This window comes from Lontra canadensis, unplaced genomic scaffold (genome assembly GCF_010015895.1).
Source record: "Lontra canadensis isolate GAN:19392208 unplaced genomic scaffold, GSC_riverotter_1.0 scaffold57, whole genome shotgun sequence".
NCBI classification, from domain to species: Eukaryota; Metazoa; Chordata; class Mammalia; order Carnivora; family Mustelidae; genus Lontra; species Lontra canadensis.
Genome location: NW_022631051.1, coordinates 5,650,629 through 5,938,986, shown reverse-complemented (window position 1 = coordinate 5,938,986; position 288,358 = coordinate 5,650,629). Strand labels below are relative to the sequence as shown.

Sequence of the window (288,358 nt, the reverse complement as noted above, 5' to 3'; positions counted from 1 at the left end):
GCGGTTGCACCAGCTTGCATTCCCACCAACAGTGTAGGAGAGTTCTCCTTATGAGACAGGCTTTTGATCATCTGGTGAATCTTTCCCTTCCTGAGGCTCATGGACACAGTGATTTGGTACTAGAGCCAAAGGTGGCCACCTCTGGAAGCTTCTGGTGGCCAGAGCGAAGGACAGCCTCCCAGTGCCCCTTCTGACTTAAGACTCTGTCATCCCCTGGCCATGTCCACCGTCTCTTCTGCACCAGTCTCCCAAGCCAACCCTGCAAGGGCTATGTGGCCTCCAGGCCCTATACGTCTTCACCTGGCCAATCCCTTATCCCTACACAGGCAGCTGGGCCCACAGAGCCGGATGGGAACCAAGACCAGGTTGAAGTGTTATGTGGTTAAGCCTTCCATAAGGATGATTCTCTGGACCTCCTTGGTCTTTCTTATCTGGGATCCTTTCTCCACCGCCACCCTGCCTCGCCTTTCCTCCTGCTCCTCAGGAACTTCCTTCACTTAATAGGACTCACTCCTCCACTCTTCTCCACTGCCGACCTGAATTGCTGGTTGCACCTCTTCAAGTCCATGGTCACATTTCCCACCTGGCCTGACAAAATCACCACACCCTAAAGTTAGTGTTGGAGGCTGAAGTGGTGTCTTTAAGCAGAAAGGAAATTTACAGGAAAAAATTCTAGCAGAGAAATGAAAAGACACACAATGAACATAACAAAATGGTCAGAGCTCCGTGGAGGGCCTGGAGTGGAGTAAAAAAGAACAAATTAATTAGAGCTAAAATATAAGAAAGGCTGCACGTGGGTCTGGGATAACAATGCGATATGAACTGAGGAGTCTGGTTCGTTGAAGCCTCCGCACCTGAAGGACACCAGTATGGGTGAGGAACCATAATGCTGGTTAACTCAGTGGGGTTTTCAGAAACTGGAGACCCCAGCTGGGGAACAGACTTTGGTGTGAGCCAAAATCACCCCACGATGTCAGGCTGGCAAAGCAAGTCTGCTGGACACGGTTCCCCATGGCCTGCCTGCTGGGGTTACTGCCATTCCCAGACAACACATCCTCCCCCATCCCAGCTCCCGGGGTCCAGCCCCCCGGCAGAGGCCAGGACGCATGCCTCTGATTGGTCGGACGAGGTCATGTGCCCGTGCTGGCGGTGGGGGCATGGGGGAGCGCAGAGGTACCTGCCTTCTGAGCCTCTGCTGGGAAGGCAGGAACAGCTTCCCCGGGGAATCAATGCCAAGAGGAGTTGCCTAAAGTAAAAGACCAAGGTCTACCACATTCCTTTGGTCGAATTTCGTGGTTTGTACACCTCAGACCTGCTGCGGCACCCACCTCCAGAAAATAACTGTTCAGTGCCAAGGGAGAAGCAGTTCTTGGCTCGGACGCCTTTCGGGGACGTGTTCTGAGAAATGTTCTCTGTATGTGATCTGGAAACTAAGCCAACGAAGTCTCCCGTCCCATGATACCTGAGGACTGGAGGCAACGAAAGCATGGACATTCCAGCTAAGCTGAGGCCCGTCGACTTAAAGAGCAATGACACGTCGTATATGCGCAATGTCACCGCTGACCAGCGGGAGTTCACACGCGAATGGGAAACTGAGTGGGGCCGCGTGGGGTTCCACCTTAGCGCGAAGTAACACACGTCCCAGCTCACTATGACTCCATTTCCCTACTCCTTTACAGAAGAGAGTACCTCAGCAAAAAAATAAAGGTACTCTCCCAATAGATCTCAGCAACCGAACTGCAAAGCGAAGGCCCCAACCCCAGTCCCTCACTGCAGCAGGTGGGGGGCCTATGGGATCGCTGTACACGAGCATTTCGACGGACCCTTACTGATTTGTCTTTCCAGTCTCACACACTTACACTTAAACTGGCTCTCATAAAAAACTATTCTTTTCAACAAACTTGAACAAGTGTATGCAGTTTAAAAAAGAATGCTGCAGAACACTTTCAATGTCTCATTTCAATACGCAGTGGCCTAATTCCTCTATGAGGGCAGCATGGGGAACGCAGGCAATGACTTCCACTTAAGGCCGAAAGGATGAGTGAGGGCCAGGGCCTCTCCTTCCTCAGCAGCTACTTGAAGGTTCCTGGCAGCTCAGAACCATGGTCTTCGTCTTCCACCAGCAACCAGAAATGTGCCTGTGCAAAATGCTTTCCTGAGCCTCTGAAAATACCTAGTGAGCATGTCTGCGCCCCCACTTCTGGTCTCCCAGCTCTGTTTCAACACCTCCTGAGACAAAGAAAAATCCTTTCAGCCATTCTTCAAATGTCACCACCGAATCACCTTTGTATAGATAGGCTCCATGCTGCACGAAACTGCAGACTTGGGAGTAGATACAACCCCTCAGCTAAAACCGCTGGTCCAGAGACGTGGGCTTCCCCCTTTCTCCCTCAGGACGAGCACATCAATAACCAAACCTGGTGGATCAACCTTGGTTCCTGTCATCTTTGAAGCCAATGAGGAGCTTAATCGCAGTGTACGTAGCAAAGTTTGACCACACTCCCAGCATAGGTCACCTCATCCTGCCCCTTTACGGGAGGCAGTTAGCATGGTGATTCAACAGCACTTTCTGGAGTGGCCTGGAGGTGAACATCAGTCCTGCTGCTAACTGACCAAATGGCCCAAAGCCAGTTGGTAACTTCTTTGGGCTTCCATTTCATCTGCCCACTGATGCTAATAAGAGGTGCACCTTACTGGATTGGGGTAAGATGGTACAGGGAGTCTGCCCAGTGCCCAGCGTGGGTGGTTGGATAGATACTGACAGTTGACCCTTGAACAAACCAGAGGTTAGGGGTGCCGATCCCCTGCCCAGGTGAAAATCTGCATATAACTTCTGACTCCCCGCCAAACTTAACTAATAGCCTACTAATGACCGGAAGCCTTACTGCTGACACAAACCATGGATTAACACGTGTTTTGTATGTTATGTATATTATATCCTACATTCTTACAATAAAGTAAGCAAGAGAAAAGAAAAGGTTAAGAAAATCATAAGGAAAATCATTTCTGGGGCACCTGGGTGGCTCAGTGGGTTAAAGCCTCTGCCTTTGGCTCAGGTCATGATCCCAGAGTCCTGGGATCGAGCCCCGCATTGGGTTCTCTGCTCAGCAGGGAGCCTGCTTCCCCCTCTCTCTGTCTGCCTCTCTGCCTACTTGTGATCTCTGTTAAATAAATAAATAAAATCTTTAAAAAGAAAATCATTTCTACAGTACTGTATTTACTGAAAAAAAAAAAATCCACGTATAAGTGAAAGCGTGTAGTTCAAACCCGTGTTGTTCGAGGGTCATCTGTATTTACTTTCTACAACGGGTCTGAGGGGTCCGAGTGCTTCACCTTGTCTTATCCCTTCCCCCTTCCCCCTTGCCCCGTCTTTAGTCCCATGGAACAGGAACAGGTCCCCGGCTACACAGCAATCCTCTCCATAAAATAGAACGCACTCCTTCCCCTCTACATTTTCATACACCCCTCTCTTCTCAGGGAAAATTAGGCACACATCAGCAGAATTCACCTATTTTTGTGCCTAAGTATAAGAAACAGAAACCTGTTTTTAAATAATTTATATAATTTTTTAAAATAGTAACTTCACTTTACCAACCACCCTTCCCCACCGGGGGTCGGGGGGAGTGCTTCTCTAGTTGCTTCTTCCTGATAGCTGCCACCTCCAACTTCAGGGACCTAATTTACCTGGATGAACACCAGAAGACCATTCGGAGGCTCTCTCAGTCTGGGAGGGAGGGTGGGCCAGAGTCTAAAGACTAATGGAGAGGCCAGCTGCTGAAGGTCTGGGAGTTGTGCCAGAGGGTACCTGGATCTGACCAATAGAACAACAAAGAGAGGCAGGGAGTTGGGAGCCCACCACCGTCTACCGTCCCAGGAGTTCTGGCCACACCCAGTTTGGGCTGACTCCTGGAGGTAATGACAGCCCAGGAAGATGGGACAGGGCTTGGGGTTTGGCTGGAACAGTAGGCATACAGTGGGAATCAAAATTCTAAGCTAACCTAGTAATCAGAATAAAGGAGAAGCTGTGCTCCTAGAATGGCTATTGATACTGAAGAATGGGACAGCTCTGGGCATAGAAAGTGTCTTCTTCCCGGAAGCCGCCTATCCCCGGCGTGACTCGCCACAAGCAGCACTGGACCTCACTGCAGTGTGGGGTCATCGTTTCATCCACCAGAGCATATCCCCTATAGTCCGTACATGACGTGCATCAGAAACCTGGTGTCCCAATGACCCCAGCACCGCTCACTATTTGGGGGAGATGAAGAAAGATCGAAGACCCTTTTAAGTGGACTGTGTTACATGTTAAGTTCATTTTATCCCCAACTCTTAGACTCAAAATTCCCACTGACATAGCACTTTCTGGACTAACTCCAATGGAAGGAATCCTGCTCACTCTGAAGTGGAAAAAAATAAAGATTTACACCATGGAAAATACCCAAGGGCTGTAGATGGTGGAAAGTGCAACTCATCACTCTGCTTGCTTATTTTTCTGCCACCGATCCAAACACATGGGCCACCACACTTCAGAGCCAGGCCCACCCCAGCTAAGACTCAGCTCCCAACAGCACTCTTTCCATTTAGCTACCCTAAATTTTTCACTCATTGAAGTATCTTCCAGTAACCACCAAATGAATTCAACATACACAGTGTTCCAGATTACTCTTCTCAGTGAGATGCACATTGTCATAAACAATCAAAACTCACCATCCACTTAGCACCCAACAAAATCTTGCATGTTAGTAGTGGCTAATAGTGTTAAAAGGAGCGGCATAAATATCTGTTGAATGAGCAAATCAATTAACTCGTTTCAGCTTGTAGCCCTGGATGCTCAGGTTCGTGACAGCCTTATGCTGTTCAACTACCATAAACCAATTCCTTTATACTATTTCTAAATTTTCCTGAATATGATTGATTCAGAAATTAATGGATTTTTTTAATAGAACAATATGGAATATAGAAATAGACCCACGTACACATGGGAGTTTTGTTTATAACACAAATAGCATATCAGATCTGTAAAAAAGAAGAATTAATCAGTAAACTGAGACATTTGAAAAAAGAAAAAAAAAAAAATCCCAACCTGGTTTTTGGTACCAAAATAAATTCCACTTAATCAAAAAAAGTTTAATTTAAAAAAACACACTATAAAAGTAGTAGAGCAAAATAAAAATATAGGTAAAGATTTTTATAATATTAGAGTGTGGAAGGATTTTCAAAGCAAGACATAAAACACCAAAACTATTAAAGAAAAGACAGTCATATTTGGCTAAGTAGAGGTTTTTAAATATTTGGAATGATTTTTTTTAAATACTGTAAACAAAGTAATATAAAAACCAACAAACTGAGGAAAAATACGTGTAATATAAATGACAAAGGTTTGGTTTCTGAATATGCAAAGAGTTCTCACAAATCAATAAGAAAAAACGACCCAATTAAAAATGGGTAAATGATGCAACTTGGAAAGTAACAGCATAAAATAGTCAATAAATATGTGAAAAGATATAATTTAAGAAGTGCAAACAAGAACAGATTATCACTTTTAACCTATAATATTAGCAGAGATAAAAAATCTCAGTGATATTCATTATTAGTAAATGTGTGGAAAATCATACTCTAAACACTTAAAAGGAAGTAAGTTAGTACAATCTTTTGGAAATTAATTTTACAATATCTTTTTAAAGATATAAACTTCATTTATCTCTGACCCAAAACTCTATTTCTGGGAATTATCCTACAGATATATTTTACAAACATACATTAAAATTTGGATACAAAGACTTTATAGCAAACTATTTATAAAAAACAAAATTGGAACTATCCAAATATCTGTTATTAGGGCACCAATTAAGTAAATCATGGTATATTGTTGTGAGAGAATTCTATGTCACTCTTAAAATAAAGGAGGTAAATCATATAGCAACATGAAAAGATAGTCAAGGTTTACCTCTAGGTGAAAGATACAGGGAAAGAATACTTGCATATGTACAGACCATATCTAGAAAACTACATCAGAAACATAAGACATTACCAGATGAAGGTGGTCTTTGCACTTTTCATTTTGGAATGTTTTTGTACCATTTGTATTCTTTACAAGTATGTATTAACTCCAGTCATTAAAAAGAACTTTAAGAAAAGGGCGCCCAGGTGGCTCAGCTAGTTAAGCATCTGATTCTTGATTTTGGCTCAGGTCATGTTCTCAGGATTGTGAAATCAAACCCCACGTTGGACTCCACACTGAGCGTAGAGCCTGCTTAAGATTCTCTCTCTCCCTCTCCCTTTACCCCTCCCACACCACCCGTGCACGTGTCTTCTCTCTACAACCCCCCCCAAAAAAAAGAAGAAGAAGAAGAAGAACTTTGAGGAAGAAGGGTCTTAGCAATGGTTTTCTTCATAGAAAGGTTTTCTTCATTAAAAATAGGCATAGTATTTTTAATACTTGATGGAATTGCTTTCAAACACCCTTGAACACTTTAAAAAAAGCTTATTTATCTACAACTAATAATGCTTCCTATTTAATTAATTGATGAAAATAGGCCTCCATTGCTTTCCAATCTCTCTCATATCCCACCAAACAAAGAAAATACTATACTATTTGTCTAGCACAGGACACAGTGGACACAGTGGATACGGGTGGCTGCAGCCTGCTCGTCCCCACCAGCCAAGGCTAGCGCCTGAGTCCCTGCCCCCTGTGGCATGAAGGCAGCCCTCGCCCACCACCTGGGAGGCTCCTGTTCTAGGCGCTTCTATTAAACACCACCACTTTAGTATATACTTTAAAATAATGAGATCTTTCAGTAAGTATAATTTTAAAACAAGCGAAATCGGGTGCTTGGGTGGCTCAGTCAGTTAAGCACCTGCCTTCGGCTAAGGTCATGATCCTCTGGTTCTGGGATCAAGCCCCGTCCCTGCTCAGAAGGAAGTCTGCTTCTCCCTCTCCCTCTGCCCCTTACCTCCACTTGCTCTCTCTCTGAAATAAATTTTAAAAAATCTTTTTTTAATTTAAAAATAAAAAAAATAAAAACAAGCAAAAATATAGTTGACCCTTGAACAACAGGTTTGAACCACAGGGGTCCATTCACACACAGATTTTCTTCAATGAATACACAATAGTACTGTAAATGTATTTTCTTTATAATTTTCTTAATAACATTTTTTCTCTGAAGTTAGAGAAAACTTCATTATTGTAATAATGCATTATATAATATATACAAAATAGGTGTTAATTAACTTTATGTTATTGGTAAGGCTTCTGTCAACAGTAGGCTATCAGTAGTTCTGGAGGTGTCAACAGTTATACATGAATTTTCAACTGTGCAGGTGGTCAATCCCCTAATCCCCGCATTGTTCAAGGGTCCACTATAATAGCATGGTGTTAGAAGTCAAAAGAATAGCTTAGTTTTCTTTCTTTTTTGCTTTCTTTCTTTTTGAAGGCTAGTGCCGGGAAGGAGGAACATGGGTGGGCTTCTGACGGACTGGTCACTTTCTGGACCTGCGCGTTTGTGGTTATACAGGTCTACTCATTTTAGTGAAAATCCATTTTGCACCACATTTAACATCTGTGCAGCTATTTTTTATATGAATGTTATACTTCAACATAAAAGTTTAAAGAGTATGTTATAAATTTGGTCGAGTTAGTAAAAATAATGAAGTTCGACAATACGGAGTAAATCAAAAACTATTATTAGCACATACGTCTTGCAGATCCCATAGCAGAGAAGATTAAAGAAAACTTCTAAATTGGAATCCTCTCGTAGAACCATCTATTCAAACTCCCCTAAGCCTTTTGAGGTTATCAGGATGTAAAATGGTTCATGGTGGGAGAGTAAGAGAATTTTCTATGATTTCCCAGGCAGGATTCCCTGGTAGAAGTCACGTGAGTTAGTTAAGTGGCGAAGACAGGAGAGGTCCTCCCGTGTCCCTGCCCAGAGGTTTATCCAGGCTGGCACGGTTGTGGTGACAGTCACACCAGCAGACATCTCACAGACCCCACCCATCTTGCAGGCTGCTGGTCCTAATGGACTGCTCACAACTTGCAAACTGACATTCCTGACATAGCGCTTAACAGGCATCCCGGGGGAGAGTAGCGAACTAAAAGGACCAAAGTAAAACACTGCTTCCTGCACTCGTGAGCCAGGAAATGGGGAAAGGCAAGAAAGCCAGGGGTCCCGGCCGCTCCTCCCACACACAGGCTCTGGACCTGAAGCAAAACAGTCAACACCCCAAGCTCAGTGTCTCGCACCTGCAAATCGGGGACAGGAAGCGCACCCTGTAGGTGCACCACGCACTACATCCATACAGAGTGCTGCTGCTTTGCTGTCGTTGTCATCGTGCGTTAGAGCCCGTGGGGACATGTTAGGACCTCCCCGCTGTCATCAGGATCCTGATGCTGTACTTTGCCTCTTCATATGTAATACATTCCCAGAACTGAGAATCAGCCGTCTTATGTCCTGAAACACCTGCCAGCGACCCTAACATGCTGGGAATTTGCCTCCTTTTCTTCCATGGACATACTTCAAACCTGGTTCAGTGGTTATTATTTTTTAAACACGGGACCTTCTATTTTATTTTTTTAAGATTTTATTTATTTATTTGTCAGAGAGAGAGAGCACAAGCAGGCAGAGTGGCAAGCAGAGGCAGAGAGAGAAGCAGGCTTCCCACTTAGCAAGGAGCCCCATGTGGGACTTGATCCCAGGACCCTGGAATCATGACCTGAGCCAAAGGCAGTGGCTTATCCGACTGAGCCACCCAGGCGTCCCAACCTTTTATTTTTTAATAATCCCATTCTATCGAACCATTACTGCATGCCGGCTGTGCACAAGTGATCTGGGACCAATAACGATCAAGTTTTGCGGCACAGCAAAGTAGTTCAGTGCATCGTGTCCTGGAGTCAAACAAAGCTAGTTCCAATCCACGAAGCCTCCCTTCTTAGTAGTCAGTTTGTGCCTGTTCCTAATTCCTAAGCTTCAATCTGCTCATCAGCAAGGTGGAGACAATAACAGAACCCCCGTAATGCCATAAGGTATATAAAGCACTTACTCAGTTGGGGAGATTAAATATGGCCACCGATTCTTGGCATTCTTCCCATTAAGAGGTGGAGCGTAAATCTCCTCCCTTTGCTTCTGGGCTGGCCTCAGTGACTTCCTCCATCAATCACACCTGACAGATATGCCATTCTGGGCTCTTCCTCCCAAAGCTCATGGAACACTCACTCTGGAAACAGCCAGCCCTCAGATGACAAGTCTCCCTCCCCTGAGACTCCATGCTACGAAGAAACCCATGCTAACTGCAGGGAGAGGCCACATGGAGAGAGACACCTGCTTAGCCCTGGCTGGCCCGGCCACCCCAGCAGAAGCGCCAGACGTGTGAGTGGCACAGCCCGCAGTGGGTTCCCACCCCAGCCAGCACGGGCCTGCGATCAGCAAGGAAACCCAGGCAAGAGCTACCCTCAGAGCCCAGTCAAACCACAGAACTGGGAGAATAAAAAACAATGCCTTGTTCTTTGAAGCTACTCGGGGTGGATGGCTTGTTAACAGCGGTGGTAACTGACACACTCAGACAGTGCCTGGCGCACGAGTCAGACTCAGCACAGGTCCGCTGTTAGGATTACGGAGATACTCACACACTAGCCTGAGTTCAAGCTCATCCATGCAGCGACACCCTTCTTAATCAAAGGCATTCAGAAGCGCCCTGTTGATCGGGGAAGAACGGGGTACGTTTTAGTTTCAGTTCCAGGACTGTGCACCGATCTTTCCCAACCAACTATCAAGGACCCCACTGGGTTAGGGGTGGAGGCAATTAGAAATCATTGTAGTGCTTCTGAGGAAGAAGCCAAAGATGTCTGAAGACACAGGCAGAGTGTCCGTAACTATGTTGCTGGAAAACAAGAACAAAGATGTGCACATCTAGTTAGCAGTGACACAACAGTGGTGATTCACAAGTCAGAAGCGCGGGGCTGACAGAAGTGAAATGTGCAGTAACCCGATTCACATTAACAGCAGCAACGCACTCAAATCAGTAAATCATACAGCCAAACTTTTAACAACAATATTTTTTAAATATTTCCATTTTTATTGTGCAACAGTACAGATTAGGTTATGTTACTAAGATTAACCTATGAGGAGGTCTACAAATAATACAACTCATCTGTTTAAATAGAGATCTTTCGGGGTGTCTGCGTGGTTTAGTCATTAAGCAATTGCCTTTGGCCGGTGCTGGGATCGAGTCCCGCTTTGGGCTCTTTGCTCAGCAGGAAGCCTGCTTCTCCCTCTCCCACTCGCACTACTTGTGTTCCCTCTCTTGCTGTCCCTCTCTCTGTCTCAAATAAATAAATAAAATCTTTAAAAAATAAACTAATAATTAATTAATTAAACAGGGATCTTTCTTTTTAAAATCTATACACCAGAAAAAAAAATCTATAAACCCTATTTATTACTAGCTCCTTTTAAACTGAATTATTCTGGAAGATCTATAAATCTGAGCTTGTGATTCTCAAGCTTATATGAATAATGCTTTTATAAGAAGAACATTCTTTTAAAAGCCTAATGCATTCTTTGGCCACATACACAACAGAATCCAGGTATCCCTATGGGAGGGTCTCGGATTTCCAAGGCTGTCCATGAGCTGCATCACACCAGAAAAAGTAGCAAGACTGTACAGTTGAGGCATACTCCTCTGGGAATAGCATCCTGGGCCAGCACTTGGCATTGCTAAGAACGTACCTCCACATTGCAGCGGACCCTGATTTCTAGAATACAGCCTCCTTTCCCACGGTCCTGCCAACATCAGACACTTCATGAGGGACAAGAGCGCCATTAACCCAAGGACAACCTTAATGGTTAGAGCAGTGTTTCTCAGGCTCTTTTAAGCCTCCATAGGCTTTTTTTAAGGGGAAAAGCAATCCCATCCATGGATCCCAATGTAGATATTAATGACAGTGTAAATAAATGCAAATGATTAAAGGACACACAAACTGTTTATGATATTCTGAAACTATAAACAAAAATGTATTAATTAAATGCAAAGTGAAATACAAAACCAACAACATTCAGATGAATATCAGTCTGCTGTGATGTATCGTGTTGCTCTGCTAAACTGAAATAGCCCAGGGCTGGGGAGAAATCGAAGGTCAGCTTGTTGTACCGTGTGACGGTATGGTTCCCTCCCACTCCATACATGATCTGTCAGCAAAGTATTCACTTCTACCTTCAAACAGCCAAAGCAGAACCCCACTCACAGCCTAGGCTGCTACACTGTGGTGGAAATCACAGTGCCCTGGCCTTCCACCAGTTCCCCTGCCTGTGGTCTACCCTCCACAGCTGCTGGAGCCATCTGCCTAAATGAATGGTCAGACCATTGCTACTCTTCTGCCCCAAACCTCCAACAGCGCTCCCACCCCATTCCCTGCCCTTCCCTGCCCCCAACTTTCTCTCCGCCACAGACATCCCCAGTACTCGGCCTTTAAGAGCAGTGATCACTCTTGCTGCAATGTCGGCTCCACGAGGTCAGGACTGTGGGTCTGATTTGTCACCCGCTGTATGCCCACGCCCTGGCACAGTGTCTGGTAAAAATCCGGGACGTGCCACAGGATCACTGGGTCTTCACGTGGCCCCCTGCGTTATTTCTGTCTGAACTCTGCCTGGGCTCTTGTCCAATGAGCCAGTTCTTACGGGCATTGAAGTTGACGCACTTTTGTCACACAGCAATCACCCTGAAGATCCAGGAGGTAATTTTCTTTCCTTTTTAAAGAACAGCCTCGAAAACAAACAGGCACAAAAAACTACGGACCCTGTGGGGCAGAATGCCAGACCCACAACTTTCCAAAACCCCATTTTGAGAAAGACTAGCTTTGAGAGCTCTGGGGAAGCCAGAGCAGTCACAAGGAGACCAAACAGTGACACGCAGGGATAAGAACATAGCATCCTGATGAGCCCTTCCAGCGGGCTTGTGTCCTGTAGGCATAACCTTCACGGTTTCAAGGACCCCTCAAGGTCTCACCCAAATTAGTTTCCAGTTTTAGTGTCAAATTATCAGTCATTACCAGTAACAACCACAGGGAATCTCTCCCTGTCAAACGTCTCCTTGGCCTTGTAGCAAACTTCTACAGGTTTTAAATGACCGACACAAGCAACCACGTACTCATTAAATAAACCAAGGAAGAGAAAGAGTAAGTCATATTTAAGTGCAAATTAGGCCCCACCCCCACAGGGATCCCCACTTGGATAAATGGGTCTTTTTAGGAATTTTTCCTGTCAGTGAATGCCCATGTAAGCAGCGCCTCTCCCACTCACTCCCTCCCCATTTCCCTCCTCTGCCCTGGGCCTACGTGGTTCAGCAGCAGACACCCACATGGCCTCCCTGACCTCTCCCAAACTCCCCAGCCCTTCCTTGGGAACACGGGGCAATGAAGTATCACGTGACACCCCACAGGGTCACCAGGGGTTGATTCCCATGTGTGCCCCATCACAACAAGGACACGGCTGGACTATAAACCTAAGGACATTGTCCCCTCCTCTCTGGGAAACTGTTCTACGCACTACAGCCCAGCCCAGCAGCCACATAGCACATCTCCCAGTGAGTAGCTCCATTCCTCTCTAAAGGCACATGCAGCCCTCAGTTAAACCTTCATCCACTTTACACAGACCCCTGTTGTCCTGCGTTACTCTCCAAAGGGTAAGCCTGGCTGGGGGTTCTGGTCTGTACTGGCATCAGGAAGGAAGGTTACCAGGCTCAGCTCAGCACGCACTCCCCCACTCAGCAGTGGGGAAGCCCATGAGGGGGCTAGAAACACCCCCTCTAAGAGCTAAGCCCCGATGCCTCTTTCAAGGAGGACAGTCTGATGATTCATCGATGAGAGGTGGGGAGAATAAGAAAACAAATTAAACGGATGGAAGAAAATGATCCTGCGGGGCAAGAAAGAACAGAGACGACAACAACAACAACAACAACAAAACAGTAGAGCAAGACCGTGAACTTGATGTTGACCAGAAAATTAAGAGCGGTCATCTAAACGTAACACCAAAGACAGGAAGAGAAGAGGGGCTACAAAAAGGGGAACCAGGGCGTTGAGGAAGGCAGGTAGGCTGATTTCTTCATACCTGCAGGATTTTCAGTTAACAAGAGGAAACAAGACTGTGGCAAGTTTGTACAATCCTATGTCATTATAAAGAAACAAGGCTGAAGGCATCGTCCTGGATCCCTCAGTCTTTGTGGCCTCAAATGGAAATCAGCATCTCAGTCATTGCCCCCTCCCCATAATTAGATTCGAAATTTAATTAAGATGAGCATGTGTTACTTTACAACAAAAAAAATAGCTTCAGAAGATCATTATGAAAAAATTTAGGGGGGCGCCTGGGTGGCTCAGTGGGTTAAGCCTCTGCCTTCGGCTCGGGTCATGATCCCAGGGTCCTGGGATCAAGCCCCGCATCGGGCTCTCTGCTTGGCAGGGAGCCTGCTTCCCTTCCTCTCTCTCTGCCTGCCTCTCTGCCTACTTGTGATTTCCTACTTGTGATCTCTGTCAAATAAATAAATAAAATCTTAAAAAAAAAAAATTTAGGAAAGGAGCGCCTTGGTGGCTCAGTGGGTTAAGCCTCTGCCTTCAGCTCAGGTCATGATCTCAGGGACCTAGGATCGAGCCCCACACAGGGCTCTCTGCTCAGCAGGGAACCGGCTTCCTCCTCTCTGTCTCTGCCTGCCTCTCTGCATACTTGTCATCTCTATCTGTCAAATAAATAAATAAAATCTTAAAAAAAAATTAGAAAGTATTTTAGCTCCTGAAATGAAAGATAAGTCTATGAAGTATGGAGTATTGATGCTAGGCTTTTATTTTTTTTTTTCTTAAAAAAAAAAAAAAAAAGACTTTCTTAATTAAGCTTACCATAAGTGTAAATGTCGTGGCCAGTGGTTTGACCAGCAAACAAACCAACCAACCAACAAAAACCCCATGGGAACATTTTGCTCTTTCCCTTTGCCAGCAGAGGGCAAGTGGGCAACTTCTACATGACAGTCTCCAGGCACATGTACACTCACATTCCTCTCTCTCTCCCTCTCTTTCCCTCTTTCTCTCCCTTTCTTCCCCCCAGCCCTTCTCCCCTTTTCTTGTCTTCCTTTCTCTCCTCCCACTCCCTCTCCCTCTCTCTCTCCCCTTTCAGGAAAGTCGGACTATGCTTTCTACCAGCAGACCTCAGTCAGAAGATCTCCGGCACTCCAGGAGAGCAGAGAGGAAGTGATAGTGGATAAAGCAGGTATCTTCTTCTTCTAGAAAAACAAATACTGTCAACAAAAAGGGATCCAGCTCTCTGCTATTTTGTTCAAAGTAGAGAAAATAGGAGGGAAGTGATTTCCCCTGGGTTCTGCTTTGCTCTCCCACAGGTCCCCCAGGTGCCTCTGGGGGAACTGAAAGCAGCCTGGGCTAAATCTTGAGCAAGCAGAAGCTGAATTCATGACCTCCAGAGAAGGTAGAGCAGGTCTGAGGCCACAGGAGCAAGGAAATAGGTCCGAAAAAGATTCACCGCAACAGAAGATTCCACAGTGAGAAACCCATTCAGTGACCCTGATGTTAAATCTCTCCTTTTCTTTTCCTTATTTCTGCTGATAAAGTGAGGCAACAAGAAAGACAGCTATTTCCTCAGGAGCTACATGCCTCTCAGCAGCTCAGTGGTCAGGCCATGCGACCGAAGCTGCAAAACTAAAGTCAACCCCTGAGTAAAGCAGAGGGCTGGGCTGGTCTCCGAGGGAGACTGAGCACTCTCACCCACCAACCTACCTATGTGCTCCCCATCACCCAGAGCTCCTGTGTCCCTCCCCCAGCTCTGGGTCAGGTCTGTTTCTCCACAGAGAGCACTGACCGCCTTCTAACCAGCCATAGGATCAGCTTTCCCACCTTCTGCTAAGATGGAGTAAGCTCCACAAGGGACATGAGCACCTAAAAAATAAGGCATCTCGACACCTTGAGAGGGTGTCTCCTCACCGAAATGCATAACCCAGAAGAAGCAAGGAGGTAACAATCAGACAAATGGAGATCTTGGGACTTTCTACAAGACAAAGGGTCTGGATTCGTAGCAGAAGAAAAAGAGGGGAATGGTTTAAATGACAGACATGACAAGCAAATGTAGTTCAAGGTCTCTTACTGTGGATTTTTTAAAACAACTATAAAGGACATGGGGGGACAATTGGAAAATCTAAATATGAACGATGAATGATGAACGATATTCTTGATACCATTATATCTGTGTTCAATGCTGGGGATATTACAGGTGTGCAGGAGAATGTCTTTTTTCTCTGAAAAGATACATACTTAAGTATTTGGGCTTTAAATGGTATAATGTCCACAACTGACTTTCCGATGGTTCAAGAAAGAGAAATAGTATTATTTAATACATTAGAGAAAAAAGAGATAAAGCAGGACTGGCAAAATGTCACCCCCACTGAATATAGGTGAGGACCCACATTCGTTGCACTACTCTTTCTGACATTTTGTGAGTTTGAGACTTTTCAACATAAAACAAGGGAACGGGGGAGTTAAAAATGAAAAGACCCTATGCTAGGGAGATAGTGGGGTCAACAGGACGGTGGTCAGCCTGGGAGTGGAAGGGCTGTGCCCCCTGCCTACCACACCCTCCAACCACCTCAACACTCCAGAAAATACCGTGAGATCTGGAGCCCCACCTGCTCTCCCCAGTGCCTAGGGTGGTCCACACCCACCTCTCCATTCTTGTCAAAGCCCTGGGTGTCCTCTGGGGCTGTTCAAACCCTTCCCTCTTGGAGACGCTTTCCCAGATTGCTCATTCCCAAGCCCTTCTGTGCTCAATTTCACTTCCGCGGCTCCCACTAAGCCACGTGACACCTCTAGCGCCCTTCACCTTCATCCCTGTGGCCGGGAATGCTAGTTCCTTTGCATGCACCTGTCTTTCCTGCCCAACCAGGAACCTCTCCATCACCAACCGCAACTAGAACCCCGTCTTCCCTGTTTTCTGTCTCCAGCAGAGATAGCCCAGCAGCAAAAATTTTCTGTCCCTCACCTGTCCTTACCTCTAATAAGATGGATGACAGTCAGTATTCGTCATCATCTTACTCTTCTGCCATGCATGGCTCTGTGGCAGGTGCTGTCACAGGAATCCAAGCGATGTCACTTAGTTCACCGCTGATCTGTCCCCATCCCAGGAAGGGCAGATTACTTCAAAAGATAAGGATCATCGAGGCTGTCCTGTCTACCTACAGCCGCCCACAGCTCCTGGCATGAAAGGAGCACCAGATAAACGGTGACTGGTTGAGTATTTGAATGCCTCTTCATGTTCAAGCACATATTAGAAATTATAAAAGCAAAAATAAATGAAGGGCACCTGGGTGGCTCAGTCCGTTGAGCGGCTGAGCTGTCGACTCTTGGTTTCGGCCCAGGTCATGATCTCAGGGTCGTGGGATGAAGCCCCTGAGCTCTGGCTCAGCAGGAAGTCCGCTTGAGAGTCTCTCTCTCTCTCTCTCTCTCTCTCTCTCCCTCTGCCCCTCACTCTTCGTGCTCCCATGCACTCGCACACTCCCTCTTTAAAATAAATAAGCAAATCTTAAAAAAAAAAAGATAAACTAAAGTGTAATATTTTCATAGACATTCAAGCACTAAAAGTAGCCTCGCTTGTTGGACGCAAGTCTGAAGACCTTTTCTAATTCATGAGCTCAAAATCTTTTCATGTCTTAGCATCTTAAAACGCGAAGTTTTGTATTTTCTAAAGGCCATGGACTTGGAGCAGTCCTGAAAGACTCACACTCACGAGAACAGGGACACTGGGCCAGGGGAAGGTGTAGGGGCCACATGCCTGACAAGGGTCGGGGAGGGACGATGAGAAGTTTGAAAATGCTTTACGAGCGACTCCGACGCATACCCAGACACGAGCTGAGCTCTGGAAGCAGAGGGAGAAACACAGCCACACTGACGCTGAACAAAAGAGGAACAAACAGAGCCTGGTGGGTTCTACCTGCCTGGCCTGGGTGCTCCGTGTTACTGTGTGTTGTGTGCTCCTGGAAACACGTCCCACGGTGTCATTTATATTTATTTTCAAACCTGAACCACACTTCCCACAAAGGGCCCAGTTTAACAGAGGAATCAAGTTTGATAAGAAAGAAATTAGGTTGGGGCGCCTGGGTGTCTCAGTCAGTGGAGCATCTGCCTCCGGCTCAGGTCATGATCCCAGGGTCCTGGGTGCAGCAGGGACTCTGATTCTCCCTCTCCCTGTGCCCTCCGCTCATTCTCTCTCTCTCTCTCTCTCAAAGAAATAAATAAAATCTTTAAAAGGAAAAAAAGAAAAAAAAGAAAGAAATGAGGTTTCTAGCCTGTCTGCACCCTCCCCCAGCAACCCCCACCCATGAAATGCTGGTTTCTGGGAACAACTGAAAACGACCATGTTAGACTCTCAGACTGGGAAAGCAATTCTGATGACTGCCTGGCCCAATCCTCCCCCATCGCACCCACTCCTTCCTTCCACAATGTCCCGCACAGATTCATATAACCCTATGAATACTAGCGGGACGCTCCCTATCACCCAAAGCAGCCCATCTGAGGTTCCACGGCTCTGACTGATCTGCTTACTGTGAGCAGAAATCTGTCTTACCCTCAGGTCCTAGAGCCTCTGGGGATCACACAGCCCCCTCCTGCGAAGGCCTTGCACACCTCTGAAGTCTCCACTGTCCAGATGTCACACCACATCCCAGGGGTCTGCTCCATGAAGAACCACCACACAGATTCTAAGAAAGGCCAGAAGGATAGGCGTCCCCAAGCTCCTTACCAGAAGCAGGACACCCCTGGTTGTCTTTTAACCTTGCCACTCAGCTGTTGAGGAAGTGGCAGAATCTCTAAACTGTCGTCAAGACAACCGAAGTCCAAATATAAATGTCTTTGGGATTCCATCCGGAAGCAGTTTTTAAGTGTACACACCCAGAGGAAATAATAAAATAAAAGAAAGTTCCTCTCCTCCCCTCCCCCACCGCCCCTCCTCCTACTTCTCCTCTTCTCCCTTCTCTCCCTCTCTCTCTCTCCCCTTGTTGCCACGTGGTGCTGTGTGTTAAAAATGCATACTGGGAAGCTTTCCACCTTTGGGGTTGGAACAGCTGCTGCCTCGATATTGTTTTTGTTATTTTTTTTTTTTTGTAACATACTTTGCTGTTTTTAAGGGGGTTGTTTTTAAGCTACGTGTTTCATAATACTAGTTCAGATTACAAAGTGGGATGATTGGCACTTTATTGACAAGAACAAGACTCCTGGGTCCCAGGTGTTTAATAAGGACCCTATCTCAGTGTGTGACCCTGTCCTGCATGGCTGGCTTCCACGGGTGGCCTGCCTTCTCCCAGGAAAGGGCATTCACAGAGGCCTAGAAAAGACATGAGAAAGTCCACCCATGAAAATAATGAGAGCCAAGAATTTATAATAAGTAGCCTAAATAAATCCAAAACTCTGAAGTCCTTGGTTTTTCTAAGAGCACAAAACATTCGGAGAATGTCCCACAGACTGCTGTGGATTCTACTTGGGAGCACTTCTGGCTCCCTCTGGTTTCCACCTGTTGCAAATGACCCTCCTGTTGGGAACCTCCAACCGTGCAGCAGAAATTGCAGACTACAGTGAAGAGGAATGAAATTCTGCACTGCCCTGGGCTACAACAACCTTGTGCCACAAACAGGAAGTGCATCCCTGCGGGTAACCATGGAGCGATCAGGGCAAACAGCTAGGCACAAAAACACCAGTCCCTCACAGTCCCCAGTGAGACAGCCAGACTTCAAGCTAGGAGGACCACATCCTCGATCACCTTCTCAAAGGGGCCCGAAAACAAGTGACAGGAACAGAGGGCATGGCTTGTAGGGTCTCAGTCATACTGAGACTTCAGGCAGATGTGGTAGTGGCTGAAAAACAGGAAGCTGAGTGCTAGCCCCATGCAAGACTTCATCCAGAAAACTGGACCTCCCAACAGAGAGAACCAAAGGAGCTCAGGACTCCTGGTAAAATTTTGAGGGTCCATTCAGACATGGCCTTGATCCCTTCTTTTAGTCACTGACCCGTAAGGTTCTTTCTCAAATCGAGCAAACCCCACCTTTAACCCAAGGTGATTAAAGTGGCTTTGACCTCCCTCAAACGCTCCCTCAATCTCACTCAGACAAGCCCCCCCAATATGATGAGCCGCTAAGAATACAGCCCTATCACTCACAGCTTGCCCAGGACAGGCCCGGCCCAAGAACAGGACTTAAGAAATTCTACTCAGTGTGGGCAACAAGGTCATTGGCCCTCTGACCTAAACGACACAAAAACCTGGAGCCACTCAAAAAAACCAAGGGCTGAGGATACGGTATTACATGGGTGAACCGGCAAGCCTCCCTCTGCCCAGAAATACCTTCTTACTCTGGCAGAGTTCTTTCCTCGCAAGCCAATCCCCTACCAACAGAGCCACTGTAAAGACCCAGCAAACAAGGGTGAGGCACTGTCTCCAGGAAGCCACTAAAAGAGTGTGCTTCGCTCTGAGAGATCAAAGAAAAGAAGCAAAGGGACTTCCTCCAGCTATCTCATCTCCCAGCCTTACTAATTGTCTCCCTAGAATCACAGGTTAGCAGGAAATGGCACCGCGTATCTTAGCAGATCATCTGGTATAATCCTCTGCCTTAAAAGGGAAGATGTTATGATGTCCATTTTCTAGAAGAGTCAACTGAAGTCCTTGCCCAGAATTGCACAGTGAGTGATCTGTTTCCTTGTAAAAGGATACAGAGACTCGTCCCTGAGCAGTGAAGATAACTCATGTGATGGGTAGGGCCTGTGCCACCTATGTAGGGGGCGAGGAGGCAAAACATTTCCTACTTTGTTTACTCCCGAGGCCAATCTCCATGCACACAATGCACGTCAAAGTTGCTCTTGATTCCTTGGGACACGACATTCCTTCCAAGTCTCTGAAAGCCTTCCATGAGGCTGAAATGACCCCTTCCAAGTAAAACACAAGATGGCCGAAATTTATGTCAGGACTATGATGGAGAGCCTAGCTGAGAGTGGAACCCACGCCGGCAACACTAAGAAAAGTCCACAGAGGAAGACCAGGACGGGAGCCTTTGCAGATCCCAGCTGTGGTTGAGCAAGCCAGGAGGGCGGGCACACCAGGGAGTTTGTGACCAGGCTAACAGCAAAGGGAGGGCCTTTGCCAGGTCTTCTGGAATTCTAACCGAACGGGACGATCTAGTGTAAATGACAGTTCTGGCAAAAGACAGGGACGGGAGGCAGTCAAGAACACTGTCCAGAGATTCCAGAAGGGCCTAGATGGAGCCCAGACACTTGGCTGGTCTGGCACAATTCAATCCTAACCTGGAATTATTTCCTCATTATAGGAGTCTCTCCATCTCTCCTGACCAGTTAGCATTTCTTGTAAATAACAATGGGTTTCCCCTTTTGCTACCCTTTTTGTAGGAAATAGTTTTCTTGGGAGACCGGATTTGCCAGAGGCAGTACCCTCCGGAGTCCTTGCCAAAGGCTGCTGGAAACGCGGCTTAAAACCAGCTCTTTCAAAAGAACAAATTCTGGAATTTGATGTGGGCACCCAAAAGGAAATGACCCATAATATTATCTGAGCTCTCTGCAGCTGGTTTCCAGAGACTGTCCTGCATCCCCTGACAGGTCGGACGAGGCGAGGGGCTGGGGTATCTGTTTCTGTTTCTTGGCTTCTTTCCCATTTCCTCAGACTCGGAAAGACCCACTTGGGGAGGGGAAGCGGTGCTCCGGGGAGACTTTCCCATCCTGCCTTCTTTCTCCGGAGCACGGAAGTTTCCGAGGCGCTAAGCAATCCAATACTTACCCTCCACCTTCCAGCCAGGGCATCCCCTCGCGTTCGCTCGCCTTTGGCTGGGCTTTCTTTCCCACCCACTTCCCCGCCACCTCCCCAAAAAGTGAATAAACCAATTGCCCCCCGAGAGGCAGAAAGGATCTGGAGCCTGGGCTGAGTAACCTAAAGTTTCCGCCGGAAGGAAATTATCAAAGGCGAAGGAGAAAGCCCTCGGAGGCCGGAGGGACCGCGGCGGCGGCGGCCAGGAGCCGCGGCCCCTCCGCCTATCCCCGCCGAGGGTCCCGCGGCCGGGCCCGAGCGCTGCAGGGCCAGCGCGGATCCCGGGAGACGCGGCAGCCGGTGAACGAGCGAGCAGCTCCCGCGCAGGCTGGCCCCCGACCGCCGCCGGGCTGGGAAGAGGGGCGCACGGACGCGGCGGGTGCGCAGGGGACGGCGGGGGGACGCACGGCCGGGGGTGTCCCTGGCGGATGGCGGCGCAGGACTCACCCCGAGAAGACACACTTTGAGCTCCCGTATCGCCATCATGTGCTCGGGGCCGGACCGGGCAGGGGCTCAGCATCCTCCAGGGCCGGGGCCGCGCCGCGCCCGCGCCCAGCCAGCGTCCTCCAGTCTCCGCCTTTCGCTCGCGGCAGCCCGCGGGCGGGACCGCGGCTGCTGCTATTTCTGGGCCGCCGGCCCCGCCGCGGTCGGTCACGTGGCCGCCGGCCGGCTCCTCCCGGGGCTTCGGGTCTAACCTCGGCGGCCCCCAGCTCCCAGGAACGCCCCCCCCGCAACGGCGTCAGCCACCCCGGGGCAACCACCCCCTCCCCCGGGACCTGCGGCTTTCCTGGCAGCGTGCCTCCTCCCTCAGACCGGCTCAGCGGCCGGACCCCGCTCTGCTGAGTTCCCTCCGGCATCTGCCTCGCCAGTCCCTCCCGGCCGCAGTGCCCCACGGGGTGTAAGGAGAACAGGATCTCCCCGTGGGTGGGGGGAGACCCCACGGGTGGTTGCGTCCCTGAGGATTCCATTCCTCGTCTCCAAGCGGATGCTGTCAGCTGAGGTCCTTTATGGGGGAGCACTCCAAAGTCCCCCAGCAGTCCCATCATTATAGGACACTCTAGGATTGCCGCAGAAATGAAGCCAGAACGTAGATGTGAGGATGAGAAGGAACAGTTGACTTTGCAACCCACCTTCTCCTGCAAGTTCCTAATGCGAGGGTTTCCACGAACTCCCATGTAGTTCTTCACCCTCAGCCCTGAGTTCATTCTTCCATGTGTACTTGAAAACGGTTCTCGAAGCAGGGGTCTATAACTCCCTCCAAAACAGATGTGTCCCTGTCTGAAAAAGGAAATGCACATTGCCGAGAGGAAGCTGCCTTGCTCAGTACAGAAAATGCTATAATTTGCCTGGGCAGACACCCACCCTCAGAAACATAGCTAGAAATATGCAGCACCCAGAATGGACCATCCTTCCTTAACCAGCAAATAAAAAGAGGTTCAAGCTGGAGACAGTCAAGGAAGTCTTGCAGGACTGTCCTTTCTTCTCCGTCATTAGCCCAGTAAACCTTGTCCACTGAGATGACTTCACTTCTTGCTACTACAGACATGTCACCTTTTTGGACACATCCACCTGAGTAATCCACGGGCATTTCAGATGGGAAATAACATGATTTTGTCTGTTTGTTTTTTAAGATTTTATTTATTTATTTGACAGAGACATAGCAAGAGAGCGAACACAAGTAGGAGGAGTGGGAAAGGGAGAAGCAAGCTTCCCCGCCAAGCAGGGAGCCCAATGCGGGGCTCTATCCCAGGACCCTGGGATCATGACCTGAGCTGAAGGCAGATGCTTAACAACTGAGCCACCCAGGCGCCCCATAAGATCCTTTTTCTTAAACTTTATCCCTCATCCCGAACTCTTAGGCCTCTCTTCTGACTTGCCAATTTTGGTCAATGACATTTCCATTCCCCCAGTGGACGACCCACTTTCGTCATCGGGCTTTGTTTCTATTGAAGCCATGTTGAAGCAACCTAGCACCCTCGTAACACCGCCTCCCCCATCCAGTGGGAGCTTCGGAATCAAGACCTCCAGAGAGAAGAATCCTGGATCTCTAAAATCAAGACAGGCCCCCAAACTGACAGTTGGCATTTAAATTCCCCAGAACAGCAGGGTCTTCGGTGGCCAGGTACAGGCTTCTGGAGGGTTACTCACACAAATCTGTACTACGTGGTTCAAAAAACAGCCATGGACAAGACACGAGTCTTGTTCAACATGGAGATTATTGTATCAGCATCTGTCCTTGGTTTAGTATCCAAAGCAAGGACAGTCTTTTATGTGAGCAGTGAGAAAAGAGGTCTGCCGAGAATTACGCAGCCCTGGTCACAATACCTCCCTGTCCTCAGATTTGCTGAGCAGAGAGCAAGGGCAACACAGTTGCAGAGACATATCGTGGTAGAGTGGCTCTGTGGCCAATGCCTGCAGCCACCTTCCCTAACACCTCCCCTGTCCCTGATAGTATGGCTTGAGTCTCCATGTACAGTCACTTGCCTTTGGCCTTTCTTCTCATTTCCCGAAAGCCCATCAGACCATAATGGAAGCCTTTCCATGTTTTCTACCCTCTGGAATGAGTGGGAACTTGTAAACTACTGTGGGTCACCGAGGGCAGGACCATTCCCAGACAAAAATGAGCTGACAGAATTTCTCTTTCATTCCCTTACCCTTTTTCATGATTCTTCTCCTTCCATGCTCTTCTCCATTAGCCTAGGTGTTTGGGGGTACTTGTTTGTTTTCTGGGCCTTCCCCAAACAATCCCTTACCCAGGTCTCCTGCCCCGAGGCCCCCAGAATCACTCAGATCTGTTTATCCTTCTTCCCACCCCCAGCTCCGGTAAAAATCACAGCATTTAGGGCACCCAATTGGCTCAGTTGATTAAGCAATTCCCACTTTTGATTTGGGCTCAAGTCATGATCTGTTTTTCAGAAATCGAGCCCTGTGGGGTTCCATGCTAGACATGGAGCATGCTGAAGATTCTCTCTCTCCTGCTCCCTCTTCCCCTCCCCCCACCCCCCCCCCCCCCCCCCCCCCCTGCTCAAAAAAAAAAAAAAAAAAAAAAAAAAAACAAAAACCACCTCATTTGTGCCAAATTCTGGTCAGTTTTACGAAGTAGCAGTCCTAATCTGTCAACTGGACCCCCTTCATGGGTATATACCCCTTCCTCAGCCTCGGAAACTTAAAATTGGCCTCCTGAAAAACCTGGTCTGCGTGGCCATCCCAAGGTGATGCATAACGCTCTCTCGCCCAGGAAGAAGGGGTGATGATGATACCATGACACATATTTTGGGAATGACAAGATCCCAGGTAGCTCTCAACTTTTAAAGATATAATGTTCTCTGTGAATGCTATTATTACACTCTTTGATTACTGTGCTAAGCGCCTGTCCTGACTCCTCCGGGATTTTCTGTGTAGGAAGATGTTCTGATATAACTGAAGCAGGGATCAACATTCAGTGATACATAACTGAGAACTTACGAAATTAAATAAAATAGAACAAGCAAGTTTTCTTAAGAGACCTCTGTTAAAGTAAAAGGTCACTGTACTAACTCAGACTCCTGCCTTTCTGCTGCTTTAAAGTCTTCAGTGATGGGACACCTGATGGTGGCTGAGTCCACTGAACCTCTGCCTTCGGCTCAGGTCATGATCTCAGGGTCCTGGGATCGAGCCCCACATCGGGCTCCCTGCTCAGCGGGGAGTCTGCTTCTCCATCTTACTCTCCCTCTGCGTTCTCTTTCTCTCTCTCAAATAAATACATAAAATCTTTAAAAATAAGCAAATGAAGCCTTCAGTGGCACCAAACGAGATGAACTCCCAAGCTGTTCAGGACATCTTGCCATACCCTCCCCAAGCCAGCCTCTCCTCTGCCCACCTGGTAAAACCCGTCATTGTTCAGAGACCTTCTCAGATTTCACCCCTCACCTCTTAGCATTTATTCAACACAAATAAAGGAATTAACAACTAAATCCCCTTTACAACAAGTCAGCCTCCAAACAGATCAGCAGATGAAATTACCCATCTCTATGAAAGGTATCCATAAAAAAAAAGAAAGAAAGAAAGGTATCCATAGTTTATACGAAGGATCATCTCTGTTTTACTAGGGTTTAAAAAAGACAAATAATGTCTTAAAAAGAAAAGGGACTAGGAATGAATGGTTTTTCACCTCAGCTAGGACGTTTCTCCATCAGGATGTTTGACCTCTCAGGCTATTCAAATAAGACTACTGTTTCAAGGGTAATGCGTGACGAGGCCCTAGGATTCAGGGGCTACACACAGAATGGATGCTTGAGCATGGTTACTCATCCTTGGACCACTTCTCAGAAGCTTGCACATGTGATACCCTTTCAAAGAAAAGAGGAATTCTCCGATGAGTACTTAGAGTAATTCTACCGAGTGACCAGAAAGTGACTGGGAAAACCGCCTCATTCTTTCTGTAAAAATCTAGCAAAAGCCAATAAGAGCCATAAAACCGGTCACGTTTTTTGATCCAGCAAATCCGTTTTTGGACAGTCACCTAGAAATAAGCACAAATAGTGACCCAATACAAAGCCTGCCTGTTTGCACCCAAACATGCGTACAAGAAACAAAGAAACATGCGAGAGGAACAGAAAAATCATCTCTGCCGAGATAAAGGGAGTGGAGCTACATCCACGGCAAGTGAAGGGACCAGACAATAGACATCCCTTCACTCTCAGGGAGCGAGTAAGCAAAGGACAATGCTTCTCTGGGATATGCTTAATGGTGCACAGCAGCAGGTGTCACCTAGGTGGTAAATGCTATGTGTATGCTGGGGTACTTACAGAGAAATTGCTGTGAAATTTCTTACAGGTAAGTTTCTGTGAGAATCACCTGAAACAAAATTGGGTCTGCATGTTACAGAGGCTAAGCCACACAAATGTGTTACAACTCCCTAGGCTGCAGGCTGAACTCAGCGGGCTGGGGGTGAGTCATCTGGCCTGCTAGAAGGCCAGTTAAGGAAAAATTAAAATGTTTCCGAACCTTGTTTTTAATAATTGTATCTTTTCTTTTTGGAACTTTGGTGTCTGCTATATCGGTTAAATAGCCTTTTAATATATCTCATTTTCTGAGCCCTTTCTTCTTTTCTCCCTACTTTCCTTCTTTCCTTCCCTGCTTCCTTCCTTCCCTCCTTTCTTTCTTCCTTCCTTCTCTCTTTCCTTTTCTCCTTCTTTTCCTTCCTTTTGTCCTTCCTTCCTTCCCTCCTTTCTTTCTTTCTTAAGTTTCAGATATTTTCTGACTAGCACATGCCACTCTCTCTTACCTGCAGTTCAGACCCTTTAAACACACTTTGAGAAGCTAAACTCCTGAACATACCAGTTAAGCCAGAGATTTGAGGGATTTTAGGAACGCAGAAGTGAAAGGGCCCCACGATTCACCCACAGACTCAGAGAAGGAGAAAGCAGCCTGAAAGGGATTCTGAGTGGCTGAGAATCCTGGGAACAGAAGGAGCCTCCATCGTGGGAAGGAGAATGGTCCCCACGCACCTGGAACAGGGCAGCATGGCAAAGGGCGTGGTAGGTAAGTGGATACACATTCCTCTGTGAGTGACTGTTCTTCCTTAACCACTCTGGTTGTCTTCATCTTCACGTGGAAAGGATGGTGGCATCTCTTAGAAGCTCAGGAAGGGCAGCTAAAGATGTTAGTGAGCTGTCAGCTCTTCAGATAATGGATGGAGGAGGGTCAAGACCCATTTTCTTCATTGTCTCCATTACCACCTGAATGAGAGTACTCAGAAATGTTCAAGAACGAAGAGATCACCCAAAATTAAAACAATGGAGGACTCCGTTGGGCTCTCATAAAGGACTGGCAGTAAGTAGCAATGATTAGATTTTCCAGACATACCTCCCTGGGTCTCCACACTGAGCACCTCCTCACCTAATGACCTCTTCATGGACACTCCTGCCCACTGGCCCGTAAAGTCTTTCCAATCCCTGGTTGAGCTCAGAGGGTTGAGTTAGAAGAAGATACAAGATACATATTAACACCTCCCACAAAATATAAATGAATGGATTCAGCAGGGAGACCACCACTCCAAACCCATAAATAGTATGTAACCCAGTCAGTCCTCTTCTCTCCTTATTTGTAAAATTGAGAAATGAAATTATAATGATGCAGCCCAAAGTCAACCCAACTCAGTTTCATTTCTTAGGCCATCAGTAGGTTGTCCTTTCCCACCATTCATGTGAGTTTCACTGTCATTGCTTGGAGTAATGCTAGGAGTTTAGGATATACTTTTTTCTTAAAGGAGATTATGTGTGACTCTTTTTTTTGTTGTTGTTCTTTGACATTTGTTATCAAACTAGAACACCGATTTTTAGATGTTGGAAACAACTCTCATATCTTCAGGAATTTTTGTTTTTAATTGTTGACATAGCCATTCAGCAGATGGCAGATGCTGACTATGGGCTAGACACTGGGCGTGGAACCAAGTGAGACAGAGAACATCCACTGGCGCAGAGCCCACAATGGAAACAGGCAAACAAATAAACCCGCAATTCTCCAACGCTGTTACATGTCTGACGTTCAGTACTTCTGTTTTATGTTTTATTTTTCTTACTCTTCTGATTGAGAAAATGAGATAATTTCCAGAGTCAGCAAACCTTGAGTGCAATAAAACCCAGTCCCCAAGTAAGGGAGATGATGATCAAGAAGGATAGAGTTTGAACCTAGTCATTCAGGAGGTGAGTGTCCGTGTGCGTGCACATGCGTGTGTGTGTGTGTGTGTCGACAGACACAGAGATCTTTGTTCTGTCTGAATTCCCCAACACTTCCTAGGCTAGGAAGAGCCTAATGCTAACAATCCCCTAATTCCAAGTGCTTCTCAAAAGACCTAAGTACCTAGTTTAATGGTTAACTGAGTTGTCTTCAGGGTTTAATTACATTGGAACGCTCACATTTTGTGTTTCTATTATTGTGGTTATTGTTGAACTATCACTCTCATTGTTATTCATTGACTTGCTTGATTTGCCAGTGTGACAGAACCTGTCCCAAATCGTCTATTAATCGCTCCTTAGAGCAGCACGTATTTGACGCTCTGAAGGGGTTTGAGTGAGTCGATGCGTGAGTGAGTTGAGTGTGTCCCCTCCACGTGTAATCTCCAGAGTGGTGGGGCAGAAAGAGCACCTGACAGCAGATGGAAGGAGGTTTACATCAAGGGTCCTTCATCCCCTGTTTGTGTGAACTTAGGGAAATTCCCGAATCTCTTAGACCTGCAGTTTCATATTCTGTTATGGTGGTTATGGAAGAGCTGTTGCATTATTTGGGGGAAGATTACATTAGGTGTGTGTGCATGTGTGTGTGTGCGTGTGTGTGTGTATGACTAGCAAACCTGGATGACTGACTGTCCCAGTTTGTATGGGACTGTCCAAGTTTTAATACTGAAAATCCTGCATCCCTGGGAAACCCTCAGTCCCATGCAAAAAGGGCCGGTTGGTCATCCTATTCACTTCCTGAATCTTGTAAGACTCTTTCTGGGTTGCTATTATCCTTAAAAAGGAAGTGTGAACTTCCAACCAGCCCCACTTCCTTCCTCAGTTTTTCAGCTCTGAATATAGAAAGGACTCTAGTTTAGAATGCAGCACCAAAACTTTACACAGACCCATCAACATCTAAATTACCTATAAGCTTTCATCATTTTACACCCGGTTCACATGGAAGACTTAAATATGCAAATTATAACTTCAGCTAAATAACAGTTATTTCACTGAATGACATGCTAGGTTTTTAAAAACAAGAACTAGGAAAAGATTGCTTAGTTTTCCAGGCCCCTGGTAAGGCCCCTTTCCCCTTTTCGGTGGTTTATACTTTACTCTGTCTCTCATTTCTGATGCCCACTCCCTATCTTCCCACACATATATCTCAAATGTTGTATTCTTCTACTGAACTAAAACTTTCTGTCAGAACCCATCATAGCTCTGGTGGAAGGGATTTTTAAGGCAAAAAATCCTTTCTTGGGTAAATATTCTGGGAAGTTGAGTTTCCTCCAAATACTTACGCCCTTAGCGTAAGACATGTGGTCTCCTGAGTTTCAAGCTATGGCACCTCTCTTGGTTCTGCCATCAGCAGTTGTTAGGAAACAGTGTGCCAAAGTCATCCAGTGGGATGCTGTGGAGGCTGAGGTGGGAGGGCTCTGACTCTATTTCTCCTAAATGGAGAAAGGAAAATGCAGATTTACTTTCAGAAATCACAAGGAGACAGACTGATAGATTTGAACACATAAAAGTTAACTCCTTCTTTATGCAGGAAATATTACAAACATAATTTTTAAACTGCAATCTAAAAGAATATTTGGCATAAATACGACTCAGTTCGTGATCATGATATGGAAAGCATTAAAATGTTAAAAAAAGAAAGAAAGAATCTAAGATCCCATTAGAAAAAAATGAACAGACACTAAGATTAGATATAAAGCAAAGATATTCCCTCTCACCACTACTTTTCAACATCAAACTGGATGTTGCTAGTTTCTTGCTAATGCAATAAACAAGAAAAGGAAATTAAAATGTATACATATTTTAAAGGAAGGCACAGAACTTCTTTTGCTATCAGATGACATTATTGTCTATGTAGAAAATCTGGAAGAATTGATTAAAAAAAAAAAGCAAACCTGAAACTAATAAGCAATTATACCTAGGTTGCAGGATACAAGCTTCATACACAAAAGTCAATCACTTTCTTGTATACTAGCAATGAACAAGTAGAATTTGAAATTAAAAACACAATACCATTACATTATCACCTCGAAAATTGAAATACTTAGGTATAAATCTAACAAAATAAGTGTAAGATCTACATGAAGAAAACTGTAAAACTCTGATGAATGAAATCAAAGAAGATACATGTTCATAGACAGGAACACTAAATATTATCAGTTCTCCCAAATTGATCTATAGATTCAATACAATGGATGTTTGTGGATGTTGACAAGCATTCTAAATTTTATATGGAGAGGCAAAAGACCCAGAATAGCCAACCTGATATTAAAGGAGAAGAACAAATATGGAGGACTGACACTACTTGACCTTAAGACTCACTATAAAGCTATAGTAATCAAAACAGTGTGGTATTGATGAAACACTAGACAAATAGATCAATGGAACAAAATAAAGAGCCTGGAAATAAACCCCCATAAATATAGTCAACTGATCTTTGACAAAAGCTCACAGGCAATACAATGAAGCAAAACTAGTCTTTCAACAGATAGTGGTAGAACAACAAATCTCTGGGTTGTATAATAGAATAACCTATTGGTAATTCTACCTATTAGAATTACCAAAATCCAGAACACTGACCACACCAAATGCAGTGAAGATGTGAAGGAACAGGAACTCTCTTTCATCACTCCTGGGGACTCAAAATGGTATGACCACTTTAGAAGACAGATTGGCAGTTTCTTATAAAGCTAAACATAATCTCACCATATAATTCAAAATCATCCTGCTTAGTATTGACTCAAAGGAGTTGAGAAAGTAATATCGATACAAAAATTTGCACATAGACATTTATAGCAGTTATTCATAATTGTCAAAAGTTGGAAGCAACCAAGATGTCTTTCAGTATGTGAATAGATTTACTGTGGTACATCCAGGCAATGGAATATAATTCAGTCTTAAATAGAAATGAGCTGTCAAGCCATAAAAGACATGGAGGATTATTATATGCATATTACTAGGTGAAAGAAGCCAGTCTGAAAAGGCTACACCCTGTATGATTCCAACTATATGACATTCTGGAGACTATTTAAGATCAGTGGTTGCCAGGGGTTAGGGGTCAAGGGAAGAGATGACAGAGTGGAGCACAGGGATTTCCAGGCTAATGAAAATACTTTGCATGATACTGTAATGAAGGATACAGGTCATTATACATTTGTCCACCCATAGAATACACAACACCAAGAATGAACTCCTAATGTAAACTATGGACTCTGATTCTAATGTCCCAACACAGGTTATCAATTTTAAAAACCATACCCTCTGGTGAGGGATTTTTATAATAGAGGAAGCTACGCATGTGTGGGGCCAGAAGAATTATGGGAAATCTCTCTACTGTAGTTCCTCCCTTATCCACAGTTTTGCTTTCTGAGGTTCCAGTTACCCATGGTCAACTGTGGTCCAGAAGCAGATGATCATCCTTCTGACGTATCATCAGAAAGTCAATAGCGGCCTAAAGCTATGTCACAATACCTAGGTTGTCACCTCACTTAATCTCCTCATGTAGGCACTTCATCATCTTACATCATGAAGGGTAAGTACAATAAGATCTTTAGAGGGAGACCACATTCACACTTTCATTACAGTGTATTGTTATAATTGTTCTATCTCATTATTAGTTGTCATTGTTCATCTCTTATTGCCTAATTTATAAATCAAACTCTATATATCTATATATAGTTATATGTATATAACTATATATATCATATATATATGTAATTTATAAATCAAACTCTATAATATATACAGGGTTCTGTCTGATCTGTGGTTTCAGGCATGCACTGCAGGTCTTGGAATGCATGCCCATGGATAAGGGGAGACTATTGTACTCTCCTCACAACTTTGCTGCAAACCTAAAACTCATCTAGAAAAATCATCTTTAAAAAATGAGCAGACACGACCTGGCAATCCCCAAGCAGGAAATGAATGGACAAAGAAAATGTTCAATTTCATAAGTAAAAATAAAAATGAACCATCCAGAAACTGTTATCTGCTTATCAAATAATTAGTCATAAAACCTAAATCTCCATGCTGTGTGAGTGGGGTAGAAAGTGAAATGGTCATTCAGGGTGTCCTGAGGGTAAGTTGGCTTGACCTCTTTGGAATTACACATTTTTTCTTCCTTTTTGTATTTTTAATTGAAGTATAGTTGATATTTGATATTGTATTAGTTTCAGGTATACAACATAGCGATTTGACATTGATATGTTAATATCCTCACAGCCATTCTGTCATGTGGATACCTTCACCCATAATTTCTCTGTTGCAACATCGATTTGTTTTCTCAGTGAGCAAAATTATACTTTCATCAAGCTTACTTTTGGGTTCTGATGAGAAGGGAGATAAAGGATCTGAAAATTTTCTGCTCTTTGCCAAATACATATTTGCATATAGAAGATAAGGAGGGGAGGAAAAGGGACGTTGAGGATTTAGTTCAGGACAACTGGGAAAACACTCCTCTTTTGAATATGAAAACCCCTGGATGGGAAGAAGACTCTTTAACAACAAGAGTGAACACTAACTGAGTGTTAATGGCAACTGGATACTAGGTACCACTCTGCCAACTATCTTTTATCAATTTTGTCACTGTCTTCCTGACTAGAATAAGGAGCAATTGTTCTTGAAATGGAGGCAGAGAGGTCTCTGAAAAGATCTGCTTTAATGGGTCACTGCCAGGATTCAAGCCCAGACATTGCTACTATTCAATGAGACTTTTACTTGGTTTCTAGTTTGTTTCTAGTTTCTAGGTGTTGGCAAGAATATGCAGGTAAAATGATGAGCTAAGGCAAAGTAAAATATTCAAGCTAGACATGGAGAGTCTGGAGTTTGCTGCAAAGATGAAAGAGTTGGTGCTGGCATACACACACACACACACACACACACACACACACACAAAGCTTTTTGGACAGATTCCATTCCTCCCTGTTGACTGGAAGCTTCTAGGGGTCCAGGATGGTATCCCGAACATTTTGGTTATCTCTACAGGGCCAAGGAGTCTCCCCAGAGTGTAAAAATAACAAATATTTGTGGAACACATGAGATCGTGTCTATGAAACACAGAATTTTCCACTCACAGTATTATTCTTGATGCCCTAAATTTCTTAACAAAGAGCAAACAATAAACCCAATAGTATTTGTGATGGTGAACTTCATGTGTTAACTTGGTTTGCCCATGGTACCTAGATATTTGGTCAAATATTATTCTAGATGTTTCTGCGAAGATATTTCTGTGAAGATATTTCTAGATAAGATGAACATTTAAATTAGAAGACTTTGGGTAAAGCAGATTACCCTTCATAATGTGGGTAGGAGTCCTCCAATCAGTAGAAGGTCTTTGTAGAAAGAGACTGACATCCCCAAAGGAAAAGGGAATTCTGCTAATAGACAGCCTTCAGACTTGAACTGTGACTGTTCCCTGAGTCTCCAGCCAGCTGGCCTCATTACAGAGTTTGGACTTGCCAGCCCCCAGAATCTCATGAGTCAATTCCTTAAAATAAATCTCTTTTTATATATGTATATATACACACATTATACACATCCTATCAGTTTTGTTTCGCCAGTGAACCCTAACTAATACAATATTTACCTGGTTCTTTGTCCTGAATCTGCTACCCACTATGCATACACACTACTCGTGACTCTGTTTGCCCAATATTAACCAGGAACCCACCATGTGGCTAGGAGCTAGAGTTGCAAAAGGTCAACTAAGAGGCATCAAGAAACCCGCAGTCTGAACTTGCCTTTGACCATGACCCTTTGAAGAAATAGACTGCTTCTCAAACCTCTATAATCATGGCCACACCATGAGAATACACGAACATAAATGTAAGTTTGGGCCATATCTGTGTTGTGAGGAGAGGACCATGATGACTTAAAAATAAAAATACAAAGTGGAGGAGCTTCCGGGTTGGCATATGTTGGTAGGTAGCACACTGGGAGATGGTGTGCAATCTCCAGCTCTTTCCCACCCTGTGCATCTCTTCCATTTGGCTGCTCCTGGGTTATAGTCTCATCATAAACCAGCAATCTAGAGCAAGATGGCAGAAGAGTAGGAGACCTAAATATTGTCAGGTCCCTGGACTTCAGCTAGTTAGTTATCAAACCATTCTGAACACCTACAAGCTCAACAGGAGATTGAAAAGAAGAAGAGCAGCAATTCTAGGAACAGAAAAGCGATGATTTTCTGGAAGGTAAGATATGCAGAGAAGTGAATCTGAGGTGATATACGGGAAGATAGACCACGGGGGGCGGGGCCGGCTCCCAGCAACCAGTGGAGCAGCAGAGCACAAAATCGGAACTTTTAGAAGTCTGCTCCACTGAGGGACATCGCTCCAGAGGCTAAGCAGTGGGTGTAATCCTTGCAGGGACAGTATGGTCAGGACCCTTGGGTACACAAAAAGACCAGGGGTGTCTGAGTGCGGGAGAGCTCCCAGGTATTGGAGCAGGGAAGCCAGTGCAGAAACAGAGCTAAGGAGGTGCTCTCAGCTTGGGGTTACCATAAACTGTGATTCAAGGCACAGTCAGGCCATTGCTCTTCAAACAGGGACCCCACAAGTGGCAGATCTGGGGAGACTCACCTTCCTCCTCTGTGAGGAGCAGCACAGGAGCACATGGCAGGAATCTGCTGGGTTTGGAGACTCCAAATGGGGCTTTGCGCCAGAGATAGAAATGCTTGGTCCAGGCCGGGTGAGCATGGAGTGCAGCGGACACCAGGGAGATGGGAGGGATTGACTGCTTTTCTTTGAGGGCACACTCAGAAGCGGGGCCTTGAGCTCTTGGCTCCTCCAGGGCCAGAGATTGGGAGGCTGCATCTTCATTCTCCTCCTCCAAAGCTGTAAGAAAAGCATTCAGGGAACAAAAGCTACTGAGAGCAAACCCAAGCAGATTACTTATCCTGGCCCCTGGCAAGGATGGTACAATTCTGCCTCAGGTAAAGACATTTGAGAATCACAGCAACAGTTCCCTCCCCCAGAAGATCAGCAAGAACAACCAGCCAAGGCCAAGTTCGCTGATCAATGAGAACTGTGGAACTCCAGAGCTAGGGAATGCAACACACAGAATTCATGGCTCTTTTCCCATGATTTTTTAGTCATTCAAAGTTAAATTTTTAAATTTTTTTCTTATTCTGTTTTTTAAGTTTTTCCTTTTTCCTAACTTAACCTTTTAAAAATATTTTATCTTGTCAATACCTTTTTTAAAAAATCTTTTTAAATTTTCATTGTTATAGTCATATCCTATCCCTTCACTGTATTTAACCTTATTTTTTTGTATACATATAGGTTTTTCTTCCTTTAAAATTTTAGGATAGAGTTTCTTCTAACAGATCAAAATATACCCTAAATTTAGCACATGGCTTTGTTCTAGTTTCCAGCCTGATCACATTCCTTCCTCTTCTTTTTTTTTTCTTTTTTCAACCAACTTCTTATCTTACCAATTCCTTTTTAGATTTAGAATCCTTTTTAATTTTCACCTTTACAGTCATATGCCATCCCTTCATTGTGTTTACCCTTATTTTTGTATATATATAAGTTTTCTTTCTTTAAAATTTTGGGAGACAGTTTCTTCTAACAGACCAAAAATACCAAAAATCAAGTGTGTGGTTCTGTTATATTCATCAGTCTAATATATATAATTTTTTAAATTTTTCTTTCTCCTTTCTTCTCCCCCTGGTTTTGGGTCTCTTCCGATTTGGTAACTGTATATTTTTCTGGGGTTGTTGCTACCCTTTTAGTATTTTGTTCTCTCATTCATCTATTCTTTTCTGGATAAGATGACAAAACAAAACAAGAGGCAGTATTGATGGCTAGGGACCTAATCAATACAGACATTAGTAAGATGTCAGAACTGGAGTTCAGAATGATAACTATAAAGATGTTAGCTGGACTCGAAAAAAGCACGGAACATACTAGAGAATCTCTTTCTGTAGAAACAAAAGACCTAAAATCTAACCAAGTTGCAGTCAAAACTATTAATGAGGTGAAATCAAAACTGGAGGTTCTTACTGCTAGGATAAATGAGATAAAAGAGAGAATGAGATAAAAGAGAGAATTAGTGATATAGGAGAAGAAATGATGGAGAATAAAGAAGCTGAGAAAAAGAGAGACAAACAATTATTGGACCATGAAAGGAGAATTTGAGAGATAAGTGACACCATAAGATGAAGCAATATTAGAATAATTGGGATCCGAGAAGAAGAAGAAAGAGAAAGAGGGGACAAAAGGTATATTGGAGCAAATTATAGCAGAGAATTTCCTTAATTTGGTGAAGGGAATAAGCTTCAAACTCTAGGAGGCACAGAGGATCCCCCCTCAAAAGCAATAAAAATAGATCCACACCCCATCATCTAATAGTAAAACTTACAAGTCTCAGTGACAAAGAGAAAACCCTGAAAGCTGCTTGGGACAAGAGGTCTGTAGCATACAATGGTAGAAATATTATATTGGCAACAGACCTATCCACAGAAACCTGACAGGCAAGAAAGGACTGGCATGATTTAGTCAAAGCGCTAAACAAGAAAAATATACAGGCAAGAATACTATATCCAGCTAGGCTGTCACTAAAAATAGAAAGAGAGATAAAAAGCTTCCAGGACAAACAAACAACTAAAAGAATTTGCAAACACCAATCCAGCCCTACAGGAAATATTGAAAGAGGTCCTCTAAGCAAAGAGAGAACCTAAAAGTAATAGACCAGAAAGGAACAGAGACAATACACAGTAACAGTCACCTTGTAGGCAATACGATGGCACTAAATTCATATCTCTTGTTAGTTACCCTGAATGTAAATGGGCTATCTGACACAGGGTATCAGAATGGATAAAAAACAAACAAACATCAATATGCTGTCTGCAATAGACTCATTTAGACCCAAAGGCACTTCCAGATTTAAAGTGAGGGGGTGGAAAACAATTTACTGTGCTAGGGGACATCAAAAGAAAGCTGGGTGGCAATCTGTATATCAGATAAATTAGATTTTAAACCAAAGACTATAATAAGAGATGAGGAAGGACATTATATCATACTTAAAGGGCCTGTCCAACAAGAAGATCTAACAATTTTAAATATGCCCCTAACATGGGAGCAGCCAATTATATAAACCAATTAATAACCAAATCAAAGAAACACATTGACAATAATACAAAAACAGTAGAGGATTTTAACACCTCCATCACTGAAATGGACAGATCATCCATGCAAAAGATGAACAAGGAAATATAGGCTTTAAATGACACACTGGACCAAATGGACATCACAGATATATTCAGAACATTCCACCCCAAAGCAACAGAATACACATACTTCTGTAGTGCACATGGAACATTCTGCAGAATAGATCACATCCTGGGTCACAAATCAGGTCTCAACCAGTACCAAAAGACTGGAATCATTCCCTGCCTCTTTTCATACCACAATGCTTTGAAACTAGAACTCAACCACAAGAGGAAAATTGGAAAGAACTCAAATACATGGAGGCTAAAGAGCATCCTACTAAAGAATGAATGGGTCAACCAGGAAATTAAAGAAGAATTTTTAAAAATTCACGGAAACAAATGAAAATGAAAACACAACAGTTCAAAATCTTTGGGACACAGCAAAGGCAGTCTTGAGAGGAAAGTATAGCAATACAAGCCTTTCTCAAGAAAAAAGAAAGGTCTCAAATACACAACCTAACCCTACACCTAAAGGAGCTGGAGAAAGAACAGCAAAGAAAGCCTAAACCCAGCAGGAGAAGAGAAATAATAAAGATCAAAGCAGAAATCAATGAAATAGAAATCAAAAGAAGAGTAGAACAAATCAACGAAAATAGGAGCTGGTTCTTTGAAAGAATTAATAAAACTGATAAATCACTGGCCAGACCTAACAGAAATTAAAGAGAAAGGACCCAAATTAATAAAATCATGAATTAAAGGGGAGAGATCACAACCAATACCAAAGAAATACAAACAATTATAAGACCATATTATGAGCAACTATACACCAGCAAATTTGACAATCTGGAAGAAATGGATGCATTCCTAGAGACATGCAAATTACAAAAACTGAACCAGGAAGAAATAGAAAACCTGAACAGACACTTAACCAGGAAGGAAATTGAAGCAGTATTCAAAAATCTCCCAAAAAACAAGAGCCCACAGTCAGACGGCTTCCCAGGGGAATTCTACCAAACATTTAAAGAAGAATTAATACCTATTCTCCTGAAACTGTTCCAAAAAACAGAAATGGAAGCAAAACTTCCAAACTCATTTTATGAGGCCAGCATTACCTTGGTCCCAAAACAAGACAAAGACCCCATCAAAAAGGAGAATTTCAGACCAATACCCTTGATGAACATGGATGCCAAAATTCTTACCAAAATATTAGCCAATAGAATCCAACAGTACAATAAAAGGATTATTCACCAGGACCAAGTGGGATTTATTCCTGGGCTGCAAGTTTGGTTCAACATCCCAAATCAATCAATGTGATACACTTCATAAATCAAAGAAATGACAAGAACAATATCATCCTCTCAAGAGATGCAGAAAAAGCATTGACAAAGTACAACTCCTTTCTTGATTAAAACTCTTCAGAGTGTAGGGATAGAGAGTATATACCTCAATATCATAAAAGCATTCCTTAAAAAAACCGACAGCAAAAATATCATTCTCAATGGGAAAAAAATGTGAGCTTTTCCCCTAAGGTCAGGAACATGACAGAGCTGTCCACTATCACCACTGCTATTCAACATAGTACTAGAAGTCCTAGCCTCAGCAATCAGACAACAAAAAGAAATAAAAGGCATCCAAATAAGCAAAGAAGAAGTCAAACTCTCACTGTTCGCAGATGATATGATACTTTATGTGGAAAACCCAAAAGACTCCACTCCAAATCTGCAGAACTCATACAGGAATTCAGTAAAGTGTCAGGATATAAACTCAATGCACAGAAAGCAGTTGCATTTCTATACACCAATAGCAAGACAGGAGAAAGAAATTAAGGAGTCAATCCCATTTACAACTGCACCCAGAACCATAAGATACCTAGGGAAAAAACCTAACTAAAGAGGCAAAGAAGCTGTACTCAGGAAACTATAAACTACTCATGAAAGAAATTGAGGAAGATACAAAGAAATGGAAAAACGAGCCATACTCATGTATTGGAAGAACAAATTTGGTGAAAATGTCTATTCTACTTACTTAAATGTCTATCTACACATTTAATTCAATCCCTATCAAAATACCATCAATTTTTTTCAAAGAAATGGAACAAATAATCTTAAAATTTATATGGAACCAGAAAAGACCCTGAATAGCCAGGGGAATGTTGAAAAGGAAAACCTAAGTTGGCAGCATCACAATTCCAGAATTAAAGCTCTATTACAAAGCTGTCATCATCAAGACAGTATGGTACTGGCACAAAAACAGACACATAGATCAATGGAACAGAATAGAGAGCCCAGAAATGGACCCTCATCTCTAATCTTTGACATATCTAACCTTTGACAAAGCAGGAAAGAATGTCCAATGGAAAAGAGACAGTCTCTTAAACAAATGGTGTTGGGAAAATTGGACAGCCACATGCAGAAGAATGAAACTGGACCACTTACTTACACCACACACAAAAATAGACTCAAAATGGATGAAAGACCTCAATGTGAGACAGGAAGCCATCAAAATCCTAGAGGAGAACATAGGCATCAGCCTCTTTAACCTCATCCTCAGCAACTTATTCCAAGAAACATGGCCAAAGGCAAGGGAACCAAGGGTAAGAATGAACTATTGGGATTTCATCAAGATCAAAAGCTTTTGCACAGCAAAGGAAACAGTCAACAAAACCAAAAGACAACTGATAGAATGGGAGAAGATATTCACAAATGACATATCAGATAAAGGGCTAGTATCCAAAAATCTATAAAGAACTTATCAAACTCAACAGCCAAAGAACAAATAATCCAATCAAGAAATGGGCAGAAGACGTGAACATACATTTCTGCAAAGAAGACATCCATATGGCCAACAGACCCATGAAAAAGTGCTCAATGTCACTTGGCATCAGGGAAATACAAATCAAAACCACAGTGAGATGCCACCTCATACCAGTCAGAATAGCTAAAATTAACAAGTCAGGAAACAGTAAATGTTGGCGAGGTTGTGGAGAAAGGGGAGCCCTCCTACACTTTTGGTGGGAATGCAAGCTAGTGCTGCCACTGTGGAAAACAGTATGGAGGCTCCTCAAAAAGCTGAAAATAGAGCTACCCTATGACCCAGCAATCTCACTACTGGGTATTTACCCTAAAGATACAAAAGTAGTGATCTGAAGGGGCACGTGCACCTGAATGTTTATAGCAGCAATGTCCACAATAGTCAAACTATGGAAAGAGCCAGATGTCCATTGACAGATGAATGGATAAAGAAGATGTGGTACATATCTACAATGGAATACTATGCAGCCATCAAAAAATGATATCTTGCTATTTGCAATAATGTGGATGGAACTAGAGGGTATTGTGCTAAGTGAAGTAAGTCAGAGAAGGACAATTATCATATGATCTCTCTGATATGAGGAATTTGAGAGGCAGGGCTGGAAGGGAGAGAAAAAATGAAACAAGATGGGACTGGGGAGGAAGACAAGCCATAAGAGAGAGACTCTTAATCTCGGTGAACAAACTGAGAGTTCCTGGGTGAGGGGGAGGGATAGGGCCACTGGGTTATGGACACTGGGGAAGGTATGCGCTATGGTGAGTGCCGTGAATTGTGTAAGAATGATGATTCACAATCTCGTACCCCTGAAGCAAATAATACATTGTATGTTAATAAAATAAAATAATATATGTTAATAAAATGAAATGAAATAAAATAAATGCAAAGCGGAGATAATAGATCCAGGTCTAAAGCAGAAAAAAACATAGCCTATAAGATTTAAGCTAGTGACCAAGAAGTGGCAAGAGTAGAGAGAAGAAGCTGGTAGAGAAGCAGAGATGAGTCAAAGCTGACAAGGCTAGCTCAGAATAATGTAGCAGGGCTATCGCATGGAAGGGTTGGATCCAAGGAGGACAAGGCACCACTTGGGGATGATTTTACTGACCAGGCCACCAGGCTGTCCAGAACCTCATCTGGACTGCAATATCTAGCCTGAACTCAAGGGCACAATCCAGAGAAGTGAAACAGAAAAGGCATGATTACTTCTTCACTATCTAGGGGAATTGAGAGAGGAGGTTGCAGCTTGGACCAGGAATAGAAAAGAGTTGTTTAGAAAATGAAAGAGAGAAGCAATATAAAATTCTACAATGTTAAACCAGAGCCAGCTGGTGAGAATAACAAGACTGCAACTTAGCTACATGGATAAAGTATTGGAGGCACATAGTAGATGCTCAACAAATATTTGCTGGGAAAAATGAATGGATGAACCAATGAAATCCTTGAGACATGGGGCCACCTGAATGAAAGAGGAAAACCAAAGGAAAGTAGAAAGAAGGGCTGGATGCCAAGGAGGAGACCTCTAGATGGTGAGTGGTGGGAAGTTAACACTTCTGCTGGCGACTGCTTGCTTCCTCATGCTGGTCCTGTCCTGTGTTGCTCATGTCAGTCTGACTTCTCAGTCCCAGCATCTGGGACACACATCTGTTCCAAAGCTCAGGCTCAATCCTGCCTTTGCAGATAACACTCAGGTATTCTTGAAGTTATCTAGAGCTGGTACTCTCCTTTTTCTCTTTTTTTAAGATTTATTTATTTATTTGACAGAGAGAGACAGCACAAGCAGTGGGAGCAGCAAGCAGAGGAAGAGGGAGAATCAGGCTCCCCACTGAGCAGGGAACCCAATGTGGGTCTTGATCCCAAGGCCCTGGGACCATGACCTGAGCCACAGGCAGATGCTTAACTGAAGAGACACCCAGGCACTCCCTTTTTCTCCTTTTCTGAAGCAGTTTTGTAATTATGTAAGTAATATCTGGTCATTTATTGAAAACTAAGAAACACTATGACAAAGGAGAATCACATTATTTTACCATCCAAAACACAAACACATACACACACAACTAATAGTAAGTTATTTCTGATCTTTTTTCTTATATGTAAGGTTACATCCTGGAATGGTTATAACCATTCTACATACATAACTTTGTATTTTTTTTACCTATTAACATTACATCTAAAACAGTTTCATGTGACATAATCTGATTATGTAAGAAATATGATGTTGAGGGGTTTTTTATTATAATAAAATACATAGGACATAAAATTTTCCATTAGTGACATTTAATGTACCCCAAGATTGTGCACCTATCACCACTATCCAGTTCTAGAACATTTTCATCACCCCAAAAAGAAACCTTCTACCCATTAAGCAGTCATTTTCCACAGCCCCCTCTCCCCAGCCCCCAGCACTCACTGATCTGCTTTCTGTCTCTATGGATTTGCCAACTCACATAAATGGAATCATACAATTCATGGTCCTTTGTGACTGGCTTCCTTGGCTTAGCATAGTCTTTGGTCCACCCACATTGTGGCATGTGTTAGCACCTCATTCTTTTTTATGTGATACTGTTTTAAATTCTACTCTTTGGCTCAAAACTCTTGTATGGCTCCCGATTGCCTATCCAAATCAAGTCTGAGCTCCCTCACATGGCACTCACTATTCTACAAAATCTGGTCTGCCCGTCTTACCTGCACCAACCTACACTACTTGCTGGCCTCTGCACCTCTGCCTAAGCCCCAGTCTCTGCGGCTCTAAACCCATGGTTCTCAAAGTATGGTCCCCAGAGCAGCCGCAGGAACATCACCACTTGGGAAACTGTCATACTAACTGAGAGACCCAGTTCTGTGGGTTGATTCTGATGAATATTAAGTTTAAGAGCCATGGGTCTAAATCACAACAGCCCTCAAAGTCTGGCTCATATGCTATGTCCCTGAAACCTCGGCTTTCTCTCTCCTCTTACTTTCCATTGGACATTTTCCTACCTCCTTGTGGGGATTTTTCACTTTTTACACTACATTGTAGTCATATCTCCACCACCAGAAAGCGTTGCGTTATTTAATTTATCTTAACACTGAGAAGAGGTCTGGAGAAGATGATTTTGAAGGTTGTTTCCCGCTGAGATTTCTGGCATGAACTCTCAAGGACAGGTCTGGAACTTCCATACATCTTTCATTGCACATTGTAGCTGAAAGTGTGGTTCCCCCACTGTATGGGACAGACTTCTGTCAACCTGCAGCAAAATGAGAAGAGAAAAAAAGATAAAGTAATAAGCTTCCTTTACACCAAATGTATCCAAGTATATTATCCTGAGGTTATAACTTTCTTGTTTTGCAGGTATTAAAATGTCCTTTCTTGTTTCAAGTAGGCTCCATGCCCAGCATGGAGCCAATGCGGGGTTTGAACTCATGACCCCAAGATCAAGACCCAAGCCAAGAGATCAAGAGTTGAACACTTAACCAACTGAGCCACCCAGATGCCCCAAAATGCTTTCTCTTATGAATGATACCAGTCATAGAGGGGGTGTTTGGACTTCGGGGGTCTTATCTGGGTTTCTGTTGTATTTTCTTACAAGTCTATTATCAGATATCAGGTGTTCTCATTGTATTGCTCTGTCTGGGAACCCATGGCCTATCAAGATGTTGGGCGTGGGAGGAGCTCAGCCAGAGAGGTGTTTGGAAGCACCGCTCTGGAACCATCTGGGAATGCCAGGCTTCTACACAATTTAGGAGCCCTCACTGGGCCATATTCAGCTTCAAAACAGCTCTCCCATACCGAGTCAGTGCCTGCTGTAAATGTGTCAGAACCATAGCTCAGAGATCACATAGCTCAGCTAAGAAAGAGACAAGGCAGAGGGAAACCCACTGCTGGGTGATAAGGGTCTTCAACATGCATGATGGAAAGAAGTTTGAAGGAAAACAAACCTCCTACATTCCAGCCTTGTAGGTTTATGCACACACACACACACACACACACACACACACACTAACTAGAGCTATAAAAACAGATGATGAGTACTTAAAATCTGAACTTTGAGGAACTGCAGATGGAATGTCTATGAAAGTCCCGAGATTTTTTTTTTAATATCCTACTCCATGGTCCATATCAAAGAGATCAGCACATTAAACCCCAGCAGATATTCAGTAAGCAGGAGAAAAGTTCAGAATGAGCAGGATGAGACAGGACAGACATCATTCTCCCAGTCGTAATTGGCAAGAGAGTGATAGATTACTGACAGTATTCATGTTTCAGCTGAGTGGCGATAAATTCAACTCAGCTCACTCAGAAATGAGTTCAGTTCTTCTAATTTTACTATTATTGCCATATTTATAAAGTCTTCAATAGATTAAAGAATCCTCTGCCAGATGATTTTTTAGAAATTCTGCCCAGTTTGGAAAGACACTTTCCTCTACGGAATGCTCCTTCTACCAATAAAATAAAGTGAAGTGGGCTTTAGGGGTGGGAGGCCCCAGCAGCAACTGTTTTACTACCTACCCAACTCCCTGACCGATGACTGGACCACAGGTAGGCAAAGGTGGATATCCGACTGAAAACAGACCAAAAAAATTCTCTCACAGGAATTTGGAATTGAGGCCCTGAGATTCTATTCAGTCTCCACATGCATCTGGAACAAAGGTGCTAGAAACCCAGGTGATATAACATGAGCCACATAGAAGAGGGTGTATATAGATATCCATAGATATAACATGAGCATGACATAGAAGAGGGTGTGAAGCCAGGTTGTAGAGAGACAAATGGGTTTTGACCATGTTTCAAGAGGAAGAGAGAGTCTAGGAAATAACGGACAGGGTTCCAGTCAGCCCTCCAGTTTCTGGGTCAGGCTTCTCCTGATAGATCCACATTCCCTGACTTGGATCTCTGAACTACCCATGAAACATACCACAGTCCCCTTCTTGACTCACGTGAGAAGGAAGTGAAGTTCCATTTCTTAGAGCCCAAAGAAATTCAGTGAGGACAGATCCTTCCACCCAAACCCAACCCCAAATAACAATGTCACTCAAGATTTTGGTTTCGCAGGAGAGCAAACCAGGCATCCTTGATGAGAAGGGAACCTCACAGGACCACAGACACATTGGCACGACACCAATCCTAGCAACCAGGGGAAGCTCAAGAAATAACAGATCAATCAAGTAACCAAAGAACAGCTTAGAAAGGGTATTTGAAAGACTGGTGCATTACAACTAGCGATGAGTTAAGACAAGATAGCCACCTTCAAATGACACAAGCATATTCAAAAAGAGAGGGAAAGACTGGCACCCATTTTCTTTCTTTTTGGACTCATACCTTACCTCATTTGAGGGGAAAAAATTGATCTGGCTAAATTCTGATGTCCTCCAGATGGCAAAGTAGCCATCAAAGAGGAAAAGCCACAGAGTGGCCCATTTCCGCTCATCTACAGGAGAGACTTACTCTTCAAGGAATTGTCCAAGGTGGCATATGATCTGGAGCAAGGATTTAACGGTCCTCCTGTCTCTCCTGGAGACTCAAAGCAAAACCAAGTGGCAGGTGTGACTCCCTGCTGGGAAGTGGTAGGACTCCATGGTGGTCCCCAGTGCCTATCCAGCAACTCCCAGCAGCCTGCCACATCTTCGCTTGTCCACCCTGAACAAGAATAATGTGTGCATTCACGCGGCTGAATGCAGCTGGTTTTTAAAAAACTTTCCACCCTGACTGCCTTTTTTCTTTGAGGTCATTATTTCATTAAAATGACATTTTTAGTGACCCGTGTGTGATAACAGATGGAATAATGGGTGAGCTTTTAATTTTTTAGGCCAGTCTTCACTAGACAAGATATGGAATTAGCAACTTTACATCAGTTCCTCCCAATGTTTTGTTTTGTTCTTCTATGTGCACGTGTTTAGTTGTTTGTATGTTTGTTTATACTGCTCCAGAAATCCAAGAGACTGGAACTACTCTCCTTTCTCACCTTCTGCCATGACATATTCATGTATGAACTATATGACCTTAAGCCCCCATCCAACCATGGATTCTAGACTCTAGGATTGAACTTTATTTGTAACAAATCTTGCAATCTGTTCTAACACTCAATGTGGACAAGCAGAAGAAAGCAATATGTCTCCCTCTAGAATCACTCTTGAATTGCCTCAACTTTCTAGCCTGAATTTTCTAGCTAAGGAGCTGCTGGCAAATGGGGAAATTTATAGTGTTACACTAAAAGAGACATTGGAGTTTTGCCTCAAACTTTCTGTTTTGAAAATTTTTGAGTCTACCAAGATGTTAAAAGAATTGGACAAATCATTCAGATATCCTTCACTGTCACCATATATATAAACCATATATTATAAATATATATTTTCATTTATATATTATATATGTAATAATATAAATATAAAGTAAATATTAAAATATAAATAACTATAAAATTTATGTTTATAAACCATATATATGTGGTGTGTGTATATATATATATATATATATATATATATATATATGAGACACTTTTTTTGGCTGTACCATTTGAAAGTAAATGAGACTTATCATCACATTTCACCCTTAAGTACTTCAGCATATATCTCCCCAAAACAAAAACATTCTCATATAAAACTATAATAACATTATCATTCTCAAGATATTTAACTTTGAGAAACAATAATATTGTTACGTTAATAGTTGTTATAATAATTTGTCATTGTATTCATTAATTAATATCAAATATATATAATACATATAAATATATATAAATATATTATATAAAAATATAACCCAGTTATATTAATTAATTAAAAATTAATTATAAATATATTTATATAAATTTTATATATAAATTTTTATATATTATATATAAATAAAAATTATATATTTATGTAATATAAATATAATTAAATATTATATAAAAATATAACCCAGTTTCATGCCTTATTCTACCTTTCATGATTTCTGACATTTTTGAAAAGCTACTTGTCTGGTAGAATGTCTTCTATATTCTGGACTTGTCTGATTGTTTTCCCTAAATTAGAGGCAGGTTGAGCATTTTGGCAAGAATACTACAAAGGTGGTATTGTATTCTTCCCCCTCACATCAGATCGGGGGTCTCGGTTGCAAATGTATACCATTACTGGTGATCTTAATTCAATTAAGATGGCGTCTGCCGGATTTCTCATTGTAAAGGTAACTTTTCCCTCTCTAGTGAATAAGTAATCTGACACAGTAAGGGTTTCAGATTCACCTTTCACTTTTCCTGCCCCAGACCCACAAGTCAGCTATTTCTGTAAGGATCCCTGATTTTTTTAAACATCAAGATTTTGGTGCTAATTATTTCAGTGACATTGGAAAGAGCATATAGTTTCTTTCAATGGATTCAATTAAAGGAACAAACAAAGATGAGTTCATACTAATACAACCACAGCTCTTCTTTCTCACCTCCCCACCATGACTTATTTTCCCCTTCCCTGGTTCCAAACAATGCAAAACATCTATCCTACAACGTAGAGAAAACAGTTCCAATGTAGGTTAACCAGTACCACTCCCTACAACAAAACTACTAAGCAAATTCAGGTTTTCTCAACAGTTCCTTTTGTCCTCAAATCCACTAAGATCGTACAACCAGAGCACATAGTTTAAAGTTAATTGCATTGTTTTTTTCTCTGTGGTCATGTAATTTGATATACAGTTAGGTTTTTTTGTTTCTATTTATATTCAATTTTAGGTAGATTTTGTTTTGTGTTATGGACTGAATTGCCCTCCAAGTTCATATGTTAAAGCCCTAATTCCCCTTATTTGTTATTATTATTTAGAGATAGGGCCCATAGACAGGATAATTATAGTTAAACAAAGTCATAAGGGTAAGGCCCTGATCTGATAGGATTATTGTCCTTACAAGCAGAGACCCCACAGAGCCTCCTCACTCTCTCTTTCTCTCTCTCTCTCTCTCTCTCTCTCTCTCTGTGGGCGTGCACTGAAGGTGAGGAGAGAGTAAGCAGAGGGTCGTCTGCGAGCCAGAAAGAGAGCCCTCCTCAGAAACTGAATTGGCCAAACCCTGGTATCACTTCTAGCCTCCAGAACTGTGAGAAGATAAATTTCTGTTGTTTCAGCTACCCAAGCGATTCTGATATTTTGTGATGTCAACCTTTGCCTTGTTCTTCCACTTACTGTTGATTTCTTAAAGGACTCTGGGACACCTGCCTCTCTGGAACAGTAGGGTTGTGGCCAGAATGAACATACAGATGAAAAAAAATAATAATTGGCAAGTCTATATGCTTCAGATGTCTCTACGTAGATTACAGTTATTAATACAGGACTCCTAGAACAAATCAGACACTGTCTGAGATAATTTTTTAGGGAAACCAGCCTAAATGGGAGGTTAGCCTGAAATATCATCTGGTCAGTGATAAAACCAAGACTGAAAACCATACTTTCTCTAGATCCAAAGCTTGTGTTTAAATATCGTGCTATAGAGTCTGCGACTCGAGGCGTTGAGAGTGAGAGCCACCCACTTACAGTCACCGGTTCGGTGGTCAAGGCAATGCCCAAAGCCAAGGGGAAGACCAGGAGACAGAAGTTCAGTTACAATGTTAACCGGAAGCGGCTGAACCAGAATGCTCGATGGAAAGCAGCGTCATGGGTCGAGTGCTCCCACATCCAACATGCCTGGGACCACACCAAATCCGTGCCACAGAACCTGGCCGAGATGGGGTTGGCTATGGACCCCAACAAGGCAGTTCCCCTCCATAAGAGAAAGGTGAAGGCCATGGATGTGGACGTAGAGGAGAGGCCTATGGAGCGTGTGCGGAAGCCCTATGTGCTAAACGACCTGGAGGCAGAAGCCAGCCTTCCAGAAAAGAAAGGAAACACGCTGTCTGGAGACCTCATTGACTATGTACGCTACGTGGTGGAGAAGCATGGAGAGGACTAAAATGGCTATGGCCCGGGATGAGAGGAATTATTATCCACGTACCCTGAAACAGATTCGGAATAAAATCAACGTCTGTAAGTGTTTTTACCCAGCGGAGTGATGCTTTGCAGAAGAATAAGAGGGAGGTTGAAGGATTGGCTCATGCCTGCCCCAGGCTGAGGTATCCTCCTGGATCAGAGAAGCTCAAAGCCAGGGGTTAAGGCAAGGAGGGGGATGTGGCTAAATGAAGCTGGTCAAACCCCGGGAATCAGAAGGTTAAACACACATGCACACGCAAGCACACATACTCCCCTTTCTGAAGGGAAGGAACGGTCTCCAAGAGGCTTCTGAGGGCCCTGAGAAAAGCCAGAACCTATTGTTTTCAGCATGGGTGGTTTGTTTACATATAGTCTGTACATAATAAAAAGACCATTTTATAAATAGATAAATATTGTATTATATACTACAAGGAATAATAAAGAGTTAATAAAGGTTGGGACACCTGGGTGACTCAGTCGTTAAGCATCTGCCTTTGGCTCAGGTCATGATCTCAGGGTCCTGGAATCGAGCCCTGCATCAGCCTCCCTGCTCAGTGGGAAGCCTGCCTCTCCCTCTCCCACTCCCCCTGCTTGTGTTCCCTCTCTTGCTGTGTCTCTCTCTGTCGAATAAATAAAATCCTTAAAATAAAGAGTTAATAAAGATTAATAAGAGTTTGGGGGATTATAATGAGCCTGTGGATAAAACTATTCATTATGCATTTATAAATAATAGATAAGTATATACACATGTAAATATTTTTCTCATGTGCATAAAGAAAAACGAACAGGTTGACTTGGATTTATCTGAATAAGATTTGGGAGTATGACTGAATGCACTGGGTTTGTGGCCAATCTCTAATACCAAGACACCCCAAATGTACCCCTAACTTAGTCTCTCAGCAATGCATCTTTTGACATAAAACTCACCCTTAGGGAACAAAGAACTGCTGCATCCAAGTCAGTCCAAGAAAGCTCAAGGTTGCTTCAATTTCTCCCATTCCAGAGAGATGGGAAAGAACAGTGATGACCATGCCAACACCCATAGTAGAAGAAAAGAGAGATGGCATGAGGTCAAACTTTACCATTGGGAAACATAGTCAGGTGGCATGAAAACTTTCAAAAGAGATAGCATTTACAATTAAGATTTTAAGCCTGGAGAGCATCATTTGGGTCCCTTTCTTGGTATGTATTTTAGAAGAATTAGAAGTGCCAACATTGATCCAAGAGACAGAGGGATTTAGCGTGTCTGAGTCCAAGGTTGTGGTTATCCCCAAGACCAGATCATCTCTGCTTTGCCTGAACCTGGCAACAAGAGTCAATAAATCCCCTGTTGTGGTTTAGGTAAGGTGAAGTTTCACTTGCAAACCAAGACCCCTGACTAGTACATACATCACCATTAACCCTCACAATGGCCTGTAGGGAAACTAGGAACAATTTTGTAATGAGAAAACTAAATTTCACATACTGTAATTAACTTATTTAAGGTGGTATACTTAGCAAGTGGCAGGTAGGATTTGAACCAAGGTACTCTGAGGCTGAAGCACTTTCCACTAGATTATATTATGGAAAACACTGTACATTCAACAACTCTATTAACACAAAGTTTATTTATTAAAAACATATAGATTATAACATGTGGTTTTTTTTCCTTACTTCTCAGTTATCATGAAAGAAACAAGGAGAATGTTATTGAGCACCCACCAATGCTAAATTCTTTCGAATATGTGAGATCATTATCCCCCGCAGCAAACCAGTGAATCATCCCCATGGATAGGTGAGGATACAGAGCTGCAGAAAGTATAATTAGTAATTATCCATTTACTAATCCATTAACTAATTATCCTGTTACTCAGTAAGTAACAGGACTAAAGTACAATGTCTTCTGAACAGAATTCTGAGGCTTTCTTAACGCTACCAAATTCCTTCTTCCTGGTGTAGGATTTGATTGTTTTACCCCAGTTCCACAATTCAAGGTGCTAACAATCACTGAGTGGCCTTTACTCCTCCAGGGAGTAAGTGAGGGCTTATGAGAAACTAACCAGCTCAATGGACAACTTTCCATGTCCAACCCGGTTTCAGTGGTAAAAACTGGTAGAAACCATCATAGCATTTCTGGGCGATTACCTCAAGCTCAGCTGACTTTAGTATTCATCAACAATAATGAATTTACAAAACCCAGAGTGAGTGTCCAGGCAAATAAATTACCTCATTTATATGTTATTGTCCTGGCTAATAAAGTTTACATTGATAAGAACCAACAGTGGAACCCAGCTTGGAAAACCAAATGTTTTCACTCATGACCATTAAAAATCCTAGACCATTTCTGAAACATTTTTATCCTCCTATGACCGTAAGTTAAGTTTTTCTTCATAACAGTATTAGGTTCCAAGTTAAAACATCAGCACTTTAAATGTTTAACATGTTTTTATTAACAGTTTCCTTTGCTCTTATAATGGCCCAGAGACTCACTCTTTCAGGCACTGAAGAGATGGTAAAAGAGCTTTACTACTTCCTTTTGGAGGATTCCAAACAGATTTATCTTTTTCCTTTCTGAATGCATTTTTTAATGTATTCGGGTATAAACATGCATACAGAAAAGCTCAGAAACCATAAAGTGAACACTTTGGTGAATCGCCCACATTGAGTGCACTCATCTAACCAACACCCAGATCAGGAAATACCAGAAGCTTAGAGTCATCCCCGTCTTGGTCCTCCTCCAAGTAACTACCTCTCTCCAAAGGTAATGACTATCCTGGCTTTTAATGCAATAGATTTGTTTTGCCTGTTGAACTTAATGTAAATAGAATCATAAAGTCCTATGCATCAGCCTGTTGGGTACTTACTGTACAGTGAAATTGCTAGATCATAAAATATGAATACATTCAGTTTGGGTTGATGCCACTGGTTTTGCGAGTTGGTTGCATGAATTTACATGCTCGCCAGTAGAGTATGAGCATTCCGATGGCTACAGTTGTCCAAGTGGTTTGTTGGAATTTACAGTTGCCCTTGCAGAGTATGAGCATTCCAGTTGCTCCAGATCCTTACCAATACTTGATGTTTCTCTTTTTCAAGAATTTTAACCATTCTGGTGGGTATGCAGTAGTATTTCATAGTGGTTTTAATCTGAATTTCTCCAATGACTGATGAGATTGAGCCTCTCTTCTTATGTTTCATGATGGTTCGATTAGTCTTTTCTACCAGCCATTAAATGAGGGAAATACTCAAAATCTTGGTCCTAAATATTCTCTTCTCATCTCATTCTTATACTATTTCAATAACTAATGTTTATCTGCAGCTTGAATTACCTGTCATTTTCTTTCATTCTTTATTCATTTAATGTACATTTACTCAGGGCGCCTGGGTGGCTCAGTCAGTTAAGCATCTGCTTTTGGTTCAGGTCATGATTTCAGGGTCCTGGGATCAAGCCCCGTGTCTGGCTCCCTGCTCCGTGAGGGGTCTGTTTCTCTCTCCGCCTTTCACCCTTCCCCCCAACTTGTGCTCTCTCACTCTCAAATAAATAAATAAATATCTTTTAAAAAAATGTACACACCTCACCTAAGAAGATGACTACATATGGAAAGATTCTCAACATCATATATTATCAGGGAATTGCAAATTAAAATGATTAGATACTACTAAAAATAGCAATCAAAATTCAAAACACTGTCAATGCCAAATGCTGGCAAGGATGTGAAACAAGATGAACTCTCATTCATTGTTGGTGAAAATACAAAATGGGACAGCCACTTTGGAAAACAGTTTGGTGATATCTTAAAAACAAAGCATTCTTTTACCATATGATCCAGCAGTTGCACTCCTTAATATTTACCCAGAGGAGCTGAAAACACACCCACACAAAATCTGGGTATTTAGAGCAATTTTATTCATACTTGCCAAAATTTGGAAGCAACCAAGATGTCCTGCAATAGGTGAACATGTAAGTAATCTTTGGCAGATCCAGACAATGGAATATTATTCAGCACTAAAAAGAAATGCACTCTCAAGCCATAAAGAGACATGGAGGAATCTTAAACACATGTTGCTAAATGAAGAAAGCCAAATGAAAAGTCTGCCCATTGTAAAATTCCAACTGTATAACATCTTGCTAAAGACAAATCTATGATGACATGGAAAACACTGGGGAGAGGGAAGAATGAATGGGTGAGATAGAGCACAAAGGATTTTTAGGGCAATGAAACTATTCTGTATGATACTGTAATTGTGGATACATGTCATTATACATTGTCTAAGCCCAAAAGATGTGCAATGCCTATAGTGAATCCTAATACAAACTATGTACTTTGCATGATAATGATGTTCATTCAGTGATTATAACAAAGGTACCACTCAGGAGCAGGATATTGATGGGGGAAGCATGTGTGTGGTGAGGGGGCAAGGTATGTATAGGAGCTCTTCGCACTTTCTGCTCAATTTTTCCATGAATGTAAAACTGCCCCCAAGAAATAAAGCCAATCTAATGAAAAAGAAAAGAAAAGAAAAAGGAAAGGGAAGGGAAAGAGAGGAAAAGTAAAGGAAGGAAAGGAGAGGAGAGGAAAGGAAAAAAAGGACAAGACAAGACCTCTTTCTGTTCTTGTATTCTAGTGACAGAAGCAGTCGTTAATCAAAGAAGAATGCAAATAAATGTAAAACCACAATTGGTAATTTCTCCAAGTGCCACAAAGGTGAGATAGATATATGGTGCTGTTGGGGGAAGGGGTTATTATAGGCATGGGGGTCAGGAAAGGTCACCCTGAGAAAGTGACAGTTGATCTGGAATCAAGGAAAAGTAGGGGGTCACTATGCAAAGGGGAAGGGGAGAAGGATTTGGGAAGATGGAATAACATATCACATCAAGCATGACATCTCTGAGCAAGTGAAGGCCAGGAAGGCACAGATGATTTCAAAATCATCTTCATGGCCGAGTAAAATTCCACATACCACATCTTCTTTGCCCTTTCATCAGTGGATATTTGGGCTGTCTCCAAGTCTGGCTATTTTTGGTAATGCTGCTGTAAATTTGGAGTGTATGTACCCTTTCGTATCCCTTGGGTAAATACCTGTGCAATTGCTGAATTGTAGCAAAACATTCTATTTTCAACTTTTTGAGAAACCTCCATACTGTTCTCCAGAGTGGTGGCACCAGTTTGAATTCCTACCAACAATGTAAGAAGGTTCCCCCTTTCTCCTCATCCTTGCCAACACCTGTTGTTTTTTGTGTTGTAAATTTAACCATTCTGACAGGAGTGATGCGGTAGTTCATCATGATCAAAACGGAGATGGGCTGTAAGCATGAAATTCAATCCTCAATTTGGTTCGCATTTCCCTGATATTGAGTGATGTTGAGCATCTTATCATGTGTCTGTTGACCATCTGGATGTCTTCTTTGGAAAAGTGCCTATTCATGTCTTCTGCCCATTTCTTTTTTTTTTTTTTTTCGTTTAATTTAATTTTAATTTTTTAAATTTTTTAATTTTTTATAAACATATAATGTATTTTTATCCCCAGGGGTACAAGTCTGTGAATCACCGGGTTTACACACTTCACAGCACTCACCATAGCATATACCCTCCCCAATGTCCATAACCCTACCACCCTCTCCCGAACCCCCTCCCCCCAGCAACCCTCAGTTTATTTTGTGAGATTAAGAGTCACTTATGGTTTGTCTCCCTCCCGATCCCATCTTGTTTCATCTATTCTTTTCCTACCCCCCAAATCCCCCACGTTGCATCTCCACTTCCTCATATCAGGGAGATCATATGATGGTTGTCTTTCTCTGACTGACTTATTTCGCTAAGCATGATACCCTCTAGTTCCATCCACGTCATATGGGGGTATGTTAACTAACTAAACTTTAAATTTAAAAAAAGAAAAAAAAATCATCTTCAGTGTTGACCTTTCCTTTGAGCTCCAGATTCCTTTATCTAACTTTATCTAACCATCTTCCTTTATCTAACCAGCTACCTGACATTTTACCTTGCATGTCTCTTAGATATCTAAACCCTACACAATCCTCTCTCCAGCTCTGGTCTCCTTTATTCTTGTCCCTGCACAATGTTTGGAAGCTTCACCTAATCCCCTCTACAAAGATCTGTCTCTTTTACCTTCCAGACATATTTCAAGGTTGTCCACTTCTCTGCATCTCTATTGCCTCTCCTGGGATGTGGGCCACCATGGTCTCCTGTTAGGATTCTTGCACTAGCATCCTGAGCGGTCTACTAACAGACACCTTTTGCCCTCCTCAGGATACTTTCCACACCATAATTGGAATGACTTTTCAAAACTGAAACTTGATTACATCCTATCCCTTGCTTAAAACCCAACAATGTTTTCCAATTGCTCTTAGGATAAAGACCGATATTTGTAACTGTGGTCTAATACACCGTGTAAGATCTGGCCTTAAATCTCTGCCCCACATTGCACCACCCTCATCCATCCCACACTTCAGTCCCAGAGGTCCTCTCCTACCCCAAAGTGCATACCATGCTCCTGTTGTCTTTGCACATCCTTTCTCTTCTTCTGGGATGGTTCCCTCTCTTTGTGGTCTGTAAACACCTACATGTCTTTCAGATCTCAGCTTAAACATCCCTGTCTGAAAGAAGCTTTCCCCAACTCCACCCTAGATCAAGTCCCAGGATCTGCTCTTATCACTCTGACTTCCTTTCCTCCAGAGAACTTATATCTGCACTATTCTGACAAGTGTATCTCTCCTTCAGGAGACAGTAATGTCCAAGAACCTAGAAAATGTTTGTTTTTACAACTTCAGGTCTTAGCACAGTCCTAAATAATGGAAATGCAATTGGAAATTTTTGACCCAATAAGGAGCACCCCCCTTTCTATCCTGTTATCTTCTTGGTTTTAGAAGTCCCCTCTCATTAGACAGCTCACCTTATGAAAGAGTAGAGGTGACTTCCTTTGCACTGTAGTACATAGGAAGGTCACCCTCAGGCCCCACTCCCCCTGAAATAATGTCTATCAGCTCACTATGGTGTTTTATTTTATTAATATTTTATCTATTTATTTATCTGAGAAGAGCACGCAAGTGGGTGGAGAAGCAGAAGGAGAGAGACAAACAGACTCCATGCTGAGTGCAGAGTGCAACTTGGGGCTCCATCTCATGAGCCTGAGATCATGACCTGAGCCTAAATGAAGAGTGAGATGCTTAACCGACTGAGCCACCCATAGATCCATTCCCATTAGGTAAAGCCAACAGAGCGGTCCAATCGCCACTAGCCACGTGCCGTTGTTGAGCGTGTGAAATGTGGCTGATCAAAACGGAGATGAGCTGTAAGCATGAAATTCAATCCTCAAAATTTTGAGGACTTGGTATGAGAAAAGGAGTTCAAAATATCTTAATAACTTTTTTTATCAATTGCATGTTAAATGATAATATTTTGGATATAGTGGGTTAAATATATTATTAAAATTAATTTAACCTGTTTCTTTGTACTTTTTCAAACATAGCTACTAGATAATTTAAAATTACATGTGTGGTTCACATTATATACCTATTGGACAACACCTTTCTAGCACGTAACTTTCAAAATAGAAAAATTACTACATCGTTCAAGTCCCCCAACGAATTAGCATAATTTTTTTAAAATTCCACTGGAGTGAAACAGATCTGGGAGCAGTTTTGTGTCATGTAATAGGAGCCAGCTTTGGAGCTCACTTGGGCCTGAAAAAAATGGTAATTAGCGGGAGATATCAATTGAACAGCTTCAAGGATAGCCAACGGAAAACACATCTAAGACTCAGGAAGGGAATTAACTTGAAGAGGAATGTCATCTGGACCTTCCATTTTGCTTCTGTCAGCACATCAGATTTCTTCTTCTTTTGGTCTACAGGCTGCTGGGTGTCTCTGCCTGTTCCACCCACGTGGCAGGTCCTGACCAACACACCATCCCTGAACTCCACCTACTAAAGTGATATTCACACACAGACCTCAACTGCCCCTGCACTGCAGGCTAACTGTGCTGGAATGGGGCATCAGCCTCTAGAATAGGGCACTTATAGCAGAGAGCAGAGCGCACCAAGACATGGGGACAATACGAGAGGAATCCTAAAATATAACACAAAGGGAAGGGAACAGTCTGTCTACTTAACAGCTCTGTCTCAGCTTGAATTGGGTCATCATGGAAAGAACCGAGGGAGACCAAATTTTTCTGGACGTAGTTGGGAAGGGATAAGGAGCCAGATGAAGACCTCCAGGAAATCATGCAGACCAGTGAGAACTCAAAAGTACAATCAGCAGAGGTGGGAATGGAGAATTGACATTGTGATATGTGGCCTTCATGACCTCTGAAGAAGAAAAACAGATAGAGAACAAATGAACAGACATGAAATAGTTAAATGTGACTCCTAAGCCTTTCTTTTCCAGGAACTGACCTAAATTCTGTTTGTCTGCCTACATGGAGCTGTGGTTAGGAACGCATTTCTGAGGGATTGGTGTGGTTTCAATGTTTTCCAGTGTCTGGTGAAAACAGAGCTATGAAAGTTGAATGTTCAGGGACTTTTGTTTGGGTTTTGAAACAGGAACATTTTTGAAATACTGAATATGTTATTCTTTCATTTTATTATTTTACTTAAAGAGGTACTCTTTATGTAAAACCAAGTTTTCAGCTACTAACATAAACACTTTAACTAGTTCCCCTTTTTGTTCTAAAGGCAGTTCCAGATATTATAATTTTAGAGGGAGGGAGCCAGGGTGTGGGGCAGATGGAAGGATAGAGAGAAGGAGAGAGAAAGGGAAAGAGAAAGAGAGAGAACATAACAAGTGAAAAGGACATTTAGGACACTTATGCATGTTCTTCCTGAATGTTCTAGCTAATCGCTACATCCCTTTTCTTCCTTTGGCTGGGCAGATCTTTCTATGGAGTATAAGCTATTGGGAAAAGTTAGAATTTATCTGAGGCAGCCATTTGCACTTAACTTTTAATATCTTTAAATAATGTGTATGACCAGATGCTTTCACTACTTACACATAAAGGACGTTCACTATGTTTGCTTTCTTATTTTCTTATTGGACTGTAGATCTAATATAGTTTCATTTACTAGATTTAGAAAAAAATATAGAAACTAAAAAGGGGGTCCTAGATTTCTGTTTCTGGCCAAAATGGAGTAACAAATACCTGATTTATATTCCTGCCTTGAAACAACCCCTTGTCCCCACCCCCCAAAAAAAGTTAGATCAAGAAAAGTTTCAGGACCCTGGATTCAGGCAATGAATGATACCAGCTAGGCAAGAAGCTGGTTAAAATCAGATTCCCAGGTCCCAACCCAAAGATTCTTGTCTCTACAGTTCTGTAGTATGGCTTCTATGTATTTTATTTTCATAATTTTTTTACTTATTTTAATGTATATCATACACGTACTAAAACATATAAATGGTACCAAAATGTTAGTAACCACTGAAGCTGGGTAATGGATATATGGGGATTCACTATACTGTTCTCTCTATTTTTCTATACTCTGAAATTTTTTAAAATAATTTTTTTAAGGTTTAAAAAAAAACCTCAAACTGATGCCAAGTAGAAATTTAGATCTACATAAAGGAATGAAGAGCTTATTATATGGTAAATTTCTGATGTTTTCTTACTGTATAAATATATTTTAAAGATCATTGGCTGCACAAAAATGGGAACAGTGTGCTACAGAGAATATAACATATATAAAAGCAAAATGTGTGATAACAACAGCACAAAAGTTGAGAAGGGAGAAATAGAAGTACAATATTCTAATACTATACATCCAGTGTTATAATATCACTTAAAGGTAGATTGTGATAAGTTAAAAACATATCCTATAAACTCCAAAGCAATTACTTAAATAATACAAGAGTTACAGGTAATAAGTCAAGAAAAGGTATAAGATGGAATGATTAAAAAAAATACTCAGTTAATTCAAAGGAAAGAAGAAGAGAAAGGGGAAGGAACACAGAAAAATGAGTCATATAGAAAACAAATAGCAAGATAATACATCTCACTAAAGCATTTCAATAATCACTAAATGTGAATGGTCTAAACACTCTAATTAAAAGGCACTCTAAAGGTAACAGTTAACAAAACCAAAAGACAACTGACAGAATGGGAGAAGATATTTGCAAACGACATATCAGATAAAGGGCTAGTATCCAAAATCTATAAAGAGGTTAGCAAACTCAACACCCAAAGAACAAATAATCCAATCAAGAAATGGGCAGAGGACATGAACAGACATTTCTGCAAAGAAGACATCCAGATGGCCAACATGAAGAAATGCTCCACATCACTTGGCATCAGGGAAATACAAATAAAAACCGCAATGAGATACCACCTCACACCAGTCAGAATGGCTAAAATTAACAAATCAGGAAATGACAGATGCTGGCAAGGATGTTGAGAAAGGGGAACCCTCCTACACTGTTGGTGGGAATGCAAGTTGGTGCAACCACTCTGGAAAACAGCATGGAGGTTCCTCAAAAAGTTGAAAATAGAGCTACCCTATGACCCAGCAATTGCACTACTGGGTATTTACCCTAAAGATACAAAAGTAGTGATCCGAAGGGGCACGTGCACCAGAATGTTTTTAGCAGCAATGTCCACAATAGCCAAACTATGGAAAGAACCTAGATATCCATCAACAGATGAATGGATAAAGAAGATGTGATGTATATGTATACAATGGAATACTATGGATCCATCAAAAGAAATGAAACCTTACCATTTGCAACAATGTGGATGGAACTAGAGGGTCTTATGCTTAGCGAAATAAGTCAATCGGAGAAAGACAGCTATCATATGATCTCCCTGATATGAGGAAGTGGAGATGCCACATGGGGAGATTGGGGGGTAGGAAAAGAATAAATGAAACAAGATGGGATCGGGAGGGAGACAAACCATAAGTGACTTCTAATCTCACAAAATAAACTGAGGGTTCCTGAGGGGAGGGGGTTCGGGAGAGGATGGTGGGGTTATGGACATTGGGGAGGGTATATGCTATGGTGAGTGCTGTGAAGTGTGTTAACCTGGCGAGTCACAGACCTGTACCCCTGGGGCTAATAATACATTATATGTTTATTAAAAAAAATTTAAAATAAGAAAAAACAGAGCTTTGAAAGGCTAAAGAAATTTTTTTTTTAAATGGCACTCTAATTTTCAGGTTGGATTAAAAAACGAAATACAACTGCATGCTGCCCATAACACACTTTTTAAAAAAAGATTTTATTTTCTTATTTGAGAGAGAGAACAAACAGGGGAGAGAGGCAGAGGGTGAGAGAGAAGCAGACTCTCCACTGAGCAGGGAGCCCGCTATGGGACTCAATCCCAGGACCCTGAGACCATGACCTGAGCTGACGGCAGATGCTTTACCAACTGAGCCACCCAGGGTCCCCTACAAACACACTTTAAATATAAAAACACAGAGAGTTAAAAGTAAAATAATGGAAAAATATATGCTATGCTCATCAAAAGAAAGATGGAGTGGCTATATCCACATCAAAGTAGATTTTAGAGCAAAGAATATTACCAGTGAAAAAAGAAGATCATTTCATAATGATAAAGGGGTCATTTCATAAGGAGGCCAGAATAATCTTAAATGTTTAGGCACATAATAACTGAGCTGAAAAATACATGAAATACAAACTGACAGAATTGCAAGGGGAAACATGAACCTATAATAATAGTCAGAGATTCCAACAATCCTCAATAATTGGTGGTAGAAGAATTAAATAGAAAATCATTAAGGATCCGGAAAACCTGAGAAACACAGTCAAATCATAGTCCATATTTTTATCTCATCATAGTCCACCTTCAAATAATAATATATCATATCCATTTCTGAAAAAAAGAAATTCTTGGTAAACTAGAAATAGAAGGAAATATCGTCAACCTGATAAAAAGCATCTACATAAACTTAAAGCTAACATCATACTTAATGGTGGAAGACTGAAGTCTTTCTGCCTAAGATTAAGGACAAAACAAGGACTTATGCTTTTACTACTTTTATTCAACAGACATATTGAGATTCAAGCCAGTGTGATAAAAGAAAAATATAAAATAAGAATAAGCATAGCCAGATTGAGAAGGAATAAATAAAACTCTTTCTTTATAGATGACTTGATCATCTGTGTAGAAAATTAGAAGAAATCTACTAAAACTAGTAAATATGTTTATCAGGATTGCAAGATACAAGATCAATAGTAGAAAATCAATTCCAAGGGCACCTGGGTGGCTCAGTTGGTTAAGCGACTGCCTTTGATTTGGGTCACAATCCTAGGGTTCTGGGATCAAGCTCCGAATCCAGCCCCACACTGGGCTGCTTGCTCAGTGGGGAGACTGCTTCTTTCTCTGCCTGCCACTCCCCCTGCTTATGCTCGCTCTCTCTCTCTCTCAAAAAAATAAATAAATAATTTTTGGAATCATTTATAATAACATCAAAAATTATGAAATTCTTACAAATAAATCTGCAAAAGATGTGCAAGACCTATACACAAAACTATAAAACATTGCTGAAGGAAATGAAATAAGACCTAAATAAAAGGAGATATACACTTTATTTGCTGACTGACTCAATATTGTTAAGATGTCAGTCCTCCATAAATTGATTTATAGTTTTAACATGATCTGAATCCAAATCCCAACAGACTTTTTTGTGGAAATTGACAAGATGATTCTAAAATTCACATGGGAACACAAAGAACCCACGTAGACAAAACACCTTTGGAAAAGAAAAAGAAAGTTGGAGGCTCACCACCACTTGACTTGAAGACTTCTTTTATAGCTACAGTAATCCAAACAGCATAACATTGGCATATAGACACATAGCTCAGTAGAACAAAAGAGGGGGTCCAGAAATAGACCCACACATACATGAACACTTGATTTTTGACAAAGATACCAAGACAAGTCACATATATTGAAACAGTTGAATATTCATATGAAAAAAAGAACTTTCATACATACATGCATGTTTGCATGTTTCATACATGCAAAAATGAACTCAAAATAGGCCTTTGACCTATATATAAAAGCTAAAATTACTGAACATCTAGGAACAAACAGAAGAAAACTTTTGTGCCCTTGGGTTAATTGAAGGTTTTATGATACCACCCCCAAAAGCAAGACCTACTAAAGAAAAATTGATGTTTTGTGGTTTTTTTTTCAAAATTAAAAGCTTCTGTTCTTCAAAAGACACTATGGTGCAAATGAAAAGACAAGCTAGAGAATGGGGGAAAATATTTGCACATCATGTATCTGATAAATGACTCATATGTAGCATACATGAAGATCTCTGAAAACTCGATAATAAGAAAACAATTTTAGAATGGGCAAAAGATCTGAATAAACATTCACCAAAGAAGATCTGAATAGCAAATTTTCACATTGAAAGATATGTAACATCATTACACATTAGGGAAGTGAAAATTAAAACCCCAGTAAGATACCTCTACTCACCTATTAGACTGACCCAAATTAAGACTGATCATTTCAAGGGGCGGTGAACCCCTCATACACCACTGGTGGGAATGTAGAATGTTACTGCCCTTTGGGAGAAAAGTTTTGCAGTTTCTTAAAAACATAAACATGTACATATCACATGAAAAAGACATTTTATTCTTAAACACCAAAAGGAATGAAAACATATGTTTATAGCACTTTGGTATTTTTTTTAAGATTTTAAGATTTATTTTAGAGAAAGAGAATGTGCAAGGGGTAGAGGGTTGCTGAGGGAGAGGGAGTGAGAAAGAATCTCAAGCAGACTCCCATTGAGAACAGAGCCTCACCTGGGGCCTGATCCCATGACTCTGAGATCATGACCTGAGCCAAAACCAAGAAGATGTTCAACCAACTGAGCCACCCAGGTGCCCCTTATAACACTTTATTGATAGTTGCCTCAAATTGGAAATAGTCCTAAGTCCATCGACAGGTGAATGGATAAACAAATTGTGGTTGTGATGTTGTGATTTATAATAAGAAATATATTTGGTGTTTGTCCCTATCTTGGCACAGAGCTTCTAAAACCCTTCAAATTTCTTAAGTAATAAGAGCTATAAAGATAAGAATCTTCTGTTAGATCCTTCTGGTTGACCCTTTCTACCGCATCTGAGTTTATGTTAGTGAGGCAAATTTTGGAAAGCCCCTAGATAACCAACCACAAGATGGGGCTGGTTGCCAGGGGAACCAACCATGCCCTTAGAGGGGTGGAACTTTCAGGGGCCGGAGGTTGACTTAAGCACCGACAGCCAATGATTTAATCAACCATGCTTATGTAATGAAACTTCCATAAAACCTCAAAGACCAGGGTTCCTCAAAGTTTCTGGGGCAAGGCATTGCACCTGAAGAAGGCATGGATACTCTGTGCCTCTTCCCCCATACATTACCCTCCACATATCTTCCATCTGGATGTTCATTTGTATCCTTTGAAATATTCTTTGTAATAAATCAGCAATAGTAAGGACAGAGTTTTGCGAGCCATTTTAGCAAATGATCAAACCCCCAGGAGGTCATCATAGGCACCTCTGATATAGAACTGATAGTTCAGAAGCACAAAGTGACAATCTGGACTTACGATCAGCATCCAAAGTTGGGACAATCTTACAAGACCGAGCCCATCACCTGTGGGATCTGTTGCTGTCTCCAGAAGATAGAGTCAGAACTGAGTTACACTGTAGGACACCCAGCTGGTGAGAGAAATACCCACATGTTTGGTGACCAGAAGTTGTCAGAAGCGAAGCAGCATTGAGAGTACAGAAGTATTCTGAGGGTAGAATTTCAAGGAGGCACAGTAGAGATGTTCCCACTGGGTGGTATATTTGCCAAATCCACTGCCCACGACCCCCATCCCTGCTGCAGAGACAAGCAACCGAGACTGATTATCCATCTGATAGAATAATGAGTTGCAAATTATTTTAGAATTTCATCTCGGTGGAAAAAGAAGATACTCAAACAGTATCAGGTAAGCACTTTGAGTAAGCAATCTGAGGAGAAGTTGGTAGTCAAAAGCTATTTCAAGTCCCCCTGGACCACACTCCCAGTTCTCATTTCAAATGGATTTGTATCCTTTTCTGGCAACTAAAATTCCCTATTTTCACCCCACATATTTTCAATAGACAGTGGCCTTACCTATTATTTTTGAAGCAGAAAAGTTGAGACACAAAAATTCCAATGATCTTGATCAGGGCTTTCAAATGTTCTGAAAGGTCATCATAGAAACCCCAAAGTAAAAACACTGTCCCCCCCAGATATTGAAACTCTTTGCTGACCTAATATTGGAGCTGGGAGAGGAGCATAGGAAATAAAATTAATGGACCAGAGCTCAATTTATTTAAAGCTTTGGTTAAAAATAAGTTTGCTGCATGTCCACAATAGCCAAAGTATGGAAAGAACCTAGATGTCCACCAACATGAATGGATAAAGAAGATGTGGTATATATATATATATAATGGAATACTATGCAGCCATCAAAAGAAATGAAATCTTGTCATTTGCGATGACATGGATGGAACTAGAGAGTATTATGTTTAGCGAAGTAAGTCAATCGGAGAAAAACAACTATCATATGATCTCCCTGATATGAGGAAGTGGAGATGCAATGTGGGGGATTTGGGGGGTAGGAAAAGAATAAATGAAACAAGATGGGATTGGGAGGGAGACAAACCATCAGAGACTCTAAATCTCACAAAACAAACTGAGGGTTGCTGGGGAGAGGGGGGTTGGGAGAAGGGGGTGGGGTTATGGACATTGGGGAGGGTATGTGCTATGGTGAGTGCTGTGAAGTGTGTTAACCTGGTGATTCACAGACCTGTACCCCTGGGGCTAAAAATACATTATATGTTTATTAAAAAATTTAAAAATTAAAAAAAAAATAAGTTTGCTGCTTTGAATTGTTTCCAGAGAAATCACCGAGATGATGTCCAGTCGTGGAAGCAAACAGTTGCACAGGAGAGCACTAAGCCCCCCAGAATCTTCGATAACCCACAAAGTTCTATTTCTCATATGGAAAATGGACCTTTGTCACAATAGTATATACAGTGAATAAAATCTATGCCACCATAAATGATGTGCACAAAGATATGATACGTAAGTAAAAAGTGGGAGTTTACCATGACATACTGCTCTGATTTCACCCAGATGGCTAACTGCTAACATTTCTCAGGTGCAAATGCTGTGGCCAGTCCATTGGTTTCATGCAATAAGTTAAAAGTTCTTAAAGTTCTGCAAATCAAAACTGCTCTATTTTCTCTAACATCTAATTCTAGGAATCTAGGGACACCACAAATGGTGAAGTGTTGAAGATCCCAGGTGTTCAGGTGTCTATGACTGCTGTAAAAATTTCAGAATGGGATGCACCAGTGACTACACTTGGTGGGATATACCAATGACCACATTCGGTGCTTTCTGTGCGTTACCCCCTCTAGTCCTCACAATGATAGTATCGCCCACTGCTCTGATCGCGCTGCTTTTGCAGAGGAGGGAATGAGACCTTACAGGAAGAGCAGGCTGGAACCACCGTCTTGCCCAAATTCCCCCCTGTCCTTGGGCAGTTCCCTGACTCTTCCTCTGCAACAGGGTTAGACCCGCCTCTGTGTGGTTTCTAACCTCTGACATTAGATGGCAGTGACTGGAAGCTGAACAGGTCCTTCCAGGTCCGCTGTTCTCGTAGGAAGCAATGAAAGGGAAACATCTGTGTTACAGAAACTCAGAGATGAAAGGAACATCTTTTACTGCTCTGGCATGAAATTTTATTTCTGGTTGACATCCATTTACTATGCATGAGAGAAATGATTAAATTGATTCAAGAAGTATATACTAAATCGCATGATGCTCACACAGGGGCAAGAGAGTGCCATTTGGATGAGAGGTTTGTATTTGTTGGTATCTAACTACCTTTTGCCTGTAGCCAGAGGATCACGTGACTTGCGGGAGTCTAAGACCTCCCCACTCACAAGGGTGTGGTTTAGAGGGGGCGGGGCCCCCAGCCACCGGTGTGAGAGAGCCATGACTAAGGCCTCTCAGAACAATACCTGTAAAGTATTAGCTCCAGTTCTAAGAACTCTGTTATTCCATTAAAGTAGAGAGGTCATAACTAGGGAACCCACCCAGAGGATGATGAATGGAACCAGAGAAAAGGCAGGGCCTGCCAGTTCAGGTTTAGAATTTCTAGAAAAGTGTCCTTGTGAATCTGACGGCCTTTACATGCTGGAATATTTCTATTTCACTATAAAAAGGATATTTCCCTCTTGTCTAGCATCTAATTCAGAATATTGAATTTTAGGGGAATCTGGGTGGCTCAGTGGGTTAAGCATCCACCTTAGACTCAAGTCATGATCCCAGAGTCCTGAGATCAAGTCCAGCATTGTCTCCCTGCTCAGCAGGTCTCCCCTCCCTTTGCACCTTCCCTCTGCCCCTTCCACCAACCCCTCCTCCCTGCTCCTGCCCTCTCACTCAAATAAATAAATAAAATCTTTCAAAAAAATAAATTTTATTTAGTGCTCAGCAGGGAGTCTGCTTCTCCTTCTACCACTCCCCCTGCTATCTCTCTCTCAAAAAAACAAACAAACAAACAAACTTAAAAAGAAAGGAATTTGTGGACGGATGTAAACAAAACAACATCATTTGAACATCATTTCACTAAGACAGAGTCAGGGAATATAACCACAGTTAATATATGAGATTTCTGTGAAAAAAATTTTTTTACATGTATGACATAATTTTCTTAGAAAACATAAATGATCAAAACTTATATAAACAATAAAAATATTAACAGGATTATTTAAAAGTAAACTACCTGATTCTAAATTTCATAGGAAAGACAAACAATAATGTCCAGAAAAAATCTGAAAAACTAAAAAAAAAATAACTGATAGGAGAGTGGTCCTATCAGATATTAAAATGTATTTAAAAACTACAGCAATTAAAGTTGTGTGGTACTGACACTTGAATAAAGATATCAACAGACTGGAACATCATGAAGTCCAGACTAGACTTAAAAGAAATATGAAAATTTAGTGTAGGACACTAGTGGCATTTCAAATCATGGAGGAAAGATGTGTTATTCAATACATATGTTTTTTAAAGATTCTGTATATTAATTTGAGAGAGATTGAGAGCACAAGCACAGGAGAGATGCATAGGGACAAGCAAACTCCCCACTGAACAGAGAGCCCGACCTAGGGTAAGATAGTAGGATATATATACATAGATGCTTATACACATATGCATATACCTGTAATGACATACGTATGCTGTGTGTACATATGTACCAGTAAGGAATCAATCAGAGAAGCAGAACCCCTAGAAATGCTGTAGAATAAAGAATTCACATCTAGGGACTGGACCATACACAACTGTGGTAGCTGATTAACCAGCCTCAATTCAGCTCTTTATTCTGCACCTGGTTTTAAACCTGATGTCACAGGACTGTGGTCAGGCAAGAAAGACACATGGGAAATGGGAGGGAATTAGGAACTCACTCCGACCCTCTTCCCCTCCCACCTGGTACCCAGACAGATCCCCCAGGCTCTGAAGGACTCTGCCGGTAAAAGATGAGCCGGCAGATAACAATAAACGTGCTGGAGCTCGAACAGGGCCTGGTCTATACTGAATGTCAGAGAGTAAGCATGACTACTTCAGATTTTCTGGCAAATTTCTCCTATGTCCAACCTTGGGCTGAGAGCCACTGGGAAAAGGGAATTCTGGGAAATGTAGTTCTGTTTAGCCATGTTGCCATATTATTAAGCCGTATATGTCTATATAGTATGTATTTGTATACATATGTATATATAACACAATTTATGGTAATTAGGAATCCAGCTGTTTGATATAAGAGGGAGAAGATAGGAATATAAAAGTCTAGATGTGAAGTCCATGAGGTACTTAATTTGAATTGAGAGGTAAGTATGAACTCGTGGTGTATTTCTCTTTTTTGGAAAAAAAAAAGAATTAGTATGCCTTTCCTAGCTCGAAACTGGAAAGGCCTTGAAGCAATGAGAACCCTGTGGCCTCCAGAGACCATTTCTCACTAAAAGGAACAAGGGCTTCTTGGAGAAATGGCTGTTTACAGGCCCCAGGGCAGGGAAAGTACAGGGTGAACAACAACTGAGCAAGGAAACAATCAGCGACTTGGAGGTTAATGTCAAAGACTCAGGAACCAACTTCAAGGGAAGATTGAAATATATGGGATCTACAAAAACTCATCAACTCATCATTATACTGAAAGAGGAAAAGAAAAACACATGCGTGCACACTCAACAACTCATCAATAAACCAGTGGCTGGAGAATGGTCTCTACACTGGTACTTTAACCCTGAGTTTCCGCAAAGATGGGAGACGTCACCATTCACTCTATGAAGGTGTCCTAAGCCTGATGTGAAAAGCTGACAAAGCAGCACAGAGAAGTAAACGGCCATCAAACATCCTTTGTGATAGAAGCAGAGCATTAATAAAATATGAACAAATGGAATGCAATCACATCAGAAGACGAATAGGAATCTATTACCCTTAGAGAATCCTGCCACATTTTTGAGGTTACAAAAACAATCCTCCCTGGTTTCTTCCAAGGCTTTTTGGTCTCAGTTTTTATAGATAAGATTTATTGATCCCAGGGTAGGATGTGAAGAATGTTACCCATTTCCCCCAAAGTCATGTTTATTGTCAAAATATTCAAACATACACAAAAGTTGACTTTACATGCAGGATAGAATGACTTCCTGTCCTCCAGCTTTAACCATTATATTTGATGATTTCTGCTTTAGCAATACCCCTCACACCCATCTCCTCCAACTCAACTATGTTATAGCTGTGAAGTCTGGATTTCATAATGTTCTAGTCCATGGATCTGTCTAGTCAAGTGCTAGCACCAAATAATTTTAACTGCTGTCACTTTCAATACATTTTATTGTTTTATGGAAAACATAACCTTCTGCCTGAAATACTCCAGATTACTCTAAGAGATTAAAAATTGAATTATTTTCTTTTTTTAAACATAACCACAACATATTTAGTATCTTCTCTTTTAAAAAAAAAAGTTGCTTTAATATTATTAAATAAAAAGTCAGTGTTTAAATTTTCCCAACTGTTGGGGCACTTTGGTGGCTCACTTGGTTAAGCATCAGGTTCTTGGTTTTGGTTCAGGTCATGATCTCAGGGTCGTGGGATCAAGCCCTGTGTGTGTCTCCATGCTCAGCACAGAGCCTGCCTGAGATTCTTTTCCTCTCCCTCTCCCTCCTCCTTTACCCCTCCTCCCCCCTGCACTCACTCACATGCACTCTCTTTCTCTCTCTAAAAAGAAATAAGTAAAATCTTAAAAAAAAAAAAAAATTCACAACTGTCTTCCCAATGTCTTTTCCCAATTAGTTTGTTCAAAGGAGGGTTCAAACTAGGTCCAAACAATGCATTTGCTAAGTCTCAAGGCTCTTTTAGACTTCAACAATTTACCTCCCCTCTCCATTTTATTCCTACCATTTATCTGTTGAAGATGTTGGGACAATTTTCCCATAGAATTTCTCGCCATCTGATTTTGGTATATGGAAACCTTGTTGCTCATTTAGTATTTAATATACCCCCATATTACTTGTAAACTGATGGTTAGATCTAAAAACTTGTTGATATTCAGAACAGTTAGGTTGGAGGCAGAAATACTTCCAAGGTAAGGCTGTCTATTTCCTAGAGCATCTCATGTGGAAGAACACTCAGGTCTGGTTGTCTGACCCTTAGTCACACCAAGATTGAGCAGTGATTCAGGTGTGGTCAGCCTGACCATCCACTCCCTATCAACTCTTTCCCTGCTGGCTTTAGAGGTCATTCTTGATTGCCTGCAACTATTTTTTGATTAAAAGAGACATAATGTGATTTTCCAACTGTATCTTTCTCCCTGCGATCATTAACTTTACTCCCTCTCTAAAGAAGAACTTGTCCCATCAACTATTATCTACTGTGAAGCAACCCACCCTGCCAAGGAAGCAGAATAAATGCTTCACCCTTTCCCTTTATGTCCCAATTTTGGAAAGAGTTAATCAGTGCCTTATCAAACCTGGAGCAGTCTCACTTCTTGTTCTCTCCAGTCCCCTCTTCACCTGAGTCAGCTTTTGTCCGTCCTTTAGAGGAATTCCTTGGGGATGTGGTCATATCCCCCACTATCGGCTTTCAGGACTGTTCTTCTAGAACAGTTAAGAACTCTTTTGGTTGCTAGTAACAGAACGCAGTTTGGAAAAGCTTAAGAAAAAAATATGTAAGTTCTTGGCAAGATACTAGTTACTGCAGAATCCTTGGAAGATCTAATCCAGGAGGAGAGGGAGTTAGGCCAATCTTTGAATACCTCGGCAGAAGGCATTTGTAGACCTTCTCTTTAGAGAGTCATCCCTTGTGTGTCTCAGAGTCAGCAACACTGACTTCCAGAGCCTGAATGCAGGAATTTAGTCCACTGTCCAGTCAGAGAGAATAGTTCCCACAAGTTCCTTCCTTCTAATATCAGTTGCAATATCAATTGCAAGTTGGAGGGGTTCCCAAAACCACCTTCAGTGTTTATAATACTGATAGTTTGGGTTTATTACAGAGAAAAAAAAATACAGATTAAAGTCAGCCAAGGGCAGGGACACATGGGGCAGAGTCCAGGAGGGCCCAGACATGGATCTTCTATCTGGTCATCTTCTCCAGATTTGCTGCGGTTGATGTTAACTTCTCTCAGCCACGATGGGACAATATATATGGAGGCCTGCCAACCAGGAAAGCTGACCAGAGCCTTTGGTGTCCAGAGTTTTTATTGGGGCTTGATCACATACTACCCATGTGGCCGGACTCTAGCCTCCAACCCCTGAAGATCTGGCTGATACCTTTCATCTCTAGTTCCTTCCAGAAGCAGAACTGATACCATGTAGCCCAAAGTCCCCAACATAAATCACGTTATAAGACTGTCCAGTGGACCAAGCTCCTGGGCAAACAAAGACACTCCCACCAGACAGGACATTCCAGAGCCAGGAGATCACCTCTCAGGAGCTAAGGGCGAAGGCCAGACTTCCTTTTGGGTCAGGTTAATTCTTCACTGCACATTGGGTCCATCACAAGTTTAAAATTACACAAGAGACAGAAACAGATTAGTCCAGTATCTACAAAATCACATAGTTCAGACATAAGCCACTAGAAAAAGACCTTCTCTATGTTACGTGCGTACTTCTTCCCTATCCATTTAGAGATGCTCCTGTCTAACACAACTGAGTTAATCGATCACGCATCCCTCTTTCCCCAAGAGGACATGACCCAAGTTAAATTCAACAGCTGCCTGCGAAAGTCATTTCAGGGAGCCACATTCCCCAGGGTCAGAAATCTCAGGCCAGGCCCACGCTTCTCTAGTTCTGCTGAGATCCCCTTGCAGTGTTCTGCACCTTAGGGACATGGCCCCATTCCAGCGACAATATCACATTCAATATCAAGTAGAAGAGAGAGAGGGAAAAAAGGACAAATTATAATAACTTCTTCTAAGAAGGAAAAAGGGTGGTAATTAGTTGACACTGGCAATCAGCCATAAAATACAGATGGAAGCACTTTATTTATTTTTCTATAGCTGGTTTCAAGGTTGGGCTGGTGTCACAAGCTGAATTATGTCCCCTTCAAAAGATACAATGTATCAGAATGTGACTGGATTTGGAAAGAGGGTCTTTACAAAGGTAGTTAAGTTAAAACAGGGTCATTGGGGTGGGCCCTAATCCAATATGGCCGATGCCCTTATAAAAAAGGGAAATTTGGACACAGAGACAGGCATGTACAGAGGCAAGATGATGTGAAGAGATGCAGAAAAAGATGGCCATCTACAAGTCAAAAAGACAGACCTGGAACGGATCCTCCCCTAGCATCCTCAGAGAGAGCATGGCTTTGCTGACACATTGATTTCAGACTTCTGGCCTCCAGAGCTTTAAGACAATCAATGCCTGCTGTTCTAAACCAACTCAGCCTGTGGTGCTTTGTGCCAGTAACCCTAGCAAACTAACCCAGCTGGCATTTATGACTTTCCTCTTCCACAGTGTCCTCTATCTGGTGGCTGCGGCCCACCCTTACTCACTGGTTTACTTGTCTGGGTGAGGAGGCCGAAACCTTACTCAGGATCTAGCTCTTCAGACAAAACTATGATGCCCTTGGGCATAAAGAGCCTCAGAAAGCCCTGGGGCCGTTTCGTCTTCTAATTCAAAGGAACCATCATGGCATCCTTGCCACAAACTCCAAGCTCACTATCTGGACGTGTGACAATTAAGGACTTACTGCCTAGCTCCATAACTAACCTCATTCCAGGGTTGTTTTCTTTGAAAGGAGGAACCTCACTCACTGCAGATTTCAGAGCGTATGTTTGGTACAACCTGTCTTTGATTTCCAGTTCTCACGAGATGCAGAGGGAGACAAAGGGAAAGATAGCCCAAGAATGGAGTTTAGAGGAACAACATCTCACCCTTCAGGCAGGTCCATTCCATTGGCTGAAGGTCTCCAGGTCCTTGCCGCATGTCTGTGACTGGCTGTGAGCAGACACAACAGAAACAACCCTAGGTGAGTCATTGCCCTGTTGCCTCAGGCTTCCCCACAGAGATGGCCACTGTGGGGCCTTCCCTTATATGGGCTGGTTGGATCTAGTACTGACTCTTCTCAAGAGGAGACAAGCATTCAGAAGCCAGCATTAGGACAAATATCCCACGCATATTTTAACTCTATTTTAAACATAGTGTCAAAACTCAATATTGTACTATAACTATAGGTTGCATCATGTAGTTTTATCTCTAACGCCATCAAGATTCTCATCACCAGGGGCGCCTGGGTGGCTCAGTGGGTTAAGCCGCTGCCTTCAGCTCAGGTCATGATCTCAGAGTCCTGGGATTGAGCCCCGCATCGGGCTCTCTGCTCAGCGGGGAGCCTGCTTCCTCCTCACTCTCTGCCTGCCTCTCTGCCTGCTTGTGATCTCTCTCTGTCAAATAAATAAATAAAATCTTTAAAAAAAGATTCTCATCACCAGAGGACAGTCTAGGGACCAAAGAAAGAAAGATGAGGTAAGCATCCTAGTGTGTTTCTACAAACACACAAACTTTTCAGAAGGATGCATGATTGAGTGCTAAGCAGGAGGTACTGGGATGAGGGCAAAAGATAAAGAGGAGTAAAAGACTTTTGCTTTTTATTTTATGATTTTCTCAATTGTTTGAATTTCTAAACATAAACATGTATTAGTTTTACAATTTAACAAAAGGGTTTCTCTGTGGATGGATGGATGGATGGATGGATGGATGGATGGATGGATGAAGAAAATGTGGTCTATACATACAGTGGACTATTAGTCAGCCTTAAAAAGAAGGGACATCCTGACACAGGGTACAACATGGATGAACCTTGAGGATATCATGTTAAGTGAAATAAGCCAGTCACCAAAAAAAGAAATATTTACTATATGTTTCCACTTATACGAGGAAACTAGAGCAGTCAAATTCATACAGACAAAAGGTAGACTCATGGTTGCCATAGGTCAGGGGAAGCAGGAATGGGGAGTTATTGTTTAACAGATGAAGAATTTCAGTTTTGAATGATGGTGAGAGTTCTGGAGATGGACAGTGGTCGTGGGTGCACAATGTGGATATAATTGATGTAGTTGGACTGTATACTTAGGAATGGTTAAAATGGTAAATTTTGTATTATACAATTTATGTATTATACATTCTATCACAATTTACTAAATTACCTTCTTTTTGTATTCTTAGGAATTATCTTTTGTTCTTTACCATTAGTCCATTTATTTGCATGAAATCTTTATGCGTTAGAAGATATTAACCTTGTTTCATTTGCATTTACTTAGCGTATATCTCAAAATTTGTCATTTATTTCCTTTTCTATTTGGAAAGTTGGATTTTTTTTAAAAGAAAAAAAGAGAGAGTGAGAGAGAGCACAAGTTGAGAAGCAGGCTCCCCACTGAGGGGGGAGACCGAGGCAGGGCTCAATCCCAGAACCCTGCGAGCATGACCAGAGCTTAACCGACTGAGCCACCCAGGTGTCCCAGGAAAATGGGATTTTTGTTAACTTAGAAGTTTATCATAATTATTTAGTCACTTAAAAATCTTTTCCTTTGGGATTTCCCTTACAACTTCAAGCTTCTGAAGCCGCCTACCCATCTTATGTTTTGATATTTTTTCAGTTTTTTCTTTTTTTACACTTAATTCTTTAACTCATCAGTTTTGAAATGTAAATAATTGAATAATTTTTCATTCCTACTGAGTAGAGATGATTATTTAATCATATATTAAAATTTAAATATAATAAATCCAGTCGTTTGACTTTCTATTTTGTGCCATCGATGAGTGTGTTTTACTTTACATTGCTACAACCCTATTGAATTATTGCAGTTTTGTGTGGCAGCTTACATTTTGCAAAAAAAAAAAAAAAAATGGCTGCAATGATATTTCCCATCCTGCACGGTCTTCTAGAACTTTTGCATTTCTCTATTAAGATCTGGAAGCTGTGTTCCCTCGCCTTAAAACTGGATAGACCCTTGTAACTGCCTCAAGGAATATGATGCAGTGAAGCTGACCACAGGTGACACTGGCTGCGGGGGGTCCTGAGTCATATCCAAGAGTGCTGCTACCCCAAGTCCACCATGTTGGAGAGAGCATGTGGAAGAGAGAGATGACCCGGAGCCCCATAGGTCCAGCCTTAGCAATTTGAGTCTTCTTCGCCTAAGTACCTACCGGGTCTGGGAGTGAGCAGCTTTGTTTTTTTGTTTGTTTGTTTGTTTGTTTTTTGAGAGTTTATTTATTTCGGGGTGCCTGGGTGGCTCAGTGGGTTAAAGCCTCTGCCTTCGGCTCGGGTCGTGATCCCAGGGTTCTGAGATCGAGCCCCACATTGGGCTCTCTGCTCAGTGGGGAGCCTGCCTCCTCCTCCCCTCTCTCTATCTCTCTCTGCCTGCCTCTGCCTACTTGTGATCTCTGACTGCCAAATAAATAAATAAAATCTTCAGGAAAAAAAGAAGAGTGCTTCCCTCTTTAAAAAAAAAAAAAAGAGTCTATTTTTTTCTTTGAGAGAGAGAGAGCATAAGCAGAGAGAAGCAGACTCCCCAGTAAGCAGGGAGCCCAACATGGGGCTCGATCCCAGGATCCCGGAATCATGACCTGAGCCAAAGGCAGATGCTTATCCGACTGAACCACCCAGGTGCTCGTGGGAGTGACCATTTGTTTAGACATCTCCAGCCACCACCATCTGACTGTAATGCCATGTGGACTCCCAGGTAGGAACCCCATAGCTGAGTCCTATCAATGCCCAGATTCATGAGAGATGGTGATGAAATGATTATTGTTATTTAAGCCACTGAATTTGGGGTGATTTCTTATACAATAGATCACCAGAATAGTTTATAAATATGTATTAGAGTAGTGCTGCCAATTTTTCAAAATTGTCATTACTATTTGCATACTTTATTCTTCCCTTGAATTTTAAAATTATTTAGTTCCATTCCTTCTTCCTTCAAGTTTCTTTTCTTACAATCTGTTATAGTTGTAACCCTATCTATATAGAATCCCACTATCTTTTTAAATAATGTGTCTAAAACCTTTTCTCCATAGCTACACAGCTTCATAATTATATTTACTTAAATTTTGTCTCTATCATTGGACATTAAAGTTATGCCATCTTTTTTTTCACATTAATAAAGAATGTTGTAACAAATACCTTCATGCATGTGGTCTTTTCAAATAATGAACTCTCTCTCTAGGGTAATTTCTTTGAGGCGTGTCAAAGAAATTGGGGCATTTTGGGGGTTGATATAGAATACCAAACTGCTTTCCAAAAAGGTTGTAACAATTTGCACTCCTCATCAGCCATTCCTATAGGTAGCACCACAATTCCTCTAGAACTGGCTATTATATTTTGCATATTTTAATTTTGGTAAAGATTGTTTTCTCATTTTTTGTTTGACTTGCATTTCTTTTCCTTTGCGATTTTACTTATTTATTTGAAAGTGAGAGAGAGAGAGAGAGAGAGAGAGAGCATGAGCAGAGGGGAGAGGAAGAGGGAGAGAGAGAATCAGACACCCTGCTGAGCAGGGAGCCCTATGCGGGGCTCGATACCAGGACCCCGGGATCATGACCCGAGCTGAAGACAGATGCTTAACTGACTGAGCCACCCTGGCACCCTTGATTTGTATTTCTTTGATTCCTAGTGATGTTGGACACTTTCCCATTCATGAACTGTGGATTGTCCATTCATTTCCTTTGTTAATTTCTATCTTGGAATCATGTTTTTCCTATTAACCCTGTGAGTTTTTTAGGGTTTAACTCTATTTTATAGTGAATGCTATGGGTGTGTTAACCTTAAAAATAAAACTGCCAGTCATTTTGCCAGCAAAAATAAATTTATACAGGAATAGCAGAGAATTGCAGCTCAGAACTTGCAAGCCACAGCAAAACTATAGATAAGCCCAGGGAACAAAGAAAGGGGAGGAATGCTCTTTGCTCTTTTACAGAGGAAAGAGAGGCATGAGGAGGGGTTGTTAAAAGCAAGTTCATTGGACTAAACTGGGAGTTCAAAGTATGGTGGCTTTTCTTTGGCTGAGCTGTGACATTCTCTCACTGGTTGGGTTGTTGCGGGGAGGAGGAGAAAACCCTTCTTGCTCCAGCTGGGGTAGTAAAACAGCATTGACTTGCAGGGTACATCTCTTCCTGTTTGGGTCTGCAATGGACAAGGAATGGTAGGGTGAGAGAGCTCCCCCTTCTGGCTTCCCAATTCCATTTTAAATGAGATTTCCCTTTATTTCACAGTTGCCACTTAGAACCCCCTTGAAAACTGGGTGTTCTCACTGCCCCCACTGTCAGGCAGACTAGCTGTGGACATTTTGAAACCGCTTCCCTCTCTGATAATTGTCTTCAGGGAAGGGAACACCTTGCTCAAGATTAGACCCCCTCTCTGGGGACACCCATAGATGAGTCCCCTAGAAACGAGGCCCCTTGACTCAATGTGAAACAGTTCTGCGAGGCCATCTGAAGCCTTGGGTGCTGCTAGATCACTACTCAGCCTCTCCCTCCGCCAGCTCTGCTGCCCTCCCTCACTCGAGAGGCTGTTTCTAGAACCATCTCCAATAAACTTTCAGCCTTACTGAAGTATAATTGACAATTGAATTGTAAGATATTTAAACTATGAACGTGATGATTTGATATATATCTATAAATATATACATTGTGAAAAAATTTTCCCATTGAGTTAATTAACTTATTCATCACCTCACATATTTACCTTTTTTTATTTTTTTGGTGAGAACATCCAAGTTCTACTGTTAGCAAACTTCAATTATATAGCAGAGTGTTGTCAGCTATAATCGCCAAGTCATATAGCAGAGTCTCAGATCTCATTCCTCATATCTGAAAGTTTATCACCTTTTACCAACCTCTCCCTATTTCTCCCACCCCCAGCCCCTGGTAACCACCATTCTATTCTCCATGAGTTCGGCTATTTCTTTTTTTTTTTTTTAATATTTTATTTATTTATTTGAAAGAGAGAGAGGGAGAGGGGGAGGGAGCACGAGGAGGGGGAGTGGCAGAGGGAGAAGCAGACTCTCCACTGAGCAGGGAACCCGATGCGGGACTCAATCCCAGGACCCTGGGATCATATGACCTGAGCCGAAGGCAGATGCTTAACCAACTGAGTCACCCAGGTGCCTGAGTTTGACTTTTTTAAAGATTCCACACACAAGAGATACGGGGCAATATTTGTGTTTCTCTGTCCGGCTGATTTCAGTTTGCACAACGCCCTCCAGGTTCAGCCACGTTGTCACAAATGACGGGACTTCCTTCATTTTTAAGGCTGAATAATGAACATTTTGCTATATAAATCCATCACATTTCTTGATCCATTCATCTGTTGACAGAAACTGAGAGCCAAAAAAAAAAAAACAAAAACAAAAACAAAACATGTTGTATACCAAAGCTGCATCTGAGCCTGTTGCCAGGGAACCTGATCTAAGGCAACAATTAATCACTTGTTTCTTATTGACCTGTGATATTTCCCCATCTTTTAATTTTTTCACCTTTTTTGTTACTTGCAGATACTGAATTTCAAAAGATGCATTCACATCCTTTCTTTGCTATGTGATTTCTTCTAAACTTAAAAGGCTTCCTCACATCCACACGCCCAAGGGCTGATTACTATTCTGTTATTTTTTCTTCCAGTCTTCCTACTGTTGCCATTTTATTCTTAGCTTTTACTTGTAATGAACTTAATTTTAGCAAAGGATTTGAAGCGAACGAGTAAATGTCATTTGTTGACTATGCCTCTCTTTCTTCATTTGTGATGCCTCCATTTTACCGTAGATGGAGGCTGTGATCTTACTATATTCTGCAGCTCCAAGAAGGGTTCTGAAGAAATACTGCTTGGAAATTATTATCAATGCTGTCAACAACTTCCTCCCCGTGCCTAGACTTCTCAAAGATTCTTGTCCTATTGATGAAGTGCTCTGGCCAACCTCCCCTCTCTGCTCCCCTTCAGCAAGGCCAAGCACATTACCATGTTTAAGAAGAAGGTTGGATCCCAACACTGGCCCTCTTTCACTTTCCAAGAAACTTGCCCATGCATTAACGAACTGGTAACTTTGCTCTCAAATACCAAATGGAACTTTGTATTCAATACAGATGTGTATGGCCAAATTGCCAAGAAAACTTTCACAATTTCACTTCTTAATTAAGCCAAATATTGTAAATGGGGCGGGGGGGGAACGGGTATTAAGTTAAGGTCAGAATTTTATTGTCCAGTAAGCACACTTCTTGTGTGTATTGCCAAATGAAGATAATATGCCCTTTTAATACACAGTCAGCACATTCAGGTTCTGCCAAGCAGGCATGAGGCTTATTTCAAAAGATCCTAGTGTATTTTGTGCCAACCAAGAAGTTTTTATTCAGATCCATCGGCAGAGCCTCAGCCAATGGATGTATTTTCACTTGTGTGTTTTTTCCTCATAAGCGTTCATGAGAAACCTATTTATAACGTTTCCCAAACTAGAATTTCTGAACAAATCTGAATGGAATTCACACGTTCAAAGCTGAGGTGCAGTCAACACAGCCCCTGAAATGAAAGGAAGGGCCATGATATTCAGAGAGCTGGGTCTCCCACAAAGCCCCCTTGATGAGCTGTGCGCACCCATGCGACTGACCCACAGAGCATCTCCTCAGCGTTCTTGGGTTGCGGGGGGAGTAGGGAGGTGGGTATCGCATGCATTCATACACATCACACAGGACTCCAGCCGCTCAAGGTCTCCAGCATTAGAACTGCCCAAACTTCCCTTAATAGGGATTCACTGGGTAAACCCACTTTCTTCCCATTGCCATTTGCCTTTCTGATTTCTTTTCTTCTCCCCAAATTCCTGCCTCCTCCCCTTTCTTGGCAGCACTCTATGTCTCCTCCCTTGCTCCCAGATGTTAGCAGATCCTGAACATTCTGTGGCATCTTAGAGATTTTCCCAGCCCCCTCCCCGAGTTGGAAATCAGAGCTATTCTCATTTCTGCTGTATCTGCTAAAGAGAGGAAGGGTACAAACACAGGAGCCCAAGGTTACACAGAGTGGGGAGGAAGGGGCTTTGGGTGAATCTCCACCTCCCAGATGGAAGTTGGGTTTTTGCTTTTTGGTGACTGTTTCCAAGTATACATGTTTTGAATTATATATAGTTCACACTGATAGATTTAATCTCTTTATCATGGCCCTCTTTGGGTTTTCACATGGACTCAAATCTCCATTCCAAGCCTTGCTGGCATGTGTGAATTTACTGCAAAGAAAGAGTATTGGTTCCACTCACGGGGAAGCCTCGTCCATCAACATGGCTGTGGTAGGAACCAGGCCGATGTACACTTTCCTAATTCCTGAGTAACACAACCACAGAGTTTTGGTACTATCTACGTATTTCCACTGATAGACATGTTCTCACTTCTTCCCACCTCATTATCTGCTCCCCTCTGTAACTGCTGTTTTAAGTGTGTGGAGTGCAGAAATTGGGGCAGCTGACTCAGAAGCCCACAGATGTCTTTGGGCAACCACTGTACCCAATCTGAGAAGTGAGTAAAGCCACACTCTTGGATGACCCAAGAGGGTTGGTTGAGACACTGTGACAACTTCCTGGAAAGGTTTCAACACACTTTTTGTTAATCTTGTTGAAGATGAAGGGCCACACAAGGTATTCACAAAGGCATGACTCAGGCCACCTTGCATGGATACCTTCAGCCTTCTTCCCCAAGACCTGAATAAAACTGCCCTACTCACTCTTGGGTCATGCCCTTAGTCACTGACACATCTCAGGTAGCATGTCTCATATATCCATTTTTGGACCTGATCAATCTTTGCATTTGCCTGAAGGGCAAGCTCAGCATGAGGGCAGAAACCAAGGCCTGATTTGACCTGAAGAGATTTCCCCAGGCCCAGCCATCTTTTGCCAGAAGTCAGGACGGGGCAACTAGGTGATTTACCAGTTTCTCACCCTGGGGGAAAGTGCATTTATGTGGCTGGGAAAGCCTGCCTCACAAAAAAATCGCTGGAACCATCAAACATCTTGTGGTGGAGACTGCCAGTTGTTCAAGTCCAGTGTTCCTTACTCAAAGAGTTTAGACGGAGCACATGGTTGCCCAGCGAAGACTACATTTCCCAGACACCCAGGAGGCTAGGCGTGGCCCAGTGACTAAGTTAGTAAGTGACTAAGCAATGAGCAATTTCCTCATTGTTTGAAAGGAAATTGCTCCTCCTAAACTTCTGCTTTTTGTCCTTCCCTAAAGTGGGAAACAAAGTGCCCAAGGTTGAACAGACCTTTGACCAGGCCATAGTTGGACCGCAACTGTGATCTAATGCAGGGTTCTTAGAACCTTCTGTGCTGTGGACACCTTAGAGGCTGGTGACACCTGGGAATACCTTCTCAGGAAAATAAGTGTGTAAAAAAAAATACATCACAAAACACCCACAAGAGTGCATAAAGTTTCAAAGACAGATAACCCCTTATATTTGTGAGAACGTGGGACAACTGGAACTGTTATACATTGCTTGTTAACAAGAGTATAACCTCGTTCAGCCATTTTGAAAAATAGTTTGGCAGTATCCCCTCAAGCTAAACATATGTTTACCCATGACCCGGCAATCCCACGATTATATCCAAGGGAAGTGAGTGCACATATATACTCAAAATATATATCGGAACACCTGCATGGTGATACCCGTTGAGCGTCTGACTCTTGGTTTTGGCTCAGGTTGAAGTCTCCTGGTTGTGTAATTGAGCCCTGAGTCGGGCTCCACATTCAGCCAGAGTCTGCTTGCATTTCTCTCTTCCTCTCCCTCTGCCTCTCCCCACTATGCACAGTGCTCTCTTTCTCTCTAAAATAAATAAATAAATCTTAAAAAATAAAAGACATGTATATAAGAATGTTCATAGTAGCTTTATTTATGTCGAAAAACAAGAAGTAACTTATGTCCATCAACAGAAGAATAGACAAATCAATTGTTTCTATTCATAAAATGAAATGTTACATAAAATAAAGGGAATGGGTTAAAATACACACAAAAACTTAGATGAATTTCAAGACATTATGTTGAGTTGAAAGAAGCGAACCAAAAGTGTATACACACTTACTAGACTTTGTGGTTATCGTTTTGCAATAGATAGAAATAGCAAATCCTCATGTTACACATTTGAAATTAATATAATTTTATGGGCCAATTATGTCCCAATAAAAAAATATTCCAGAGTCACAGGGAGAGATGAATAGGCAGAGCACAGGTGGGTTTTAGGGCAGTGAAACTATTCTGCATGATATTCTAATAACAGATATACATCATGAGCATTTGTCCAAATCCAACACCAAGACAGTCCAACACCAAGAGGGAACCCAAAAGTAAACTATGGACTGGGTGATTATGACCTGTCAACGTAGGTTCATTCTAATTTTAAAAAAGTATACCATTCTGGAAAGTTGTTAATGAAGGGAGACTGTGCATGTGTGGGAACAGGGCCAATATGGGAAATCTCTGTACTTCCCTCTTAATTTTGTTATAAACCTAAAACTGCTCTAAAAAAAATTAAGTCTTAAAAAAGGTATACTTTGAACATAATAAATAAATAAATAAATTTGAACATAATAAATAAATAAACACACTGTATAATTTCATTTACATGAATGTTAAGAACAGATAACACTAATTAATGATAATGGAAGTCTGAATAATCATTACCTTCACAAGAGAGGCACCTCAAAAGGACCAAGGAAGTATCTGGGGTAATGAAAAATTTCTATATTTTCATACCATTAAAATGTATATTTTTACCTGCTCTTACAAGATTTGTGTTTATTTATTCACTTTACTGTATATATTAACACAGTGAAAAAGTAGAATACGTACGTACATACATACATAAAATATACAATTCTTGTATTCTATATCAAGAATATACAATTCTGGGGCACCGGGTGGCTCAGTCAGTTAAGCATCTGTCTTCAGCTCAGGTAATGATCTCAGGGTCCTGGGATCAAGCCCCACATCAGGCTCCCTGCTCAGTGGGGAATTCTGCCTCTCCCTCTCCATCTGCCTCTCTCCCTCCGCATGGTCTCTCTCTAAAATGAATAGATAAAATATTAAAGAAGAAGAAGAAGAAGAAGAATATACAATTCTTGGGGCACCTGGCTGGCTCAGTTGGTAGAGCACGCAACTCTTGATCTTGGGGTCATGAGTTCCAGCCTCATATTGGGGGGTAGAGTTGACTTTAAAAAAAACTTAAAAATTTTAAAGAAATCATATGGAATACACTATTAAAATATCATAAATGTTTAAAAAACTAATTTGTATATAGTAGCATGTATGTTTCTTTAGAGATGCATCACAGAGTAAGTAGCAACAAGTCTAATAACTACCACAATTTCAAAGTGCTGATGAATGTGATATCTGAAGACAATTGAAATTGATGTAAAGTATTTTTTATTTATATTGGTGATAAATTTATAAATATTGCTAATAATACTATGTTTCATTGCCTAAATTCGTAATTGAAAGAAATGCTGAATATAAAACAGAGACTTAATTTTTTTTTCCTTTCAAATTTATGGTGCTTCTGAACTCCATCCATGGAGTCTTTGGAGGTCCAAGAACCCCAGTTTAGTAGCCTCAAAGGATGGTAGAGCAACAGTATGGGGGGGTATCAGGCTCCCACAGTGGCCATGTGGAGCAGAGCCTCTAATGATCTGGCCCATTTTCCATAGGGCTATTAAGCAAAAGACGAAGTTGTATTTTTGATGAGTCATCCTATGCTCTTCGTCACAGCAGCTTAGCCTTTGCCCCTCACTAATACACACCCCTATTCAGTGAATTCGTGAACCTATGACCCTCTTTCACCAAATCCAAGTGGAGAACTACTTCTTAGACCCTGGTTATGTGGCACCTATTGTCCCTACAGGGAAATCCATAATGGAAACCCATTATCTTTATCCTCTCCTACAAGATACATATATCAGAGAGCCCTAGTGTCTGGCCCCTCTCCCCCAGTTTCAATTCCCAGGCCTTTAAATGGAAAAGCATGTTAAAGGGCTCTGGCTTAGAATTACAATATCACTTCCCTATGTCTTAAATTATTTCCAAAAAAGATAAAATATGTATAATTTTGAAAAATTAAAACCCTACATACTTACTACCCTGTGGTGCCTAGATGGGGTGGTTGGCAAACACAGCCCCACTGCGAGCCTGGGTATGCAGGTCGTGGGCTTCTGGTCTCAGCAGTGGTCATTATGTCAGGCCACATGAGCGCTGCCGCCTAGGAGCTCTAGAAAAAACTCTAAACCCTAATAGGTACATAGCGACTAAAACTCGTCTTCAGCCTATCCCATCTGTTAGTGTCACCTTCCAAAACTCAGACTGATAAGCAAGGAGAAAATTTCCTCCCTGAGAAGAGTTAGAATTGTCCGAAATGTTTAAGAAAATCAAATAGGGGCACATAGGTGGTTCAGTCAAGTAAGTGTCTGACTCTTGACTTCTGCTCAAGTCATGAACTCAAGATCTTGGGATGGAGTCCCATATCTGGCTCCCTGTTCAGTGAGGAGTCTGCTTCTCCCTCTCCCTCTGCGCCTCCCCACTCGAGCTCTCTCTTTCTCTCTGGAATAATTAAATAAATCTTACTTTTTTTTTAATGTAGTTTCTTTCTTTTTTTTTTTTTTTTAAGATTATTTATTTATTTATTTGACAGAGACAGTGAGAGAGGGAATAGAAGCAGGAGGAGTAGGAAAGGGAGAAGCAGGCTTCCCACGGAGCAGGGAACCCGATGTGGGGCTGGATCCCAGGACCATGGGATCGTGACCTGAGCTGAAGGCCGATGCTTAAGGACTGAGCCACCCACATGCCCAATAAATATATCTTTAAAAAAAAAAAAGAAAAAGAAAATCAAACCTCCAGCATTTAATAAATGGATTTTTGTGTTGTGGAATTTGTGAATTTGAAATTTATATGCTTGCAAAGTTTTTAATGATTGACTTATCAGAGTCAGAGAAGTTAGGGCATTGATTCAAATTTAAAATATGTAATTATTTGATTTGTGATTATTTCGTTGAAATCGCATCATGCTTTTATACTGTTAGAATGCCAAAGAGAATAAAAGTTCAAATTTTCATGTTTTATTAGCTACTTAGGAACCCGAGGGTCTTCTGAGTGATGCAGTCGGTTAAGCGCCAACTCTTGGTTTCTGCTCAGGTCGTGCAGGGTCATGAGATCGAGCCCTGCTTCCAGCTCTGCACTCTGCAGGGAGTCTGCTTAAGTTTCCGATTCTCTCTCTCTCCCTCTGTCCCTCCCCACCACCATTAAAATAAATCTTAAAAAAAAAAGGAACTTGAGAAAGTTTTAAAGTTTGAGATGCTTAAAAATATCGAGTATATTATAATGATACAGTTTGAAATACCTAAGGGAACTTAAGTTGTAAAAATTCCTCTGAAAGGAATGGCCAGAAGGTATCAAATTAATAAATAGAGTAGGAAAGCTGAATTGAGGACAAATGCTTAAGAAAGAATTAAGTTTTGACTATTTTTAGGTAATTGGGATTTATTTTCAACCTTAAAATAAACCTCTAAACAATCAAGAAAAACTCTTCTTTATAGACCAAAACCAGACTGAGACATCTGACAACCACCTACCCAGAAACCCTTGTTTGTGAGAGTCTCGCACTGGCCCTGGGACCCCTGGTAAAATGTGAACTTCTCAGCCTCCACTCCAGACTAAATCAGGAATTGGGGTGAAGTCTGAGAGCTGTGGGTTTCCCCTTCATGTGCCAGAGATGAGGACACTGCTAGAGCATTGAAGTCTATTTGATATTAATGTCATGCTTCCAGTGAGGAATTTAAAATGCTTTCATACAATATCTGATAATATCTGAATGTGTGGTAATCGTTAACTCCAGGCAGAGTGGACTTAAAAATGTCTCCATGGTAACGGTTTGCTCTCTGGTCTCCATGGTGAGGCTTATAAGGACCCTCCCATTCGCTTTATTTTAAATGCTAGATTATTTTGCTGTTGATCAGACCCACGTAAAGAGCTGGGTTTTTCAAAATAACTCTAGCTCCATTTCAGGAGTACTATTTTTTAAAAAAAGAAAATAGGAGACTAATAGCAACAAATCAGTCTCTCTCATGAAAGCTCATTTTATACGGCAATGAATTAGAATATCGAGGTCAAATGATGTGAAACTGAATTAAATAGCCTATTTTTTTAATCTGACATCTATTTGTCAGAGATCATTTTGTATTATTTAATACATAAAAGGATTCCTTGTTCAACCAGACATCATTTTATGCATTAAAAATGTATAAATCATCTCAGTATCCTTGATGCAGGAAACATAGTTCTCGTCGTCTAACACAGCTTACCCAGATGTCTGATCACGGGAGAACCCATTGACAAATTGCTGTTGAATCAAACCGCCAGTCCGTGATTGGGAGAAGACCTCACAATTAAAGACACCGTCTAACACAAGTTGTCCCTTCAAAACTGTGGCAAAGCGTACCCTGTTTCCCCCTTTGTTAAGGTCTGGGTTCATTTGAGAACAGAACTGCCAAATAAGGAAGCACTCTGTACATTCCAACCTCCGGGCCCCAAAGAGCAATAAACATCTATTGATTGATTGATTGCCTGCGGAAGGGTAGAAACTAGTCACTGGAAGGGCTGAAATGAACAGATTGTCAGTGGTCTGTTCAATGCTGACCATGTTTTCCAGAGGAGGATGAAATAGCCCCGAGCAGCACAACAGACGTACTTTCCTCTTTAGAAAAGAGAGCTGCCTCTGTTCTAGGGGGTCCAGCGTCTCTTGGGATACCCGTCTGAGGGCCTTTGCTCCGGGCTCCCATTCTGCCCACTCACTCATTTCTAGCTGCGCTGCCTCCGAAGGTGCGTTCAGCTCGGTGGTGGGAAAGTTTCATCCTTCCTACAGCTCAGCTGGACGGGAGGCTCCGTGGAGTCACCCCCCGCAGGAGTGTTGGTCGCTTCATTCCCTCTCTTTCTGCTTCTCTGGCTCTCAGAGCCAAGTCTATTACCGATTTGTTGATTGAGAATGAATGAATGATCATGAATGAATGAATGAGTGGCTCCAGAGGGCACGAGCAAGGGCACGGGGAGAGAAGTACTTCATGGGGGCGTGGGGGGGGGGGGGGGGGGGGGGGGGTGGCGAGGAGACACTGTTGCCTTGGACCCGCCCAGTCCATGAGTGCTGGGGTGCAGCCGGCCTCAGTAGTCCCCCTCACACACCCCACCCCCTCGGGTGGTAACAGGCAACCCTCTCTGACCTCGCCTCCCAGGTCCTTCCGCGCGTGAGCTCCACGCTTACCTTCGCTGCGTTCCTTTTCTTCACTTTATTCCACCACATCTCATCTCACTTTACTTTTGGAACAAAGGCCTTTCGTTCTTCTGTTCTCACGGCGCTCCAGTCCCTTCCCCTGTTCATGCCTTAAGCTTCCTGTTAAAAACAAGTATTCTTCTAAAAGTATCATAGAGGTTACCTGTGCTGATTTAAGGGGGAAACCACGGTAGGCTCTGTTTGGCCCCTCAAAAGTCTGCTTCGGGTTCCGGTCTCCAACACTACCAAACGTCTTTTTTTAAAGTCACCCAGCATCCTGGGCCCCTGGTTTTCTCCATCCCTAAGATAAGCTGGAAAACACAGACCGTTTCTGGGTTCCCTTTTAGGTCAGGATTCTCTTCTTTGCCTCTGTGCCAATGACAGGGCCAGGCGTGTTGCACACTGAGGTCATGTCCCCAGGACACGCGCCCTCATGTAGCACAGCTGGGGGCCCTGGGGCAGAGCGGAGACCAAGTCCAGGTCTCTGTCCTGGGCCAACAGAGATAAATGATACATGCACGCCATTCATTCTGCTATCCTAAAGACAGCAAGTGTCCTTTCTGGAACTCTGGAGCTTATGGGAAGCTGAGTTGGAAGCGGATGGTGTTGGGAGCCTGAGTGGTTCAGTCAGCAGTTTATTTATTTATTTTTAAAAAATAGATTTTATTTATCTGTCGGAGAAAGAGCGAGAGAGAAAGTACAAGAAGGAGAAACAGCAGATAGAGGGAGAAGGAGAAGCAGGTTCCCTGTTGAGCAGGGAACCCGATGCTGGGCTCCATCCCAGGACCCTGGGATCATGACCTGAGCCAAAGGCAGATGCTTATCTGACTGAGCCACCCAAGCGTTCCAATCAGCAGTTTATTCAGACAAACTTAACTGAACAGTATCTTGGTCATCTGTATGGTTTTTATTAAATGAGCTTCTTATTCTTGGGATAACTTTTGCCCTGGATCTCCTTAAAGTGACATTCAATCTCTACTATGGTATGTAGGCAGAATAAGCGCCCTCCCCCACGCCCTGCAAAGATATTCCCACACTAATCCCTGGAACCCATGTGTATGTTAGGTTACATGGCAAGGGGGAATTAAGGTTACATATGGAATTAAGATGGTTTTAAAGAGATTCTTCTGGATCACCCAGGGGGCCCCAGTATAATCACAAGTGTTTTAAAACAGAAGAGGGGGAGTCTGGGTGGCTCAGTAGTTAAGTATCTGCCTTGGGTTCAGGTCATGATCTCAGGGTCCTGGGATCAAGCCCCGCATCGGGCTCCCTGTTTGGCAGGAAGCCTGCTTCTCCCTCTCCCATTCCCCCTGCTGTGTTCCCTCTCTTGCTGTGTCTCTCTGTCAAACAAATAAATAAAATATTTTAAAGTTAATTAATTAATTAATTAATTAAAAAGAGGAAGGCAGGAGGGCTCAGAGTCAAGGAGGATACTTGAGGACACCAGCTGCTGGCATTGAAGATGGAAGAAGGAGACAAGAGCCCACAATGCAAGGGGTTCCCAGAGGTAGAAAAACTCAAGGAAACAGGTTCTCCTTTAGAGCCCCCAGACCAATACCTTGTTTTTCACTCAGTAAGAGCCTTCTCAGACTTCTGACCTCCAAAAGTATAAGAGAACAAATGTCGTTTTTAAGCCACTAATTATGTGCAAATTTATACCAGCAACGATGGGAAACTCATAGAAGGTATGTATCTTCATGCTTCAGAAATGTACTATAATGATTTCATTTAGATGGCTGAAAACTGATCCACTTAAAGCAAAAGAAATAGTCCATTAAAAACTCCAGAATAAAACTACAAGGAAATGAAATGCACATTATTCTTCTGAGTTGAAAAAAATAGACGTGTTCCATCTTTCATTGTCATTGTGTGAGCTGCGAGTACCAATTGGTCATGGCAGTAGGAACTGAGGGGAAGGAAGGGTGGGAAATTAGCATGAGGTAGGAAACTGGGCTGGACCTGAAAGGTGCTCAGACACCAGGTTTCAGATTCAAAAGAAAAGTCAGAATGTTGGAACCCTGGATAGCAGAGATCTCAGCAGGACCACGGACTAGGTAGGTGTTGGGGACCACAGAGGTGTCCCGACATTCAAGGTGGGGTTAGAAGCTGGAAAGAAGATAATGACAGCAGACATAGGGCACCCCAGTGGGGAAGCTTTTAAAATAAGGGACCGTCGACATCAGCCAAGACGCCTCATACACACTCCCTGATGAGCCCAGGGCCGTTCTGAGGCGGGACCAGGTGAGATGTATTTAGGTAATGCCTGCTGACAGAGAGTGGAACCACAGCAAAGGACACATTTTGACATGTGCCCAATTACAGAAGAAGTGGTTTTACTTATCTGGTCCTTCTTTAAAGTTTGTACTATGAAAAATTTCATGTGCATACCCAAGAAGACAGATGGCCCATTTGATCTGCACCCCCAACTGCTTGCCTCCTGGGGAAGCCAGTCCCAGACATCATATCGCTTCACCTCGAAATGTTTCAGCACTTGTCTCTAAAAGGTAAGGACTCTACCTGCCAAGTGTTTAATAAAAATACTCATGCTAAATTGTTTTAGCTCGACCTGCTTGCCTGACCTGCTTCTCTGGTCCCCACCCTCCCACCAGTCTGATTTATCTTCATCCTTTGGAAATACTGTAATTGGCTAGCAGTTGGGAAATCTGGGAACCATCGATGACAGCCACACTCCTATCAACACTATATCCCAGGTGCATTGGAATTTGCAATTGGTAAAGGACTTACACGCGTGTACGTCCAACTCTCCAGAACGCTTCGCATTCTAGCCGACGCTGGCAACATCTCTCGCAGTCCTTTCTGCCTTTCAAGTGTAGGGACAAGTGAACTAGTATTATAGTCAGGAAAGTGGGTTTTTGCAAAGCTCTTTGAAACAGGTAGCATCACAGTTTCCCCATAACTTATCCCTCCGCGTTATCAGACTCTGGGGGAAGGCCAGGGAGTTGGCAAAGTATTTCAAATGTGTTGTGTCATTGAAAAACCATCCTCTGGAGTTGGCACTGTTACAAAGTATAATGGCACTTTCCCCCTTTTCACAAATAAGAAATCTCGAGTATCAGGAAGGTGAGGGCGCTTGTTCAGGATGAACTCTGGAACACTTTGGAACACCAGCCCAGGTCCGTCTGGCTCCTACACTGGGCAGTGATTGGCCACACCACACCCCAGCCCTGCCCTGCCCAGCCTTCCTGCAGCCTCACTGTCACCCATTCCCTCTTCCCGGAGGGCAGCAAAGGAGTTGGCTGCTGGAGCTCTAGATCCTTTACCCCCAGTGCTAAATACTTCAGTATATTTTAGTGAAGAATGGAAAATAAACAGATCACTCATCTCCAAGCACCTCAAATCCTAGAGTTCCGCTTTCCGGAAGGTTAATGAAACTGAAACTTCAGGGTCTCTCGCTTGCTGAGACTCCTTCAGGCGCCCTACTAATATGTTCACACAGTCTTACGTTTTTGTAAAATTGGCAAAAGTCAGTGATTTTTATATTATTATTATTATTTTTTAAAGACAGCCCCCAAAGTTCTGGAAGCTGTCTGCCCTATAACTTGGATATCCCCACCACCACCACCAATCTCCCCAATCCCAGAAGCCTTGACCACCCTTGTGATGTTGGCTTGAGACCTGGAGGGGGAAGTGGAGGAGGGAACCCTGGTCCCACGTCCCGTGGCAGGGCAGCAGGAAGCTGTGTGTCTATCTCCGAACATTTGAACAGCCTGAACTTTCCCATAGGAACCTTGACACTGTATCTATGTGTAGTTGAAAGAATGTATTTGTAATATTTCTCAAGTACATTGTGGGCTACATGAGCTTTTGTGGGCAGACCAGGGACACCAAAGACCAGATAGAATATTGTTTCTATGCACAATACGTTCCAAATACCAATGGTCAACATAAAAAGAAATTGTACACCACCAATGGAAATTTGTTAGTTGCACGTGTACAGATCCTGCCCAATCCTCAAGCCTCAATCTGAATATCTGCTTTACAAGCCTTCCTGGATTGGCTCTAACCTGAGTTACTCCTTTGTGTTCTGAAATTCCAACATCTAATAGCACTTTTCACCTTCTTCCTTGAATGATAGGTATTTGTGTACCTGACTTAGCTTGTCTACTCTACTACAAGTCCAAGTGGGGGAGTGGCCCCTTTCTTACTCATCTTGAAATCCCATTAGTGTCTAAACACACGGGTCCATAAATACTCATTGGTTGAATAAATGAATGCATTCATGATTGAGTGAATAAAATTTGTTAGGGGTCCATCTCTCTCTTGAATTCGTCTTAAAGATCTTATTTATTGGGGAGCCTAGGTGGCTTGGTCATTAAGTGACTGCCTTCGGCTCAGGTCATGATCCCAGCCAGGGTCCTGGGATCAAGCCTGCTTCTCCCTCTTCTGCTCCCTCTGCTTGTGTGAGCTCTCTCTCTCTCTCTTTCTCTCTCTTTCTCTCTCCTTCTCTCTGTGAAATAAATAAAATAAAATCTTAAAAAAAAAAACCCTGAAAAACCAAAGAGCCCTCATTTTCTCCAAGACATCATCATAGACTAGAAGCTTCTCCTACAGATAATTGGTAACTTTTCTTGTGGGAAATGGGTTCCCTGACTTTTTATCCCCATGGACCCAATGGGGAGTTGGCAGAATTCATTTCCTTCTCCTGACTTCTTAACAGCCGTAAACAGGACAGGGAGTCCTCCTCCTTGCCCAAGGTCTCCCCTTCTACAGTTTGCACAAGGACAGGTGTGGCTGAGGGATAGGTATAAAAGCCAAGATAAGAGCCCCACAAGGCTCCTGGCCATAGGGCTGAGTCACTTCGTCTCCAAGCCGTCACCAAAGCATGGGTTTTGTTTTCAAGTGATCTGAGATGAAATGGCACTTGTTAAAGAAGAGAAATTCCGTACATTTTTGATAACAAGATAAGAGCAGGATAAACAACTACCCAGTTCACATTGTTTTATACGGTACTCGGTACTCGGGGGATTATAATGAAGGCTCTGCAAGACATCTCTACCAAGTCAAATCAGAACAAGGAACACTGAACCGGTGCAAGGCTTTGAATACGACAGGCTTACACCTGGGCCGGCACCATCATCCTATCACGCCCATCGACAGCTGAGGAAAGTCAGGCCCAGCCAACCTGAGTGGGTAGCTCAAGATCTTTTTTTGAACCTTGTAAATTCGAGACAGGGAGAAGAGGAAATAGAGGTGAAGGAAAGGGTGAGGGAATTACAGCTCCATCTCAACCCTGCCCATCTGATGTCTCCTCTTTTTTTCACTCCCCTGGTCATGCTCCTCATGATTAAACTGTTAAAGGTTCATAATCAGACACATTTGGGTAAGAATCTTACTTCCAGTTTGTGCTAACTCTGCAACCTTGGGCTACTTTCACTAGGGTTCAATTTTCCCACCACTTCCCTATCGCTGGAGATGGTACTTCCTCGGAGTATCATCATGAGTGCTAAATGCAGTGTGTGTGGAGTCTGAGTTAGGACAGACCCTTAGCCAACGATCCTCCTATCCTTTCCTATCCATATTCCAAACTAGGATTCTACTTCCTACAGCATCCAGCTCTGGATATTTGTTGTTGAGTCTTTAGCCTACAGAGCTTTGGTCCTGGGGTATCGAGAAGTGATGGACCAGCCCCAGACACACTTCTTCCTCTGCGTTTGTACAAGCTGCTTCTGTCAGGAGCCAGGAGGGGGCTGGAAACAGCCGCAGTGGCCTCCTCTTCATTTCCAGCAGCCCCTTCCGCTTCTACAGCCCACGTACTGCTCCTTGCCAAGTCTGAGTCGCCTTGTTTGACTTTCTGATAAGAGATGGGGAAGCAGTAATGCTGCTTATTCATATTATTTGCCCTAGACTTTGACACTTCACAACAACACATGGCACGGCCTAATGGTCTTCAACACTGCCCCTAATAGATTGGAATTTCCTGGACCCCCTTAGTGCCAAGCCTTTATGTTCTCCTCAATGGAAGGGAGTAAATGAGGCACAAGAGATAGCCAACAACTTAATTGTCCTTGGTGCCCAAGCTTGGCGGACTTCTGCAGGCTTTGGTTATTAATGCAATTGGAGCAGAAAAAAAACTGATACAATTGAGCAGAGAACCATTATCAACAGGGCTTAAAAAGAGACAAAGATGCATAAGCAAGTGCAATAGGTCAAAGAAAAAATTTAATACGGAGGGCAAAGCAGCAAAGATAGTTGCAAATGCCAAATAGTCTCACATGTTTTAAAGGGACAAGAGTCACTTTTTTTTTTTAATGTGTGATACAGATGGCTTGTTTTTGGTGTCCCGAATGACGGCACTCAGTGTCAGTCTACCATCTGTGATAGTGCCTAGGTTTTATTTTACAAAAACTGAGACGTAGTATTGCACCTAATTTTTTTTTTACCTGTTCCTTGAGAGAATTCCCATTAGGATCTTCCATTTTTCAATGTTCTGAAAGATGGGTATCTTGAAATTACCTAGGTAACTGTCAGCAAGTACAGTTTTGACGTCGTTGGCACTGAATTCCAGAAGCACAGGGCCCGAGCTGGTCAGAGAGAAACAGTGGTTATTGTGAAGGAGAAGACGCTGAGAGCTCCGTGTCTCCGTGACCGGAGGCAAGACCCAGCTCACCTCTAAGGCTTCAGACCTTTATTTGGTGAAATGCAGTGTTAGGGAACAGAGTGAGTTCGTAAGAGCTTACACATCCATCAGAACCCAAGCCACAGTGTGGGAAGAACCGCAACTCATTTCCACAAATACCTGTGGCTTTGTGTAAGTATGAACATATAACAAGGAAGTCTGTTATTTTACTCTAAAATTGTTTTTCCATTTTTAAAGGAAGTCTGGTTGCCTTACAATGACCACACAAATCTGTGAGTGATTTATTAAACTTCTCAAATGCATCATTTCTCCAAACAACCAAGGACCCGTTAAGAGGAGGAAACAGTTGTATTTCCACCTAGCAAATAACGTTGGTCATACTGAGTACAGGCACATTTGCTTTCTAGATGTGCCCTTGAACATGTAGTGTATAATGTGATAGGAAGTCTTTATCTTAACAAAAGGACAGCAATCCACAAAACAGTCTTAACACTAAAGGAGTATGTATTTTCTTAAAAGAAGTTGGTTGGCCTTCTTAGAAGAGGGAAGAGAAGGTTTTCAGTCTTGTCAAAGAAAAAGTTTTAACAGATTTGATTTTATTTGATTGGATTTAAAATAGAAACACAAGAAAACTGCTTGACCTGTAATAGCAGGACTTTGCCTGATTCATAAAAATTCCCATGTATATAATCATTTTACTTTTCAAATTTTCCATATACAAATTTAAACTCCCTCAGTATGAGCAAGGAAAACTAATACTTGGAGAGTGTCTAAAATATGCCAGGCATTTTGTTGGGAACTCTGATACATTGTTTCAATTAATTTCCACCAGAGCCCTGGGACATGTGTGGTTAAGAGCTACTCTGGAGACCACTTTATTATATGGCTTCTGGTTGCATCAAAGATAAGACATTCATTTCAGTCCATTCATTTCCAATGTGTCTGCTACCAAAAGAAACAGAATTAGGAGATTGAAATCCTTTTCTCATAGAATATGACTTTATCACTGATAAACCATTTGTGTCTTGAGCGGTCTTAAAACTAATATCATATTGTAAAATTGTATCCAAGAAAGAGAACTGAACAATTTTTTGAGTCAAAAATCCAAGTTCTTGTGCAGCATCTTGAGGTTATAACTTCAATGACAGGAATAATGAAGTAGATACATTCATCATAGACCTTAACATTCAATTGGGGAGCCTTAAACTATTCCAGTAGGCTTGGGTCGTATTTTTCAAATTACATTTTCCCACATAAGAGTATCAGTTGAGCAAATATTCTCTCAGAATCCAACCGTACAACTGCGAATTATGTAAACATTTTGTGGTCATGTTTTCTGTGAAATATATGGTTTTGAATCTGGAAGAACGGAGGAAAGCAGAATCTAGTAGGTTTGTAAAAATGATCACCAAGTCCCTGAAGTACTTGGGCTCATTCTTCATCTCTTAGGTCACTTTATATAAGTGTATAAACATATGGGTCAGTACCCTAGCAACCGCAAAGACCACGTCAGCAGGAAGTCATCCAACAGCATTCCACAGCCCTGACTCTTCCCAGAACATCGGAAGCAAGGAATGTTGCTCTTCTCTTTCCTAAGTGTGGAAACAATGAGATTATTTCTAATGTAAAGCTAATTCAATGTACACGGGGGGTAAAGGAGGAACATGAGCTCTGTGGTTCTCATGGGATTTGATTACTCTACAGTTATAAGGGCAGAATTGATTTCAGATAGTTCTGAGTTGTCAAAATTGGAAAAAGCCATCATGAAGGGAAAAGAAATATGGGAATGGGACTTCTACCAACTGATGAGTTGATTGGTAGATTCAGCTGGTCTCTGCTAAGGTACTAAAACGACAGCTTTAACACAACCTTTGTGAGGTATTGATGTTGCTGGAGAATGCCAGAAAGTTAATATCCCCTCAGGATTCAAAGGAATACACCCCAAATTGTGGTACTTCAGGCCATTTTATGCCCTGAGATAACAGGAAGACATTTGGGGAAAGGCAGATCTGCTCCCAGACAGTTACCCACCAGTAAGCCCCTAAGCATGGCTTCACTGAGAATTATCACTAGAAATTCTCACTAGAAAAAGTTAAATCACTGGGCACTGCTTCAGTCAGTTACGTGTTTGACTCTCAAGCTCAGCTCAGGTCTTGATCTCAGGGTCAAGAGTTGAAAGCCCTGTGTTAAATAAATAAATAAAAATATAAATAAAGGTAAATCATTTCACTGTTCTACATGTCATTCCATCTATATGAAAGATTCCATGGAAGATATAAGATATATTTGGACATGGTCTTCATATTGTATTTTACAACTGCTACTTCAGGGGCACCTGGGTGGCTCAGTGGGTTAAGCCTCTGCCTTCAGCCCAGGTCATGGTCTCAGGGTCCTGGGATCGAGCCCCGCATCGGGCTCTCTGCTGAGCAGGGAGCCTACTTCCCCCTCTCTCTCTGTCTGCCTCTCTGCATACTTGTGATCTCTCTGTCAAATAAATAAACAAAATCTTTCAAACAAACAAAAAACAAAAAACAAACTGCTACTTGAATACACCTGATCTCTAAATGTCCAGGCAAGGAGTAAAATGCTCCAAATTAAACTGAAATGGAATTTCTTCTATGTGTGTAGAGTGATGCTGAACTTTACCATAGACTATAGACACGTGATATCCTGACCACATGTTACTAATTGTACTTCTAATATCTTTTCAGTTCTGTCATTAAGGATTCATTTATTAAAATTTCCTAAGTGCCCAACCTCTGTCAGGCATGCACTCTAATTACTAAGACTACTGCAGTAAAGGGATAGAATGACCCTAATTCTCATGGGTCTTGCATTCTTATTATGGAAATTGAGAGCTTTACTGTATTTTGGTTGAGGGTACAATTTTAGATAGGAAGTCACGGGAAAGACACCAATTAAATTTAGATGCACTTTGAAAATAAGGGGTGGGGGGACACCTGGGTGGCTCAGTTGGTCAAGCAACTGCCTTCAGCTCAGGTCATGATCCCAGGGTCCCTGGATCAAGTCCTGCATCGGGCTTCCAGTTCCATGGGGAGTCTGCTTCTCCCTCTGACCTTCTCCCCTCTCATACTCTCTCTCAAATAAATAAATAAAATCTTAAAAAAGAAAAAAAAAAGAACCCTAAATATGTCATGCTGGTTGGAAAGCTATGACTTTGAATGACTCAGAATGGCACCAACATTGAAGTTCTTCTACAGAAGATCAGGTTGTTCTTCTGTAATAGCACAGAATTCTGCAGAGCAAAACACTGGATATCTCATTAATCGCTTATTTATTAAACACCGGGACAGTTAATTTTATGTGTCAACTTGATTAGGCCACAGTACCCAGATATTTGGCCAAACATCGCAGATGTTGCCGTGGAGGATTTTTCTTTCTTTCTTTCTTTCTTTCTTTCTTTCTTTCTTTTTTTTAGGTGAGATTTGATGTTTAAATCAATAGACTGGGTAAAGCAGATAGCTCTCCAAATGTGGGTGGGCCTTGTTCAATCAGTTGAAGGCCTTAATAGAACAAGGAGAGGAGGGAATTCTACTAGCAAGCTCCCTTCAAACTCAAACTGCAGGCTTATCTCTTCCCAGGGTCTCCAGACTGCCAGCCTTATGATTTTGGACTTGCCAGCGTCCATAATCATCCATTCCTTAAATCTTTCTCTGTCTTTTTGTTCCTTTCTGTTGATCTCTGTCTCTGTCTCTCTGTATCTCTCTCAATATATCCTATTAGTTTTGTTTCTTTGGAGAACCTTGACTAATACAAGCATCTACATCACTTTGAGAGATGATGAACCGCCATGGAAGCCAGAGTTCAAGCTATGCATGTAAACAAGAAGGAACAAAACTTGTGAGATTTGTCTATTTAGGAAGGATGTTCACATATACATTAAATATTCATGCAAGTTTATTGTTATCACCAATTTACAAATAAGGAATCAGAGGCTCAGAGAATTTAAATGGTTTGTGCAAGTTCATACAGCTAATAAATGAGAAAGCCAGGAAACTGTTCAAACATAAATTTGAAACCATTTTGAAAATTTTCAAAACAAAAAAATACAGAGAAGAATGCAGTATAATCTACCCATTAACTAGATTTAACAAAAAATATTCAACACCTTTACTTCATCTTTTGCTGAAAAGTTGTCTCTTAGAGATGTGTCATTTTATCTTTAAATACTTAGAATGTTCCTCTGAAAAATGGGGACATTTTCCTACAGAACTAGAGAAGTATTATCACCAAACTCAGGGAGCAGTAATTCCCTTCTCATCAACAAATACCCAGGCAAAATTCAAATTCTCCCCATTGTGCCAAAATCATCTTTGACAGATGATTTATTCAAACCAAATTCCAATTGAGATTACACCTCCCATTTGGCCATTAAAAAATTTTTACATTTTCTTTTCATCAGTACTCCTCTGCTGCTTTTAATTTTGACATTGACTTACTGAAGTGACCTACTCTCCTGTTTTCTCTCCCACTTTCTGGAATTCTCCATTTTCTGCAAAGGCTATTTCACTTAGTCTCGGGTCTCTTGTATTTCCAGTAACTTGGAAATTAGAGGTTAAAACTTGATGAGGGGCATCTGGGTGGCTCAGTGGGTTAAGCCTCTGCCTCTGGCTCAGGTCATGGTCTCAGGGTCCTGGCATCTGCCTCTCTGCTCAGCAGGGAGCCTGCTTCCCCCCCTGTCTCTGCCTGCCTCTCTGCCTACTTGTGATCTCTCTCTCTGTCAAATAAATAAAATCTTAAAAAAAAAAAAAACTTGACGATATTCAGGTTAAACGTGTTTTCGTTCTACCATATCACCCTGATTTCTTTGTACCCGTCGTAATTATCCCCCTAGCTTTGTCAGCGCTTTTTTCATTTGCGGAAGTGGAGAAACCAGGAAATACCTTGTCGATGAGAATTCTGGGCTCACTATAGCAGGCCTCAACCCTTCACACCAAAGGGGCTTTCTACCTCTTGGTGCATTATCTCTAAGGCTGAACAGTTGACTAGTTGACTAGTTGAAGATGACTCCTGTCCTCATCAATTTATTTAATGAAAGAGAAGTGAGAGTGCTACCAATTTGCCAGAAAACAGAATTTGGGTCCTCTTTCCAAACATTCATGGTGGTCTACACAGTTGCAGTTTTGGCCTGGCCCTTTCAGTAGCCAACAGCCACTTGGGTTAAAGGAGCATCTGTGGGCTACCATGTCGTGTGGACCCCATACAGGGATTCAGCTTGTCATCTGGCTGATTATAGCTATTTTCCAATCAGCCCAGTTGACCATGATTATGAAAGAACTTACTGAAAAGATATGATTTCTGCAATTTAAGGATTAGCCTTTCACATCTTTCTTCTTAATGGTACCTCTACAATTTTTTTTTTCATTCCTATGGAGGTAAACTGTAATTTTACTTCTAAAGATGGAATCAGCTTAAAATGGAAGATGTTCATTCTATGCTTAATTCAAGAAATTTTTTGTTGTTGTTTCATATATTGGGGAGGGGAACAGGAGGAAGATATGCCCCAGGAGAGAACATTCTCAGATACTTCTTTAAAAACAGTTGCAAATTCCTTCTGACAATCACAGCTCAAAAGCATTCAGTTCAAGGGTGCGTGGTTGGTTTGTGTAAACAGTTGTTCTCCCACTAAGTAAGGCACTTTGTTACGGGCTTTGTGGGGACTGCAAAAAGGACTTTAGTTTTGTAATGATGCCCGGCTGGTTCATTGCACAAAGCAATAGTGAAGCTGGAAAAAGCTGATGGATGTATTGTGGCTATACTGCCTGTAGCATGTTCTAGATGCATGAGGTTCTTTAAAGTGGAGACACGTGGGTGGTCTCTTGTAGCTGGGGAAGCGGTTTCCAGGCACTTCCACAACTTTGTTTCATCTGACTCTCAAAACAGCTCAAGTTTGGAAAATCACACAGAGGGAGGCCACACTCACCAGATAATGTATAGAATAGGCTTAGCACCCCAGGGGTGGTTCTCGCATCAGGAGACAGAGAGAAGAGGTCTTGTTCCAAGTCCCTGGGGTGGGGAGGGGGTACCAGGCACATGGTCCGCAATAAAAGAGAGGCGGTTTAGCATGATCCTTATTTTACAGAAGAAACAGAGTCCTTTTTTTAGAAGCCAGGTACCTGTCAGATAAGGAGCTTTCAATAATGACATGTATTCTAAATAAATGAGAGTAAAGGCGAGGTCACACTGTTCAAAGATGGCAGAGATAAAGTTAGGTTCCAGCCATTCTTTCAACCCCACATTTCCAATGTTCTGTATTTATTGTTTATGGGCAGATCGGTAGGCTGCTTGTTTTATTTTAAACAACAAATAGCGCAGCCCTATTCCTTGATTTATAGGACTCCAAGGAAAGGCCTTTAAGAAAAGGCAAGACAACCCACCTCCCAGGGATTTTTCTCCTCTCTTGACTTAAGAACATACCCCACAAATGATTGATTCAATTCAGGTGCTGCGTGTCTTGCACTTGAACCTTTACCCAAAAGAGCATTATCCTTGTTCCTGAAATTTATGAACATGGAGAGTTTTACAAAACTGTATCCTCGATGTCACCCCAGCATTCCCAAAGACATAGATGCTTTTTAGAATTGGAATTCAGTGTCTTTTTACTGCTCTTTTAAATCTACTTTGCATTCTTAGCATATTGCTGTAACCACGGCTGCCAGTTAGGGTAAGAGAAGGAGCTGGTCACACGACCCTGGTCCATCCCTGCAGCCTGGCTTCAGCCCGTCCTGTTCCTGGGCTTCCCAGCCAGGTCTTCAGGGATTGGGAACCCCGGCCTTGGTTTATTGCCCTTTTTACATTCAATACAAACATGTCTTCTATGAAAACGATCATACATTCTTATACATGAAATTTGGAAAATCTCTCTCAAGATGCACCCTTTTGATTTTTTAAACTTTTTCAAGGCTGTGTGATAGATGTTCTATTTAAGAAGAGGACATTTGGGGGCGCCTGGGTGGCTCAGTGGGTTAAAGCCTCTGCCTTCAGCTTAGGTCATGATCCCAGGATCCTGGGATCGAGCCCCGCATCAGGCTCTCTGCTCGGCGGGAAGCCTGCTTCCTCCTCTCTCTCTCTGCCTGCTGCTCTGCCTACTTGTACTCTCTGTCTGTCAAATAAATAAATAAAATCTTAAAAAAAAAAAAAAAAAAGAAGAAGAAGAGGACATTTGAAGGGCACCTGGGTGGCCCAGTCAGTTAAGCCTCTGCCTTTGGCTCAGGTCATGGTCCCGGAGTCCTGGGATGAGGCCCACACTGGGCTCCCTGCTCAGTGGGAAGCCTGCTTCTCCTTCTCCCACTCCCCCTGCTTGTGTTCTCTCTCTCACTGCCTCTCTCTCTCTCTCTGTCAAATAAATAAATAAAATCTTAAAAATAAAAAAAAGAAGAAGAAGAGGACATTTGACAATTTAAAAATCTGAGAGAAGCATTCGTTATTTAATGCAAATTCTTGAGATTAGTCCATGCCTTCACCACAAGCGAAGCTTTGTGTGTGTCAGTGGCCCTCAAAGTGTGGCCCCCAAACCATCAGGACAGGGATGCTATGTCAGAAATGAGAATTCTCAGGCCCGCCCTGGCCCTACTAAATCTAGGTGGAGCCCAGCAGTCTGCTCTTTGAAAAGCCTTCCGAGGTATTTCCAAGCGAACTACAGTTTGAGAACCACTGTTCTGAGGCTTCTGCAACATGCTCAGCAGATGGCTAAACTCCCTAACCCAAGCAGGTCGATGGAATTCACGGTCAACTAAAGCATGTGGATGACATCAGTTCCTCAGTCTGATGCTTGGACTCCATTACATCCTTAAATAAACGTCATCTCTTTAGTCAACCAATACAATTTAAATCACTATGCCACGAAAATGGGTCACGCATTCTGGTGCAGGTCCTCTGGACTCTGGTGGACATGGTGGTGTGGTTAGTGACACAGTGACCCGCAGACACGGGGCTGGACATGGAAACACAAGGTCACGAGAGGCGGTTTGTGCCTGTGGATCGCGTGGCCAGACCTGTGAATCGCGTGGCCAGACCTGTGAACAGAGCCCACGTGTGCTGCTTCCAGAGACTTCTCGCTATAGGCTGGGACTGTGGTACAGTGGTCACGGATTAACTGAAACGTGCTTCCACGGAATCTGTGCTTCCCGCTAAACCAGGTTCCCCAGGAGGCACACCAAGGAGCAAGCAGAGAACTCAGGCCCTCGGCGAGTTTTCACTGACTCTCTTTCAATTAGCTTCCCTGGAAATGTTTATGTAAAATGAAAATGAAAAAAATCACACAAAAATAGGCTATGCCTCCATGGGTCTGTGTACACTAAATACAGACTGAAAATTAGAAATGACAGTTATTTAAAAATCAGAATTATGAGGTTCCTTTTTCTTCCCTGTTGCCTGTGTACCTAGTTTACAATGTTTAAATCTACTTTAAAATAAAGTACTTACTTTATTTTAAACCTACTTTAAAATAAGCCAGGGGCACCTGGGTGGCTCAGTGGATTAAGCATCTGCCTTCGGCTCGGGTCATGATCCCAGGGTCCTGGGATGGAGCCCCGAATCGGGCTCTCTGCTCAGCGGGGAGCCTGCTTCCCCCTCTCTCTCTGCCTGCCTCTCTGCCTACTTGTGATCTGTCTGTCAAATAAATAAATAAAAATCTTAAAAGAAAGAAAGAAAGAAAGAAAGAAAGAAAGAAAGAAAGAAGGAAAAGTACCTACAATAAATAAATAAATATATAAATAAATAAACAAATAAATGAATAACAAAGTAGCTACTCTGAAACTTCTGGGTGGGAAGGCCTGAGTTTCAGCCCTTGCTCTGCCCCAGACTATCCATGCGGCCTTACCCAGCTTTCCACCTGTCAGAGCTTCAGGCTCCTCATCTGTAATTTAGAACTAGCACCTGCCCTTTGATCTTGCCCAACTGTTTTGATTAACAACAGAAATAATTTATAAAGGGGTTTATAAGTTGCAAAATGAAAGAAAAAAGGCCTATGTTATGGGGCACTTGGCAGTTCTGCACTCAGGCGGGCGTATTTATTAAATATCCTTGGTAGGCGGTGCTCAGTAGCAGCAAAGCAGGAAGCAACCAGCAATGAAACAGCAGTCTTCTGGGCCAGATTGCCACCCCCTGTGTTCTGGTTTAGCATAGGGACGCCGGTGACACAGGTATTGGGGAGGTGGCAGGAACGGAAAAAAACGAATGTGGGAACCAGTACTTATCGGTAAGTCTGATTAAAATCAAGATGTGGCCCTCGGTGTCTTGCATGGTGGCCCTGGGGGCCTTTCTTGTTCTTGTCCTAATTGCTCATCGGATTATGCTTGGCGTCCTCAGTGACCTTTCTCTCCTCCATTCAGAAACATGACTCTGAGAAACCACTTCACGGTGGTACAGCTGCAGCGATCTGTGGCTCCCCGAGCTTGCGATCTTGGGGGAACCTGAAAAGTTGGTATTTTCAGTGTCTTGTCTGTTGGGGTACTGGCCTGACGCTACCAGGCACTGTTCTCCCGGAGGAGGGACCAGTGCCAGCTGGGCTCTACGATGAAGAGAGTACAGCTGACAAGGCCTGAGGCTAGCTCTGCACAGTCTCCCACCCTCACTTTCCTCATCGGGAAAATGGGGTCAATCCCAGCCCCGGCCTCATCGACCGCTCTTTAAGGTATGATTGTTTTGATTTTCAGGAGAGTCTCATGAGAAGGCTGCAGGCGACCATGCCCAATACTAGTAGGCTCACTAGTGTCCAGAGATGACGTCTGAGCTGCCCCAGCCCATGGCCACAGAGGGTGAGGAACTAGAGGCAAGATTCTGGGTCCCAACAAAAGGTAGGAATGGACCAGCTCACTTCAACTTTGGTGCATGAAGGTCATAAACCCCACCGCCTACAGATGGCTGAGGCAAGCGCTGGACCCTCTTTCCCAGTTCCATTCCCCTCCCTTGAATTGATTCCTGTAAGGGACCAGCATCCACAAGGAAGTAGCCTGCCAGAGCACAGTTGTGGTTGCTGCCCGAGGAGCATGCCTCATGTAGGACCCCCAACCAAATGCTTTGTTTGCCCAGGCTCTTCAGATTCACCCTGACTGTTCCCAGAGCACCCTCTGCCCCCTTCCCTCAAAGCACTCAACACATTTCATTATGATAGTTTTACTCTCTACTGTCCCTAGACTGTGAACTCGTTGAACACATTTTTCCTACACAACCCTAATCCTGAAACATATGGAAGGCACTGAGTAAATATTTTTCTGAATGAATGAATGAATAATACTTGTGTAGTAGGCCTAGTTCTTGGACATCTGCCTCCATCTGAAGTGGGATTTCCTGAGAATAAATGGAGATAGAAGGGAAGGTTTATTTGTCCTTTGGCATCTCCAGGGAGCCCTGGTGCTATCTGAACAGAAAAATGACACTAAATCTCACCCTAGAAGGGCAAGTGGGGTCCTGGCCATGCTGGTCTGGATTGGCATATGACGTCTCAGAGCCTGAGTCCAGAAGCCTGCATAGAGCCAAGATAGAGCCATCCTTGAGAAGTGACTTATGAAGCCATGGAGACTAGGCAGAGGGTCATCCATCCAGAGAGATAAGTAGGGGAAGAAGATTCCAGGTTTAAGCTGAGTGGATGAAAACCAGAGAAGCCAAATAGAAAAGAAGCTTCAAGCAGGGCATGAGGGACGGGCCCTTTCCATGCTCTGCTTCCATGTGGGGGGATCCATACAGCCTCTGGGCCAGGACTGCTCCCTAAATGTGCTGACTGTATTTAACCGTCTCTTGCCAGCAGCCGTTAGGTGTCCCACATGCTTTTCCAGTTGGATTAACTCTCAGCGTCTCTACCCATCACTAAGCTAGACTGCTTCTGAATATAGGAATCTAGTAATAAGTAATGGTCTGTCTGACATGTCTAACCATTTGAAGAATTGATGAGGTCCCTTTTACTCACAGCACCCCAGCTGCATTCCAAAGATTGATCTCAGTATCTTTCTCATTTTTAGGATTATGAAAAAGTCAGGCAATACAGCGACATATACCACAGACATGGTTGGGCTTGTTACCTTTCAGTTTGTCATTATCTCCTCCAGTTCCCTCCTCCTCCATCCAGGCAAGGCCCACTTGGACTTGGCATGTGTCCAGCTTTTCACCTGGCGATTCCCTTGAAATCTCTGGTGTGTGTCTCCCAAGCCCTCCCAATCCTGGACGACAGAAAGTAGTATATTTGTCCCATCTTGACTCTCAATCTTAGGTCCTGGTCCACTGGCTAGCAGGGACATTAAATCTTACAAAGAAATGCCTCTGTCTTCTCTATCTTCCCTGTGCACTAGTAAAATGCTTTATCTGCAAAGTCAAAGCACCTTGATCAAGGTTCTTTTCTCCCTTCACTTCTTCAGTAGAAGCTTATCCTCCCCATGCCCATTGTAGTCAAATAAACATGTCTCACATAGAAATATTTAAAATATAAAATGGTTTTTTAATTCTGGTACAATATATATATAACATAAAATACACCATTTTTAAAAAGATTTTATTTATTTATTTGACAGACAGAGATCACAAGTAGGCAGAGAGGCAGGCAGAGAGAGAGTGAGGAGGAAGCAGGCTCCCTGCTGAGCAGAGAGCCCGACGCGGGACTCAATCCCAACACCCCGGGATTATGACCTGAGCCGAAGGCAGAGGCTTTAACCCACTGAGCCACCCAGGCGCCCCCAAAATACGCCATTTTTAAGTAGACAATTCACTGGCATTAAGTAGATTCACACTGTTGTGCAACAATCATGACCATCCATCTCCAGAATTTTCTCATCTTCCCAAACTAAAACTCTCTACCCAGGAAACACTAATGCCCATTCCCCTCCCCACCTCCTAGGCAACAACCACCATTCATTCTACTTTCTGTCTCATATAAGTGGAATCATACAGCTGTTGTTGTTTTGTGACTGGTTTATTTCACTTAGAACAATGGCCTCAAGTTTCATCATGTTGTAATATGTGTCAGAATGGCCTTCCTTTTTAAGGCTGTATAATATTCCAGTGTGTGTGTATGTGTTTGTCACATTGATTTGTCCATTCATCCATCAGTGGACACTTGGATTGCTACTTTTTGGCTATTGTGGATAATGCTACTATGAGCATTGTTGTGCATTGTTGAGTCCCTGCTTTCAATTCTTTTGGGTGTATACTGGGAAGTGGAATAGCTGGGTTCTATGGTAATCCCATTTTGAATTTCTTGAGGAACCATCAGAGTGGTTTCTTCAACAGCTGTCCCATTGTACGTTCGCGTCACTAATGCAGAAATGCTCGTTTCTCCACATCCCTGCCGATGTTTGTTCTTTTTTCTTTTTTTAATAAAGCCAGTCTATTTTTTTAAAGATTTTATTTATTTATTTGAGAAAGCGAGCGAGCAAGAGAGATAAGAGGGTAGAAGGTCAGAGGGAGAAGCAGACTCCTTGCAGAGCTGGGAGCCTCGTACGGGACTCAGTCCCGGCACTCCGAGAGCGGGACCTGAGCTGAACCGTTAAGCAGTCGCTTAACCCACTGAGCCACCCAGGCACCCCAACTCACTCTATTTTTTTAATAAAGTCATTTGAGTGGCTTTATGAAGCAATATATCCTGTGGTTTTGACTTGTATTTCCCTAACAAATAGTGATAATGAATACATCTTCATGTGCTTATTGGCCATTTGTATCTTTTGGGGGAAAATGTCTATTCAAGTCCTCTGCCCATTAAATATAGAAAATAATTTTTACTCTAATCAAACGAACTCATTTCTTACAGTTCTTTTATATATATGAATATTCATATCTTATTACAGGCTCATTTCCCTTATCAACCCATACTGATTTGGGACATAGCGAGGAAAAATATAAAGAAACTGTAGGCAAGTTGTATGACATGAATGTAAGTATGCATGTATATGCCATACTTACTCATTACCTACATTTGAGCAGTGCGCCGAATGCTTTTCATGGTAAAACGCCAAGTAACCAAATCTTAAAAATCATACTCAGCCAAAGCCGGAAGAGCTCCACATTCACTCAAAGCTGAAGCAGAAGCTGAAACTCGCCATCACAGATTAAACCTCGGCAGTATGAAAATAAAGTGACAAGCTGTCAAACACTTAATTAGGATTTTAATTTGATCCTTAAATATTTTAGTAACCAATATTTTAAAGTTTGACATTATCGCGCAGGAAGAAAATTTGTCATTTTGTTGCCATCTGTGAGACCACTTTTGCAGGCACTTCCCTGCCCATTCACCAGACTCAACTGTCACCAGCATTTTGAACAAATGGCATTAACCTTGTATGCGTGACAACATAATTTGGTTTTCAGAACTGACTTTTCTTAAAGGAACTGCACACCTAGGAACATCTCAAAAATATCTTTTATCTTCAATTACCAAAAAATGTTTGGCAGACCACAGCAAACATTTGGCAGTCTTTTTTTTTTTTTTTTAAGAATTATTTGTTTATTTGACAGAGAGCACAAGTAAAAGCTGAGGAAGACAGAGACCCAAGCAAACTCCCCCTCCTCCCGCTGAGTGGGCAGTGCCAGACAGAGGTTCCACCTCAGCACCCTGAGATCAGGAACCCACCTGAAACCAAGAGTTGGACGCATAACCAACGGAGCCACCCAGGCAGCCCAGCAAGCTTTATATTTTAATGTTGCATTTCTATTGGCTCAACTGTATAAAGAATTGTTTTCTTCTAAGTGTTTTTACAGCATCTATTTTTAAGTTTATTAGAAGGAACAAAATGTATTTGGGATACCTAGTTTTTCTCTAACACATTTTTTTTTTTTAATTTTATTTCGGGACGCCTGGGTGGCTCAGTTGGTTAAGCATCTGCCTTCAGCTCAGGTCATGATCCTGGGGTCCTGGGATCAAGTCCCACATGGGGCTCCTTGATTGGCAGGGAGCCTGCTTCTCTCTCTGCCTGCTGCTCCCTCTGCTTGGCTCCTTCTCTCTGACAAATGAATAAATAAAATATTTTTTCTAAAAAAAAGATTTTATTTATCTGAGAGAGAATGAGAGAGAGAGAGAGCATGAGAGTGGGGAGGGTCAAAGGGAGAAGCAGACTCCCAGCCAAGCAGGGAGCCTGATGGGGGACTCGATTCTAGGGCTCCAGGATCATGACCTGCGTCGAAAGCAGTTGCTTAACCAATTGAGACGCCCAGCTCCCTCTCTAACATCTTTTTTTTAAAGATTTTATTAATTTATTTTACAGAAAGAGCGCACACGCGAAAGCTGGGGCTCAGGCAGAGAGGGAGAGGGAGAGAGAGAGACTCTCAAAACAGACTCCCTGCTGTGCATGGATTGGGATTCTATGGGGCTCGATTCCACAATCCTGAAATCATGAACTGAGCCAAAACCGAGAGAGTCAGTCACTTAAACTGACTGAGCCACCCAGGTACCCCACCAATAATTCTTTTTTCCAACTACTGACACACTTTAGTGTATCTATTAGGATTAAAGATAGCTCATCATGGATTTACTGTACACCTTTTTGGAATTTTTTTTTTCCTTGAAGAATTGAGATGGCAAAGTTGACATTGTGATTTTAATAATATTCTCATGAGATATAAAGAATTTTCAAACGGAACGTTTTTTTAAAAGACTCTTGGCTTAAAGAGAATTTTTTTAAACCTAAATCAAATGCAGTTGTTACAGATTATTTTGATTAGTGATAGAATTGCGAGTACAACAAACAATTCTGAAAAGATTGGAATCATGATATAATCACTATTCTATTACCTTATGTTAGTAATTAAATTTTTATTAAAATTTTTTGCTCCAAAAATATATAATGTTCTTTCTAAAGTTAACTATCTAAAACACTTTCATTTAGGGGTGCCTGGGTGGCTCAGTGGTTAAAGCCTCTGCCTTCAGCTCGGGTCATGATCCCAGGGTTCTGGGATCGAGTTCCGCATTGGGCTCTCTGCTCCTTGGGGAGCCTGCTTCCTCCTCTCTCTCTGCCTGCCTCTCTGCCTACTTGCGATCTCTGTCAAATAAATAAATAAAATCTTTAAAAATAAATAAATAAAAAATAAAACACTTTCATTTAAAGATTTCATAATATTCATGAATACTGCAGCATTTACTCAGGCAATTATAAATTTATGTAGCACTTTTCATTGGCAGAATTTCAACATGGGAAGTACGTAAGGAGATTTTCCTCCAAGTTATATTTAGAATGCCTAATTGTATTTTAAAGGGTATCTTCAAATAATAACAACAAATCCACACCAGAGTTATTGCCGTTGTTGACACTGTCACACCGATTAGTTTCTGCTTTGGGAAACTGTGTGTAGCTTGAACATTGAGCAGCAGCATCTCAGGGATTCTAGAAATGTCGCTCCAGAAGCACTGGGCTGTTTGGCCTTCCAAAGGCTGAAAACAAAGCTGAAGTTAAATCGCAGAGCTGGGCTGAGCGCCAAGGCTGAAGTCCAATGCCATTACGTCCCTAAGATATGCATTATTTATCTCTAAAGCAGCTGAAAGATAGAAAATAGAGCTCCGTGAGCATGGGAAATCCCAGGCCATCTTGAGCGCCATTAAATTTGGGGGGCTGTCCTTTGCATTTTCTGAAGAGCAGTGACAGCTAAAAATAGAAAGCAATCAGAGGCAAAATTTATTGGCATTCAGCCAGATCTACTACATAACATTACTCCTTATGTCAGTAATTTCAGATGCTGAGAACGGATGACTATTAGTAAGTTCTCTGTTGAGTTTACTTACTGAGCCATTACCACGTGCCAGCTGCTGTCTCAGCACTTTACAGTACTAAGGCCTCCAGTCTTCACCAGGGGCACTTTTATTTTATGATTGTCCTTCCACAAACATGGAAACCAAGTCAGAAAGAGGTGAGGCAATTGCTCAAAATCCACAGACATGGGACGGCAAAGCCAGGATCTAAATCTGACTCCACCATGCTTGGCCGGGTGTGTGCGAGTCATGTGGACAGGGAGGGACTGTCCCATGATTGGCTTCAGATGCTCTGTTTTCTCAAGTTCTGGGCCTGGGGACTTTCGCTGGGGCTTTATGCCCAAGGGGCATAGAGGTGCAGGAAGAAACGCATCACCCAAAATTGCAGCTGAGGAAAACACAGTTGAAGACTTAACAGGGAACGGAGAGATAAGGGGTAAAGGAGAAAAGATAGGTAGGAATAAAATAAAGGATGTACACTGGTTTCTTTAATTGGCCTGGAGAAAGGTAAAATTTACCTTGCTCATAGAAGAACACTTTGTTTGAAAGGACAAAATAATTAGTAAACAATTAAATTGAATTAGGTAAACATTTTTTCTCCCTCTTCTGTCTCCTTCCTCTTCTTCCTCCTCCCCCTTGTGTACTCCTCCCCACCTCCCTGGGCTTTTCCAGAAGAGGCAAATCATTTTTTTCTGAGTAATTTTTTTAAATCATGGTAAAAAGAGGCCACGTAATATTAAATTTACCATCTTAATAATGTTTAAGTGTACAATTTAGTAGTGTTAAGTAGAGTCACATTGCTGGCATGCTTAATAAGATTTCATAAAAGTAAAACATGCAAATAGAAAAAAATGCCCAAATCATAAGATACAGAATGAAAAATTATTACAAAGTTCACACAAATGCAACCTTCACTCAGGTTAAGAGATGGAGTGTTTCCAACACCCAGAAACCCTGCTCAAGTTTTCTTTTAATCCTTTCCACCCATCCCCAATTAATCTCTAAACTGACTTCTAACACCCAAGATTAGTTTTGCCTGTTCTTAAATTTTGAACAGATGGAATCATATAGAATGTATTCCTCACTGTCTGGCTTCTATCAGTTGATGTTACATCTGTGACTCATTCATGTTACAGTATGTGACACTTGCTCATTCATTTCTGTTGCTGTGTAGTATTCCATAATACGAATATACTGCAACCTTATCTCTCCATCCTGAATGCTGATGGACACTTGAATTTTTCCAGTTTGGGAGTTTTTACAAATAACAGTGTACATAAGGTGTACCTGTCTTTTGGAGTGGGATTGCTGGATCATAGGTTCTGCACGTGTTTTGCGTTAGAAATTATTGCCAACTATTTTCTAAAGTGGTTGAACCAAAGGTATGAATTGTATGAAAGTTGAGTCATTCTATGTGGTAGACAGAATAAAGCTCCCCCTGTAAAAGCGTCCACTGTCCTACTTCCCAGAATCTGTAAACATATTATCTTACATGACAAAAGGGCTTTGCAGCTGGAAATAAATTAAGGATCTTGGCAGAGAGGGATTGCTCTGGATGGTACGGTGGGCCCAATGTCATCACGTGAGTCCTTAAATGTGGGGGAGAGAGGAAGAGAGTCGGAGGAGATGTGACCATGGAGGGATGGTCATAGAGAGGTAATGTTGCTGGCTATGAAGACGAAGGAAGAAGGACAAGAGCCAAGAAACATGGAGGTCCTTAGAAGCCAGAAAAAGCAGGGAAACAAATTTTCCTATAGATCCTCTAGAAAGGAACGCAGCCCTGTTAAAACATTGATGTAGCCCAGGGAGACTCGTGTCGGACTTTAGACCCACAGAACTGTAAAAGAATACATTTGAGTTGCTTTGAGTCACTGAATTTGTGGCGGTTTGTGATAGTATCAAGAGAAAACTAATAGACTCCACGTCCCCAACAATATTTGGTATTTCAAGCTTCTCGCTCTTCTGGTGGGTGTATTATAGTATCTCACCGTAGTTTTGATTTATATTTAGCTGATGAGAAGTTTATATTAAGCACCTTTTTGTAAGTTTCTCAGCCATGTGGATATATTCTTTTATGATGTCTGTATGTATTGCCTGTTTTCCTATTGATTGTCCTTTCCCTATTGATTTGTGTAGTTCTTCGTATATCTTTGTATGTATATTATCTTCCACTTTATAGCATGTGTTTTCCCTCTCCTAATAGTGTCTTTGCACAACAGAACTTCTGGGATACTCTAGTTTATCTTTTTCCTTCACGGCTAGTGTTATTGTGTCTAAGAAATCATCCTCTACACCACGGCCAAGGAGATATTCTTCAAGAAGATCTTTTGAAACTTTATTGTTTTACATTTCATATTTGTATCACAACACCTCTGGAATTGGTTTTTGTGCATGGAGTGAGGTAGGGTCAAGTTTCTTTTCTTTCTTTCTTTCTTTCTTTTTTTCCCTCACATGGCACCCCAGTTGACCCAGCATCAGGGTTCTGTTTCAATTCTACAGTGCTACTTCTGTCCTTCTCTTACTTCTCTACATCGGTGCTGCTGTCACAAACCAGGTGATTCACATGTGTGCAGGCCTGTTTCTGGACTCTTTATTGGTCTATTTGTTATGTCCATTCCAACACCACATACTCTTTATCTTTGTGGCTTTAGTCTAAGTCTGGATGTCCAACAAAGGAAATTCCTCTACTTTCTTTGTTTTCCTTCAAAATTATTGACAATTCTTGCCTTGGCCCTTTGCAGTTCCTTAGACATTTCAAATCAGATGGTCAACACGCACACACAAATTTGTGTGTACACACACAGATTGCTCAGATTTTTAATAGGAATGAGTTGAATCTTATGCAGTTGACATCTTAACAAAATTGAGTTTCCTAATCCATGGTCTTGATGGAGCCTTACATTTTACTTAAGAATTTAATAAATTTCCCCCCATAATGTCTTTCTAGTTTTGCATGTAATGGTCCTGCATATCTTTCATTAGATTCATTTCTAGGATTTGACTTTTTAAACATTATTGTAAATGGTATTACATTTTTAGATCTATGTATAATTACTGAATACTGACATACATAGACCGGACAAACCTTGTGTCCAGTGACTTGGCTAAATTTACTTCTTAATAATTTATTTATGGATTCTTGTATTTTCTACATAAACAATCACACCATTTATGAATAATGACAGCTTTACTTTGGAAGAGGCACATTTGGAACCCCAATACATTACTGATGAGAATATAAAATGGCATGGCTGCTTTGGACACCAGCTGGCAATTCCTCAAAACACTAAAAATAGAGTTACCACGGGATCCAGCAATCCCAATCCTAGGTATATATCCAGATGAACGGAAAGCATGAATCCACACACAAACTTGCAAAGAAATGTTTACAGCGGCATTATTCATAATAGCTAAAAAGTAGAAACAATCTAAAGGTCCATTAACTATTGAGTGGATAAATAAAATATCTATCTGTATAAGAAGGTATTATTCATCTGTACAAAGGAATAGAATACTGATAGATGCTACAACATAGATGAAACTTGAAACATTATGCCGAGTGAAAGAAGACAGTCACAAAAGATCATATATCTTATGAATCCATTTATATACAACGTCCAGTACAGGCAAATCCATTCAGAGATAAATTAGTGATTTCCTGGGGACCGAAGTGTATGTGGGTTAGGTAACGGGGAGTGACTATTAATGATACGTTTCTTTTGAGGGTGATGAAATGTTCTCAAACTAGATGGGGCGATGGTAGGACAACTCTGTGAATATTCTGAAAACCATTGAACTCTACACTTTATTTGGGTCACTTTTTTTTTAAGATTTTATTTATTTGACAGACAGAGATCACAAATAGGCAGAGAGGCAGGCAGGGAGGTGGGGGGGGGGGGAAGCAGGCTCCCTGCTGAGCAGAGATCCTGATGCAGGGCTCAATCCCAGGACCCTGGGATCATGCTCAGAGCCGGAGACAGAGGCTTTAACCCACTGAGCTACCCAGGTGCCCCTATTTGGGTCACGTTTATAGTATGTGATTTATATCTCGATAAAGCATGTTTAAAAATTTTTATGTAGGACCTTGAAAGCTTAAAAATGGAGGTAAAGGGACAATAATTGTTCTGTAGTATAATGGCTGAACTGGGAGATTTTTGGTATTTCTTATTTTTCCTTTATACTGTTTTGGAATTTTATACATGTTTTTTTTTTTAAAAAGATTTTATTGATTTATTTTAGAGAAAAAGAGAGAGTGTGTGTGAGCGGAGGGAAGAGAGAATCCTGAGCAGGCTCCACACCCAGCACAGAGTCTGACACGGGGGCTCGATCTCGTGATCCCAAGATTGTGACCTGAGCAAAACCAAGAGCTGGATACACAACAAGATGAGCCACTCGGGTGCCCCTTTACATTATTTTTACAACTGGAAAAATAAAGAGGAATATATGTCACAAAGAGGTAGAATCTCTCCCTCCTTTCCTCCCCCCAGTAGAGACAATAACAAAAACAAACAAACAGAAACAACAAGAACATAGTTTGAAGGAGCAATGAGTTAGCACCCAAATTCAAGATTGTCTTAACCCGGGATAACTTGGCTTAAACCAGAAGAGTTAAGTGGTGGTAAACAGCAGCTAAGGAAGCAAAGGGCGTTTGGTGGAAAGGCTATATATATATATATTTTTTATTATATATTATTATATCAGATTACATAACATTATTTTATCAGTTTATATCACAATATTATATCAGTTTCAGGTGTACCTCACAGGGATCAGACACTTGTACATGCTGTAAACTGATCACCACAGTGAATCTCATTACTGGGACTAAGGCACATGTTTGGGATTTTCATGGGATTGGTATGAGCAAAGTACAGAAAGACAGTTTTTGCATCCTTGGCCAGAATGAATTAAAAAAGCCTAGTTAGAAAGTTGCTAGACGGGTTTGAAGTGGTTAATACTCTGGTCAGGATGTTATGCGAGAAAAGAGTGAAAAGGTGATCTCCAAGGTTTCAGTTGTTTAATCAGCAGGGGATAGTGATGGCCTAGTTGGCAAAACCATACACCTAAAAGGACAGAGGCTTTCTCAATGCCAGAGAAATTGGCTGGGGAAGTTTTGATGGAAAAGTTGTAGACATGATAAACAAATGCTATCAGAATGAGGATTCCAAAAAAAAAAAAAAAAAAAGGCAGAAAGAAAAGGAAAGAATGAGGATTCCAGTGTCTGAATTCCAACTCCCCTATTTGCGATCTGACTTTTGACAAATTACTTAACCTCTTTGAGCTTTGGTTTCCCTTATTTTAAAAACAGTAATATCGGGGGCGCCTGGGTGGCTCAGTCAGTTAAGCGTCTGCCTTCCCTCAGGTCATGATCCTGGGAGTCCTCGGATCAGCCCCTGTCCTGCTCCCTGCTCAGTGGGGGGCCTGCTTCTCCTTCTGCCCCTCCCCCCTGCTAACACCTTCTCCCTCTCCTACAACCCTTCTCCCCCTGCTCATGTTCTCTCCCTCTCTTTCTCAAATAAATAAAATTTTTAAAAAGAAAGGATAATACAGCATTGTTTTAAGGGTTATATCATGAAGTATATAAAAGCACTCAGCATACTATCTGACACATAGAACTCAAAAATGTCGCCAAATGCACTATATTACCATTGGGGGAAATGGAGCGGAGGGTACACAGGACATCCCTGTCCATGTTTTGCAACCTCCTGTAAATCTGAAATTATTTCAAAATAAACAGTTTAAAAAACGGATTGGCTCTCTTGTGTACGAATCGCATTGTATCACTGCGCTAATTTTTTTTTATTTTTTAAATTTTTAAATTTTTTTTTAATTTTCTTTTAATTTCACAGCATTACTGTGAAGTGACCTTAAAATCAAAGTATGGTTTATTCGAGGAGTTTATCTGGGGTCAGTATGTGGTTTACCTATGGTCTTCTCCTGATTCAGCTGGACTCATGCATCCGGGTTTAGAAGAATAAACATTTCGTCAGCACATCCTCTGTGGGGTAGACTCTTCCAGATTGCTTTGAACCACAGCTAACGTTTCCAGCATTTTAAGAGAGAGGCACAAAGAAAATTAACGCTGCTATTCTAATGTACTCATTGCTCGCCATTTTCACATTTTAGGATTTACCATAAACTTAAACATTGGGAAGCAAATTGTAGAGGCTGCTGTACCTTGGCTGAAATAACTGCATTCTCAGGGAAGAATCCCTTGGGCTCTACTAGCGTTTTCTACTTTTTTTACGGTAGTTGTTCCAACAGGATGCTCTATTCTACTCAGAACAAGCCTGTGCTCAAACTTGCAGTAGCGGCTGACCCTGAGAAGGAGCTTCTGTTCTACCACATTCCACAGGCAGCCTTCAACTCTTGTAAATAGAGAAAGAAGAGCTTGAATAGGGATGACTCCGATGGGGCTCATTTTATATTATGGCTGACTGTTGACTTCCTCCTCTACTCTTTCGTTTTCAGCATGGTCTGAGAAAATGTATCGTTAGCTGATGTGCGTAAAAAGAGATCCGTTGTCTTTGAAAAACAAAACCAAACTATGAAAGATCTAGGAAAGGCTAAGTTTTCACGTTTTGGAAGTTCACCTTGACATAGAACTTTAAAGGGAGCTAGAAAAAGCAAGGGAACAAAGAGATAAGAAACAATGTACACAAATATTTACCTTTATACAACTTACCAGAATGTATAAAGGAAGCTTTCGATAAGAGATTAATTGGGGCAATTAATTAAAAAAGAAAAAAAAAGAGGAAAATGTTTGGTCTTTTTACTGGGGAATGGCAGTCTATGAGGGACATCTCACCAACCTGGTTCCCAAAAACACAGAGATGAATAAAAATGAATATTAAACATTTGTTTCAAAAGTACTTTCTCTTATAAGTATTTCTCCATTTTCAGACTGATCCTATTTTTTTTACTGTTCAAAACAATAACTAATAAATCTGCCTGTTATACCTTCTCAGCTTTGGGAATGAACATTCTGAAGAAAACAATCAACAGTTCAATTACTGATACAAAAATTAATAAATGTGATATCCTCACGCAAGGCCAGGTAGGTTTTTTAAACTGGTAATATTTTCCCCTGATAGTTATTGTGTTTGTTTTTGAAGAGCCAAATACACCCATTTCCTAGGCTCCTTGGCAACTAATGGAAGTTTTCACGAATATTTAAAAGAGTACTTACTCTGAAAAATCCAGGGCTTTGTAGCCACAAACTCAGATAATACTTTTTTTTAAGACTTTATTTGTTTATTTGACACACACAGAGAGAGAGACAGTGAGAGAGTGGACAAGCAGGGAGAGTAGGAGAGGAAGAAGCAGGCCTTCCACCTATGAGACTCCATCCCAGTACCCCGGGATCATGACCTGAGCTGAAGGCAGACACTTAATCCACTGAGCCACCCAGGTGCTCCTCAGATAACACTTTTAAAAAAATGGACTTGTAGGGGCGCCTGGGTGGCTCAGTGGGTTAAAGCCTCTGCCTTTGGTTCGGGTCATGATCCCGGGGTCCTGGGATTGAGCCCTGCGCAGCATCATCGAGCTCTCTGCTCAGCAGGGAGCCTGCTTCCTCCTCTCTCTCTGCCTACTTATGATCTCTATCGGTCAAATAAATAAATAAGTAAATCTTTTTAAAAAATTGGACTTGTAGGGTGCTGGCTAGCTCAGTTGGAGGAACACATGACTCTTGATCTCCAGGTTGTATGTTTGAGCCCCATGTTTGGGCTAGAGATTACTTAAAAAAAGAAAAAAAAACCTTTTAAAGAAAATTGATTTGTGACATTCCCTCTATTTTATACATTTCAGTGGAAAACAGGCTCAGAGTTGACACTTCCTGTTGTGTTCTTACCACCAACAACAGCTTCTGGGACCCACAGGCTATATTATAAGTGAAATTGGGGTAAGGGTATATGGAAAATAACTGCATTCTTTGTTGAGATACCATTTTTTTATAAGGAGGGGACAGAGTGAATTTTGTTAAGTTCTGGTTTAAAAACCATTTATCTTGGGGTGCCCAGGTGGCTCAGTCGGTTGGGCATCTACCTTGGGCTCAGGTCATGATCCCAGGGTCCTGTGATCAAGTCCTACCTCAGGCTCTCTACTCTGCAGGGAGCCTGCTTCTCCCTCTCCTTCTGCTGTTCCTCTTGCTTGTGCTCTCTCTCTGTGTCAAATAAATTAATAAAATCTTTTAAAAAAATAAAATAAAAACCATTTATCTTATCTTTATGACAGAAGTAGAGAAAGAAAATCAAATGTAAAACATATGTACTTAACGCTGAACTGTGAATAAGGAAATCCTCACTGAAATGTCTAAAAACCACACTGCCTAAAAGGGACTATAGTAACATGTAAAGCAGGTAGGATAACAAATGCATAGTTCTTGAAGAAAATGGGCAGAATTACACAGAGAGGCCTCCTTTGCTGCCTTCCCAGACAATAGTGAGATGAAGTTTACTGAGGCCTAGCTACCAAAAGCAGAGTTCCTTCGTTTTTTGGTACCCCAGGCTAGCAATTGGTACATAATCTCTGTTTTCCCACCAGCGCTGAGCATTATAATAAACCTGACTTCTGGGTAGATTGCCCAGTTTTCGTTGTCTTTGTATAAGCAGTGGCTGAAGTATAGTAGATACTCTGTAGGTTTTGTGTTCTTGCAAAATCACCAGCTTAGTGCCAAGAGCCAAATCCTCTCCCCTCCTCCTTTCTACGCAGAACTGCTAAAAACAGTAGGTGGTCAACAAGACAAATATTCGCAAGCAGGGCAGAACTCTCATGGACTGAATCAACTGGGGCTGGTTTCTCTCAATAGTTTGTGAATTTCTAGCTGTCATTTGAGAATTGGTGTCAGCTGAATTCACATAAGGGCATTCTGCAAGGGAAAGAAAGAAATAGGCTATGAGTTTGGCCTTTAGTTTTAATTATTCTATATTTGAGAAAATTAGACACACATCTGGAGTAATAGATTCTATTCTGATTTTTATTCGCTTTTAGAAATTTAATACACACTATACTATCTGTGGTCCACCTTGTCATAGCTGAGGGAAGTTTTTAGAATAGCTATGTGGGACCCATTTTATTTCACAGAATTATGAATTTCAGAGGATCGATCTGATCCTTAGTCGGATTCTCAATGGCATTAAATGCCAATACAATGGGATAAGGTGCCCACCCCCTTGCAGTCAAAAACCTATGTGAAACTTCTGACTCCCCAAAACTTAACTGTTTATAGCCTACTGTTGACTCGAAGCCTTACCAATAACCCAGTTGATCTGTGTATAATATGTATATCCTGCATTCTTAGAATAATACCTAACTTTTTCTTTTTCCGCTATTTCTAGGCTATGCTGTTTGAGTTTTTTCAAATCGTTGCAAATCTCCCCAAATTTTTCTAATGTATTTGTTTTTAGAAATCTACATACAGTTCAAGCTTGCATAGTTCAAGGGTCAATCGATAGTGTCCTTGGTGAAGACCACAATACAGAAAGGGACAAGCTGATGATTCAGAATTCCCTGTCCTCTTCCAGAAAGCAGACCTGTCAATATGGCATCAATTAAACAACTGGATGTTTTGTTCTCCACTTCGGGAGATTAACATTTTGGAGGCCTCAGGTGGAGCTGGAATAGATTAGAGTCTTGGAGACAGGGCAGTGTGAAATGGAGTCAGAAAACCTGGATTCAGTCTCCGCTTTGCTTTTGGGCTAATCACTTAACACATGTTTAAAAAAAAAAAAGCGGGAATAAAATTAGTAATAGTGATTTCAGCCGTGCCCATCAGGTGCTCGCGAAATTATTTAAACTAAAGAAGTAACATGCTGGGTTCCTCATTCTTCATCAATCCCAGGAATCCTGAGCCAGGTGTCAGCCTTCATTTACAAACGGGTTACACACCTAAGTAAACGGCAGAATCAGGATCTGAACCCAGGTCCGCCGGCGCTCTTGCCCGAGCATTTCCCGCTTTGCCAGCGCACGAAGGGCAGGCCACGGGGGCAATAATCTGTGCCTCGGACTTACACGCGCCGGGTGGGAAAGTGGGCTGCACTAGGATGACTTTGTCACTCAACCGCGGTACAGCCGAGCCCTGGGCTTTGTTACCAGCCACTTCGCGAGGGCCCCCGGCGCGCGGGGAGGCGGCGCTTCCTCCACCCGGAGGGTGGGACCCTCGGCCTCCGGCGGGCCTCGGATCGCCGACGACGTACGTGCAAGCCCTGGGAAGGGGGCGCGGGGCGGCGAAAGGCGAGCCCGCGAAGAAGGGCCGCGGCCGACGAGGCGGTGGGCGAGGCCGGTGACCCAATAAAGCCTGCTGGGCCGCGGGAGGCCCCACCCGGGCCCGGTTCCGGGCACACGCCGCAGGGTCCCGGGCCGGCGGCAGCTCGCGCGCGCCCGTCGCAGCGCTCGGCTTGAGGGCGCCTCCGGCCGAGGGTGTGAGCGCGCGCCGCCGGGCCGGGCCGGGAGCGAGGGAGGCGGGAGGAGGGAGCGCCCGCCGCCCGGGAGCCGCGCGGAGCGGCGGGGCGAGGCGGGGCGAGGTGGGGCGAGGCCCGGGGCCCGCGGCCCGCAGCGCCCGCCCGCCCTTCGGCGTCTGGGAGCCGCTCCGCCCGCGGCCCAGGCCCGGGCCCTCGGCCCGCCCCGCGCGAGCCCGCGCGCGCGCCCCCGCCGGCCCGTCCCTCCTCCTTGCCGCCCCTCCCGCGCGCGCTCCCCGACTCCCCGGCTCGCGCCGCTCCATGTAGCCCCGGATCCCCGGGAGACCGAGGAGGAGGGGGCGACCACAAGATGGCGGGTACGTGGCCCCCTGTCCTCCGGGCGGCGGCGGCGGCACCTCCTCCTCGCGGCCGCCCGCCAGCCGCCAGCCGCCGCCGCCGCCCCGACTCGCGGCCGGCGCGGGGTCTTGGCGCGGGGAGGCGCCGCGGGGCCGGGAGGGCGGGCGGCGGGGGCGGCGCGCCGGGTCCCGGGGGCGCTGACCGGGCCTTTCTTCTCTCCCCTCGGCGCAGACCTCTCGCTGCTCCAGGAGGACCTGCAGGAGGACGCGGACGGATGTGAGTGCGCCTGCCGCGTTGTCGCGGCTCCGGCGGCCCGTGGGGAGCGGCCGGGAAGGAAGGGCGGGCGGCGGCGGCCTGGGCCCGGCTGGCGGGGACTGGGATCGGCGAGGCGTGGCCCTGAGCCGGCGGGGGCCGCGAACTGGAGGGAGCTTTGCGCTTCGGGAAGGGAACGGCGCGCTCGGGTCCGCGGTCGGCGAGAGATGCCCTGTCTGACGCCCGAGCTGGGGCCCCGCCGCGTCGCCCACCCTCGCATCACCCCCCGGCTGCCTGTGGGCTTGGGGCCCGCTCGGCGTCTGTTTCGGAAGGAGAAAGTGGCGGGGCTGAAATGTGAAATGGGCATTTGAGGTCTGCTTGTTCCCGGTGGGGGCCCTTCGCGGACCGCCCCCACCCCCTCGCCTCTCCCCTCAGGAAGAGGCTCCGAGAAGGAAGGTGTGTTTTCTTAGAGTTGCTCGCAAGTATCACTCGGCGGCCAGCTGTAGGGGAGCCTGGTCCCGGTTCCGCCGCCTCGGGTCAGTTACCCGGGCTCTCACTGTGTGGAGACTACATATCTGTAATTTCCCTTTAGCCCGGAGCAGTTTTTAGATTGCCTCGACACCCCCTGTGATTTGTGGATTACGGGAAGGATAGAAGGTGTGGCCTTAGCAGGAGTTACTAGGTTTGGAGAGAGTATTTCTTTAACGCATGTACGTTCGCCAGTCACCTAGACCTCCCTAAATATTACAGTTTCAGCCTTTCTTTAAGAAAGGGAAGTTTTAAGAGAGTCGATCTTTTGTTTAAAAAAGCAAAAAAACACACAGACTTTGACATTGTGTCCAGAATAGTGTCAGGAAGGAACTGATAATTTAGAAAGGAATTTGTTTATTTCGTGTGTGCTTTTCTAAGCATCAGAAGATAATTTGGAAATGGGTCTGCGTTGAAATGATAACCACGGTAGAATTTGTGGTGTATTTAGGGGAAAGCCTGCCTGATGCGGAGATTTACTGTGGCTAATACTTAAGTAAGTAATTCAGAGATGGTTGCAGTCTGAAATTGCTCTTTTAAATACCGGGTCGTTAATCCTTAGCGTTGTCTAATGTGGTTTTCCTTGGCCAAATTAAGCTTAATTTTTAAATTCCTAGATGTTTTGAGTGAAGTAAGGGGGAATTTACTATTCAGAAGGGTTCTCTGAAAAGAGTAATTATTTTTAAAGCAAATGAACCATATGCAGAATTAACTTTTGCTAACTCGGGGTTGTTTATTTAAGTTAAAAAAAAAAAACAACTCTCTTAAAGGGAGCAGTGCTAATGTAGTGAAGGACAGTTTCTACATTTCACCTGATGTCATATGTTGTGCCTGCTAGCAAGTTTAAAAGGTTATTCAAGGCAGCCATTGATGGCTGGCAGAATTAGGATTGGAAAGGTGGCTTTGATTGTTACCTCCAACAGGGGCTTCTCATTCCTGTAATTAGGTTCAAGACTCAGCAGGTGTTTAGGAATGTGTGAAGGAAGGACTTCTGCCTATTCTTTTATTTTCACTGAGATGCCATGCATGTAGAGCATGACCTGTGGTGTGAGTTTCTTCATTGACCCTAAAGGAGCACAGTCTAGAGGGGAAGGCACACCTGTGAAGAAACTCAACAATGGTTTATTCATAAGCCTCAAGACTTCTGTGTACTGAGGATATAGCTCTGCAAAGGATGGTCACAGTCTATGCCCTCTAGTGGTTTACAAGCAGTTTTAGTATAAGTGTGATAATGAGGATATCAGAGGCAGTGAACCTCAGTAGTTAATAGACAAAACTCCGAAGCCAGATTGTTTTGTTCCAGTTTTGGTATTGTCACTTTGGACAGACTCGTACAGCTGACTTAACCTGGTCCAGATGCTGAAGTTGTCGTTTGTAGATAGGCATAATAGGTATTGCCTGTTGAGAGTTGTTTAGAGCCTTATGTAAATGAACGCACAGAAAGCACTTAGAACAGTACTTGGTAAATAGTGCTATTATATGGTGGTGCTTAGGAGTGAAGAGGAAGGGAAGCTTAAAGAACAGAGAAGGAAATACTGATGTTGAAAATTACACTACAGAGTTAATGTAATTATAGATTCTGCTGATGCTTGCAATTAACTTATTAAAGGTTTAATTTAGGATAAAACAGACATCTGAAGGCATAGTTTATTTGCATATTTATAAATTGGTTGAAGACTTTGTTAGAATAATTGTTGTTGTTGGTTTTTTTTTTTTTTTTTTTCCAGTTGCTATGGTTTTCACAGGTACCTTTACCCGGAATATTTAGGAACAAAGGATCTTTGAACATGTGGCCAGTTGAAGGACCACTTGCTGTTTATTGTGAAGGGAGAAAGAATGAGGGGGAAATCTGGCTATGATGCCGAGGTCAAGGGTGAGAGAAAATGAGAAAGCTTGTCACATCCTGGAGAAGGTGGAGGACCAGGGATGTCGCAAAGAATGGATCTTGGGCTACCCTTACAATGGGAACGTTATCAGGAGCCGATTTTCTGTCCGAAGCAGTTCTGGTATGGAGGCCTGCTTCTGGAGTAGTTGTGTACCAGGTCCTGCTGCTTCAGCTAAGCTAGGTCTAAGTCAGCCCTTGTGTTGGGAACACATCACTTTCTGGACAAACTCCAGAGTCTTGGTTGTCTTTCCTAAATGCAGAACCTAGACAAAAAGAGAGTAAATATAATAGTACAGGTGATCTGTTGCTATGGAGATTAGGAGAGGACCTGGGTGTGGTCTGGATTTTGAAGTGAGGGGGGCATTGCCAAACCTTGATAAGAGTCTTAGGTCTTTTGTTTTAAGTCCCAAAGTCTCTGTACCGAGCCTGTAGAAAAGTGGGCAGAATGGGGAAAAGGTTGGTCAAAGACTGACTTGGCTGATAGCCTTGAGAAAAAGAAATGAAATTCTAGTATGTGGAAAATGGTGCTTTGTATGTACATAGCAGAAGGTCATAAAGGTAAGTAAATGAAATGACTAGGTACTGTTAAGTTTGTCTTAGGTTAAAAGTGGTACTTTCCATACTGTACCATGAAACGTACTTTGAATTTCAAAGTGAAAGAAAGCCAGTGACACCCATTTGAATAGGTATCTCAGCAGAGTGACTTCAGAGTCCGGGGAAGTGTTGGGGGGTATAGCTCAGGGGTAGAGCATTTGACTGCAGAGTCCGGGGAAATCCTGTTTCTTGAATAATGGGAGGCCATGCAAAATTACAGGTAGACTTTCAAAGAGAGAGATTTTAAATTTCTATTATCAGTTTTCCAAGGATGCAGTTTACATTTACATTCCATTTGCTGGATTTCTAAAATAGGTGAGATAGGGCTTATAGTAATCTTCTGTAAGATTGGATGAGTTAGAAGGCTGTTGTATTCTGATAAGTTAGCTGACGTGCAAGGGACTAAATTAGTTTCTCAGGAAACGAAACTCCTTAACTACCAGTCAGAATTTTCAGGTAGGCCTCCTGGTTCTAAATATTTATTGGAAATACTTTCTTTTCTTAAATCGCTTAGTTTACAGCATTGAGCAGCAGCCCAAGCCTGTTGTATAGGCAGTTTGTTTGAACCCATGCTTAAAATACCCTTGAGGATTAATCTAGCTTGCTGTATGTGGTTTGATTTAACCGAGAGGTCATTCAGATGAAGCTTGGGTGTAATCTAGCTTAGTGTTTATGTTAACTTTTCTTTCAGCTGTAACTAGCGTGACGTCGAAGAGCCTTTGGAGCTATGTTATGTCATATGCCATACTGCAGAATTGTTCATATTCGAAGAAGTTTTGGAAAATTTTTACACTATATTCTTTTTCAGGTTTGAGGGCACTATTGGATTAGAGTGAATTAAGGATGGATCCGGGACTAACTGGGTATATTTGCTCGGACTGTGCTTCTTTCAAAGAGTCTCTGGGCCCTCGGACTACTTTTGAAAACTAGTTTTGATAAGATTCTTAATGTCCTTGCCACCTAAGGGAAGTAAGGAGGAAAAAAGTAAGGCTGTGTGTAGTAGCGGCCGGGGAATCAATTAAAAAGCTGTAGAAAGGTGCCCTTGAAAGTCATAATATTTAGAAGTGTTGTTAAATGGGGGTTTGGAAGAGTGAGTCATGAGACTTGATAGCATATTTTGATGGCTACCAACAAGACTACACAGGAAAAGTCTTTATTTAGAGATAATATAATTAATATCCTAGAAAAGCACGTTTAAAATTGGTTTTAGTGGTACCCGCATGTATATAGAATCAGTTAATGATGTGCTGGGTAACAATTCTCTGCAGAATTTTTTTTTTCTTTAAGATAAAAGGGGAAAACCCTTTTTTGTAAATATGCGCATCAGCTGCCTGGGCTTGTATCTGCATGACTTGGGGGAAAGATGAACAGCCCTTGCTGGGTAAAGTTGATTAGTCTGCCACATTTGATCACTGGTTTATTATTTCTGGTACTTTTGCCTCAGTTCCTCATCTCATCAATACAAAGAATTTATATTTTAAACTATTCACTCCTCTGTTCGCCTTTTATTTTGCTTTGGGATTTTTCTCTCTTGATGACAAAGAATTTTTGCCATCAGCTACATGATGGAGTGGGCAGTCCCTAGGCTGAATTAAAGTGTTACTTTGCCTCTGCCTTCAGCTCAGGTCATGATCCCAGGGTCCTGGCATCGAGCCTCACATCGGGCTCTCTGCTCAGCAGGGAGCCTACTTCCTGCCTCTCTCTGCCTGCCTCTCTGCCTCCTTGTGATCTCTCTGTCAAATAAATAAATAAAATCTTTAGGGAAAAAAAAAAGTGTTACTCTGCATTTAACTTGGATCTGAAAATAAACCTAATTTAATGTTTTGGAAGGAGGTGTGGTGGCACACCTGTGGGGTTTGGGCTAAGGTTAAGAGGCCTATATTCCCTCTAAGGTCTGAAGCAGGCACTTCTGCCCTGCTCTTTCGGCTGGCAGGTCACCTAAGGTCCTCCTCCTCCAGATCCATCCTTAGATCCTCCTGACTGTTCAGTCAAGTGTTCTTAGCTCTTTACCCTCCTAGTCTTGGTAGCAGGCTTGTTCTCTGGCCTACTTGGTGTCAAGTTGGTGTTCGAGCATTTATCATGCTGTAATTCTGGAACACATCTCAGTGTAGTTCTTTTTTTAAGATTTTATTTATTTAGTTGAGAGTGCGCGTGCACAAGTGGGCAGAGAGGGAGACGGAGAAGCAGACTCACTGCTCAGCGGGGAACCCCACGTGGGGCCTAGATCCTGGGATCATGACTTGAGTGAGCCACCCAGGTGCCCCAATCCCAGTCTAGTTCTGTGCAGAGGAAAGAGCACTTGGTTTTGTAAACATTAGGCCTGCATTCAGATTCTGCCCATTGCTGTTTATTCACTTATTATCTTGAGCAGATAACTTCTTGAGCAGAAAAACTTCTTTTTTCTCAGCTCTTCTCTGTCCTTAAAACGTTGATGGACGCTTGGAATGATTCCAGTTTTTGGCTGTTACAAATAAAGCTCTGGTGAGCATTCATGTACAAGTCTTTGTGTGGACATATATGGTCTTTCTCTTGGGTATGCACCTAGGAGTAGAATGGCTGTCTCCCTTTTTAAGGAACTGCATACTGTTTTCCAAAGTGGTTGTACCATTTTACACTCCCACCAGTGGTGTGTGAGAGTTCCCGGTGCTCCATACCCTTGCCAGCGTTTGGTGTGGGCAGTCTTCATTCTAGCTGTCCTATTAAGTATGTATGGTGGTTTGGGTTGTTTTGTTTTGTTTTGTAGTTTGAATTGCATTTCCTTATTATTCCTTAATAATGCTCATATTTTCCTGTGCTCATTTGCCATCTATATGTCTTTGACGAAGTGCCTGTTCAAATCTTTTGCCCATTCTTTCATTGGGTATTTGTTTTCTTACTAAGTTTTGGGAGTTCTTTATATATTCCAGGCACGAGTTCTTTCTTAGGTATGTGATTTGCAAATACTATCTTCTGTGTGTAACTTGTCTTATTTTTAGCAGTGTCTTTAGAGGAGCAGAAGTTTTGAATTTTGAGGTTCAGTTTATTATTTTTTCACAAATGCCCTTTATCAGGTTGAGAAACTTCCCTGAGTTTATTGAGAGCTTTTTTGAAATTAGGAGTGGATGTTGGATTTTGTCACATTCTTTTTCTACAACTGTGGTTTTATTTTTTAAAAATACGAATTACATTAATTTTTTTAAACTGAATGCCATTAATTTTTTGAATGGGAAATTTCATTCAGATAAGATGACAGCAGATGAGTCATCATATCCCTGCTTACCCTCAACTTTCATTTACCCACCTCTAACATCTGGGCTTTTGTGGGGGGAGTAGAGAGGAGGCAGCCAGAGTACTTTAATGACATCCCAGGTGTCATTTTAACTATAAATATTTCACAAGGCATATACCTGAAATATGTGTAATCTGTGAGTGGAAGGGTATCTAAGATCCAGTAAATAATGTAACTAAGGTATAGTAAATAATGAAAGTTTGAACAATTAAATTCTTTTCTTTTTTTTTTTTTTTTTTTTTTTTAAGATTTATTTACTTGAGAGGGCATGCATGGAGGGGAGGGGCAGAGGGAGAAGAGAGAATCTCAAGCAGGCTCCACATCCATAATAGGGCTGGACAGGGGGCTGCATCTCAGAACCCTGAGATCATGACCGGAGCCGAAATCAAGAGTCGGACTCTGAACTAACTAAGCCACCCAGACACCCTAAATGATTGTTCTTTAGACATTGGCCTTGTTGGTACTACTGCAATAAAGCATATTTGAATAATTATTAAATTTACTTTCATATTGATCACCAGATTAAGAAAAGCAACATCTTGTTTATTTTTATCATGCTAAGCACATTTTGCCCTTGTGGGCTAGCCTTTATGGTAGCAAAAGAATACTGGTGAACAAAAGTTGAGTTTTCTATTTTAAATTGGTTTGCTGGGGGTTGGGGGGTTGCATGAGCCTGCTGGTGGGTGTTAAGGAGGGCACGTATTGCATGGAGCACTAGGTGTGGTGCATAAACAATGAATTTTGGAACACTGAAAAGAAATAAAAATAGTTTGCCAATATCACCTAGACAATCACATAAACTTCTAAAATTGTGAGCTGTGCTGTACCTCTAGTGAGCCAGTGATCCCAGAATTACTGAAATCAAGAGCTAGAGGGCAAATTATATTATCGTTCTTTAAGCAGAAGAAAGTTTAATAAGCCAAGGTCTCCCAGATAAGGGTGGCAAGGTGGCTAGAATACAATTCAGATCTTGAAGGTGTTGATGTCCTTTTCCTAGATCTCATCTAACCTAGCTCTTTAGTTGAAAAAGAGAGGTGGGAGAAATTTCTGGATTTCATTTTTTTAATTACCATTTATTGTCATACTGTGTGTTGGGCATTGTGCTATAACCTTATAGTACTCCCCATGAGGTCTGTGGTAAGCGCAAAGTTACAAAAGTGGTATCAGATGAGGCTTATCTGATGGTTAAATAATTTGCTCAGTCCCCTAACTTGAAAGTGTTAGGTTAATGAACCTCTGTGACAGTCTTTTTTACTTTATTACCTTTGACTACTGTGTTCTTCCTGCCTTCCAATTTGACTTCCCTTAATTTATCACTTACTTAGGTCATTAACCTCGTAAAGGTTCTGAAGGATACAAAGGTACTAACATGCTCTAAGTATTCGGTAGGTAAAATAATTTTTGTCCTGAGTTGCTCCTGTTTGTCATAGAAATGTTAGGAGCAAAATACACACTTTCCCTTTGTGTTTAAAGCACTCATGAACGGGGGAGACAGTCGTTGCAGTAAAAGTGGGATGGGATCTGATATATCTGATCATCACATCAAGTGATCATTCTTAAAATCTGAATTTATATTTAAACTATACTGTTTTAAATTTATAGTCAGTCAGACTTGATAAAAATCATTTTTACATTTAGTGTATTAACTTAGTGTTTGCTAGAAATAACTTCAAAACTTCAAATAAAATCAAGACTCCACTTAATGGAGCATTAGAGATTGGTGGTAATTTGGACCTGGATTAGCTCTAATTTTATATTTGGATTACCTATGGAGAAAAGGATTACTAACCAACTTAGTAGGGTTAATAAGACTATGAGGAAAATGTTTACTCACTGAAGGGAACAAACAACACATCTATAATGTATAGGAAATCCACACTTGCAAGGGCTTTAGTGTGCTGCATGTTCCTCTGGCAAATACTGTTCAGGAAGCATGATCTTGGTAACTAATTTGACAGAAGGTAAACACACTGATGCCTCTTCTATTTATATGTAGACTTCAGGGAAATGTTTTTAGAATATTCACATAGAATGAACTTTAGGAAATTATTCTTGCTTAACTTCAATTAGGAGATTAAACATGCTATAGGATGCCTTTATATGTCCCAATAAAGATCATTTCTGAGGATTTAGTGAACTTTTAATATTTTATATTTAAAGGAAAGCTATCTGGTGAACATTGTCACAAAGTGCAAATTGAAACAACATACCTGTTGCTTGATATACGGTCCTTCAGATCTGTTGTTTCTCTTAATCATTTTTTCCCCAAGCAATGGCTTAATTGCATTTCTGCTACATTCCTAGACCAGGGATTGGAAAGTCAGTGAAGGAACAGACTGTAAATATTTTAGGTTTTTTGGGCCACGTTGTCTCTGTTGCAGCTACTTAGGTCTGCCTGCGTAGGATGAAAACAGCCCCAGACAGTACAGAAATGAATGAGCATAGCTGCCTGCCTGCTCTATGCACAAATCAGACTGGGGGCCGGTTTCACCTGCTGGCGGTGATTTGCTACCCCTGCACTGTACTGTGCAGTCCAAGGTCTGTAACATTTTTACTCTTTACCTATAATAGTACCCATCACACTGTAGACCTTCAGCACATACTTGCTAAGGTGAGTCATGGTTTTTCTGGCTAAGCTAAATACGGTCATAAAACCTTAATTGTAGTCAAATAGTGACGTAATTTATTTTCAGAGTAAATGTGAAAAATTGATTTAATTGAATTGAAAATTTTCAGACCCACACAGAAGTTGCACAGGTGTTCTAGTTAATTCCCAAAATTCTTCACCTACCTCCAACTAGTGTTAACATTTTGCCAGACAGCTCTATTTTTTCTATACATCACACACACACACACACACACACACACACACACACAATGTAATATATACATTGTTCTTAATCTTCTTTGCATTTTTTTTTTAAGATTTTATTTATTTATTTGACAGATCACAAGCAGGCAGAGAGACAGGCAGAGAGGGAGGAGGAAGCAGGCTCCCCGCTGAACAGAGAGCCCGATGTGGGGCTCAGTCCCAGGACCCTGGGATCATGACCCAATCCAAGGGCAGAGGCTCAATGCACTGAGCCACCCAGGTGCCCCTTCTTTGCATCTTTTAAGAATAAGTTTAGAAATCAGACCCTTTAGCCTGGATCTCCTAAGAGCAAGGCCATTCTCTCATAATCAGCCATCAGATTCAGAAAATGTAACATTGATTCAATTCAAATATGTAAGAAGTAGTCATTTTCAAATTTCACCAGTTGTTTGATAATGTTTTTTATGGCAACCATTTTACCAATCCAGCTCCAGCATTGCATTTAGTTGTAATGCCTCTTTGAAAGCCTTTATATTTCATGATATTGATATTTTTGAAGAATCAATTTGGTTTTATATGTTTCCTCATGATTTGATTAAGGTTTTACACTTTTTTTTCTTTTGCCTTTTCTTTCTTTCTTTCTTTTTTTTTTTTTTTTAAACAGGAATACTATGTAATCAATTCTCTGATTTTCTCAGTGCTTCATCTCAAGATGCACCTGATGTCAGTTGTCCATTATTGGTGGTGGTAATTTTAACGACTTGATTAAGGTGATGTCTGCAAGATTTCTCCACCTAAAGATTCTGATCTTTCCTTTTATAATTAGTAAGGGGAATAGTTGGACACTGAGGAAATACCTCATTCCCAAACAGACTTCTACCCATTAGTATTAGAATGTGTCTGTGATTCTTACTTGAATCCATTTATATTTACTGGTTGGCAGTCTGCTTTATGGAGGAGCATCCCCTTCCTCCCTATTCATTTGTTGGCTTGTTTATTAAAATATCATCTTAAAGCCCATATCTTAAGGTAAGACTTTTATAAAAATGATTAAATCTCCAAGGTACATCTTGTTTTCATTTTCTAAAAAGAATGTAAAGAATTGGGAGACAAAATTTGGCAAATTTTATTGTGGTCTAAGTAGTATCAAGGGAAGAAAAATGGGAGGAGGGAGGACGCATTGTCTGTTTTTTGTGGGGTTTTTTCCCCCCCTATTTTAGAGGCTATTATTAGAAACTATATGGTGAATGAAAGGATGCTGTGTCGTGATCAAGCTTGGTGAAAGTCAGGTTCCAGAAATTAACCATTCTCTTTGGTGTGGTACCTCTCAAAGGCATTAATATGCTAATGAGCTTGTCACTATCTTAGCGGAGGATGAAGTACTCTAGTCCCCTCAACTATCCCTGTGGGCTACCTTTCACTAACATGTTAATTAATGTGCATTATTCAGGAGAAGCATTAGCCTTTTTTTTTTTTTTTTAAGGTAATAAAAGGATGAACAGGACAGTCTATGCCTTCAGGGAATTTATCTATGCTGGAACTGGGGGCAGGCAAAAGAAAATGAAAGAAGGAAAAACAACTCAAACACTGCTATTGCTGGCAGAATAAAAGCTAGGGCACCCAGACTGGGGGATTCAAAGGAGGAAGAGATCTTAATTAGAAGAGGAGGGGCGCCTGGGTAGCTAAGTTGGTTAAGCAACTGCCTTTGGCTGGCGTCATGTTCCTGAAGCCCCAGGATCCCAGAGTTTCAGGATGGAGTCCTGCATCAGGCTCCCTGCTCAGTGGGGGGCCTGCTTCCGCTCTGACCATCTCCTCTTTCATGCTTGTTCGCTCTCTCTCAAATAAATAAAATCCTAAAAAAAGAAAAAGGAAACTGAATGGTGTTTGTAAATAGGTAAGTTTAAACTGAGATGAGGGTAAAAGGGCAGAAGTGGGACAGATGTAATAAGGACATAGGACAGGAGGGTTGTGGGAATTGTGACTGGAAATGGGCTCCTGTATGGTTGTGCAAGAGAGGGAAAGATGCTGTGCCAGATCATGGAGTCCCTTGAATTACAGCAGGAGAAAGTGAGTCCCTTAACCCTGGCTGACTGGGAGTTTTGGGGTGGAGGAGGGAGGGGGGAGGAAGGGCAGGGAGTGTATTGAACAGAGTAGAGCTTTAGGAAGATAGAAGTGGTTGTGATGTGTAAACTGGGGTAGAATGAGGGGAGATGAAGTCGGTGATGGAGGGTAGTGGTCTTCAAAGTTATTCACTGTATACTTCCTAAAATAGTTTCAAAAACACTGTTTCGTGCATTTTTAAGTTTATAGTTATTTTTTAAAACAAAACTTATAAATGTAACTGTTACAAAGTTTAAAAAAATCTACGTAGCATAGCACTTTGATGACTTTTGTCATCAATTTTCAAGAATAAACTTTTAAGTTGGGAATGTTAGCCTGTTCTTTTTATCTTGATATCTTTCTATTTCCTACACAATTTTACTGAATAGGTATCTCAACAGAATGGATGGGGCTTTTTTAAAAGATTTTTTAAGTTTTTTGTTTTTGTTTTTGAGAGAGAGCACGAGCATGGGGAGTTACAGAGGGAGAGCTAGAGGGAGAAGCCGACTCCCCTGCTCAGTGGGGAGCCTGAAGCATGAGCCAAAGTCACTTAACCAACTGGGCCATCCAGGTCCCCTGCATAGGGCTTTTTAAAAAGTGATGTATGGGTTGCCTGGGTGGCTCAGATGTTAAGCGTCTACCTTAGGCTCAGGTCATGATCTTAGGGTCCTGGGATGCAGTTCTGCATCAGGCTCCCTGCCTGGTGGGAAGCCTGCTTCTCCCTCTCCCACTCTCCCTCCTTGTGTTCCCCCTCTTGCTGTCTTTCCCTCTCTCTGTCAAATAAATAAAATCGTAAAAAATAAAAATAAGTCATGTGTGTATTCATGATGAATATAGTTTGCCAGAATGAGACAATATTTAGCAACCATTTCTACCTTTTATTTTAAGACCTGTGTGCACTGAGAAATTTTGTTGATACAGATAAGTTGATGGAAATGGTTTTGTTAGCAGCACTAATTTCCTTGAATTTCTTCGAGCTTATATACTAAAATTTTTAAAGACATGTTTTTAATGAGCTATCAGTCTTTCAGTTTTTTGAAAACAAAGAATTAAAACATATCTGACTTGTAAATGTCTTTGTTACAGTCTTTAGAGAGTTGATCTCTTAACAATTCCAGTACTATCTCCGTGGGTCTGTTTGACAGTGGAGAATTTTCCAGCCTTGGGGCAGTGTAACATGGTGGTCTTGGAGCTGAGAGAGATGTCTTTACTTGTCCTGTGGAGGCTGGAGATTGTAAAAGGGAAAGCCTTAGGATCCAAACTCCTAGACACATTTTTGCAATGAGTACTGGAAGTTGGGGGTCTAAGATATCCCTTCAAGTCATCCATCTGATTTATTCCCAGGAAAATATTTGTGTCCCTCATGGGGTTCAGGTGCCCTGGTTTGCTCTCCACAAAAGACATCAGAACCTCTGAATGAGGGTGTTGGGAACTGAAAGGTGGGAATACAGAATATTTTATAAAAGTAGAATTTATAGTTCTTAGCAACTGATTAAATGATGGGGGCCAGAAAGGTATATGAAAAAGGAAACTGTATGGGCATCTGGGTGGCTCAGTGGGTTAAAGCCTCTGCCTTCAGCTCAGGTCATGATCCTAGGGTCCTGGGATGGAGCCCCACATCAGGCTCTCTGCTCAGCATGGAGCCTGCTTCCCCCCCGCCCCCGCCCCCACCACCTGCCTCTCTGCCTACTTGTGATCTGTCAAATAAATAAATAAAATCTTAAAGTTTGCAGTTACTTTTTTTTTTTTTTTTTTAATGTTTGAGAACTCAAGATCACAGGAGAAAGCCCTTGAAGAAGAGCTGATTTTTATAAGATCTGTTTGGACAGTTTAATTTTTAGAACAAATGTGACATTGAGGTGGAGATTCTATGATGTATCTGCAAATACGGATCTGGCATCAGGGCAGGAGAATTTTGGAGGTTATTTGCATTATAGGTGATTATAGAAGCCACGCATTTTCAAGGTCGAGGGAGGGGACGGTGTGTGTGTGTAAAATGTGAGGACAAAAGTAGAAGGAAACTACCTACATAAAACGATGAGAAAAAAATAAGACTAGTCCAGAAAGGTTGAAAAATACTCAGGATGGTGTACTTCCAGAGAACCCAAGAAAAGAGAATTTAAAGAGGAGGGCATTGGGATAGTGAAAGTCCGCTTTGTCAAGTGCTATAGAGAAGTAGCACAATTGATCTAAGAAGGGCCCTCTAGTTTTGGCAAATTACTGCTGATCCTTAAGACGAGAATCCCAAGAGTGAAGGAGAAAGAGGCCAGATTGCTTGTCTTGAGGAGGAGGTGAATGCTGCGCAGGGAACTTACCTCTTCAAGAAATTTGATGAAAAATCATCTTAGAGAATAGCAAGCTTAAGTTCGGATTGAGTGTCAGGAAAAAAACCCAAGTCCCAGAATTGACTTTAATTACCTTTATATTGCTCATAGAGTATAGTGTACAGGCCTTATCTTCCCTCCACCATTGTAATGTTACTGTTTCCGTAGTTGAGTCTTAGATGAGGTGGTTGGTGTTTAAAGGCAGTGTTGTTGGAAAAATATATCTTTCTACAGCAGTAGCGTGAGAAGCACTTGTGTATCTTCTCACGCTTCTAAGCGTATCTGTGGTCAAGAGTAGAACAGTGGTCAGGAGTGCTATCAGACTGTTCTTCCTTGCTTTTGTTCTGGCTGCCGGCACTCTTGGCCCCTGACTAAGTGCTGCAGAGTTCATCAGATACCTTTATGATGGTAAAGTAGGAACGGGGTTGATTTTTTGAGGGGAGTTCTGGAACTTAGGGATTTGGCACATCTTCTGAGAATTTCAGGTTTAGGAATAGTAGATTCAGAATTCTTACTGAAAGAGCATGAAATTAGCATGAATTTGTAGTATGTCTGAGCATTGTTAACAAGGAATAAAAGAGACTTATGGTGATGCAGGTAGAACCAGGATTGTCTCCACTGAATTAGAATGTTGTACTCTTAAAGGGGACTAAGGCTCCTATATACTTCTTTCCTCCTCTTCTGCTGTAGTGACTTAGAGTGTCAGATAATTGGGAGAGGAGTAATGTGATACCTGGGGTTCTCTTAGAAAGCTGTGTAAAGGCAAAAGGTCTTTGGCTTGGAAAAGAAGTCTTCTTGCTTAACTTCTAAAAAAAAAATGTGGTTTTAATTAATAATTGAGAATTTTAATAAAGTGTTAGCGTAGCACAGTTGAATAAGCGTATATCCTGCCCAGAATTGTCACCCAAAAGAGGTAACAACTGTTGAATTTAACTAAGCTGTTGCTTAGCATCCCTGTGCCATTCCTAATTACAGGGTGGCAGTGTGACTTCTCTAGCCAGGTAAGAGGATATTGCAAAATGTGATAATGTTACTTTTTAAAAATTAGAAGGCTAGGTTGATTTTGGTTGGCCACATTCTCCTACTCTTCCTGTCTCCCTTCTTTGGGAACCCTGTGTCCCACCTTGTGCTATAGTCCTTGGGCAGTTTGCCAGACATGGCATGGTTTGCCTTTACTCCCTCACCATCCTTAGATCTCTCTGCTGGGAATGCCCTCTTCCTGCCCTCTGTTCTGCTTGGCAACTCCATTGTATCTTACAAGAACTGCCTGATTTTTTGAAGTATTGTACTCACCAGGGCAAATTTAGACATACAACAACTAAAAGCATATAATAGTTAACAATATACTGTGTATATTCTTATACTGTCTATCTTTCTTAGTATGTATGTGTACACATATCTAGACATACATACTTACACGCATGTACTTTGTCTAGTGTTTATATCTGTGTTCCTTATTGAGTGCTTGGCACTCCCAGTATATGGGCTGCCCTACTTACTGGTTGAAATGGATGAAAACATTTAAAAATAAATGGAAACCACATTGAGATTCTCTGTATCTAGAAACAGACCTAAATGCACAGGGAAAGAAACATTTACTCATTTGCCTTACTCCATGTTAGAGACTTTATAGACGTTGTCTTAGAATGCATGTCTTAAAAGTCTTTCCCTTTATTTTGTAGATGAGGAAGCAGACCCAAATTAATTAGGTATTTGTGTTAAGTTCATATAGTTCATGAGTAGCAAAACATGAGATTTGAACCCAGATCTGTCTTACTTTGAAGAGCCTCTATCCTTTTCACACCACTGTTCGCTGTCACTATGTAGAGGTTAAATTAATCATCTTGAAACTTCCACGTGGGTCCAACTTTAAACTTTTACATTTTCCTTAAATTTAAAATAGCTAAAAATTGGACCATTGCTTTCTGCTCCTTTGGATTTCCTTTGGTGCTGGTGCAAGGAGTTGAGAATAGGTAGAGGATACATCCTGAACTGTAAGGATATTTTCTCTCTTCCACTATATGACCTCTTAGCTTATTACAAAGGGAAGTATTCTGTTTTATAAGTTAACAAAGAGAAGTGTCATTTTTCTGTTACGTTCTCATCATTTTTTTCTTGATCTCTCAGTGTGTATTGTAACACATTTGGTTCTTATAATTTGGGAGTAGAAGGATCTGTTGAGTCTAATTTATGGTTTGGGTCTTTGCCATATGATGCCTTAAATATAAGGCTTCAATTTGTCCTCTGGGTTTCTGTTCCTATTAGGAATTCTCTTCTATTAGGGTTCTGTTAGAATTCACTAAAACCCACAAGTTTTTGTTGAAAGATTGAAGAGTGCATTTACGATGACGAGCACTAAGTAACATAGAATTATTGAATCAATTATATTATGCACCTGAAATTAATGTAACACTGTATGTTAACTCTACTGGAATTAAATACTTAAGTAAGTAAAAAAAAAATTTTAAAAAGATGTCATACAGCTTTTTCATGGAAACATTTATTTTGTAATTAAATGTGGGGTTTTGAAAAAGTGAAGATTGCTCACTTAAGTGTTTATTGGAATCCTGTCTCTCATGCAGAGCTTGCAAGTCCTCTTCCTTTTTCTACTCCATCCTGGTTGCCCTTCAGCTAAGACCGTAAGTTTCCTGGGGAAGAGGAAGTATAGGAATTTGGGGAGGTCAGGTAATTTGAAAAAGCATTTTAGAGTGATCATTGTCTTTAATATGCTTTTTGGTCAGTTTTGAAATTTCAAATAACATGAAAAGATGACCTGATTTTTCTTACTTCATCAGTGGAGGAGCCTAGGTTTTTAAGGCTGTGAAGCCCTAAGGGCTGTTGCTGCCATAGTGTCAAAGCATCTGTAAACTTAAATTAACCAGAAAGAAGGTGCTCAGGTGGGGTATGGAGGCATGAAACGTCTCTCTTCATCTGCAGTAATGGTCTTTGTCTTTGTCTTTTGTGTAATACTAATATCACCACTTTGGCTTTCTTAGGCTTACTGTTTCATGTTTTATCTTTGGTGTAAAAGAAAAAAAATTCTTTTCAACCTATTGGTTGAAATTTTGGCTTTAAAACTATGTCTCTGGTGGATAGGCTATAGTTGGGTGTTACTTTTTTATTAGTTGGGGAATCTCTGCTTTTAAGTGTATAGTCCACTTATATGTAATGTAATTACTGGTGTGGTTGGATTAGGTCTGTTTTTTTCTATCTGTCTCTCTTTTTATTCCTCTGTTGCTTTTTTCCTGACTTTCTTTTGGGTTAACGATATTTTTTAGTATTGTATTTTAATTCCCCTATTGGCTTTCTAGCCATTCTTTTTTGTGTATTTTAGAGAGTACTCACAAGGATTGTGACCCTTAATCACTGTCTAGTTAGTGTTCTTGCATAAACTATAGGAACCTTATTAACAGTTCAGCTACATTTACTACCTCTGTGTTGTCTGTTTTATCGGAGAATGTTATTTACTGTACCATCACTCAGTATATGCTGTAGGGTTTTTTTGTTAGTGGTAATAGTCTTTTTTTATTGATTCTTTTTATGTTTCTCTTCTTGTAACCTGTGGCAGACATTTGCAAGATAACTGAGTAAGACTTAAGTGTGTACTCCGTCGTATGGGAACCAAATCCTCATGGCCTCCATAAAGATGAGATCCAGAGCCTTATTAGTCTAATCAAAAACTGATGAAGAAATCTTCAGTTCAGAAAGGAGGGTTCAGGCCAGGATGAATCCACAGATACTGGCAGGAGGCAACAGTTCTGGGAGATAAAAGTGAAGCTTTGTCACCATTGCCTGTGCCAGAGTGGAACATCTCCTTTTGTAGAGAACTCATTCATTGTCAACCGTGGTGGTTAGAGTGGTGTCCAAATGTGAAGCAAAATACAGTTTTGTTGCCCTCCAACAGTATGTTTCTTAAATATGGTTGTTCCACAATCTGCATTTGAATTAGTAGGGGTATTTATTAAAAATGAGTGTTCCTGGAGCTTACCCCAAACCTCCATAATCAGTATTTGACTGTGCCACCTGCTGTCTGCATTTCAAGTTAAGTGCTCCAAGCTTGCCTTATACACGGCAGTGTTGGACAGTCGCCACTCTAGGAGTCCTGGCTTTCTAAGGACCAGTATCATGATTTTAATGGTTATCTTTAAGATTAACAAGTATGAGACTGATGAAACAGTTTGGTCATAGTCATAGAATTCTAGAGCCTGCATAAAGGTACCTTTGAGGTCATGCTAGCTCAACAGTCCTGTACTAGAAGGAGAAAAACAGAGGCCAAATAAGAGTATCTGAGCGGTTTTTACAACTTTCTGATTCAAAATAAATACTGTGCTATGAATTATAGATCAGCATAAACTGTATAAAAGTTGTCTGAACTATGTAAGTAATTATTTTAATGTTAGGTGTTATTTTTAATCCAGTTTGAAAATCTCTGCCTTTTAATTGGGGGTATTGATACTATTTGTGCTCAGCAAGGTTATTGACATGGTTGGGTTTAAATCTCAGCTTTCTGTGTGTCCTGTCTCCTCTTTTACCCTCTTTTTTTGCCTTTTGGGTGGAATTTTTTTTTATGATTCCATTTTATGGCCTTATTGGCTTACTAGCTGTATATCTTTGGTGGATTTGGGGTTTTGGTTTTTTGTTTTTTTTTTTTTTTGATGTTTAATGGCTACTGTAGAGTTTCTGATTAGTGTACATCTTTAAACAGTCTGCCTTCAAGTAACCTGTTATCTCCTCACAGTGTAAAAACAGTGTACTTTGCCCTTTTCCTGCCTTTGTGCTGTTATAGTCACACATCTTAACTTCTATATATGTTAGAAACCCGAAGTACATTTTTTTAAAGTTTTTATTTAAATTCCGTTAGCATACAGTGTAATTAGTTTCAGATGTACGATAGTGATTCACGTCCATTCAACACCTGCTGCTCATCACAAGTGCCCCCCCAATCCCCATCACCTATTTCACCGACCTCCCCTCTGTTCATTCTAGTTAAGAGTAGATTTTTTATCTTTTTTTTTTTGCATTGCATATTTTTACTTTAAACAATTATCTTTCAAAGAGATTTTTAAATAAAGTCTTTTGTACAGTTGGTATAATTTTCTTTTTACTTGAAGGACTTTAATTATTCTTGTAGTGTGGGTTTGCTAGTGATGATGTCTGTCAGCTTTTGTGTGTTTGAAATCTGTGTATTTGAAAGATACGAATTTCAGAGATACTTTAAGGATGTTTATTTATTGGCTACAGAGTTGTAGATTGACTTTTTTTTGTTTTGTTTTTGGTTTTGTTTTGTTTTCTTCTAGTACTTCAAGGAATGCTCTTCTCTCTCCTGGCTTATATTGTTTCTGATGAGAAGTCTGCTAGAATTCTTATATTTGTTCTTTTGCTTAAAATGTGAGTTATTCTGACTGCATTGCAGAATTTACTTTACCAGTGTTTGACATTTTATTTAGAAGTTATTAGTGTTCTGATTGAACATGTAAGTTCTCAGTGATCACACTCTGCTGAGTTTTCATAGCCTCTGTCCCCTCTGTTTCTAGAGACAACTAGACATACCTGTAGAAAAAGGAGAGGGAGCATCCTTGAGTCTTTCATGGCTTGAATGTAAGAGTTGATGTAAGAATCTCTTGTGATCCTTTATATCACTCCAGAAACATTAAAGATAGTCCTACTTATGCTGCTTCAGACAGGCAAGGGGTACTTTTTAGTTTCAGAGTGTTATAAGGAGTATTTCTGATGTCTCTGATAGTTGGTGTGGATGACTACAGCTCAGAGTCTGATGTGATTATTATACCTTCAGCCCTGGACTTTGTCTCACAAGATGAAATGTTGACGCCACTGGGGAGACTGGACAAGTATGCTGCAAGTGAGAACGTGTTTAACAGGTATGTGCCTATTCTTTTCCTTGTGGAAGTGGAAGGATTAATTATTACGTTCATTTCAATAGGGAAAATCCAGTTTTTCAGTTTAAAGTAGTATTAACATGTGTAGTCTCAGCCAGCATGTTTTGTTAATAATCACAGCCAAGGCCTCTTTTATAACTGTTTATTCCTTGATCCTAGTAAGCATGTGATACTCTTTGTTAGCATTTTGGCAAAAACAAACAAACAAAAAAAAAACCCAAAACAAAAACACCATTACCTTTTTGGTGTTCGGCATAATTTTAATATTTGTGTAAAATGATCACTGAGGGGAGTATATTATTCTTTCAACAGATGATGCTGTAAACCTACTATGTGCCAGGTGATGTTCAAGGGGATTGGGACGCTTCCTAATGCATTGTTTCTCCAACTGTGGTCCCCAGGATACCTGTATCTGTTTTCTGGGAAATCTGAAAGTCTTAAATTTTTTGAGTATAGATGTATAAATCTCAGTAAAAATGTGTGAAGGTAATATTTTACATAATGAGGAATGTGTGTATTTTCCTATAATTTGATAGTTGAAGATAACTGAAATTTTGTAGAATTTTCAGTGACCTTAGAAATTTGTCACTTCAGTTAAAGATGAAAAATATTTTGGTAAATATTCAGTCTCTTATTAACAATAAAATCCATGCTGGTGTTTGTCACTTAGGAGATTAGTGACTTAATGTATGTTATAAAATATCTTAAGAAAAAAATTCTTTAAAATCATGTAGAGTCTACCTTTTGGAATTCTAAGTATTACTTATTAACACTGCTAAGCACTATATCATTTTCTTTTTCTTTTAGACAAATGGTGGCCCGGAGTTTGCTGGACACATTGAGGGAAGTCTGCGATGATGAAAGAGATTGCATTGCTGTTTTGGAAAGAATTAGCAGATTAGCTGACGACTCAGGTATACGTTTATGCAGAGAAAGGTTTCTTTAACCAAATTTGAGGTTTTATGAACTAATGAAAAACTTAGTGTATTATGAGACTTCTTTAAAAGATTTCCTAAATAAATTACCAAATACATCAGTAATAAAAAGAAAAAAAACTTTCTAAGAGCCACATTTTGTGGTTGGTTTAATTTTGGAAATTTCTCATCAGAAAAATCTGTAAGTTGTTTTTGCATCATGTATGTTAATATTTTAGGATTGCTGAAAACTTAAAAATAATTTTGAATAAATTTTAAAAGGGATGGAGTGAGCTATAACTTTTTTAAGGCAAATATAAAATGCTTCTATCAGTCATGATAAAACTAGAGCGTTTTGTCTCCAAGGAGAAGATAGGATGGTCTGCTTAAGAAAGAGGTAAACCTGGGGTGCCTGCGTGGCTCAGTGGGTTAAAGTCTCTGCCTTCCACTCAGGTCTTGATCCCAGAGTCCTGGGATTGCAAGCTGGCTCTCTGCTCAGCAGGGAGCCTGCTTCCCTTCCTCTCTCTTTGCCTGCCTCTCTGCCTACTTGTGATCTCAGTCTGTCAAATAAATAAAAATTTTTTTTAAATGTTTAAAAAAAAAAAGAAGTAAACCTGACTTCAATATGTTTATATTAAGTTTCTTAAAAATATTTTTTCTTGAGGCAAAATAGGCATATCATAAACCTTACCATTTTAACTTAATCTTCAGTCAAATGTGTATCTTTATTTTTTATTTTAGAAACAATTCAAAAATAAATAATATGTTTTTCTTAAACCGCTTATCTCTTTATTAAAATGTGTTATTTTTCACTTTCTAACAAACTTTTTGGCATGTAAGCACTCTGATTTTTAATTTTTAGATGGGCTCATCTTTTGGTGAGCAATTTGTTTTATGGGACTATGTTTTACTATTTACATAAGCCTTAAGTGTTTTTTTATTTTCCTATAGAGTAGAAAAAAATCATAAGCTTACAAATAATCTAATGGTGACATCTAATGATGATATATGTACTTGCTCATATACGTATGCTTGTTCCAGAATGGTTTTAGGAGAATCTCATCAATTATAATTTTTACTTATTTTTTGCATTGTGGCTATTCCTTTCTTAGTTATTAGAATAATTCTTTATTCTAATTCTTTAGGGAGAAATTTGTGTTTATTTTCTTTTACCTGTTTGTCACCCATAGTACTTGTTTTTATAAATATATTTATCTATATATAGTTGACCCTTGAACATGGGTTTGAACTGTGCAGGTCCATTGATAGATTTTTTTCGATGAGTACAGTACTTTAAATGTATTTTCCTTATGATTTTTTAATAACATATTCTTTTCCCTAGCTTTATTGTAAGAATACAGCATACAGTACGTAAAACATAAAAAGTACGTGTTAATCGACTTGTTATTGGTAAGGCTTTCAGTCAACAGTAGGCTAATAGTCAGGTTTGGGGGGTGTCAAAAGTTTTATGTGGATTTTCTACACAGGGAGGGGTCAGTGCCCCAGCCCCTTAGTTGTTCAAGGGTCAACTGTATATTTTTTTTTTAAATATACTCAAGTTGTTGAGTTCATGGTAAATATCTCTATTGACTTTCACATTTTTTGTTCATTTGATAAGCGTAATACAGTACACAGTCCTAGGCCAGATTCTAGAATAAATGCTAGAGCAGTTACTAAGGTGAATAAGAAGTCCTGTCATCAAATTAACAGTTTAATGAATGCAAATAACTTACAAATAATACTTTATAACAGGGAGAGTTGTTGCTGGTTTCAGAAAGTTAGTGACATTTAGTTAAATTTAGTAGAATAATGAGGTACAGAGAAGGGAAACAGCATACTCAGGAGAAGAAAAGACTGGTTTAGAGGATTAAGGAGTTCAAAATAGTGGCCCATTTGGTCAACAGGTAGTTTACTGAGTCTACGGCTTAAAATAATGAGGCTGTTCAATAAGGCAGTCGAGGGCTAGATTGTAGGGGCCATACCGTGCCATTCTAGAGTGTGTTTTTATGATATAGAACAGTAATGTACCAGTACAGACACTTGGTGACATAGATGGGCAACAGGAACACTTGTTGGGGAGCTCTGTTACTTTAATATTGAATAAAACTCACTACAAATAAAGTACATGGACTGGGGTGCCTGGGTGGCTCAGTGGGTAAAGCCTCTGCCTTTGGCTCAGGTCATGATCTCAGGGTCCTGGGATTGAGCCCCGCATCTGGCTTTCTGCCCAGCAGGGAGCCTGCTTCTCTTCCTCTCTCTCTGCCTGCCTCTCTGCCTACTTTTCATCTCTCTCTGTCAAATAAATAAAATCTTTCAAAAACAAAAAAAAGTACATGGACTATGAATTTTCAGCTCCATGAAGTAAAGCAAAATGAAGGCCCATGTAATTACTACTCAGATCAATAGATAAAACTAGCATCCCGGAAACCATTTCAGGGCACCTTCTCATTTCTGTCCTGTTCTTCTTTCCCAAGGTAAATCCATGTTTTGACCCCTAAGTGTGTAGATTAATTTTCCCCTCTGAACTTTTATATGGAATCATACTGAAAATGTTCTTTTGTGTCTAGCTTCTTTATACTTCTGAAGCTTATCATGTTGGTGTGTAACTGTATGTATAGATTTTTTTAAATTGAAACAGAAAGGAGTTGGATGAAAAAAACTTACTAAATTCGTAGTAAATTTAAACAAGCATGTGCTATATAAAAATCCTAACACTATGAGTAATAACTTTAGGGAAATAAAAAAAATCAAGATAAAAGTTGGTAAGGATAAGGCAGATGAAAGATTTAAAGGTCCCAAGCTCCTTATTTGCTTAAGAGAATGGAATATATGCATTAATTTTACAACTGTATATTTTTCAGTAGTCACGATCAGCCCAGCTTATCAAGTTAGAGACCTTGGACTCCGCTCCCTTTTCTTCATTCTCTTCAGCCGTCATAGTAGCTCTGAAGTCCCTCCCCAGCCCTTCAGCTCCTCCCATATGACTCACAGTGTGTTCATTTCTTGACTCTGTTTTGTTCCATTGGTCTGTTTGCCTAACCAGGTCTTTGAAGAAAGAAGAGTTACTGATCACATTCTTTTTTTTTTTTTTTTTTAAGATTTTATTTATTTATTTAAGAGAGGGACTGAGCAGTGGGGAGGGACCAAGGAAGAGGGAGAAGCAGACTCTTGGCTGAACAAAGAGCCTGATGTGGGTGAGAGCATGACTTTAGCCAAAGGCAGACGCCCAACCAACCGAGCCACCCAGGCACCCCTACTGATTTCATTCTTAACCAGAACTGTAACTTGTATCCTTCTTTGCTTCAAAAATATGTATAATTATTAGGTCCATGTAAGCAAATACAGGGTCAGTGAGGAAGAGGAGAGGCCTATGTCTTTTTTTTTTTTTAACTAATTATTTTTCCAAAACAGAAGCACTATTTTGTTCAGTTACTGTCTAACTTCAAATGGCAGAACCATGTAACAGAAATTCCAAATATTGGTTTGTTGATAAGATTCTTAGCTTTGTAAGGTGCTAGTGCATTTTCTCCTGATGCTTTCATTAATTTCTGTTTGTTGAAATCTAAAGTTCCTCTGGACCCATGCATGCATATTTACCTTAAAGTAACTGTAATGATATAATCATTAATACCAAAGTTCTAATTAAGTCTGATGTAATGAATTGTATCGCTAATCTGTTATGTCTGTATGTGTCTTGGTCATTTGCATTTCTTCTGAGAACTGCCTGTCCTTATCCTTATTTTCTTCCTTGGGTTCATTTAAACAATGGGTTCTTTGTATATTTAGTTATTAATACTTTGTTATATGTATATTTTCTCCCAGGCCGGCTTGCCTTTTAACTGAGTATGGTACCTGTTGTCTATAATGGAGGCTTTATAAAGTGGAATTAGTTGGTCTCAAAGCTGGTTTGGGGGTTTTGTTTGCCTTGGAAGGGCTTCTCACCTCAAGATTAAACATTTTTTTTAATGTTGTCTTTTAGTGCTTTTTGATCTTTAAAAAAAAATGTTTGGAACTTTAATTACAATTCATGTATGATATGCAGGATAGGAGTCATCCTTTTTTCTCACATAACTGATTCTCCTGCCATTACTCTGTCTTGAAACCCAGAGATTTGAAATGCTGTATTTGTCATTCTTTTGCTGTACATACTTGGGTCTTTCAGATTTTTTGTTTCTTTAAATTGATTGGTCTACTTTATTTTAGTCTTAGTTAATTTTAACTATAAATTCTGTATTCATTGATTAAATTTAGGTTAGGAACCGGTCCTTATGACTTGTCCTAGGAGGCTCTTAAATAGTTCATAGATATTCCATATTTTGTTGATGTGAATATTGGATATTTAACCCCTAGCATATGTGACACAATTAGGTGATGGATAAATTTGGTCATAATAGGAAATGATTGCATACTTAGTGCACAGTAGGAAGATAGAAGCCTGGGGATGGGAGTAGGATCTTCCTTTTACTTGAAGGGTTGACCTGCATATGATTGTGAAAAAGGATCCTAGAGTTAGAGAACACTGTGTAAGTCCCTTTTATGCTGAGGATGGAAGTCCAGAGCTTTCCTGAATAGTCTTAAGCCCAGGCCAAGATTTTGTTAATTTGGGATAATGTGTTTGTTCACATTTCTGTTATTTCAATAGAACCGACGGTGAGAGCAGAGCTGATGGAACAGGTGCCTCATATTGCATTGTTTTGTCAAGAAAACCGGCCTTCCATCCCATATGCTTTTTCCAAATACTTACTACCTATTGTGGTTAGATATCTTGCAGATCAGAATAATCAGGTAAGAATGCCATTTACATATTCTTACATTTACCATGTTGTATGTAGAATGGCCTCTCCTAGCTGGTCTCATTTGAGTGCTTTTTCCTCTTCAGCTTCATTATTCTGTTTTTCAAAATGACTTTGTGTCTTAGACAAGATATGTTGAGAGTCTGGCAAATCTAGAAGGTCCCCTTAATGCCATGATAAGATAGTGCCCAGTAGCTGCATTCTTACATGGTACCCTCGTGGGTGCCCCTCAGAAAGTTTGCTAATTAGAGAGTCACCATTCACAGGGGTGGCTTTCCTTTTGCACATGTGATAGCATGTGAGCTGGGAGGAAGGGCAGAGGGAGAGGGAGAGAAGCTGACCTCCTGCTGAGCAGGATACCCAATGCAGGGCTCAGTCCCAGGGTCTGGGATCAAGAGTTGGGCGCCCAACCGGCTGAGCCACCTGGGCACCCCACAAGGATGGCTTTCCTGTTCCAGTTCATTTGTCGTATCACAGTCTGCCAAGTTCTGTCTTGGCAACAGCTGGAGAAAATAGCAACAAGTTTTTTATTTGCAAAGTTTTGCCAGTTATGAATCCCTTTAAGTTGAGATGAAAAGTCTTCACTTTCGTGAAAATCAAGTAATAGGGTCTTGTTACATCATGTATGTACTTTGTTTATTCTGATTTTTTCCTAGGTAAGAAAAACAAGTCAGGCAGCTTTGCTGGCTCTGCTGGAGCAGGAGTTAATTGAGCGATTTGATGTGGAGACCAAAGTGTGCCCTGTCCTCATAGAGCTAACAGCCCCAGATAGCAACGATGATGTGAAAACAGAAGCTGTGGCTGTAAGTAGAAGACACTTTTTCTTTAAAAGGCAAAAGTTCATCACTGTTTTGACAAATAGGAGGTGCTCAAATATTGTAGAATGTACTATGGAGTGTATTAGATATCAAAGTAGCCCCAGAGCATTAGAAAGGGCTAGAGAGAGACATAGGCATACAAAAGAGGTCTGTGTTTTGCGGGCCCCAGTTGTGCTTTGCACCTGTGAATTAGATGGGCTCTATCTCAGGGCTCTGAGAAAGCAAGATATGCAGCAAGAGAATAATAAGTAACTGTAAATTCATTATTATGGAAAAAGAAGATGGGAGAAATAATCAGTGCAGTTAAAACAAAAAACAAAAACCCAGTATTGGATGAAGAAACGTTGGTGAAACTCTAGTTGCTATTAAACACTTTTCTAGGCACTATGTAAGCACAGGAGAAAAAAATAGCTCCTGCCCTTGACCTTGTGGTCTTTGGGGGAAGGATAGTCAGGCAAGTAATTTTATAATGATATATAATATGTGATAGAAATTGTGATGATAAGAAAAAACACATGAATTAAATCATGTACATAAAAAAGTCCAGTTTAACAAGTCCATCTAAAATTTCAGATCTACTTGGAAAGTGAGAGTTTACTGTTTAAACCTAAAATAGGGACATCTGGCTGGCTCAGTTGGTGGCATGTGTGATTCTTTGTCTTAGGGTTATGCGTTCGAACCCCATGTTGGTTGCAGAGATTACCTAAAAATAAAATAAAAAATAAAACCCTAAAATAATAGCATCTTTGTAGATATGAAAAGAATTACACAAAAATTGGGTAATGTTTCTGGATAATTAGGATGAATTAAGTTGTCTCTATAGTCCCCTTTCCCTTGGAAATGTCTTGATTCCATTATTTTATTTTTTAGATACTCCATACCAGTTAATAATAAATTTAGATACTTTTCAGTAATATCACTTTTATTGAAATGAAATTCACATAATGAAAAACCATTTTAAAGTGTACAATTAAGTTAGCATTTAGTACATTCACCATGTTGTACAATCAGCACCTCTGTCACATTCCAAAGTGTAGCATTTTTTTTTTTTTAAATTTCACAAATTCCTCAATGAAGAAAATCAGTTTTTGCATAACTGAGGAGAGTTTAACTTGCTCGGTTATTTTTATGGGACTTAACAGTAGTGAAGCATTATAACTAATGGACTATATCCAGCGCTAGAATGAAACCCAGGATTCTTCTACAGTCGGTTTATTTATTTTATCATGTTCTGCACATCCTAGCTTTCTAGTTGTTCTCTATCTTGGAGATAATTCATTCTGATGAATTTAATTAACGTTAGATCAGTGATACAGGATGTAACTTCAGATCTTTAGGGCTTGAAAATGCTTAGAAACAGTATAGAGTCAAGGAACAAAACTGGCTTTGAAATTTGGGAAATACAGATATTACCACGAGTTGTGAGGATGCTGGGATTTTGATAGGGATTGCGTTGAATCTATAAATCAGTTTGGAGATAATCACCCACCTAACAATCCATGGTCGATTTCCCCATTTATTTAGGTGTTTTATGTTTCTCCTCAATGTTTTGTAGTTTTCAGTAGACAGCACATCTGTATTTTGTTGAACCATGTTTCTTAACATTGCTGTGAATGATACTGTTTTTAAATGTTTTCATTTCCTTGGTTCATTTTTGGTTCTGGTATATGTCCTGCAAACTTCCTAAGCCCACTTATTTGTTCTAGTGACTTTTCTGTAGAGTCCTTCGGATTTTTCTATGTAGAGAATCATGTCCTGTATGAATAGTGTTTTCTTTCTCTTCTCATCATGTATATATGGGCTAGGAGTAGGTATAGGAATAACAGACCATCAGATGTCTTTCTGTACTAACTGGAGGGTGGAGTGGGGTATTTATTTAAATAACACTGGGCCAATTTTCAAACATAGTTCATCCTCGTTTGCCTGGGACTGCGTTACCTGAAACTGCGTGTTGGAACTGGGTCCTTGTCTTCATTAGAACCGAAGGGACGCAGTTCTCTTTTGCGCGAGTTTCTGTTAAGTTGGTACTTTGCAAGGTAAGGACTGCCTCCAGAGTCTCCTCTTAGCAGTACAAGTATACTGAGCCCAAATTCTTCTTGTGGATCATCTTTCCTTTGAACAGTGACCATTTGTTTTCTTACTGTTAAAGTTATCAGGTAAAATATGATTGAAACTATACTCAGAAATGAAATTTTTCAGCTTATCTCTGGGTTTACTGTGCATTTGGTAATTATTGATAGTAGTAAATATCTATTTTTCTCCCTTGAACCTGGATAAATAAGATGAATGTTGTTTGTGATGTATGCGGGAAAATGATGCCACAACCTATTTTATATTTTCTAAAGTATATACTTTTGATAAGTTAGCAGACTTAACTGGAAAAGTCTTAGTTTGAAGATGTTTTCAGTGTGCTTTTGTTCTTATCCATTTTAGATAATGTGCAAAATGGCTCCCATGGTTGGGAAGGACATTACAGAGCGTCTTATCCTCCCTAGGTTTTGTGAGATGTGCTGTGATTGCAGAATGTTTCATGTTCGAAAGGTATTTTTTAGGCATTTTGTTTAAGAACACATGGTTATAGTGGTTACTGTATTGATATGTGAAACTTAAAAGATTGTTATAAATGCCCTGTGTTTGGATGATTTTGAAATGTCAGTGATGCTTCTGTTGTCAGGTCTGTGCTGCCAATTTTGGAGACATCTGCAGCGTAGTTGGCCAGCAAGCTACTGAGGAGATGTTGGTGAGTAGCGCAGAGATAAAGGGGTAACAGAGGGGTAAGCAGTCCATTACAGAGTAATACATCAAGTTTAAAATGCATACATTTACCCCCACATTTTATGAACACCGTCTCATGAATGCGAACCAGAAAGATATGACTCTGAGTTTGGGAGTTTACATTTCTATAATCTAGGCACTTGAATTGTGTTTTGATTATAGTTTGTTAAAAATGCAGATATGTGATATGTAAGGACCATTGATTTATTTTTACCTCTCCCATTTCTACTAAACAAATCAATTGTACTCGAAGAAATCTGTAATTCTATTGCAACGCTCAAGTATTCTAGTGACAAATCTACAGCTTGTTATTTTTAAATGGTTAGTGCCTGGGATATACATGCTTCGTGTACCAGTTAACCTACTTGAAGAGTTTCTGAAACCATCCATTAGGCAAAACAGTTTAGGTACAAGCTTTGGCATGAAACTGAAGCTATGTTTGTTGTTTCTGCTTTTCCAGTCAGCAGGGCTATGAATGAGGTGTGATTTATTTCAAATTGCTGAGTTTTAATATGAAACAGGTCTTCTAAATTGTTACAGGAAAATCTAGTATTTTGAAACACTGTGAAAGCAGAAAATGAAATAAAATGAATCACTGAAACCCGCGTTGCCTGCCTAACACACCACTGTCCTTGCGTAGCTGCCCAGGTTTTTCCAGCTTTGTTCTGATAACGTGTGGGGAGTCCGGAAGGCTTGTGCCGAATGCTTCATGGCGGTTTCCTGTGCGACATGTCAAGAGATCCGACGGACTAAACTGTCAGCACTGTTTATTAATTTGATCAGTGATCCTTCACGTTGGGTAGGGTTTTGTCTAATTCTCATTTTTGTAGAATAATACATTTTACACAAAACATGATTTTGATTCCATGATTTAAGAAATAATTATGGTATTGGTCATTGTTTTAGGAGTAGACCGGCAAACTACTATATTAACTTTTTTTAACTGGACAAAACTTCTGTACAAATAGAAATCACATTCATTCTAAGGATATGATGTGGTATATTGATATTCAGGCATTAAACCTTTGATAAGTCTCACCTGGCCATAGTGTAATAATTTTTGATATCTTGCTGGACTGTTTGCTACTATTTTGTTAGGGGTTTTTATATCCATATTATAAGAGATAATGGTCTATAGTTTCTTGCGGTGGCTTTTTTTGGGGGGGGGTTGTTTTGTTAACAGGGTAATAATGGCCTCGTAAAACAAGTTGGGAAGGGCTCCCTCCTCTTTGTTTTGGGAGAATTTGTGAAGAATCAGTGTTCTCATTTAAATGTTGAGTAGAATTCAGCGATGATACCGGCTCAGTTTGGACTTTTCCTTTGTATGTAGTTTTGTTTGTTTTGTGTTTCCTAATCTCTTTACTTGTTATAGGGTTATTCAGATAATCTTCACTTGTTAGAGAGTTATTCAGATTATTTTTTCTTGAGTCAGTTTTAGTAGTTTGTCTAGGAATTTGTTTTATGTAAGTTATCTAATTTGCTGGTATATGTCTGTAGTATTTTCTTCATAATCTTGGTATTTCTGTAACGTCAGTAGTAATGTCCCTTCTTTCTGGTTCTAGTGTCTTTGTCTCTTGGCCATACTGCTGAAGGTTTGTCTGTTCTGTTCATCTTTTTAAAGCTTTAGTTTCATCAGTGTTTTCTTTATTTCTGTTCTTCATTTTATTAGCTTCCACTCTAATCTATATTATACCCTCTCTTTTGCTGCTCTTTATTTTTCCAATGTCTTGAGGCAGAAGATTAAGTTAGTAGTTTGAGATCATCCTTCCTTCTTTGAGTTACCATCCAGGGTAACTGGCTTTTAACCTGAAGAGCTTCCTTTTGTGTTTATTGTCCTGTAAATGTGGTAGCAACAAATTCTGTTTCTGCTTATCTGGGTATGTCTGTATTTTGCTTTCATTTTTGAAAGATAGCTTTGTTGGGTACAGGGCTCTTGGTTAACACGGTGTTTTTTGTTTTGTTTTTGTTTTGTTTTCAGTTTCTTCGAACACTTTGTGTCTTACCCCCTGCCCTCCGATCTCTCTAGTTTTTGCAGGAAGTTAGGTTTATTTTATTGGGGTTCTCTTGTAAGTGGTATGTCACTTTCCTTTTGCCACTTTCAATATCTTCTTGCTTTTGACTTTTGGCATTTTCACTATGATGTGTTTGTAGATATCTTAATTTATCCTACATGTTGAGCTGCTTTCATGTGTAAATTATTGATTTTTAATAAATTTGGGAACATTTTGAGCCATCATTTCTTCAAATGTGTCTTTTCTCTCCTGGTATTCCCATTACACATATAATGATGCACTTAATGGAGTCCCACATTTTCTGAGATTCTGTTCATTTTTCCTCATTTTCTTTTTTCTCTCTGTTCTTTGCTAAACTTTATTAATATACCTTGAGTTCCCTCATTTTTTTTCCTACCAGTTCAGAACTACTTAAGTTTATGTGGTGAGTTTTTATTTCAATCATTATACCTTTAAACTCAAGAATTTCCATCTGGTTCTCTTCATGTCCTCATACCTTCCTTTACTTCTTTACTCATGCTTTCCTTTCATTCTGTGAACAATTTATAATGGTCACTTCGAAGTTTTTTTCTAAGTCCAACATCTTAGTGTTCTCACACGTAGTTTCTGTCCCTTAATTTTTTCCCCAGTCTATGGATTATACTTCTTTGTTCCTTTGCATGCTTTATAATTTTTTTTAACCTGGTCATTTTAGATAATACAGCAGATTTGGGTACTTCTACCCCTCTCTGGGGCTTGTTACTGTTACTTGTTTGTTTAGTGACTGGCTGGAATGTGTTAGTGGATTCTTATTCCCCCCGTTCCAGGAGGCACAGCTTTGGGCATGTCTACATGCGTACCTCCCATCCTGGGATGACCTCATTTTGATGAGAGTGGGAGGGACAGCAGCCCCAGGTTCTCTTGGCTCATCTATCCTGGCCTTACAAGCTGGGGCAGGGACTATATTCTGAGTATTCTCAGAGCCCAGGGTTCTGAGCCACGTCCAAGGTAGAGCTTCCATTCTACCGATGGGCATTGTGCAGAAGAAGGTATGCCCAACAGGTAGTGGGGGACAGGATGGTAAACCTCAAAAGCCCTCTGGCTGGAGGCTAGAAGAGGGGGAGGCCATTGCTGCTGGCTGCAACAGTCTGCACTAGAGGTTCCGCCTCCCTGATTCAAATACCACGGACTGGCTTTACTGAATATTTATAGATATTCCCTCTTTTGTTGTCTGCTCTAAGGGCTATTTCCAGAGGTTTTACTTGGTGGGGTTTTGGGTGGGTTGTTTTTGGGTTTTTTTCCCCCCCATTTTCAACAATTTCACTGGAGAGTGGGTGAGTGGCTCTCCTTATGCTGTCGTGCCTGAAATAGTTCTCAGGACCTTACCATATTCATTTTCCAGACAGACTCCACAAAGAGGAAAGACTGTTAAGCCTTAGCACGACTTTAATGTTTAAAATGTATAAGATTGTTAGAAAAAATTAGGTGGCTTATTTGGAATTTTCATTTTGACTTTATCATTGTCTTGGCTTAGTGATATACAGTATTTCCTGCTAATTTGGGAATATGTTTATATTAAAATGAAGGACTCCTGGGGGTGCCTGCGTGGCTCAGGTCATGATCCCAGGGTCCTAGGATTGAGCCCCGCATCGCATCGGGCTCTCTGCTTAGCAGGGGGCCTGCTTCCTCTTCCCCCTCTGCCTGCTTCTCTGCCTACGTGTGATCTTTCTCTCTCTGTCAAATAAATAAATAAAACTTTTTAAAAAATGGACTCCTGAAATCTGTCATTTGAAGTGTATATAAATCCGGTAAAGGGTTTGAGACAAGTTCAGAGTTTTAACAGTATCAAGAGTAGACTAAACTCTTGCATATAATTTTGAAAGTTACCTTTTATGTTTTTATAGAAGTAACATTTTATTGACTGTAAAGTAGAAAAGGACCTGTAAGTTCACACATACGCTTGTCTTTGCTATCTTGTATATAATTCTAGCCTTTTTAAAAAAATCAATTGAATCATTTTTATCTGCTTCCCCCAGAAGGTAAATACTAATAATAGGCAAACTTCACATGTATTTGCCTTTGCAGAATTTACACGTCATGTAATCGTCGTTTTTTTTTTTTTTTTTTTTTAAGATTTTATTTATTTATTTGACAGAGATCACAAGTAGGCAGAGAAGGCAGGCAGAGAGAGGGGGAAGCAGGCTCCCTGCTGAGCAGTGCCTGATGCGGGGCTTGATCCCAGGACCCTGGGATCATGACCTGAGCCAAAGGCAGAGTCTTAACACACTGAGCCACCCAGGCATCCGTGTAATCCTCATTTTAAACCATGGAAAAGGTATTGTTATGCCTCAAGGGCAAGGTCTTAGAGAAATTGGTTTGCGGTTTCTTCCATCATAATTGCCTCTTTCAGATTGTGTCCTCCTCCTGCTTCCTTTCATAAAACCTCTCTCCCCCAGTTTTTTTTTTTTAATCAAGATTACAAAAATAATACAGGAATATAATATGAAATAAAATTCTATAACCCCTTCTTCTGCTCTGCTACTTGAGACATTCATGGATAACAGTAGTATGTGCATCCAGATTTTTGTGAAATATATTTTAAGTCCGTATTCTGTTTCTGATAAGTGCATCCATAGTTCTGACACATCTGTCTTGTTTCCTTGTAGAAAGCAGATTATAGTCTTGCCTAGCAGAAAACATGAAATGGGTTTATCATATTTTGTCAACTTTATTGCTCTATATTTTCTGTTTGGAAGTCTTCATTTTCTTCATTCTGTTTTCCTGGAAAATGCTGTAGGATATCCTTTAGTTCCATGCAGATGCTCTGTGGGATCTCATATTTATATTCTCATGGTATAAATATTCAAGCTAGATTTTAAAATATTGAAAGTAAAAAAATAGTTTATGAAGAATTCTAAATCCTAGCAGAAGAATGATATATAGTTCTGAATGTGGGAAAGCTTTGTAGAAAACACCTTATTACTATTTTAACCATACTTATTTTATATTTATTTATTTATTTATTTATTTATTTACTTATTTACTTTAACCATACTTATATATGGTAAGTAGACTGTTAATAATTCCTTAATTTTAAGTTTTATTACTGTCCTCTTTTTCTTTGTAGGTTCGCCAAGCGGCTTTTCAGTCTCTGGGACCTTTCATATCTACTTTTGCTAATCCATCTAGCTCAGGCCAGTATTTTAAAGAAGAAAGCAAAAGCTCAGAAGATACATCAGTAGAAGACAAAAATAGGTATGATTTCTTTAAACTTCACTTTCCAGCTTTATTGCTTGTGAACGTATTTTTCGTTTCTTCTATAATGTTCTTTTTGGAGACTTTGCTATTTCTCTTGATTGTAAAAATGGGTAGATACTTTTAAAGAGCTATATTTTAAATACATTTGTTAAATGTCTCTTTGGTTAGTTACATCTTAAGTGAGAAGGCGAAGACACGTATAGCACACTGAGCTTGGTCCCGGCCATAGAGAAAAGTATAAATGACAGATGTGATGATAATTTTTGAATGTTTATTTAATAAATTAGTTACCTAGTAAACCATTTATTGACATTTGGAATAGATGAAGTAATTGTTCTACAGTTTAAAGTGTTTAGTGTTTTAAGGGGTAAAACCTAATTTAGGAATATGTTTTAGTATGTAGTCCATTTCTTACTATTTTTCCTTTCAGTCAATTAATTTAATTGTGGATCTTGAACTCTGCCTGCAGAGTGAGGATTATAATCTCTCAATTTAGGGAGAAAGTATTATAATGATCAGCTGATGTACTGATTAACAGAATATCAACTTTAAGTGTAATAGGGCAACTCATTTTAAAATAAAAAGGACAACTCTGATTTTTATTTTTAAATTTTTTTACATTAAAAAATTCTGAGTTTCAGTTTTTAAAACTTATTATACTATATACTCAGGGGAAAAAAGAAATCAAACCTAATTTAGCGCATGGGAAATACGCACTTTTACAGGTGTGCACTTGAAATAATTTAGAACCTGTTTTTGAAACAGTCCCTGCTATAATGCTTGAGTTACCGTAGTGTCTTGTCCCTCCCTTGTCATGATGCTAATGGACATTTTCTTCTGTAGGTCTTGATACTGTGATATTTGCTTTCTTGGTGTTTTGATTTGGCAGTTCTTCCTTTCTTCTCTGCTGCCTTGTTTTACCTTTTTGCCCGTTCTCCTACTGTCCTGCTGAATAGCCAAACAAACCTGAGGTACTGTTTTTTGTAAAGGAAGAAAATCACTCTAAACCTGTCTTCCCAGCAAGCAAATTCTGTCCGTTCTTTTGAAAAACAGCTGCTGCAAGGAGTTTGACAAAAATGATGATGGGGGGAATGTTATGTTTTTCATTTTTAAAGTCCGTGTACCTTGTTCACTACCTAATTGTGCAAAGACTATTACTTTATTTTTAAATCTGGAGAGAGTCTAGTAAGTGAAAATAGAAATTTACGGAGAATTTTATAGGTCAGGGGTCAGCAAACTTTCTGTAAAAGGCCAAATAATAGATATTTTCAGTCTCTGCCACGACTGCTAACCTCTGCCTTTGTAGGATGGAAGCAGCCATAGACCGCATGTAAGTGGATGGGCTTGGCTGTGTACCAGTAAAACTTTACTGACAAAAATAGTTGGAGTGGCTACCGTGGCCAGTGGTTGTACTGACTGCCTGTGTAGGACATTACTGGAAGAGATATTTAAAGGTAGTTATCTTTTACCTACAAACCTTAGTTCCTCTTCCGTTGTAATGAGGTATGTCTTAATGTCAAGTCAGTACTTTTTGTAGCATTGTGTTTTCACTATGTTGTTAGACTTTATTGAATCGTGTTAATGGTAGAAGGGAGGGAAGAGAGAATTTCTGGCTAAGGAATGAGTTGTATTAAATACAGTAGAAGTAGTTTTACTTCCTAACTTCAAAAAAAAAAACCCCCAACAATCCTATGTATTATTAGTCTCAGAACCATTAGTTTGTTTACCCTCTTAAATACTGCACTGGCTTTTGTTCTAAGCTGTCTTAAAACTTGTTTCGTTATTTAAGATTGGTTGGTTGATTATATGGAAATTAATTGAGCACCTACTATGAACCAGCTCCTATAGATAGAAATCAAGAACTCGGTTCCTGTTCTCAAGGTCCTCTCAGTTTTCCTAAAATTCAGATCTCCCAAACAAATATCTTACAAAGTAAGCAAGGTTTTGACAGTCTGTTTCGCCTACAATTTATTATATAGTTTTCATCTGATCCTAGAAACATTTAATATCACTTAATACTCTCTGAAGCCTTTATTAAGATTTTAGATCTCTGACTTTGTATACCAGATTTATCTTTCACCCTAGATTGGGCTACTAATGCTTCTTGGAAGGTCTTAATAAAGGCTACTTCCAGAAGCAGAGTTAAAAATTTGTATTTGCATTTTTAAATTATGTAAAATAAGCATTCCCTTGTTTTCTTAGTTGAGCAAACTGTTACATTGTTCTCTGAATACACTTATATTCTTTTGGTTCTCTTTGCTTTCTGTTTGAGAAGCTGTTCTGTTTCATCCGTACCCATTTAACAAAGTGAACTGTCAGTGTTTGCTGTCTGTAGACTCACTACTTCCACTAATCTTTTCTTGAGGTTTTTTTTGAAATTCAGAGCTTTTGCATCTTGGCTGTCAGCACTGGAGTGAGAGCACTGATTTCTGATCCCTATCTTTTCAATTGTGTATTCACGTGTATCCTACAGCAGACTGCAGGTCCGTCTGCTGTGGCAGTTGAGTTCTGAGTTTTTGCGTGTAGAGCACCTTCACTGGGCCTGGCACAGAGTTGGCATATAATAAACCTTGAATGAATTGTAAGGGAATCTTTAATCTCAGAAGCCTTAAGTAGGTATACTACTTCTGTCACTTTTTATCAGTCCAGCATAATGCCAGCTGTGTGACAGTAAAATTGATGGTTACTGGTAAAATTTGGAAATATTTCAGTGATGTGAAAACTTCATTCGGCTAATTCCCAGTACAGGAAAGAGGTATGTCCTTTGCTTCTGTGTCAGGACACACTGCTGCTTGACCAGCTGTGCCACTGGTCATTTTCTCCTGGAAATACGTGCACTGATTTTTCTAGGCCCACAGTCTGTAGTCCAGAACTCGGAGGATATTAATAGAAAACTTATGTAGACACTACAGGAAAATTAAGGTTCTGGTAGAGAAATTTCTGGCTTACCCTGATACTCTCGTTACGTGTATCTCTTAGGGAATGGGGTAATTCTCTCATTTGGCAGAATCAGAGTTCTCAGCTTTCGAAATGATTTTTACTTGTATAATAGCATTTGGAAATCTGACAACTAAGAATATCAGAATTTTAGTATTTAGCAGCTGGATCTTGCATTGACTAACTCCCAGCTCTGGGAAAAATTACTATTCAGATAACTTATATTTTTGCCAATTCATACAGGTAGTAGTTCTTCCCAGAATTTACCAGTAGGGAAATTTTTTTTTGTCTCCTTAAAACCATGCTAGGAGTTTTAAGTTTGGACAGACTAGTAATTGTAACATTAGACAAATAGAATGACTTCGCCTTTTTTTTTTTTTCCTCCCTAAGAGTATTAAAGTTTAATCATAATGGCATAGTGAGAATAGTAATTAAGAAATTTTAGGCCCAAGGAATAGTTTTGCATACTGAATGGCCTTTGTTGTTGTTGTTTGAGAGAGGGAGAGAGAGGGGCAAAGGGAGAGAGAGAATCTTAAGCAGGCTCCACTCCCAGTGCAGAGCCCAAGATGGGGCTCCATCTCACAACCCTGAGATCATGACCTGAGCTGAACTCAAGAGTCAAATGCTTAACCCACTGAGCCACCCAGGTACCCTCTGAATGGCCTTTTTAATTAGGTTCTTTTGTGTATTTTAAATGCAGGGTTTTTTTTTAATTTATCAGATAATAGATGAAGACTTACAAGTTTTAACCCATTTGGTCTCCACTCCCACCAAACAATATCTTGTTATTCTAATTTTTTACATTTTGTTTTCATATCAGAAAAACTGCAAAAATAGCACAAAGAATCCATATGCCCTTCAGATTCTCAAAATGTTAACCTTTACCATATTTGCTTTATTGATCTTTTTTCTGAATACTTTGAGGTTTTAGACATGATATTCTTTTTTGCCTTTCTTCAGTATTTCACTGTGTATTTCCTCAAAATGCAGGCATTTATACGTAACCGTGGTTCGATTACCAAAATTAAGAAATTAACATAGGTATAATATGTCATCTAATCTGGAGACTTTATTCACATTTCAGCAGTTATCCCACTAAATTTTTTAAAACAGAAGATGTCTTTTAATAAGGACCATGTGATTAGCAAATATGTAATTCATGTAGAAGACATTTATTTGGCATAACAGCATTAGCTTCAAGAACTGTTCTGGAGAGGGAAGGAATATTAAAGTTTGCCTAAGCCTGTGTCTTATCCTTATTACTAAGGAGTAAATGTGGAATCATGGGGGCCTTGAAAGGCTCACAGGTTTAGGGCAATGCAGTGCTGGCCGTGGGACAAGGACCTGGGAACTCGGGGCCCAGCTCGCACGCAGATGTAACGACTCTGTTGTACATGCACACTGTCAATTTTGCAGTCCTAAGAATAGAAGGGAAACACCAGAAGTAAAATGCTGTCATTGTGCGGTACATTTTCAGATGACTTCTTACATATTTTTTCTATAATTTTTTCAAGTTTCATTAAAATAATCATGTGTTTTTAAAAAATACATATTTTTGAAAATAATGTGAACATTACCCTGAGATAAAGTGCAGTCAGAGGGCAGTTGATAATTTCATAGGAATGTGTATGGTGGCTACTAACTAGGAGAGGACACAAGTGTTCGTGTCGCCTTCCGTTTGCTAGGTCCTGGTGAGTCTCCTCTTTAGTACCTTTCGCTGTGTGTACGTAAAGGCACACGCTGTTTCCAGGAGCACCTTTCATTTTTTTTTTCCCCACACTCACCTCTCAAATTTACTTACATATCCATCCTTACTTCCCTCTCACGTTTCTTATCAAAGAGGTGTGTCTTGGCCCCTTGAATCTGTGCACCTCTGTTCTTGAGCTCACATTCTTCTTTCTTCTTAGAAGGACAGTGCTCCTATCAGGGATAGCGTCTCCTGTGCCTGCAGTTCCTACAACTCTTCTGGCCTCTTTCTCTATGGCACCCCAAGAAGAATGCCTTCACTCTGATACTCATTGTCTTTCATGTTCCCATTCCTCTTTCTTGCCTCACACCCATCTAAGTCCTGCACATGGCCTTCTGTACTGATGACCTTCAACTCAGTCCCTGGTGTCTGACCGGTTTCCCGTGGACGTCCCCCTCCCCCAGAATGCAACCCAGGTACCTCACTCAGCCTGTCCAGACCAGAACCCATTCGCCCTCTCGTTACACTGTTATTGTGTTTTCTACTTTCAGTTGGTGCTACCGCGATCTGTTCTGTCGTACTAGCCAGAAATTTGGCAATCTTTCCAGATTGCTCCCATTGTTTCCCATCTCCAGCCTGCGATAAATCAGTAAACAGATCCTGTTGGTCCGGTCATCATTTGAATGCATTTACTTCTTCATAGCCCCAGATGTACTGCCTTCATTCACCAAGTCCTCACTGGCTCTCACTGCCCTTCTGGAGTTCCCACCTCCTACTCACCTCCGCCCCATTTTCCACCCTGCTTCCAGGATATTTTCTCAAAAATTAACGCATCTAAAAATGCAATTCTAATTCCTGCCTTATTCCACGTAGCCCATAGGATCCATTCCAGAGGTGTTGGGTATGCAGTACGGTGGCTCTGGCAAAGTTCTTCACCCTGGTCACCACTGTTTCCTTCTCGGAGCCATAAGAAACACGGCTGTTTTCAGAGTGTGTTACATATTTTAGGTCATGCTTGCCTTTGCATATGCTTTTCCTCCCTTGAAGACATGCTCTTCCCCTTAGCCTTGTAAATGTTTACTGGTTCTTCTAAGCACTGCTCCTGTCATTTCTTCTAGGCCTTTTCATCTCAGCTGCATCCCGCTTCCTATGCTCGGTGTGCTTCTGTATTTTCCACTCTGTCTGGTGGTGTTACTTGCTTACGTGTTTGGTTCTCTTGTTTGCCTCTAACTTAATCTTGCTGACCAGACCTGCATCTTTTTCACATGTGAATCCTCAATACTGGCTTCCTTCCATGGCTCTTAGTAGGTGCTCAATACATGTTTGTTAAATTTAACAGTCAAATAAAAGGTAGGAGATAAACATTAATACTTACTATAGTGCTTTAGTTTAGATAACGGATGGTGGTAAACAGTGGACTTTAATTGAGGAGCTTGTAACCATCTGCCCCTATCAACTAAGTCAGGACTATTTTGGGAAAACCTTTGGGAGTAGAGCTGGAAAGTGTGGAAGAAATTTTTTAAAAAACTTCATTTACACTAAAATGGATTTTAATACTTTGTGAGATAGCAAATAAGGATCTTTTCTAATACTGCACAGAGGTTTTTTCCCTTTTCTTTTTTATAAAAGCAAATGGGTTTTAATTCTCAGCTTTTCAGTACATCATTGGAGCAGTGGCAATACCATGATCCTAAGAATCAGGTCATTTTTTAAGTGCGTTGTAGGAATTTATTTTCCTACAATTTTTCTTTAGTTTATTATTGAAATTAGCCTGGTATTTAAGAATCCTGGGATTCTACAATGTTATTTTTTCCAACTCATGTAATGCTTAAATATCTAGACTTATGCTTAACAGATGTTTACATCTGAGTACAGAACAGCTGATGGAAAAAGAAGCATTACCAGTATATACAGTACTCGATTTGTATGGATAATCTGTAAATTTAATATTGAACTTGTCTAAATACTTTATGTAGTGTCTCTCATTGAGTTTTTTTCAGTAATTATTTTTACACTTTCATTTTTTTTTTCCCCCAAATGAAACAATAAAAGGATCAGAGATCAAGAAGTTCCAGAGGATGTACAGATCAGGCCAGAGGATGTTTCTTCAGATCCCAGTATTAGTAATTCCAGTGTCAAACTGGAAAACCTGGTGGAAGATCGTGCTGAAACATCTAGGAAATCTCCAGGTGAAATAAGTGTCCCAGTGGACCACTCTTTACTTTGTACTTTGTCCTCAGAATCTCATCAGGAAGCAGCTAGTAATGAGAATGATAAAAAACCTGCTAACTACAAATCTGCATTACGGCCAGAGAGTGGCGCCAGTTCACCAGATTCAGCTCTCTTAGATCAGGAATTGTACAACTCCTTCCATTTCTGGAGGACTCCTCTTCCTGAAATAGATTTAGACATAGAGCTTCAGCAGGGCTGTGGGAATACTCTCAGCCCAGAGAGACCAGAAGAAACCTCTGAAGTCACCGCACCAGGTTCTTCAAATATCACTATGGCCACCAGAAAGGAACTTGAAGAAATGATAGAAAACCTAGAGCCGCACATTGATGATCCAGACGTTAAAGGTACGGAAGAGTCTATCAAGTTCTTTACTCGAAAGCAGACATAAAATATTATTTGCCAACTCTTTTCCCAGAAAAATTGCCTTTTAAAAATTTATTTTCGCCATCATCATCGTCTTGATAAATACAATTAATCTGGTACTTAGGAAGTTTCGTTTAGATGAGCTGATCACTGTGTTGCTAACTGGAGCACACACACAGATTTGTTGATCTACAGATCACTCTCCCTGACATCGTCACAGTTGTTCAAACAGTGCTTTCCAGTTTTAGTCTGGAACCCTGCCTTAACTATTTCGTTCTGGGTCTCATTAACTTTTTTATAAAATAGTAGATACAGTGTATTTTAAGGAAGGACTGTGGTCTGTTAACAGTAGACAGGGCTATCTGTTTATGGAATATGTTTTAAGAGCTATGAACATTTATAACGGTCATTTGGATTTTGGTTTCTCAGTTTTGACTTTTTTCCGTGGGGTTACACATCTATCACCCAGATTCTTTCATGGTGGACAACGGCCTTAAAGGTTGTTCTGTGTTAAAAAGGGCCCTCTTATGAAGGGGAAATGTGTTCTAAGTCAGTCGGTGGGAAATGAGTCAACCTGAGGCATTGTTCTGTCTGCTGGGGCTTGGGACCCGGTTTAAGGTCCGTGGGGCTGGGACCAGATGCAGGTGTTGTCTTTTCCTTTGAAGAGTAAAGCCCTGCTTGTGACTCTCTATAACCATCCAGTGAAATCTGAATTTCACAAAGCCGATTTTGGAAAATCTCCCATAACTACAAATCTTCAGATCATCTATCACTTTGTGGACTGAATAACTTTCCCTCTCTTTCTCTTTTTTCTTTCTTTCTTTTTTTGTTTTTAAGATTTTATTTATTTATTTGACAGAGAGAGATCACAAGTAGGCAGAGAGGCAGGCAGAGAGAAAGGGGGAAGCAGGCTCCCTGCCGAGCAGAAAGCCTGATGCAGGGCTCGATCCCAGGACCCTGAGATCATGACCTGGGCCGAAGGCCGAGGCTTAACCCACTGAACCACCCAGGTGCCCCTCTCTTTCTCTTTCTTTTCTTTTTCCTTTCCTTTCCTTTCCCTTTTCCTTTTTTTACCTTGTTAGTTTCAGAAGCTAAAATTTCTAAACTGTCAGTTTGCTAAGTGTTGGGAAATGCCCATTTTTAAAGCAGATAACATGATAGATAGCTTCAGTATTCTTATAAAAACATACAAAATCTGTTGTGTTTAAACTTTGAAAATTGCATCTGTGGTGGTTAAATTCTCAGCTATCTTTATTGGCTTTAATTTGTCATTTTTAAAGATTTCCTGTTGTAATTTTAAACTTGGAGAAAAATGACTTGAGGGAAGAGCAAGTTCATGTCCTTGATTGTTGAACATTAATTTAACTGGCAAATGGTCAGTTTCATTTTTTTAGCCTTTTATTTTTTGGGATTTAGTTTACATCAGTAGAATCCAGCTTTCTGAATGGACACTTGTGTGAGATTAGACACACAACCAGTTGTAACCACCCCACTGTCAAGATACAGAACCATTCCATCGCCCTAGAACATTCCTTCACACACCTTTAGTCAGTCCTTCCTTCCCTTCCCAGCCACTAGCAACCACCAGTCCGCCTTCTGTCCCTGTGATTTTTGCCTCTTCCAGAATACAGCATAAATAGAATCAAGTAATAAAAGCCTTTTTTGAGTATGATTTCTGTCCCTTAGCATCATGTATTTGAAATTTATCCTGGTCATTCTGTGTATCACCAGTTCATTCCCTTTTGTTTAATTATTTTTATCATTCCTGTTTAATATATTCTGCTGCAAGGGCAAGAACAGAGGATGGAATATTTCCAATAGAATATTGTATTTTTTAAATCTCTCATGGTAGATTATTTTTTATGAAAACCTTACAGCCTTGCTTTCTTTGCTCATTCTTCAGTGTGGCTCCTGTCACTCATGTTTACCCCGTGACCCAATAGTCTGCGTTCTAGGACGGCTTGACGAGGTAGAGGGTACTGTGGTTTCTGTTTCCTAGCACCTTCATCAGAATCTTACCCAGGTCATTTGTCTCCTCCACCCCAGATAGGGCACATGGAGACCCGGAGAACTACACCTGAAACCCAGACTCTTCACAGCAGAGGGTACTCAATGCTTGATAAACATTTGTCTTTACAGCTTTTAGCTTTAAAAAAAGCTTTTAGCTTTAACAACCCTACTATTTATCAGTTTATTCAGTTTGTCAGACTTCAGTAACACATATTTTGAATCAATCTTGTGCTCCATTTTTATGAGAAAGAGATCACTAGCTGGGCTTTTTAGGGCTATTGTAGGAGTGCTCACTGCATTCCAGTACCCACCAGATCTCTGACCCATTAGAGCACTTAACAGAAGGTAATTGAAATATTTGAATGAGCTATGTTAAAATTTTTAACAAATAAGCTAAAAGTGAAAGCGTGCCTTTTCAAAAAGACCTGTGTGTACATGCAAGTTAGAGGATCCGACTTTATGTTTCAGAAGGCGGATAATCCTGTTTCACTTAAGATAGGACTGTGAATGTGTGGGCGGCAGGTGAGTGATTTCAGTACATACTGAATGGCGGTTTAATCCAGTCTTCCTGGTTCAGCTCTTACACCCGCTGTAATCGACATCTGCTGCCCTGTTCTTGCTGTGCGTAGTGACCACCCTCTCGGTACATAAGCCTTGACTCATCGGCGCGCTCAGCGTTACTGAGCACCTACTGCTGTGCGAGGTCCTTTCCTCAGCACTAAATGCACAGCAGCAGCAAAGAGACCAAAATCCCGGCCTCCCGGAGCCCAGGAGGCGGACCCCTCACACATAAATCGCTGTGCGTCTCGCGTGCTGCAGTAAAACGTAGACGGGCAGTGTTGGTCATTTTCTCCTTGGGCTACAGAATTTCTGAATTTTTTATTTCATTGCAATCTGAAGGCGTGTTTAACTTGTGTTAAAATTTCAGTAACTATGCCTTAATTTTCCCTAGTGTCGGAAAGTGTTTTGAAGGGCTGTACCTTAATTTTGGACATGTCCTCATTTCTAATTCTGCCATTGTGGGCAGCCACAAACTGTCAGGAAATGTCCACCTTTTGAACTAGTTCTGTTGCATGTGTAAGGTTTTCTTGTCCACTGGCCTGTGGAGTGGTAAAGCCGCACTGCCCAGAGAAGGCGTTTTAGGGCATATGCTCAAGTCGAGTTTCAGCACTCCCAAGCCTCTGCGTCACTTGTCCCCTTCCCCTTGTCGCTAGCGGCTAGTGGGCATTATTGGGAAGCAGTGACAGGGCTGGGGCCGCTGCTTATAAGGCAACTTTTGCTTCCCAGTCTTGCTCATTTAACTCTTCCCTTCGTCAAAACATTCATGGGGTTTTTTTCTTGGTGGATTTTTGGTCAGAAAAACTTAAGTGTTTCCAGCAACTAGAGAGATGCTCTTGTCAGAGAAAGAGAACCCTTTCTCAGTCCTAGAACAGAAACAGCCTGTATGGTGGGCCAAAGGGGGAAGTAGGAAAACAAGAAGGTGTTAAGTGATCTTCTTTTCTGAAATACCTACCTAGGGAATTTGAGTTTTTTCTGGCTTTGTCTAGGGCCGTTTCAAAACCTCTAGCATTTGGGATCACCAGGCTGAACTCTGAGTAGCATTACTGATGCCAGCTTGGCTTACTCTAGCTAGACTCATAGACTACACAAGGAAAAAATGCCCAAGCTCACCAAATACAGATTTTTACCCAGTATAGATCCCGTAGAAGAATTGAGCCATTTTGGCAGCCACAGTCAGAAAAATCCTCTTATTCCCTGATTGAAATCAATAAGTTGTTAGGAATTTGTGACCAACCACCAGTATGTTGTATAAAAGTGAGAGATTGTTATAAAGTTTTAGCTTAACTGTACTAGCTTCTTCAGGGAAGGAGTAAAATTCCAAGTTTCTAGGTTGTCTCTGCTTCTGAGCATGACTCACTGGGGACTCTGTTTCTTCACGAGTCCATGATGAAACCAGCCTTGGTTCCTGGGATTTCAGTCTATATTTTAAGTAAAATGCAGATTTTGCTGAAGACCCATGCATTTGGTTTTCTTAAACTTGTTGTGGTGTATCCTGCTGAAATTTCAGCATTTAGCCCGGCATTGGATTCTACTTCATTCTCTGGGTGGAGAGTTGAAGCATCAGGTTTCCTCAGGAGCCAGCGTTAGGCTCTGTCTTGATCTTCATCTATCAGTTTGTTGAGGAAGGTAACTTCACAGTGTAACTCATTTAAACTTTTATGAATGTACAAATCTTAAACTAGACAAAGAGAAATGTGTAGTCCATTTCTAGAGAAATGACTCATATAAGGCATTTTCTGTGAAAGGCTTATGATTAGGTACATCCTGGGAAACAAAAGGCATTAGGGCTCTTTGTCACACCCTGTGCATAACTTTATGTGGGACAAAACATTCTAACCTTTATGTCTTGTGCTGTCTCCTGTGGGACTGTTTTGATTTTGTTTTGGAAACTTCAAAAGATTCCAGAAGGGAGCCTAAACTGATTGAAAGAATTAGTACAAATTGCAGCTAGAATTCTCAAAAGAATGTGCATACTTTTCATGGGTAACTTTTCATGATTAAACACCTTCAGTTTACTTACTTGAGCAGCCAATGACCTCAATAGAATAGAAGCTCATCCCACATGTCTCCTGTGTCTCTGTTGCCAGGGGCCCGATGTGTTTGGCCTTGAGTTTCCTGAATGCTGCAGCCCCATAACAGGAGCTCAGTGAGAGCCCCCGGGTTGTTTTTGTTTTTGTTTTTTAATAATCTTTAAGTGAAGTGGGGACACACTTTCTAATCTTTCCACTAATTAATTTCAAAGTTAAAATTGATGAGTTCTATATTTTGAGCATCCTGGTGGATTGTTACTCAAACAAGCATTTTGGGGGTGGGGGGCTACATGTCTCAATTGTTTGGGAGAAGGAAGAATGCCTTACTTTAGTTTGGATCACGTTTATAAAGAAGGTGTAACTCCAAACGTAGGTAGTGGTATTTGTCAGATTTAAGAATCACTTCTGGTAATTTGTCGTTTTGGTTTGCTGCAAGCAAGACAGCGCTCACAAGGGGGGTGTCTAAGCCACTAATTTCATTTTCAAAAGGAATTAGAGGAAAATAAAATAAACAGGAATAAGATATGAGATATTGAAATGTAACTGCACCAAAAATCTTTGTAATTACCGTTGTTTTATGTTGGCAGGGTTGTGTGACTGCTCTTCTGCTAAATAGCTTAGTAAGTAAGCCTTGTCAGTTCGATTCTTGCACTACCAAAACATAGTTAACTTACACTGAACTTGACTCCTTTTAATAAACTGGAGGTACCTCCAAAACTAGATAGCATTTCTCTTTCATACTAACGCAGAATAATGTACAGTAGTGGATAAACATTTTTAATCTCATGAAAGCATATTAGTTTTCTCCTTTTTCTCTCGAAGGACTAATGATTTACCGCAGTAGTTTTTTTTTTTTCAGCTTTTTGATGGCAGGGTCAAAAAAGTATACATTTCATTGATAACCTGTAGTGCGAACGGAGAAGAGACTTGCCCGCACGCTCCCGGTTCTGCCGCTCACGCGCCCTTTTCCTGTTCCGCCCACAGCGCAAGTGGACGTGCTGTCCGCCGCGCTGCGCGCTTCCAGCCTGGACGCTCGCGAGGAGGCCAGCGACGCCGAAAGGAGAAGCGATGCGCAGGACGGGCTGGGTGTGAACGAGCCGCCAAACTGTAAAATAAATCACGACGCCTCCGTGCCTTTAATCCGCGATGCTGTTGAGGTAATGCACTCAGTCACGCGTTTCTCCAGTGAGCTCCATTCCAATCCGGAGTCTTTTGTTGGGGAATAGTTGTAGCCGATCACTTTCTAATGAGGCCATTCTGTTTGTTGCCGATTTTCTCAGCTCGCTCTTTGGCATAAAGGGGAGATAACTGTCACCACAGCCTGTCTTTGTGACATTAGTGTCATGTTCGGTGCTTGGAAGTGTAAATCCCAATCCTGTCTACATGACCATTGGAGTAGCCTCAACGTGTTAACGTAGCTCACTGCAGTGAAATAGTCTTACTGGAAACAAAGCCCTTTGTCAAGAATCATTAACTCTTCCCTTTTCTTTTTGGAGAGGTGCTTTGTTTCTGATGGGACCATTTCACTGCAGCAAGCAACACAGCATTCTGAGCGGAAGATCGGGACTTGAGGCCATGTTGCGGAGGGCCAGTGGCATTATCTGGACTCTGGAGTGTGAGGGTGGGTACTGTTACGAGCATCATCTTCACTGTGTACTTGGAGCTGTTCTGTGTGATCCTACCCCGATCTCCTGCCGCACCCCCGCCCCCAGCCAGCATCACGTGGGATCGGTATTTCTAACCCTTTTTGAGAGAAACGCAGGGAAGGAATAACACCACTGGTTGCCAGGATTGGTCAGTCCCAGATCAGAGCAGCCCGAGCGACGGACTCAGGGAAGAACCCCGGCATACACACCAGGGACGGAGAGGGCTCTTAGAGTGGCAGTGGGTTTCTGTTTTGCTTCTTGTTAGGTGACAGCTAGTAGAATTAGAAATCTTAAAGGATACTTGTGCTTCAGAATGAAGCCCTAGCCACCTGTCATCACTGGAGATTAGAATGCTATGGTATCTCTGCATTTTAGGAGGTGTTTTGTTTTGTTTTGGAGTTTTTTGGAGCTGGTGAAAAGTATATTTGTGAAATTAGAAATAGCCAACAGTAGAAGAACAACTACATAGGACATCCCGTGACGTATAAAGCATTGACCAGAAGCACCCTCTATGATATAATAATACTATCTTACAAGTAAGCTAATTTTAGATATTGGAGCCATTTCAGAATTACTTCTCAATTTACATATTTTCATGAGTTTATTCTGGAATTCATTTGCATACATTTAGCAATGTATTATGCAAGTTAGACTCAAGTTGGGGGGGCAGTTCTTACGAGGTCTCAGGTATGGTTATAAGTTTTTAAAAGCTTGAAGAGTTTGTATGTACTTATATCTTTGGGTAGTTGTGAAAGGTAAGTAACTTAGTAAGATGGTTTAAGTGAAGGAACTTACAGAAGGGACAGTTCTTCATGTAAATATTTTTTTCCTAACAGAATATGGAGTCTACGCTTTGCTATATTCATAATGATTCAGACTTGAGCACCAACAGTAGTTTTAGCCCCGATGAGGAGAGGAGATCCAAAGTGCAAGTAAGTGACAGCACGTCTCTCTGTGGTGAGTGCCTTGTTCATTCCTCTTCAAAATCCATATCCCACCAAATCTGGTCCTCCTTACAATGAGGTTTTTTTATTGTATTTTTATTAATTTATTATCAATAAATTGTTAATGATTAATAAATTATCAATAATTATTAATAATACTAGTATATAATACGGTAAGAAAACTCAAATAGAGTAGAATACAAGCAGAAATCTTCCTCTTCTCACAGCTGTGATCACATTCTTCAGAGTAACCACAGATCACAACTTCTTCCCTTCCTTTCTGCTTTCCTTCCTTCCTTCCTTTCTGAGGGGGAGGGATAGAGGGGGAGAGACTTTTAAGCAGATTCCTCACCCAAAGCAGAACCTGACCACGGGGCTCGATCTAATGACCCTGAGATCACAACCTGAGCCGAAATCAAGTCACACACTTATCCAGCTGAGCCTCCCAGGTGCCCCTATTTCTTCATAAACATTTTATGGGTACAGAAACATGAACACGGATCCCTTTTTGTCTGTCAAAGACAAAATCATGCCATCATACCTAGGTATTTCATGGTGCCTAGTTTGCCAAGCATTTCAAGATACAGCTCAATTTCAGAGATGAAAATATGAAAAATGTCCCAAAGCTATATAAAGCGCCATCAGTGGCGAGTTACATGCCAGTTTCAGAAATTTTAAATGTGGGGAAAATATGCTTAGGGAATATTTGGAATATACTAGTTTGTACCTTGCCTCTGTGTATGTGTATATGCGCGTGCGCGCTCACCGCGCCCCCCCCCCCCCAACCAGTGTTGTTTATTTTGTATGTTCTCCCGGAGCTGTGTTATGTGTACATTGACAAGATTGTGTGGACATTCTTCTTTTCCTAATGTTTATATGAACAGTTAGATATTTATTCACTCTTAAGTTTTATAGGTAATTGCTCAATTTCCATTGAAAGGTGGGTGATGGTTTTATAAAATCCAGGTTGGTAATAGTGTCCCTGTTCTGTCCCATTCACGAGATGACGTCAGACTTGACCAGCCTTGCCAGTGTTGAGAGGTGCTGGTCTTACTGCTGATGCAGCTTTTTAATACAGTAATCAATTCTAATCATCCCCTATGCTGTATTCTGTTTTAAGATCTTCCTGTTTTTCTTCTAGAGTGGCTGCTTTTATTTACATGTATATTTTCCTTAGCATGTTTTTCCTACCTCTTCTCAGTAGATCCCTGAAACTTTGAGACTGGGTTTTCCTCTGCTCATTGAGATGCTCTGTTATTCTTCATCTATTTAAAAATAAGTTTACTCAATTTACGCCTGGTCTGCTAAAATAAGTCCGGGCTGTGTTTGTCTCTCCATCAGGATGTTGTGCCTCAGGCTTTGTTAGATCAGTATTTATCTATGACGGACCCGTCTCGTGCACAGACAGTTGACACTGAGATCGCGAAGCACTGTGCGTACAGCCTTCCCGGCGTGGCCCTGACCCTGGGCAGACAGAACTGGCACTGCCTGAGAGAGACCTACGAGACGCTGGCGTCAGACATGCAGGTGAGTGTGTGCGGATGTGCCCTGCAGAGCCCGGTAGGGCTTCTGTTCATGTTCCAGCAAATACTTGTTATTACAGGAAGTCACGTGCAGAAGAGCTTAAAAGTAATACCAGAGAGTTTGCTTTTTGTGTGGTCCAAATTCTACCATTTGGAAATTATTGCATTTGACCTGCCCAAGTTCCTAACTTACAAATGTGTTACTGTCTGAAGTTTTGTGTAGATTGTTTCTATGCACAGTGTTATAAATGCTTCTTTTATTTTCTTAAAACCTTGATAGAACTGTAGTAGTTTTAGCACTGCTGAGCTCTGGGCCCTAGGTCGATGAGCATTGCAGTAAAGGCCGGGGAAGTTTTGTGTGTGTGTGTGTGTGTGTGTGTACACGCAAGCACACATGAGCATGCTCTCCTCGAGACCTACACATTACCAACACCATCCCCTCCGAAAGAAGAGAAAATATGAAATACCCTAGGTCATCTTGCCTGGATGTCCGTGTGATTTTGTGGCTCTTTTCCTAGATCTTGTTGACTTAACTTCCCCTCCCGTTAGGTCTGCTTTCTTTCTGAATCATACACCAAAATTTTGCCCCTCTTCCAGAAAATCTGTTTGGTGAAATTAATCTCTTGGTTATTAAGAAAGCAGTCTGGTTAGACTAATTTATATTGAGATATGAATAATTTTCCCTTAAATGTGTTGGTAAATGCATTTTTCAAGGAATTTGTGCTGTGGACTCAGCAAGGTAGCAGTTGGAAGTAATCTTGAGAGAACATAGTTTAAGTTCCTTCTCTGACCTATGAGGTTAGCCAGGGTCCGGGTGAAGTGAATTTATCCTGTTTCACACGCTTCTTCACCAGTGGAACTGGGCAGGGGACTGCAAAGGCCCACTCTGCAGAGTGCAGTACCCTCCACACTGGCGGTTTTCCGTCTTCGTTCCACAGGCCTTTTCACCGTTCCTGTGGGGTGTGCACCTCAGGGCCCCTGGTGACTAGGAAGGCCCCGGATGGGCAGGGCTTCATGCCTCTATCCCCTCCTCTCCCCTCCCCTCCATCAGAACATCTCTGCCTTCATCTGCTTGAATGTGGGTATGAAATTTTATTTCAAGAGTGGGGTCTAGTGTTTGGGATTGGGGATAAAACTCTTGCTGTAAATTCTCAGCAAGTAGAGTGTTCTGAGTAGCAAAGTAAAAATTTTTAAACTAAAGCAACATGAAAAATGTTTTTAATGTAAACTTTCCTACATTTTCCCATTCTTACATTTCTTTAATTGCCAATACCCTAAAAACAAATTTCATTGTTTTTTTTAACCATAAGATAGACTGTACAAGAATCAGAAGGGGAACAGTCAAGCAAGGACAATACTCCCCAGCCTTTGGCTGTGGGACACCTGTAATTCAGGCATCCAGTGTTCAGAGAACTACAAAGACTATGCTCTTAGTGATTTCAGACTTTTTTCCCTTTGTAAATGAACGGAGATTAATACGTACCTTGCGGGGCTTTGAAATTTCTCTGCCGGTTTTTGAGACAGCAGGCATTTAGAGACTAACTTCTGTTCTTAACTATTACTTCTGTTCCGATTTAATTGTTTGAGATTGGGAACATCCAGATCTGTTAGCCTTCACACACCGGCTGAGAGGTAAAGCACTCAGTACTGTGTGCATCGCTTACGAATGCGGTAATCTTTATCTCTGCAGTGGAAGGTTCGAAGAACGTTAGCCTTCTCCATCCACGAGCTTGCAGTTATTCTCGGAGACCAGCTGACAGCTGCAGATCTCGTTCCGATCTTCAATGGATTTTTAAAAGACCTCGACGAAGTCAGGATAGGTGTTCTTAAACATTTGCATGATTTTCTGAAGGTAACTTTTAAATTTTTCTGCATAAAAACAGACTAAAGTTCCACTGTGGAATTTTTGGTTTTCTCTGCCCACCAGGATGAAGTTTCCCTATGTGTTCTATGTAAGAAGACAGAGTCATGAGCTGATAGTGAGATGTGATTAAAAAAAAAAAAAAAAAAAAATGAGGGGCTCCTGGGTGGCTCAGTGGGTTAAGCCTCTGCCTTCAGCTCAGGTCATGATCCCAGGGTCCTGGGATCGAGCCTCACATCAGGCTCTCTGCTTGGCAGGGAGCCTGCTTCCCTCTCTTTCTCTCTCTCTCTTTGCCTGCCTCTCTGCCTACTTGTGATTTCTCTCTCTCTCTGTCAAATAAATAAAATCTTAAAAAAAAAGTTTTAAAATTAAAAAAAAAATGAGGTAGTCCCATTCTGATCACTTTAGCTGGTGTCCTTTTAGTTTTTAATTTTATGAGACTGACGCGCTGCCTACTGCGCTAAGGAGGCACCTTAATTTTTAATTTTAAAATCATTACACTAGGGGCGCCTGGTTGGCTCAGTGGTTAAAGCCTCTGCCTTCAGCTCAGGTCATGACCTCAGGGTCCTGGGATCGAGTCCCGCATCGGGCTCTCTGCTCAGCGGGGAGCCTGCTTCCCCCTCTCTCTCTGCCTGCCTCTCTGCCTACTTGTGATCTGTCAAATAAATAAATCTTAAAAAAAAAAAAAAAGAAAATTCTTTAAAAAAAATAATAATAAAAAATAAAATCATTACACTAAACTTCATTTTTAAACACTGTTAGATCATGATTACAAGCACTTTTCAAAATTACTGAATTAAATATATGTACAAAAATTCCATGAACATTAAGTTTGAAGGCGCTATGTGATATTTTAGAAGTCCATATTTTAGGAGTCGGTATGGATCTCTGGTCTTGGAGGTAAACACCTTTGATCTTAACAACTTGTTAGTCCTGGAATACTATTGTTCCTTAGACTATAATCTTGAAGTTGGCTCTTGTAGTTTGAAGTTTGGAGGTACAGAAGTAATATAATCCTACTTTCAAAAAACATTGGTACTCTGTTTGACGCTGTTATTTTTCATACAGAGCATACTGAAATTTCTCAGCCTGTTCCATTAATGTGCCATTAGAGCTCCCCGCCACCACCCCCAATTCAGAATCCGATCAGGAAGTGCATATTAAATTTAGATATAGTCTCTTTAGCCCTCTTAACTCCAGAACAGTTCCCTGACTTGTGTCTTTAATGTCACAAGCATCTTTGAAGAGGCTGAGCCGCTTGTGTTGCAGGTGGCCGTCAGTCTGCACGTGTTACGCACCCAGAGTCGGTTCCGCTGCTTTGGCGGGCAGGCACGTGACCTGTCCGCACGTGCCATGGGGGTAGGGTACGATCACTGCCTCACAGGCGACGCTGACTCTGGACAGGCGACTGGTGGTGTGGGCCCACTCCCTCCATTGTAAAACCACCTGTCACCTCCCTGATTAGTCATCACTTGGAGTCGGGGGGAGACCTTCAAACCCCAAACACTTTTTCCCCCGAGTCTGTCACCCAGAGCTCCGATCCGAGCATCTATACACGGGTCTCGCCTCAGTCGGTCGTTACTGTGCTGGTTGTAAAATGCCGATTTTTCTATTTTTATAATTCCTTCTCCGTTTATTAGTTGGCATTCTCATGTAAAATTCATCTTTTCCTTCTCTCCCTCCCCCTCCTTGGAAGTTTTTTTTAGTGTTAGGTGTGAACTCTAGAATTCTTCCTATTCAGTGTAATCCATTTCTGTCCTTGGTTCTGAACATGAGTTTGGCTGGCAGGAGCCGCCGAAAGCTGCCTCCCGTGCCCCTCTGATCTGTCCCCTCACGTTAAGCACATCCTTCCTTCCGGGCCCACCTTCTCCTTTCTGTGCCCCAGCCCCAAGTCCGCTGTTTCTCCAAGGAGCCTGGGTTTTCCAGTGGAGTGTGGGAGTTAGAACTGCGACCCAGGCCGATGTGCACGCTCCTCCCTGGGGGTCATTTCCTCTCCGCCTTCTCTGGGAACAGGAACCAGGAGTGGTTTTTGGTTTGGGTTTTGTTTTTTTTTTTTGTTTGTTTTTGTTTTTTTTTTTAATTACTGAGTTCATATTGATAACTCATCTTCCAGTCCCACACCATTTCCTTTCCTTTTTCACAAAAACACTTTGTGTTTTTCCTTTTCTTTCAAGGTAAAAACTCTGTTCTTAACATGAACATCTTCAGTCCGTTCCACAGCATACGTCAGGTAGTTTCAGAATTACTCCACCGATGTTAAGTCCAACATCAAGTTAACGAAAAAAAGTCCAAGATTTCCTAAAGCACCTTGTTCTCAGAACATACCCCATGAACCTGTACGCTCAGAGTGCTTTTTTTCTGCGTGATTCTTAACTGTTCAATACAAAGTTAAGTTTGTTTGCTTCTGTATATATCAAATTTTAGGGTTTTCCCCCTTAGGGACCAGAAACCTACTTTAAAATGGCTGTAGAGCAGTTATTGGGATACATTTTCTTTCCCTCAGCAAATATTTGTTGAGTACCTGCCACATGCTATCACGGTGCCAGGCACTGGGCTCACTCATGTGAGTAAGAGCACATGACTGTCCTCACAGAGTTCACAGTAACAAGGGTGCCCTAGGAACACAGCGGGTCAGTCCTACCGTATGTCTGTGACCAAGGGACTGTAGGGTTCAGAGGAGATCATGCATGGCTCAGGGAACAAATATTTCCAAAAAAGATAAGACTCTTGAAGGTAAATGGGATTATCAGAGAAAATGACCTTAATGTCAGTTTTTAAAACAATTAGATGTACCTACTACATATGTTCTCAGAAGAATTAACTATATTATAGTTGTTGTCAAGCAGTCTAGTAAAAGTAATAATGCCTATATCTTAGCAAATATTTTTTATTTTGTCACTTCAGCTTCTTCATATTGACAAAAGAAGAGAATATCTTTATCAGCTTCAGGAGTTTTTGGTGACAGATAATAGTAGAAATTGGCGCTTTCGAGCTGAACTGGCTGAGTAAGTTCTCACAATTTACTGGACTATGTTTCGGAGGGGTATTTACTTAGTTCATCTTCACCTTTTTGGGATTTGTTCATCCCTTTGTGTAGATACAAGTTTCTGTCTGGTGTACTATAAAACATTTCTTGAAGTGCAGGTCTTGCTAGCAGTGAATTTATTCAGGTTTTTTTTTTTTTTAACCTATTTCGCCTTTTTTTTCTCACTCTGGTAAGATACACATAACCAAATTTGCCATTAATGGAAATTTAGTATACTCATAGTGTTGTGCAGCCATTACCATTGTCTAGTTCTAGAACATTCCAACCCCCCAAAAGGAATACCATGCCCTTCCACAGTCATTCCTCATCCTTCTGTGCCCTCACCTTCTAGCAACTGTTAACCTACTCTCTGGATTTGCCTATTCTGAACATAAAAGTGGAATTTTATGACATGTGGCCTTTTGTGTCTGACTTCTTCACTTAGCATAATGTTTTCAAGATTCATTCATGCTGTAGCGTGTGTCAGAACTTTATTTTTGTAACTGAATAATACTCTGTCGTATACTTCTCAAGATTCATTCATCCATCGATGCATGTTTGGTTGTTTCTACATATTTTATTGCTGTGACTATTGCTGCTATGAACATTCATGTACAGATTTTTCTTTGAACACCCATCTTCAGTTATTTTGTGGTGGATTTGCTGTGTTATTGGATAATTCTGTTCAATTTGTTGAGGAAGCACAAAAATATTTTCCACAACACTTGTCCCATTTTGCATTCCCAGAAGCAGTGCACGAGGATTCCAGTTTCACCACATCCTCCCCAACACTTGGTGTTTTCCTTTTTTTTTTTTTTTTTAACCAAATTATAGCCATCATTCTAGTGGTTGTGAAGCAGTGTTTTGTGGTGATCCTGATTTGCATTTCCTTAATGACTGGTGGCGGTTAACACCTTTTCATATGCTTGTTGACCATTTGTATATAATCCAGAGAAATGCCTGTGCAAGTCCGTTGTCCATTTTTTAAGTGGGTGTTTGTCTTAAATTGGGTTGAGTTGTGTTTTTCTATGTATTCTGGATTCCAGACCTCACTTGGCATTTTTAAAAGATGTCTTTGCTGGGTTTAGATTGGGACTGATAGTCTTGGTTTTTTGTTGTTGTTTTCTTCATTCACTGAGTCCTGGCTTGCTGGGTTTCTGACTGAATGTAGGCACCTCTCTTCTGCCATTAGGGTGGAGGGTTGGGTCTGTCTAATTAGGAGCAAGCTGGGTTTGGACTTTGTTGTTGCTGTGACTGCCCTCAGTGCCCGGTAAGCTTTGCTGCTTTTCACCATGGCCTGCCAGTGGCCTTTGCTGAGGGTGGGAGCTGGGGTGCCAGGGGGCCTTCTGATTTGTTAGTGTCCCACCCTCAGCTTGCAGCTGGCGCGTACCCTTGAGAACTGGGGGGGTCTCTTCTCCTCCCCTAGCTGGAGACTGTTGGTAAGACATGGTAGGCTCGTGCTGGGAAAGGGGAGAATCTCTGTTATTTGGGTTCAACCTCAGTCTCTGGGAAGCCCTGGGTCCCTGGGCTTTCTCAGAGACTTACCCTCTCCCTGTAGTATCCAGTCTCTGCTTTGAATCTGCGGTCTGTGGTGGGAAGAGGTTCCTGCCCCCCGCCCCAGCAGGAGGAGACTTGTGTAGTTATCAGTGTAGGGTCTTCGCTTAAGAAGGTTGGCTGCCCTCCTCTGTGGGAGAGAGTTCTTCTCCTTTGCCACCAGCCACAGCATGTTCGCCTGTGCCCATGGGTGGGTGGGCTTTGCTGCTGTAAGGCTCAGGCTCGGTAAAGAGAAGGGCCCCAGAGTGCACGGGGCTTTATGCCTGTCCCCCAGCATGTGTCCCTCAAATCCTGCCTGCTGAGCGGCCCCTCTCCAGTTTGCTTTCCTGACCCCAGATTTTCTCATGTGGTATACACCCCGGGGAGGCCAGCAAGAAAGTTTGCAGTGTCAGAAAATGGAGTTGATAAGTGCTTCTCATCTCTGAGTATTTTGTGTGTGTGTGTGTGTGTGTGTGTGTGTGTGTACATAAACAGACACATTGGTCATTGCTGTATTACATATATTCATGCTTATAATTTACTCCCTGCTGATTACACATATAAATAGTCTTAAACATAAAATCTGAAAAGCAAAAATCTCATTCCTATCGGAGGTATTTTTTCAAGGGCATTGTTGGTCTACGCAGAGTAGCCTGGTGGACACCGTCAGTCTTCACGTCTCCCCGGTTGTAAGAGGAACAGTCTCCAGACAACCTCTTCACTTCTGTTATCCCTAGTAAACGTATCATTCCCTTAGAAGCTGCTCAGAGCCTTGACAGATACTGCTGGAACATCTTGTCTGGAAACTTGATTTGTAGATGGAAGTTTCTTAGCATTCTGAACAGTTACTGTGGAAAAAATGTGTTCATGTCCCAGTTGAATAGGGAATGCATTGCTCTGTCTCAGTTCCTGTAGACAGTTCTGCAACATTTGTTTTCCTTACGTTTGAGTGGAGGAGAGACTTCTTGAACTTGCATAGTGTTTAAATGCGTTTCTAGATACATACAGATGAGAGACAGCTACGCATGAGAGACCCGTTAATTTCCAGTCTTTGCATGTGTTCATCTTACAAATAGTATCCAGAATTACAAATTACTCAGATGATTAACCTATTTTCATTTATTTTAAAATTTTAATTATATTTTATTTTTATAATTCATTTTTATAGACAGCTGATTTTACTTCTAGAATTATATAGTCCCAGAGATGTTTATGACTATTTACGTCCCATTGCTCTGAATCTATGTGCAGATAAAGTTTCTTCTGTTCGTTGGATTTCCTACAAGTTGGTATGTGTTACAATTTTTACAGTTTTTGAGCAGCACACTGTTCAGTGAGCTCCTAGAGCAGAAGCTATTCCTCACATCTCTGTGCTGCGTCTCGTAGGTCAGCGAGATGGTGAAGAAGCTGCACATGGCCACGCCCCCCACCTTCGGAGTGGACCTCATCAATGAGCTTGTGGAGAATTTTGGTAGATGTCCCAAGTGGTCTGGTCGGCAAGCCTTTGTCTTTGTCTGCCAGGTACGTGAAGACTTACCCATTTGTGACCCATTTTTCTATCTGAAACTACTTTCACTCTTTGCCTCTCGACACCCTCTTTCTCATCTTCAAGGACCAGAGTTTTTGCCTCTGGTTCTTGCGAGGCTCACCGGTTCCCTAGAGTCTCCCTGGAGTCGGCATCTGCCATCGCACAGCCGTCCACTAGGGGGTGCCCGCGCTCCACGGCACGGGCCGGTAAGGGCGCGTGACTGCGTACACTCCAGGGCTCAGTGGAACCGTTAAAAAACTATCTGTGGGACTTAAAATTATGTCCTCTTAGCTCTGAGTTCCCAAGCGCCTGGAATATTGGTTTAAAAAGAAGTAACTAAAATCTGCAGCACTTTAGTCGTCTCTCAGCGCTGACATTCGCCAGTATTCTGGTTTGGTGGACTACGGGCGGATGTGAAGCTGCTCTTTGTCTTCCCCAGACCGTCATTGAGGACGACTGCCTTCCCATGGAGCAGTTCGCCGTGCATCTGATGCCGCATCTGCTGACCTTGGCGAATGACAGGGTTCCCAACGTTCGAGTGCTGCTCGCCAAGACACTGAGACAGACTCTGCTGGAGAAAGGTGGGTGGCTCGTTTGGAAAACCGAGTGTGGCGGAGAGGAGGCGTGGGGACTCCACGAGGGAGTATTGTGTGTCCGCAGACGTAATCTGATAGATTTGTCCTCTCCCCTGAGAGGGGACACAGGTTGGAGGACAGGGACTTGTTCACCTTCCCGCCCCAGAGCATTTCTTTTATAATTGCAGACTTAGTTTGAGAGATTGGAGAGTCGCTCTAAGGAGGAAAAACTCTTGCCTTCAGTTGGCCCCACGTGACAGGTGTTACTGCTGTTCGAGGCCAGGAGGCATGTTTGTGTTTCCTCCTCCTCTTCATTCCTTAGGCAGAAGACAGGCGCCCCTGAGGATTTGCTTTGCTGCACATCCTAATAAGCTGCTCGAGATTTAGCTCGTTTCATTTATTGTCCTCCCTGCAAAATGCCTAATAAATACCGCTTAATGCATGAACTCGTGAGTGCAGCACAGAAAGGTTTGCAGTAGACGTCTAAGAATATGGGTAAATGAATACTGCTTTTTTCTCCTTTAGAATTCATTTATCGTTTTAATAGCAATTATAAGGAAATGGCTAGAGAAGACTGGTTTTTGCTCGTGTGTGTGATTGGTATTTGGGGCATTTTTACTGAGTAATAGCTATCCCAAGTAAAAGTTTTATTGTGTCACCTTCACTGCCATTTGGTCTGTTCTAGAAATAATCAAGATAAATCTTCAAATTCTCTTATGTTTGGGGATGTTTTCGTATCACACAAATCAATCTGGATTACTGTTTATAATTCAACATAGCTTGTGTTTGTTTACACTTTGTGACTAAGAACTTAGTATACTTGTACCTGCTAAAACTATGAATTGTTAAACTAATTTTATACGTAATCTGCACTTTGTGTCTCCAGAATATTTCTTAACCTCTGCCAGCTGTCATCAGGAAGCCGTGGAACAGACCATCATGGCTCTTCAGATGGATCGGGACAGTGACGTCAAGTATTTTGCAAGCATCCACCCCGCCAGCACCAAAGTCTCGGACGATGCCATGAGCACAGCTTCCTCGACCTACTAGAGTGCTGGAACCTCATTGTCCTTCTGCTTCCTTGGGAGTCAGGGGCTGACAAGTGCTCCACGAGAGTCATCTGGGACAGCCTTCGGGAGGAGGAGAGACCTTCCTCTCGCGCAGACTCCATTGCAGGTGCAAGTTGCCTACACTGATACCAGGGATTTTAAGAGTCAAGAGAAAGTACAGTAAACACTATTATCTTATCTTGACTATAAGGGAAAATAATTTCTCAGAGGATTATAATTGTCACCGAAGCCTTAAATCCTTCCGTCTTCCTGAATGAAACTTGAATTGGCAGAGCATTTTCTTTATGGAAGGGAGGAGATTCCCAGAGACCTGCATTGCTTTCTCCTGGTTTTCTTTAACCACAGATAGATGGAGTGGCAGCCAGAAGGCGGCTGTGAGCCAGGATGTAAAGAGACCTTCAGTATTAGCCCGCACTGTCCCCACGCAGGCAAGGACCTGTTGGTTCTGTGGCCAGCTGCCCAGCCCCGCCCTAAGTGTGAATAGTTTTTGGCGTGTGTAAATGCAAAAGGAGATGGGGAGGGGGGGTTCTCCTAAGGGCTTGATGCTAACACTACAGTAGAATCTGATTTTAATTCTTAAATGCAGCATATTGCTGTGCACATTTACAGAACGTTGGCTGAAATCTGTGTCCTGATTTTCTTCATGCTGGTCATGACCTGAAGGAGTTTATTGGCACGTGTGCTGTATGTGAGGTGTTTTTAACTTGATCATGATCGGCTCTGAGGTGCAGCTTTCCTTCCCACACTGTACATACCTGTGGCCACTCTCGGGAGTGCTGCGGTCTTTAATCATGCTGTTTAAACTGTTGTGGCACAAGTTCTCTTGTCCGAATAAAATTTATTAATAAGATCTATAGAGAGAGATATATACACTTCTGATTGTTTTCTAGATGTCTGCAAAAATGCAGTTTGTGACCTGTATTAATGATTTAGTATGAAGTGGGAAAACTAGATTAAAATATTTGTCTTTTAATTAGTTCAGTAATTTCTTTGCCATCAGCACGTGCCACCCAGGGCTAGGTTCCGTTGTGGACATGCAGGGTATGTGCCCACTGGAGCGGGTCCGGGGCAGCTGGCTGCTGTGGTATGGGAGCCCGTGGTCCGGCTGTGCCCTGAGGCACCCCTGTGAGCTCTGGTTTCCATGACTTATGACTCGGCTGGCAGAGCTGCAGGAGCAGGACCGGGCCCCCTGAGGCTCGGGGTGCAGACTGGGGAGACTGAGGCAGCTTTCTGTAGGGACTGCTACCAAGAAGGGCTGGGTCCCTTCCTGTCTCCCGACAACCGTGCGAAGGGAAGCCCCCTGGGCCAGAGGAAGCCACAAGGACCTGGTGGTCTGCGTCTGCCCCGGGGGCCAAGGGCCGAATGGGCTACCGGGGCCTCCCCGCGGAGGCGTAGGCGCTCCTGGACAACGTTCTGATGGCTCCCGCCACCCCCTGGGGTTCCCGGGGTTTCAGCTACAGGATGTGTACTTATATGCTGCATGTCCTTGGGAGCGGGGGCCACAGCCCTCGACTTGGAGATAAAGAACTTGAATGTAGGGTCTGCTTAAAAAGGCTCCGCCACTGGTGATTCCGCGCTTGCCTTGCCACCGAGCCCTGCCTGGGGCGGCTGGGAGCGCCGCCGCTGCAACCGAGGGGCCCTCTGGGGCTCCCCCCCGGGGGAAAGCAGACCAGATTGCGCCATCGCTCGTGGATGTCACAGGGAGGGGCAGGGTGGGAGTGGCGCTGCTTGGATCCTAGGCTGGGTAGTCCGCGCGGAGGGCTGGCCAGGCTGGGGCTGGTCGGGCTTCTGGAGCCCCCAGGCTGGCAGGGGCCGGCGGGTGCCTGCGTGCGACAGGATCGTCAAAGGAAGAAAAGGAGGGAAACTGACGATTCAGTTCTTAGACCAACTCCAGGAGCCAAAAACAGCAAACCAGTTAGGACGCAAGCTGATTTCATAATCGGAAAATGAGTAAAGTGGTAATTCAGGTATTTAATATGGGGTAGCTGATCTTAGAAGATATTCTGTGATTTGGGGACTTCTGAGTGAGGTTGACAAAGGTGAAGAGGAAAATTGTCTTTTTTCCAAAGCTAGAGCTCCTTCCCCAAGTGGTCATGGCTGGGCGTTCGGCTTTCTGCCCTCACCTCTGCCCCAGCAGCCTGCCTGGCTTGGAGTTGCGCTGTTCTAGAGGATCTCGGCTGCTCCTCGCCTTGTCTGAGACAAATCTCTTTGCCAGCTTTTGTGAGTTTTCAGTGTCCCTTTACCCAGGTCCCAGGCCACCAGACCTCCTACTTGCTTAGTGGAATGGCTGAGGGGGGGCCACCTTTCACCTGTAATCTTTGCACTTAAGTCATGGAGGTAGTTCTGGGATGCCAGACCACTAGTTTTTCTGGAACTATCCAGCTGAATTGGCAAGTGCTGATCTCCCGACTACCACGCAGATGCCCTCAGAGCCATCCAGGCTGTTGGCACCCCAATTGTTAGTTTGCGGGGCCCGAAGGTGGTGCACAGTGTGTTACTGATTGTTCTCACACCTGGTCAGTCCGGGCCCCACTTTGCATCGGGGGAGTCTGTTTCCTGGCAGGCTGGAAGCTGAATTCGCTGAAGGAGGCGTGTGGACCATCCGCCCACTGCAGCATCGAGAGCGTAGATGCCTGACACACCAGGCGTGGTGTACTTGGGGAGCAGTGGGGATGCCTCTTCACAGATGCATCTCCAGGGAGGCGGGACTGTGAGCGGGGGCGGCAGGGTTTGAAACGGACCATCTATAGGAAAAAGCTCAGGCTCCGGGACACATGCTATGATTTCCTTGTACGGTCGTGTTCTGTGCAAGACTCCAGGAGACAGAAGGGATGCGTGATGGGTGGGAAAGAAGGAAGCTCCCGGCAACCCGAAACCAAGCAAACGGTCTCTCCACAATGAATAATCTTGTGACTCAAACCAGAGGAAAAAAAGTTGAGTCTGGAAATAAATGTGAGTAAGCAAGACTCTGTGCTTCTGTATTCAGCCTTTCCAAACTCTCATGCTAGGTGGAGAAGGTTACGAAGAGCGGGGCAGGTTCTTTTCCTAGAAAACTGGACAGCAAGTGTCGCATGCTGTGATCAGATTGCACCCCATGCGGCATCGGACACTGCTCTTACAGGTTAATTTCTTTTTTTTTTTTTAAGGTTTTATTTATTTGACACAGATCACAAGTAGGCAGAGAGGCAGGCAGAGACGGGGAGGGAAGCAGGCTCCCCGCCGAGCAGAGAGCCCGATGTGGGGCTCGATCCCAGGACCCTGAGACCATGACCTGAGCAGAAGGCAGGGGCTTAACCCACTGAGCCACCCAGGAGCCCCTGTTGTAGATTAACTTCCACCAAGTCTGATTTAAGTCAAAGTTTGCCAAAAGAAATTTGGCAAGATTTGGTACTTTGGGTTTCTAGTCGGAGATTTCATCCTAGAACTCTCACTCTGCCCGGCTGTCTTCAGTGTTATTGATACCCACAGCTGTTACTAACTGGAGCCGAGGCAAGCACAGGGGTCATGTTTCTAGATGTGCCAGGAGGAAGCTGTGAGCGGTGGGTGTCTTGCCGCCTGGTCCTGTCCCTGTGAGCTGTCCTAGCCTAGAGCTCACTGGCAGCCCAGCACTCAGTATGGAAGTTTGGGAACAGAAATACTGGAGGAGATGAATTTGCCTGGGGAACATCGCCTAGGCAGTCACTGACGGGGAGCAGTGGGGATGCGGACAGAGCCTCAGCTGCCCAGAGGCCACCCCACTGCCATCTAACTTCCGGTCTGCTGCAGCGGGAGCGCGCCCTCATGGCGGGTCCCCCCAGTCCCCGAGAAAGTTCTCCGTGGCTCCCACAGAGGAAGAACAGTGCTGTGTGGTGGGCTATGTGCTTGCTGCCTGCCACCTGACTTGTTCTGGATGGCCATTTATTCTGAGTTTTTTCTGGGGGCTTTTGTAGTTGTTTTGGCTCTTAAATACTGCTAGCAAAATGTGGCTTGTTCCAAATGCTGCCCCTTGAATGTTCACGGCATCTCAAGTCACCTGGAATCTTGTTAAAGGGCAGATTCCAATCCGGAAGTCCTAATGCCAGTCCGGATGACGTTTTTAAATACTAAGATCCTAGAAGAAGCTGTTCGTGTGGGATCTTACCTTTTCCAGATTAATACTCTCACTGCAATTTTGGTATCTTAACTGCAATGGCACAGTAATCAAAAAGATGAAGTGTTTAATATTTGTATTTTGTTTTCTCAGTTGCCAACCATTGCTTTAAGGCGCGTGGTGGCGGCACCCACATGGTGACCGGCCGTCAGGACAGGTGGCCATGGCCACAGTGGCTGTGGTGGCAGCACCAGCCCTCCCATGGCAGAGCGGGAAGAGCGAGGGTCAGTCAGGTACAGGCTCATGGGATTTGGAGTGGGGGCGGCCTGCATCCTCCAGTTGTCCAGAATGTTCCGTTTGGCTCGACCATCATCTCCTATCCGAGAGCTGCCTCCTTCTGTACACAAACGCCGTGCTGCCCGCTGGGGTCCATACCGGCCTGCGTGCCCACTCGGCGAGTGTCCCCACAGTCTCCACATCAGAGGCAAAGTGCCAAACCTGGTCAATCCTCAGTCCAGCCCTCCCTCCCCAGCTCCACCTACTTGACAGCTTTCATGCCTTTTCTCCTGCGTTCAATTACCCTATGGTCTCTTCTCTTTCCCTCAAGTAGTAGGAGCTCTGGACTGTGTAGCACTTAGCATCGCTGGAACCTTCTGCAGAGGTAGGATCAGCCCTGGCGCTAAGGTGGGGTGGCCAGACAGAAACTAAAAATTCAGGGGAGGAGAGCCAGGGCACCCTTACTCAAGTATTTGTCACTGTTGATCTGAAGTGAAAGTGTAACCAGAAGTCTGTACATGGCAACCCCACGGTAAGGTCCGCCTAAGTCAAAGACAAGGCCAGAGAGGAGTACGGCGCCACCAGCCCTCTGGGGACTCTGCCCGCCCAGAGGTGTCGCCCTCCACTGCGCCCGAGCTACAGGGGCCTAGGCGCCGCAGCTGCCAGGGCCGAGTTCATATCTCCTTCCAGAGAACTTTCCCTTCCTTCCGTACTGTGGCTCCCTGCTTGGGAAGACAGCAGAGGTCGTCGAGACCATCTTACTAGCACTGAATGAGAGTCTTTGATCCCTAGGTGAGAAACCCCGAGAATTTTGGGTGCGACCTTGATCCGAAGAGTACAGACCTCCTCCCGAAGAGGCGGCACTTGCTTTCTCTAAGTGCAGCTGGGACTTTCAGCAGTTTTTTGCCTCTTGTTGGGGCTGGGCTCTCCAGAGAATCTATTTTAAGCCCAGCCGAACTGGCCCAGGGTGCCCGCAGAGGCCACTTCGTCCCTCTCAGTCTCGGGGAGGCGTGGTGACAGGAGAGGCAACAGCCAGCTGCGTGCCATGCCATGGCTTCGGGCCTCAGCCCCCTGTTGTTAAAAACAAGACAACAGGCCCAAAATGGAGTCACTTACACTAATCCCCCTGTCACCAAACCAAGACTCAGCTTAGTTTCAGCTCTCCCGGCAGTGGATTTGAAACCAGTCCAGTCAGGAACTGCCTGACCGGCACTGGGAGGTAAGCCACCCAGGCCATCGCCTTGATGAAAGCAACTCCACCGTAACCAACCTGCTTTTTGCCAGTTCTAACTTCTCCGTCCCTGCTCCCTTCTGCCTACGATCCTTTCATTTTGTACACCTCCTTGAACTCCTTTCTAACTGCTAGATGGGATATTGCCTGTTTCGAATCCATCTTTGCTCAAAATTAAAATTTGTAACATGCTCTGACCGAGACAGCCGGCAACGTGCAGGACCAGTGAGCCACGAGGCACAGGCGCCCACCGAGCCCCTAGAGCTTTGCTGCGCTGCTGTGGCCGCTGGAGGCGGTGGGTCAGTCCTTCTTGGAGACAGCCTTGCAGCTTTTGTATCATGAGCCTTGAAACTTGATTTGAGCACGATTTTCCCAGACTGAGCCTGACTGAAAAACCAGAATGGGTCCAGATTTAACTGGGTCCAACCTGAAAACTGGATTGGGCCCAAGGTAGAAACCAGACTGGGTCTGGGGTCAGACTAGATCTAAGCTAGCTGGACTGGGTCCAGTGTGAGGCCTCAGATTTCAAATTTTATTACGAGGAACAAGCAGGTTTACCTTACCAAGCATAATCTCGAGTACAGTGGCTACAGTGGACTTTTTTTTTTTAAGATTTATCTGACACAGCATGCGCACAAGCTGGCAGAGCGGCAAGCAGAGGGAGAAGCAGGCTCTCCGCTGAGCAGAGAGCCCAACCAATGTGGGGCTCAATCCAAGGACCCTGAGATCATGAGCTGAAGGCAGACAACCAACTCAGCCACCCAGGCATCCTTAAGGTAGACAACTTTGAACCTAATAAGCTTATCCATTTATGAGATGCCTAGAGAAAAATGGGTCCTAGTCATCAGCTCCCTATTAAAAGTAAGAGGGAAATTTTTTTTTGTTTTTTCTCCTCTACGGCTTCTGGGGACCAGGAAGAGACCTGCTAGGACACCCCTCCCACTCTGGAACCTGCAGATGGGCTCCTGGGAAAACTGGCAAGAGCCCGCAAACCGTGAGAGTTCTTACCAGGGTCAGCTCTTCCATACCTCTATGGTGCTTGGTCAACAGAGGAAGCAACGGTGTGACCTTGTCCCTTCCTTTCCACATTCAGAATGGCAGGCAAAAAAAGCCTTTGTTACGAATTAGAGCTTTGAATTAGAACTTGGAACTTGTTTCCGGTTACCCCTGGGTGTCAGTCCTTTCTCTCCTGTGAAGTTATATTGCTTTATTGTTGGTCTCATTTTGTGTCCACAGAACTTGGCTTGTCAGCTGCCAGGCTGGGAACCCCAGAATATGGCCACATAGAAATGTGGATTGCACTCTCCCTTCCAGACAACTGTCGCTGGCTCTCAGGGACTTGGCTCTTTCTTTTGAATATCTTGAGTGGCTCTGGATAATCAGATGATAGTATCTTTTGCACCTTCTTTGGGGACACCTCGTGTCCACAGGGTTGCTCAGTACTGACAAGAATATTTACCATTAGTCTCAGCTGAAACCCAACAAGCTAGATGATTTTTTTTTTTTTTTTTTTAATTAGCTCAGCGGCCAGAATTTGGCCAAACTGGAAGCGGATATTCAGAGCCTGATAGTTTCATTTTAGTTTTGGGGAGAAGGCCTAAAAAAAATTCCTCTGTGTCCCAAAGGAAAGAATAAGATTCTGAAGTCTTTGTGGAAGGATTTACTAAAACATTCCAAAGACACACAGTCCAAAATCTAGAATGTAGGAATGTTCTGATTTCCATCTTAGTTGAAGATCGTCTCCCTGATAGAAAAGCAGCAAACTGAAGATGATGGGCTTGGATGGCTGGGTCAGCCTCTTGGCATCATTCAGGTAGCAACCCAGTTCTTTGAGGAGTAAAAACGACTATACTTGGGGTGCCTAGCTGGCTCAGTCAGAATGAGTGACTCTTGATCTCAGGGTCATGGGCTAAAGCTCCACAATGGGTGTAGAGATTACCAAAAACAAACTTTTAATGGTAAATAAAAACAACTCTGCTTATCTTACAAAAAGAGTCTCCACAAGAATAGAAACGTGGTTCTAAAGCCATCTAAAGCTCTTCCTGCCATCTTTACAAACCCCCAAACTGCCCCCCACCCCGTTCATCTCAGAAGGCTTTGAGAACAAAAGTCCTTCTTGGTGGAAGTTGCGTTCTTTCTCTGTGTCTTCTGAGATGGAAGAATTCTACCTGGTCTGCTCTGTGTAATTCTCATCAGGGAAAAAAAGATCTTTAAGTTCTTCTCTATAAATATTAGTGAAAAGTAGAAGCCATGTGAACTGGTAACCTTAAATTATTCTATTCTGCCTAAAACAAAATTTGTATCCAACTGTTCTTTCATAAACTAGTGAGTTCTGCACTATTATAACTATCTTAGAGCTGAAATCTTAAAGCTCCGAGACCTCTGTTTGTGTCTGCAGGTTTAGGCATGTCAGTGTATATACCTTATACGTGTGATTTTTTTTTTTTTTTTTTAGCTCCAGATGATGTTGCCCAAATTAATTTGTACAGAGCCCTATTTGGCTTAAGGACAAGTGTTACATAAATCAGGTATATTCTCAGAACACAGAAACTAACCCAAATGTTTTTTCAAGCTCATGCGATCTAGGATAATCTTCAGTAAATAAAATCTAAGTTTGTTGGTTTAATTAAAACAGGCATGTCCTTAGAGTTATTAACATTAAATATAATGTGAACATAAAACTTTTATTCTACCTTAGTTTACTAAAAACCAAATAAGCTCATGTCTCTGTTACAGAATTTGTCAGCAAGAAAGGTAGGATGATGGTTAGCAGTTTAATACCGTGAAATTTTCACGACCAGCCTAAATTGTTAAGAGCAAGTAAATTAAATAGATGTAAATTAAGTTTATAAATGAACTTTTCACCAACAATTATGCTTTTTGGTATGTCTACTTAAAAACAGTTTTCAAAATATTTTTGGTAACTTGAAACCTTAAAGTTATACTGAGATAAATAATGGATATTCATGGAATATCTAGATCAGTTTCCAAATAAGAATACTGAAACACTGGGGGACCTGGGTGGCTCAGTCGGTTGAGCATGTGATTTTGGTTTCTGACTTTTGGCTCAGGTCGTGATTTCAGGGTCATGGGATCGAGCCCCAAGTGGGGGCTCCACACTCAGCCGGGAGGCTGCTTGACATGTTCTCTCTCCTTCTTCCTCAACCCCAACCCCTGCACGTGCTCGCTTGCTCTCAAATAAATGTTTTTTTTTTTTTTTTTTTTTTAAGATTTTATTTATTTGACAGAGAGACAGCCAGCCAGAGAGGAAACACAAGCAGAGGGAGTAGGAGAGGGAGAAGCAGGCTTCCCGCTGAGCAGGGAACCTGATGTGGGGCTTGATCCCAGGAGCCTGGGCTCATGACCTGAGCCACCCAGGTGCCTCTCAAATCTTTAAAAAAAAAAAAAAAAAAAAAAAAAACTGAAACATTAATTACTGAACAAAGGTTTACCACTTTTGCCTTCCTTTTATAGAGGAAATAAAGACATTTGGCTCTATCAGTAAACACATTTTGTGCTAGGTTGGAAAATTTACTGAGAGGAAGAATATGCTTTTAAGAACCATGAAAATGTGTCTATAAATCTGCCAATCCACGGACTCCTAGCTTAGGAGTCTCCAATTGTTTACTTCTCTGTTTTCACTAGGAAGCAAGGATCGTGAAGGTGACAAATTTTAATGCGTAGTGACAAAAGCTTCTTAGAAATAATACGGGTGGGGGCACGTGGGTGGCTCAGTCAGTTATTAAGCACCAGACTCTGGATTTCTGCTTAGGTCGTGCCCTGCCTTGTTGAGCCTGCTTAAGATTCTGCCCCACAACCTCTCTCCCTCTACCCTCCCATTCTCCCTTCCCCCCAACTCTCTCTCAAAGTTGGGGGGAGGTGAAAGGAAACACCTGTGTATGGAAAGTAGATAAGGAAAGTAAAATGATTGGCTAAATTTTCCACAATTAAGGAGAAAACCCAGGACAAAATCTGGACAGAAAAAACTTGTAGAAAATTTGTGGATAAGGAATCTTGGGAAAGTAATTTAAGTGTAGTGAAGCTGGCTGAGACTGGAATATAGATTAAAGAATAAAGATTGAATCTATATTGGAATATAAATGCATTAAAAATGTGTTTTAGGAAAAAAAACCATTTTAGTATCAAAAATACAGATATAAAAATCAGAATTTGGTTTTCTCTGTTAGAAGGACAAAGTTCTCTTAGATGATTGTTCTGCTCCTAATAAGAAATTGCAAAGGTGATCTTGTGGGGTTTTTTGTCTTGTTTTGTTTGACCTTTGGACAGCAATGATGTTCTTCTTCCCCATATTACTTACTCACTTTACACTGTTTTTATCAGGTATCTGATTAAGAAAACCCAGTCTTCACGATATTGAGAGTTTTCTGTTCACAACTATATAAACCGCCTATATTTACCTCAGTATCTCTTCTATTGTGACTTGCACTAGATAATTATTTTGTAATTATACCTGTCATCCTATTTAATCAAACTTTTGACATTTTCTTAAAATTCTCAATAGTTTTTTGTTGTTGGTTTTTTTTTTTGTTTTGTTTTGTTTTTTTACCTCAAACTAACTTCAAGATTTCCCAGAGGGCCCCTGGAAAATCTCAAAGGCTGTCTTTCATTAATTTAACAAGTTAAAATATGTGGGAAGCATTGTTAAATGCTTAGATTATATGTGTACAGTAAACCTTCGGCTATATGATGGGGCGCCTGGGTGGCTCAGTCGGTTGGGCATCTGCCTTCAGCTCAGGTCATGACCCCAGGGTCCTGCATCGAGCCCCCGCATCAGGCTCCCTGCTCAGGGGGGAGGCTGCTTCTCTCTCTCCCTCTCCCTCTGCCTCCTGCTCCCCCTACTGCTCACTCACTCGCTCTGTCAAATAGATAACCCTTAGGTTATATGTGTACGGATATATATTACTAACATAAGTAATCCAGAAATTGCAATTTCTAGGTACTTGTCAAAATTCTCATTGTCCAATTACCTTAAATGATGAAATAACTACATTTCCTTCTACGAAGAACTCATCAGATTATTAACCATGGGCATTTTTAAAGTCTTATCATTTACAGACAGTTGCTTTACCCTGATGCTTTTGTGAAAGTGAGATTCGAGGAAAGGACCCTACCAAGTACTCTGACTACTGACACTGTTGCCGAGTTACAAGGTATTAAACCCTCGGTGGAGATTTTGCACTGAAGATGGCTCCACCTGACATCTAGGCCTGTGCAAATGGCCAGAGATCTTAAAAGAGAGAGACCAGGAAAAAAAGCAGCCAACATTGAGGTAGATGGCTTTCTCCTAAGACGTGGGGCCAAGAATGTTTCTTTCTATTCCTTCCTTCTCTGACCATCTTTTCCCTAATTCTTACACCATGAAGGTCTTTAGGATTCTTCTGTTCACCTTTGCCTTGCCTTTGGCCCAGAAACTACCTTGTTCACATACCTCAAGCAGGTCATCGGCATCTAAACATCTGTTGGATTTATTACAATGCTGGTGATCCCATAGTTGTGTCTATCACAAGCTTCTGATTTCCAATCCCTTAGTTTCTTTGGAACAAGTTCAGCTCTTAGTCCTATCAGGCTCCCTAACCCTCGGGTCAATCCCTCGCTCTCCAGTTAACCCCAAACCTGGGGAACCTTGAATCCAGGCTCGGAGCCAAGAAACATACGAGAAGCTACCCAGAATACAACCACCCATGCAGTCCATAGGTCCTGAAATTGTACTGGCCTCCGTGGCTGTCAGCTGCCTGGCCCCAAGCCACAGATGCAGACCAGATTTCCCAGGAAGCCTTCATGATTCCAGATTCACTTCAACAGATTCTGCTCTTCACCTGGCTAAGCATGAGTGCAAATGCGGTGATCAGAACGTCTCCTCAGCCCCTGCAGGTCCTGAAGAATCTGCTGCTACAGCAACAGCTGCCCCACAGCGGCAAGCAGACCCTCAGCTCTCCCACCAGAGAGATTCCTGATACCAGGAAGGCCCTTGGTTACCTGTCAGCTGAGCAAGGAGGTGTCTGTGCTGTGGCCGGTGCCACTTGCTGCACTCGGGAGACACCTGTGCACCACCTGGGGACTCAGCTAAGATCTGTGAACACACCAGTTGGCATAAGTGACTCCTTCAAACAGGGCCTTTGTTGACTGATGTGGGTCTTGGGGACCATGGCTCTGGAGCACACTCCAGACACTGGGATTTATCCTGCTTATAGCCCTAATAGCTCCCTGGTCTGAATCTCTCAGAAGCTTTAAATCCATGTATGCTGCCACTTACCAGGATGCAAATGATCTCCCTAATACAGCATCAGAAAAGGAACAGAGATTGACCAAATTAAAGAATGTGAACCCAACACTGGGAGAAAACTGCAAAAACACCAGAATGGGAGCAGAGAGGAGCACGAATGCCTTAAGTTTTGATCCCATCTCTCAAGGCTGAGAGTCTCAGCAAAAGGGGGGTTAGTGTTAGAAACAAGAGGCCCAACACAGGGTCACTTATGTTAAGCCCCATGTCAGCAAACACAACTTAGTTATAGCTTCGAGGCTCCAGGCAATGGAATCTTCATCAGGACTCACCCAATCCACGCTAGTTAATCTGCCTGACAGACCCATCAGCCCCTAAAGTAAGTGACTTTGTAATAACCGACCTCTTCTTTTGCCAAGTTGGGCTGTCTGACCTGTGCTTCGTTTTGAAGGGCACTTTGCACTGAAGCAGGCCATCACGCACAAAGAAGCCGCAGCCCCGATCCCAGGCAGCTGGGCCGCACGATCACATGCTCCCTCAGCAGCAAGCACCTACGTGGGGAAGAAGGACAGCAAACCTTGCCACCAGCAACGAGCACAAAGTCCACCGAGGTGAGGAGCAGACAGCGAGTTAAAACAAAAGGTTAGGGCACTCTTGGACTGTAAATATCAAACCAACTCCGGGTCAGCCACAGGATGCTAACTACTTCAAGAAAGAACGTATACAAAAAAAAGAAAGTAAGACGCTGAGTTTGGTAGTTTTTTTTTTTTTTTTTCCTCAAATGGCTGTTGAATTTATTTGCTTGATCAATAACGGTCCTGGCAAAAATTAACCAACGCTGAGACAACTGTAATGAAATACTAATTTTAAAAATCCATGACACCTTGATAGAAATTAGAGTTTACACAAACAAAAAAAGGAATCTTCAATATTGCCAGCAAATGAAATGAATGTAATATGACCGACGGGACAGCAAGAAGGCTTTTATACGTTTATATTTGACACCTGACCATATTTTCAGTCACCATAATATCTTCTCTCCAGATTTAAAAAAATAGTATGCTGATTTCTATAACAAAGCTTTTTTTCGTACAAAAATCAAACAATGGCCAACAAGTCACAACAGTGCAATAGGTAGAGAATAAAAAACCGCATCAAACAGGTGCTGAAAATAAATAGGAACTAAGAGAGGACAGAGCCCTCGTGGGGGGTTTGTTTCCATCACCTTGAGTGTGTGGGGTCTGTCTTCACAGCCGTGAAAGCTGACCTACCTCATGGGTGCCACTGATTCCGACAGAGCGTGACTGGACAAGGGTGCCTGAGGGCGGACCTCCCAGATGCCTCAGTCACCAGAGAAGTTGCAGAAGCAAGAAAACAGGGTCGGGGATCACAGCTAGTCATTTAAAGGAAAAGTTTTCTTTTTCTATTGCTCAATCTTCTCAATTGGGAGTCCATCAGCAGGTTCACTGAGATGAAACAGGTCACTGAAAACTTTTGTCTAAGAGCATATATGGCTTATTCAGGCAAAGAGACTTTTACATTCTAGCCCAAGCAAGCAATCTCATTCTGTGTTAACGGCAGATCAGTCACACAGATTATTTCTGGGTTCAGAAACAGCTCCTCAGTGTGGATGCCTCAGGCCAGGCAGCTACCTGCGACCAACCCAATGAAAACAGGCGCTGATCACCAGCAGCGAGGAGCCCACAGGAGCGAGGCGGCTGCCCCGGGGCCAGTGGGCAGGCTCCGCCGGCAGCTCTGTCTGGGACTGGCTAGGCCATCCTGTGACTCAGGCTCGTGGACTGGGGTTTAGGACCATCAAAGGAGAGAGTGACAAGGGTGGGTAAAGGTTAACCTCAGTAAGAGCCGTTCTGGCCCATTAGGAGATAAATGAGGCAGCTCCCCATTATATAATCTGCACCGAAAAGGTGTAAAAGGCACGAGCAAGAGTGACTAGTAAGCAGAGATCCCGGAGGGTGAGACTGGGGGGCAATCCACAAGGCAGGAACAGTGTTCACCTTGTTTGGCTTCCCCCCACTGAACGACAGAAAGAGATCCTGATTCTGCTGTAATAAAAAAGCAAAGAAAGACGATTTTTGGTTTCAAAAGAAGCCACTCAAGGGTTAAAAGTTTTAAGTTAACAAAGAAAATTAATTAATCTTCAAATAAGCTGACACTATCTGGAAAACTCATCTGTCCCCTACAAGCCCACACCGCGTGCACTGCTTTGTCCTCCCGTGTAACCTGAGCCTGCCGCGGAGAAGTCACACGTGTGAAAAGAAGAGTCTAAGAAGAAAAGACATCTTTACAGAACGTACAGCAGAGCGGTGTCCACTCCGACTCTCAGGGTTACAGTAAGATGCACGGGTCTCGTCGGGTCTGGGGATCCTGTGACGCTGGGGCTGCTCAGATGGGCGTCTCCTTCCTGTCTCTGCTCGGGGATGGCTTGGCCTGCTCCTTGCCTGCCTTTGGCTGCTCCTTAGCTGCTTTTGTCTCCGGGCCGCTGTCTCTGGGCGGCTGTCCGGCGCCGCCACGCCTCTCGGGCTCGTCGTCCTCCTGCACCTGCGGTTCGGGCTTGGCTCGCTGCAGCTGGAGCAGGCGCAGCTGCACCCGCAGTTCGATGATGGCCTCCCGCTCTTCGTGAATCGCTTGATTCAAATGATTGTTCTTTATCTTGAGGAATGACAAAGGAACAGTTGTCACTCAAGGGAAGAGCGACACCGAGGAACAAGGGCATCCTACACAAGAATCTATTTCTGTTTTAGTCAACTTGTGAAACAGGGAGAACACGAATATGCAAATGAGACAATAAACACCTTGACCCGGAATGCACAAAATCCTCCTTACAGAAGAGTAAACACATCTGGAAAAGACACATCCAACAACAGAAAACAACTTGCTTAATGATCTTAAGTATTTTAGTGTTTAAAATGGTTTGTTTTAAACTGGCTCCTGACCACCCCCTAGGTAAGTGGAAGATAGAAGTGACTTTACCAGCCATCAGAAGTGACAAGTCAGAGACAGGAGGAAATCCGAGACTTGTCTCAAAAGCAGATGCCCTTGTCTGTTGTGAACGGCATCACTTCACACATGTCCTGTGCTACTTGGGCAAACAAGAACGCTATCGGTTCTACAGGCTTCACTCCTTCAGCAAAGCCGAGGGAGCTAATCCCAAACTCCGCTGAGCTCCCGAGGCGGCGGGCTAGCGCCTATGGCTCGGCAGGGGCCTTCACCCGCAGCACATGTGTCCCAGCCTCCCCTGCAGCCAGCTGTAGCTGGGCGCCGCGCGCCTCTGACAGGGTCGGTCACGTCGGTAAGGCGCTGCTTGCCCTTAACCACCAGGCGTTCTTGGGTTCCTTCCCTGTTCCTGCTAAGAGTGGATAAAGCCTAAGGGGCTACTCTGGACCCCACGTGTCTTCCACTCGTGTGGAGGGTGGGCGACCTAGACGTCTGCCAGGCAAGGCACAGAACTGTCTTGTTCCAAAACGGAAGAGGATTCTCTTCATTAAAGCAGCTAAGCCTGTACCCTAAGTACTACAATTCTGGAATGTTTTCCTACTTAGGATTTTCATATGATCTGTAAAACGTTAAGAAAGCAAAATAAAGTGCCAACACGATGCCCTTCTAAAGATGGGAAGCTACATGTAGGCCCAGGTCCCAACCGTGGCTCTGCTTTTCCCACAACACAGCCCTGGCTATGACAAGTGTTCTGAGCCTGGAGCCTCGGTGGGCTGCCCCGTCTCAACTCTGTCCGTAAGACTTACTGTTTTCTGTGGAATTCTAGTTTTCTATGCAGTGGGTGGCTCTGATCTGCCCCAGCTGCTGAATGTACCGGGATGAGAGAAAGTTACCCCACCATTCTTGGAATCTAAGACAAGAATGGCTTTCTCTCAACCCTGAGGTAAAACATCCGGAGACAATGATTAATCTGGGGTAAGAAGGGAAATTCTGATCAGGATCATGTAAATCTGTTGCTTTCATTTCACCATGAGCTTGCCTCCCAGATCCCCAGTGCCAAATTTATTCACACTGGCTGCTTCAAGGGTTGAGGGACGAGAGAAAACTTTGTCCCCATTTTACCCACAGGTGAGTCAGGCGACTCTTCCTTCTTCCACCAGCATTTCTCTTTCTGTTCATCTCTGGGAAGTTAGCCCAGATCTTCCACAACTGTTCAAGGACAGTCAGGCGAGGCTTCCCCGTAAGCGGGAGTCACCACACCCAGGGATGCCTGGTGAGGTGTCACCTGTGCTGTGTGCTCGGCCAGGACCAGCTCACGCCCTGCACACACTGGTGAGATGTCCCCTAAACTCCTCTCTACTCAGCCTCCCCGCTGTTTCCCAAGGAAAAGACGACTTCTAAGGGAAAGAGGTGACCTCTACAAGTTTTGGGAAGCTGGTGCTCACTTCTAGTTCTTCATTCTGCCTCTGTAAGTCCTCCAGGATGATCTGAAGCTCCTCTTCGTCCTCACTCTCACTCTCACTGTCCGAGGAGTACTCCTCGGTCTCACTGCGGCCATGCTGCTGACGGCTGCGGGTGGGAGATCAAGAGAAAAGGACAGTGAGCAGAGGAAGGAATGCTGCTTCCTTCCTACCCTTCTTTTAGATTCACCAGGTTTTCATGAATCAGCTTAATATAGCACCATTCTTAAGGCTTAATCAAGAAGAAACCTGGGCGGGGGGGCTGGGTGGCTCAGTGGGTTGAGCCTCTGCCTTCAGCTCAGGTCATGATCTCAGGGTCCTGGGATCAAGCCCCACACGGGGGGTGGGGGGGTGGGTCCTGCTCAGCAGGAAGCCTGCTCCCCACCCCCGCCCCTGCTTACTTGTGATCTCTGTCAAATAAATAAATAAAATCTTTTAAAAAAAAAAAAGAAAAGAAAAAACTTAGGGGCGCGTGGGTGGTCAGTCAGTGGAGCGCCGACTCTTGGTTTCAGCTCAGGTCATGATCCTAGGGTCACGGACTCGACCCTGCTTGTGCTCCATGCTCTGCAGAGTCTACTTTAGAGTCTCTCCCCCTCTCCCCTCACCCCCAATTTTAAAAACAAAGAGAAACTTAAAGATGACTGATTTGGATGCCTAGTTCTTTTGCATGAACGTCTGAGAGCTAAAACAATTTTATGTTTATATTTAACTAAATATTCTTGTAAACTTAAAACCCTCTGCTTTCCTTTACCTCTGAATTTCAGCAATCTCGGCTCTGAGGCGTTCGATCTCTTCTTTTTCTGAGGCAATCTGTCGGCGCAGAAACTGCTCCATGGCTAGAAGCTCCTCCTGTTCAGTCAGGATCTCATTCTCCTGAAATAAAGACCACTGGTGAATACCTTTGAAAGTATGAGTCTAGGAAAAATCACTTTTCTGGGACATTGTTCCCTTGAATTCTTTAGCCCTATACATACATAACACAAGTTATGGGAAAGCTTGGACTGCAAAGCTTGTATCCTGTTTCCTTAATGTTAAGGCTTTCTGAGAAAAGGCTCTCTGGGAGGAATGTCTAGATTTTTCTCAAGACATAAAATGCCTCCTAGGAATCCCATGTCCTCATTTTGCAAAAGTTCCCTATGAGGCCATCACACTGGGCACAAAGCCAAAGGTCAAGTGACTATGTCTGTTTTTGATTCTCAGTCCCTTCTGAACACCTTCCCGCCTCTCAGTAAAGGGAGTTTCTGTTTCAGGGTCAAGATGGCCCTTGACCGTGCACTGGGATAAGGACCCAGGAAATACAGAGCTGATGTCAGTATTACCTTAAAGCAGATCTAGTAAAGGCAAGATGTTCCCAGAAGAAATCTTTTCTCCTCACCAAAAGCTACCATCCTCCTCAACGCATGTCCCCAGAGATGATAAACAGCAAACATTGTGCTTTCACAGAATATGCATTTTTTTTTATTTATTTATTTGACAGACAAAGATCACAAGTAGGCAGAGAGGCAGGTAGAGAGAGGAGGAAGCAGGCTGCCCAAGAAGCAAAGAGCCCGATGTGGGGCTCGATCCAAGGACCCTGGGATCATGACCTGAGCTGAAGGTAGAGGCTTTAACCCACTGAGCCACCCAGGCGCCCCCAGAATATGCATTTCTAAAACTGAATCACCAAAGTGAGGGGAAGGAAGATCTACCCAACCCCTCCAACCTAGAAAAAAGAACCAAACCAGAATGTCAGAAGCAGAAATGTATGGCTATGAGAACAAGGGTCTACAGCATTTCCTTCCCAACTCCTAGGTATCTAGAGGATAAGCACCTGTGATCAAACCTGAAAGACACTGTCGTCAGATTCTAGAGGGAACCATTCAAAGCCTCTGGCAAGCATGAGTGAGCTCTTGGGAGATGGAATATGCAGTGTTCCTTCCCCATGGGTTTCTAAACACAGATGCCTTCCCTTTACCACAGTGCACCTAGTAAAACTAATGTGCTGAGAAATATCAGATTGGAAAAGCTTGAAATAAAGACATAATCTGGAAGCTCATCTTGCCTTCAGGGGAAGAGCTATGTGTCCCTGACAGGCAAAACATGGTCTTTCTCAAGTGACAGAAAAGGCCTAGAACTTGCCTGGCTTTAGGTATCCCACATTCATGGATTTCTGGGAGTATAGACTCTGCTGTCAGAGCCTAGAATTTCATTCATTTCTGGTTAAACTCTAGAAGATTCCAGAACAGAGTAAGGTTGACTAAAGAAGTTCAGAGGGAAAGAAAGGAGCTCACCTTCAGCTCTACACCTAGAACAACAGATACTAAAGAACTATTTGTCAAATCAATGAAAAACAAAACAAGTTATCTCCAACAACTTTCAACCACAAAGAATAAAATCAAAATATCTTAACATATTATCAGCAACAACAATCAGATAAAATCTGTTCTGTGATGGGGCGCCTTGGTGGCTCAGTTGGTTAAGGCACTGCCTTAGGCTTGGGTCATGATCCTGGAGTCCTAGGATCAAGTCCCATGTCAGACTTCCCTTGCTCTGCAGGGAGCCTCCTCCTCCCTCTCCCTCTGCCTCTCCCCCTGCTTATGCTCTCTCTTTTTCTCTCTCTCTCTGTCAAATAAAATCTTTAAAAAAAAAAAAATCTGTATATTACATTTTAAGAATCCCAAACTTTGTGGTCAGGAAGAACTATTAAAGTCCAATCTCATTAATATGGAAGAAGTACAACTAATCTGTAAGTTGGGGAAAACACATATAACTCTGACCTGTGTGTGGATAAGATAAGATTAAGCACCTAGGGGACACCTGAGTGGCTCAGTAGGTTAAAGCCTCTGCCTTCAGCTCAGGTCATGATCCCAGGATCCTGGGATGGAGCCCCTCATTGGGCTCTCTGCTCAGCAGGGAGCCTGCTTCCTCCTCTCTCTCTCTGCCTGCCTCTCTGCCTATTTGTGATCTCTGTCTGTCAAATAAATAAATAAAATCTTAAAAAAAAAAAAAAAGATTAAGCACCTAGAACAGTGTCCAGTAAAAAGTAATCAGCAGAAGGTAGTTTCTTTCTCCAGCAGAACACTTAAGGAAACGCCACATAAAGGTAAGAACAAATACAATAGGCATGATCCCTCTCAGGCTACCAAATCATCTTACAACTTTTTTTTATAAGATTCACACCTCTGTAGTTGAGCTTCTCAAATTTAATATATGACGACCATTAAGAGTCTTGAAACACACTCCTGAGCAAGCAACAGGTCAAAGACGAAATCTAATTATCTAGTAATGAATCAAAGTGGAAACACAACGTGTCCAAAGTATGAGATCCAGCAAAACCAACTCGAAGAGGGAAGTTTATGGTACAAATGCCCTCACCAAGAAAAAAGCCCTGAAACAACCTATCCCTACACCTCAAGGAACTAGAAATAGAACTAACCCTAAAATTAGTGGAAGGGAGGAAATGATACAGATCAGAGCAGAAATAAATGAAATAGAGACTAGAAAATCAATATAAAAGATCAATAAAACTAAGAGTTGGTTTTTCGAAAAAAAAAAAAAAATAATAGCACACCTGTAGCTAGACTAAAAGAACTCAAAACCATAAATCAAAGAGGAAACATTACAATTGATACCTCGGAAATATAGAACATTGTAAGAGACTACTATAAGCATTTCTACACCAACAAACTGGATAACCTGGAAGAGAAGGGAATGTTCTTAGAAACGTATTACCTACCAAGACTGAATCAAAAAGACTGAGTATCTGAACAGAGCAATACAAAGACTGACTCAATAATCAAAAATTGCCTAACCAAGCAAAAGCCAGGGCCAGATGGCTTCACAAGTGAATTCTACCAAATATCTAAAGAAATAATTCCAATCCTTTTCAAACTCTTCCAAGAAAACTTAAAAATGCTCCCAACCCTCTTTTTCCAAGGCCAGCATTACCCTCGTCCCAGAGCCAAAGACACTACACAAAAGTAACAGGCTGGCACCGCTGATGAACAGATGCAAAAATCCTTCACACACACCGGCAAACCAAATTCAACAACACATTAAAAAGATCACACAGCATGATCAAGTGGGATTTATCTCTGGAGAGCAAGGATAGTTCAACACATGCAAATCAATAAATGGGATACACCACACTGACAGAGTGAAAGATGAAAAATCCTATGATCATAATCTCAGCAGATGCCAAAAAGCATTGGACAAAATTAAAGCTTTTCCTCTCATTATAAAAAGTCTTAACAAAGTGGGTATAGAAGGAACAGATCATCGTAATAAAAGCCACATTTGGCAAGCCCACAAGTAACATCATACTCAAGAGTTAAAGGTTAAAAGCATTTCCTCTAAGATCAGGAACAACACAATTATGCCCACTCTCACTTCTATTTACTATTTACTACTGGAAGTCCTAATTAGAGTAATTAGACAAGGAAAAGAAATAAAAGGTATCCAAATTGGAAAGAAGTAAAATTGTCTCTGTTTGCAGACTACGTGATCTCATATATAGAAAACCCTAAAGATGCTACCAAAAAAAAAAAAAAACCTGTTAAACCCATTCAGTAAAGTTACAGAATATAAAATCAACATACAAAAATCCGTTGTATTTTTGTATACTAGCAAACTATCTGAAAAAGAAATTAAGAAAATCCCATTTACAATAGCATCAGAAAATAAAATATTTTGAATAAATTTAACCAAAGAAGTAAAAGATCTATTTAAACTAAAACATTGGTGAAAAAACTGAAGATACAAATACATGGAAAAATATCCCATGTTCATAGATCAGAAGAAATAATATTGTTAAAATGTTTATATTACCCAAAGAGATCTAGAGATTCAAAATTCCAGTGGTGTTTTTCACAGAAATAGGAAAAAACAATCCTAAAATTTATACAGAACCAAAACAGGCTGTTAGTATCAAAGCAATCCTGAACAAAAGGAACAAAGTTGGAGGCATCACACTACCTGATTTCAAAGTATACGGATTTCAAAAGCTTTATTTAATAAAACAGTATATTACTGGTGAAATAGCAACAGAGTGGAACAGAGAGCCAAAAATAAATCCACACATTTACGGCCAACTCATCTTTGCAAAGTGCCAAGAACACGTATAGGGAAAGGACCATCCCTTCAATAAATGGTGTAGGGAAACTTGTCTTCCACATGCAAAAGAATAAAACTGGACACTTACCTCATTCCATATGTATAAGTAAATTCATAATGAATTAAAGATTTAAATATAAGACCTAAACTATTTAACTATTAGAAAAAAATGTAGGTTTTTCAGAAAAAACACTGGTCTAGGCAATGAATTTTTAGATATGACCCCCAAAAGCAGGCAACTAAAGCAAAAAATAGACAAATGGGATGGCATCAAACTAAAAAGCAAAGGAAAAAGTCAAAAGAGTAAGAAGACAACCTATGGGATATGTGAAAATATTTGCAAACCACGCATCAGGTAAGGGATGAAATATTCCCAAATTTCTAAGGAATGCAACCAATTCAACAGGTAGAACACAACCAACCCAACTCAAAAACGGCAAAGGATCTGAACAGACATTTCTAAACAGAAGATCTACAAATCACCAGCAGATATATCAAAAGATGCTCAACATAACTTATCAGGAAAATGAAAATCAAAACCACAATGAGATATTACCTCACAACTGTTAGGATGACTATTTAAAAAAACAAAACAAAACAAAACAAAACAAAAAAAACCCATTGGCATGGAACTCATACACTATTATGGAAATGTAAACTGAAGGCAGCCATTACGGCAAACAGAATGGAGGTTCATCAAAAAAAACAAACAAAAAAAAACTACCATAAGATCCAGCAATTCCATCTCTGGGTTCAAACCCTAAGAAAATGAAAAGGATACTGAAAAGATACCTGCACTGCCATGTTCACTACAGCATTATTCACAATAGTCAAAAGATGAAAACAACTCAGTGGTCAATGCACAAATGGATAAAGATGTGGGTGTGTACAGACACACACACTGGAGTATTATTCAGCACTGAGAGAAGGAAACCCTGCCATTTTAGGATAACATGGATAAACCTGGTGGACATGATGCTAAATGAAAAAAGCCAGAGAAAGACAGACTGTATGATCTCACTTCTAGGTGGAATTTAAGAAAAAAAAAGTAGAACTTTTTTAATCAGAAACAGTGATTACCAGAGGCTGGGAGATAGAGAAGATGAGGAGATACTGGTCAAAAGATACAAAGTTGCAATTACAAAGGACAAGTAAGTCTAGAGATCTACAGTATCTAGATCTCTGGAAATACACTAAAGGAATGGATTTCAGGTGCTCCCATCACAAAAGAAAAAAGTAGTTAGATGAGAAGACAATGTTAACAAGCTTTATTGTAGTAATCATTTCTCTATGTATAGGTCTATTAAATCATCATGCTGTACACTTTAAATATGTACAATTTTTATTTTTTAAAAAGGATTTTGAAAAACGGAAGAAGAAGGTTAGCTTACCTGAGCAAGGAGAATATTTATGACTTCCTCATTTTCATTCATTTCTTCTTTGGAAACATCCTCTTTTGAAAGACTGGCAATCTCTTGTGCAATCTTGGTTTCGCATTCCTGTTCAAATAAGACAAATGAAGAACTGGTCAGCCCAAATGTAACACATATTCAACAATTTCACACCATCACCATTTAGAAGTTTCCTTCTCATTTCCTAGAGCTGAAAAAGTAACAGTAACAGCCAGGTGAACTATCTGGATAGAGGAGGATTTGTTAACTGGGCTTGGAAAATAACATGCGGATCTCAGTTTGTGGCTGCACCATGAAAGTGTTCAATTCTGGTTAATGTGTTCACCATTTCTGGAACCCATCCATATAAAATTATATCCTGTGATACTTTTGTGGGGGGAGGGTGTCAATTTTAAGTATGCAATTCAATTAATTTTGACAAATGAATACAGCCAAGTAACCACCACCACCACAATCACGATATAAACATTCCCATCACCACACAAAGTACCTTTCACCATCTGCTGGCACCTGACAACCACTGACATATTTTCCATTGCTATAGTTTTCCTTTTTCTTGAGTTTCATATAAATTGAGTCGATCCATAAGAAATCTTTTATACGTGGCTTCCTTCACACAGAATAATGTTTTTTTTTAAACTACTCATCTATTTTGCTGTTTGTATTAGTAGTCTGCTGAGTAATATGCCATGATACACCAATTTGTTCATCCGTTCACCAGCTGATGGACATCTGGGTCCTTCCTAATTCTGAACTATTCTAACTAGAACTGTTATGAACATTTCATACGTATATGTTTTGTGTGGGTATGTGCTTTCTTCTTTTAAATACCTAAAAGTGAGATTGCTTGGTCATATGGTAACCATATGTTTAACTTCGAAAGAAACTGCCAAACTGTTTTCCAAAATTACTATACCATTTTACATTACCAAGAGCAACAATGAAAGGTCCAGTTGCCCCATGTTCTTGTCAACACCTGATTTTTGTTTTTTTTTTTCTTTTTACTTGTTTTTCTAGAGAGGGAGAAAGAGGGGGAGAGAGCAGAGGGGAGGGGCAGACGGAAAGGGAAAGAGAGAAAATCCTAAGCAGGTTAGAAGCCTGATACAGGGCTCAATCTCATGACCCTGAGATCATGACCTGAGCCAAAAATCAAGAGGAAGATGTTTAACTGATGGAGCCATCCAGGCGCCCCAATACCCGGTATTTTCAATTTTAGTCATTCTCGTTGGTGTGTAGTAGTACCTCATTGTGACTTCAACTTTTATTTCTTTAATGACTAATGATATTGAGCATCTTTGCATGTGCTTATTTGCCATTTGTACATGATCTTTGGTAAAGTGCCTTTTCAACTTTTTTGCCTTTTTAAAAAATTTTTAGCCTTTTTAAAACTGAATTATTAATTGTAACAAAAGTACCATACTCTGGAGGGAGAGCAGAATATATACAGGAATCTCTGTACCTTCCTCTCAATTTTGCTGTGAACCTAATTCTGCTTCCAAAAAAATAAAGTCTAAAAAACCCTGAATTGTCTGTCTTATGAGTTTTTTAATATATTCTAGTCCTTTATCAGGTATGTGTTTTTGCAGAATATTTTGTCACAGCCTCTGATTTGTATATTCATTTTCTTAATGGTGTCTTTTGAGGAGCATGTTTTAGCATGCCGATAAAGTGTAATCTAACAAATTTTTGAGAGAGGAGGGAGAGAAAGTGCACATGAGCAAGAGTGTGGGGCGGCGGGGGTGGGGGGCAGGTGGCACAAGAGAGAGGGAGAAGCAGACTCCCCGATGAGCAGAGAACCGGATGCGGGGCTCCATCCCAGGACCCTGGGATCATGACCTGAGCGGAAGGCAAACACTTAACCAACTGAGCCACCCAGGTGCCTTAACAAATTTTTCTTTTACAATTCATGGGTATTGTGTCCTATTTAAGAAATCACTGCCTAAGCCAAAGTCATTAAGATCTTCTATGTTAAAAAAAAAAAACAAAAAACTATGTTTTCTTCTGGAAGTTTTTTTGTTTTTTGTTGTTGTTTTGTTTTTGGTTTTTTTTTTAGGTCTTAATGTATGACTCATTTTAAGTTAATTTCTGTATATGCAGTGTGGAAAGAGTCAAGGTTTTGTTTAGTTATTCTTTTTTGGTATATAGATATCCAATTGTCCCAATACCATTTATTGAAAAGAAAATCCTTCCCCACAGAACTTTTTTTTTTTTTTTAAAGATTTTATTTATTAATTTGATAGAGACAGGGAGAGAGGGAACATAAACAGGGAGAGTGGGAGAGGGAGAAGTAGGCCTCCCGCCAAGCAGGGAGCCTGATGCAGGGCTCAATCACAAGACCCTGGGATCATGACCTGAGCCAAAGGCAGACGCTTAACGACTGAGCCACCAAGGTGCTCCTCCCCACAGAACTTTTATCCTCTTTGCTGAAAATTAATTGTCCATATGAGTGTGGTCTATTTCTGGACTTCCTATTCTACGTCTACTTTTATCCAATATCCACTGTCTTGGTTACTGTAGCTTAATAGTAAATCTTAAAATCAGGTAATGTGAATCCTCCAACGTTGTTCTTTTTCCACAGTCATTTAGAACATTTGTATTTCCATATAAATTTTAGAAAAGCCTGTTAATTTCCACAAAAAAAAAAAAAAAAAAACAAACCCTGTTGAGATTTTGACTGGGACTGACTCCACAGATCAATTTGAGAATATCTAACATCTTAAAAATATTGAGATGCATCACTCTATTTATTTAGGTCTTTATTTTTCTTTTTAGGTCCGATATCCAACTGCTCATTCACTAATCTCAAGAAATATAATATACTGTGCATCTAATCTTGTAACCCACAACCCTGCTAAATTAACTTATTAGGTTTTTTATAAATTCCTTAGGATTTTGTATGTAGACAGTCATGTAGTCTACATATAAAGACTTTCTTTCAATCTGTATACTTTTTTCTTTTATTGTACTAGCTAGAATGAACCTCCAGTAAAATGCTGAACAGAATGGTGAAAGCAGAAATCCTTGCCTTATATACCCAATCTTAGGAGAAAGCATTCAGACTTTCACCGTTATGTATAAAATTAACCACAGATTTTTTTCAGATACCCTATATCAGGCTGAGAATGACATTTGCTGAAAGCTTTTATCATGAATAAGTGCTGAATTCTGCTAAATGTTTTTCTGCATTTACTGATATGATCTTGTAGTTTTTCTTACTTCCTACCATAATGAATTATATTACTTCTATATTTTTTGAAAAATAATTTTAAAAAATAAGTTTATTATTTTATTTTAAAAATAAATTTATTTTATCGTTAGAAGTAATTTATTCCTGGATGGGCATGGGGAGGGAATAAAAAAAATAGAAATAATTTATTCCTCAAAGTTGAAATCAACTTGACAGAATCTCATGAAAATTTACGAATGAATTAGCACGTATAAAAAGACAGCATGAAGAAAACTGACAAAGGTAATCTATCCCTTTCTATGCGCTGTCACAACTCCTTTTTCCAAGAGAGAAGCAGAAGTAAGAGTAATGAAAATCAAACACACATTATCCCTGTCATAGGTCTGAGATCCTTCATTTAGAGTCTGGTGGGCAAAAGGGACATGGATCACAATTACAACCATGAGGTCAGTCAGTCAGTCATTGATTCCAGGCTGAAGCATGAAGGGGACAATAATGACAACAGGCACAGGAAACAAAAGATAGATAATCTGGTAAGCAGGAGAAAATAAGGAAGAAAAATACACAAAGGCTTTTGCTAGTCTGCCAGTCCTGGAGTACATGTGTAAAAAACCCCATGAATGCATCCTTTCTGATGAAGCTAACTCCACATAAATGTACACTCTCCCAGTCTGATGAATGCTAATGTTCCCTAGAAGTAACACTGGGGCCTGGCACTGAATTTGCACACGGACTGTAAGACAGTCTAGAGATCTGAGATCTGAGCCTCAGTGTGGCTGAGCAACTTACAGGCTCAGAGCCAAGCACCACACATTGAGCCTGAGGAGACCAAAAGTCTGACTCGTGCACCCCAACCTTATCAGGAGTCACATGCTAGTCTTCCTATTATTAGGTGAATAAAACTCCTCCTAATCTTCAGTACTTCTTTGTGTTTCCAAAGAGCTGACTCAAAGGCCTCCAATTCCCCAGCAGTCTCTGAAATGTCTCACTATCCAACTGCTTCTGTTTACAAGTACAACCAAGCAGGAAATGACAAAACACCTTTCAGTAAAATCATCTGTTTAATTTAAAAAGAAACAAAACACAACTTTCTGGAGAGATTCCCTATTAGGATGAAATTTAGCAGCTATATGAAACTACTTTCAGTTACTAGCCCCCCAAAACTACCTTTGCCTATAGCAAAACGTAGGTATTTATACATACATTTTCTTTGATGCCATTAAAGATTTATTTATTTTAGACAGAGTGGGAAGGAGGGTCAAGGGAGAGAGAGAGTTTAAGCAGACTGTGGCTGAGCTTGGAGCCTGATGCGGGGCTAGATCTCACAACCCTGCAATCAGGACCTGAGGCGAAACCAAGAGTCAGATGCTTAACCGACCACGCCACCCAGGCGCCGCTTCTTTGATGCCACTAACGATGTTACTACAGGGGCACCTGGCTGGCTCTCCATCCGGACTGTGCATTTAAACCCCACATTAGGAGTAAAGCTTTAAGAAAGTTATACAGGTTGTTTTAGCTTTATTCTTAAGAAAATGTTTGTCCCGGGCGCCTGGGTGGCTCAGTGGGTTAAAGCCTCTGCCTTCGGCTCAGGTCATGATCTCAGGGTCCTGGGATCGAGGCCCGCATCGGGCTCTCTGCTCAGCAGGGAGCCTGCTTCCTCCTCTCTCTGCCTACTTGTGATCTCTCTCTCTCTCTGTCTGTCAAATAAATAAATAAAATCTTAAAAAAAAAAAAAAAGAAAGAAAATTGAGCTTTAAAAAAAAAAAAAGAAAAGAAAATGTTTGTCCCTCTTCTTTGATAAAACCATGACTTGCACATTTATCTACTGAATATCATGGGTCAAACATTAACAAGGCCAGCACTGGGTCATCTCAGTGAACTGAGTCAGTGCCTGCAGAAATAGCCTACATTGTCAGCTAGTCAGTCTACAAGGTGCTTTTTATATTTTGTTACTTTGGTAACATCCAAGGGGCACCTGGCCAGCTCGGTTGGTAGAGCATGCCACTCTGGATCTCAATGTCGTGAGTTCAAGCCTCATGCTGGGCACAGAGTTTACTTCAATTACAAGAATAGAAGAGTGATTCCCTATTACGCTTCACAGATTCAAAAGTTGTTGATGCTTTGCCCCATTATTGTTTGTACATTTCCTCTATAAGCATGCACTTGAACATTTTGTTTTTTTTTGTTTTTTTTGTGTTTTTAACAAAGAACGGGGGTGGGCAGAGAGAGGGGGAGGGAGGGAGAGAGAATCTTAAGCAGGCTCCATGCCCAGTGTAGAGCCTGACAGGGCACTTGATCTCACAACCCTGAAATGGTAAACTGAGCCAGAATCAAGAGTCAGACACAACCAACTGCGCCACTCAGGGGCACATGCACCTAAATATTTCAGTGTAGATTTTTTAAACAACAAACACACTCATATTAATACGGTCTAATTATCAAAATCAGAACATTTTAAGATTGACCCAATTTTCTAGTCCAGCCTGTTTCAGCAGTTATCCCAAGTGTCTTTCATAACACTTCTTCAAACTGCCCAGGATCCAACACAAGGTCCACTTATTTTACTTTGTTGTGTCTGTGTGGTCTGTGGAATAGTTCCTCACCCTTCGTCTTTCATGACTTTCATATTCTGTGTGTGTGTGTGTGTGTGTGTGTGTTTTATTCTCCAGCTGTGTTCACTGAGGGCCTGAAACCCGTGCTATGACAGTAGCCGTGAGCACACCTGAGCACCCAGATCTTGATTTCTAAATACTGAAAGGAACCATGGCTCTTTGGACAAAGAACCAACTGCAGGGCTGGGCTAGAGAAAATACAAGATAAACCTCGAACATTCTGTTGTGGCAGAAAGAAAGGAAACCTCAAAAACTGATGAGTGCATGTCAGAACACTGGAGCCACTCAAGAGGTTCTTACTGCCCAAATATGTATTGATTAGATTATGAAAGTATTGATTACAATATCATAAGAAGTATCAATAAATAAATTAAAAAGGTTAAAAAAAAAAGGCAACTTTCTAAATTAAACATTTCCCTGGTATCAAACTGTATATAATCATTAACTGGAACATTTAAGCAAATAAATTTCCCATCAGGAACTTTACTTCAGGAAACATGTATATATTGTGTTTTTAAAAGAAACTAACTGGGGCACCCGGGTGGCTCAGCTATTAAGTGTCTGCCTCTGGCTCAAGTCGTGATCCGGGAATCTTGGGATCAAGCCCCAAATCAGGCTCCCTGTTCAGTGGAAAGCCTGCTTCTCCCTCTCTCACTCCCTCTGCTTGTGTTCCCTCTCTTGCTGTGTCTGTCTCTGTCAAATAAATAAATCTTTAAAAGGAACTAACTTAAAATAGTATATAAAGAAAATTCCAGCACATTCAGTTTATATTCCATTATAAACATGATATACCAAAATGACAAATTTACTCACCTGTCTTTTAGCTTCTCTCAGTTTCCTTTTGAGGGCTGTCAAAATTCTTTGTACTTCCCATAATCTTTCTTCTTTAGATAAATCCTTTACCCCAGCCTGCAGATCTCGATGTAAACAATTCAAAAGAAACTCCTAGAAGACAACATGCCACACACTGAGTAGTGTCCCGTGTCTTATCATCTTAAAACCACATCCACATGCAATTTCTCAAGATGTACAACCAACTATCTTTCATTTATCACTAAGGGAACGAAGTAAAGGCATGAATTATTTTTTCAAGCATATGACTGAAAAATCCTTTTTTGCCTGGACATTAGGTTCTCATCATTAATTTACATTGGTTGACTAACAGTTCGTTCATATCCCTTCCTATCAGCAACTAATAATGGGAGCTCAAAGTAGATAAAGGAAAGAAAATCAAATAGGAATTTGATAACGTGTATGCAAATAAAAGACCTAATAATCATCAAATATAAGTAGATTTCTCAGTCTTGAATTTCTTAATCAGTTTTGCTAAACACACACACAACCAAATGAACTATGTCTTCTATCAAAGTAGCACAGTGGAAAAGCACAGGATTTGGGTCAAATCCCGGTTCTATAGTTCAGTAACCATGTGGCACAGGGCCAGATATTTAGTTTCCCCAAATTTCTTTGTATCTGTAAAATATGGCTGGTAACAGCAACCTTGTCCAGATAAGCTAACATTTTTGGACTCCTTACAACATGCCTGGCAGCATTATCTCATTTATGGTAATAAGCTTCATATCAAACCACAAAATGACCCATTTTAAAATGGGATCACCAATGGCTTACAGAGTTTGAGCAATCTGCCTAAAAATCAGTCCACTAAGAGAACCTAGGGAGAACTTAAGGCCAGGTCTTTTGATTTCAAAACTGTGTTCTTTATACAATATTCTCACTTCACTGGCATGAAAGTGCCAGACAGAAATTTCTGCCTTCCATGTGCCATGAACAATGTGTCTAACATAGGTCCAGACACACATAAATGCTCAGTGAACAAGAACTGCTCCTACTAATCATCACTACAAATCATCGTAATCATCCAAAACAGTCAGAGCAAAGGGAGGCTCTTTGGGACTGAAGCGTGGGGCTGAGCACACACACCTGTCTTCTGATCTCCTCCTTGATGTTCTCCTGGGTCTCTGGCAGTGTGGGCATAGTGGCCATGTTAGACCATCGAAGAGGTTTTGTCACTTGCTTTAGTATCACATTTCCAAAGAGCTCTTGCACATGTGTGAAAAACACATATAGGACACGATTGCTAATCTAAGAAAAAATAAATAAAAAGATTTGCAAAAAAAAAAAAAGACCTATTCAAATTATCATTTTATTTCATTTAATTTGTGTCTGTTGCATAGTATATCCTTTAATCCTAGACATGGGGATGACAGTTTTCCTCAGTAGTGACCAGATATGCTTTGCTAATCAATGGCCAACTGAAAGAAAAGAATGGAAAAGCAGCAGGAGTTCAGTGGGGTATTCCAGCACCGTAAAAGGGTGGGGTAAAAGGACAGGAGAAAGGATGCAGAAGTCACTGGCCATCAATTTGCTCTTTTTAAGCAATATAATATTAACTGATTTAAAAAATCTTATGTTCTTTATTCTCAAGTTATTCTGAGACCTTTTAACACACACAAGTAGATCCATTGAGGAACATGAAGAAAGTAAGAGCACTTGCAGGTGTCAAGCTGGGCTGCGTGCAAGAACCCTGACTCCAGAAACGATGCCTTGGGGGCAGATGTGCACAGCTAGCGTTTAAATATGATGCTCATATGCTAGATCAGGACATTAATTATTTTCTACCTAACACTTACAATACACTTGAACCTTCTATGAAATAATTGTCCCCAATATAGTAATATCAAGTAACAATGTATATTTACCAAATTCTGCAAGCCTGACTAGTCTGAATGATCAAACTGAAATCTGAGAAACATTTTACCTCCTAAACACAATCAATGAACAATGAAAAGTGTATGAAAATACCCTCTTACAACTGTGCATTATAACAGTGGTTGATAATAACCTAGTATATTGGCCAAAAAGAGAGCTTAAAATAAAAATACAACCATCACTCCATTTTTTTTGTCTTTTGTGTCTGGCCTCAATAAAATATCAATAATTCTAATTAAAGGAAAATATATGTTCTGTGCCAGCACCAAGTGAGGAGCAATAAACAAATGCCAAATATTTATGTTGTAAAGAGACACCAATTAACACACTACCCAGTTCCCTGAAATGCCTCCTCAGATTAAATTTCTGTAACATCCTTCCCTAGGATCTATCTTTATGAATGAAATCACCAGGTTAAGTCCCTGACTTAACGAACAAATGATGTTAGGCCCCCTTGTGCCTGAGTCTGATATGTGGACATGATATAATGAGGCAATAGTGCTATTCGAAAAAATAAATCTTTGAAATTCTACAGATGAACTCTGTAATCATGGGTACCATGGGCTTCCCTCCACTCATGACGGATCACTGTCATCAGAAACTGGTTTAGAAACCCACACCAAAGACTGTACAATACTCAAATTACAAAGCTACACGCCGGTCATATGATGACACTGTCCATATCCTGAAAGAAAAAGACCGATACTCAGGCTAATCTACCATCTACATTTGCTGGTTAACTGTTCTGTGTGCGACCCAGCAAAAGAAAATGTCTCTGACACTCCCCAGGGTCAGCGTCAGAGGGCACGTGCGCAGAGAAGGCCATGTACCTGAACCGTTGGGCTGAGCACTATAGAAATGTTCTGTATATTCATTTTTGTTTCCAGTTCCTTTGCGATAACATGGTCCATGTGCACGATCAGCCAAGAAATCAGGAGATAGTTACATTCTGGCAGTTCTTTGAGCAAGCGCTGGAATTCCTGCACCTTCTCGCTCTCTGTACTCCTCCCACATGCCTCCTCAAAGCGAGGCATCAGCTCTTTGGTAAGCAGATTCTCCGGAAGGTCTCGCAAATACTGCTTCAACAAACTGGCTACAGTGTTAGGTTCATACTCTTCCAAATTGGGAGACTCCTCTCTGTCATAGGCCGCTTTCAGTTCATCCACCTTTGATTTAATTCCTAAAAACATTCAAATTCCAAAGAGAAAGAGTATCAAGAAAATATAAATAATCAAACACAGCTTTTTTCAGCACAGCACCCACTCCTCGGGGGAGATCTGGGGAGAGCCAATCTGACAATAACAAACCTCTAGTTATGAAGTATTTATCCGCTCAAGGTGTGCACAATTCCTCTACGAAGAAAGTAATACGAAAGACCACACTGTGTGGGTGAATTCAACCTAAAGCTAAATAATGGAAACTCAATACTTAGGAAAAAAACATGAGAGCAATCACAGAATATCTTAAGTTTCAAAACATGCCAAGTGACTCGGGGGGCAATGTTTTTTTTGTTTTTTTTTTTTAGTTTAAATCTAGGTAGGTAAAAATTCAGGCAAACATTCAACTACAATCCAAGCATAAATCTTGCTCCACATGAGTGGCCAACTGCCTTTTCTAACAAGTTACAAGACTGACAACATAAAACACAACTCAGTATTTATAAATGTGTCCAAAAAGTTGTGAATAATTACTTTTTTATAAGCAAACATATGATAAATGCAAAAGGTGGGTTTGCTGTCAAAACACACTCTGAAAAATCTTGTCCATTAAATAATCCCCATCTGATTTCTATTTTTAAGTTTCAATTGTTGTTTCCTTAATCTGAAACACAGCTGGAACCAAAAAGAGTGAAACTTGGGTTTCTAAAATCAAATTGTTTTGCTTTTCTTAGGGGACAGAAAGAAATGCTGACACACAAAATGACTATTTTTCAAACATTTTGTAAGTTTTTAAGTCCTTAGGCCAATCTGCATTTAAGTGATATGGATTCATAAAAGTACAAGGTAGCTTTCTGTTGTGTTTAATACTCAAAATTTTAGGCCAATTACTTGAAACAAGCCACAGATTAAGGCCAAGAGACTGTAATGGTCGATGCAAATACTCCAGTGTCATCTAATCTGAACAGCATTTTATAATCAATAATGCTTCCATCCAGGCTTTGACATTCCTTATCTTATGTGAAAACCTTCCTTTACAATAAGTATGCAACTTATCCAGCACTGACAAAATCGATAACTCTAAGTATGAAAGTAAGAAGACAAAGCTTATTTTTATATAATGGTCATTTTGAAAAAGAAAATAATTCTTTTTTTTTTTTTTTTAAAGATCTTATTTATTTATTGGAGGAGGGGAGGAGCAGAGGGAGAGGGATAAGCAGACTTGGTGACGAGTGTGAAGCCTGACATGGAGGTCAATCCCATAACTCTGAGATCACAACCTGAACCGAAATCGAGAGTTGGATGCTTAACTGCCTAAGCCACCTCCCTGCCTCAATAATTCCCTTTTTCTTGAGTGACAACTTCAAGTAATATCCTTAGCAAAGTCCTCCTCTCTCTATTTATATGTATCTAATTTTTCTCCCCCATCTGCCTATCCAGAAAACTGCACAAGTAAACAACTAAAATATGTGTCTGGTTTGCTGTTACTCTGAAATTATCAAAATGTTTTCTTTTTAAGAATTGGACACTTCAAATAGAACATCCTAGGTAAAGAAAGAGCATGTCCAAAATGACATATATTTGTTCTAAAACTGGAATTTACATATGAATAAGAGCCAAAAATCTCCAGCAGAAAAGAGTATTGTTATGGGCACTCAAAGAAAGAAAAGTCACAGCCATAAACTAATCCAGAATGCAACACACTGTCAGAGCTTAAAAAATAATAAAAAATTGATCAAAGCAGAAGTTCAGCCTCCAGGAGTCAATGATCAGGGGAACAGCTCCATTTGAACGCTCTGACACACAAAGAGAGGAGTTCTGCAACTCTGACTCTCCAAAATAATGCAAACATCAAAAATAGGTCAAAAACAAAAGAATCCGTTGAACAAAGCTGTAGAAACTCTTCAGAGAAACTTTCACCTCCAACAAAATTCCTTTCTGCCTATCAAACTCATGTGAGAGAAGCAGCTATGTCAGTACTGTTTAAATCTTTACAAATCAATTAATCATTAGTGAGGAGTTTTTTTTCATCATTACTTAGCTTTAAAAGTCAAATTCTGGGGGGCTCCTGGGTGGCTCAGCCCATTAAGCAGCTGCCTTCAGTTCTGGTCATGATCCCAAGGTCCTGAGATCGAGCACCACATCAGGCTCCCTACTCAGTGGAGAGCCTGCTTCTCCCTCTCCCTCTGCTTACTGCTCTGCCTACCTGTGCTCTTTCTGTCAAATAAATAAATAAAATCCTAAAAAAAAAAAACAAAATAAAAGCCAAATTTTCAAATTCATTTAAATGTGTTTATTTTCATGTTACTAAAGATTTATAAATTCAAATTCAATGCCTAACTTGTGGATTTTATTTTCTAGAAAATGGTTAACATGTTAGCTAGAATACTCTTAAACAATGACATGCTATCTAGGGGACTAGGTAAAGGGTTCCCCAAATACCAAAGGTGCCTGTCCCTTCCCAAAAAAAGAAAAAAAAATACGTATATATATATATATCAAACCTGCCCTCTAAAAATGTGTATGAGCCAAATAAATGGAAAAACTCAAGAGTCTCTCTATATATTCTAAATGTGTATGATTTGATTCATAATGAAAATGTGTGACCAACAAGTTTTTATAAAACAGATCTCAGTATTAAGAAACTGAATCACAGGAAGGCGATGATCTGGAGGACAGATGTTGCCACAGGCAGGACAGACTTCTACCCTATATAGTTCAAAAGTCCTACTACTTTGTAAGAAACAGAATCTTTTTCCTTTAAACAGTACAATGATATACATTGTGCTTGATTTTAGACACCTGAATGAATTCTATTCTTGCCAAACGTGAAATTTTAATTTTCACAGATAGGGAACATACATAGATGGAAAATCAATTTTACTCATCTATGGAACAGCTGCACGCAGCTGACAAAAGCATTCACATTTGGGCCTAAACATTAAGCAAGTAACATTTGTATGTCCCTTAGCCAAACTCAGGGAAGAGGATTATGTTAATAAAAGTGTCTCGCGGGGGGGCGCATGGGCAGCTCAGTGGGTTAAAGCACTCTGCCTTCAGTTCAGGTCATGATCTGAGGGTCCTGGGATTGAGTCCCGCATCGGGCTCTCTGCTCAGCGGGGAGCCTGCTTCCCTACCTCTCTCTCTGCCTGCCTCTCTGTCTTTGTGATCTCTGTCAAATAAATAAATAAACAGTCGTTTTAAAAAAGTGTGTCGTGGCCAAGACGCATTGTTCACCCAGATACCCTTCCTTGTCCTGCTCATCTCCCTCACAACACTGAGCCCTGCTCAGAGAGGAAGGAGGCGGGAAGAATAAAGCACAGTCTGAGCACACCAGAGGGAAGGGACGCTACTCAGATGCTTTGCTTTGACTCAGGGGGCTGCTCCCAACTGTGAAAACTAGTGTGGAAAGCCTCCTAAGGGAAGGGAATATCACAGAAAAGCAAACTGTGGACACACACACACACAAGCTGCGGGGGATTTCAGCTCAACTGGAAGGATGGAGGAAATGGACAAGACTTAGGACCCATGCCACAATTTTCCTCACAAGTCGATCATTCTCCTTCCTGTGAAAAACAGAAGTGAATTTTCAGACCACCCAAGAGGAGTGCATGTCCCCAGTACCTGACACTCTGTAGATGCCTTCACACTTCATGCCGTACTTCTCCACATAATCCACGCACTCGCGGAACACCGCCGGCAGCCGGATGCCGTCGTACATCATGGTCCGCTCAGCTGCATCAGTCAGGGGAACTCCGAAAATGGGCTTGAGATTGGGGACATCCATCTGAGGCACCTCTGGCTCCTGAATTGGCTTCTTCTTTTTCTTCTTTTCCTTCCACTGTTTAACAACATCAGCTGCTGTCAAGTCTTTCGACTTCTTCTCTTTATGTTTCTCTTCTTTGTGCTTTTCTTCTTTATGTTTTTCCTCTTTGGGTTTCTCTTTTATTTTAAAATCCTTCTCTTTCTTTTTAGAAAAGCTGGGCTTCTTAAAAACATGGATTCCCTTGGACCTTTTCATTTTGGAAGGACTTTCAGCTTCATCTCCAGAGCTATCTTCCTGAAAGGCAGCATAGCCTTCAGCTGCCGACGAAGTACAGGAAATAGAAGTCATCTATCTTTTAATGTCAACCCGGCCATAAACTTCCTAAAAACAGGACCTAAAAAAAAGTGCTACCGGGCACTGGCTACCTCGCTTTTCACTCCTGGCCAGTGCCTCCTGGGTACTGCCAGTAATGAAACAGGTTTCTTCTCGGGTCAAAGGAGATGAGGCAGTGACATCTCCTGACCACAAGAGAGGGAAATGCAGAGGACCAGTTACCTTTACGACTGGTTTTAGGTAGAGTTTTGGCAAACCAAGTATTATGAATACACAACAAAGGATCTACAGAGAGGGCTAATGAAATATAATATAATAGAGCTTTTTCTCATCATCTGACAATGTGCTCGTACTTACTTTAGATTTTTTTCACACATTTGGTCCCTGTAATTTGAAGCAGTCTGACACCATGACACAAATGGCACTGGTGTTTGGAGGCTCTGGTACTTCCCCTATCACACCCCACCCTCCTGTCACTATCTTGTTAAGTTCCTTCTGGAGACTGGAGCAGGGACTGAAGCCTCAGGTGGATGAAGGACAGAGCCAGGAGATTCCCTCGCCTCTGGGTGGTGGCCGATGCATCCACCCATTTCCCAGCATCACGAGCCCTGGTTTCCACACTGACGCTTTGTATCATATTAGAACTATCCTAGCTTGGTTTTGTTGCCTCCAAATATAATTCTCCTATTCTTTTCTTTAGCCAGCTGCCTTAAAAGCTATTTCATAACAAAGATAAAAAACTATTTCACAAATGACACTCTATTTAAAATACTACAATCAGAAGGGCGGGAACATGGAGGGCATGATACCATGATATAAAGCCAATGCAGTTCTCAGACAATGCTGGTGTGAGTGTAAACTGGTACAACCACTTTGGAAAACTGTTTTTGCATGATCTACTACTGCTAAAATGAGCATGGCCTATAAGAGAGGAACTCCAATCGCAGGCACACACAACAGAAATGTATAAACACCTGTGACACTCACAGAAGCCCTATTCATGAGTCAAAGAAGGCAAACAACCAAATGACCAATAACAGCAGAGTACATTCTAGTATATTAATGCAACGAAACAAAATCAGGCAATAAAAAATGAACTAATTACTGTCACGTTAAACAACATGGATGACTCTAACAGATGTAACTCTGGGCAGAAGAAACTAGATGCAAAAGGAAATATGCTTAATTTTTATAAATTCAAAATCAGGCAGTTTCAAGCTATATTGAAAGAAGCTTTACCTCTGGGAAGGGTGGGGGATTCCCTTTGAAGGGATAATGGAAGGGAATTTCTAGGGTGCTGATAAGACTCTATTTCCAAATGCTTCTAATTACAAGGACATATATCCATTTTGCGATATCTCATTCAAGTTATACACAATGTGTCCATTCTACCTCAGTGTTATGCTTCAAAAAACAAATTAACTTAAAAATACCATAAAATTCAAAATAAAGCAATACTTGAAATAACTCAACTGATCTGCTTTTAACATACTAAAGAGCTATGCTTAAACAACCCACCTTTCCTACTGAATAGGAACTATAAATAGAATGCATTATGGTATTTGCTTAAGACAAACAAATAACTACTTTTTTCACAGTTCCAATGAAGTGTAGTACCCCAAATGGCTTACACAACCTAGCCAAGAAAGTAAAGTAAAATTCCAATATCTACTTCTTATACATTATTTAAAATAACCAATATAAGAAACTTCTACCAAAAAACTTTACCATTTGTGGAAACTTGGTATTTTTATTCACAAGAATAGGACCCTAAAATACAACTCTAATATACAAAAATTGAGACCCAGAAAAGTAAAGAACAGAGAATGTCAAACAAGAGTCTTTGGACATATTCCAGAAGACAGCAGGTAAGGGATCAGAGTAAGAGTTTATCTAAAACATATCAAAAGCATAGAGAAAAATGGCACTTACTCCTTTTTTCTTTTTTCTTAAATTTTCCTTTTTTCTTCCCATGGTCTTTCTCATCATCAGATACTATGTCAGGAGGTTCATGGAGGCTGTCATGGGGAGGCGAGGGCTCGCCGGTGCGGTACAATCCAGGGAACTTAGTAGGGCTGATCTCCTCAGAGCTGGGGGTTCGGGTAAGACCACTGCCATGCTCCACCCTGCGGTGTTCACTGGGGCTGCTGGTGGGGGGCAGGAAGCACTCAGTCATTCTGCCTCCCTGATGAGACAGTGAAGAGGGTTTCTCTGTTACCTATCCATTACACCTGCACATAAGGGAAAAAGGTCATCAACACCAACCAAAACACAAAAGCACCAAACACACACAAAACATGGTGAGTAATCTTGCATTACAAATCAAAAATATTTCTCTTCATGACCCCTCTTTAGAAATATTCATTCATTTTATCATCTCAAGTTATATTCCATTCATCAAACATTTCAATCCTCAAAGAGCTTTTGTAGAAAGCACCACCTAGCTTAAGTACTAGAAAAATAAACCAAATGAAAATCAGAGTTCTCAAAGTAGTATACAGAGTTTCTTTTACAAAGAAGTCCCCCATTGTAAGGGGTTTCATTTTGGTGGCTACATAAATCTTACTATTTTCTTTAAGGTTATGAACAAACAACTATAAATAATAAATTATAAAAACAACTTATATAGCTATGCATGAATAGTTCAGAATCATTATTAAAATTTACAATAGCTGTAGTGATATATTTGATGATTCACACAATAACAGATGCTTAAATTCTATATTGCATGATATTAAGTCATTTCTGTGTTGATAATAACTATTTTATTTTGTACTGCAATTTTGTTGAAAGCAACAAGGGAGCCCTTATTGCTCAATCCTAAAATACAAACAAAATAGATTCACTAGAATGGACACTACAAAGGACAAACACAGTAAGAACTCAAGATTTGTTCACTTTTTCTTCCTTAGAGGTTACAGTCCACATACAGTTTCAAAAGTTACTTGGATTAGTTCTTATTCCTCATTAATATACTTATGATATTCATTTGGAAAACTATTAGGATCACTTGTTTCTCTTTGCAGTTACTTTTAAGGTTATTTTGCAATCTAAAAAATCCACAAGCCCTAAATGACAAGACCTTTTCTTTTTTTTTTAATTGATTTTTTTTTAATTTTTTTTAAAGATTTTATTTATTTATTTGACAGACAGATCACAAGTAAGCAAAGAGGCAGGCAGAGAGAGAGAAAGGGAAGCAGGCTCCCCGCTGAGCAGAAAGCCCGATGTTGGGCTCGATCCCAGGACCCTGAGATCATGACCTGAGCTGAAGGCAGAGGCTTTAACCCACTGAGCCACCCAGGCGCCCCGACAAGACCTTTTCTGACCATGAACACAGTCAAGACAAGCAAATATAAGAAAAAAAAATTTTTTTTAAATTGCAATTTGCAACAGCTAAGTTCTTTAAACTGCAAAGAGTTCTTACAAATCAATAAAAATATGAACAAATCAAGATACCTACACAAAGGATATGATGTAACTCATAGAAAAATGACTAATATCATAAGAAAATAATGTTCAAGTACAATTCTAATTTTTTAAAAGATTGATTATTTATTTATTTATTTATTTGACAGAGAGAGAAAGAGAGAGAGAGATCACAAGTAGGCAAAGAGGCAGGCAGCAGGGGGGGGGGGGGGGGGAGCAGATTCCCTGATGAGCAGAGAGCCCGATGTGGAGCTCCATCCCAGGACCCTGAGAACATGACCTAAGCTTGAAGGCAGAGGCTTAAGCCACTGAGCCAGCCAGGGACCCCCAAGTACAATTCTCATTTTTAAACCATAAAATAAAACAGTAAGTTACCAATTTTCTAACATCAGACTGTAAAGAACAAAATAGTATATAATACCAAATATTTGTAAAGATACAAACAGAGAGGGACTCATGAGAATATCTACTAATAATATAAGTATAAATTAGCAGTCTTTTTTGAAATGCAATTTGGCAATATATACCAAAATACAAAATGTACTCTCTGATCCACTCATTCTTTTTAGGAATCCTCCTGATATACTTTTACAAGAATTCAAAGACATGCACCTGAAAATATTTACTTCAACACTGTAAAAGCAAAAACGTAATGATCTTAATGGCTATCTATAAAAGATCAGTTAAATTATGACTTATCCACATAATGGAATACAAATTAATACATACAATTTATGAAAGCATTAAAGAAACAGTTAACTACTGTTAACTCCTGAAATGGTAACAACAGGAGGAAGAGAGATTTTTTTTTTAATTCCTTCTACATAGTCTGAAACTTACTGTGTTCTTTTATTATTTTTATTACTATGGTTGTTTTAAAAAATGCACAGGCCGTGTTTTTTTAATTTCATAAAAATCATGCAGTATTTAAAATCACATTTTTAATACTATTTAATAATGTGGGGGAAAACAACTTTACAGCACAATATCAATACTGAAGTATATAAACATAATGTAAAAAAAAAATTCGTAAAAACAGGGGTGCCTGGGTGGCTCAGTCGGTTAAGCGTCTGATGGGTCAGGTCATGATCTCAGTGTTGAGAGATCAAGCCCTGGGTCAGGCTCTGCACTGGATGCCTAGCCTGTTTGGGATTCTCTCTCCCTCTTCCTGCTCACGCACATGCACATTCTCTTTTTTTTAAAAAAAAAAAAAAAAAAAAAAAAAAACTCATAAGAACAAGAGAATGTTAATAACAATTATCTCTGAATGATAAGATCATAGGTGACCTATGTTTTCTTCCTATCTTCCTGCATTTCACAATTTTTCTACCCACGATGCACTATTGCTCACATAATCAGGAAAACATAAAAAAGAGCAGAAAGTTCCATTAAAGGATCTGTAAGCATTACTCTAATTTTGTTTTTGTTTGGCTTTTTTTTTTTTTAGAAGAACAGGTTTTCTTTTCAACCAAAGGCATCGTAAGTTTGTTTGTTTGCTTTTTAAGATTTTACTTATTTATTGGACAGCAAGGAGAGATCACAAGTAGGCAGAGAGGCAGGCAAAGAGAGAGGAAGGGAAGCAGGCTCCCCGCCAAGCAGAGAGCCCGATGCGGGGCTCCATCCCAGGACCCTGAGATCATGACCTGAGCTGAAGGCAGAGGCCTAACCCACTGAGCCATCCAGGCCCCCCAAAGGTATCACAAGTGTTGACGATCACAGGATTTGAGAGTTTAGGCAGAGCTAGAGCCCAGCAGCCTAACAGTTACACATTACAGGTGAGGAAACTAAGCTCCAAGGACCAGGGAAGCCAGAACACAGCTGCCAGGAAGAGCACAGCTGTAAACTACAGAAATAAACCTGCTAATAGGCATTCCTTCCACACTGAGCCATTTTGTCTTATGCTCCCCTGGCTTTGTGCACATTGTCTTCATTGCAGAGGAGCCCGCCCTCCTGCCCGCACTTCTGCATGGCCAATGCACACTTATCCGTCACCATGATGCCTAAAAATGGGTATGAAGAATCTTTTTGAAGTGATGGAAACAGCCTAGATTTGGATGGTGGTAAAGGTTACAACAAACTGGTTGATTTACTAAAAATCACTGAATTACACACTTAAAGTGGGCAGATCTTATGATATGTAAATTATACCTAAATAAAGCTGTTCTTTAAAAAAAAAAAAAAAAAGGAACAATTACCAGCAACATTTTATCCAGGAATCCTCCCTCATCACTCCTTTTCCATGCTCCCAAAATCTCCGAAACACACCTCCGGCACGGCAAGCCCTGTGCTGTTTTAATTGCCTGGGCACCCATCTGTTCTGTCCAGCAAATTTGTAAGTTCCAGCATTTAACACAACACAGGCATTACAGGAGGTACTCAAACATTTACTTAATGAACTAATTAGTTTTTTCCATGTTCTTTTTTTTTTTTTTTTTAAAGATTTTATTTATTTATTTGACAGAGAGAGATCACAAGTAGGCAGAGAGGCAGGCAGAGAGAGAGGAAGGGAAACAGGCTTCCTGCTGAGCAGAGAGCCCGATGCGGGGCTCAATCGCAGGACCCTGAGATCATGACCTGAGCCGAAGGCAGCGGCTTAACCCACTGAGCCACCCAGGTGCCCCAGTTTTTTCCATGTTCTTAACATACTGTGTACTGCCGATGAGACAAAGACTAGAAGTGAACCCTTTGCCTTACATTTTAATTAAGGAAACAAAGCAATGGAACCCAAATTTTATTTGAATTCCTGTGGCTTCAGCAACATTCACATACATTAACTAAACTTAGTACATCCTGTGAGAAAAGAAGTACTTTTCCATGTTCACAAACAGGAGTGGGTCACAGTGACTTACCCTAAGTCACACAGCAAGAAGGAAAACTGGGATCTACCCTGAAAGCATCCACTCTTCCCATTACACTGCCCTTCGTGTCGACCATGCAGAGCAGAGGACATGCATGCCAGGAGGAATGGCGTGGTACAGACACAGGCAGGAACACAGGGCTTATTTGTGGGATGGCAGCAAGCCTGCTCTGATGGGAGCAGTTCCTGGGAAGGGCAGGAAAGGCATGGAAAGACGAGGTGGGTTCTGACTGAATGCCAACTGAGAGCCCAGCTGAAGACGTCAGCCTTGACGTAGCCGAGTCCTAATTCCAAAGCCAGCAAGCAGCAAAACTGGCAGTAAGAGGAGTAAGGGCAGGAATATGTACAACCAAACGCCACACAGATTTGGGTTGTTCTCTCCTGTCCTACAGAATTTTGTAACCTATGTCTACACACACACACACACACACACACACACGTTCTCCCAGTTCATTTGTTATCATTACTCAGTTTCCAGCCTAGTCTGGTGGAGAAGACAGGTTTCCCCATAAAGCGTTCAACAGATTATCTTGCAAAAACTACTTAAGACAAATATTTGTTGACTTGCCTCCCCAAGAGTTGGGAATGAGTAGAAGGAAGGGCAGCAGCTAACAGCATACATGAAGGGTGAAGGCCTGAGTGCACAATGATTTTAAAACATTAATATGCTTCCATTAGGACACACGGGAGCACTGGAGGAGCCACTTCACCAAATAAATGGGCAGAAGCAGCCCTAGAAGGTCCCTGGTAAATTTGAGTATAAGTAGCCTAAGGTAAGAAAATAAAACAAATATTAGAAATTCCTACTTCTAAGGCAACAGAAGAACTGATGTAAATTTGTAAAGTTTTGAAAAAAGAACACTTATCCCTACTCCTCTTGGTAAGTACAACTAAAAATCCTGAATATTAGTTAAAAAAAAAAAAAGACAATAAGACTGACAGATAAGAAGGCTGGTGGTTAGGGACCTCAGGATTTTTTTTTTTTTTAAGATTTTATTTATTTATTTGACAGAGAGAGATCACAAGTAGGCAGAGAGGCAGGCAGAGAGAGAGAGGGAAGCAGGCTCCCCGCTGAGCAGAGAGCCTCGATTTGGGGCTCATCCCAGGACCCCAGGATCAGGACCTGAGCCGAAGGTAAAGGCTTTAACCCACTGAGCCACCCAGGTGCCTCAGGATTCTGAGAACAGAGTTGGGAGTTTCCAGAGTTTTCTTCTTGCCTCTACATCCCAGAAAACATTTAAGATAATAGTGGAGTTAGTAAATAGCTCCAGGCAAACACCAGAAAAATCTGTAGCCCTGCCCCTAATCGCACCAGTAAGAAGGAGATGAGAGTTGCACCCTAAAGGGGTGCCCCAGGTGGGGAGCTGGGCCTTCCACACCTGCCAGCTGCTAGGAGTACTCTGCTCTTGCAAGGGTGTTAATGGAGACCATGTGAAGGATCTGGACTTCCATCCCAAACTTAAGTAACTAAGAGCCCCACTCCACTCCTGCTGGGTAGTCTCAGAGGAGGCCTAGAGAAGAGTCAGAATTTTCAGCATCACCCAGCGGTAATGAGGCCACCCCACCTCAGTGTCAATGGAGACCACACTTGGAAGCCAGAAGCAAAGGAGGAAAAGAAAACCTCCAAAGAAAAGATTAATTACACAGAAAACAAATTGCAATATAGAACTAAAACCAGTAATTACACTATAGGCAATGAACTAAGCAGTCCAATAAAAAGGCAGAGAAAATCAGACTGCACAAAAAAGCAGGATTCAGTGATACACTGTTTATAAGAGATCTACTTTAAAGATAATTATTATACAGAGAGGTTAAAAGTAAACGAATGGTAAAGATACACCATACAAACCCATAACGTCAGAAAAGTGGAGTGACTGCAATACCAGACGATAAATTGCAATACAAGAAGCCCTGCCAGAAATAAAGGACCTCCCCACAATCACAAACGACGCAATTCTATACACGTACATGCCTCATAACAGAACTCCAAATACATGAAGCAAAACTGACAGAACTACAAAGAGAGAAACAGACAAATCCCCATTTATCTCAGAACTCTCAGTAAACGACAAAACAAGCAAATACAGGCAAAAATATCTCAGGGGGAACACAAAAAGCACAAAGCACAAACCATAAAAGAACAAAGTGATAAATGAGATTTCATCAAAAGCTAAACCATCTACACATTGAAAGAAAATTAAATTAGGAAAATTAAACAACAATCCACGTACTGGATGAAAATATTTGTAATATATAAATCTGACAAAGAACTCATTTCTTTAGAAAAAAAATGAATGTGTATACATACAACCTAGAAGGTACATATTATCTTACAAATCAATAAGACAAACCAATCACAAAATAATGAGCAAATAATAACAGCAAGCAAAAGATACAGATACTTCACCAAAGAAAATACACAATGAAAAAGCACATGAAACAATGCTCAATATCATTATACTCTTTAAGAAAATGCAAAGTCGGGGTGCCTGGTTGGCTGAGGCATTAAGCATCCACCTACCGCAGCTCAGGTCATGATCCAGAGGTCCTGGGATAGAGCCCTGCATTGGGCTCCCTGCTCAGTGGGAAGCCAGCTTCTCCCTCTCCCACTTCCCCTGCCTGTGTTCCCTCTCTGGCTGTCTCTCTATTTGTTAAATAAATAAATAAATAAATAAATAAATCTTTTTTAAAAAGTACATTAAAACCACATTATTTCCTACAAACCTACTACACAACCACTAACATTAAAAGGACTGGCAGTACCAAGGGTTGACATGAATGTGCAGCAACTGGTATTCTCATCTGTTACTGACAGTAAGGTAAAACTACATAGTCACTTTGGAAAAGTACTTATTAGTTTCCTATAAAATTAACATACACTTTTTAAAAAAAATTTATTTATTTATTTATTTGTCAGAGAGAGAGAGAGAGAGAGAGCACAAGCAGGGGGAGCAGCAGGCAGAGGGAGAAGCAGGCTGCCAACTGAGCAAGGAGCCCGATGCAGGGCTCAATCCCAGGACCCTGGGATCATGACCTGAGCTAAAGGCAGACACTTAATGACTGAGCCACCCGGGTATCCCAATATATACTTCTATCACCTAACAATTCCACTCTCAAGAGAAATGAGAATGTAAGCACACACAAAGACTTGTCAATGAAAGTTCACAGTACCTTTATTTATGACAGACAAAAACTGGAGATGACCCCAATATCTATCAACAAGCGAAAATTAACAAATTATCATACATCCTGATGAAATATTATTCAGCAATAAAAAGGAGTGAATTACTGATAAACACAACATGAGTATCAAAAACAATGAACCAAAGAACCAGACACAAAAGAACACACACTGCATTAGTCCATATATATGGAATTCTAAAACAAGCAAAACTAATGTGTAGTGATGGAACGCCAATCAAAGGTGCTCCTGGGACAGACGTGGTCAGCCAGAAAAGTGAATGCAAAGAAGTACAAGAGAATGTGGGGATGATAAAGTGTTCTACATCATGATCGTGGTGATGGTTTCATAGGTATTCACAACTGCCAAACCACAAAGAACTGTACACTTCCAACTGGGTGCACCTTACAACATGTAAGTTATACATCAATAAGGGGGGAAAAAAAAACAAGCTTTTCAAAAGAAACTGACAAGCTGATCCTAAAATTTTAGAAATGCACAAAACAGAACAGCCATAACCATCTTGAAAAGTGCAGTTATTAAAGCTAAAGTAATCAAGATGGCATGGTATTGGAGTACAGAAAGACAAATAGGTTGGTAGAACCAAACAAAATTCTGAATGAGACCCACATGTATGCAGTCAATTGATTCTCAATAAAGGTTCCAAAGGTATTCATGCAGGAAAGGAAAGTCTTCAACAAATGATGTTGGATAACCGTATGGAAAAAAAGAGAAGCTCAAGACACTCTGTCACATTTCATACATAAAATGTAATTCATGATAAATCATATACATAAAATTTCAAAGTTAATAACTATAAAACTTCTAAAGAAAAACAGATTTTTAAGATGTCAGGCTAAGAATTTCCTAGTCACAACCAGAAAACATTAACTATAATATTAAAGATGGAAAAATTGGACCTTATGAAAAGTAAAACCTTCTGTTCATTAAAAAACACTATTAAGAAAATGAAGTCAAGCCAATATTGGAAAAGACATTTACAGAATATATACCTGACAAAAAATGTATATCCATAATATATAAAGAACTTCTTACAATTCAATAATAAAAAGGTAAACAATCCAGGAAAAAAAATGGGCAAAATAGTTGGGAAAACAATTAACAAATAAAAATATATGACTGGTCAAGAAGCCCATGAAAAAAGCTCCAACTCACTAAACACCAAAGAAGTGCAAATTAAAACCACAGTAAACTATCAAAAACACCATCTAGAAAGGCTAAAATTTAAATGGAATGAGATCATTCCTAATGCTGGTGAAGATAGATGTGGGACACCAGGAAGTTTTAATACACTGCTGGTGGGAATGTAAAATTTGACCTCTTTGGAAGTGTTTGGCAGTATCTCTTGTTAAATCCTACTATATTCCACTACTGCGTATTTACCCAAAAGAAATGGAAATATATCCACAAAGGCTTACGATCAGAGTAACTTTATTCATAAAAACTAGAAACATCTACATTTTCATCAACAAGAGACTAAATCAACTACAATATACTCAGGTTAGCATTTTTTTAAACATTAGCATTTTTTAGAAGGAGCAAACTACTCATACACACAACAAAACATGAATTTCAAGTCAGCACACCTAGACACAAAAGATCACATAATGTATGATTCTGTTCATGTGAAGTTCTGAAACAAGGAAACTTACCTCTGTCAAAAGAATTTAAAACTGTGGTTGTGGGGGCGCCTGGGTGGCTCAGTGGGTTAAAACCTCTGCCTTCAGCTCGGGTCATGGTCCCAGGGTCTTGGGATCGAGCCCCACATCAGGCTCTCTGCTCGGCATCGAGCCTGCTTCCCTTACTCTCTCTCTGCCTGCCTCTCTGCCTACTTGTGATCTCTGTCTGTCAAATAAATTAAAAAAAAAAAAAAAAAAAAAACTTGTTGTGGGGTTATGGGGCAGAAGCAAGCACTGAGGACAAAACAGCAGGAGGGAATCTTCTGGGTTGACAGCTATGTGCCATATCTTAACAGGCATATGGGCTATATGTATGTACACATTTATTAAAACATAATAAACTATATATTTCATTGAATATCAATTATATCTCAATAAAATCTCTCAGAAGGGAGCAAGCCATGGATGCTATACATAGAGATGACTGTGATCACAAGTCATTAAAAAATATAGATCTTCCTTTTCGAGAATGTTGCTCCTCCCACCTCTACCATAAACATCCCACCACCCCGATGCCCCACATCACAATAGAAATGCCTCTTTTAATCTTTCCTAAATGAAAGCCTGTGGCTGGTTCCTGTATAAAAGAGTAATTTCTCTCCAGAGAGAACTGCAGGTAAAAAAAAAATGGGTTTTTTTCATCACCATAGTTTTTAATGAAGAAATTTGTTTAAATCTGTGAAGGGAAAAATGGGCATGGAAAGGCAAAATCTTAGTAGTAAAGTGGTTAAACAAATTGAAAATACACAATAATGCACAATAATGAATAACTGAAAGTGCACAATAATGCACAAACATTAAAATATTAAAGTATGTATGTGGCATATAAAATACAGTGCAGATGCATGAGTTGCACTACACTAAAGGTAAAAGATGTTACTTCAAAAGAATCTGACAAAAAGCACTAAGTTAAAAGTGTAAAAAGCACTTTCACAGTTATAATTGAGGTAAAGCAAAAAAAAAAAAAAAAGTTTCACAAAACTAGACTCAAACCTAACTAAGTGACATAAAAACATTCAGTTTTTCTCCAAAGAACTAGGATATACATTATTCTTAAAAAAGTCTTTTCTGCTCAGGTACCAGTATTAATCGGTATATGTAATAAGAATCATTCACCCATGCAAAAGGACAAAATAATATAGAGAAGAAAGAAAGATTGCTAAACTCTCCCGAAATGAGCTTTCAAGAATAACTCCAATAATGGTTTAATGGTTTATTAAACTTGATAATATCAACACAGAAAAAGACCCAGTCTAGAAAACCAATAACCTGCTGAACTAGTTTACAAGTCAAACAAATTCAGCATTTTATAAATATTCCTTATTAATAAATACCAAGCTAAAATTCAGCAGAAGCAGTTTTTCCTTGTTTTTACAGTTTTTAAAAATAAGCTGCAAACTAAGACTCTCCAACCTAAATCTGTAATAAGAGAATCCAAATACTGGCTCATTAATGTATTACATACTGATCCTCTACCCAGTATAAACCTATTATTTGAAAATGCCAAATTTTGTGAACAGTATCTGCACCCACAATACATTTTGTCCTTCAAATGAAGAAATTTTCTCAGAATTAAAGGACAAGAGTGCTCAGACCACAAGAGACCACTAAGCACCCCACACAATAAATGAAGAGACCCACACCAAGGCACATTAGGAAGTTTCAGAGCACAATGGGATAGAAAGAGGATACTAAAATAGATTCCTCCAGAAAGAGCAGTTACAAAGGATCAGGGACAATTTGCTAACAGGAACACTGAGAATTTAAAGACAATAAAGAAAACAGCTTCTAAACTCTGAAAGAAAATTAGTTCCAACAACCATTCAAGCATATAGGTAGAATAAAGAACATTTTCAGGCACACAGTCTCAAAGAAGGTACTTCCCATACACTTTCTCAAGAACCCCAATGACTTGAGTTGCAACCTTGGAAAGCAGCAAAGGCAGCCCCAGGAAAAGCAGGCCTGTGACCAACTAGTGACACGGTTCACAGTGACGCAGGAGGAAGAAGAGCTCCCGAGGACAATGGGATTTACAGACCTCTGACCATGTGGAAAAGAACAGTAAGATCTGGCAAAGAGCTGCTGGAGCTTTTGGAATAAATCTGTCATAGGAACAGAACAGAAAAGCAAACTGAAAATAAAAGCTAACCATTCACTGTTAGGAAAAGAAAAAAGTAGATGAGAAAATGAAACTATAGAATAATAGCCTACTGCCTGGCTTGGCATTATATAGTATTTGTCCAGTCATCATAATGAAAACAATGAACAGTGATTCAATCAAACACTGTGATAGGCATGACTGTATCAGAGTGCTAAAGGGAAAGAATTCAGGAAAGGCTATGAGACCTAAATTGTCATCTACAGTAACACCCAGTTAATACACCACCCCGAAAACTGGTTATCTAAAAAAAAAAAAAAAAAGGAGTTTTAGTATATCATTTAGAAATAAGGAACTACCAGGGAACCTGGGTGGCTCAGTCGGTTAAGCGGCTGCCTTTGGCTCAGGTCATGATCCCAGGGTTCTGGGATCGAGCCCTGCATCAGGCTCCCTGCTCAGCGGGGAGTCTGCTTCTCCCTCTCCTGCTCTGCCTACTTGTACTCTCTATCTCTCTGTCAAATAAATAAATAAAATCTTAAAAAAAAAAAAAAAAGAAAAGAAAAGAAAGAAGGAAATACCAAAAAAAAATAGCTAAAAGGAAAAAATTAAGACTGCGGGGGGCGGGAGGGTGTACCAGAATGGGACAGGGTTTTACACTATAAGTCTTTCAGTACTGCATTGGGGGGCCTCCAAGATCACCCCACAACCCACATAACTTGGCAGAGTCATACTTGTGGCTGAGATTTATGACATGAAAGGATACAAAGCAAAAACAGCAAAGGAAAAGGCAAGCGGAGAGAAGTCCATAGGACACCAGGCTTAAGCTTCCAAGAATCCTCCTGCAGTGCTATCCCAGAAACCAGCTAAATGCTCCCTTCCAGCAACAGTAACATGTGAAGTACTGTCTGCCAGCAGCTCCTTAGACTGAGCCCAAAGTCTCTGTGGAGCCTACCACGTATCAGAATTCCAGACTCCCGGAAAGAAAGCAGGTATTCAGTGGAAACCGCACCGCTTTTACCAACAGTTGAGACACAGTATGCCACTATTCTCATTTAGGAAAAGTTTTACACACTGTAGGAAACTTAACAGTCAAGTTCTCCAACGCCAGCCAAGAGCAGACTTTGTAGGCAGGTCTTCTACAGCCAAAAGTCTCAGCCTCCTGTAGTAACTCTATACCAAGTACTATTTGATATCTTAAACTACCTTATAAATTTTTCTGATATAATCTTAAAACAAAAACCTTGGGCGCCTGGGTGGCTCAGTCAGTTAAGCATCTGTCTTTGCCTCAGGTCTTGATCCCAGGGTCCTGGGATGAGTCCTGCATCAGAGTCCCTGTTGAGCGAGGAGTCTACTTCTTCCACTACCCTTACCCCCTCATGCTCACTCTCTCTCTCAAATAAATAAATAAAATCTTAAAAAAAAAAAAAAACAAAAAAAAAACCTTGAGGGGTGCCTGGGTGGCTCAGTGGATTAAAGCCTCTGCCTTCAGCTCAGGTCATGATCCCAGGGTCCTGGGATTGAGCCCTGCATGGGTCCTAGGATCGAGCCCTCTCTCTGCCTGCTTCTCTGCCTACTTGTCACCTCCATCTGTCAAATAAATAAATAAATAAATAAATAAAATATTTTAAAAAAAAAAGAAAAAACTTGAAAAAATCATGTCTTACCAAAAAGGAATACTGCCAATCTTATTTTAAAATCAAATAAAAGGGACACCTGGTTGGCTCAGTCAGTTAAGTGTCTGAGAATGATTTCAGCTCAGGTCATGATCTCAGGGTCCTGAGACAGCCCCACATTGGGCTCCATGCTCAGCGGGCAGTCTGCTTGCGATTCTCACCTTCTGTCTCTCCCCCAACTTGCATGCATGCACGCATGCACGTGCATACACACATACACACACACTCTCTCTAATAAATATTTAAAAGATTAAAAATAAATAAATAAAAGAAAAAGGGACTTCTCTTAAAATATGAATATTGTTGGGGCGCCTGGGTGGCTCAGTGGGTTGAAGCCTCTGCCTTCGGCTCGGGTCATGATCTCGGGGTCCTGGGATCGAGCCCCACATCGGGTTCTCTGCTCAGTGGGGAGCCTGCTTCCTCCTCTCTCTCTGTGCCTGCCTCTCTGCCTACTTGTGATCTCTCTCTGTCAAATAAATAAATAAAATCTTTAAAAAAAATATGAATATTGTTGTCCAAGAAAAAATTTTTTAAGTTTATAAACAAAATGGGACAGATAAAATCCTTCAGATGAAGCAGATAAAGTTTAAAGCAGCTCATATCATCAACAGTGAAATTCCTCGCATGATAGTATGTTTGAGGTTTATGACCTGTGGCCACGAAATACAAACTAGTATTCACATTTACAGGCTTGACAATAATTTCTCATGCATATCTCCAAAGAGCAACTGCCATGCAATTCAGTTGTTATATAATTAGTCCTTTTAAATCTACTAACATTTGTTTAGGGCTGTGAAATAGAGTCTTTACTCTTCATGTGAGTTGTTGTTTCTTTTCTGTACCCATCTTATATATTATCAGGCTTAATCTTTAGTTTCTCCCCTAACCCCAGGAGCTTATCCAAACCAATATACATTTAATTAGAGTTGCATGTGCCACTCACAGAAATTCACTGAATGACATAATGATTTCATGTCTTCCACTCAGATTCCCAACATTCTCAGTGTCACTGACTAAAACAATATACATAAGACAAAAAAACCCAACAACAATAAAATAAAAATATACCTAAGCCAAGACATATATGTAAAAGAAAATTTAAAAATGTAAAATTCTGAAGTTCCCTCCAGTGAAAATGGAAGTATGAATGCCATTTCAATGCTGACATCTAACATACAACTAATGACAAGAAAACAAAAAAAAAACCCTAAAGTTAATTCAGGAAATTGACATAATGCAATCTGTAAACTCAACCTCCACATAAGACCAAAATCTGAAGAACATAAGAAACAGATTCATAACTACAGAGAACAAAACTAATGGGGGCCAGAGGGGAGGGTGTGGGCGGATGAGCAAACGAGTAAAGAGGAGGAGGAGGTACAGGCTTGCAGTTATGGAGTGAATAAACCACAGGGATGAAAGGTACAGCACAGAGAACAGAGTGGATGGTACTATAATAGCATTGTGTGGTGACAGATGGTAGCCACACTTGTGGTGAGCACAGTGTAACATACAGACTTGCGGAATCACTATACTGATGAAACTAATACAACATTTGTGTCAACTAGACTTCAATATCAAAAATAATAATAAAATAAAGAGCATAGTTTGAAAGTGAAAGTGAAAGTGAAAGTTCAGACTCAGGATTAGAATGTCAGATGCCCTTAAGGTGCCCAGGTGGCACAGTCAGTTAAGTGTCCAACTCTTAGTTTCAGCTCAGACCATGATCTCAGGGTCCTAGACTGAGTCCAGCATCAGGCTCCCCGCTCAGTGGTGAGTCTGCTCCCCCCTACCTTGCCCCTTCCCCCACTCGTGCACTCTCTAAAATAAATAAATCTTAAAAAAGAAAGAGAGAGAGAGAGGGAGGGATGGAGAAAGAAAGAGAAAAGAGAAAAAAAGAGAAAGAAAGAAAGAAAGAAAGAGAGAGAAAGAAAGAAGAATAGAATAGACTAAACTAGAATGTCAGGTGTTAGCAAATGAGTAGCCAAAATATACAGGAAATAATTCCACCCTCTGCCTCCAAGGTGAAAGACTGGGAAGGACACAATTCAGTCCTACATACAGCTGTCCAAATCAAAGAGTATGTATGTTTATTAAGTATCAGGGGAAAACCCACACTAGATTATTGTCTTTAAACAAAATCAAAAGTGCTATCACTACCTGTAACTCTAATACAGAAGACAAAAAAGTTTTCTCATTTAAAAAATTGTAATAAATATCATTTGGTACTTACAGAGAAACAGAATATATTTAAAAGAATTTGTAAAGGGGCGTGGGGAGACAGGCCTCTTTCCTTCCACATTTCATAATCACATAATCTACTCACAAATAAATCTTAAATGAGAACTCAACTGGAGAGTGGAAGGACCAACAAACTTTACTTAACAATAACTAAAAACACACACTATGGGGGCACCTGGTTGGCTCAGTCAGCCAAAAGAGCATGCAACTCTTGATCTGGAGGTTGTGAGTTCAAGCCCCATGTTGGGTGTAGAGATTACTAAACAAAACAAAACAAAAACAGAAATAAAACAAAACAATAAACTTAAAATGCACACCATTGGTTACAATAGAAACTGGGCAGAAGTAGCTAGCCTATGATTCCCAAACCATGCACTGAGGCACCCAGAGCATTATAAGCCAAGTCATACAGGAGCCATGGGGTATTTTCAATTCGAGACAAACAGTAGCACCCAACATCTGTCAGACACTGTACAAACTACTAGCTAAAAGAAGTTCAATTTCAACATTAGGTTGAGCAACATTCTTTTCAATGACATATCTTTGTGAAGTGGGATTTTGGGGAATAGCTGCCACAATTTTTTTTTAAAGTACCATGTGAAAATCAACACAAGACAAGAAATGAGAGTGGTAATGTCCAATCTGATTATAAAGTATTAATATGCACAGTAACCAGCAGGCACAAGCAAACCATTAATTTTAGTTATTTAAGAGTGAAATAAAAATATTTTCTCTTTCAATTTTTATGATTTTTTTTTAAATGTCTACTAAATTGTCATTACATAAATACACATTTTTTTAAGTTGTATAAACCTAACAACATAATATATGGAACTAGTAGATATTCCCATTAGGCTGACACCACGTCTAAGAGCAGGATACATATACACCATGAGGCTGAAATATCATGTCATAAAAGAAAGTAAAAAGTTATGAAAGATGTTTGGAATCAAGTCAAAAGAAAGGACTCAGAAGCCAACTAGAAAATGCTCCCACTAGCGAAAAATTAATAATTGCAATAAACTAAAATATATCAAGTATATTTAAATCTATGAGTTCATAATGATACTCATAAATAAAACTCATTGGTCACTTTGAAGGATGGTAGAGAACCATCTCATTGTTTAGAGTAGCTGGTAAACAAAGGGGGAAAAATTTATTCTGAATTTCCTATACAACAAGTGCTGATGCAACAAGTTTCTTTTGATCAAAACTTTCCACCTAATAAACAAAGAAATGAAGGACAATGACCACCTAATCAGCAATTTAAAAATGGATACTAGCAATGATTTTCAATGGCTGCTAAGATCTCACACAAAAAAAGAAACCACACCTTAATGTGCTCTGATGGACTCACATACCAGCCTTGCAAAAATAAGCAAATAAAATCTTAATCAATCATTAAGACTCAAAATTTATAGGGCATAAAATTTAGTTTCTTTAGTTAATACTTTACAAGCAAAAGAGAGGGAAAGGAGGGAGAGTGGGAGAGTGAACATAAAAATTAAGAGACTTACGACCAAAAATGAAAACAGCCATAAAGGACTTCAATATAATGAAGGGCTGTTATGTACAAAGAACTCCTGAAACTCAACAATATGAAAACAAACCAATTTAAAAATGGACAAAAGACCAGAAGACACCAAAAATGATATATAAATGAAAAGCATGAAAAATGCTCCATATTATGTCATTAGGGAATTATAAATCAATGAACCTGATAAAACAAATTTAGACTTTTTAAAAATTATTTTTCTTTAGGAGTGCCTAGGTGGCTCAGTCGGTTAAACGTCTGCCTTTGATTCAGGTCATGATCTCAGGGTCCTGGGATGGAGCTCCACATCGGGCTCCCTGCTAAGGGGGGAGTTTGCTTCTCCCTCTGCCCCCTCCCTGTTCATAGCCTGTCTCTCTCTCCCTTTCTCTCTCATATAAATAAAATCTTTTAAAAAATTATTTTTCTTTAAAAAAATGTTCTTGTAACTATGTATGGTGATGGGTGTTGATTAGGCTTCTTATGATCATTTTGCAATGTATACAAATATGGAATCATTACATTGTACACCTGAGATAAATACAATGTTATATGTCACTTACACCTCAACTTAAAAAAAAATACCAAAAAAAACAAAAGAAAGAAAGAAAAGAACCATACCTATTAGAATGACCAAAATCTAAAACACTGACAAAACCAAATGCTGGAGGTGCCTGTGTGGCTCAGTGGGTTAAGTCTCTGCCTTCAGCTCAGGTCATGGTCTCAGGGTCCTGAGATCGAGCCCCACATCGGGCTTTCAGGTCAGCAGGGAGCCTGCTTCCCCCTCTCTCTCTGCCTGCCTCTCTGCCTACTTGTAATCTCTGTCTGTCAAATAAGTAAATAAAGTATTTTTTTAAAAAATGTTGGTAAGGATATGGAGCAAAAGGAATTCTTATTCAGTGCTGGGAGTCTGCTTGGGATTCTCTCCCCTGCCCTTGTCCCTCCCACGTTCCCCTCACCCTCTGTCCTCCCACCCCATTTGTGCACACACACACACTCTAGCTTTCTTTCCCTTGCCTTCTCTCTCCAAAAAAACAAACAAACAAAAAAAGATGTCTATGGCAGCTAGCTTAAGAGAATTACATTTATTCATAATTGCCGAAACTTAAAAGCAACCAAGATGTCCTTTGGTAAGTGAACAATAAACTGTGGTATACCCAGACAATAGAACTCGGGGCTAAAAATAAATGAGTGAAATCTTAAATGGACAAAGAATTTTAAGTGCCTATTAACTAAGTGAAAGAAGCCAAGCTAAGAAGGCTACTTACTGTACTGATTCCTATTACACGACATTCTGGAAAAAGTAAAGCTATGGAAACTGCTAAAAGATCAATAGTTGCTGTGGCTGGGGGAGAGGAGGATGCAGGGAAGGAAGAACAGGAATGGCACAAAGGACTTTTAGGGCAGTGAAAATACTGTATGATACCATAATGACAGATACAGGTCATTATATGTCTGTCCAAACCCACAGAATGAACAATACCAAGAGTGAGATTTAATGTAAACTATGGAATGGGTGATTATGATGTGTCAATGTAGGGTCACCAAACATTACATGCACCACTCTGGTGGGGGGAGGGGGAATGCTGATAACTGGGGAGGCTATCCATGTGTGGGGATAGGGGATGTATGGGAAATCTTTCTGTCTTCTGCTCAATTTTGCTCTGAACCTAAAACTGCTTTAAAAATAGTCCTTTAATTAAAAAAAAGTAACATAAGGAAAACCTGAGAAAGCTAAATTTAATGTCATAATATATTCTTTAATATACACTTAAACGTATATTAATACTGAAATACCAAATAAGAGTATTATTTAAATTCGGCAAATACCAAATAAGAATATATATATATATAAAATATTAAATATAAATATATTAAATATACATATAATATACTCATAATATACATTTTCTTTTTTAAATTTTTTAAGTTTATTTATCCATTTGGCAGACAGAGATCACAAGTAGGCAGAGAGGCAGGCAGAGAAAGAGAAGAGAAGCAGGCTCCCTGCTGAGCAGAGAGCCCGATGCGGGGCTTGATCTCAGGACCCTGCGATCATGACCTGAGCAGAAGACAGAGGCTTTAACCCACTGAGCCACCCAAGGGCCCCTCATAATATACATTTTCTTAAAATGCTAAACCTAAGTTGAAAAACTTAGTTGGTATCTGCTGCTTTTCAATTGTTTGTTACCATACTAGTAGGGTAACAAAATGGACTTCAAGAGTCTTTTCTCCAGTTTTATAGTCACACTTTTGTTTCCTGTAATTTTCCTAAGAAGAAATTCAAAAGTTCTTGATTCACTATTTCAACTTCAGAAAAAAAGCTACTTAAAATTACCAACATCTTAAAACTACAGTTATAATTTACAAATCTTCCTTACAAAGTTTTCTTCCCAGTACAGGGAAGGGGAGCTTCCTTTCCTCCTCTTTCCCAGTTCTCTTTATTCTCTTTAGTAGCTCCTTATCCAACTATATTCATCTAAAGGCACCCATCGCTGGCAGGTTGGTGAAAGATTCCTATTTATGAAAAGGTCTGGAAGAAAGTCCTGGGGAGGGGGGCATTGGGAAGAAAGAAAGTCCTGGTCACAGAAAACCGCTGTTTCTATAACTGACAAACACACCCCATTTTTAAATAACGGCAATAGTATGCAGCTTTATTCTCAACCTGTCACAGTATCTGCCTCTCGATCTGTAGTGGTTTTGAATTAATTTAACATTCAATTCATAATGAACTGCCACTCTTCCTCACATCACAGTAGTAGCTCTATAACCAATTCCAAAATGAGTTTTACTAGTATTTTTTGTTTTCAATAACCTTTTTTTTTTTTTTAATTTTTTATTTATTTTTATTTGACAGACAGAGATCACAAGTAGGCAGAGAGGCAGACAGAGAGAGAGGAGGAAGCAAGCTCCCTGCCGAGCAGAGAGCCCAACGCGGGGCTTGATCCCAGGATCCCGGGATCATGACCTGAGCTCAATAACCTTTTATGTAAAGCTTCATTTTTAAATATTTGTACAACTTTTCAAGGCAACCAATTTTAAGGACTTCTCTCAAATATAAATAGACCCAGTACCCGGCACCCAGCAAGTGCTCAAAAAATAAAGATTCCCTCACTCCATGTATTACAGCTGTTTAGAACAGTAGGGTGCTTGCATGGCTCAGTTGGTTGGGCAGCCAGCTCTTGATTTTGGCTCAGGTCATGATCCCAGGGTCATGTGACTGGGCCCTGCATCGGGATCCTCGATTAGCAGGGAGTCTGCTTGGGATTCTTTCTCTCCCTCTGCCCCTCACCATTACACGTTCTCTCTCTAAAATTAAAAAAAAAAAAAAAAAAACCACACTAAAAAAAAAACAAGAAACTGTTTAGAATAGAATGTGTACATATTTAGGGACACCTGGGTAGCTCAGTCGACTGGCTGGGTGACCAATCTCAGCTCTGTTTGTGATCTCAGGTTCATGATATCAAGCCCTGAGTCAGGCTCCACATTCAGTGCCGAGTCTTTTGAGATTCTTTCTCTCCCTCTGCCCCTCCTCCTGCTCATGTGTGCAAACTCTCTCTCTTTAAAATAAGTCTTTTTTAAAAGTATACATACTTCTACATACAGCTTTCTTTGTATGTGTATAAAACATCTTTGCAAGAACATACAAGAAACGTTATTTCTTTGGTAATATCTTTAATGGCTGAGAAAAACACAACTGTATTATTTGTCTCACCCAGGCCCCCTTCTCTCTGTAAGGAAACTGGGAAATACCTTGATAGATAATTTGATAAATAGGAAGCATATGGGCTCTGGAGTCTGAGAGATGATCTGGATTCAAATCGTATGGAACAGAGCTATGTGTCTTGACTGAACGCCATCACCTTTTAAGGACCAAATTTCCTTATCTGTACAAAAGAATGTTGACATCTTGCAAGCTGTTGCCAAGATTTAAAAAAAATGAAATTTCTCATATACAGTAGGTACTTAGGAAGCAGTAATATTAGCCAATATTCAGTTGTGCTATTTAACTATAAAAAAGCAAGGGCATAAAGATGTCTGGACAAAACTTCAGATTTTCTAAACTGTATTTCTCCCCCTTTTAAGACTATGAAAAAGGAAGCTTTTCCTACCTTTTCTCTTTGATTATCCATTTCAAAACACTTCAAAAAATCTTCAGTACATTTTTAAAACAAATTCATTAATACTTTTACTACAATCATTAACATTTTTTAAAAGATGTTGAGATAGCGAGCATACATGCACAAGCAGGAGGCAGGGGAAAGGAAAGGGAGAGAGTACCTCAAGCAGACTCCCCACTAAATGCCAAGTCCATCACAGAACTTGAGCTCATGACCCTAAGATCATGACCTGAGCTGAAAGCAAGAGTCGGACACTTAACTGACTGAGCCATCCAGGTGCCCCATCATAAACAAATTTAAAAAGCCAAGAAGAAACTTGGAAAAAAAATACTGGCACTAGACACAGCAAATATTCTTACTGATTTATTTACTTGAGAGACTGCACAAATGGGGGGGAGGTGGAGAATATCCAGCAGACTCCCTGCTGAGCACAGAGCCCAACACGGGGCTCCATTTCACAACCCTGAGATCACCTGAGCTGCAATCAAGAGTCAGACACCAAATTAACTAAGCCACCCAGGCACCCCTAGAACATGACAAATATTTATAGAACTTTCTTAAGAAGAAAAACAAAAACATGATAGAAAGTATAAACTCAAAAGACACAAAAAAGATATTTTAAAAATGGAGGTGCCTGGGTGGCTCAGTCAATTAAGCATCCAACTCTTGACTTTTGCTAAGGTCATGATCTCTGGGTTGTGAGATCAAATTCATCGTAGGGCTCCATGCTCAGGGAGTCTGCCTGAGATTCTCGCTTTCTTGCCTCCATCCCTCCCCATTTTACACACACACACACACACACACACACACACTCTCTCTCTCTCTCTAAGATAAACAAATAAATCTTTTTTAAAAAGCTATTTTAAAAATGAAAGAATAAGAAATTAAAGAGATGCTCTTTTTTTTTTTTTAAGATTTTTACTTATTTATTTTGAGAGAGTGAGAGAGAGCACGAGAGGGGAGGTCAGAGGGAGAAGCAGACTCCCCATGGAGCTGGGAGCCCAATGCAGGACTCGATCCCAGGACCCCGGGACCATGACCTAGCCGAAGGCAGTCGCCCAACCAACTGAGCCACCCAGGCGCCCAAGAGATGCTCTTTCTTAATCATAAATTTTCTGAATATGAACAAGTCTAATACCCAATAATGGAAAGGTGTGAAGAAACACACGCCCTCATACACTACTGGTAAAAGCATAAACTGATACATTTAAAAGGGCAACTTAGCAAAACCTATCAAAAATTATTATTCTTGGGGCGCCTGGGTGGCTCAGTGGGTTGGGCCTCTGCCTTTGGCTCGGGTCATGATCTCAGAGTCCTGGGATCAAGCCCCGCATCGGGTTCTCTGCTCTGGCAGGGAGCCTGCTTCCCCCTCTCTCTCTCTGCCTGCCTCTCTGCCTACTTGTGATTTCTGTCTGTCAAATAAATAAATAAAATGTTTTAAAAAAATTAATATTCTTACCTAGCAATTCCACTATCAAACCTTTACCCTCAAATACACAAAATAAGCAAAAAGGTAATTAAAGGGTAGTTACTGTAGTGTTTGTAACAGCCAAAAAACCTTTATTTATACTGCATCTCTTTAAACACCTAAAATCCTTGAAAAATAAAGTACTATGAGAACATACTGACCCACTGTATGCTACATGAAATACAAAATTCACTTGAACTATACTAATAAAGGTAGCCTAAAAACAAGTGCAGTATAATAAACAGAGTAATGTTGGCAAAATGCTGGCATAAGAAATAGCAAACACAACTAAAAACTGTCAGAACCAACTTTTCCAGACATCAGAAACTAACCAAAATTTTGTAGGAATCCAGGGTACTTATTCAAGAAAAACAGCTAAATCTTGGTAAGAACATAGAGCTTTGTGGCATTTAACCTGCTCTCATCGCTCTTGTCCAATCGCTCCCCAGATCAGCGGTAGCTATGAAAACAGCCCACATTCCTGATACTGGTACAGCAAAACAAACCTCACTTACAAACAAACTGAAATCATTTGTTTTGACCAATCTATGCTCCCTGGAAGACATGAAAAGTCTTGCTTTAGCTCACCTAATGCTGCTAACTCAGACTTCCCACAAGCTAAAGCTACTACGGGACACAAAGGATGTTTGTCAAAAATACATACAAGCAGACGTTCTCTGTGCTTGTCGCCTGACCCAATGAGTAACAGTTGGTGTAAACAAACTGACCAAAAGCCTTGAAAAGAAAGGCTGGGCAATGAGGTATTTTGAGAAATAAGGACCTTAAACAGCTTCAACAGATTCCTGGGAATCTAGGACACAACATGTATGCCCAGGGCTGTGCACATGCTCAGGAATTCTTCCAGCCCTTGGTTGACAGTTTTTTTCTTTCAGTACTTTGACTGTGTCATCCCACCACCTCCTGGCCTCTATGATTTCTGCTAAGAAGCTGGAACAGTCAGCTGTTAAATGATACTGAGGATTCCTGGCATATGAGGAGTCACTTCACTCCTGTTTCTTTCAAGACTCTGTCTTTGTTTTTCAAATGTTTGATTAAGATTCTCGATATAGATCTCACTGAGTTTATCCCACTCCATAAGTCCTTCTGGATGACCATGACCTCTACACAAACGGGAAATTAAGGCTAACCAGAGTTGTAAAGTGGCTGAGTGCTGAAGGAATAAAATATTCCAACAGAAGCACAACACCCTTCTGAAGATACTGGGAGACATTTTTGGTACCAAATGTTTAAGGAAATACCCGTCCAATCATTAGCTGACACAACACAGATACAAACTTCAAGGGCACACATGACAAAGAATATATACTTTACAAAATTAGTTCAGAAAAGTTCTTAAACTAAGGACAGCTACAACAAGGAGCAACATCTCTGGGGAAAAAAGAGCCTAATTTCCATGGCTGCCATATAATACTCAAAATGTCCAATTTCAACAAAAAAATTGCATGCATGTAAAGAAACAAGAAGGAATAGCCCATACACAGAGAAAGAAAGCAATCACTAGAAACTTTCCCTAAGAAATCCCAAACATTAGACCTATTGGACAATGACTTTAAATCTGTATTAATGTTCAAAAGCAAAAGGAAATTATGTCTTAAGAACTAATGGAAAGTGTAAGAATTCTGTCTCACCAGATGAGGACTATTAATAAAGAGATAGAAATTATTCTTAAAAGAATCAAATAGAAATCCTTGAGTTAGAAAGTATAACTAAAATGGCAAATTCACTATATAGGCTCAGCAGCAGATTTGAGAAGACACAACAAAGAACCAGTGATCTTAAAGATAAGTCAATTGAAATATGTCAGCCAGGGGATCAGACAGAAAAACTAATGAAGAAAATGTAAGAGAGCCTAAGAGATTTGTGGGACACCATCTGGCACACCAAGCATAATGGCAGTTCCAAAACGAGAAAAAGAGCAAAAATATTTGAAGAAATAGTGGCTAAAAACTTCTCAAACTTAACAAAATATATTACTCTATATACCCAAAAAGTTCACCAAACTCCAAGCAGGAGAAATTCAATGAAATTCACACTAAGGCATATCTTCATCAAACAGTTCAAAGACAGAGAATCTTGAAAGAAGCAAGAAGGAAGTGAATCATCACATACAAGGAGTCCTCAATATCATTAACAGCTGACTTCTCATCAGAAACCATAAAGACCAGAAGGCAGTGGGATGACATGATCAAAGTACTGGAAGGAAAAAACACTGTCAACTAAGAATCTTTATCTTGTAAAATTATCCTTCACAACTGAACGAAAAAAACAATACATTCTCAGAGGAAGTAAATCTGAAAGAATTCGTTGCTAATGGATCTACCCCATAAGAAATGCTAAAGTGAGTCCTTCATGCTGAAATGAAAGGTCACTAGACAGTACCTTGAATCCATATGTAGAAATAAAGAACACCGGTAAAAGTAACTACATAGGAGGGGCAGCTGGATGGTTCAGTCATTGGGTTTCTGTCTTCAGCTCAGGTCACAATCCCAGGGTCCTGGGATCAAGCCCTGCTTGATCCCTGCTCCCTGCTCCCTGCTCCCTTCTCCCTCTTCCACTCCGCCTGCTTGTGTTACCTCTCTCCCTGTGTCTCTCTCTGTCAAATAAATAAATAAAATCATTAAAAAAAAAAAAAAGTAACTACCCAGGAAAAAACAGAAGACATATCAATTTCAAAACACAGTACAAATGTATTTTCCAGGGTGCCTGGGTGGCTCAGCCAGTTAAGTGTCTGACTTCAGCTCAAGTTATTATCTCAAGGTCCTGGTATCAAGCTCTGCATCAGGCACCATACTCAGCAGGGAGTCTGCTTGTCCCTCTCCCTCTGCCCCTGCCCCCACTTGCGCACACATGCACACACGCGTGCACGCTCTCTCTCTCAAATAAATAAAATGTTAAAAATATTTTTAATGTATTTTTTATTTGTATCTCTTTTCTCCTTTTTGATTTGAATGACAATTGCATAAAGCAACAATTTTAAATCAGATGGGAATACAATGTATAAAGATACAACTTGTGACAAAAGCACCATAAGGGGGAGTAGAGCTACAAGAGTACAGTTTTTTGTTTGTTTGTTTGTTTGTTTGTTTTTAGGAGTACAGTTTTTATACACCACTAAAACTAAACTGGTATTAATCTGAACCAGACTATTACAAATGAAAATGTTAATTGTAATCCCAGGGCAACCACTAAGAAATAACTCAAAAATATATAGTAAATAAGATAAAAAATTTTAAAATAATACAGTGCGCCAAGAAATACAGAAGGCACTAATGGAAGAATTGAATAAAAAAGATATAAAATATACAGAAGACAAACACCAATAGGACAGAAGTTGCTCCTAATCAGTAATTACATTAAAGGTAAATGGGTTAAATTCCCAAAATTAAAAGGCGGATAGTGGCAAAACAGATTTTTTTTTTTTTTTTAAAGATCCAACTATATTTGCCTACAAGAGACTCAAGTTCTAAAACACAGTTGAAAGTAAAAAGATGAGGGTGCCTGGGTGACTCAGTTGAGCATCTGCCTTCAGCTCAGGTCATGATCCCAGGGTCCTGGGATTAAACCCTGCATCAGGCTCCCTGCCCAGCACAGAGTCTGCTTGTCTCTCTCCATGTGACCTTCCCCCCTGCTCATTCTCTCTTACACGTGCACACGCTCTCTCTCACTCAAATGAATAAATTAAAAATATTTAAAATTTAATTTAATTTAACTTAATTTAAAGAGAAATGAAAAGGATGGAAAAAGATACTTCATGTGAACAGTAGCCAAAAGAGAGCTGGGATGACAGACTATACTAATACCAAACAAAATAAATGTTAGGACAAATCTATTACAAGAACCAAGCATATTATAGAATGATAAAAGGGTAGGTCTTGTCAACAAGATAACAACTATACGTGTACATGCACCTAATAAAAGAACCCTAAAAGACATGGAACAAAACAAAACAAAACCCGACTAAATTGAAAGGAAAAACAGTTCAATAATAGTTGAAAACTTCAATATCCCCCTTTCAACAATGGATAAACCAACTAGACAAAATACCAATAAGGAAAGAGAAGACTTGAACAATACTTTGAAGAAACTAGACCTAACAGACACTCCACTCAACAACACCATAATACAGATTCATCTCAAGCATACTTGGAACATTCTTCAAAACAGATCAAATTTAGGCCACAAACAAACCTGAACAAAGTCTATAAGACTGAAAGCACACAAGTATGTTCTCTGACCACAGTGAAATTACACTGAAAATCAATAAATAGAAAAAAAAATTAACAAACATTTAACAGAACATCTGACAAACTAATGACAGATGGCATATGATAAAGGGAATCAGTGAAAAACCCACATTTAACATTACAGTTAATGATGAAAAGACTGGAAGCTTTCCTCCTAAGACCAGGAACAAGACAAAGAGGTTTGCCCTTGCCACTTCTGTTCAACACCAAACTGGAAGTACAAGCGATGGCAATTAATCAATAAATAAAATGCATGCAGGGAGCCTGAATGGCTCAGTCAGTTAAGCATCTGCCTTCAGCTCAGGTCATGATCTCTACGTCCTGGAATCAAGTCCCACATCGGGCTCCCTACTCAACGGGGAGTCTGCTTCTCTCTTCCCACCACCCCTCCCTGTTCATATGCATACTCTCTTCTTCTTAAAATCTTCTTAAAAAATAAAATAAAATGCATGCACATCAGAAAGGAAGAAGTATGGGGTGTCTGGGTGGCTCAGTGGGTTAAAGCCTCCACCTTCGGCTCAGGTCATGATCTCAGTCAGGGTGCTGGGATGGAGCCCAACGTAGGGCTCTCTGCTCAGCAGGGAGCCTGCTTCCCTTCCTCCCTCTCTGCCTGCCTCTCTGCCTACTTGTGATCTCTGTCTGTCAAATAAATAAATAAAATCTTAAAAAAAAAAAAAAAAGGAAGGAAGAAATAAAACTGTCTCTATTCATTCACAGATGACATGATCTTACACAGAAAACCCAGTAAAATCTACTAGGAAATTATTGGAGCTAATAAGTGAGTTTAACAAATTTACAGGATACAAGATGAAAACAGAAGATAAACTCCATATCCACACACTAGAACAATCTCTTTTGCAGAAATGGAAAAGCTGATCCTCATCTTAATATGGAACTGCAAAAGGCTCTAAATAGCCACAAAAAATAATCAAAAAGAACAAAGTTGGAAAAAAGCACACTTCCTGATTTCAAAAGGTACTACAAAACTAGAGTAACCAAAACAATGTAGTACTGGCATTAGTATAAACATTGAGACCTATGGAATCGATTTGAGAGTCTAGAAATAAATCCAAACATCTATGGTCAACTGATATATCAACAAGGGTATCAAGACTATTCAATGGGAAAAGAATGGTTTCTTCAACAGATGGGAGTAAACTATTGAATGTCCACATGCAAGAAAATGGACCCATATCTCAAATCATACACAAAAATTTTACTCAAAATGAATCAACACCTAAATATAAAAACTAAAACCAGAAACTTTCAGAAGAGAGTACAGTGTTAATTTTCACATCCTTGGATTCGACAATGGATTCTTAGAGGAAGCCAAAATCATGAGTAACAAAAGAAAAAAGTGGATAAACTGTATTTCATCAAAATTTAAAAACTTTGTATATCAGAGGCTATCATCAAGAAAGTAAAAAGAGAATCTAAAGAATGGAAGAAAGTATTTGCACATCGTATTCTGAAAGGGTCTAGCATCTAGAATATATAAAGGAACTCTTAAAACTCAACAGCAAAAAGACAAACCCAATTTTATTTTATTTTATTTTTTTTAAAGATTTTATTTATTTATTTGACAGATCACAAGTAGACAAAGAGGCAGGCAGAGAGAGAGGGAAGCAGGCTCCCCATGGAGTGGAGAGCCCGACGCAGGGCTCGATCCCAGGACCCTGGGATCATGACCTGAGCTGAAGGCAGAGGCATTAACCCACTGAGCCACCCAGGCGCCCCGACAAACCCAATTTTAAAATGGGCAAAGAATTTGAATAGATATTTTTCCAAAGAATACAGACAAATGACCAACAAGTACATGAAAAGATGGTCATTATCATCATATCAAACCCACAATGAGATACCAATTCAAACCCACTAGAATAGCTAAAATTTTAAAAGCCATAAAATAACAAGTGTTGGTAAAGATGTGGAGATATCAGATCCCTTACACTGCATAATGAAATGGTGCAGATGCTTTGGGAAACAGTTTGGCAGTTCTTCAAAATGTTAATCGTAAGAGTAGCCCTATGATCCAGCAATTCTATTCCTTGGTATACACCTAGAAGCAACATACAGCCACAGAAAAACTTGTACATGAATATTCATATCAGCATTATTCACAAAAGCCACAAAGTAGAAACAGCTCAAATAGTCACCAACTGATCAATGGATAAACAAAACATGGTGTAACCAGGCAACAGAAGATTATTTGGCAATAAAAATAAAATGAAGTCCTGATACATGCTATAATATGGATAAACCCTGTAAACAGTACTCTGAGTAAAGGAAGACAGTCACAAATGATCATCTATGTGATTCCATTCATATGAAATGTCCAGAATAGGCAAATACAGAGGCAGCAGCAGATCACTGGCTGCTAATGGGTGGGAGGCGAAAGAATGGTGACTGATAATGAGTAAAAGGTTTCTTTTTTGAGGTAATGAAAATGTTCTAGAGTTTACTGTGGAGATGGCTGCACAAATCTGCGAATATTCTAAAAACCACTGAATTGTACAGTCTAAGAGGATGAATTTTACATTATATGAATTACATTTCAATTAAACTGTCATAAGAAAAAAAGCAGGCTCGAGTCTTTGTCATGTTAAAAATCACTCTTAACCCTTTTTAACATCTGCTAACAACTCTTTCCATTATTCCCTTCACAGCTAAAATTTGTTTATTCTTGAACTAATCCATATTTACTTTCTTCACTCTCTGATCACCCATCAACTCCTCAATTCAAAGAAACGAGCTCCTTCCCCCCCATGGTAGCATTAGGTAGAATGTTACAAAACTGCTCTTACTTAGTTATCAGATTGAACAGACTCCTAATAATCTTTGTTTTACCAAGTTCTCAGAGCATTTGAAGTACAGCTTCCTTCTTCAGAAATTTTCATGTTTTTGTGGAGAGTTGGTTGTGAAGCATAGCTTCCTTTTGAAATGATTCTATTTTGGCTTTTATGACATTTTCTCACGATTTCTCTGCATCTCTAAAAACTTAGGAATTTCCCTTCCCAGGTCTTCTTCCTCAATTTCACTGTAAATGTTCTCCATTGTCTATTTCCGGAACTATTCTCCATGGGTAAACTCTTCCTACATGTTATTATATAAATCAAAGGTTTCAGCTACCACCTATAATACAGCCTGCTGACTCTCACAGCAAGACCGCTCTCTCTTCCACTCCAGATCCACACACCCAACTCTGTAGCTGCTTTCCACTTGGAAGTTTCATAGACAACTCCCATTCGATACATCCAAAAGCTAACACACTGTCCCTCCCCAAGCTTGCTCCTCTTCCTGTCTCAGTACAAAGTTGATGCTTGAACAACATAGGTTTGAGCTGTGTGGGGCTATTCAGATGTGGTCCTTTTTCGATACAGTACTGTACTGTAAACATGTTTTTTCTTCCTTATGATTTTAGTAACATTTTCTTTTCTCTAGCTTTATTCTAAGAATACATATAAAACACGTAACATGTAAAATATGTGTTAATTGACTTTATGTTATCTGTAGGGCTTCCAGTCAACAGTAGGCTATTAGTAGTCAAGTCTGGGGGGAGTCAAAAGTTATACATGGATTTTTAGACTGCAAGGGGGGGTCAGCACCCCTAACCCCCCCCCATTGTTAAAGGGCCAACTGTACTCTACCGCTGTCTTATTCAGTGACCCAAGTTAAAATCCAACCACACCTGAATTCTATGAATTCTACCTTCTGTCAAACTACCCCTTTGTATCTCCGACTCCACCTTAGTTTAGAGCTACCTTCTACCTTTCTGCACCCTGCCTGATCTTCTTCCTTCCACCCCTTCTGAAATCTGCACTCTACAATACCAGAACAATCTTTCTAAGAGGAAAACTTTATCATGACTCTTTCCTGATTAAAATTCATAAACTCTACTACTTCTATAGGGGAAAAATTCTAGAAACCTTGGAATGTCAAGCAACTCTCAAAGACCTATCTGTGCAGCCTCGTCTTGCGTTACTTACCACCAAAAACCCAGTGCTATAGTTGCAGAGAATGACTTCTGGCTCTTCGAAGTGTTCCATGCTCTTTCTAATCATGTCCAGCTTTCCTTCTGCCTTTGGTTCGTTTCCCTCATTTTCTTTCCTTTTTTTTTTTAAATTTTAAGATTTTATTTATGTATTTGACAGAGAGTGAGCAAGAGAGCACAAGCAGGAGGAATGCACTCTTGCGGAGGGGGGTGAGGGAAGGGGCAAAGGGAGAAGCAGGCTCCCTGTTCAGCAGGGAGGCCAATGGGAGACTCGATCCCAGAATCCTAGGATCATGACTAAGCTGAAGGCAGACGCTTAATTGCTTAACTAACTGGTTCCCTCATTTTCTGCCTTTGTCATGCCTAAACCTTTAAGTTTAACACACAAAGCATAAAAAATACCTAATGTCACACACAGCAGGGAGTTAAAATGGGCTCAGCGGGCTTAGGTTTCTGTTTTCTTTATCCTGTCTCAGTGACTTGTATTGGCTTACAAGATAAAAGTTGAAACTACTTTAACTGTGTTTAAAACTATTCATGAAAAAAAAAAAAAAAAGACTATTCATAATTTGGCCCCTGTCTACTAGCTACACCTCCAGATCGAAAAATTCGTTATGGAACCTCAGACTCCAGTGCTTCTGCTCACACCGTTGCTTCTATCTAAATGGCCATCCTTGCTGTAGTCTTCCCCTCCACATACTTTTTCCTTTCCACTGCTGACTTCCTCAATCTCTCCTTCTCTCCCCATAAGAAACTGATCACTATCTCCTTTGTACACCCTCTGCCCCCACACCTTCTCCAAAGTAATCTTAAAAACATATTGTACTTGCAAACAGTTCAAGTAAAAGATAAAGCCTTATCACCAGAAAGCAGGGGCACTGCCTTAACCATCTGTAAGTCCTCTTCAGCGGGTATAGTACCTGGTACACAGTAACGCCTCTATACTAAATGACCCACGTTCTTCCTTATTCCTTCCAAACATGCTAACTTAAGTTCCTATCAGGAATTTTCTTTCAAAAAAGAAAGAACATACTTTTGGGTTACATTCGAACCTAATGTCCCCTTTCCAAGCAAACAGCTGTGCAAATACAAGTGTACAAATTAAAGTTAATATTCATTCTCTGATAACACTTCTGGTTTTCTAAATTAGATCTACAATGAGAGATACTATTTGAAGAGAAAGCAAATTAAGTTATATCATACCGCTTCAAGATACTTTGTTCAAAGAATTACTTCCCAGTGGTTACTGTTAAACTAAGTCTACCCCCACTTAAATCTATAGGGTCCCTCTGAAAAGTGAGATCCACTCTAACTTCCTTCCTACATCTCCTACTGCCAGTACAGTTTACAGCAATTACTCATTTTCAGAAAGACACTCAGAAAGGAACTATCAAATCACCAAGACAACTAGGAAGGCGTCAAGTGAGGTTACTTTTCTTATTCACAGATCCTTTTTTTTTTTTTTTTCATTTAGAAGTGCTGCCTCCATAACCACCAAACCAAAAGTGAACTTGCTCCTTATCCCCGCTTAAATACTTGATGAATAACTGCCAGGTATGATGGAATGCTACCGAAAATGCTGCAGCATGTGAACATGCCCACTCCACTTTACAAAATAACCACTGAAAGCTTTTCTAATGAGGCTGGATGGTGTGTGAACTCCACGTCCAAACGACTGTATTTCTCCTACAACGCACATTCAAAGTATCTCGAGTTAACATTTTAATTATTTTCAAGAACTCTACTAGGCCTTAGAGGAAACAAGCTGCTTGGTCAAGAGGGAGGCTCTGAAGTAATGAATCCCAAAACTGGAAACACCGTAATTATTTCAGGTTAAGACTGGGGTGTGGAATATTTTGTAAAACCTGTTTCATTCTCCTAACGAGAAATTTTTAAAAAGGGGAGTTTACCTCAATAAGAGCATTTTATCACAAACACAGTTGAAAATGAGTTGTAAAAAGAATTCTCAACTCCAGATCTGTCCGTGCATTCGCACTGAAACCTGAACGGAAGACCGCAGCACCCAAAGGAGCCCCTACTGCTTGCGTGCCAGCGGTGGGAAACATCAAGAGCCTTTACCTAGTCCGCTGGGCAAGTCCTGGAGACGGGTCAATATTCCGGGTGCGGTTAAAAAAATAGTGATTATATAAAAGACAGTTCTCTCTCCCCCGTTCCGGTGCCCAAGAGCTGCCCTAAGGCCTGGAGACTCAAGTGGGGAGGGGCCCGGTTCCCGACTCTCCTCCGGACCCCGAGAGCACCAAATCACAAATGCGGATGCCACGAGGGAGGCCCGGCCGGCAAGTGGGAGGAACGGCCGGCAACAGGGCGAGAACTGGGGAGAAGCCTGCCCGGGATGAACCCGCACTCGGGGCAGCCACGCCCCCCACCCCCAACTCCAGCTCCGCGCGCGGCGATCGCCCAGCCCCGCACGCTGCCTGACAGACGCCGCCTGCGAGATGGGTGCGGAGAGAGCTTCCCGGGCACGCGAGGGGCACCGCCACGACCCCCGCACGCCACCGCTGCCCGCCACTGACCTGTGCCCGCCGCCGCGCGACAGCCCGCCCCCGCCTCAGCCGCCGCCTCCTCACGCTCACGGTGCCGCCACAGCCACCGTAGGCGCCTCCTGCGCTGCGCCCCTAGCCGGCCTCGGGCGCCCCATTCCCACCCCGCCCCAGCCTCCGCCTGTTTACAATGATTGGGACAGAAGCGACGAGCCGGCCCAACGCGCACGCGCATTCCCTCCTCCCGCCGCTGCCGGCTTCCTGGGTCCTCCTCTCTGCGCTGACGGCTTAAGCCGTCAAGGGCAAACGCCCTGTGCCCTCGCGCGCAGCATGCTGGGACGGGTAGTTCTCGGACCCCAGCGCCCCGCTTACGTGAGGACCCTTCGTCGAGGAAGGACACTACAACACCCAGGAAGGACCGCGATTCCTTCGGCCCAGAGGCTCGCTGAGGAGACTGAGGGAGCGCGCGAGAGAATGCACCGCGCTAGTGCTCAGCGGGCGCCTGCGCAGTTCCCGGTCTTGGGGGACTGGGTGGGAGGTTAATACCTACCCGGTATCAGAGTATCAGTGAAGACGGCTTGAGGGCGTCGCCTGCGCTGGTCTTGAGAGAGGAAAGAGTTTTCCACTCCACGTTCTGGCCGGCTGCTCCTCAGCTCCCGAAGTGCAGAGCGTTTGTGCTAGCAGGCTTCGGTCTTCCTAACCAGTTAAACTAGCCTAGGAGGCCGGCCTAGCCGGCCGCTGGGTGGGGCATCTTCCCGGCCTTGGACTGGGTGGGGAATCTTGCTTGGGGTGGGGACTCTTGCTGTGGGCTTTCCTTAAAGGAAGCTCTTTGAGCCTCTGAGAGGAAACTTGCATAAAACTCTGTGTCCGGACCCCGCTGAGAATTCCTAAAATGGGTATTGACAAGGGCCAGCCCTCGGTTCGAGCTGGCCTGCTGGGCTGCCTTTCACCGCCCTCTCTGGTTCAACAATTGCAAAGAACACCTGAATGAAAACAGCCTAGCCACACGTTTAGGTTGCAAAGAGAAATAACTGAATCGTGGAAAAGGCTGAAAATAATTAAATTTTCCCCCAGGAATCCTAAGCAAAACTTGAAGAATTATTCTGCTAATGCATGACTGGAAATTGGGTCTTTTGAAGCGTTCTTGTTTTATAAAAGTTGGCTGATTATTAGGGGGAAGATACGATTTGAGATAAATGCCCTTCCCAATCATTTCCATTACTACGTGCAATACTCTCTTTAGAACTTCATTGTATAATGTCGATTAACCTACTAATCGGTCCTGCCGCTATACCTCGCAGAGAAGATGACAGATCTGACCATAGGTCTCTCCCTTGTACACCCCGATTTCTACTCAGCCCCCTCAGCCTGACTTTGAAGAGCCTCCTGCAATTAGATACCAGCATGGTCTGTACAAGCCATTGTTTTCTGACTGTTTGAGGAGCTTTCTTTTTGCCCCTCTGGCAAAAGAAGTGTCCTCTAACCACTGAGATGGACATGTCACAATGCAAGTTAATAATACACTTTACTTCCAGCAACACTAGACGTGCCAAGGAATAGGCGCTGACCTGAGTAGGGCATTATTGAGCCATTGGCTCAATTACTGGACTCAATTATCGAATCCAATCGATGTATGGACACAGAAAAGAGAGCGGTAAAAAAGCTTTTTATTGAGGTAACTGCTGATGGCCATGTTCTTCACAACATGGCCTTTTCTGCAGTACCAATAAATGAGGCCAAAACCGGAGGGGAGGGCGGGGTGGGAAGGAAGAGAAAGCAAGAGCTGACAGCATGAAGACTCTGGTTTCAGTTTCACACACTAAGGTTTGTATAGCTCTTGTATAGTGCTTTGAGCACTTAAATTACCAATTATTAGCATGTTCAATATTAGCTTTAAAAAGGAAGGAAATTCTAATACATGTAAAACAAAAATCATAAGAACTGAAAGGACAAATTGATGATTCACTTGTGGTTGGAGGTTTCAGATTCCTGTCTCAGCAATGAACAAGAGAATGTCAAGATGGGTACAGAAGACCCATATTACAGTATCAACCAACTTGAAATATTTGACGTATGCAGAAAACTTCAACAATAGCAGAATACACATTCTTTTCAAACAAATGAAACATTGTCCAGAACAGATCATATGGTAAGCCACAAAACAAATCTCTATACATTTTAAAGGACTGAAAACATACAAGATATGTTCTCTTTCTATAATGGAATTCAATTGGCAAAAACAAAAATCTAGAAACCCCCAAATATCTGGAAATGAACATATTTCTAAATAACCTATGGGCCAAAGAAGAAATTACAAGGGAAATTAGAAAACATCTAGGGGCACTTGGGTGGCTCAGTCATTAAGGATCTGCCTTCCACTCAAGTCATGATCCCAGGGTCCTGGGATGGAGCCTTTTGTCAGGCTCCCTGCTCACTGGGAAACCTGCTTCTCCCTCTCTCCTATGTCAAATAAATAAAATCTTTTAAAAAAGGAAACATCTGGAGCTGAGTGGAAACAAAAATATAACATATCAAATTTAAGGGAAGCAGGAAAAACTGTACGTAGAGGGCAATTAATAGCAGTAAGTGCTTATATTAAAAGGAAGACAATAATTTAAGCTTCTATCTCAAGAAGGTAGCAAAAGAGGAATGAATCAAAACTAAATTAAGTAGAAATAAAGAAATAGGATAAAAATAGGGATGAATGAATCAAAAGCAAAAGGAAATAGAGAAAAGGACCCAAGAGTTGGCTCTTTGAAAAGATCAAACTGATAAACCTTTAGCTGGACTAAGAAAAAAAGGATATAAATTACCAAAATGAGAAATGAAGAGGGACAACACTCTAGACAAAAATGAAAAATATTGGAGGAACCTGGGTGGCTCAGTGGGTTAAAGCCTCTGCCTTCAGCTCAGGTCATGGTCCCGGTATCCTGGGATGGAGCCCCGCATCGGGCTCTCTGCTCAGGGGGAGCCTGCTTCCTCCTCTCTCTGGCCGCCTCTCTGCCTACTTGTGATCTCTGTCTGTCAAATAAATAAAATCTTTGAAAAAAAAATGAAAAGTATTATAAGGGAATATTATGAACATCATAATTCTGATAATTTTCAAAATAGCTGAAAATGGAGGCATTCCTGGAAATAACAAGTCACCAAAACTAACTAAAGCAAAAACTAAAAAATCTGAATAGCCATATCAGTAAATACAAATATTCCCACAAGGAAAAAAACCCAGGTCAAATGTCTTCACTGGTGGAAGTCTAGCAAATATTTTAAGGGGAAAAAAAAAATCTATTAATCCCCTTTTAGAAAATAGATGAAAAAGGAACACTCTTCAATTAATTTTATGAAGCCACTATCACCCTGGTAAAAAAAAAAACAAAAACATCACAAGAAAATAGAAAATCCTTCATGAACTGTACACTTTAAAAGGGTCAGTTTTGTGGTACATGAATTATATCTCAATAATGCTATTTTTTTTAAGATATAAGAATTGGATTAAATATTCTAAAAGCAACTCCATGCTTGAATGAACAGAGTAGAAAATCCAGTATCTGTTGTCTGTATCCTTGGGACTGGCACCTAAATGGTTCACTGGGTCATAGCACTATATATAATTGAAATTTCTTATTTGTATATCATAAAATATATGTTATATTTTTACATATCATATAAAGGATTACAATATTTTAACCTCATGACAAAAACAGGTGTCAGAACTATAGGACTTCACATTTGCTCTTTGCAACAATTCACCCTACAACTCAGTGGCTTAAAACTACTCTGCTGCTCTTGCAGTTATGGTCAGTTGGTGAATTAGGTGGGCAGTTGGGATGGCTGAGGTTCTCTCTGCAGTGATCTCTCATCTTCCAAAGGCTAGTTTGTATTCTCAGCACAAAAATATTTTTTCATTTATTCATGTCTCATTGGCCAAAGCAAGTCACATGCCAAGCTCCAGATTCAAGGGATGGATAAACAGAATCCACCTACACAGAGACACAGGAAAGAATTTGTGGCCATTTATTTGCAATCTATGACAAGAATTCTTGACTCGCTTGGCTCCTCCAAGACTGCTTTTATAACCTCCAAGATCTGTAAATTAGTGTGAATTAACACCTTTTGATTGAAACAGTCATGAATCAAATGTAAGTATAAACTGCATTCTAGTGTCTTCCCTCCATTCCTCTCTAATCTTAAAGATTTTCTAGGAGTAAATAAACTATCAAGCTGATTTGGATAAAAAAATTTACCTTCCAAGCCTCCATCTAACATAGCAGATTTTTTTCCATTTCCATTATATGCTGCAAAGCCAGTGCTTCATGTACTCATTTCTGGGAGGAGAAATGGTAAAACTGGTGTCATCATTTAAAGTATAACATTGGCTTTTTAAAGTTTTTTTTTTTAAGATTTTGTTTATTTATTTGTCAGAGAGAGAGGAGCGAGAGTGAGCACAGGCAGACAGAGTGGTAGGAGGAGGCAGAGGGAGAGGGAGAAGCAGGCTCCCTGCCAAGCAAGGAGCCCGATGTGGGACTCGATCCCAGGACGCTGGGATCATAACCTGAGCTGAAGGCAGCTGCTTAACCAACTGAGCCACCCAGGTGTCCCGGCTTTTTAAAGTTTTTAAAGTGATATCACTGAGGTTATTTAGAATAATAATAATTTGGATCATGTTTATGGCTTATAGTTTTGGTCTACATAAGTCTAAACATCTAAAAGAATTCCTCCGTTTCCTTGTGACCTGGGATGGAGAACTGCCCTTTCCCCCTTACCCCTTACCCCCCCATTCATTGCACTCCCTACCCCCTCCCCCATCCCCTGCTTCTGGGAGCTCTAAGTACTACATCTTGTGGTTTTACTTTCTTTGTATGTGTTAAAACTGCACCTTCAGGGGCACCTGGGTGGCTCAACAGGTCAACCACCGGACTCTTGCTTTTGACCCAGGTCATGATCTCAGGGTAGTGAGATTCAGCCCCATGAGATGGGCTCCATGCTCAGCAGGGAGTCTGCTGAAGAACCTCGCTCTCCTTCTCCCTTTGCCCCTCCCCCACCACTGGGAGCACCTGTGTACATGCTTTCTCTCTCTCTCTAAAAATTTTTAAAAAACAAACAACAACAATAAAACAATAAACTGTGCTTTCAGTCAAAAGGACCCTTTTCCTAAAGTGGGAACTCAAATGCTGAGGGAGTTACCTGCCAGCCCTGTGTGGGTGGCTTCTGCCTCTTCACTTTGACGGGTCATTATCTGCATATTCTTAATTTAATAGACCAGCTATGGGCCACCCAACACACCCCACATATTAAAGTATCCTTTTTCTATTCTGACAAGTAACTGACTTGGTTTGGCCAAATACAGATTACAAATCACTCTACTCCAGAGTGTTGAAGACTTTGCTACAATCCTCCTAGCTTCTAGTGTCGCTGTGGAAAAATCCAATGTTATTCCGATTGATCCTTTGTAAACAAACCATCAAAAACCTTAAATTTTCTTCTTTAAGAAAAACATACTTTCAAATTCTCTATTTTGCCCATGGTTTTATGAAATTTCAGAATGGTATGTCTTGAGCTGGGATTAGTTTTATTCTTTTGTGCGTGAGGCATTTGCATTTCAGTTGTGGGATCTTTTCATGAATTGCCTCATTGATGACTTTCCCCCCCATCCACTTCGCTCTTCTGTATTTCTGTAATTCCTGTAATTTGCTCTGGAATCCTTATGATGGTCCTCTACTTTTATGGTCTTTTATCTCCTATTTTTTGACTCTAACTTTTTACTTCCATTTCTGGGAAAATTTCTACAACTATATTTTCAACCTATGTATTAGGTTTTCCATTTGGTTTCATACTTTTAATTTCTCTTAACTTTTTTTCTCTTAATTTTCTTTATATAGCATCCTGTTCTATTCTTGGACAAAATAACCTGTCTTTTCTTCCTGAGCCTAGCAGTGAAACATATGTTAAGGTTTTCTCCTCCTTGCATAATCTCTGATTCTTCTCGGGTTGTGATTTGATGGTTTTGTGACCACTGTTTGTGTTTGTTTGGCCTCTGATTTTCACGTTAGAGATTTTCCTCAAGTGTGCAGTGACTCTTGGCTATCTAACTACATTTGAAAGTGTAAAGCTAAAAGGCTTGTATGTGGAGGTGGGGCTTGGGACTTGTAACCTCATTCCCTCTTGGGTGGTCTGGCTGGGCTACTTTGTTGAGTGTGTCAACCTACTGGTTTCTCCTAAAAGGTGTTTCCCCCAGAGGACTTAACTAACCTTATTGTGGTAATCATTTTGCCATGGATACACGTATGAAATCATCGTGTTATATACCTTAAACTTACATATAGGTCAATAATATCTCAATAAAACTGGAAATAAGTAAATTCTTATCAAAAAAAGAAAAAATAAAGGATCCGCATAATCCTTTGGCATGTGAAGTATGGCCATAGAGCCATGTACTCTTGGATCTCTGAGTGTAGGGAGTCTAGTTGCCTGAATGTCCCAGATGTTGTATTCCAGGTGCATCACATTAATCTTCCCAAGGCCACACTTCCCACATTGGCTGCTCCCCAGTCAGTGACTAAGAGCGCCAGGAGTACTAAGGCAAGCCCATTCCTGCAAGATGCAGGATTCCTCTCCTGGGTGTATTTGACTTGAAGACGCCCATAGTCTTGCCAAAACTTTCTTAGAACTGCATGTAGTTATGGACATTTCTTCATCCTTCCTTTCTTTCTTCCCCCTTCTTTCCCCCATTCCTTCCTTGACAAGGGTCATACCTGTATCATGACTGATAGCTCTTCCCGTCTCCTCATTTTCTCTCATAGTTGTTTCCCCTAATAAATCTCTTGCATGTCTTGTCCCATCCTGGCATTCACTTCTCAGAGCACTCAGACTATTGCAAATTGCACAGAAATTAGAGTCTGAGAAAACAGATGGAAAGATGAGATTTGGGATTTATTGACTTATCACTTGGCAGGTGTTGGAAATGCTCTCCTGAGTGGTAGGTGGGCGCAAATACTCCTGGCACAAGATTGTGACCCAATTGCTCGGGACTTTCCCTGTGGTGAGCTGGAAAAATTTCCAGGGAGAGGGGAACAGTCTTGCAGATCAAATGATTCAGGAATTTGAGAAATATGAGGAGAACCATGTCTTCCAAGATAGTTGAATTAGATGGCTGCTGATAAATTGTATTAATACCCTGCAGAGGGGTAATTAGAGACTGAGCACCATTAATAAGCAGTTAATGGCCAAGAGTCATAGGCCTATTGGGTAGCATACAAAGAGGCCCTTATCTCTTGTGGTAGAAGAGCGGACACAGATGAGCTCCAGGGAGGTTTGAATTCTCAGCCAAAGGCAAGTCTGCTGTGCTAAGGTCAAAGTCCTGGTTAGGAAAACCTGGGACTCTGAAATACAGAATAAAGGTAAATGGATGTAGGCCATAAGATGTTAACTCTATAGACACCTTTTAACCCTATGACTTCGCAATGTTTCCCCCTTCCCTCGTAAAAGCTGATACTTCCACCATTCTAGAAATCACTACAGAGCACACAGCAGGTGTACTTCTCAGGGGCTGCCCCCAACACCCGTCGCAGGAGCCAGGCCAGTCACCGGGATGGGGACATGCTAGGCCTGATAATGGTGGAAGGAGTTTCCACCAGAAGAGCTGCTTCAATTGACTGGCCTGAGGAATACGGCAAACCTCATGTTCAAGCAGCAATTAATTAGAAACTTGCAAAAAGCCATGACCAACATTCAGTGAAGCAGAAATGTCTGCATTTCCCTGGCACATGGTAGAGGGAAGAATAAACTGGTTGAGGGAAGCGGGCATGTTGGAATGGATATATTGTGGGTGACCAGAAGACCCACCAGAGGATAAGGGTCCTCAGGAGGGTCCCAGGACACAAGAGTCATCAAAGCCATTAGAGATGTGCTTGTTCGAGGGGCACTGGCATTGCTTAGGGGTTCAGCTAGAGTCTCTGTGGGTCAGGGGTGACGGTAGGAAAGCGCAGAGCCAAGTTATCCATGCTCATGAGTAAGACGGGCCCCGAGCAAGAGGCCTGGTGGCTGAACTTAATTTCCAGCAGCCGGGAGGCGGCAGTTCCTATAGTGACCCGTAAGTTCCGAGGAGCTCAGTGGGAGTGACTGTGGGATAATCTTTCCCCATGGACACCGAATTAACATGTAATTTGTGCTGGCACCCAGACCACAGCACTGATATGTCCGCAAGAAGAGAAATACCGTCAAAAACGTTGGAAAAATGTGTACACACGGCGAGCAGGTCTAATTAGAGTAGGTAATTGGGCGCAGATTATTTGGACTCTGACAGGACTGAGTTTGAATGTTAACTCTCATTCCTACTGTATGTCAGGGTCAGCAATTTTTTTCTTCAAAGAGCCAGATAGTAAGTTGGTTAGATTTCCTTAGGCTGTATGGTCTCTGTTAGAACTACTCAGTTTTGCTATTGTAACTCAAAAGCAGCTTAGCAATACGTACATAAGTGAGTGTGGCTATGTTCCAAAAATTCTTTATTTAGAAAAACAAGCAAAAGACTGCATTTGGCCCATGGGCTGTACTTGGCTGACCTCGGTTCTATGAACATATTTTCTTCACTCAGTTAGGTCATTTGCAAAAACAGTCCTAATGCTAACTACTTTGTAAAGTTGCTCTGGCCCTTATATGAAATAATATGATAGCTCTTAAAAGTTCTCATCACAAGGAAAAAAAAACTGTAACTATATCTGGTGATGGGTGGTAACTAGATTTATTATACTGATCATTCTGCAATATATTCAAATAGCTAATCATGTTGTACACCCAAAACTAATGGAACATTGTACGTCAACTACATAAAAATAAAATGAAATTCCTATTTTAAGCTGGAAGGAAAAAAATGAACCAATGCAGGGAAATGCTCCCCAAAGTCAGATAGATTTGGGGCTAAGTCCAGGATTTGTCGCTAACTACTTACAGATGACCCTGGGGAAGTTTCTGAATTTAAGCTCTATGGTCTGGTTGGATCAAAGCCTGAGAAGTTTAATTTGCACAGGTTTGTTTAACGGAGAATTAGAATTTCTGGTTCACTGATATAAATATGGTTCCGGTTCTGGATGCAGCCACGCAAATATGCCATTTGTGACTCAACCGAAAACATTCACTTTAGTTCCCAGTCTTTCCAAAGCACTTAATAGTTTTGTTTTGTCCTTGTGTCCAACAGACCTTAGCTTGCGGCCCCTCCCATCCTCCTACTCCTTCCTCTGGTGGAACGCACAGAGCTTTCCAGACAGGAGGGGAAAGGTCAGACCCTGTAGAATGACGGCAGCATCTCAGTCCTGTGGGATTCCTCTGTGCTTGTGGAGACATGCTTTTAATGACTGAAAATCTAGTTTTCAAGTAAAGGAATCAGGTATTCCATCTTTTTATTGAAGCTGAAACAAAGAGAAAAGAGCCTTAACCAAAACAAGGCTTTGAAGTTTGCCATCAAAAGGATTTTCTTAGAGTAGCTGTTGAAAGCTTTTAAAACTAGACAGGCTTTTTAAAAATAAAGTGGGTTACCATCTCCTGGGAAGTTTAGGTGGAGTCTAATTACAACAAAGGAGGATCAATTGAAATAACCTTTATAGAGTCTTTGATTGAAATGGCTGGAAGTCTTTCCAGCAAATAAAGGATGAGAAATGTCCCACTAGTGAATATTTAAGAGTTCCTTTGTTAAATATTTTACTTTGCAAGACAGGAGCTGCAGGTTTCTAGAAGCTGAAGGAGTAGCTAAAACACTTACAGCGTTGGGGGAACTATAAATTGGCACAGACTTCCAAGAGAGAAATTCGGGTTATCTAGCAAAATTTAAAGTATATGTAAACTGTGATCCAAAAACTTATTCCAATGGTATACTAGGACAAGTGTGGGATGGACAAGAATATTTATAATATTGTTATTTTCAGCAATGAAAGCATGGAAACCTAAAGGCCTATCAACCAGGAACTGATTGGATCAATTATGATATATTCACTGCAGTAGAATACAGTGTATCTTTTTAAAATACTATGTATTTTTATTTTTTTGGCATGAAAGATGTCCATGATATCCAGCAAACAGCAAACTTAGTTATCTGGACAGAATATGTATGAGAATGTGTTCGCTGTCCCTGTATTGTTTGAACTATTTATGAAAATGATGCATTATGAAGGAGGAAAAGAATGATGCTTTCTTTTTAAGGGAAAAAAGACAGCTGTAATTTGTATTTTCACTGCTCAGAAGACAGAGCAAAGAGCAGACCCTCAGGCTGAACAGATCTGTAGTCATCTGATCTGGTTTCCTTACATGGGATATAGATAGTAAGACACTTTTTAAAACTCATCCAGCATAATTTCTTTACTTAAAAATACAAGTAGAACCCAAAAAAAGTAGTGCATTTTTTCCCCAAAATGTGTTGCTGAGAATTATGATACAAAGTAAATGACATATTTTTCAAGGGAAATACATAATACAAGGATTTATTTCAGTATTAAAAGCACTATAGTGATGATCAAAATCATGTCATAAGTTTATTTTTTTAAAGGTTTTTATTTATTTATTTGACACAGAGATCACAAGTAGGCAGAGAGGCAGGCAGAGAGAGAGGGGGAAGCAGGCTCCCTGCTGAGCAGAGAGCTCAATATGGGGCTCAATCCCAGGACCCTGAGATCATAACCTGAGCTGAAGGCAGAGGATTAAACCTGAGCCACGCAGGCGCCCCATGTCATAAGTTTTAAAAAGGCATACATGCAACATATAAAATGTAGCAGTGTCATTAATCTGAACAATCTAAACTGAAATGATTAATATACAATAAATGTTAATTATTTAATACAATTTTGATTGGCTTATTAGAATTTTGATGGACTTGGGAATGACTTCTATGGATCATGTTGCTAATAAACTTGTCCATGATCATTTTAAAATATACTTTCTTTTTTATTAGTAAAATTATGTAGCTGATGGACACATTTAAAAAATTCTATTGAGGGGCAGGTAGGTGCCTGGCTGGCTCAGCCATTAGGACTCTGCCTTCGGCTCAGGTCATGATCCCAGGGTCCTGGAATCAAGCCCAGCATTGGGCTCCCTGCTCAGTGGGAAGCCTGCTTCTCCCTCTCCCACTCTCCCTGCTTCTGTTCCCTCTCTCACTTTCCTTCTTTGTCAATAAATAAATAGAATCTTAAAAACCTTAAAATCTTAAAAAAAAATCTATTGATGTTGAACTGGAAATCTTGACTTCATCTTTCATTTTTCTCTTTTCCTCTGTCTCTCTCTTGTCTGAGAGACATCTCTGGGTTTATGCTGGATCTATTTGCAAGAACTGAAAAGACAGACATATCTGGAATTGAGTAATATTTCCCCAACATTGATAGACTCTTTTCATGATAAAATGTATCTTGAGCCCCATTAGAATTTTTATGGATACTTCCCAATTTTTTATTTTTATTTCTTTATCTTTCCCCAATTTTTTAAATGAAAAATGCTGTATACATAGAAAAGTTGGCAGGCAGAATTGTACGGTGATGTATACCCACTATTGGACTCTATAAGTATTAATATCTTGCTGTATTTGTTTGATCATAGATCTTTCTTTTCTCCATCTATGTTTCTATCCACCAACCAATCCATCTTCTTTTTTTATGTATTTCTTTTTTTTTTTTAAGATTTAATTTATTTTTTAGTATCTCTATACCCACCAGGGGGCTCAAACTTAGGATCCTGAGATGAATAGTTTCATGCTCCACCAGCAGACCCAGCCAGGCACCCCATTTCTTTTTATGTATTTCAAAGTAAACAGTGGACAAGAGTATACTTTATACCAAAACATTTCAGCTTACATGTACTTAACTAGATCTTAATATTTGCTTATAATATTTGCTTATGAAAGAGACAAACATGAAGTATACCACCATTCTATGAGTTTTTTAAGAAATGCAATACTCATTCCAACCCTTATCTAGATCTGACCTCATTTTGTACACCATCGATTAGTTGTGCCTCTTCTAGAACCATCTATATGTGCAATCATTCAGTTAGCACTACTTGGTGTAAAGTTTCTTCCACTTGGTGTGTTTCTGAGAGTCGTTCATGCTGTGTTTCAGTAGTTCATTCCTAGTTATCACTGAGCGCTATTCCATCACGTAAATGTATCACAAGCCTTCTAAGCCAGACACAAAGGGTTTTCTTGCTCACAACAACGGTGGTAGCCAGAGGATCAATCAGTACCTGTACCACTTCCCTAAGCCCATCTCCATGGAGTGGCATACAGGGCCAAGGGACGCTTGCATTCAGGAGTTATGACACAGGGGACAAACCCTGAGCTTAGAGAACCTGAATCTGTTATGATTGTCCAGCGGGAGACTTAACTTTTATTTTCCAAGGCTTTTCTCTACACAAACACAGCTCAGAACAAAAAGCAGCCCGTACTTCTGCTCACAAGCCAGGCGGAACACCAGAGACCCGTGGAGAACGGTCTCCTAACAAAATGTTCTTGCACAAGTCCTTTTGTGAGCACATCTTTACATTTCCCTTGGATAAAATCCTAAGAGCTGAATCACTGTGTCGTAAGATGTTTGTCTAACTATCAGAACTTCTCCTAAAGTGACTGCGCCATTTCACATGCCCACCAACAACATACAAGAGTTCCTTTTCTTTCCATTCTCCCTGTGTTGGTGTTGTCAGTGTTTTAAATATGAGCCATTCCGGTGAGTTGTAATAGTAACTTAACTGTTGTTTAATTTGCATTTTCCTGACAGCTAATGATGTCGAACCCTTTTTGGGTTGCTTATTGCCCCCTAGCACATTTTCCTTTGGAAAGTGTCTGCTCAAACTATTTGCCTTTCCAAAAAATAGGTTTTTCTGTCTATTATTCAGTTGTGGGAGTTCTTTCTATATTATGGAAGCACATCCTTTACTAAATGTATACTTTGCCAGTATTTTCCCTTTGCGTGTTGTTTATCTTAACTGTGTCTTTCAGGAAATAGGATTTTAAAATTTTGCTGAAGTCCAAATTACCAACCTTTTTTTTTTTTTTTTTTTTTTTTTTAATTTAAAGTAGGCTCTACACCCAGAGTGGGGCTTGGATTCACAACCCTTGAGATCAAGACTCACATGCTCTACTGACTGAGCCAGCCAGGCACCCCTAGTTTACTAAGTTTAATTTTATAGTTACTTCCTTCTGGGTCTTGTCCAAGAAGTCTTTGCCTACCTCATGATCATGAAGATTTTTTTCTTTAATAACTCTTAAGTCTGGGTCTATGATACATTTTGGATTATTTATTGGGTAAGGATGATGTACAGGTGGTTCATTTTTCCCCTAATGAATATCCAGTTGTCTCTGTGCCATTTTATGAAAACTTTTCCTTTCCTTGTTGAACTGCTTTAGTAGAACTCAAAAAATTGTGTAAATGTGGGTCAGTTCTAGGCTCTCTATTCAGTTCTGTTGATTTGTCTGTCATTACACCAGTACCACACTGATTACTATACCTTACTAGTAATCATAAACTCAGTGTAAATTCTTTTTTTTTTTTTCAAGGTTTTATTTATTTATTCGACAGAGACAGAAATCGCAAGTAGGCAGAGAGGCAGGCAGAGGGAGAAGGGGAAGCAGGCTCCTTGCTGAGCAGAGAGCCCAATTCCAGGACCCTGAAATCATGACCTGAGCCGAAAGCAGAGGCTTAACCCACTGAGCCACCCAGACGCCCCTCAGATAGTGTAAATTCTTAAATTTTGTTCTTCTTTTTATTTTTTTATTTTTATTTTTTTTAAAGATTTTATTTATTTATTTGACAGACAGAGATCACAAACAGGCAGAAAGACAGAGAGAGGAGGAAGCAGGTTCCCTGCTGAGCAGAGAGCCCGACGTGGGACTCGATCCCAGGACCCTGAGATCATGACCTGAGCCAAAGGCAGCGGCTTAACCCACTGAGCCACCCAGGCGCCCCTGTTCTTCTTTTTAAAGGTTACTTTGGATAATCGAGGTCATGTGCCTTTTCATAGAAATTCTAGAATTTTGGGGGAGCCTGGGTGGCTCAGTGGGTTAAAGCCTCTGCCTTGGGCTCAGGTCATGGTCTCAGGGTCCTGGGATCGAGCCCCGCATCCGGCTCCCTGCTCAGCCGGGAGCCTGCTTCCTCCTCTCTCTCTGCCTGCCTCTCTGCGTACTTTCGATCTCTCTCTCTCTCTGTCAAATAAATAAATAAAATCTTAAAAAAAAAAGAAATTCTGGAATTTTCTTGGAAGAAAGATAGATATTTAGTTTTTGTGTGGTATATAATAGAAAAGTTATTTTAAGTACAATGAAAGGAAAAACATTTAAATAACTGCATTATAAAAAATAACTGCATTATGATTTTCTTAATTATTTTATATTTCTAGTTCCATATACATAAGGCAACTTGTATTTTATATTTATTTGACAAGTTACAGATTGCCATATAATTTGATTAATATTAATTAGGTAAGAAAGTCCTACAATGTGATGTGTTTGTTTTGACTCTTCTGGGGGCAGCTGGGTGGTTGACAGAATAAATAAAATCTTAAAAAAAAAAAAAAAGATATTCTGATTAGTCTTATTAACCTGATTCAATTCACCCAATTAGAATAGTCATATTTTAGAGTGAGCATGAGACAAAGTAAGAACAGATAAGGTAGTCATTATGTTGTTGATGGTCACCTAATTATAACACATATTTGAATCTCCTCCCTAAAGTAACATTTCTAACAAAATAATTTGTTCTAACTGAAGAATTACCAAACAAAATAGAAAATCAAATTATGGAAAACCTCTGAAGAATTATCAGAAGCTCAATATGTACTCTTGAAAGTTTACCAGTAAAAATATCCATCTTGAGAGACACAATAGGCTAATATTAAAAATCTATAGTAAATATCAACATACAAACAATTAAGTTGGCTAATCACTATTTCTTATTTATTACTTTACTAAAGTTGCCTAATGCATATTTTCTCCCTGGTCACCTTAAAATTTCCATCATGAAAACAATAATTCATTTGTCAAATGTTTTGAAATAGCAGACTTCTCAGTTACTGTAGTTATCTTATTATTGAATAACATTTGTATCCTCATGAAATGCTTTTTGCGGTCTAAAAATTTTCTGGGGACTTGGATACATCAACAAGTTTGTCACTTTTGCTACTTACAGAATTGTAAAATGCAGAGGTAGGAAATTGTGGCCTCTTGACTACAGAGTTTCCAGTACATTAGGTTTAGGATGATCTTTTTTGTCAGAGAAACTTATTAATGGAAAATTGGCTTGGCTACCAAGAGGTCTCTTCTGCCATCTGGTAGTAAATGGCAACCCTTAGCGAAAAGTAGTTTCATGAATTGTAGTTGCCCAGAGAGTGAGTACAATTAAGGATCCCCATATATATGAAAACATAAGCAGCAAACAGGAAAATACAAAAATAAACAGGCATACTTATTTTGGAACAAGTGGTAAGTCAAGGTATCCTGCCATTAATTTCAAATGATTTTCAATTTAAAATGCTATATACAGTCAACCTATCAGTTGAATCAAAAAGTAAATTAGGATATTTGCACACATACAAGAATTTTTTAAATGTTACCTCCCACATAATCCTTTTCAGAAAGTCCTTGAGATGAGTGGAAAGCCAAGAAAAAGGGAGACATGGGATACAAGAAAGAGTAAAACTGACCTAGGAGCCTATTGAGAAGAAGGCACCTTTCTTTTTTTTGACAAGATAAAAGAAAGGCACTTAGAAACTCCAGAAAAAAACAACAACAACAGCAAGAGAAAGTTGTACAAAATAGTCATGGTTCAAACAGGAAGCAACCTGGAAGGTGGCATAAGTTTGAGCAATTGGTAGAGTATTAGAAAAGAGAACAGGTTTTGCTTACAATTCTAAGAACATTCTTTCAGGTGACCCTGGAGTGCTGACATTGTCTATATACAGAAGGAAATAGGATCCTAGCATTTTTTTTTTAAAGATTTATTCATGTATTCTCAACAGAGAGAGGGTGAGAGTATGAGCTGGGGGAGGGACGAGGGAGAGAAATCCATGCTGACTTCATGCTGAGCATGAAACCCAATGCGGGGCTTGATCCCACCACCCCAAGATCATGACCCAAGCTGAAACAGAGAGTTGGGTGCTTAACCATCTGAGCCACCCAGGTGCCCCTGGGATCCTAACATTAAAAAAAAAAAAATATCTACAGTTAATAACACCTACATAGTTATAGTAATGTGTAAGCCATTTAATGGTTTTCAACTTTGAAAAAGAACCTTTAGACAATCCACAGAAGACTTAGTAGGGAGCCTAAGTCGGGAGGTAAAATCTGGAGAAGAATTCTAATTTTATATCCTGGAGAGACAAGAAATATTGTATAAAATTAATGGAACAAGAATTAGAGATCTATGTACATTATTTCAAGTTACAAAGATTAGAAAAAAAGAACTAAAAATAACTATCAAAAATTTAAAAGAGAAGGTCAATTGCCTAGGTTAAATCTTTACATTTTGGAGCAGGGAGATGTTGGATAATATCTATCTAATTTAGAAGTAGTGATATGGGCACAATATTTAGAATTATGAAGGTAACTACCAGAAGTATGGAAAATTAAAAAAAAAAATTGCCCAGGAGAATAGCCCTGGAGTGGGAAGAAACGTGATGCTTCCCATCTGAAATCTTGCGATGTTTCTCATGAAATAATTTACATCTACTGCATTGATAAAATTTTGTTTAAATGAGAATAAAATTTAGATTGAAATGTATCAGCATTGTAGCATCAAAAATAGACCAAAGCAGCTGTTTTAAATGCTTGCAGTTCTTGGTTGAAAAATGCCAGTTGGTTTATTTTTATAAATTTCCTATGAAGTTTCAAACCGCTATTTGTTATTATTTGTTCAAAAATCATTCATCGAGGGGTGCCTGGGTGGCTGAGTGGGTTAAGCCTCTGCCTTCGGCTCAGGTCATGATCTCAGGGTCTTGGGATTGAGCCCCACATCAGGCTCTCTGTTCAGTGGGGAGCCTGCCTCCCTCTCTCTCTGCCTGCCTCTCTGCCTACTTGTGATCTCTGTCAAATAAATAAATAAAATCTTAAAAAAAAATAACTTCATCGTGAATAGAAAATTTTTTTCCTCTATCAGTGAAAAGCCAAATTGGGCTTTTAAAACTGTATTTTCTCTTTTAATACTGATCTGTGAAGAACAAGAGAGAGTCTGATGTGCACTGTTAAGAACCATGATTAGATAAATACACATTATCAATCGTGGCAAATATTTGTATATATTCTTCAGAGAAATAACTACTCAGGATGATTGACTATCTTTAATCAGGCTGTTTATTTTGTTATTGAGTTCCTGGAGTTCTTTATATGTTCTAGATCTTGATTCCTTATTAGATACATGACTTGCAAATATTTTCTCCCATGCGGTGGGTTTCCTCTTCACTCTGCTTCCCCACTCTACACTGTAGTTTTACACAGACTAAATTAAACAATGCAGAACTAAGGATAATGGTGCACCCCACCCCACACAATGAGCCTGCTGTGTCTACTAAGTGGTAGACTCCTACCCTCTCCCCAGCAGCGGCTCTTAAGTATGAGCTGGTTCCTCTGACCTGCTCATGGGATAAGCACTGGATGACTCAAACTTTAAGGATGAAAAAAAATTTTTAAAGATTTTATTTATTTATTTGAGAGAGAGAGAGCACAAGGCAGAGCAGCAAGCAGAAGGAGAGGGAGAAGCAGGCTCCCTGATAAGCAGGGACCCTGACATGGGGCTCGACCCCAGGACCCTGGGATCATGACCTGAACCGAAGGCAGATGCTTAACCGACTGAGCCACCCACACACTCCAAGGATGAAAATTTTTAAAAGTCCCTACTGGATTATTTTTAAAAATTGAAAAAGAATAGTGATGATTACATCTTCTAACAAAGTGAATCCCTTTATCCTTCAGTTGGGAAATGCTGTCCTGCTGCAATAAATCTGAATTGTGAAGTCACTGCTTTGAAATTATACAGAACTCATCAGAGGCCTCCCTCTCTGGGTGTGGAAAATGCTGTTCTAGAATTTTCTCCCCCTTCCCCAAATAGTTCCCCCCTCTCAGACTCTAGGGGAAGAGCCATTCCTGTGGATCCTCTGTTACCCCATACTGGTGAGGAGAATTTGGAAATACTGTTTTACAATTGAAAAAAGGCACTGGCATTTTGCCAAGAGAATGACATTTTTGTGAAATCCTCTCTGCACTGACTTGAGGAAGATTAAAAATTGTTTCTCCATCTCTGGCTCCTAGGTGTCCCCTGATGTCTTGGCAGTTGTTCAAACAAGTGAATTCTAAGGCAAAAAATAAAAAATAAAAAATAAACCAGAAGTGTCCTGGAGAAGACTTCAGACTGGAGTGGAGACCAACACATCTGCTTGGAGTCCTGTCCCCGAGTTCCTGGTGTTGGTCCCCTGTTCCTCAGGCTAACTATTAAGAAGAGTCAGTGCCATTCTTACGGAAAATGAATGACCAGTTAACATTACCTCTGAGGCTGCTCGAAAGTTCCATGAAATGAACGCACAACTGTGATCTTGGGACAATTAATTTTATGAAACAGGATTTTCAAAGGCTGTGATTCTATTTCAAGGATATTCCTGACCACTGACATTTTAAATAAGCTTTTTCTTTTCCTTTCACAGAGATCATTTTGACATGTTTGCTTCTGGGAGTTTCTTTTTCAGCAACACATATAAAAGCATTGAACTGGGATGAAGTTGACATTCTAAACATTTGAAGTTTGTTTTTGATTCTTTCAAAAAAAAAAAAAGAGAGAAGGGAAAGGCGTTTAACATCATTAAAACATCTCGGAAGTTTTGCTAGGCTTGTGCCATGGAAACCTAAAATGACATGGAGACATTTTTCGAAAGGATGGAATTTGGGGATTTTCCTTAACTTTTTCTGCAGAGATGTAGAGGCTGAGGACAAGTGACATTCGTGTCCCCGGCCTCTGACATCTCTTGCTCCATAGCAAGGCTCCCTCCCACAAGTCCCCACACAGTCAGGCATGTGGCCTGACCAGCCTCTCTCTCCGGTCCTCTCCCGGTCATTCCCATGGCCAGCCTTCTAACCCTACATCAACAACAAGTGCATGAACAAACAACCATCTTTTAATTTTTAAAAGATGGGCAGCATGTGTTTAAAAGGAGAGTTGACTTTCCATATACAGACATGAAATACTGTAGTGTATTAAGTGAAAAAAACCCAGTCACAGAAAAATAGATTCAAGGATTCCATTCATGTTTAAAAAATGTGTGTGTGCACAAGCATGGTTTAAAAAAAAGGAATCAGGGCTGTGTGGGTGGCTCAGTCATTAAGCGGCTGCCTTCCCCTTAGCTCAACATCCTGGGGTCCTGGGATCCAGCCCCCCCCACCCCACCGCACCATGCTCCCTGCTGGGTGGGAAGCCCTGCTTCTCCCTTTCCCATTCCCCCTGCTTGTGCTCCCTCTCTCGCTGTGTCTCTCTCTGAAAGATAAATAAATAAATAAAATCTTAAAAAAAGAAAAGATAAAGGAATATCTTACAAACACACACACACATACACACACACACACACACACACACGCATCACACAGATATAGGTCAAAAAAAAAAAAAAAAGTTAAAACAAAACAGCAGGCCCCAAAGGGAGTCCTTTTCCTGAACCTGAAAAGGTTCATTCTAATGAGGGGGGCTGTTCCTTGGAAAGGTGTGGTCCGTGCCCTTTGTCTAAGCAGACTCTGCTCAGATTCTCCTCACCTGCTCAAACGCTACCCTCTTCTGGCATCTCCCTTAGACCCCACCCCCAACCCCACCCTCTCCCTTTTTCAAACTGCCCCCTGGAGTGCATGGCCATGTCTGGAATTTCCCCCTTTATGCTAAACGCTACATCCCCAAACTGTGACTTAAGGACGGTTTTGGCTCTCCCAGAAATGGAATCTTAAACCCGTCAATCAGGAATCGCCTGATGGGCACTAGTGAGGTCATCGGCCTGATAGACCCCATCATCATCCCCTAAAGGAAGGTGACCTCGCAATAACCAATCTGATTTTTGTGGCCTGAGTGTTAACTTCCTTGTTCCCAGTGCCCTCTGCCTAGGAGGTTTCCACTGTGTACAGCTACTCACTGCTCCTTTCTATCTGCCGGATGGGCTGCTGCCTGATTCATGAATCATTGACTAAAGCCAGTAAGATCATTAAATTCACTCGGTTGAATTTTGTTCTTTAACAAAGCCCAAAAAGAGAGCAGCTTCCTCCCACCTTCAAGGAAAGCCAAGGTCCACACCCTGTCCTCTGATCCTGCCCTGCTTGGAATGTTCTCAGCTGTGCCCCCTCGGGTTTGCCATGGGGCCACCTCCTTGAGCCTGCCCGAGCACTCAGGGACAGAGGGTCACTTTGAATCTCCTACAGCCTCGCACCCAAGGTGGCATAGGATGGATACGGTTACAAGAAGGAAATGAAGGCATAAAAGAATTCTTGCTTCCTTACACCTTCTCCTACCTGAAAAGGTTGATTCTAATGAGGGGGGCTGTTCCTTGGGAAGGTGTGGTCCGTGCCCTTTGTGTAAGACTCCCCTCAGATTCTGCTCAGGTTCTCATCACCTGCTCAAACACTTCCCTCTTCTGGTCCCTCCCTTAGACCCCACCCCCAGCCCCTCCGGCTCCCTTCTTCAAACTGCCTCCAGGAGTGCATGGCCCTGTTTGGGATTTCCCCCTTTATTTTGTGAAATTGCACCTCCTTTCCCACTTGAACAAGTGATCCAGACTCAAATTCTTTTTGGTTCTGTAATCTTGGCGCGTGAGAAGGAGAAGGAGGAATCAGTTTTTCTCAGGGCTGGAGTGGGAGGTTATCTATCGAATTTATGAATCCTCTAAGAAAAGTCTGGAAGGATCCGTGGGAGGGGTAAGATGGGAGGAGAGTACGTGAAGAAGTTCTCACTCCATATATTTTTGCGCTGTTGCATTTTTTTGCAATGATCATGAGTTCGTTTTTTACTTGTGTAATTACAAAAATAAAAATAGAGGCCCGGTTGGTTAAATGAGTTGTGGGTTTTTGCATACATTTTTAATTTGCCTTCTTGTCATGGACCAGAAATACTCTCTAAAATGAAGACATCGTGTAAAATAATGGGAAACTATGTGAGACAGCTGTCACAGGCACAGGGTTTTCTCAAACTCGCTGGTGTTTTGTGCCCCAGATAATTTAGAGGCAGCCTGTGTTCAGAACCACTTTGACTATGTAAATATATAAGGAAAGCACCCAGATCAATTTTGTCTTACCCGCTGTGAAATCCTACAAAGCTCAGCAGTCATCAGAAGAATCTGCTCAGAATTGAGATCTGGCCAAAGAGGGTCAAGTTATCACTGATGAAACGGACGAATATCGCATGTGAAGACATCTTTGTAGTCCCTGTTCATTTTTAGGATGTGGGATTTTATCATAATTTTTCCAAAAAAGCAAACAAAAACGCCTCCCCCCTAAGATCAAAATGTTGACTTATTTAATGTGGGTTAGGGATGAGAAACTTTACATAGTAGCTGAAAAATGAGAAACTTTGGTTGTAAAAATGGAACCATTATTCTCGCTGCTGAAACCATTAGCTCGGTAAAAGCAGTTTGCGCAGCATATTGTTCTAACTACTCTTTGTTAATGACTTAGCAACAATTTGAATAGGAAAATGAAAAATATTACCTAAGGAGTAGGAACCTAGAAAGTAAATATAGAGCTTGCACCTGATGAGTTAGTGAAATCAAACACAGATGAAACAAATGACCTCCCCGTGGAGAAAATTAATTTAGTGAAAACAAAATAAAACAAGCCTGAAGCTGTGACCTGCAAATGTGGCCACTATTAACCTTGGCATAAATTGTATCCGATGTGACAAAAAAAAAAAAAAAAATGTTTATATGCCATTTACATGGAGTGTTAAGACAAATGAGATGGACACAATAAGCCATTTTAAATATACACCGGCGGGGCACCTGGGTGGCTCAGTCAGTTGAGCACCTGCCTGGGGCTCAGGATCCTGGAGTCCCCGGATGGAGCCCCACAGTGGGCTCCCTGCTTAGCAGGCAGGGAGTCTCTTCCTACCCCCCAACCCCGTTCTGACCCCTCCCAACTCCCTCTAGCCTGTCCTCCTGGCCAGACTCCTCCCCCTTCCTGTGTTCTCTCTTGCTCAGGCACACCCTCTCTCTCAAGTAAATAAAATCTTTAAAATATATATATATATACTGGATGACACAGCTTTACAGACTGGCATAAGAGACTTTGGATTCATTCATTCATGCATTTATTGTGAGAGAGAGAGAGTGTGTATGCACGTGGGGGCCCGGGCAGAGGGATGGGAGGTAGAGAATTTTAAGCAGACTCTATCCCGAGTGGAGGCCGAGGCGGGGCTCCATCCCAGGACCCTGAGGTCACCACCTGAGCAGAAACCAAAAACGGGAGGCTTTAACTGACAGCGCCACCCAGACGCCCCGGGACTTTGGTCTCTGCCAGACTACCTGGGCTAAGATAACGCAAAAGGTACACCAGGTGGATAGAGGTGGAACCGTCTGAAAAAGGAAGACTTGCTTTCTTGGAGAGACGTTCACCATCTTGCCTCTGGGCCCCCTTGCTTTAACCATCCACCCTGCTCTGCCCGGGGTTTTCAGCAAGTTCCAGGGTCTGGCCTTTGTTTAGAGCCGTTTTCCAATGTTCGTCATGCAAATGTGGTTTTGCTTCAAATAAGATTTCAAGTGTATTTGCTGCTTCACAGATGCTTTGAAGCATCTGTGCATCGTGCAAACCTCGTTTTGGGAACCTCATGAATTCTGAAATGGGTCATGCTGTTACACAAGGGAGCTTGTCAAAACCTCTTTTGTACTCCTACTTCCAACTTTTTTTTTTTTTTTTTTTTTTTGCCATTTGCCAATATCTAAGTTTTAAGTAATTTTCCAGCTACTGAATAGAGTTTCTTTTTCTTGACCTACAAATAGGCAACTGGAAAGGATGCTTGAGCAAGGACTTCTCAATCATAAGATACCTCCCCCCCACCACCCCGCTACCACACTTTGATACTCTGGCTACCTAGCATAACCAGAGTTACTGTTCTGTGCATGCCTTTCATTTGGCACACAGAAAATCACAGGTCATGCCAGGAGACACATAGAATTCTTTTTGAGGAAGTAAAATATTCCCCAAATGGTAACCGTCAGAGCTGACTGAATTCAAACAAAGCAGCGGCATTCCAGACCATGCAAGCACGCGTGGGCTGCAGGGTGACCCCTGGCCACCCACCGGGGTGGGAACCGCTCCCCTCTGCTGCATGCAGGCCACCAGGACACACCGTTCGCCGGCCTTCCTAACCCACCTGTACTGGGCAGGTTGGATTCCAGAACCTTCCAACTACAAACACATGCAGGTGATCAGGCACCACGGGGAGTGGTTCACCCAGGCTGAGGCTTGCATCCATTTGTGATTTCTACCATCCCAACACGGTCTGCAGTTTTACATATTTATCTTCTGAAGGAATGTCACAGATCTCATCCCAAGAAGAAGCTCACCTCCCTAGTTGAGGATCACTGCTTTAGGGAGCAGCAAAGAAAATCCAGGGTATTGGAGAGGAGAGGAGGAGGAAGAGGAGGAGGACTAGAGTATGGATGACTTACTTTCTCAAATGAGTCAAATCCTGAAGGACATGGTCTTCCAAAGGAAAACTGGTATTAGAGTCAAACTCAGTGTTTTAAAATAAGCATTACCATTTTTTTTCATATGAATACTTGTAAACATTGTAAACATTTGCTTGGTCAGAATCCTCATCACCTGAGTCAGAGGCGGCTGTTGTAACAGAACACCAGAGAATGGGTAGCTTAAACAACAAGCATTCATTTCTCAGGGTTTTGAGGGCTGGAAGTTGAAGATCAAGGTGCTTGCAGATTCCTTGTGTGTGTGTATTGGGGTGGTGGTGGGGGGGGTGTCTCTCTCTGGTTTGGAGAAGCCCCCATCCTGCTGCGTTGTGCCCTGGCCCCGTAGAGCTGAGGGGTGGCCCATTTCCCCCTTCCTCCTCTTATAACGAGGCTAACTAATCCCATCACAGGGGCCCCACCCTCATGACCTCATCTAAACCTAATCCCCTCCCAACGCCCCACCCTCTATTAGCATCCCACTGGGGGTTAGAGCTCTAACAAGCGAAAATTGGGAGACTTCTTAAAGGGAAACAATCAGGTATTTTGCAGGTGGGCAAATTGTGGCTTCCATTCCTATTTATTTTCCTTTGGGAAAATCTGCCTTTCTGAGACCCCCCCCTGCCCCACCAGAGAGGTCTGAGGCACGTGGTGCGTGAGATGAGCCCTCCAGATGGCACAGGGATGCAGCTCCTTCCGCCAAGGAGACACATTGGGCATTCTCCAACTCGGTTTCACCCACTCCGTCTCCTGCCCATGAGCTGGGTTCTCTGGGACAAACACACAGCAAACTCCCAGCTGTCTGGGGGCCCTGTGGCCCAGCCATTGCTCAGCTCCCTCGTGCTTTAAAAAAGTTGTTAGCCCTTGGACCTGCACTTCCTCACGTGTAGAGGACTTGGTTCCAGCAGCAGTAGAGGAGAGCCAACCAACCCAAGGGTCTTGGGATGAAACCCAAAGAATTATACCACGAGAGGGTACATTTCTTTTCAAAGACTCGCATTTTTATTTTTCAAACACAGAATTTTTCATCCTATTCTATAACATATCTATGTTTATTTAAATACGAAAGCCAAGCACCTGGGTGGCTCAGTGGTGACGTGTCTGCCTTCCGCTCAGGTTGTGATCCCAGGGTCCTGGGATGGAGCCTGGCATCAGGCTCCCTCCTTGAGGGGTGTGGGGGGGGTGTGGGGTGGGGGCTGCTTCTCCCTCTCCCAGTCCTCCCCTTTGTGTTCCCTCTCTCTCTCTCTCTCTCGGTCAAATAAAATAATAAAATTTTTTTAAAAAGGTAAAATATAAATAAATAAATACTAAAGTCATGTCTTAAATCACTTCTCATGAAATAAAGTTCATGTTCTACATTCTGCCTCTGGCTCAGAGAACTGCCTGGCCTGGCCCAGCAGCCCTGGGTGCATGTAACTTTGAGAAGCGTGACTCAGGTCAGACTGCCAGCCAGGTGCTTCCCAAGATGCTCCTGGGCGGTTGGTGATGTCAGTAAACAATGGCCCTTAAAGACATCCCCCCACTAATTCCCCGCGACTATTACCTTCTGTGGAAGAGAGAATTTGCAGGTTAGAGTGAGTTCAGTGTCTTGAGATGATTCTGGATTATCTGGGTGGACCAATGTCATCTCAGAGTTTTGTTTGTTTGTTTGTTTGTTTTTTTAAAGATTTTATTTATTTATTTGACAGACAGATCACAACTAGGCAGAGAGGCAGGCAGAGAGAGAGGGGGAAGCAGGCTCCCCGCTGAGCAGAGAGCCCGATGCCGGGCTTGATCCCAGGATCCTGGGATCATGACCTGAGTTGAAGGCAGAGGCTTTAACCCACTGAGCCACCCAGGTGCCCCTCGGAGTTCTTATAAGAGGGAAGCAGGAGAGGGTCAAGAACATTGGAGAAGCCAGAGTTTGGAGTGATGCCCTTCAAAGCTAAAGGAGGGACCGCAAACCAAGGAATGCCGGCAGCCACTGGGAGCTGAAAGAGGTGAGGAAATGGATTCTCCCCTCTGAGCCTCCGAAACGAAACTGCCTGTTGAAATTTTGGTATTAGCCCAATAAAATTATTTTTTAATTTCTGACCTCCAGAACTCTAAGAACAAATTTATGTTGTTTTAAGCCACTGAGTTTATAGTGGTGATTTAAGAAAAGCAATAAAAAACTATTACGGTTGGTTTACTTGCGGGGTGCAGTCGGTTAGCTCCTGACTCTTGATTTCAGCTCAGGTCTTGATCTCAGGGTCCTGGGATTGAGCCTGGCACTGGGGTCCTCGCTCAGTATGGAGTCTGCTGAAGATTCTCTCCCCATGCCTCTGCCCCTCCACATGCCCTCTTGCTCACGCGCTCTCTCAAATAAATAAATCTTTAAAAAAAAAATTGACTGTTGCTATTAAAGACCAGAAACCCTCGTTTGTATATTCATTCCTGTATGCATTGCTAAGTGAATGAGGAAAATAGCACCAGCTTTCATTGGCTATGCACTTGTAAAAGTGCATTTTCCCAATTCATAAGGGAGAATGCACTTCATGGGTGCTCCTTTGATTCCATTTTACAGTCCCTGTCTGCTTAATGGCCTGACCTCATCCATCCTTTCCTTAAAGGACAGTTAGTGAGCAAAGAAAAGAAGAAGCAAAGATGGTCGTCCAGTCAGTAATGATGTAAAGTAAAGTCAGTAATGATGACATTCTTCTCAACTGGCAAGAGTGTCTATGTGGAGACACTTGGTCAAGAAGAGCAGAGGAGGGGCGCCTGGTTGGCTCAGATGATTAAGCGTCTGCCTTCAGCCCAGTCATGATCCCAGGGTCCTGGGATCGAGCCCCAAGTCAGGCTCCCTGCTAGGCTGGGAGCCTGCTTCTCCTTCTCCCTCTGCCCCCACCATTGCACATGCCCTCTCTCTCTCTCTCAAATGAATAAATAAAATAAATAAATAAAATCTTAAAAAAGAGGATAATGACCCAGAGTGACTGTCTTAGCGGGCTTTGCCACTCAGCAGGAGTTAAGGGGGTCTCCTGGGTCCATTCTTGCTGCTGTAACCACGGCAAACTGGGCTGGGTGGGCAGGGGGTTTGTTATAAACAGCAGACATTTCTTCTCTCAGTCCTAGAGGCCAGAAGTCCGAGATCATGATGCCAGTGTGGTCAGGTTCTGGTGACCACCCTCTTCTGGGTTACAGATTCTCACTTCTCCTTGTGTCCTCATATGGCAGAGAGAGTTTTGAGGTCTCTTTTGTAAGGACACTAATCCTATGTTCGTGAGAGGGTTAGAGAGGGTGATGATCATCCTCAACCCCTCCCAAAGGTCCCATCTCCTGACACCATCACATTGGGGGTTAGGATTTCAACATATACATTTGGGCAGGGAGACACAGACATTCTGTTTGGTGTGGGGGGAGCCTGACCTCTGACTCCAGTCTCATTCCTGGTTTCTCTAATTCCTCTTGGAATAATATAACTGATTCATCATAGGGAACTTTCATCTTGTTTTCATTTATAGGAACAAAAATTTCAAGGAAAAGGTGAAATAAAGCAAAATTTTGTAGTATATGGCTAATTTTAAGTGTGCTTTTCAACAAGCTGAAATGTTTATTATTTAAAAATTATCATAATGGGGGCACCTGGGTGGCTCAGTGGGTTAAAGCCTCTGCCTTCGGCTCAGGTCATGATCCCAAGGTCCTGGGATCGAGCCCCACATCTGGCTCTCTGCTCCGCAGGGAGCCTGCTTCCTCCTCTCTCTCTGCCTACCTGCAATCTCTCTCTGTCAAATAAATAAATAAAATCTTTAAAAAAAATTATCATAATGGAACTTTTCAAATGTCTCTGAAAATAGAAAGAACGGTGTACTCCCCACCATGTACCCATCACCCAGCTTTAATAATGATCAATACATGACTGATCCTACTTCACCCCCCCAATCAGCCCTGAGTATTTAAAGCAATTCCAGACACCATATCATTTCATCAGTAAATACTCAAGTGATTATTTTAGAGTTTAGTTGATTTAAACAGCACAAAATTCAAAAGCAAAGCTGGAAAGAAGGAAGTCATGGTGGTCCCCTGTCCCTGTCCCATCAAGCCCTGCTCCCAGAGGCAGTGACTATAACTAGTTTCTAACTACAGTTGACCCATGAACACAGGGGTTGAGTCCTTGGTCCCACACACAGTCAAAGATTCACATATAACTTTGGACTCTGCCGGAACCTAACCACTAATACCTACTGTTGACTGGAAGCCTTTTTGAGAACATAACAGTCAATTAACACAAATTGTGTATATGTATTACACACTGTACTCTTATAATAAAGTAAGCTAGAGAAGAGAATCTGTTGTGAAGAAAATCATAAGGAGGGGTACCTGGGTAGCTCCGTAGGCTGAGTGTCTGACTCTTGATTTTGGCTTGGGACGTGATCTCACGGTGGTTGGGATCAGTCCCCACTTGGACTTCGTGCTCAGTGGGGAGGCTGCTTGAGGATTCTCTCCCTCTCCCTCTGCTCCTCCCCCCACTCATGCAAATGCTCTCTCTCTCTTTCTCTCTCTTGATCTCTCAAATAAGTAAATAAATCTTTAAAAAAAAAAAGAAAATCATAAGGAAAATACATTTACAGTACTGTATGGTATTTATTGAGCAAAATCTGCATATTTAAGTGAGTAGATCCAGTCTGTGTCTTTCAAGCATCAATAGTAGCTCTTCTAAATGGAGGCACCACTTAGTCCTGCAAAAAGGAGATTTCTCCTGAGAAATTGGCATCTGAATAGACAGACTGAGCTATCAGTGTATTTCAATGATGGTACTTCTGGTAAGAATAGTTAGATTGGACTACATGCTGAACACATTATAGATCAATTAATATCTGTGGCTTGATTGATCCTGGAGCTAATGATGGCTGTTATCCAAAATTCAGTTCGTAGGACCCCTGGGTGGCTCAGTGGGTTAAGCCTCTGCCTTCAACTCGGGTCATGATCTCGGGGTCCTGGGATCGAGTCCCACATCGGGCTCTCTGCTCAGTGGGGAGCCTGCTTCCTTCTCTCTCTCTCTGCCTGCCTCTCTGCATACTTGTGATCTCTGTTAAATAAATAAATAAAATCTAAAAAAAAATTCAGTTTGTATTTATTTTTTAAGATTTACTTATTTATTTGAGAGAGAGAGAGTGAGTGGTGGGGAGGAGCAGAGGGAGAGAGAGAGAGAATCTTAAGCAGATTCTGCGCTGAACGTGGAGCCTGACACGGGGCTTGATCTCACGGCCCTGAGATCACGACCTAGCCAAAACCAAGAATCACATATAACCAACTGCGCCACCCAGGAGCCCCAAAACTCAGTTTTTAAAGCATCCATCTTGCATCACTCTATCTTGGCCACACATAGAACATAAGAACTAGAAGGGCCGCTAGCACTAATTTAGTTGAGCCCCGGGAGATGAGAGAATTAAGACCAGGGAAGTCAAGCTGGTAGCAGAGAATTAGAACATCATTCTCTTGCATCCAGGGCTCTGTCCACTGTGTCCTAAATCCTTCCCCAGCCTGTCCATGTTGGAGCACATCTAGCTCCCATCACCATTAACCATAATGAAGGGCAGATGCTGTGTTCTTGTAAATTTGCCCTTGGAGAAGGAGTCCTTATGGTGTTTGATGGAACAGCCAGAGCTGGCCACAGAAAATTCTTCCCAGGATTCAAGACACTCTCAAACAGAAACCAGGCTGCAAAACATTGCCCAAGGCCCACAACAGACTCTGCAGCTTTTTGCTCACTGCAAGCGGGCTGCCTTAAGATCAAAATGCGTGGGGTGCAGGGTGGCTCAGTGGGTTAAGCGTCTGCCATTCGGCTCAGGTCATGATTTCAGGGTCCTGGGATCGAGTCCCGCATCAGGCTCTCTGTTCAGCGGGGAGCCTGCTTCCCCATCTCTCTCTGCCTGCCTCTCTGCCTGCTTATTGGTCTCCCTCTCTCTCTGTGTCAAATAAATAAATAAAATCTTTAAACAAAAAAAAAAGATCAGAATGCGTTTGTGCAGCCTTGAACAGTTCCCCAAGTTGCCTGACATCTAACAGTTCATGTGTTCCTCCTCCTTTAAGGTCAATAATTATAACCCTGGCTTTACATAAAAGAGAGTAAGGTTCAGGCATCCTAAGTGACCAGCCCAAGGACGTGTCGTCAGCAGGGGACAAAACCTGCACTTAAATGTTGGCTTGTGGCCCCCAGCACAGTTCTCTACTTTCACCGCAGGCTCAGATACAAAATGGGGGAAATGTCTCTACTGAAGGAGAACATACAACACTCGGCCACTGTTTTGGAAGCCCAGAAGCACGGTTATGTGTTTGTCTTGGCACCAACTTCAACTGAGTAATTTTGGAAAGGGCAATTCCGGCAGAGGGCAAACTGGGAGTGTGGGGGATTGTAAGCAGTTTGTATTTCTGGAGCAGGGAGATGGGAGCCAGGCAGCAGGAGTCAGCTCACGGAGGAGGGCTTTCTATATCACGGGGACCTTGGATTTTGCCCTCTCTCTAGCAGATGAGAAGTCACTGAGGACTTTAAGCAAGGAGTAACATGGAAATATTTGCATTTTGAAAGGTCAGTTGGTGGCCACGAGCAAGATGAAGGGTTGGTGGTAGGACCAGGGACAGAGGGATCAGCCAGCAGGCCGCACATTGGCCAAACGAGACAGGGTGAGAAGTTGGGGTGGGAAGGAACACCGGGGCCCCAAGGTCCAAGTCACAGAGTCCATGAGAAAGGTGAATTTATTTCCACCCTAACATTGCAGGATGTGGTACTGTTTTGGGGGCTTAACTTTTATTGAAAAAAAAAAAAAAAAAAAAGAACCCTGAAGACATAGTGAACATATGACAAAAGGCGTGGGTTTTGAGTGTTCAGCCCAATGAGTTTTTTCTTTTATTTTTTAATTCAAATTCAATTTAATAAATATATAGTGTATTATGAGTTTCAGCAGTAGAATTTAGTGATTCATCAAGTGCTCTCCTTAATGCCCAACACCCAGTTACCCCATTCTCCCACCCACCTCCCCTCCTTGCAACCCTCAGTTTTTCCCTAGGGATGACTCTTATGGTTTGCCTCCCCCTCTCTCTTTTTTTTTTTTATTTTTCCCTCCCTTCCCCTATGTGCATCTGTTTTGCTTCTTAAATTCCACATATGAGCGAGATCATATGGTATTTGTCTTCCCCCGACTGACTTATTTCGCTCAGCCTCATATCCTCCAGCTCTACCCACGCCATTGCAAATGGCAAGATTTCACTCCTTTTGATCAGCCCAGTGAGTTCTGACCACCGTGAAACCCTTGTGTGGCCGTAAGAATGGTGGCTGACAGGTAACTCCGGCTGCAGAGAGTGTGAGAAGAGAGCCACGTTTTTCTTTCTTGTTTCCCTACCACAACCTAAGACACATTGTCAACGGAACAATGCCGGCATTACAGCCTTCCGATTTCTTTCTTGTCCCCAGGTTTCTGGATGACCTCAGGGAAAACGAAGAGAGAAGGGAGAGGGGCAAACCCCGGTTGAGCATCATGGAAACTGCATGCTGTGTGGTGACAAGTGTCACCGCATTCACCCTCCCGACGGCAACCTGACCACCAAACCATGACACAGGAATGATGGTGCCTGAGAGGCTGTCTGTGTTCTGAGACAAAGCCAGCGGCTAGAGGTCAGACACAATGGACATTTCTCAGTGTTCACCCATGAGCGCTCCTGGCAAGGACCTCGAAACAGTGACAGCACTCATCACCTCTCCTAAGTGCAGAGATGGGGATGGAGCTTGGCCCAGGTCCCAATGGCAGGAACAGGCGCCACCACCATCCAGCTCAGGGGAGGAACTCCGCGGGGTGGTGGAGGGCTCCGAGGGTTCAAGATACAGCCAGTGCCTGAGGGTTCAAGATACAGCCAGTGCCTTCACGTGGGACCTGAAATGCCAGGGGTCCCTGGGGTAGGGTCCTTAGGTCCACGGCTGCCGTGGGGCTAACACCCCTTCTGGCTGTAGCTGCCATGGAAAAACACTTCAGGAACAGTTCAAAGCCATAGGAGCATGAAAGTGATAGGCAGAAGGTAACTGAAGTTGTTGAAATGCCCTGCATTTCTTGTTTCTTGATAGCCCTGGGAGATGGTTCAACGGCAGGGTCGTCTTCGCTCGAGTTAAACTGAAGAGCTTAGCTTTTCAGTTTTTGTATCTTGATGACAGATGTGCTCCTTTTAAAATGTCACAGAACAAGCAGATGCTGCTAAACGATGCTGCCTGCTTTTCTGTGGCTCATTCTCAGGACCTTTTGACAGTTCCAATATGTCTGTGCTCTTGAGAAATGGATTTGGGACAGAGAAAGTGAGAGCCGTCGCTAGAACTCAGCGAGGGTCTGCTGGAAAGGCGTAAATGCCCAAGAGCCGGCGCTGGCGCGGCTCCAGGGAAGGCGGGCCGGGAGACAATGCCTCTGGACTTCGCAGTGGGTTTCTGTGCAGATACTTGTTTGGCTGGATAGTAACACGTTGGACTGTGCTTTTTGATGACAACCGTTCAGAAGTCTGGTTACCTTGCAAGGAAATTCTATGACGTTTCAGTGATATTTAGAAGACTTCTCACAACACATTGTCAAGTTAAAAATAACAGTTCAGGGGTGCCTGGGTGGCTTGATCGTTAAGCATCTGCCTTCGGCTCAGGTCATGATCTCAGGGTCCTGGGATCCCTGTTTCCCCTGTTTCCCCCTCACCCACTCCCCCTGCTTGTGCTCCCTCTGTCGCTGTGTATCTCTCTCTGTCAAATAAATAAATAAATAAAATCTTTAAAAAAATATAAAATAAAAAATAAAAATAACAGTTCATTCTGACTCAGTTTTGTCCATTTGTGGGGAGAAAACGACTGGGAGGGCATTGTATTACTTAGGATGTGGGAATATAAAGAACAGAGACTCACCAAGATTGCTCAAAAAACAAACAAACAAACAAACAAACAAAAACAAAAACCAAGTTCCTTGCAAGGAAACACCTGCACCCATACATAAGCAAAGCTGGGAAACAGTAAGAGTGAGGATTATTCTGGAATCAAGGCAGGTCCAAAGGGCTCAGCCACAGGAGCCGAACCTCTGGAAGCTTTGCTCTGCAGTTGTGACTGGTCAGCTTCCTCATGCGCCCTCTTCCGTAGTTTCTCACCTTCTCACACCTTCTCCTTACATTTTCTGTTTTTCCACAGTTCGGGCTTGCAAAGGACCCATGAGGGCTGCACTGTTCCTCCTCATGTGATTCTTGCAGCCAGGTCCCCTCTGGTAGCCACCAATCTGTCTGCAGCTCCTGGTTCTAATACCTAGGAGAGGAGAGCTCTTTGGCCCACCCTGTCTGTGCCCAGCCCATGGAAACCAGCCTACATCGGGCTACCTGGGCTCCTGGTCCCCATACAAGGATTGAGCTAATGTGCATGACTTTGATTTAGCTCCTCAGCACTGTGTCCAGTGGGGCAACGAAGGTGCAATCAGACCAGACACACGACACATTGAGTGAACTGAAAGGTGAATGATTGGGAAGGGTACCACCCCGCGCTGGTGATGGACACCCTTCCTGGGAGCGTGGACAGGCTCTGCGCCCACTCGCGTTGCCTGCCCCACGCGTCCCGCAGAACGTGCAGTGACCTTGGGCAGCTCGCAGTTGTCTTCCACCACGGCTAGTCTGGGCTTGCGGAACCCAGAGGAGAATCCCCAGCCTTCCCTGCCAGGCCTATCTGCTCAGTTTCCCTGTTTTCCAGCAGAAAAGCTGAATTTGAGGACGACTGAACTGTGAGTTGTTTTTTCAATCTGTTTTATGAGCCCTTAATCATCAGGAAAATCGAGCATTAAAAAGAAAAGTGCATGTTTATTTTTCTTTTTGTCGAGACCTCGAAAACAGAAGAGGGATGGGAGAAATGACAAAAAGCCATGGCGGTCAGGTGATCCATGTGCAGGAGACGTGCCTCTTTGCGGAAGTGGGCATGCCTCGTTCTGCCCACTAGTCTCCTATGCAGCCGCAAGAAAGGCAGGGGGGCTCTTCTGTCTGAATTCTGTCTCCAGAACTGCCCAACACCTGCACCTCTTGAATTTCATTCAAGATTCCTAATCAATAAGAGAATGTGTTCTTTGTGGCTGGCATCCTGCCACTAGCCCCAAGAATCCCTTGAGAGTCTGTACTCCGGGCCCTTCTGGAAGGAGTTCTTTGTTTGAAGCTCTGTACTTGCCTAAAAAGGTCCCTTGGAGGAAATCTGGTATGTCTATTCAGAACGACTCACAAAAGGGAGAGTAGTAAACACTCTGAGTGACAAGGTTTGCTTTAATAAATTAACAATTACCTTAAAATGATTACACTCTTGTGTTTCCTCCTCCCCACCCTGGGGGTTCTGGGTCTGGTCAAATGTACTGAGCGCTTTGTGAAACTGGCAATAGCGGGGAAATTTCAAGTCAAGAATGTGACGGAGGCCCCTTTGTTGGGGCAGGAGGGACCGACTGGGGCTGTAGAAAAGCCCTGAAGAGGCAGTCATCTCATAGATTATAAATGAAGCAACAGATGCGATATACTGCTTAGCGTGTTTTATGGGACCACAAATACATTCTTCTTAAAGATCCTTCTCCTGGAATTTTAAAATGAAGGCGTGGAGTTTCTAGCTGGTGTTTTTGTTGGTTCTGATTAGTTTAAGGAAGTGGAACATAGCTGTTTAAATGCATGTTAGGGACTGAATTTATACTCCTGACCGCCTCTGAAAGGACAAAGAAGTAAATCCCATGATAGTAAAAGGCACGAACCACATGACTACCAGCCGTAAAATCTTACTGCTCAAATCTTGGATCCTATCTGGAAATGATTTATTAGAATTTGAGAGCTGAAAATACTTCATTATCCAAAACACGATTAGATCAACAGGTGGAGTCTATCAGTTATAATCAAGACTCCTTAGGTTAACATTTTTATCAGAGACTCTGGGTATCTAGTCACTCATAGAGACTATTTTTTTTCTGCAAAATGGACATTTTTAGGAAAAATATCTGTTCATGTCTTTTTAAAATTTAAATTTAATTAATTAATTTTTTTAAAAGATTTTATTTATTTATTTGACAGAGAGAGAGATCACAAGTAGGCAGAGAGGGGGGAAGCAGGCTCCCTGCTGAGCAGAGAGCCCAATGTGGGGCTCAATCCCAGGACCCTGAGATCTTGACCCGAGCCGAAGGCACTGAGCCACCCAGGCACCCCTTAAAATTTAAATTTTATTTAAGGTAATACATCCACATGGCTCACAATTAAAAGGTGAAAACGGCATAAAGTGAAAGTCTCCTTCCTACCCTGTCCCTCCGCCTCTCATCTCCCCTCCCTGGAGGCAGCCAATGTTTTCATTTCTCTGGATATTACTTCCTCAGGCACTTATTTGCATACAGGCTAATATGTACATAAATTTTCCTGTTTTACACAAACTGTAGAATATTATACATAATTCTACACTTTGCTATTGTCTGTTAACAATGTATCTTACAGTCCCCGCTATTCTGCACCACTAGTCCATTATAAGAATGGACCATCGGTCAATCACTTACCTCTGTTCAACACTTAGGTCCAAGACTTTGCATTACAATGTTGAGTGGATGCTCTTGTGAGTAGTTTCTGTAGGACACATGGCTGGATAGATGCAGATCTGCCAGCTGGGCCCCTCCCCAGCAGAGAGACCGTGGAAAACCACATGACCCATGATTGGTTTCCTGCAACCTTTCAGTGTTAGGTGTTATACAATTCTTTGAACATTGCGGAACTCTTTGAACATTTTGTAGCTGAAAAATATTGATCATTGTCAATTTTGATACATCCAACCGGTATTTCCATGCTTTTATGTGTTCGTATTCTATTTTGCATCTCTCATTTTGAGAGAGGTTAAGAATCTTCCATAGTCATTGGCATTTCCTTTTCTTTGAATAGTCCATTTATATACTTGAATTATTTTATTATCAGGTTGTAATTCTTTTTCTTACAGACATAAAAAAAATTTTTTCCAATGTATCAGGTCTTTTTCACTGTTTATAATTTTTTTTTTTTTAAATCCCCATATTCACATTTTGGCTTTGTAGTAAAATGCATGTCTTCCCTTTACTAGCTGTAAAACTTTAAAATTGTAATTAAAATGGCCTTTCCTACGCTAAGATTAAAAAATAATTTTCTTTTTAGGGGTAATTTTGTAGTTTAATTTTATTGTATTTAAATCTGTGATATGTAGTGTATTTCTGTATAAGGTATGAGGTATGATTTCAGTTTTATTCTTTCTCAGATGGCTAATACTGTGGAAGGAAAATTTGTGTCCTTCCCAAAGTTTATGTTAAAGCCCTAACTAGTCTTCAGCATGATGGTATTGGAGGTGGGGCTTTTGGAAAGCAGTTGGGTTTAGGTAAGATCTTGGGAATACAGTTCCCATGATGAGATCAGTGTTCTTATAAAAGAAAGAAAGAGACAGAGATCTCATTCTCTGTGTGTACACACCAAAGAAAGTTCATGTGAGCATGGATCATTGTGACCCGGAAGAAGGCACTTGCCGAGAACTTGACCCTGCTGGCACCCTGATTTCAGACTTCCCAGCCTCTAGAATGATGAGAAATAAATGTTTATTTTATTTTACTTTTTTACGATTTTATTTATTTGTTTGAGACAGAGGGGGGCACAAGTGGGGAGGAGAGGGAGAGGGAGAAGCAGACTCCCTGCTGAGCAGGGAGCCCACTATGGGTCTTGATCCCAGGACCCTGAGATCATGACCTGAGCTGAAGGCAGACACTTAACGACTGAGCCACGCAGGCGCCCTGAGAAATAAATGCTTATTGTTTATGACAACCCATCTGTGGTATTTGTTATAACAAGCTGAGCTAAGTTACCCAGTTGTTCCCACATTTATCTAATAACAATTTTGCACTAGTATGTAACACCATCTTTATCTTATACTTTACATTTTGTGCATTTAGGACTATTTCAGGCATATCCATACCATAGATATGTATGAGAATATGCTAGTACCACACTGTTTTAATTACTATACCATTTATAACATGTTTTAATATCCCTGACCTGATTTTAAGTACATTTCATAAGCAATTTAGTATTGGTGTTTTTTGATGCAAGCAAAAGAAACAGATTCTTTTTTTTTTTTTTTTTTTTTTTTTTAAGAGAGAGAGAGGGAGAGCATGTAACTGGGGGGCAGGAGGGGCAGAGGGAGAGGGAAAATCCTAAGCAGCTCCACTCCTAGTGTGCAGAGTGCAATGCAGGGCTCCATTTCATGACTCTGAGATCATGACTTGAACTAAAATCAAGAGTTGGATGCTTAACCAACTGAGCCACCCAGGCACCCCCAACAGAAACATTCTTAAGCAAGGAAAAGCTTTTAACTGGAAGGTTGTTGGGGTAGATCTCAAAATCAAAGGAATCAAACTGGGAAGTGTAGGAAGTAGGTCAACTCCAGAGAATTCCATTGGTAGAGCTTCTCTCCAAGTGGTTCCATGAATGCAACTTAGGTTCTTGGTCACTAACTTCAAGTTCCAAATTCTTGAGCAACAGATGGGGTGTCTTGCTGGATCAACACAGAAGAGGTCACAGTGAAAAGGTCATGGTGAGAAGGAAGTTGTCCCAGTTAATGTGTCTATTACACATCTGAATTCTTGATATCATGCTTCAAGTCCTTTCTAAATATACATTTCTATATTGAAAAGTAAATGTTCAGATCAGTGGTCCAAGATGGCAGAGGAGTAGGAGACCTAAATTTTGTCTGGTCCCAAGAATTCAGCTAGCTAGCTATCAAATGGTTTTGAACACCTACAAACTCAACAAGAGATCAAAGAAAAGAATAGCAGCAACTCTATGAACAGAAAAGTGGCCTGTTTCTGGAAGGTAGGACATGTGGAGAAGTGAATCCGAGGTGATATTTGGAAAGAGAGACTGTGGGGTGAGGGAACCTCCATCACCAGGCTACTGGCAAGTGATAGAGCAGAGGAGCACAAAATTGGAACTCTTAGAAGTCCACTCCATTGAGGGACGTCCTTCTGGTGGCTAAGCAGGGGTGGGGGTTGGGGGGTGGAACCCTCGCTGGGACAGTGTGGTCTCAAGACTCTCAGGGTCACAGGAAGACTGAGGGTGCCTGAGTGCAACGGAGCTCCCAGATATTGGAGCAGGGAAGCCACTGCAAAGATGGAGCCCAGGAGTGGGATC

The 288,358-nt window shown here is 41.4% G+C and overlaps 3 protein-coding genes and 1 pseudogene across 9 annotated transcripts in view; 2 read left to right on the top strand and 2 right to left on the bottom strand.

Moving 5' to 3' along the window:
- The window catches only part of RAB31 (RAB31, member RAS oncogene family), a 129,751-nt gene extending 107,700 nt beyond the window's left edge, over positions 1 to 22,051 (bottom strand). The window contains exon 1 of one of the 2 annotated variants that reach the window (XM_032875761.1): positions 21,962 to 22,051. In XM_032875761.1, the coding sequence (XP_032731652.1) occupies positions 21,962 to 22,036 (75 nt within the window). In that variant the 5' untranslated portion in view covers positions 22,037 to 22,051. Of the gene's footprint in view, positions 1 to 21,278; positions 21,480 to 21,961 lie in introns of those variants that run through there. The other variant, XM_032875762.1, reaches the window with a different exon arrangement.
- Positions 22,052 to 47,998: 25,947 nt separating this feature from the next.
- On the top strand, positions 47,999 to 48,588 carry LOC116878310 (annotated as a pseudogene).
- A 70,056-nt stretch (positions 48,589 to 118,644) lies between these two features.
- Positions 118,645 to 179,949, top strand: PPP4R1 (protein phosphatase 4 regulatory subunit 1). Of its 6 annotated transcripts, none has more exons than XM_032875757.1 (20): positions 118,645 to 118,680; positions 119,474 to 119,518; positions 138,800 to 138,884; positions 139,710 to 139,816; positions 144,459 to 144,601; positions 145,266 to 145,412; positions 147,861 to 147,968; positions 148,102 to 148,167; positions 148,843 to 149,001; positions 153,321 to 153,448; positions 160,128 to 160,651; positions 166,256 to 166,428; positions 167,754 to 167,849; positions 169,203 to 169,388; positions 171,075 to 171,236; positions 174,150 to 174,250; positions 176,972 to 177,092; positions 177,190 to 177,324; positions 177,771 to 177,912; positions 178,793 to 179,949. In XM_032875757.1, the coding sequence occupies exons 3-20, from the start codon at positions 138,826 to 138,828 to the stop codon at positions 178,954 to 178,956; spliced, it is 2,721 nt and encodes a 906-aa protein (XP_032731648.1). In that variant the 5' UTR covers positions 118,645 to 118,680; positions 119,474 to 119,518; positions 138,800 to 138,825; the 3' UTR covers positions 178,957 to 179,949. The 6 variants fall into 6 exon arrangements, with proteins under 6 accessions (XP_032731648.1, XP_032731649.1, XP_032731646.1 ...); XM_032875758.1 differs by lacking the exon at positions 118,645 to 118,680 and adding an exon at positions 118,893 to 118,907; XM_032875755.1 differs by lacking the exon at positions 118,645 to 118,680 and adding an exon at positions 119,156 to 119,262.
- A 13,161-nt stretch (positions 179,950 to 193,110) lies between these two features.
- RALBP1 (ralA binding protein 1) lies at positions 193,111 to 250,742 on the bottom strand. The gene is made up of 10 exons (XM_032875760.1): positions 250,583 to 250,742; positions 217,429 to 217,727; positions 215,022 to 215,480; positions 211,071 to 211,420; positions 209,452 to 209,613; positions 208,324 to 208,455; positions 201,691 to 201,798; positions 195,960 to 196,081; positions 195,194 to 195,317; positions 193,111 to 193,463 (listed from the first exon to the last, which is right to left on the bottom strand). Exons 2-10 carry the CDS (start codon positions 217,670 to 217,672, stop codon positions 193,197 to 193,199), a joined length of 1,968 nt encoding a protein of 655 aa, XP_032731651.1. The 5' UTR covers positions 217,673 to 217,727; positions 250,583 to 250,742; the 3' UTR covers positions 193,111 to 193,196.
- Positions 250,743 to 288,358: the final 37,616 nt, after the last annotated feature.

What these genes read in the sequence shown, in the direction of transcription:
- PPP4R1 (XM_032875754.1), top strand. An exon ending in TGAAAACAGAAGCTGTGGCT is followed by an intron (nt 145,413 to 147,860) that starts GTAAGTAGAAGA and finishes TATCCATTTTAG; the next exon opens with ATAATGTGCAAAATGGCTCC. An exon ending in AGAGGAGATCCAAAGTGCAA is followed by an intron (nt 167,850 to 169,202) that starts GTAAGTGACAGC and finishes TCTCTCCATCAG; the next exon opens with GATGTTGTGCCTCAGGCTTT.
- RALBP1 (XM_032875760.1), bottom strand. Translation starts at nt 217,672, where the DNA reads ATGACTGAGTGCTTCCTGCCCCCCACCAGCAGCCCCAGTGAACACCGC. An exon ending in TAAGAAAAAAGAAAAAAGGA is followed by an intron (nt 215,481 to 217,428) that starts GTAAGTGCCATT and finishes CTTCGTCGGCAG; the next exon opens with CTGAAGGCTATGCTGCCTTT. An exon ending in TGAGAGAAGCTAAAAGACAG is followed by an intron (nt 201,799 to 208,323) that starts GTGAGTAAATTT and finishes TTATTTGAACAG; the next exon opens with GAATGCGAAACCAAGATTGC.